General features: G+C 51.8%; 2 protein-coding genes across 3 annotated transcripts; both read left to right on the top strand.

The window, feature by feature from the left end:
- Positions 1–32619: 32619 nt before the first annotated feature.
- LITAF (lipopolysaccharide induced TNF factor) lies at positions 32620–61883 on the top strand. 2 transcript variants are annotated; one of them, XM_047713405.1, is made up of 4 exons: positions 32620–32703; positions 53380–53604; positions 56531–56687; positions 60274–61883. In XM_047713405.1, the coding sequence occupies exons 2-4, from the start codon at positions 53385–53387 to the stop codon at positions 60380–60382; spliced, it is 486 nt and encodes a 161-aa protein (XP_047569361.1). In that variant the 5' UTR covers positions 32620–32703; positions 53380–53384; the 3' UTR covers positions 60383–61883. The 2 variants fall into 2 exon arrangements, with proteins under 2 accessions (XP_047569361.1, XP_047569360.1); XM_047713404.1 differs by lacking the exon at positions 32620–32703 and adding an exon at positions 51168–51306.
- A 20680-nt stretch (positions 61884–82563) lies between these two features.
- On the top strand, positions 82564–217165 carry LOC125091020 (uncharacterized). Its single transcript, XM_047714389.1, has 72 exons — positions 82564–82613; positions 83781–83941; positions 88749–88819; positions 90432–90597; positions 90681–90815; positions 91455–91635; positions 93563–93708; positions 98386–98489; positions 100705–100870; positions 104779–104964; positions 105097–105249; positions 106473–106617; positions 108682–108840; positions 109370–109494; positions 112457–112651; positions 115566–115721; positions 116372–116556; positions 117553–117735; positions 118936–119027; positions 120320–120483; positions 122709–122868; positions 122999–123078; positions 126372–126558; positions 127431–127586; positions 127949–128082; positions 129157–129315; positions 134760–134940; positions 139427–139638; positions 141242–141430; positions 141850–141989; positions 142944–143106; positions 143215–143301; positions 146484–146621; positions 146713–146832; positions 147872–147964; positions 157209–157426; positions 159002–159195; positions 166078–166386; positions 167119–167348; positions 167435–167596; positions 168545–168622; positions 169892–170251; positions 171183–171536; positions 172754–173107; positions 174962–175093; positions 177270–177419; positions 177528–177644; positions 180360–180567; positions 183119–183285; positions 184415–184527; positions 185625–185706; positions 188643–188780; positions 190342–190504; positions 192247–192374; positions 192920–193060; positions 194612–194725; positions 194825–194953; positions 195542–195709; positions 197173–197337; positions 198632–198800; positions 199209–199393; positions 199624–199716; positions 199848–200052; positions 200987–201126; positions 201201–201298; positions 201918–202099; positions 203569–203774; positions 203918–204095; positions 204848–204957; positions 205131–205244; positions 205377–205518; positions 216142–217165. Exons 1-72 carry the CDS (start codon positions 82598–82600, stop codon positions 216144–216146), a joined length of 11289 nt encoding a protein of 3762 aa, XP_047570345.1. The 5' UTR covers positions 82564–82597; the 3' UTR covers positions 216147–217165.
- Positions 217166–235172: the final 18007 nt, after the last annotated feature.

Raw genomic sequence — 235172 nt, 5'->3', positions numbered from 1 at the left:
GTTTGCAGAACCCAAAGCAGGATCTGGGTGACATCTCCCCCAGGCCTGCCCGCAACCACATCCATCTGGCTCTGTGGGGGCCTCCTCCAGGACAGGCCAGCCAAGGCACCCACGTGCCCAGACTCTGGGCCAGAGGGCCCTCGGGCCACAAGGGGAGGTGGCGTAAGACATTCTGGGTCATAGAGTGAGACGCAGTTGTCTGGCCTGAGCTTGGGCCTTCGGGAGCTTCACGGCCTCCCTGGGTTGCTTCCTCCTGTGTAGACGGCTTTCTAGCAGGGAGTGAAGCCTGGTGATCCTCTGTCCCCGCGCAGCTCCCGTGCCTCCCCCATGCCGCCCGCCATCCTCCGCGCCTTTCTCAGCTTCCCCCTGCTTTCTCACTGCACCTGCCTTTGGTTGATTGTGACCCCTCCCCCCACAAAGATATGACCCCCGGGGGCCTGTGAATGTGACCTTATCTGGAAGCAGGGTCTCTGCAGAAGTCATCAAGTTTAGGATCTGAAGGTGAGATCAGTCTGGATTTAGGGTGGGCCCTAGACCCAGGGACCAGTGTCTGTAAGAGGTGGAAGGGAGGATTTGCAAACAGAGGCAGAGATACTCGTGAAGACTGGCTGGATGGAGGGGTGCGGCCCCCAGCCAAGGAGCCCCTGGACACTGGGAGAGGCAGGTCCCCAGAAGGAGCACGACCCTGCTGACACCTTGATTTCAAACTTCTGGCCTCCAGCACAGCAAAAGGGGAAGTCTCTGTTGTTCCGGGGCACCCAGTGTGGCACTTTGTTGCGGCAACCCTGAGAATCCACTCAGCCACCCCCACTGTCTGCTCTGCGATGCACTTAGCCTGGAGCCACCTGATATTGGGGCGGTGGGGCACTGTCTTTGTCAGCAGGTGGAGGGAGCCCACCTGAGAATGAAGGCAACACACAGGAGAGCAGGGCCAAGAGGTGGAGACAGATCCCCAAAAGCACTGCCAGAGTGCCTGGATTCAGCCATTCCTGAAGCTGTTCCACCCTCAACTTCCTTGTCATTCTGCAGTTCCACTCCTCCTCTCTCTTCTACCACCCTCTACGGGCAGGTGACTTTCACTACATTAAGCCTCAGTTTCCACCCATATAAAACAGGGACAATCATCACAAAACTTTTGTAGACACTGCTTAGCTGCGCCAGGTCCATAGGGAAGAGCAGGGGTTGCTGACCTCACAGTGACAGTTACCCTCGCGCGGCACCTGTCATCCATCCATCAAGGGTAATGGGAAACTTTAATTTGATGAGGAGGGTGTATGTGATAAATAAACGTATCTTGCCGTGTGTGGCCGTCACAAACCATGGTCCACATCAGCTTGGAGGACAGTGTCGCTGGCTTAGTGTGGTAATTGGCACAATCATGGTACACTTAGTGGTGGTGTCTGATTAGCTGCTGGCAGAGGGGCTGCCCACCCCACTCACCGGCTTTCATTCATTTATGCCACACCTGTTTCCTGAGCATCTGCATTGCTCTGGCACTGCTGACAGGAAGGCAGTCGAGCTGGGGGGCTATCCTCAGGGTGCTCCATCTTGTTGGGGAGGTGAGTGAGCAAGTAGAGTGATAAGCACAAGACAGGGAGGTGGGTGGGAAACAGGAAGGAGGCCCCGGGGTCAGGAAAGGCTTCCTGGAATCCGGGGTAGCCTGAGGCCAGAGCAGAGGACAAGCAGGCCAGGAGTAGGTAGGGAAAGGCATTCCAGGCAGCAAAACCCCCAGGTGCAAAGGCCCAGGGGCAGGAGTATGTGGAACAATAGGGACTCATCAGTATTCCGAGCAGCCAGGGCACAGGACAGGGGTTATGGTGAGCCATGAAGCCCAAGAGGTCTTCCCCAAGGGCCTGGACTGTGAGGGGTTGGACTTATCCTCAGGGCCTTAAGGATCATTGAAATAATTCTGGTTCAAGGCCAAGGCCAGACTTCCCATATCTCTTACTGAGTTCCTTCTGTTAGTACCCCCCGGTTTATGGTCCAGACCTGATTCTCATGCCCACGCTTTTCCATCCGGAGGGACCATGAGTGGGAAGGGGAGTGAGGAACCAGGACCCCCAACACAGAGAGGTTTAGATGCCCTTAAAACTGGGCTCTGGTAAAACCTGGCATAAGGAAGGTCAGTCAGTGTCTAAGGAGCTGGGGAGGGCCCAGGAAGACCCCCCCCCCCACACACACGGTGACTGATTCCAAAACTTGCACCCCAGCTCCCCAGGCCTGGGACACCGAGAGATGTGTGCAAAGGTGAGACTTCTGGGGCATCTGCCGCACACTGGGCTCTGGGCAGAGGAGCATCTAACACCTGATTGTGTTTTATCTGCACGGCCTCCTGTGATCCGCACACCACTGTGCCCCCAGAGTCAGGATTCAAACCCAGGGTGCTCAACCACAGTGTTCCACTGTCCCTGGCGAATCCCTCCCAACCCAGCAGCAGCCCCCCGGGGAGTCCCTTCCCTGGAAGCAGGTATGTGGCCCCACCAAGGAAGGAAGGAGCTGCCCAGATCCTGTTTACCAGACTGCTGTGTGCTAGCTGCCCTGAGCAGAGGGGGCCAACAGCTCAGCTGCCTCCCCCACCCGCTGCAGCCCCAAGGGAATGACATTCCCCTCCTCCTGAGAACCTCCCCCTCAAAAAGCCGCATGCACGCAAATCCCCATCCCAGGCTCCGTTTCTAGGGCACCCTAATCTAACTAAGATGAGGTCATGTCTGATTTCCCCAGCCTAGAATCTTCCGTATGGTCTCCGTCCTTCCAGAAAGAGTCTCACTTTCTTGGCTCACTCAGCCTTTGAAGCCATTCCTCGTCTGCCCCCTGCTGACCTCCCCCCAACCCACTTTGCTTCTAAGGTCCTGTGCTAGCCCACCACTCAGAAGAAGGGGCAAGACCGACTTCTTTGGACACTTCCTAGTGTGATGTGGATTTCCGTCCATTCCCAGATGCCCCCTGGTGCATTGCAAGCTTTGTTGGGTGTTGATTTGGCTGGACATTCCATAAAGTGTTTTCCTGGAGCTTTAGAAAACCAGTTAGTTCCCAGGATTCTGAGCTGGAGGAGAAAGGAGCAATGGCATAGATATTCTTTTCCCAGGAACGTGGAAAATCTGGGGTGGCTCTGAGTGTAGCAGGTTCTCCGGGGCACACCAACCTCAGGGCTGGTTGGGGCTAGGATGAGTAATAGTTGTTAGGCAAAATAACCTGCTTGAGAAATGAACCAGGTCTTAGTTTGGCTGTTGATTCATCACCAAAGAATGAGAGGTATTTCCCCCTCCCTCCAATCTCCTCCAAAGAGCAACTGTGTTTTTGTGTTCTGAAGGGCTGCGTTTGCCTTGGGCCAGTAGAGAAATCAACAAGCCTTGATTTATTAGTACAAAGCCTCCTACCTTAGTCAGGATTCATCCAGCCTGCAAAGAACAGAATCCCACTGAGATTAGAATCCACTTCTGCCAAAACAGAACCCATTGTTTCGTGTCCTTGGAAAGTTGGGGGTGGGACAGCTTCAGGAATGGCTGAATCCAGGCACTTAGGCAGTGTTGTCAGAGATCTGTCTCCACCTCGTGGCCCTCGTTTCCTCTGTGTTGTCTTCATTCTCAGATGGGCTCTTTCCACCTGCTGGCAAAGATGGTGCCCTCAGCCCCAGGCTTTTATCTCACTGGCCCAGCAGAGATTTCCTCTTTAAAACTTCTAGGCAGGGCGTCTGGGTGGCTCAGTGGGTTAGGCCGCTGCCTTCGGCTCAGGTCATGATCTCAGGGTCCTGGGATCGAGTCCCGCATCTGGCTCTCTGCTCGGCAGGGAGCCTGCTTCCCTCTCTCTCTCTCTGCCTGCCTCTCTGTCTACTTGTGATCTCTCTCTGTCAAATCAATAAATAAAATCTTTAAAAAAATAAATAAATAAATAAAACTTCTAGGCAGTCTTGGGGGTTGAGTCTCATTGGCTCAGCTTGGGTCCTGTGGCCATTACTGAAGCTATCACTGTGGCCAGCCTTGGTTATGTGCACAGTTCAGCCCTGAGAACCTGGGGTGCGGCTAGGAAGAAGGGGAGTTTGCAACACTCAAGAGTGGGTGTCTACATTGTAGGGGGTGGAGACTGGGCTGTCTGGCAGAGGCTTGTGGTGCCAGTTGCGGGGTGTCTCTAGGGAGGCAGGCTTCTGAGTGGCAAAGGCCTGCCCCCCCTGGCAAGGAGGATCAGATCCCAGTTTCATCAGACTTAGAAAAGTAAAGTAATGAGATCGTTCTCCCAAGTATTATGGAAAAATTCATACCATTTACTGGGAGCAAGTCCTAAATTCTGGGACTTTCCTCAGCTCAATCTCCAGAACTTTTAAGGAAGTGGCTAAGGACATAGGATCTGGAGTTCATCTCTGGGTAGGAATCCTGGCTCTGCCATTGACTAGCTGGGTGGCCTTGGGGTAGTCACTCGACCTCTCTGTTGCCTCCATTCCCTCATCTGAAAAATGGAACCATGACATTTCCTGCTCATGGGACCTCTGTGAGGATTAAATGAAGCTCTGAGATGTTGAATGCCTTGCCCATATCTCTGGGTGAGGATTAGCACCAGCTCGGGTGACCCCACATTCTAGGCTCTTTCTGTCCCCAGCACTGACATAGGCAAGGGCTCGCTGACTGTTGAATGAAGGAAGGAAAGGTTTCCCTCCTTCTGCTCTGAGCTCCGTCACTGGGCTCCCTGTGCACTCAGCACAGGGGAGCTCAGGGTCTCCCGAGAAGCCTGTCTTAGACTCAGATCCCCAAAAAGCAGACTCATAAACAGATATGGGGGGAAGTCATCCCAGGGCACACCGTCATGTCATCGGACCATGCCGACCTTCACAGAGTCTCATGCACTGCTTTGTTTCCACCCTCTAAACCTCATGCATGTTCCTCTTCTGGCAAATTCTAACCCAGAACCGCATGGGGAGAATGTTCTGGAAACTGGTTTCCAGCTTAACTGGATGGATGCAGCACACTTTTCTCCCCTCCTCGGGTCCTCTAGTCTGGAGCCCGACATTTGGGTACATTGGCTCTCCCTCACATGACCCGCTTCTCCCAGAGGCTGCTCATTTCCTTACACACTGGCCTCAGGCAGAATTCCAAGAGGGGGAAGGTGGAAAGCCAGCTTCTTAAGGCCTAACCTCAAAACTTGCAGGATCACTTCTGCTGCATTCTATGGGTCAAAACAGGTCACAAGACCAGCTCAGATTGGAGGGCAAGGAAACAGATTCTGTCTCTTGATGATAAGAATTACAAATTACTGTGGCCATGTTTTTCGATTATAACACACCTAGCCGCCATCGTTGGAAGTTTGTTATGAGAAATGTATTTATGTACGATGACCAAGAATGTCAATGGAGCCCCCTCAAGATGCTCAGTGCGCAATCTGTGCAACTGTTCACATGGCCCTGCTCATGCCACGGGCTTCGCCGTTCTCACACACTCACTGTGGTAGGAATCTGTTACTTTTAAATGCCCAGGGACCAGCACTCCTTTTGGGGTTAGTCACTATCCACCCATCACCTGTATTTTAGTGGGGCTGACCCTCTCGAAGTCCGGGTGCGACATGTGCTCCTGAATTCTATCACCCTAACCATAGGAATCGGGTCAAATGATCAACACCAGACCAGTGAGATTCAGTCATGGACCTTTTGCTGAAACTGTTGGGAAAAAGGTGTTCTCTTTCCACCTTTTTGGGTCGGTTGGCTGGTTGGAAGCCTGGAACTGCTGGAGATCATCTTTACAACCAGAAGAGAAGGGACTCCCTGAGAATGAAACAGTCACAGAAGAGAGCAGAGCCGAGAGAGAGAGAGAGAAAGAGAGAGAAAGAGAGAGAGAGGTTCCTGATGACAGCATTTGAACTCCTGGATCCAACCATGCCTGAAGTCCTTACCATGGACTTTCCATTTATGTAAGCCCATACGTTCCCTTTGATGTAAGTTTCTAGCCCTTGCAACCAAAAGACATTGTAATGATACAGTGCTGTACAGCTACTTGGGTTGTAATGAGCTAACAATATATAAGGAATACACAGATTATAGGGAGCCCTCATCTCCTCCCCCCACCACCAGTGAATATAGTTCCAACTTTAAATCTACTGAACATATTAAACCGTTTGGAACAAGCGTGGTTGGGTTTGGCTGGTTGGAGAACACTAAACACGCAAAACCAAAATTTTACATTACCGCCTGGGCTCTGGACACCCTCTCTTCTTCATTTAAATTCCAAAAAGGCAGCAGAAAAGCCACGGCTTTAAATAACCATGTGAAATGATGCAAGAACAATCTCAAGAGACACCCTTTGTGTTTTCTCTGCAAGAGGACAGACATGGGGCCGTGTGGAGAGATGGAAATCTGCAAAGACCGTCTCCTCCATCTGCACAGAATTAAAAAGAAGTTCATGAGTGTGGGGTCTAGAAGGGGTGCTCTCACAACTGCCTCCTCCCTGGGCGCTCGGGCCGCCCTGAATTTGTTTTTTCTGGGCCTGAGCGTAGATGTCAGGCCTGGGTGGAGGGGGTCCTGGGATTTCTCCCCACCCAGCGAGTCGGGGGAGGCCGCAGGCGGCACTGGGTCTATGTGTTTGGAAAAGCATTCCAGCTGATTGTTTACCCTGTGTCTACTGCGGGCCCACGACGGTGGCCACACCGGGCCTTCCAGATGCTTCCAGCTGGGACCCCATTAAAGAGGCCGTGCTGCCTAGCCCATCACAGGGCCTCGTCCGCCTTCCCCATTCATGTTGCGGGAGTGGGTTGCCAAAAACCCAACTCTCCCCCACCCCAAACGAGTGCGTCCCCCCCTCTCCACCCTCCACCCACTGCTTTGAACTGGCAGGTCAAGGACCAGAGCAAACCCACAGATGCCTTTTGTTTTGGTCTGTTTTATTTTGTGTCATATTGTTTAATCTGAGCTGGCAATTCAAGCTCATGGAGTTTCATAGGGGACTCTGGATTCTGGTTTGGCTTTTAAAAATGGGAAGGTCTTGCAGTCCTGGGCCTGCCTCCCCCACCCCACCGCCCCATCAGTGAGAACTGGCCGCAGCTGTAAGAAGCCCTTGGATCTAGCCCCGAGTTTCAGTGGCCTCCCCGAGCAGGCTCTGACACTGGGACCTGGGTACGCAGCAGTTTGTAAGGGAGAGGGTCCCGGGAAGCACGGAGGGGGCCTGGGAAGGGATCCTGGTGTCAGTGGGCGGTCCCTGCTTTGGCCCTGGGACACCGCGTAGAACCCGCCTTGGAGTCCTGCTGCCTGAGGGGCCAGAGAACTGGCCTGGTACCCCGCAGCTCCTGTCTGTCACTGGTGGGGGGGCCACGTCTGGGATATTTCTGCCCAAGAGGAAAACCTCAGGTAGAAAGTCACAGATGGAGAGTCACCCCCGTACACGCTGTCGATGTGTCCTGGCCGTGCACCCTTTACGTGGGGCCTTATTCTCTGTTTGCCCCAGTCCCCACCCCTCCCTATCGCCTGTCCTCATGGCAGGAGGCCGCGTGGGATTCCTTCCTCGTGTGGTCATATTCAGTGTGGTTGATTTTCCTACAGAAGAGAAACACTGCTCTCTCTGTTTGCATCCCCTTCAAACGTGCAGAAGAGAACTGTTAGCTCAGGATACCCGTGGTTAGAGGTATATTCGGCTCACTTCTGTTTCTGCTGCTGGCTTGGTCCCGGCAGGGGGCCGAGCCGGTGGTCTCTCACACACCATGGGCAGTGCCCATGGACCTCACATGGCAGTTAGGGCCCCCTGTTAGGGGCACAAGCTTCCACCTGAGAATCCTGTGCAGAGCTGTGCCGAGCTCTCAGCCTGTGTCTCCTTCGCCCATCCTCACGACAGCCCCCAGCAGCCCCCTCAAAACGCTCCACCCTCCAGCAAGCAGGGACATTACGGGGATCCCTTGCTGGGAAGAAAGCCATCTGTTGCTTAGCCCACTGCACACAACAAAAAGCCCAGACAAACCCATCCGACATGCTCACTAGCCGTTCCATTCCGACGGTATCCGGAATAGGGGCAGACCCCCCAGGTTAAGGGCTCTGACCCCTGGCAGCCCCCACTTGAGATGTTAGCCTCCCCACCCTTCTCCCCAGCTGACTACAAACTTGGGGCTCCCCATGACTCCCCCCGCCCCAGCTTCAGGTTCCGTGATTTGCTAGAAGGACTCACAGAGCTCAGGAAAGGACTCTCTCGTTCTTACAGTTTATTAGAAAGGAAATTTTTTTTCCTCTACAGGAGAATTTTTATTACAGAGGAATAGCCAGATAAAGGGGAACGTGGGTCTGAAAGGCTCCTGAGTACAGGGTTCTCAGTCCCTGTGGACCTGGGCTACGTGGGTGTGTTCACCCTCCTGGAAGTCCCTCGAGCCCCATCACATAGGGGTTTTTATTGAGGTTTCATTATTATGGAGGTGTGACCGGGCTATTAGGGAGTGAGCTCAGTCCTCAGGGTCCCGATCCCCCCCCACCCCCGCTTGCCTGGAGTCATCTCATTAGCATACGGAAGACTCTCTATGAGGCAGGATGTTTTAGGGGCTCTGGGCAGGAACCCCCGGCAAAACCCAAACACCTATATTTTGAGATGGCCTTCCTTCTACATTTCTCAAACTCCTTCAGCTTGAAGATGTCTTATCCTTGCTGGAGCTGGTCCCCTTGGCACCTGCGACATCTTTCTGACACCGGCCTTAGCCTCAGCTTCTGACCCCCCGGTCTGTACGTGGGGACGACCCGTTCCTTGTGTGTGTTGTGGGAATGAATGAGATGTACGGGTGCATGCGAGTGTGCACCAGTCCCCAGGACTGGCAGGGAGACAAGGGGCCCCACAGTGACACACATCCCCATTATTCTTCCCATCTTCGAGATGAAACCGAGCTTTGGTGAGTGAAAGTAGCTTTGCCCAGAGACACCTGGCAGCAGCATGGGGCAGGGCAGAGGCTGGCTTTCTTGAGTCCAAACTCCGGTTTCCAGGATGTTCTTTGTGTTTAGCCCTTTCCGTAACTACCACCATGTTCCTAGTTCCGCAAGCCTGAACTGCCAATGGTTACCTGCCTGCCCAGCCTGCACCTGAGCCACACCTTGGATCTCATTGTTTCCCCGTAACAATGCCCTCCCCTCTCCTCTGTCAACGAACCCTGGCTTCACCGGGAGCTGCTTCCTCCTGGAAGCCTTCCCTGACTGCCCTCTCCCTCTGGGGGCTCTCCAGGCAGCACAGTCTGAATCAGCCCGGGCCCTGCCCTCCGGGAGTTGGCAGTACGTAAATCACGGATGCCTCTGCTGTGGGGCAGGTCTAAGCAGGCAGACAAACCCAGCTGTGAAGGAGGTCCCCAGATAATTAGGAGAAAGCAGCCCCAGGGACCTGGCATCTGGCTGCATGGCCTGTCGTCCCCTCCCCACCCTGCTGGGGTGGTAAAGGAGATCTGGTCTTTCTGCCCAAGTGAGTGTCTTTCCCTCTCTCCCACCACAGGGATCGGAAGTGGAAACATATACCCAGAATCAAGAACCCGACCAGCTAGTCCTCTCTGGGAAGAGGGCACCTCCTGGTTATGCCCCCCACAGGACAGCTTTTGCAGGGACCACGTGTCCCTGAGCCTCTCCAGGGAACAGGGATCTGGAGTGATGGGGAGGGGACCGCCTCCTGTCGAAATAATGGGAAAGCTGTGATGGCACCCAGTCACCTCTGGTCTAGCAAGGTGGACTTGCTCCCACAGAGGGCTGACTCACCCCTACCACGTCATTTCAGCCCCTCCTCACCTCCCCGCCCTTCCTGGGGGGGTCAGAGAGATAGAGAGGTGGGGAGCAGGGGTGAGGAAGTCGGTGGCCAGTTGTGAGCTGGGGCAGGGAAGTGGGGACACCCTCTTGCTCTCTGCCAGGGCTCTTTGGGCGCTCAGGAACCAGGCCTTTTGGGCTCTGGCCTTGGGTATCTTTCTCTGCAGGTTCCCAGGACACATAAGTGTCCTGCTGGCTGGGGTGGGGGGGCTTCTAATGCCCACAAGCCCTGTGCAGTGTGCTCTGGCCACAGGTGGTCCCGAGAGAGGCCAGCCAGCCGTTCCCATGGAAACCACGGAATAGACTAAGGCCCCTCCTTCCTCATTCTCTACCTGCCTTCCACCTGGTTTGGACCTGAGCATCTCCCCACCCAGGCTGTCCCACCCCCATGCCCCCATGCCACAGCCCCCAAAGCCACAGTGTCTCAGGCCTGGGAAACCACCTGGTCTGACTTACTGCAGAGGCCCAATGGTGAATCTGGACCCAGCTAGCCTTCTTTGCGCAAGATTCACTCCTCCGGTTTCGGTGGCGTAGGCGATGCCCTGAGATCCTCAGGCTCTAAGGCTGTGTTTCCATCCTCCCCAGGGGCACGCGGCCGCGCTGGGCACCTACCGTCCGATATAGCTCTTTGCCAGGCCAGGTGGTGATCTCAGAGCCTCCAGGGAAGAAGGGAGGGCACCGCATGTCACTTGTGTGTTTGCGCAGGGGTGCAGGGGGAGGCCGCTCACATTCCTCTATCCTGCCTACAGCACGGCAGCCAAAAGGCTTGGGGTGGGGGGCATGCTCTAATTAGCTGCTGCTTTAATAGCTATTTCCAGGTAGTGGTGGGTGGTAAAGAGTTTTTATAGGCATGTCCTCTGGAGGTAGGGTTGCTAGATTTAGCAAATAAAAACAGAGAATGTCCAACTAAATTTAAATGTCAGACAAACAGATAATTTTTAATGAAAATATATTCCCATGAAATATTTGGGACGTACCTACGCTAAAATATTTTTTAGTCATTGTTTATTCAACAGATTTCACTGACAACTCTGTTTTTTTTTTCTTTCTGGTAACCCTATCTGGGAGGTAGGACAGCCCACAAACTTGAGGTTCTTATCCCTTTGGCTTTTCCTTCCTCCCTCTCTCCCTGAGATTTAGTTATTTGTGTGTACTGGGTGGGGAGGGGTGTCGAAGTATTTCAGTCCAGATTGGCATTTGTGATGAGGTCTTGGTCTGTCCCCCACATACAAACTGACCACCAATTCACATCCTCCCAACTCCACCCATGTGAGACCCTGGCCACATGAGCTAGCTGGTTCATCATGGGCCATCTTGAATGGTTGTGCAGATTGTACACAGTGCAACTCCATATTTGAAAATACAACCCTTTGCAGTTGTGCAGTGTGCAACCTGCACAACCCTATACAGCAACCCTGTTCCCATGTCTAGACTTTAACCACCAGGAGCTTTCTGTCTCTCATTTGCTCCTTAAATTGGTCTACCCAAGGACACCATCCCCTTGTCCCCAACTCCCTCCATCTAAGGAAAACTTGGGCAATCTGGGAAGGCACTGGAGCCGTGTTTAAAAACAGTTGAGTGCCCAGGCTGTGCACAGAAGGGCTTTTGATTCTCAGGGTCGACCTGACATCTGCTGGAGGGGCACTCCCTTCCCGCTGCCCAGCGTGTGCAAAGAGCCGGATTAAAGATTTCCTGCCCGCCTGCCCGCCCACCACATCCTTTCCCGCTCTTCGGCCTGGACAACCCCCCAACCTAGGCATAATTTTAGAAACTTAATAAGATGCTGTGCCTCACATTCTTGGCCTGGAGCCTGTGGGGGCAGGTCCTAAAAGAATACAGACATTTCTTTCTTAGGCCATGCCAATAGAGATCCTCTGTTTTCCCTGGGGACAGGTTTCTGAGGGGCCATTGTACATAGACGGGCTCCTTGCACACTTGCTCCTTTGTGGGGTCCCCCCACCACCCCATCCCACCCTCACTGGATTATTTTGCAGGGTCAATGCCAGCTTCTCTTTGCCTTCCCTGCGGTCCCCAAAGCTACCAGGAGCAGTGGGGATGGGGGTGGGGGGCCTGGATCCATGGCCCCCGGTGGCCGTGGCCGTGAGGATCTCTTTGCCCATTGCTGAGGTCATTTGGTATCTTGAAGCTAGAAATGTTGGACAAGGGCCTCTGGGTCCAGGGAAAGAAGGCTGGCATGATTTTAGGATCAAGAGCTTGGACAGCAGGGAAGGCTTTTGTCCCTTTCCCAAGCCAGAAAAGCCTCCGTGGTCTTTGCAGATTTCAAGGAATTGCCTCATTCCTGGAATGGGTGTTCTCGAGGCTTCTGGAGTTCAGGGGAAGAGTGGGTAGGAAGAGGCACATCCAGAGTCTAATGGCTAGTGACTCAAGTCTATGAAGCACTTGTCTGGCAGGCTTTAGCTACAAGCATCTCCTTCATCTTCCCTTCCTTGAAACATCACAGATGGGCAGCCATTGATGTGCCCATTTTACAGATAAGGAAGCCGAGGCTCTGGAAGATGAGGGGCCCAGGGTCGGCTCAGCCTTGAGAGTAACCCCCCCACCCTATCTTTGGTGGTGGTTTTAAAAACAGCTTTTTTGAGATCTCATCACGGAACATCATGTGTTCAGATGTGAGGATGATCTGGCTGGGACATCCGTCACCGCATGGATCTCGGGGGTTGATCTGGCTGCTCTGGTTGGCTGGGCAGGTGCCCCCTTCCTCCCTCGCTGCTGCACACATGTCCCTCCCTAAGCTTTCCCCAATCAAGAGAGGAGGACCCTTCTGCTGTCAAGGGTATCTGAGGAGCTGTGCGTTCTCAAGGCTTATCCACATCAGAACGTGTGTCGGACATGACTTCTTTTATGACCAGATAAGATTCCTGGACGTGGATGGATCTCCTAGTTTACACATTTGTCTGTTGATGGACGTTTGAGTTGTTTCCACCTGTTGGTTATTGTAAATGGGGCTGCTGTGAACACTCTTTTTTTTTTTTTTAAATATTTTATTGATTTATTTGACAGAGATCACAAGAAGGCAGAGAGGCAGGCAGGCAGAGAGAGAGGGGGAAGCAAACTCCCCGCTAAGCAGAGAGCCCAATGCTGGGCTCCATCCCAGGACCCTGGGATCATGACCTGAGCCGAGGTAGAGGCTTCAACCCACTGAGCCACCCAGGCACCCCATGCTGTGAACATTCTTGGGAAGGTTTTCCATTCCCTCAGGATTCCCCCCTCCCTTGTAGGGAGAAAGCTGTTCTCGCGCCTGCCTGTGGGCCTTCCTTGTGCTAGGATATGCCTGCCTGGGGACCCCTGCCCAGTCCGATCTGACCGATGCCTCAGGCTCCAGCTGACCTCCCTTCCCTTGCAGGGGTCACTCTCTGTTCTTCCTGGCTCCTGTACCCCTTTGCCCTGCCATCCTCTTGCTGTGTGATGCTGGGCCACTTGCTCAGCCTCTCTGGACCCCAGTGCCTTTCTCTGTGAAATGAGGACCTCATTCTGACCACATGGGGCTGACATGGGCGAGAGCTCTGCATGCTGGCAGCCCAGAGACAGGCGATGTGACATTGGGACGAGCCTCTCTTCGTCTCTGCAGGTGGGGGACAAGGGAGGGGCGGAATTCTCACCCTGCCAAGCCCCATCCCCTCCCCAAACTCTGGGTACTGTCCTTAAACACCCTCAGACTGTCTTGGAGGAGCTCGAGCTAGAGCATATGTTCTTCCCCACGTGCAAGTTCACCACTCGAGGACGTTTGGCCACAGACCTCTTCAGCTCTCCCACGGGGGTGAGGGTGCTGTTGGCCTCCGGTGGGCGGAAGCCAGGGCTGCTGCTGAGCATCATCCGGGGAACAGGACAGCCCCCAGCAACGAGTCCTCCAGGCCCCAATACCGAGAGCACCAAGATTGAGAAACCCCGATCTAATAGGTAGTATTGTTGCTCATTTCTCGTTTGTGTATTAACTCACCTGTTAACATATTATATTGAAGTATAATTAACATAGAATGTTATGTTAGTTTCAGTTTACAATGTATCAGTTCTGTGTTTGTGTATGTGGTGAAATGGTCACCACAGTGAATCCAATTACCGTCACTATACAGTTACAAAACCCTTTTTTTTTTCTTTGGATGACAGCTTTCACAATCTACTCTCTTAGCAACTTCCAAATACGCACCGTGATGGGACAGACTGTAGTGAACCGTGCCGGACATCGCATTCTCATGACTTGTTTCTTTTCTAACCAGAAGGTGGTACCTCTTGATCCCCTTCATCCGTTTTGCCCTCCGCACCCCCAGCCCCACCCCCACCCTGCCAGCAGCCACCAATCTGTTCTCCGTATCTATGAGCTTTGCTTGGTTTTGATTTCTTTGTCCTTTTTTTTTTTTTTTAAGATAACACGTATAAATGAAATCATTCGGTAGTTCTCTTTCTCTGTCTGACTTATCTCACTTAGCGTCAGACCCTCAAGGTCCATCCACATTGTTGCAAATGGCAGGATTTCATTCTTTATTATGGCTGAATAGTATTCCCTGGTAAATCTGTACCACAGCTTTTTATCCATTCATCTGTTAATGGACACATCAGTTGTTTCCATGTCTTGGCTCTTGTGAATAATGCTGCAGTGAACATGGGGGCACAGAACATCTTTCCAAATTGGTGTTTTTGTTTTCTTTGGATAAATACCCAGAGTTGGAATTACTGGGTCAGATGGTAGGTCTAGTTGAAAACTTTTTTTTTTTTTAAGATTGTATTTATTTGTTTGAGAGAGAGACAGAGAGAATGGGAGAAGGGGCAGAGGGAGAGAGGGAGAACCAGGCTCCCCCCTGAGCAGGGAGCCCGATGCAGGACGTGATCCCAGGACCCTGAGATCATGACCTGAGCTGAAAGCAGACGCTTAACCTACTGAGCCACCCAGGTACCCTGAGTTTTAACTTTTTGAGGAGTTTCAGTACTGTTTTCCAAAGTGGCCGTATCGGTTTGCATTCCCACCAATGGTGCATGAGGGTTCCCTTTTCTCCACATTCTTGGAAATACCTGTTTTCTCTCGTCTTTTTGATACTAGCTGTTCTGGCAGGTGTGACGTGATAGCTCATTGTGGTTTTGGTTTGCATTTCCCTGCCGATGAGTGACCTTGAGCATCTTTTCATGTGTCTGCTGGCCATCTGGATGTCTTTGGAAAAAGATGTCTATCCTGATCCTCTGCCCGTTTTAAAATTAGATTGTTTGGGTTTTTTGTTATTGAGTTATAGTTCTTTCTTTTCGGATATTAACCTTTTGTTGGGTTTATGGCTAGCAAATACCTTTTCCCATTTGGTAGGCTGCCTTTTCATTTTCTTTCTTTCTTTCTTTCTTTGTGCAGAAGACTTTTAGTTTGATGTGGTCCCGTTTGTTTAGTTCTGCTTTTGTTTCCCTTGTCTTTGGAGTCGGCTCCAGAAAAACCATCACCCAGAGTGATGTCAGGGTGCCCACCACCTGTGTTTTCTTCTGGGAGTTTTATGGTTTCAGGTCTCACAGGGAAGTCATTAATACACTTTGAGTGAGGTTTTGTGCGTGGTGTAAGACAGTGGTCCGGTTTCATGCTTTTGCTTGTTGCTGTCCAGTTTTCTCAACCCCATATATTGAAGGAAGTTTCCTTTACCTACTGAATTTTCTTGCCTCCTTTGTCATAGATTATTGACCATATATGCGTGGGTCTATTTCTGGTTCTCTGTTCTGCTCCACTGATGCATGTCTCTGTCTTTACGCCAGTACCACACTCTTGATTACTGTACTATTGTAGCATAGTTGGAAATCACAGAGCATGATGCCTCCAGCTTTGTTCTTCTCAAGATTGCTTTGACTCCTTGGGACCTTTTGTGATTCTGTACAAGCTTGAGGATCGCTTGTTCTATTTCTGTGAAAAATGCCAGTGGAATTTTGGTAGGGATTGCATTGGCTCTGTAGATCGCCTTGGGTAGTGTGAACATTTTGACAACATTAATTCTTCCAATCTAGAAGCATGGGATAGCTTCCTGTTTATTTGTATTTTCCATTTCTTTTTTTTTTTTTAAGATTTTATTTATTTATTTGACAGACAGAAATCACAAGTAGGCAGAGAGGCAGGCAGAGAGAGAGGAGGAAGCAGGCTCCCTGCGGAGCAGAGAGCCCGATGTGGGGCTCGATCCCAGGACCCCGGGAATATGACCTGAGCCGAAGGCAGAGGCTTTAACACACTGAGCCACCCAGGCGCCCCGTATTTTCCATTTCTTTCATCAGCGTCTTACAGTTTTCAGTGTACAGGTCTTTCATCTTTTTTATTATATTTACTCCTAGGTATTTTATTCTTTTTGATGCAATTATAAATGGGATTATTTTCTTAATTTCTCTTTCTGTTAGGTTGTCGTTAGTATACAAAAATACACCCAATTTTGGTGTGTTGACTTTGTACTGAATTATTTATAACTTTCCTGAATTTATTAGTTTGAACAGTTTTTTTGTGGTCCTTAGGGTTTTCTATGTATAAAATCATGTCTATGGCTAGTGACAGTTTTCCTTTTTCCTTTCCTAGTTGGGTCTCTTTTATTTCTTTTGCCCACCTAATTGCTATGGCTAGCAATTCCAGTACTATGTTGAATAAACTTGGTTAGAGTGGACATCCTTGTCTCATTCCTGATCTTAATGGAAAAGCTTTTGGCTTTTCACTGTTGAGTATGATGTTAGCTGTGGGCTTGGCATACACGGCCTTTAGTATGTTGACATATGTTCTGTTCATACCCACTTTGTTGAGAACTTTTTTAAAAATCATAAGTGGATATTGAATTTTGTCAAATGCTTTTTCTGCATCTGTTGAGATGATCGTATGATTTTTATCTTTCATTTTGTATTGTGGAATATCATGTTGATTGATTTGTGGATGTTGAACCATCCTTTTATCCCTGGAATAAATCCCTGTATGTATTTATTTATGACCTACCCCTTGCCAAAATGGATTGGAAGTGACTAACAAAGATTGCAACAAAACAATGAGATTTTTTAAAAGGAGGAAATGATCATTAAAAAAATAATAATAAAATAGGAGGAGAGGAAAATAAAATAACACCCATGTTAAAGCACACTACTGCTTCCAGAGCTGGGAAGTACATTTGATCTGAGGTTCCCAGTGGCCAAAGCAAAAAGGGAAATAATCACAGGGGTCACCATTCCATCGTGGAAAACAAATTAAGAGCTCACGGGAAGCCTGGCTCCCTGGGTCTGAAGAACCCCGGGCTTTTCTCTTATCTGCCCTTTATACAGGGCCCACAGCAATATGCCAGAGCTGATAACACCGTCCTCAACGACAACCCTACGCAACAGCAAATATCACATTCTCCAGCGCCGGCCTGTGACGTAAGGCTGAGGCCAGCCCTGCAGATGCACCCTTTTTGCAAGCGCCTGACCTGAGTACGGTGGTTGACTTTCCCAACCTGCTGGCAGAAAGCAGGGTCTGTGCTTTGTTCAGAACAATGACGAGCACAGGTGCTCTGGATCCAGATGGCCTGGGAACAGGACCCGGATTTTCTCCAGAGCAGCTATGTGATCCTGGGCCTTTCTCTAAACCTACCTTTCTTTCTTTCTTTTAATAGTTAGAAAATTTCTTTACTTTAAAAAAAAATTAACATATAAGGTGTTATTTGCTTCAGGGGTACGGGTCTGTGAATCATCAGTCTTACACAATTCACAGCACTCACCATAGTGCATACCCTCTAGAGTGTCCAACACCTGCCCCCCCCCCCCTAATCCCCCACTGCCCAGCAACCCTCAGTTTGTTTCCCGAGTTTAAGAGTCTCTTAAGCTTTGTCTCCCTCCTGGGTCCCATCTTGTTTCATTTTTTTCCATCCATTCCCCCCATGATCCCCCGCCCTGCCTCTTGAATTCCTCATATCAGAGAGATCAAATGATAATTGTCTTTCTCTGATTGACTTATTTTGCTCAGCATAATACCCTCTAGTTCCACATCGTTGCAAATGGCAAGATTTTATTTCTTTTGATGGCTGCATAGTATTCCATTGTAGATATATACCACATCTTATTCATCCATTCATCTGTTGTTGGACATCTAGGCTCTTTCCATAGTTTGACTCTTGTGGACATTGATGCTATAAATATTGGGGTGCAGGTGCCCCATCAGATCACGACATTTGTATCTTCCAAACCTTTCTGAATTCAGTTTCCTTACTGATAATAAGGGGCAGAAATACAACTTACCTCACAGGGCTGCTAGAAGAATGAAATGAAACAATATATACCCAAGACCCTCAGCGCTCAGTAAATCCTTCATCCCTCTCAGCTATGGTTTCTGTGCCATGGAGGGTGCTTGGTAAATATTTTTGGAACACTTGCATTTGTTACCTGCAAGGAAAGTTTCAGCCTTTGCAGTGAGGCATATGCATTTGGGATAGAGTGAAAAGATGGAGGTTTCTGCCTGGGGGAAATCCTGCAGGCAGACCGGTAAGCCCTGATCCTGCTGGACTCCTGCTGGAAACCCTCTCTGATTCCACATCATGGACGGGTGGCCTCCAAATGCTTTATTCTAGACTCTGGGGGCTCATCCCCGACTTGCCACCAACCTTTCTGGCCTACACCTGCCTGCGTCCTCTGCCCCAGTGAACTGCAGACAATTGTCAAGTCACCAGGCTTGGCCCAGGCAGTGTCCTCTTCCTGGAATGTAGCTTGAAGCGTGGCCCCTTTAAAAAGTCTTTGTTGAACTTCCTATCCCAGTAGGATCTGCCCAGTCTTCTCCCCAGCTGCTTCTCTAAGACTGCGCCCAGAATGCACATTCACTCACTCATTGATTCAATCCCGACAAGACAACCCACAACCCAACCCACAACCCGTGTGGGCCTACCATGTGCTTGCCCTTGTTCTAGACCCTGGGGTGACAGCAGTGAGCAGAACGGACAGAAATCCCCACCCTCGGGCTCCGTGTCTGCAGCCCTCAAACCCAGAAAGCTCTCTGTCAACTGCCCCAACAGAAAGTTCTCCAACTTCATCCTCCTCCTCCCTGTCCCCATGGCCTGGGTCCCAGGGACAGTGCAACAGAGTCCCCCAAATGTGCCCCACAGGCCCCAACCACCTTGTCCTTGCTGTTCCTCCTGCCTCGAATGCCCCCCAAGATCAACCTCGTTGCCATCCCCTTTTTCCAGGGCAGAGGCAGCAGCTCAGAGAGGCTGCAGAACCTGCCTCCGGTCACACAGTTTGTATGGCCTGGAGTCATAGTAGAATTCAGATCCTTGCATACTGTTGGTGGCGGTGGCTCTGAAATCACCTTGTGATGGACCTAGGGTCGCGGCTGGAGAAGGGAGACAACTTCACAGGGTTCTGTGAGGCTCTAGGCCTGGGTTCAGCCAGCAATCCATCTGGCATCCCATGATCCAGCTGTTCTGGGTTCAAATCCCAGCTTCGCCACCCACTGTGTTCTGTGACTAGGCTAAATCACTTCACCTCTTTGAGCCCCAGCTTTCTTCTATAAAATGGGGTTTGCAATGGCCTCTACTCATTGGGTTATTGTAGCGATGAAAGGAGATGCCATATGTAAACAAACACACAAAACCACATAATCCGGTAATTGTTGGCATTGAGATTCTTGTTCGTAATTATCATCCCTGAGAGTAAGTTGTTAATCGGAACCATTCAGAATAAATACTGAGAGGACCCAGACGCTAGCTTCAGGAGTTTCTGTTCTTCACTCTTGGCCTCACCTCCTCCAGGAAGCCCTCTCTGACTACTCTACCCCGATGCACCTAGAACCTCTACATCCTTCCTCTGTGCCCTTTTCCCATTGGCCATTATAAATGCATTTGGTGGTCTCATTTAAGTCCTGCCTCCCCCCGGGACTCAAACTTGGCCTTGGCCATTTCTTTTCTCCAGGGCCTGCCATAGTGGCTGGCATCTCGTAACTGTCTCTGTGTATCTGTTGCGCGACCAGATGGGGATGGGACAGCCTCAGATTCCTTTGGTCCTCCTTCCAGAGCCCGAAGGAGGACATTCCTGGAGTCCTCAGGGAGGAGAGAAAGCAGGTCAGGCACTCCTCGGCAGGGTGCTGATGAACCTAAAAATGCCCCCATGGGCGTCTTTGGCGACAGTCATTAACTCCTGGCCTTGGAAACTGTGCCACGCGCCCATCTGTCTCCATGCTTGTGGGGTGGACGCAATTGGGATTGGGTGAGGCTGGCCCAACACAGCCTCCCCGGCAGATGGAGGGCTGTTGCCAGGAAACATGGGCTAGTTTCCCATGCCCTCTTTACCTATTCATTCAGGCACTGCCTTCTTGTTGTGTGGCCTTGGGAAGGTCCTTTCACCTCTCTGTGCCTCAGTCTTGTCCTCTGTAAAATGGGACAACAAAAGGCATTACCTTTCAGCATGGCTGTCAGGGTGCGGTACGAGCATCCACATTGCACAACTTGAGAACGACTCTGAAGACACGAGCATCTTCTGAAAATTCTTTAGCCTTATTTGTTCACCCGGGTAGGATTTAGGGAGCACCTACTATGTGCCAGACAGGCTGAGGGCCAGGGTCTAGAGACACAGTCCACAGGATCCCATTTCAAATAAACCAGATTCTTTTAAAAATGTTTATGAGACAGCTGTGGTGTGGTGGGGGGGGAATGTAAACCCAGACTGGATGACATTGGATACAATTCAGAAATGTGTTCTTTTTTTTTTTTTCCCAGCACGTTGTCGTTTTGCGGTTATATTTTTAAAAAGAGTCTTCATCTTTTAGAGGCTGACACAGATGTGTTTACAGATGAAGTGAGATGATGTCAGAGATTTGCTTCAACATGGTGCAGTCAGTAAAACTAAAACGATTCCCCAAAGCAAGTTTATTTAAAAAAAGCAGTCCGGGGTGCCTGGGTGACTCCATCGGTAAAGCGTCTGCCTTCAGCTCAGGTCATGATCCCAGGGTCCTGGGATCGAGCCCTGCATCGGGCTCCTTGCTCAGCAGAGAGCCTGCTTCTCCCTCTCCCTCGGTGATCTCTCTGGCTTTCACTCTATCTCAAATAAGTCAGTAAGATCTTAAAAAAAAAAAAAAAATCCAGTGGTGGAGGGAATGTGGGGGGACGCGGATGAGATCAGTAGATGCTGTAATGATGCTTGGTGAGTCTAGCAAAAATGCAACCCCTTAACTTAGTGGATAATTACACACCCTGTGCGAACAAGGCCCTAAGGAGAACATGGGGAGCCAGAAGTGGGGGGTCCGAGTCAAAGGTCACAGTAGGAGTTTGGTGATGATTCTAACCAGGCAGTGGTGCCAGGTCCACGCACCAGAGAGGGGGGCGAGGTGTGCCGAGAAAGTGCCTGCTGACCTCCTTTCCTCTTGCTGGCCCTTCTCCTGTAGGAGCCTGCCTGCAGGCTTTCAGCACCGAGAACCCCAGACCTTCTGGAGGTCCCTGGGAGCAAAGCCAGCACTGAGCTGTGTGTCCATCTGCCCCATCTCAAGACCTGCCTGCCCCCCTCCTCTCTGTGCAGCATAGAGCCAGTGCTGTGGACCGAATGTTTGTGTCCCCCCAAATTCACACCTTGAAACCTAACTCCTCACGTGATAGTGTTAGGAGGTGGGGCTTTGGGGAGATGATGAGATCATGAGGGCGATCCCTTATGAATGGGATCCGTGCTCTTGATAAAAGAGATCAGGAGCTCCCTGCCGGATGATGCCATGTGAGGAGGACAGAGAGAAGGTGGTTGCCTCCCAGCCCCTGGAACCGTGAGAAATAAATTTTCATTGTTTCCACCCCCCCGCCCCCATCTACGGCATTCTGTCCCAGCAGCCCAAACAGATGGAGACACCCAGCATAACACACTCTGGGCCATAACCTACTGATGAGGTCCACAGTGCATGAGGCAGCCCAATAAGAAAAGATGCCCACCCTCCCAGACCTGGCTTCGGGAGGCCGAGAGCCGGGGTGCCAGGCTTCCAGGCTGGGAGGCCAGGAAAGAGACGCCCTCCCTGCCCTCCAGAGTCCTCGGGGCCCCGCTCAGAGAGGTGGATGTTGTTTCCTGCCTTGCCACCACGGCTCCCTGACACGGGCAGCTGGGTCCCTGATGACTCACGTCAGGGGACAGCGGTGGGGATGACCTGACCACCCCAGCGTCAGTTCCTTGAAAAGCTGTGAGTCCCAGCTCTTTGGGAAAACAGTTCGGCAGAGCATTTCAGTGCCCCAGAAAGGTCTACGCCTTCCTCTCCGGTGATCACACTTCTGGGAATTTGCCCAAAGGAACTAATCCTAAAAAAAAAAAAAAAAAAGAAAGAAAAGGAAAAGAAAGAAAGGCCACGTGCCCAGCGATGTCTACTGCCGCATAGGAAATCATCGGGCGCGCTCCGTGTTTTGTAACCCTTGGTGGATTCGTAAGTCGGCATTTTAAAAAAAGGAGTCAGGAAGGGTCTTTATCCTCATGGAAAATACCGATGATTTAATATTAAGCAGAAAACACAATGGCCTTTGGGGAGGAGAAGTTGGGGGGGGTCCCAGTCTGGGTCCCCAGCTGGCAGCTGCAGCCCCTGGGGGCCCCCGCCGGGTTGCCCGTTCCATTTTCAAAAATGAAGCCTGGCATCTTAAGGCGGGTTTCCTTTTTGGAGGATCCTGGGGCTTTCTGGAAGGGATGAGAAGGATGAGTGGAAAAACCCAGGGAGGCTGTTGAATTCCTCCTGGGGAGGCAGCACCCCCCGGACCGGAATTTGGCCTTTTTCACACTTGTTGGTGTTTCAGACAGCCCCGCCTCTTTCTTGGAGACTGAGGTGGGCACATTTGCTTCTTCCTAAAAGGTTTTAAAAGCTCTCTATTTTATTGCAAAAGCAATCCATGTTCATTGTTTAAAAAAAAAAAGTACAGAACTGTCTCAAATGAAGCTACTGCCCATGCCCCTGCTTCAGAGAGTCACCTTTGGCTGTTGGGGTCCTTTCTTTCTTCCTTTTCTCTTTTTTTTTCCGTGTCAAGGGTTTTGAGACTGTTTTTTTTTTTTTTTTTTTTTTTTTTTTAGCTCCAGGCCACAGTGAAAAAATAGATTTTGCGTAGTAACACAGTACACACAGACACTGGCATGGAACTACCTAGAAATTTTATGCAATGCTGCTTATTATAAGAAATGCTGTCTGGGGTTATCTTTCCTATCTGTCCTATCCTATCCTGTCCCGTCTGTCCTGTCTATCCTGTCTGTCCTATCCCATTCCATCCCATTCATTCTGTTTAAAAGACAAGGCAAGGGCGCCTGGGTGGCTCAGTGGGTTGGGCCTCTGCCTTCGGCTCAGGTCGTGATCCCAGGGTCCTGGAATCGGGCCCCGCGTCGGGCTCTCTGCTCAGCGGCGAGCCTGCTTCCTCCTCTCTCCCTGCCTGTCTCTCTGCCTACTTGTGATCTCTGTCTGTCAAATAGATAAATAAAATCTTTAAAATAAATAAATAAATAAATAAAAATAAAAGACAAGGCAGCTGGTCATAACCCAGTCATGTGGTTTCGCGTCCCATTGCTGGCTGTGACCTTCAGGGAAACTGAGGCTGTAGGTGTTAACGTTCAAGGTCAGCTGTCCATCCCCCAACTTGCCTCTCCCGCTTGAGGACTTCACATCCCTATCTCCGGACCTGGACATATGGGGCTGGGACCATTTTTTCCCTCCTTTAATGGCCACAGAAGAACGTCTGCAGTGACTTTTCATGATGTATCTGTCCAGCTCCTTCTCAGTAGACATTTGCATTGTCTGCGCCCTGGGCTGTCACCCGCGAGGTCCTGTGAGATGTCCCATGCGCGCACACAGCTGCAGGGACATCTGTGCCGTAAGTTCTCGGTGCGGAACCCTCAGGTCCACAAGGGAGCACCTGTCAGCCCCCTTGATGGCAGCTGGGAATGGCCCAGAGGGGGTCTCACTGAAGGGTGCTTGGGGGGGGGTGCAGGAGGACTGTCTGCTCCCCACAGGGCACCCTGCGTTCAATGACTACACAAGATTCCTGTTTTGTTCACAACCTGCTCACATGCTGGGAAGTACCTGTTTGGGTGTGAGAAATGAGGCAGGCCCTGGATTCACTTCTGTTTTCTCCTCCTTTGCTTCCTCTTTCGTCACTGGAGGGCTTTGGAAGAGGGGACCGTCCCCAGCCCTGATTCCACAGGTCTTCCACGTCATTAGCCTTTCTGGCCAGGGGCCTTAGGGCTCTCAGATTGTGAGATGTGGCCTGCCAGGTCCCAGGCATGAAAAGCTAGCTCTGTGTACAAGCGATTGGGAACGGGCCCCGGCTGCTGTGAATTAGAATGAGAATTCAAGCAGTTAACGTCAGAATTTATTTGTAGTCCTACCTTAGGTTCAAATCCTGGGTCTGACACAGGTAGCAAAAACTTGGGTCTTAATTGCTTCCTCACTGATAATGGTTGAAAGAGGGGACAGTCAGTGCAAAGGCCTGAAGGCAGGACTGTGCTAGAACAGCGGGGAGGCCCGTAGGGCTAGAGAGGAGTGAGTGAGGTCAAGGCATCTGGAGATAAGGGCAGAGAAGAACCGGGTTTAGATCATCTAGACTTCTGGAGGCCTTAGGGAAGGCCCTGACCACACCCCCGACCAGACCCCAGATTGTAAGGAAACCGAGTCAGGAGCTCAGGTAGGGGGCAGGGGTTGGTGACTTGTGTCCAGAGTCCATTTGTTTGAACCATTTTCTCATCACCGGGCCATGGCTTGTTGCCTGCTGATCAAAACAGTGATTCCAGAAACAAATGAAGGCACACTCACAGGCCTTGTGGGGTTTTGTTCTTGATGGAAGGGACGCAACGCAATAGCATAGCAGCAGCTCTGAATGAGCGAAGCCTCGCTCCATGCCAGACAAGGTGCCATGCTGCTTCCCTTCATGATTTCTTCTCACTGTCCCAGCCACGCTGGGAGCTGGCAGGGCAGCTGAGAAACCGGGGGAGTTTGGAGGGAGGGGCCGGCTGAGGTCTTGCTGCTGGGAAGGAGCCAAAGGGAACTTTGGCCCAGGCCTCACGCCAGAATTGAAGTCATCACCGACCGTTTCCTCGAGGGGGGGTTGGGGGGATGACCCCCCACCCCCCACCCCCGAGCCCTGCTCGGAACCTCTGGAGGTGGAAGCAATAGGCTTCCGCGGGCCCACATGCACACCTCCCCCAGCCTGTACTTCTCCTTCCGTCTGGAGGAGAAGCCAGCCTTGACCCATGTTCTGCAGCTGGTGTCCAGTGTCCCAGAGCTGAAGGACCAACGTTCCAGAAAATGCAGCCACAGGCCAGTAGCGGTGTGCCTGGGAGAAAGCCCCAGATGAGGAGGTCCCTTTGAAAGGCAAATGGGAAGCCTTGAACAGATACATCCGTTCCACAGCCCTGGATTGGAGGGGTGGGGGGGTGTGGGGGTTGCACAGGGGTGAGTGGAAGGCAGCATAAGCAGAGTCATGCTTATTTAACACACAGTCACACGCCACACCAAGCACTGCTCTCCCCGAACCCTGTGAGGGAGCGTTATCATTTCTGCCTCACAGATGGAGCGGTGGAGGCCCAGAGAGGTTAAGCAAGGTGCCAAAGGTCACACAGCTGGCAATGGGAGCGGCGGCATTTGGAGCCAAGCTTCTGTTTAGCCGCCATGCTGTGGAGAACTTCTTGGAACTTAGAACCTTCCAGAACACATAGCCCTTTCAGGCCATGGAAAGTTAGAGCCTTTTCGTCCCATACAGTCTCCTACAGAGCCTCAACCCAGCAGACAGAAAGAAGCACTTCTCTGTGACTTGAAGCAGTCTGCCAACCTCCCCCACCCAGCCGGGGTCTCCTGGCAGGTCCCTCCCCCTGCCAGGGGCACCGGCGGAGGCCCTCCACCTCTCGCACCTCTGTCCCTGCAGGTGCCCCGGACACTGGTGCCACCGAACTCCTCCGGGCCTCAGTGTCCCCAGCTCTAGAATAGGAGGGCTTCTTTAAGGAGAAAATGAGATAATGAATGTAGAAGTGCTTAGTCCAGGGCCTGGCAGCTCGTGGTGACTCAGCTGGTGATTCCCATCATCCCATCATCACCATCGTTATCACTGTCCCGTCTTGGGGGGCATTCTGCATCCTTTCCCAGTTGCAGGGGCTGGCATCTGTCCCGTTGCATAGAAACGCGGATTTGCAGCACGACATCTGGGTGTCGTTATGAAGGGGGGTCCGGGCTCTCATCTGGAGGACCCATTTTCCTTGTGGTTTTGGGGGTCTCCAGAACAGGTGACCCGGTCCTCGCTCTGAGCAGGCCAGGAAGGACTCCACTGGCAGCCCCGAGGGCCTGGAGAAGATGCAAGTGCGGCCAGGTCTGATGGGGTCTCCCACACCCCCAGGGCGGGGGAGAGGCTGACCCATGTAATGACAGCTCACCTGGGCCTCTGTCCAGGCTCTGGCTGCAGGTCCCACTGCTCGCGGACAGAGACCAGGGACTGCCCGCTGACCTGGGTCTCCCGCTCCGGCCCCAGCAGACCGGGAAGGTGGCATTGCCAGATAGAATGGAGAACATCCAGGGAAATGTGAGTTTTAGACAAACAAGGAGTGATTTTTCTTTGTTATTAGTCTAAATATGTCCAGGGCAATATTGGGAATACGTTATAATTCTGCAATATTTGGGACATACACACATTAAACCATCACTGGCTGTTTGCCTGAAATTCATATTTAACCGGGCATCTTGTGTTTTAATTTGTTCCATCAGGCAGTTCTCCCAAGTCCTCTCTCTAGCGTCCCCCTGGACCCCCCAGCTCACCCCATTTTGGCTCCATCTCATGGCAGCGGAAACAAAGGGCTCGTCCAAGGCCAGGATGTGGGCACAGGGTCCCCCTGGCCTCAGTTTCCCCACTTACCTGACTCAGCGGTAGGAATCTCGGCTCCTCAGGGCTTCTTGGAGGATGAGTCGTGTGATGTGTTCGGGAACTGTGTTTTGCAAACGGAGGAGGTATTATGGAAACACAACATACCAGAATTTGTTGTTAGGAGTAGCACAGACCAGTCCGCTGAGGCTGTTTCTGGGGACTGAGTTCCTTCTCTGAAGATTCGTTTTTTTAAACAAGCAATTTGTACGTGTCCTGTAAACGTCAGATCAGTGGAGAGGAGCAGAAGGGAACAAAGAATCCTTAATTCTCATTATTCAGAGACTACACGTTGTGGTGTTCTTTATCCTCGAGAAAGTACGAAGGCATTTCCCAGGGTGTGTGTGTGTGTGTCCCCTTTTAAGAAAAAGCAGGCTCATTTGCATTCTTCTGGACAACTCATTTTTCTCCCCCAGCCACTGTCATTTCTCAAGTTCTGGAGTGGATTCGAGGGTGTTTCTCCCTTTCTGTCCTGTCCCTGTGATTCTAGAGACGTGGGCGCACATGTGTTCACGTCCCAGATCTCGTGCTGAGCCTTTTTTGGGTGAGAACACAATAGCAAAGTCTTTGGCCGGAAGAGAAACAGTCACGGATGTCGTGAAAAGCCATGTAGCCCCCACTTTTTTTTTTTTTTTAAAGATTTTATTTATTTATTTGACAGAGAGAGATCACAAGTAGACGGAAAGGCAGGCAGAGAGAGAGAGAGAGGGAAGCAGGCTTCCCGCTGAGCAGAGAGCCCGACGTGGCACTCGATCCCAGGACCCTGAGATCATGACCCGAGCCGAAGGCAGCGGCTTAACCCACTGAGCCACCCAGGCGCCCCTAGCCCCCGCTTTTTTGCTGTGTCCTAACAACATACATGGGATGCCTGGTTTAATTTTTTTTTTTAAGATTTTATTTATTTATTAACTTATTAGAGAGAGAGAGAGAGCAGAGGGAGTGGTGGAGGAAGAGGGAGAAGCAGACTGCCTGCTGAGCAGGGAGCCTGATGCGGGGCTCATTCCAGGACCCTGAGATCATGACCTGAGCCAAAGGCAGAGGCTTAACCGACTGAGCCACCCAGGCGCCCCTACTTTTTTTTTTTAATTGAGATAAAATTCACCTAATATAAAATTTAACATTTCAACTAATTTGAACCCTACGATTCGGTGGCATTCAGTACATTCAAAACATTGTGCAACCGTCCCCATGATCAACTTCCAGAACATTCACAGCACACTCTAAGAGAAACCTCATGCCTATTAGAAGTCGCCCACCATTCCAGAGGGCCACCACTAATCAGCCCTCTGTCTCCATAGATTACTCTGTTCTTGAAATTCCGGACAAATGGAATCATGTGACATGGGACACCTTTAGTGTCTGGCTTCTTTCAAGGAGCATAATGTTTTCAGGCATAATGTTTCTGTCCGCCTGGTAGCATGTGCTGGTATTTGTTTCCATTTTATGCCCAAATGATCCTCTGTCCTATGGAGACATAACATTTTGTTTATCCGTTTACCGGTTGAAGGACATCTGGGTCGTTTCCACCTTTCGACTGTTGTGAATATTGCCGCTGTGAACGCTCCTCTCCACATTTTTGCCTGACTACCTGTTTACAGTCACTGTGTGTATATATTTAGTGCTGGAGGAGAAGCGTTACTTTTTTTTGCCTGGCCACCAGCAATGGGTGAGAGTTTCAGTTTCTTCACGTCCGTCCCAATACTTGTTATTTTCCATTGAGAAAAAAAAGATTTTTTTTTTTTATGACCAACCCAGCGGGTATGAAGCGGTATCTCATTGTGGTTTTGATTTGCATTTCCCCGATGACTAATGACAGGGAGCATTTTTTCATGTGATTCTTGGCCGTTTGTATATCTTCTCTGCAGAAACATCTACTCAAGTCCCCTGCCTATTTTTAACTCAGTTTTACTTCTTATGGGAAAATATACATTGAAAAGTACCATTTCAACCCATTTTCCTGTGGACAGTTTAGGGGCACTAAGTACATTCACAGTGTTGTGCCACTATTACTGGCGTCCAGCTCCAGAGCATTTTATGGAAGAGACTGTTTTTTTTAAAAGGGGCTTTAAGGGGAGGCTGGGTGGCTCCATCGGTTGAGCCCCCAGTGACTCTTGGTTTCAGCTCGGGTGGTGATCTCAGCGTTGTGAGATCGAGCCCCACCCCCGTTGGTTCACACTCATTGTGGAGTCTGCTTGCCATTCTCTCTCCCTCTCCTTCTGCCACTCTCCTTCCCGCTGTCTCTCAAATAAGTAAATAAATCTTAAAAAAAAAAAAAAGGCAGTTTTAAGTTCACAGCAGAATTGAGAGGAAGGTACAGAGATTTCCCAGCCCCTCTCCTTCCTCTCAACCCAGGCATGCACAACCCCCCTGTTATCATCGTTCCCCCCCACTCCAGAGTGGGACAGTTGTTTGTCTGTTTCTGCCAAAAAGGCAGTTGGGATTTTCATAAAGTTCACACTAATCTGAGGGCGCCTGGGTGGCTCAGTGGGTTGAGCCTCTGCCTTCGGCTCGGGTCATGGTCTCAGGGTCCTGGGATTGAGCCCCACATCGAGCCTGCTTCTCCCTCTCTCTCTCTCTGCCTGCCTCTCTGCCTACTTGTGATCTCTATCAAATAAATAAATAAAATCTTAAAAAAAATCACACTAATCTGTACATCAGTTTGGGGAGTCATGTCCATGATGGTTAGTTTTATGCGTCAACTTGGCTAGGCTATAGGAGTCAGTAATTCAAGTAAACACTTAATCTAGGTGTTGCTATGAAGGTATTTTTTGATGGGGTTAACTTCTACAACAAGTTGACTTTAAGTAAAGGAGATTATTTTGGGAATTTGGGCCTCATCCAATCAGTTAAAAGGTCTTAAGGACAAAACTGAAGTTTCCCCGAGGAAGAATTACACCTAGGGACCAGTTCCTTTCCTTTTCTTTTCTTTTTTTTTAAGATTTCTATTTATTTATTTGACGGACAGAGAGAGATCACAAGTAGGCAGAGAGGCAGGCAGAAAGAGAGAGAGAGGAGGAAGCAGGCTTCCTGCTGAGCAGAGAGCCCGATCCCAGGACCCTGAGATCATGACCTGCGCCAAAGGCAGAGGTTTAACCCACTGAGCCACCCAGGCGCCCCAGGACCAGAGTTTCTGCCTGAGAGCTTCATCTCTCTCTTCCACCACCCCTCTCTCCATCCATCTTATCCTGTCTACCTACCTATCTTATCTACCTACCTATCCATTCTATCTAGCTATCCATTTTTTCTATCTATCATCTCCTTCCAGAATTGTTTCTCTGATAGAACTCTGACTGATATACTACATGAACATCTTTCCATTTATTTAGGTCTTTAATTTATTTGGCAATATTTTGTAGTCTTCTATGCACAAGTCAAACTTCGTTAAATTATTTTCTGAATTTTATTTTTGCATCATTCCTTGCCAGTGTATAGAAAAGCAACTGATTTTTGTACGTTGCTCTAGAATCCTGCCACCTTGCTGAATTTGTTCAGTAGCACTGTTTGTTTGGGTTTTTGTTTGTTTGTTTGTTTGTTTGGTTGATTCCTTAAGATTTTCTCTATATAGGATCATATGAGCAGAGATGGTTTTACTTCTTTCTTTCCAATGTGGATGCTTTGTATGTCCTTTTCTTGGGGAATTGTCCCGCCTAGAACTTCTGGTACAAGGTTGGATAGAAGTAGCAAAAGCAGACATTCTTACTTGTTCCTGACCTTGGAGGTATGGCGGGGGGAATGTCCAGTCTTTGACCTTGGCGGGTGTGAGCAGTAGGTACTCTCCATCAGCTTGCGGAAAGTTTCCTTCTCTCCCGACTTTGTTGAGTGTTTTTTTCATGAAAAGGTGTTGGATTTTGTCAAATGCTTTTTTAGCGTCTACTGAGATGATCCTGTGCCTGGTTTGCTTTCCTTCCCTCCTCCGAAGCGCCGGGTTGGAAATTCAGTCTCTCTGTGGTTTCTCGGGGATTAAAAAAACAGTCACCGTTTCACAGCTCTCCCCATAAATGATCGCCAACTCATAGGCGCAGTTAAGTGTTTAGGATATGTGAAAAAAAACAAAGCCAGCTACCGCGGTGCTCAGCAGTTTGCAGGGAGAAAAAGCAAGGAAAACGTGGTAGCACCGAGTAAAATATAGCAGTGAATTCAGGTATGCAGTTACTTGTCCCCTAGCAGAAAGGAAAAGGGAGAGAAAGGGGAAGAGGAAGGCAGGAAGGAAGGCTCTTTCCCAAAGGAGGCTCTTTCCCAAACATTTTGCTCTGAGTTTCTCTAGAGCTCTAGAGGCTGTGATGCTCTGGGTTAATGTCAGGATGACAGGTCTTTCTGTCACCTTGAGAATGGAGAATGGCAGAGGTGGGCATAATCCAGCTTCCTCTATGGTTTTATTATTATTATTTTTTTAAAGATTTTATTTATTTGACAGAGAGAGATCACAAGTAGGCAGAGAGGCAAGCAGAGAGAGAGAGAGGAGGAAGCAGGCTTCCCACCGAGCAGAGAGCCCCATGTGGGACTCGATCCCAGAACCCTGAGATCATGACCCGAGCCGAAGGCAGAGGCGGTTTTATTACTTTTTTAAAAGATTTTATTTATTTGTTTGACAGACAGAGAGAAACCACAAGTAGGCAGAGAGGCAGGCAGAGACAGAGGGGGAAGCAGACTCCCTGATGAGCAGAGAGCTGGGTCCAGGACTCGGGGATCCCAGGACCCTGAGACAATGACGTGAGCCCAAGGCAGAGGCTTAACCCACTGAGCCACCCAGGCGCCCCTGCCCTAGGGTTTTAAAAAGAAAAGATTGGCCTCCCTAGTAAAATCCACCTGGCAGTTTCTAATGGTTGGGAGGAGTTTCACATCCCCTCCTCTAATTGAGTCCACAGATGATAATGGCTTGGTTCATATGGTGAAAGGTGGTGAGAACTTTGGACAAGGACAGAGGGGACAGTTTGTTTGCTGTGGGACTTTGAGCAAGTCCCTCTCCCTGTCTGGGTCTCAGTGTAAAGCAGGGGACTCTATCCCCGGAGGAGTTCTAGGATCAGGTAGGCTCATAGGCTCTCCACCCAAGTGGCCTTTTTTATATGGCCCCATTAAGCTTCCTGGTATCTCCAGGACTCTGTACTCTGAAAGTCGCATGAGCCCCTTAATGCCTTGTGATGACTTCTTACGGTTGATGACTGCTCAGAGACCTCCCGGCTTGACTGGATCAGGGATGCTGTTATTACTGGGGCGGGCAGACAAGACCTTATCAGATACACAGGCAGTACCCACTTAGGGACAGAGGATTGAGTGGGTGTTGAAACAGGAGATACTGATTTCCAGAGCTTTTGGTGATGGAAGGAGAAGGTACCTAGGCGCTAAGGACCACCCTGGGGGCATAGGAAGTAGTCAGACAGCAGACTGGTTTTATTTAACAGTCTGTGCTAACCCCTTTGCCTGCATTATGTCGGTGAATTCTTAGTAGAATTTATGAGACAGGTACTATTATGCCCATTTTACAGACAGGAAGCTGAGGCTCAGAGAGAGTGGGTGACTTGCCCAAAGGCACACGGAGTATTTTGGGTTGTCTGGATGCGTCTGAACGTACAGAACTGAGTACTGGGGAGAGGAGGGCCGCCCTACGAAGGGCCAGGAACCTTGGATCTGGGACTGGAGGTTGATGGTCTGCGTTGTCTGAGGGTGGGGAAGGGGAAGGAATGCCAGAGATGGGGTCCCTGCGGGAGTGGGGGGAGCAGGACGCGGATATCAGGAGGGGAGGGGACCGATGTGCCGGGGCAGAATCCCCAAGGGGAGATCTAGGATGGGGCGACTGGGGGATTCCGAGGTCAGAGCGAGGGGCCTGGGCTGAAACTAGGGGGTCCCGGGAATGAGCGGCGTCGGGGTGTGCTGTGGGGGTGTTCCGAGGGACGGAGGGGCTGGGCAGAACGCGGAGGGTGTACACCCTTGGGCAGGGTCCCAGGCCGGGCTGGGCCAGGTGGGCGGGCAGGCGGGTAGCCCCAGCCGGAGAACAGAAAGGCGGAAGCCGGAGCTGCCCCGGCCCCGCCCCCGCCCCGGCCCCGGCCCCGCCCCCGCCCCGGCCCCGGCCCCGGCCCCGCCCCGCCCCCGGGCGGACCTCGCCCCGCCCCCGGCCCGGCCCAGCGGCTCGCCCGCGCGGCGCGCTCAGACCTCCCGGCTCGACCTGCAGCGCGGGCGGCGGTGAGTGCTGTGCGCGGGCGCTGGTGGGGACGCGGCGGGCGGGAGAGGGTCTCCGCAGCGTGGGCACTGGTCCCCGGCTCCGGAGCAGCCCAAGCCGGGAGAGCTGCGGCATCGCGCGTGTTGCGGCGGCGGAGACCCCGGCGGATCCCGGGGATCGAGGCGGGCTGGAGGGCGTAGGGGTCCTGCCGAAATGTGCCTCGCTTGGCCCTCCGGGGCCGGGGGACAGGCCGGGTTGCGGCCCTACTCCCGCGAGTGGGCCCATCGCCCGCGCTGGGGTCGTCTGAAAGAATTTCCGGACGCGGGTCCTAGAAATTCGGCTTGTAAGGGCCGCGCTGTGTCTGCGCTTTTTGCCTCGCCAACTTCAGCGCGTGTCTTTGTGGGCACCCGGGGGGCTAGGGAGCCCCCGAGAGGTGAAAGTGCGGACAGAGCGCGAAGGGAGCCGTGGCCCTGGCTACCCCCCACCCGCGGATTAAGGTGGGCACCGGGTGAGTCCAGGGGTTGGCCCAGACCTGCCCAGTGTCCGTGCCGGGTGGATGCGGGTGGCAGGAGCCGCCCCTCCCCGGCCAAGCCTGGCAGGTGACCTCCTCCCCTCTGCTCTCCAGGTCAGTATGGATCTGGGCAGTGGGGTGAGTGTTGTGTCTGCACCTCCTGGTCAAGGTCAGGGGATGGGGAAATGGGCATATTCTGGAAGGGGCGGTACAGTGCAGAAATCAGGCCAGTTGGACCTTCACTAGTTTTCTGGTCACTTTTGTGCTTCTGATTCATGGGGCTGACGTCATTACCTGTTGGACCGACTGGTGTTTGGGAAACCCAGTTTCTGGAAGTCACGGGCCTTTCCTTCTGAACCCATCAGGTTAGACTCTCCCACCAGTCTTCCCAAGAGGGAGAATTCCCTCCCAGTGGCCTGGTGGGCTGGCGCTGGTTCAGGGTCTGCCTGGAAGGCACATTGGCCCTGTGGGTCCCCTGGAGCCCTTGTAAGGAAAGACATGGTTTGCACTAGTGTATGCTTGACTGCCTCACTTACCTTCCTACCCCTACCCCCAGCCTTTTCAGGTGGTTCTTTTTAAAATAGGACTAACCTGGATGCCATTGTAAAGAGAGGCATGAGCTGGTGTGTGGGACTCCATCACCATGTTTGGTTTGATCCTAGTTGGATCAGAACCCAGAGAGCAGGTGATTGCTTCTACCTGGCATGGGATAACGCCTTCCGCTGCATTTGGCTTACCTCTAAGCCAGCTTTTGTTTGGGATCTGAATGTGCTCCAGCCACTCTAAGAAACCTTAATTGTAGATCTGCTGTGAGGCAGGGCCATCCTCCCTCTTTCCTGTTCTCCTGTTACTTTAAGGCATTAATCATAGATGCTTTTACTCGTGTTTGAAAAAGTACCCTTGTAATGTTTGTGCAGGTGAAGTGACTGGGTGATTGATCTGAGACGGGCGATCACTTTCTTAGGTCTCTAACATACTAGATGGTTGCTTTGCTCCTTCAGTGCCTTTTATGGGCTGGCTGGGGGGAAGCAAAGGGCTAGCCTCACCCTTTGAAGGACACAGGAGAAATGGCTCCTGGTCCTGAGGGGTTTACGCTGTGGGTTGGAAGTGGAAACACATGCCAGGGTTGGGGGCTGGGGGAAGCCAGTGCTCTCTAATGCACAGGAGGAGGTTGAGGGGAATGGAAAGGAGGGAGGTGTGAGCAAGGAGCCAGGATAGCCACAGTGGTTTGAGCAGCAAAGCTGAGGCTGAGGTTATGTGGCTGAAGGCTCATGTGGATGTGATCAGCAGCTTTCCAGAGGAGCAGAAGGGTCTCGGCAAGGCTTAAGAGGATGCACAGACTAGACGAGCGTTAAAGGGGAGCTACGGGGAGGGGAGGAGCCAGAAGGCATTTCCAGCCTAAGTTAATTTTCAAGGAGATCAGCAGTACATACTTTAGCTGTTAACCACCCCTGCTCATTGGAGGTGTGTCTAATTCTGCTCTAAGAATGGACTGGTGCCCTCCTGAGACTTAAACTTCTCCCACCAAAGATGAATCAACCCAGAGCTACAGAGATGGTGGAAGAAAGGAGACTCATAAGAAGTAGTCCTGGAGCCCTGGCACTATGTCTTGTCCTGTATTTCTTTTTGCTTTCACTGCAGTGAAAACAGCCCAGTGGGAGAGGTGGTCCATCCCATCAGGCAAACAGACCTCCTTAACTCTGCCTTTCTCTAGTACAGATGTGTTTATGATGTCTTTGGTGCCCAGCTGGCCTGCCCTAGTCTGTTCTGAACTCAACTGGTGTTTTCTTAACCTTAAAATTGTTATTTGTGCTCAAAGTGGTACTTTCCTAGGTCGCCGCAATTTCTTCTTACCGTTTGAGCCTATGTTGGTATTCTGGGCTGCTGTGAACACTTCCTTGGCTAATGTCGTCCCTTGAGTGCAGGTTATTTCAATACCGTGTGTAATTTCACAGGCTTTAAAAAGACATGGACAGGGTGCCTGGGTGGCTCAGTGGGTTAAGCCGCTGCCTTCGGCTCAGGTCATGATCTCCAGGTCCTGGGATCGAGTCCCGCATCGGGCTCTCTGCTTGGCGGGGAGCCTGCTTCCCTCTCTCTCTCTCTCTCTCTGCCTGCCTCTCCATCTACTTGTGATCTCTCTCTGTCAAATAAATAAATAAAATCTTAAAAAAAAAAAAAAAAAGACATGGACAGAGAGCTGCCTGGCTGGCTCAGTTGGTATAGCGTGTGACTCGGGATCTCAGGGTTGTAAGTTTGAGTCCCATGTTGGGTGGAGAGATTACTTAAAAATAGAATCGTAAAAAAAAGAAGAAAAGAAATATTGAGGGTGTTTGTGTGGTGGTTCTCTGCCCCTCTCTAGTAGGTAGGAAGTTCATTCACCAGGATCCTAATAGCTCGAGGCACTCCCTCCTTTATCACTTTCTTCTTTAAAGGCATTAACCCCGTGAGAGAAAAGACCAGAGAATTTCAGCTACTTAGCTCCGGAACTTTAGAATTGACCGCATTCCTGGAGTAAATTTAAGAGCTCAGCATTGTTTTGCCTTAACCTAACTTGACTCCAAGTAGGTTATTTGTAGGCGATGCATTGATGTTTTTGAAAGTGATATAGAAAATAACACTATCGCAGATAGCGTGGGAGATAAAGAAGAAGATGGGGCATGATCTCAGCCTGCGAACCAAACAGCTAGCATCAGTTTTCCTTGTTTGTTTGTTTGTTTTTTAAATTTTTATTTATTTATTTGACAGATAGAGATCACAAGTAGGCAGAGAGGCAGGCAGAGAGGGGGAAGCAGGTTCCCCACTGAGCAGAGAGCCTGATGTGGGACTCAACCCCAGGACCCCGAGATCACGTCCGGGAGCCAAAGGCAGAGGCTTTAACTCACTGAGCCACCCAGGCGCCTCAAGTTTTCCTTGTTTGTTCCGAGGCTTGATCTCTTATCCCTGTGCCTGTTTATTTCTGAAGCTGCGATCAGGGTCCATACAGTTTTGTATCCCGACACTGTCCCCTTAATGTTCTCATTGTGTCACTTCATCAGAACTCATCATTCCTCTGGAAACTTGAGGATGTGGTTTCACCAGGAATCCAGAGGGGGAAGTCGCCCTCTCTGATTCCCGGGCGGCAGCCCACCTCCCCAGTGGAAGGATTTTCCATCCCGCAAATCACTGTAATTTGTACTTACGCCGTCCTTGAACCTGGCTTTCAGACTGTGGTAACTTTATCTTTGCTTTGTGGGACGTATCACTCCATGGAAGCAGACAGAATTCAGAAGATGGTATTTGAAAATGATTCCTCTGACATATTTCTTAGGAGTTTCAGTGTTCTTACTGAGGGATACTGAATTCGAACTTGTGTGAGGGCAGATAGCCCAAGAGCTGTAGGTAGTAGTGTTTTCCCATTTCCTTTTGCGAAGAGGACTGGAGATCCCATTTTCCCCTTTTGTCTAAATTCTTCCTCCTTACTCATTTAGAGTTTAGAAAGCACCATTCACCTGGGACATCTTCAGGAACGTGGGCCAGTTGAGTTCCATTATAACAAAAACAGCATTGCGGTATCTGTGTATTTTCAAGTTTGCTAGCCAGTGGTCCTTAGTCTAAGAATTTTGAGCAATATTCGATTTCCTATATGTATAAGCGGGATAGGTCCTTAAGAGTTTTTATAATCAGGTTTCACTTAATGTTCACAGTATTGTTAAGAACATTTTTCTCCAGAGATCACTGAAGACCAGATCTTTTTGGCCTTCCCAGCTGGTTCTCCACCTTGTGTACAAACAGGGCTCTTTCCTTAGGCGACTTGACAATTTGCAGGAGTGCCCTTTGGCCCCCCCCCCCCCCCCCCCCCCCCCCCGCAACCTTTTTCTTTTTTTGCCGAAGGAATCCCTTTTCTCCTGCGGGTCATTTCAGTGATGGGAATAATCGAATATTGGGAGCTGGTCTCTGCCTTCCTTTTTCTGTGGCTGGAGGGAGGGGGCAGGGAGTAAAAGTGAATAATCTTCCTTTTCTCTCCTTGAAAGAACTCATATTAAGAAGGAGGATTAAGTCGGTGGTGAAAAGGCTGTTTTATCTTCTCCCTGAGGGCCTTGCCCTTTTCTGTGTTGATCTGATGTATTTTTAGAAGACTTTATCACCCACATGTGTTTAAAACCACTGTGAGAGTTTTGAAATGATGTTGTAAGGGAGGAGTACAGATCAGTGGCCAGGCATCCTTGTGCCTCCAGCCGGGCTGGGTTTTGGAGATCCCTCAACTTCTAGTACTGTCTGTTGGCTTCTGCTTGGGGATATCTTTTTCTTTCTTTCTTTCTTTCTTTTTTTCTTTTCCTCTTTTACCTTCCCAATTAGAAATACTTAGAGTGTTCCAAAATTCATTATTTATTTTATTTTATTTTTTCAGTGTTCCAGTGTGGTACATAAACAGTGAATTTTGGAACACTGAAAAAATTAAATTAAATTAAATTAAATTAAAAAAAAAAGAAATCAGATATGAAGTTATAAGACCAAAAAAAAAAAAAAAAAAGAAAAGAAAAGAAAGAAAGAAATATTTAGAAACCCTGGTCACAGAAACTGGCTTCACTTCATCTTTTGCTTTAACCAAAATACCCTTAAAAAAAAAAACAAAACTGGGCGCCTGGGTGGCTCAGTGGGTTGAGCCGCTGCCTTCGGCTCGGGTCATGATCTCAGGGTCCTGGGATCAAGCCCCGCATGGGGCTCTCTGCTCGGCGGGGAGCCTGCTTCCTCCTCTCTCTCTGCCTGCCTCTCTGCCTGCTTGTGATCTCTCTGTCAAGTGAATAAATAAAATCTTAAAAAAAAAACAAAACTTAAAAATTGTGTTTTAAAATTGAACTTGAATGCCTTTGGATGAGGCCTGCCTGCCCTGGTTCACCTTATAGTTTAGTTTTAAGCTTGCAGGAAAGTTGCAGCTAGCTCAGGGAGTTTCTCTTATTAACAATGTTGCCCATCATCCCCACAGTACCATCAAACCAAGGAGCTGACGTTCGTGCCTCGCCCTTAACAAAACTCCAACCTCTGTTTTGGAGTTCACCTGTTTTCCCCCCAAGTTCCTTTTTCTGTACTAGGTGCCATCCCAGGTACCACATGGCATTTTAATGCCTTTCCCCAGCATCCTCTGCTCTCAAAATGTCTCATTCTCATTTCTGTGACTTCTTGAGGAGTACCGGTCAGAGATTTTGTAGAATTTCCCTCAGATTGGGTTTGTCTGGTGTTTTTCTCATGGTCAGGGGAAGAATTGGCATGGAGGTGAATGCCTTTCTCATGACATTGGGGGTATCTGATATCCATAAGACATTGCTAATAATTTGAAACGTTCCTTACTAGGTTGAGGTGATGGTTGTCAGGTTCACTGTTGCTGAATTCCTGTCTTTGTCTTTTTGTAGACTGTCCCTTACAAAGCAAGATACTAAATCCATCCCACACTCAGGAGAAGGATGGAGAGACTAAGCCCCACACCCTGGAGGGAGGGGTATTGACACATGCCATTTGGAATTCTTCTGTAAGGAAGAGTGGTCTTCTGTATCTTTAAAATACACACTTATATAAAGGGCTTGCATTATAGATGACCCCATCGTATGTGGGGTATCTATGCTGTTTATGTGTGTAAGACCTCAGTTCTACAAGGATGTAGTGTGGGCGTCACTCTCCCAAAGCCCCATGGGGACCTGGGAGAAGTGTAGAACCCAGCCCTTGCCCCGGAGGGGTGTAGTGTGGTCCAGTTAGGGAGACAGAGTCTAACCTGCAGACAGGAAGCAATTAAGATGCACAAGAAACGAGGCGCCTGGGTGGCTCAGTGGTTGAGGCCTCTGCCTTCGGCTCAGGTCATGATCTCGGGGTCCTGGGATCGAGTCCCGCGTTGGGCTCTCTGCTCGGCGGGGAGCCTGCCTCCTCCTCCTGTCTCTCTCTGCCTGCCTCTCTGCCTACTTGTGATCTGTCTGTCAAATAAATAAATAAATAAATCTTTAAAAAAAAAAGGTGCACAAGAAAGGTGTATGTTGTGGAGGGCTGGTTTGCGTAGGCTCGGCCAGGGGCAAGGGGGGGCAGACATGAAGAGAACTCAGCAGGTAACGTTTACCACCCTGTTCTCACCTGAAGTCTTGCTAAAGGCAAGGTGGATGTTTCCCATAATTTTCAAAGACATGACAGTTACAATCCCCACAGTCAACTGGAATATAGCCAGAATTGAGGAAATAAGCAAATAGGAGGCTTCCAAGGAACACAGATATTTATCCTCAAGACAGACGCCCAGGCCTGTTTACCTTACTCATAGAAGGCACCAAGGAAACCAGTAACTCTTACTTTGCATAGAGTTCTTACCCAGTGGGTGCTGGTTTCCCATGCTCAGAGGCTTTGACACAGCAAGGGCAGGGGTGGGATGGGGGCTGCCAACAGCCCCAGGCTGGACCTTCTTCCATCTGGGATAGCACAGAACCTCCAGATGCTGACCCAGGTATCCCCATTGTCTTTTTTGTAGATTTTAAGGAAGCAGAGAGAACTATGGGATCGATATTAGAAAATAGTTCAGATAGATTTTGGGGAGGAATACAGGAGGAAGCCAGCAGTCAGAATGAAGCCGTATGAGAAGTTACAAGGCTGGAGTTTTCCTTGTGTTCAGACATGATGTGGGGAGAGGGACCCCCTTGGCTGTGGGCCATTGGGCCTTTGATGTGTGTTTATTCTGATGGGAGTTGCTGTGTGGCTTCTGCTGTGGTTGGTTTCTCCTGGTGTTCTACATTTTGAGGCTTATTTTTAGAATCTCACTCTCCTTTTTGGCAGGGGTTGAATCTTTTAAGGGGGGTTTTCAAGTTGCTCTTGGGCTGCTGGTTAATTATGCAGAACCCTTGTGTGGGGTCCCTCCCTGAAAGGTCCAGCCTGGCACACACCTCCCCACAGGACACAGGGGTGCCTGTTTCTGTGTGTCCAGCCGCGCTGTTACCCACCCCCTGACCTGTTCTTGCCCGTATCCCCCAGATCCTGTGCTTGCCCTAGAATTTGGACTCTGTTTCCCCTTTGGGTCTGTTCCTTTATCTCCCCCATGTTGGTGAACTTTGCCTCCCCAGAGGGATTCCTTAAGGCTGGGGAGGGAGGGTCCATGTCTCCCCAGTCCCGTATAAACCACCAGCCTTCAGAACCCCCTGCATGAAAAATGGGTCACAGCACAAAATTCTAAGAGAACTTTATTTTGGTAAATAGGACATTTTTGGTACCAATTTGGGGAAACTACAGTGAGATTAATAGTTGACACATCTTTTCACCAAATAGAAGTAATTCAGAAGCTTTAATCACTCTGCAAACACTCAGGGAGGGGCTAAGGGCGAGGTGCCAGGCAGCAACATGAGATGGTTCATGGGACAAAGGGCTGTGATGACATCATTTCACCCACAGGTGGGGGAACATGGGAGGCTGGGCTGGGGAGGGCAGCTACGGGTTAATTTTTAATTTATGTCCTTTAATTGTAAATGTGATTAATAAATACTGGGTCACATAAATTTAATAAGATGGAATTAATTAGTTTATAGAATTTCTTCTGAATTTGATTTTTTGATTATGTCATTATTGCTATGGCTCAGTATACAAAAGATCGCAGAGCAGAGGCAAAGAATGTCCTTCCCACTCTATCTCCCAGTCTGCCCCCCCTCCCCTGCTCCTAGGCAGCCACTGTTACCAGTTTCTTGTGTATCCTTCTGGGGACATTTTGTGCATATTCTGTAAGGAGATATGTATATCCTTCTTCCTTAGGCCCAAATGTTGGCTTGCTATGAACACTGTTGGGGCCTTTTTTTCATGCAGCGATATGTCTAAGAGATGCATTTCCACACATAAAGCTCTTGCTTGTGCTGTTTCAGTGGTTGTGTACTATTCCGTTGGCGTGGATGGGCCATCACGGATCTGCCTGATGGCCTGCCAGTAGTTATGTGGTTTCTAGCCACATCGCATTGGAGACCCTTGTGTGCTTATCGTTTGTCCCTTCACCCATGCACGGGATGGCCCAACAACAGATACCTAGAAGAGGAACTGCTGGGTCAGTGGTCTCATATACGTTACGTTTTGGTAGGTGCTTTCATTGCAGATTGACAGAAAAGTTGCAAAGTTAGCGCAGAAGTCCCGTATTCACCCCGTCCGGTTTCCCCTGCTGTAAACATCTCACATCATCAGGCTGTGTTTGTCATGACCGTGAAATTGACATCGCTGTACTGACCTCTTAACCAACCCTAGACTATGTGAGCTTGGAGGAAAAGCTTTTATTCTGTTAGATCTGTTCCAGGGTCCAATCCGGGATCCTACACTGTATTTAGTTGTTAAGCCTCGTTCTCTTCTGGTCTGTGATGGTTTCCCAGATTTTCTGTGACCTTGGCAGTTTCAAGGAGTACTCGCCCGTTCTCTGTAGCAAGTCCGGGTTTGTCTGATGTTTTCTCATGATGAGCCCGAGGTGGACGGTCTGGGGGAGGAAGGCTCAGAGCCGAAGCGCCCTTTTCACCCCATCCTGCCAGCAGGTGTGTGATGTCCGTGTGACCTCACACTGATATGAAGCTTGACTCTCTGTCTCTGCGCCATTTTGACCACACCTCCTTGGACGAGATGAGCCGTATTTTGCCTGTGACGACCCAGGGGAGTTGTCCAGGATGGGCCAGGGTCAACTCGACAGGGGTGCGGTTAAGGACTGGGTGCCAGACCTCTGAGTCCCTGGGAGCCTTTTTGGGGAGGGCTGGTGGGGAAGGAGCACCCCCTGAAGGAGACAGAGGGTGCAGGCCTGGGTCAGATGAGGGAGGCCCTCCAGCCTGGCGAGAGGAGAACAGGAAGTGGAAGTGGGCTTAGTGGGGTCATGGCTGAGTGAGGACTGAGGCCCAGTGGGGGTAGGGGGAGCGAACCTGGGGACGGGGAGGAAAAGCAGGGACCCCAAGGGGCTGAGCACCCAGACTGAGGGAAGAGGGGTGTTTCTTTTTACATTTTGATAAGGAAGGATTTGAGCCATTCCTATAAGAGCTCTTAAGAGGGGAGGCAGGTGGGGGACACTGTTGGGACAGAGTCCCCAGGGAGATGGCAGGGCAGGCCGGCTGGCCACACTCAACACGGTTAAATGAAGTTTGAGCCAGAGAAGGGCTCCTTCCGAATTCAGGGCAGCTAGACAGAGGCCTGGGGGTTGGGATGGGAGGCTGAGGGAGTCAGGTCAGCGGGGGGAGGGGGATGGGCAGAGGCAAGGGGGCCCCACGTGGGAGGGAGGGGAGCATAACAAATGACCATGAGCTCAGCGGCTCAAGTCATACAAATGCATTATCTCACGGGTCTGGAGGTCGGAAGTCCAAAACGGGTGTCCTTGGGTTAAAATCAAGGTGTCCCGTCCCTCCTGGAGGCTCGGGAAAAATCCATCTCCCGGCCTTGCCCGGCTTCCATAGCCACCTTCGTTTCTTGGCTCTCGGCCCCTTGCTCCAGTTTCAAAGCCGGTAGGGGAGCACTTCCTCTCCTCTCAGGCCCTCCTGCCTCCCTCTTAGGAGGAGACTTGTGGTGATGTTGGGCCCTCCAGGAACTTGGGACGGTCTCCTCAGCTCTTCACTGAGGTCTTGCTGCCAAGTTCCTCTTTTTTTTTTTTAAAGATTTATTTATTTATTTGACAGACAGAGATCACAAGTAGGCAGAGAGGCAGGCAGAGAGGGGTGGGGGGGAAGCAGGCTCCCCGCTGAGGAGAGAGCCCGATGTGGGGCTTGATCCCAGGACCCTGGGATCATGACCTGAGCTGAAGGTAGAGGTTTTAACCCACTGAGCCACCCAGGCGCCCCTGCCAAGTTCCTCTTGCTGTGTGAGGCTCCGTGCTCACGTCCTCACGTCCTCACGCGTTCTCAGGATTAGGATGGGGACGACTCTAGGGGGTGCTGTTTCAGGTGGGAGTTTGGGTAGGTCGTGACCCCAGAACGTGGTGCATTGGGGTCTGTTTGGATCTTGGCGGTGAAACCTCTGGGCCATGGGGGCAAGTGATCTCCTCCCTCGTCCTTGTCTGCTTCCCTACAAGTCGTGAGCACGAGCGCTGGTGCAGTAACCCTCGTGCCCAGGGTTCTGAGCACATCCACTTCCTCCCTCCCTGAGGTATGGGTACTATTAGCCCATTTTCCAGATGGGGACACCAAGGCACAGAGAAGTCGAGCAACCCACCCAGGTTCACAGAGCCAAGAAGTGGCAGAGTTGGGGGCTCGAACCGAGGGAGCTTATCAGTTCCAGAATTTCTGCTCTTAAATAATTCCACCTGCCTTTAGATTACATTGTCTTAAAATAAGTACATCCCATCCCCTTGACTTTCTTTTGAGCTTTTCTGATGCCTTCTCTGTGCCCTGCCTGATCCCATCCTTCTGGGTCTTCTCTTGTCTTGTGATCACCGGTGGGTCTTTAACGGGCCAGGCCCTGGTCCTTGCCATTCCTAGTGACCCCTAAGACCTGAGCGGTGCCCACCCACTCTTGTAAATGACTGGGGATTGCATGCAGGGGTTTCCAGAAACCCTACGTGTGACCGTAGCCTGGGTGCCGGGCCCACCTGCGCTGCCCCCGAGCTCGGTGGTGGCCATGGCTTCCGGTTCCTCACCAGCTCAGCTCCTGGTTGGAATCTGCACCGCAGCCCACTGTATCTTGTCCCAGTGAGACCTCTCAGCATTGGGCATCATTTCTCTGTGCTTCTTTGCTTTGGGGGCTGCCTGCTAGTCATCTCACCCGAAAGAATGGGAGGGCACCTGGGGGGCTCAGTCAGTTAAGCGTCTGCCTTTGGCTCTGGTCATGACCCCTGGGGTCCTGCTCTTGAGCCCTGTGTCGGGCTCCCTGCTCAGTGAGGAGCCTGCTTCTTCTCCCTCTGCCCCTGTCTCCCCAGCTCATGCATTCTGTATCTCACTCTCTCTCAAATAGCTAAAATCTTTAAAAAAAAAAAAAAAAGGAAAGAAAGAAAGGGATGGGAATGGGCAGGAAAAATGACGAGAGACACCTTTCCCTCATCTGCCAAGAGTATCCCTTCCATCCTTGCCAGTTATCAACAGGCACCGAGGACAGACATGCCATCACAGGTGTGAGCTCTGTCCCCCTTTTCCCGTCCACACCCGTCAGCAGGAGTTGCTGACGTTTCTGGCTTCTTGGGGGGTGCAGGATGGTTAGAGCCTCTGAGTTTTCTTGACACCATGAAAAAAGGACAGATGGTCATTTCCAGAGAATGATGACACACTGTCCACGTAGGCCAAGCGGCTTGAGAGCCACACCAAAAGAGAAGGCAATGAATGTGGAGGGGCAGGTGTTTCTGAGTTTAGGGTAATGGCTGCAAGCAGCCTGCTCCGGGTCCAGATTTTGAAACGATGAGCCTGTTGCAGCATGAACCCCTCACTCTGTTCGGTAACCCCAGCCAGAACCGGGAGCGCCTCCTGCAGATCTGGAGTACCAATGGCGTCATAAACTTGCATTGAGGAACAGAGAGAGCCTGTCTTGAGGTTCAGAGATTGTGGGGGTTTTTTTCTTTCTGATTCTTTTTTTTTTTTTTTTTAATTTATTCATTTGAGAGAGAGAGAGAGGGAGCACAAGCAGGGGAGGGACAGCTAGAGAGGGAGACGCTCCTTGCTGAGCAGGGAGCCTGATGCGGGGCTCAATCCCAGGATGCCGGGATCATGACCTGAGCCGAAGGCAGACACTTAACCGACAGAGCCACCCAGGCGCCCATCTTTCCGATTCTGTCTTGTTCGTTTACACACCTCCACACTTCCCTTTCCCACCCACATCTTGACTTGCTCTCCTGCCTTGACATTATGGGGTGCCCTGTTGAGAAGCGCCACTCTCCTCAGGTGTGGAGGAAAGGAGGGATTTCAGCCCCAATGAAATGATTGTAGCTCTGTAGTGTGTTTGGTCACACGTCGGCCAAATACTGGTGTTACCTTGAGCTGAACCAGGAGACCCTCTGTTCCCGAGGCTTGTCCTTGTACAAACAACTCCCTGCAGAGACGTTCTCAGCTTCTGAGCTGGGGTGTTAGGGGAAGATCCTCCCATGTACGTCTGCTTCCAGATCTTGATGCCCTCAAGATGGGTCTGGTGTTCTACCCATGTTTGTTGCAAGTGTCAGGGTGACCAGCTGGTCATGGGTTTCCTGGGATGAGCCCGCACACCCCAAATCCAGGGAAACCTCTCCATCCTGTTGAGGCACCCTATATAGCACCCATGGTGTTTTGAGCCTAGTTCTAGGTGCTAGGGAGGCAAATTTTAATAAATTTCAATCCTTGCCCTCCTAGGGCCCCCACACTGATCCGGAAGCCAGACGAGTAAAGGCTCTGTGACAAGTTTGGCAGAGAAACATGACTTGGTTACAGCTAACACATACTCACTGCTTCCATGTCCCGCATTGCTCTGGGTGCTTTTCACAAGGGTGCTCTTTGAGTCCTCCCAAGAGCCTTAAGACACTGCCAGTGTCCCCATTTTATGGATGGGATAACCGAGGCAGCAGAGTCGTGCCATGAAGCATGCCAGCTGACCACAGGCAGTCTGGCTACAGGGCCTGTATCTTGATCTTGATGCCCTTGATCTCTGCACTGTGTAGAGAGGTTCAGAGTGGGGATGGATTCTCCCCTGAGCTTGCTTCTTGGGGGAGGAGATGCAGAAGCGCAGATAGGACAGGTGAGAGGAATTTGTAGCCCGTCGGGAAGGAAGGACACCAAGGCAGTGGAAGAGTGTGCCGGGTATTTGTCTGGGGACATCTAAGCCAGCCGTGCAGTGTAGCAGGTGGGAGACGGGGTAGACATAGGGGTTTGTGGTACCCTGGGACCCCGCCGCCATCCTGGGCAACCAGGATCTCCAGTCACCCTAGCCTAGGGGGCACTGGCATGTCAATGTCAGAAAGACCCCAGTGTTCTTGATTTTAGGTAAATGGGGCTGAACTAAATCTAGTGGAATTTGGAGGCTCAAATTGCTGGCCTTGGCCTGTGACCCAGAGACTGGAGATTTCTAGCGATGCCTTTATTTTACCCATTTGTGATTGAGGTGAAGCTCTCACAGCGTAAAAGTCCCCCATTTCAGAGTAACAGTTGAGTGGTGTGTGGCGTGATCCCAATGTTGTGCAAACACCACCGCAGTCTAGTTCTAGAACGTTTTCATCACCCCTGTTAACCTGTACCGATTCACGCTTCCCCCATTTCCTCCCACACCCTCCCTCCAACCCCTGGCCACACCGACTGACCTTTGGTGTCTGGGTGCACCTGTTCTGGGCTTCCTGTGGAAATGGACTCATACCCTGGTCTGGTCTTTGTGTCTGGCTTCCCTCCCCTGGCGATCTCTTGGGGCGGGCTGGTCTGCCGGTTGTCCCCAGACCTCCCAGAGGTCAGACCCTTGCCCGGGAGTTTAGGATTCCAGGCAGAGCTCTGCTGGGCTCGGCTCCACAAACCCCGAACGCAGGTCTGCGTGGTCACAGAACGGGAAAGATGCTCCTCGGAGCGGCGGGAAATGCCCACAATCGCAGCCCCCCACTCGGGTGTTCCAGGGAGTTCTGAGACCGTTCAGGCTGAACTTTCTAGGAGCGGATCTGTTGCTGAAAGCGAGGCCTTTCTGGGACCGTTCCAGTGTCGCAAGGTCTCAGGACCCGTTCATTAATATTTGCTCGGATGTGAGGATCGCTGGGCTGGACAGCGCGGCTTCTCCCCGGGGTTGTGAGGGCACTTTGCTTCTCTTTCCTTAGAGCAGTATGAAAAGGCTGAGGCTGAGCTGCCCGGAGACCCTGCTGGCAAGGAGCCTTTGCCTTTCCCACCCCATGTGTTAAAGCAGCTGGCAGAGATGCCTGGCATCACGAGGTCCCTTAAAGAGGCAGCTTCGGGCCCCTGTTGTATATCCGGGAGGTTCTGGGATCTTCCCCTTCTGTCTCTCTGTCCTCCAGGACTGGAAGGAAGAGCCTTGTATGTGGATACGTGCCTTTGGTTGATACGAAGGTCCTGGCCCCCTGATCCTTCTCAGAGAAGCAGATCGTTCTTGTTTTTGGATATTTTTAAAGATTCATTTACTCGGCGGGGGAGGGGACAGCAAGTGAGAGAGAATCTCCAGGACCTGGGCCCTGAGAGCATGACCTGAGCCGAACGAAACCAAGAGTCCGTCGGACGCTGAACCGACTGAGCCGCCCACGTGGTTATCTTGAGTCACAAAGTCATCAGTGAAAAATGAGTTGGAACCCATATAGTTTTTTGTTTGTTTGTTTGTTTGTTTCAAAAAAGCCCTGCTTTGAGTGTGTGCCCGTGAAAGTCTGCAGGAAATGCATCTTTTTACACGTGTAAGGGAGGCGGGGGGTGGGGGCAGGGGAGAAAGGCATTCCAAGGTGTTGCTCCCATATTTTCACTTTTCATTTGGGGGTAAAACTAGGCTGCTGGTGGTGTCTGTGTCTCCTGGCCTGGGAGGTGTTTGGTGAGGTCAAGAGCCGTCTGGAGTCCACCAGCTTTGTGTTCAGACCCTAGCCCTGCCTCCTGGAGTCCATCTGTGTGGTTTTGGGCCACACTTTTGGGCCAGCTTGACCTCCCTGGGCCTTGGTTTTTCGTGGGAGAGTGAGGACGGTGATAGCGATAATCCCCTCTATGGTGGGAGGACCCCTTGGGATGACACACCTGAGGGTGTGAATTACAGAGCCCGGTACAGTAAAGTTAAGAGCCCGTTGTGATTTCTTTTAATGCAGCTGTGACTCTGGAGTGGGGGCAGGGGGTAGTTGACGGGTAGTGGATTTTGCTCAGACCAGGACCTCTGGACTTAGAGATAGCCAAGTATGGTTTGAACAGCCTGGTTATCTGGTACCCTTAGTAGCACCCTTCGTTTTCTTCCTGTGTGAGGATCCAGCAGATTCGATGCAGACTCAAGACTCAGAGGGGTGACCCCAGCTAGACCCCTTAGGTCTGCTTGGCCCCATTAGCAGAGGGGAGCCCTCCTGGGGCTAGGCAGCTTCACCCGGCCCATCTCCCTTGGTTGTGGCTCGTTAGATTAAATCCTAGAGCTGGGCGTGGTTGGAAAAGAATATACACAGAGGAAGGACCTCAGGCCTCAGTCAGCAAAAGGTTAAAATTTGTTCAGACTGTTGCATTTACAATGGCAAGGAAAGGGGAGACACATTTTGGGAAAACTGAAGGAACAGATGTCGGTGATTTGAAAAACTCATCGGTACCCCAAATACCTCATTCCCCATCTCCCTCCCGCATTCTCAGCGGGGACTCAGGGGAGTGAAAGTCACTTTGGGGGGGAGGGGAGAGTTTAAAAAAAGTCTTAGATATTACAGTTGTGTGTGGCCCTTCAAAACTCAACCGTATCCAATGAAATCTTATTTCTTAGTATTGCATTTTCTCTTGTGAGGCAGAAATTAAATTATATTTTAATTAATTAAATTTAATATAATTTAATTTTTCTCCTTGGGGGGTCAGTGGGGGGGGCAGAGGCAGCTATAATGAAAACAGGGCTGAGAAACCCCGTTCTGTACCGTGTCTGAACTGGGCCCAGGAATAGATACCCCTAGAACCCTTCACTGCCCATCAAAGAGAGACTCTGTCACTGAGGAAATCGTGGAGACATGGTGCAAAGGGACCCCAGAATTCCAAGTGGCACACTGACAGGTGAGAAGGTAGGGGCCGGGCCCATGCGTCTGGTCATGGGCTAGTTTCCTGGTCCGCCTCCAGCCCTTCTCACATCAGACAGGCCTCCTTTCCTGTGACCTGGGGCCCCGGTGCAGCGTGGACACGCAGGGTCCCCCGGTTCCCTGAGTCTTCAGAATGTCAGGATGGTAGCCGCAGAGTGTTGGGCTGAGCGCGGTCTCCGGGGTGTAGGGCCTGCGGGGCTGCCCAGGCCACGCGCCCTGCGAGGCAGCCCTGGTCACATTTTCTGATTGGAACAAGGGGTTTGGGATGCCTGCTGGTCTCTCTCTCTCTCTGTGGCTTTGGGAGTCGCTTGCAGTGGGGTCATTCTGAGGTGGGGACCGTGGGGCTCCCCATGCCTAAGCATTTCCTTCATGTCTGTGGGGCTGGAGCGGGGGGAAGCTGGATGGAGAATCGCCTTCACCGTGTGCTTTTAAACGGGCGAGCAGTCGAGAAAACCCACTCGCAGGGGCCTGATAACAAAGTTAAACAAGTGGGGAGGGAGGAAGGAGACCCCCTTGCTGGCCCCTTTATCCCCCCTCCCTGTAGCCATGACAACCTGGTGTTCACCAATCCCGCCAAAGGGGGTTCTCAAGGCGGTTCTCGAGGCTGTGCTTTTCAGTGGCAAGACTGTGGCTTTGCTCTGAACTCCGAGATGCTTCCCTGTTTGTCCCGGAAAAGGGAGCGCAGGTATTGGATGGAATTGTGCTCGCACCGCCGCTGTTCACTCATGGGTGGGTGGCCTGATCTGGAGGGACAGAGGGTTCCTGGTGACAGCGGAGGGTGTGGGTGACTGTTTGCTCCCCTTGAAGAGTGTTGGGGCTTGAGGACCAGGAGGTGGAGGCAAGGTGGGCCTCCTGCCTGCTGGGGAAGCCAAATTAAAAAGGTTGGCGGGGGGGGGGGGGTGGACGGCGTGTGCAGCGGAGTGGGAGGAGAAGAAGTGGGATGGAGCAAAGTGGCATTTCCTGGCCTGTGCCTGGGGAAGGGAGGCTGCCAAATGTATTTAGAAAACCCTTCCATCCAGCTGTTGATGGGTTTGGTTTTGTGTTTACTGCCCTAGCCTGTTGCTTTTGTCCCTTTTCAGAATCCTCAGTGTTGTTTACATTTACGGGCTGTTGGACACAGGATGGATGTTCCCAGGAGGCAGGGGCCTGGAGTTCAGAAGCTATAGGCTGCGGCCGTGACACCAGCGATGCGGGCGTGATAAGCCGGCAGGCCGGCCTTGATTTCCAGAAGCTCAGGCCCTTCCTTCCTCTAGAGGAAAGGAGGCCCCCCCACCCCTGCACCCCCATGTCCGCCCTTGATGACACAGCTGCCTTGGGTCCCTTCTGGAAGAGGGAGCAGTGGTTCTGAAGGGGAGGGATTCGACTTCTGAGTTGAGTCATTGTTTCCCAGCTGTTTGACCCAGACTGTGTTTTCTGCAAAACTTAGGGCGCCCAAGACCTCCCGTTCCCCTTCGAAAGCGCGCCGCTTGCCATCGCTGCGTCCCGTGCTATTTTAGGCCCTCTGTCTGTCCAGCCCAGTGTTTTCGGTCCTTGCGGTTTTCTGCTGTGAGTCAGTTTTCATAATAAATTGTGTAGGCAGCTGGGGGTCTGCCTTTCCTGAGATAGGAAGGGACAGTGAGTCCTTGACCTTCGGCGAGGTCCTGAATTCCTCCAGTGCACGGAGGCGGCTGGCAGCCAGGTCCGTGTGCACGCAGGCGGGGCCAGAAGCAGTGGTGGAGGGCTGGGGTTGGGGGTGGGGTGGGGTGGGGTGGGGCTGGTGTTCCAGGGTCTGTGGCCGGCGAGGGACACCAAGCCAGCTTAGGAGGTAAAGTTGGTGAACTGTGCTGGGTTGATGTCTGCAGTCTGGCTCCCTTCTTTCTTCTGGTTTTCTGTTCCTGTGTGTCAGAGGAAACAGACAACATGTCATAACCACTTTCGACAATTGTGTTCTCATTTTTAAACCCTGGACCTGTTTGCACAAAGATGTCCTGTGATCTCATTAGCTCCCCTTCAGCCTTCCTGATTAACTGTCCCTGCAGACTAGGATGTAGCTGCCACCACCACCTGGGGGCCTTCCAAGGTTTGTTCCTTGCTTCTCCAACAGACCTGCCTTATCTGTGCTTTCTAGGGTCGGACCTTTCCTCTTCTCTACAACCCTTCTCTACAACCCTGTGTTCCATAGTGCCTCCGTCCTGTAGAAGCAGGAACGTGTGAGCCATGTGGTTAGTTTAAACATTTCTTAGTAGCCACGTTTTAGAAGGTACAAAGAAACGGATGAAAGGAATGGTAATAATGCATTTTGCTTAACTCCGCCTATCTAAAATATTGCCATTTCCAATATAAAAAATTATGAATGAAGTATTTCACGTGAATTTTTTTTTTTTGAAATCCAGGGGATATTTTATGTTGACATCATCTCCGAAATTGGATACTAATATTTTGTCAGAAACTTTTGCTCTAGATGCAGAGCCCGTTAGGGTCGCTGTTGGAAAAATAGATTCACATAGCCAAGGTGCCCCTTGAAAACTTAATGGAAATTTTCCACTAACTGCATGGTGTATTAGATTTTTATTTATTTATTTTTTATTTTTAAGAGAGAAGGTGAGAGCATGCAAGTGGGGAGCGAGGGGCAGAGAGAGGGAGAGAATCTTAAGCAGACTCCGTGCCGCCTGCAGAGCCCGACCTAGGACTTGACCTCACAACCCTGAGATCGTGATCTGAGCCAAAAATCAAGAGTCAGACATTTAACCAACTGAGCCATGCAGGCGTCCCTAGATTTTACATTTAAACCATTGACACTTGAAATACAATGTGAACATTCAGTTCCTGGGTCACACCAACCACACTGTGAGTTCCCAGCAGTGGTGTGTGTGTGTGTGTGTGTGTGTGTGTGTGTGTGGCTGCTGGACAGCCATATTGGACAACCTAGATGGAGAACATTTCCATTCTTCCAGAAGGTTCCATTGGGCAGGCTTATACAATAAAGCCCAAACACCTCCATAGGGCTTTCACATTTCCTACAACCCGGCCCCAACCTGTTTAGCTTTATTTACTGACTGTGTTTGACACGTGTCCACTTTCCCAAGTTTCTCCCCCTCCCCCCAGCCCCCCCTCCTGCTCCGAAGAAATCTCTTTTGGTCTCTGCTTAAAAGCAGAGAGCTTCCTCGAAGGAGTCTCCCCTTCTCCCCGCGGCAGAATTAACTTTGCCTCCGCTTCCCACGGGTTCTCAAAGACGAGGCAGAATGTGGGGGGAAGAGGCGGCAGGCCTGTCCAAGCCCCTGGACCGTGGCACGCCGCCCTGGGAGCTCATTTCCCCATTTCTCCTGAGGCAGGTTTGAATGGATCTTCTAAGGCCGCCTTAGCTCTGCCCCTTTAGAAAAACAGCCGCACAAAGAGCTGCACTGTGTCCTTCTCCAGCTGCCCCCGGGCCGTTGCGCACGGGCCACAGCAGGAACACACCCTGGGTACAGGCCACGTAATTCTAGGCGGGCATCGGCTCTGTCCCCAGTCCCTGGGGCGGGGAGAGATGGGGGGGGCAGGAGCAGGAATGGGGGGAGACTCTTTCTTTGCCCTCACAAAAGGAAATATGTGCCTGGCTCCTCTGATACTCCGTTTTCAGAATGGGAGCTGGTTGTGTGTGTGTGTGTGTGTTGACTTTTTAAAAACTAACATGGGGCGCCTGGGTGGCTCAGTCTTCGACCGTCTGCCTTTGGCTCCGGTCATGATCCCAGGGTCATGGGATGGAGCCCCGCTTTGGGCTCCCTGTTCCACGGGGGGCCTGCTTCTCCCTCTCCCACTCCCCCTGCTTGTGCTCACTCCCTCGCTGTCTCTCTGTCAAATAAATAAAATCTTAAAAAAAACTGTAAAAAAAAACCAAACTGTAACATACAAATAAAAAGTGCACACATCTTCATTGTACCGCTCGTTCTCATGTGGTGGGCATGCCATGTGACCGCCCCCAGATGGGGAACAAGGACAGGAGCAGCCCCTTATAAGACCTCGAACCCCCCCTCCCCCGCCAGGCCCTTCCAGCCTGCGCTCGCCACCCGTCCAGGAACACCTGCTTCTGGGCCTTCTGGCCCAGGACTCATTCTGCCCACTTCTGGATGTACAGGGTGTCACAGCAGATTGTGCGTTTCTGCCCTCCGGCTTCTGTCACAACGACACACTCTGTTTGCCATAGTTTGTGGTTGAGTTTGAATGCCTTTGTCTTTTCTGGCATCTAAAATGCTTTTAGTAAAAACCGCAGTGGTTCGAAAGAAGACAATACTCCGTGTGCAACACAGGCCGTTGGCTAGTTCTGAAGTGTGAGGAGAAGCTTCTGCTCTAATCGGCGGGATGTGTGTGCCCTTGGGATTTTCCTAGGTTTTGATGACTTGGGGTTGTAACTATTTACCTGTTAGCCTTATTTAGGGAATCCCTTCCTAAGGTGATCGTTCCTGGCTCTGGGAGAGACATTAACTCCCCTTCCTGGCTTTTGGACAAGGCTGACACAGCCACGTCTTCACGTTTTCGTTGTCCGGTAGAAATTGGAAGATTCGGGTGGAAAAAGGAGCCGGGGTGCCCCTTGCATTTCTGATCCGGTGTCTTCTGGTTTTGCTTTAGGTAAAATGTCTGTTCCGGGATCCTACCAGGCGGCCGCTGGGCCTTCCTCGGTGCCAACCGCACCCCCATCCTATGAAGAGACGGTGGCTGTTAACAGTTACTTCCCGATGCCTCCTGGCCCGGTGCCGGGGCCGACCACAGGGCTGGTGACGGGCCCGGATGGCAAGGGCGTGAATCCGCCTGCCTACTACACGCAGCCAGTGCCCGTCCCCAATGCCAGTGCAAGTAGGTGCCACCTCCTGCGCCCCCCTCACCTCTCCTTGGCTCTCCACCCTGGCCTTGGGGACTCTGCCACAGTCAGGGGAGCCTCAGACTCGACCTGCCAAAGGGTCGAAGCCGAGTCCGGTCAGTCCGGCTTGACCCCTCGTCCTGGAATGTGCCCCACCTAGTCTTCCGGGTTCCACGTCTGGGGGGTCGCGCCTTTTCCCTAGCAAAGCACAGTCCCAAGTCGCCCAAAAAGCGATCCTTCGGTGCAAACCACAGAGGCCCACCAACAAGCCCAGAGAAACTGGGGGATGGGAGTTTGCTTTTAAGAGCCCCCAACCCTCCTGCTGAGGCCTGGCTGGAGTGGGGGGGGGTATGCGGAAACAGCCAGGAGCTAGGAACCGCCAGCCTGCCCGTGGAGGCGTGGCTTCCCAGCCTTGGGGCAACCTCTTGGTGGCCTTGCCCCCTGGGATTTCCTGCTGCCCAGGTGCGCCCAGGTGCGCCCAGGTGTGCCCAGGTGCGTAGCTGATTCAGTATCCCAAGCAGCTGAGGAGGAAGGACTCGCCAGCTCAGAGGGCAGCCCTGTGGGTCAGACTGCCTGGGTTCACCTCCCGCCTGGCACCTCAGTTTCCCCGCTTGTAAAATGAGGCTCATCAAATGCCTCCATCAGTGGGTTGTTCTGATGAAATAAAGCTCGGTGAGTAATCCTTTGATAAAAAGTGAGCTATTGTGCTCGAGTAACTTTGACCCCTTCAGTTAGAAGAGAACAAGGTGACTTTGGGCTGATTATGCTCTGATCAATAATTTATTGCACCAAAAAAAAAAAAAAAAAGAAGGAAAGAAAGAAAAGACTTTAATACAGTTGACATGTAAAGGGTCAAGAATGCTTAAATAGCGCTTTTCTGGAAGGAGAGTCTTTCTGGGTCTTTCTAGGAGTTTAAGTTCTGTTGGCTTGGACAGCAGCGAATTTCCCCTAACGCATAGATTGTAGAAATGGCATTCCAGCGCGGCGGAAAGGAACAGAAGGAAGTCACTTTGACAAAAATACGAGCTCAGACAGCTTTGCCAAAACCCAAAACCATTCTGAATGCTAAGGACTTCACAATTTCTGTCACTGTGGGCTCTCCTCTGGTGACTGAACACCTGTCCATGTTTTCCACACGGTTTTCTTTTAGCCTGATTTTATATTCTCGTTTCATGGGTCTGATTGATTCCTGGACTCCTCGGCAAATGCCAGGCCAGCGTCCCTGGGCTGGTAGGCAGTCACCGGCATTATCGCTGGGCGTGGGACTGAGTCAGGAGGCCCGTGTGCCACGAGGGACTGTGTCATCGAGGGTTCACTGTGTCCCAGAGTGTGAGCTGCTTTACTGTCCTTACCTCGTGGAATCCCTGCACCACCCCTGTTCCTTCCATTTTTAAAAAATAAAAGCATTATGGAGATTCCCGTCCCCTCGTGTTAGCTCACCCTTGCCGGGTGTCTGATTCGGTGGGGTCACTATAATCACAGTTGTCCAAGCGTCAGCACTCACTCCAGACTAATTCCACGGCCCCAGACAGAACCCCCGTCCCCCTCCCCTGGCCGCTGGCAACCACTAATCTCCGGATGAAGAAAATTAGACTAAAACCCCGTCATATCGCCATTTCTGGAATTACCATCTGCAGACCACCTTCGTGGAACCACACAGGAGGCTGAAAGAGCCTTCTGGGGACCCTGCCTGGGACCTGCGGACTCAGCCTGTCCCAGCGTTAGACGCAGGGTGGTGGGGAGGGGGTCCAGGAACCTGCATAAACTCCCCACCCGATTCTGTGGTTAGCGGGTTGGAGAGCCTGGTCGTGATGAGCCAAAGCCCCGCTCCAGGAACTTCTCCCCATCTCATGTTGTGGGGGGGGGGGGAATTATTGAAAAATTACCATTTCTCAAAAGATCATGCTGGAAATGTGCCACTGTTTTGGTAAAATACACGTCCTATAAAACCACCGGAAGTGTCTCTTGGGGTACTGTTGAGTGGCATTAATAAGCACTTTCACGTTGTGCACCCGTCACCTCCATCCCTTTCTAGAACTTTTAAGTCTTGTAACATGGAAACTCTGTATGGGCAGAACAGCAGCTCCCAGCGGCGCCCCTTGCCCCTGCCCCTGTCCCAGCCCCAGCATCTACCAGCTCTTCTGTGAATTGGATGACTCCAGGTTCCTCATATACGTGACACCCTGCTGTGTATGTCCTGTGGCTGGCTGACGTCACTCAGCATCACATCACGAAAGTTCGGCTGTGTTGTAGTATGTGTCAGAATGTCCCTTTTTTTTTTTTTTTTAAGAATTTATTTATTTATTTGTCAGGGACAGAGGGAGAGAGAGCAAGCGAGCGAGCACAGGCAGACAGAGAGGCAGGCAGAGGCAGAGGGAGAAGCAGTTTCCCTGCCGAGCAAGGAGCCCGATGTGGGACTCTATCCTAGGACACCGGGATCATGACCTGAGCTGAAGGCAGCCGCTTAACCAACTGAGCCACCCAGGCGTCCCCAGAATGTACTTTTTTTTTTTTTTTAAAGATTTTATTTATTTATTTGATAGAGAGAGAGACAGTGAGAGAGAGCACGAGTGAAGAGAAAGTCAGAGAGAGAAGCAGACTCCCCGTGGAGCTGGGAGCCCGATGCGGGACTCGATCCCAGGACTCCAGGATCATGACCTGAGCTGAAGGCAGTCGTCCAACCAACTGAGCCACCCAGGCGTCCCCCCAGAATGTCCTTTTAAGGGCGAGCGAGACTCCACTGTCTGGCCAGCCCCCATCGTGCTGATCCGTCTGCTCACCCATGGACACTTGTGTGGCTCCCCTGCTTTGGCTCTTGTGAATGGTGGGTGGGTGAACCCCCCGTGGAGACCAGGCCCCCACCTCCTGGTTGTCAGCTGGACGCTTTCCCCATTCACTGATCGTCCAGACCTGTTCCCCCAGTTGCTGTGCAGACCGTGTACGTCCAGCAGCCCGTCTCCTTTTTCGACCGTCCGGTCCAGATGTGCTGTCCTTCCTGCAACAAGATGATCGTGACTCAGCTGTCCTATAATGCCGGCGCCCTCACCTGGCTCTCCTGTGGGAGCCTGTGCCTGCTGGGGTAAGTCCAGGGTCCCCTAGGCCCCCAGACTCCTCCTCTGTTCCTCTCTTGCAGGATTTCTCCACCACAGCACGGCTGCCTGTGCTGGGAGGGGTGCGTGTGCACTGCTGGGCGTTAAGCTGCACTCCCTGGCCTCTGCTCTCAGTGCAGGTGGCCCCTCCCCACGTGCACATCGTGCCCAGAGGGGAACCACTGGTCTGGAGCAAGCATACTAGCAGCTTGCGGATCAAAATGCTTTATAGTCATCCGTTTGACACTTATTACCCTTTTGAGACTCCAAGTATTTTTCCTGTTGTCTACACGGGGAAAGTGAGTCTTTCTGTCTGTACCAGAGGTACTACATTTAAAAAAAAAAATTTTTTTTTTAAGATTTTATTTGTTCATTTATTTTTTTTTAAAGATTTTATTTATTTATTTGACAGAGAGATTACAAGCAGGCAGAGAGGCAGGCAGAGAGAGAGGAGGAAGCAGGCTCCCTGCTGAGCAGAGAGCCCGATGCGGGGCTCGATCCCAGGACTCTGAGATCACAACCTGAGCCGAAGGCAGCGGCTTAACCCACTGAGCCACCCAGGCGCCCCTATTTGTTCATTTAATAGAAAGATAGCACAAGCCCTTGGAGCAGCAGGCAGAGAGAGAGGGAAGCAGGCTCCCCGCTGAGCAGAGAGCCCGATGCGGGGCTCGATCCCAGGACCCTGAGATCACGACCTGAGCCGAAGGCAGAGGCTTAACCATCTGAGCCACCCAGGCCCCCACCAAGGGTATTATATTGAAAGAGATCATGATTTTTGTTCTGGGAGAAATTTGAGGAAGCACAGTTTAATTTTTTTACCCCCCAAACAGATAAAGGCAACCTCCTTATTCCTGGCTCTGTTTTCTCCCTGGAAGGAAACGGTGTCTCTGCATTTCTTTTTTAGGATCTCTGGCCTCTCCTACAACTGGCTTGTTCCTCACTGTGGCTTATCTCGAGAAGGAACAATATTTCTCTTCCTTGTTTGGAATGGGAGGCTCAAAACCCCAGAGAGCTTAGCTTCCTTGAGGACACATGTTCAGTAGGGGTAGAAAGCAGAGCAAACAGGTTTCTTGGCACTTGACTGATTCCCTGTCCCGCCCAGGGGACTGCAGGCTGACCTCTCTAGTCCCTGGAGCGAAAATACGAAATAAAAGTTTATCGTCCTTGGACATTTGTATTAAAACTCATTTTTATCTTGGAAGCCAGGGAAAGACAGGATGAGAAATCTTGCATGTCAACCTCTGCTGATCTAGCTCTCAAACCGAGGCGGCTTTTCTGTCCCTCCCTCCTTTTCGTCCTTAAATGTGGCATTGTGGGTTCAAATCGTACTTCCCACTGCTGTGTGACTAAGGGCAAGTGACTTCCCTTCTCTGTGCTCCAGTTCTCTCCTCTGAAAACTGGAGGTAATAATGCCCTTCTACCCAGGGGGGTGGTTGAGGATAAAATGAGTGAATATGTATGTCCTGCATCTCGGACCTGTGGGTTTTATGTGTTTTTTTGGTTTTTTTTTGCACAAGACGACAGTAAGGATTAGAACTAATGCCCTGTGGCCGCCCTTAACTTGAACTTGGGTGAACTCAGGCAGTAGGAGGAAATTTTTTTGCGTAAGATTGTTTCCTTATCAGGCTGTGTCCTGTTTCTGCTTTACGCAAATCGGTGTCTTCCCGTAACTTACTGATTTTTTTTTTTTTACTGAATTATAATTGACATACAATATTATATCAGCTTCCGATAGACAAGATAGTGATTTGATGTTTTTATACATTATCCGTTGCCCTATCAAGTTAGGACAATGTTACAGATGGATTGATCCCCGTGCTGTGCATTGTAAAATGTTGTGGGTTTTTAATTATTTATTTATTTCACTGACAGAGATCACAAGGAGGCAGAGAGGGAGGCAGAGAGAGAGAAGGGAAAAGCAGGCTCCCCGCTGAACAGAGAGCCCGATGCGGGGCTCGATCCCAGGACTTTGGGATCACGACCGGAGCCGAAGGCAGAGACTTTAACCCACTGAGCCATCCAGTTGCCCCTAAAATGTTGATTTTTAACTAAATTTGGGCCAACGTCAGTCCTAAGCCGTGGGGGTGTTTTCCGATACCAGCCCCTCTCCAATACCAGCTGGGTGTCGGAGATTTAATTCAATTCTGACGCGAACTGCTTGGAGTCAGCACGGAGCCCACAGCTGAAGGACCCAGTCTCCTCGACTGCCCCCAGAAGAGATGCGGGTCACAGGCCTCAGGCCGCACAGAGGTCTGCTATAGACTGAGGGTCCTACGATCCCTTCTCCCGGTCTGCTAATTTGCTAGAGCAGCACAGAACTCAGGAAGGCACTTCTGTATTTCCATTTACCAGATTATTATGAAGGATACACATGAGCAACAGCCAGACGAAGAGGGACAGAGGACACGGTCCAAGGGGTCCCTGGTGCCAAAGCTTCTGTCCCCGTGGACCTGGGGTGTTACGGCTCTCCTGGGAAAAGGCTACGCTTACCAATCCCGGAGCCCTCCAAATAGAAGTTGAGGGTTTTTATAACCTGATCTAAGCCCGTTGCGGCTTGGGGCTGAAGGTTCTAACCTTGGGACCACCACGAACCAAGGGTCTTTGTGGTGACCCGCCCCATCCTCAGGCAGGGAGCCTGGGGTGGGGTCTCCTTATCAGCATAGAATCAGGTGGGACAGAAAGGGGCCTGTTCTGAATAGCAGAAGGCCCTCACTCCCGTCCCTCGGGAAATTCCCAGACTCTTGGACCTAATTGCCAGGAAGTGGGGACAAAGACCAGACGTATTTCTTATTGTACCACAGGCTGTCTGGGACTCCTGCCTGGGGGCGCGGGTAATGGGTTAACGTAGATTGAGAGCTGTTATTTGGGGAATTTTGTTTGGTGATTACTGTAAGAAGGGCCCTCTCCATTTGGACGAGTTATCAGTCTACACAGCGGGGGGAGCCAGCTGCAGCCCTGGACCCAAATCCAGCCCATTTTAGTTCGTGGGGAACAGACCACACCGTCTGTTTCCAGATGTACTGTCTGGCCTTGACACCAGAAAGTCACCGGCCCCAGTCTAAGGCCCAGAGACGCTGAGCTGACCCAACAGTAGAAAATACCACCAGGTCGGCGGGTCTGAGAGAACAGGCTGGGCATTGGTTCGCGTGCTCGCTGCCTAGGGCGCCGGTGACAGATAACCACACAGTAAAACCATACAGATCTATTCTCACAGTGTTGGAAGCCAGAAGTTCACAGTCAAGGTGCTGCCCTCTGACGACTCTAGAGGGCAGAGAATCCTTCCTCGCCCCTTCCAGCTTCCGGTGGCCCTGGGAGGTCCTTGGCTTGTGGCTGCCAGACATCAGTCTCTGCCTGTATCCCTCCCTGTTGTTCTGTGTGTCCCCTCCTCTTCCTGTAAGGACATCTGTCATTGAGTGGAGGGAGCCACCTGGCTCTTCCAGGATGATCCCAGCTGGAGATCTGCAGAGACCCTGGTTCCAAGTACGGTCAGAGCAAGTGTTTCTGCGGGGCTGGGGCCGCCGCGTGGCACTGTGACCTAGAGTGACGCGCTTGTGTCTGGCTGTGTTTGTCCCCTAGGTGCATAGCGGGCTGCTGCTTCATCCCCTTCTGTGTGGATGCCCTGCAGGACGTGGACCACTACTGTCCCAACTGCAAAGCTCTCCTGGGCACCTACAAGCGTTTGTAGGACTCGGCCAGACCCAGAGGGAGCTGTACGCTGCCGGAAGTGCTCTCCGACTCTCACCCCGTCCTGCCCTGGTGGGAGTGGTGTCCCGCCTCGCTAGCCTCCTCTCTCCAGGGTCTTCACCTTCGTGTCTTCTTTTGGGGGAAAAATATCGCAAAAGTAACACACCTCCGAAACCCCAGAGGTCGCTGCTCGGAGTCATGCACAGGACCTGCAAAGACATTCACCCCGAGTGCTGGTTCCCGCCTCCGGTGATGCCAGGCCACCCGGTGCAACTGGGACCGTTGTCCCATCGGGATCTTCCAGTGATTGGCCACCGGCCGGCTTCACTTCTCGCCTCCGTGGGCCTTTCCGGGGGGCAGTCTCAAGCCAGGAAGCCACAGGTTGCCTTACTTTTCGAGACTGTTCTGGCCCAAATACGGCTGACCCCACCTTCAGTGCCTGCGTCCCGCTCACCTGTTCCCACGGCCCATGATCCCTGCCTTATCAGCGAAGGGCTTGGCTCGCAGAGTCTCCCACTGCGGGCTTTTCAGTAGCACACAAATTCACTTTATTCTTCATTCCTTTTTAAGTACCAGGAGGAGCTGTCCTCGCCCCCCTCCCCCATTCCCACGTGCGATGTGTGCTGGAGATACAGGGCTGCATCCTACCTGGGATCCGCCTTCCCTCCGTTCTCAGCACCATCCTCCGCCCCTTCCGGGGAAGGGCTTTTTCTTCTAGAGGAATTGTTTGTCTTAACCCTGTCTGTGACCTCCTTTTGGTCTTAAACACCTTTGGACATAATTTTGAAAGGAAGGATTTATAGATCCATTTTTCTTGACCATATGATTGCCACCACTTTCCTATTGGTCGGTGTGTTCTTTGTTGTTGCTTTGTTTTGTTTTTTGGTCCTTAACAGAAAAGGCAATGGATAATTTTCTCCACTGCCTCTACTTGGGTTTGGTGCGGTTCTTCAAAACCTCTCTAACGGGACTCTTCAAGGGGGGGCCCCTTGGGGGTTTCCGGGGGAGTCTTGAGAGAGACAGAGGGACACACAGGATGAGCACATCTGGGTACCACGGTGCTAGAGAGCTTGGGGACCTGTTTCAAAGGAATCTAAATTCTGATTTTATTTTTCAGAAATACATTTTGTGGTAGGACATCAGGAGACATGATTTCTAGGACTCAGCAAGCCAGCGTTCTCCGTTAGTTGCTGTGTCATCTTCGAAAGCAAGATAAAGCTGGGCTTGACTTTCCAGAGTCCCCGTATTGATAATAAACAGACACAGGGAATGCACGTGAATAATATTATGCAGAAATCAAGCCTAGACGTGGAATGAAAATCTGTATATTGGCCAAAAATCATAGTGGTAATCAGTGATCCCGCTTATCCCTTCGATGTTTGGAAAGTTCCAGTAATTATTTTTGCAATGAGTACGGATACTACGTAGTACTTTGGTGTTAATCTGCTTTTGAAAAAAATAAAGTCTTCGGTTCACTCGGTGAACTATTTATCAATTCTTAACGGTGTGAAGAAAGGTCTTGTGTTGCGTTTCCAGCCACTGCTACAAAGAGCCTTTATTTGTTCCATAATGGTAGGAAACCCTTCATGATAAAAACGTCAGACTCGCTGAATATCCCTCCATGTCAAGATGACCGATGTTGTGTTGGGTGGATTGCTAGGGAGTCCGATTCGGACGCTAGGCTGTTGGAACTCACTAGGCATTTTCCATGGCAGCAAGCCCTAGTTTTCAAGTTTTCATAAAATGCACAGAAGAAAGCTTCCTCATTCATTCTCCAAACAAAACACGCTTTGTTAATTGATCGGGGCAGTGGTGAGATGCGAGAAGGGGGCCATTGTCATCCACCCCTCTCCTACCTGGTGATACAACTTCATTTCGGAAGGCACAGAACAATGATGTTCTCTTGGTGTGGCCAGCGTTGTTGTTTAAACTGTCCACTTCTACAGCCCCGGAAAAATTGCCGCTTGCCCAATCTTGATCGTGCGTTTTCCTTTCATTTGACAAAATGAGGGCTACGTATATTTAGCCATTTTGCTCCGATGGGGGTATAGAAATGGTCTCGAGCTGTTATTAATTACGTATGCAGAGCCTGCAAAACAGGAGCCTGTTTCAAGGACCATAAAACATATACTCTGTGGGACTGAAAATAATGTCAGACACTTGGAGGAGGACGCCTCCATCCATCCTTCCCTCGTACTGTTCTCACTCATGTACGGTTACAAACTAAAAGGCTCTTTTGTTTGGCCTGGGCGCACGGGGGACGCTGGGCTTGAGTTTGTTAACACAGAATTTGCATTCAGCTGATGAAATAGCCTCAGATCTGCTCGGACCTCAAAGTAGATCTGCACCAATTTCAAGCCCCCGATGGCTGTCTGTCCTTAACTCCAGTAAAGTCCAGTCCGGGAGAGGTGGGCTTCTACAGAAGTGTGGGGTCTGCATCTTGTTAACAAAAAGCATTCAATTAGTTACAGCTTCTGTTGAAGCTCGCTGGTCGCACATGACTGGTTCCTGGCTGACCACAGCGCAGCCCATGGAAATGTTTTCTCTGGGGCAGCTGGCTTCCCAGTTGCTAGTGAGACCGTTTCTGTTGGGCGCTGAGCTATTCATAAACGCGGTGTCTTAGGTTCACACAGCTTGGCCCCGCTTTTCTTGCCCCAGCGACAGCCTCTGCGTTCAGGATGTTAAAATCCTTCGCTGACTTTCGGGGCTCTAAGATCTCTATTAGGAGTAAACGTAGACGTTGGGATTTTACGTCCAAAATTCTGATTTGCATTTTGGATGCTATTAAAGTTATCTCCTGGGTTTACGACTCAAATGTTTACAATGAGCCGTCTGTTTTTCATAGGCGCATGAGAAATTGTAAGCAGATCCAGCAAGGCGATGAAAGAGAGAAACCAGGAGGGTTTTTCTTTTCTTTCCCCTCCCCCTCCAGTCTAAGAATTTTAAAGAAACAAGATTCTGAGGCTTAGATTAAAACACGCGCGCACGCGCACACACACACACACACACACAGAAAACCCCAGTTCACAGCCAAGTATATCGGCTAGTGCATTTAACTGTTTTGTGACTGATCTCCTCAGTATTAGGTAAACGTTCACGCATTTAAGTACCTTTATTTCCCTTTTAAATAAGCCGTTTGAGATCAGTGTCAGGTTCACAGCAGATCTGAGCACAGAGTACGGAGATTTCCCAGGCATCCCCTGTTCCTTACCCATGCACGCACAGCCTCCCCCAACTAGAGGAGATATTTGTTAGGACTGATGAACGTGCATGGTCCCATCAACACCCAAAGTCCACAGTCTCCCATCAGGGCTCATTGACTCCTGGTGGCGCACCTTCTGTGAATTTGGACAGATGTGTGATGTCCCTGTCTCCCATTCCAGTATCCTGCGGATTATTTTCACCACCCTGAAAATCCTCTGTGCTCTCTGCTCATTCCTCCCTCCCCCGGAACTCCTGGCAACCACTAATCCTTTTACTGTCTCCACAGTTCGGCCTTTTCCAGAATGTTCCGGAGTTGGAATCATCCAGGATGCAGCCTTTTCAGCTTGGCACCTTTCCCTTGCCTTTTGGCATCTTAAGGTTCCTCCCTGTGTCCTCGGGGCCCGAGAGCTCATTTGTTTTGGGTGCTGAGTAGTATTGCGTGGTGCTGATGTGTCACACATTCGAGCGGGTCTCCAGCTCTCTGAGCTGCCTCCTCTCCTAAGTGGTCGTGAGCCGTTTCCCAAATAGGGGGCCTCCTCCTCCCGGTGTGTGCAGCCGGTCGGGGTCCTCACTGAGCACAGTGTTGTTTGTGAACCTGTGTGTATAGTCGTGCATGTGTGTTGGGGGAGGCATCACAGTGCAAAATGAGGGCTCAGGGGGACATCTGGGAGCCTCCAACCTGCCCCCTCTGGTCTTTGGGTTGTCATTGACTCCTGCTGTACCCAGGGCCTCCTACAGCTGGGGTACCAAACACAGCCCTGCCAGAGAAGACTGAGCAGTGGGCCCAGCACGGCCCGGCCAACAGGTCTGGGGGCTTCTGTTTTTTAAGCTAAAATTCACCTGTCACTCAAGTGTTGCCTGTGGCTTAGAAAGTGCACGGTGTTGTGCAAAGCTCGCCTCGACCCGACTCCGGACATTTTCATCGCCCCGCCCCCTATACAAAGTGCACGCCCATGAAGCAGCCATGCCCCTTCGCCTCCTCTCCCTGCATCTGCTGGGCCCCCCAGCCTCCCCCCATCCTGTGTCTTCGTTTCCCTGGATTTACCAGTTTTGCATATTTCATGTAAATGCAGCCCTGTTTTCAGTTTTCCCGAGTATCTCCCAGCGAGTGGAATCCTGAGCCGTAGGATAATTCAGCTTAACTTTAGGAGGAACCTCCCCGTTGCTTCTTAAATGTTTCCTACTGCAAAGCCACATCTCGCCAGGGATCCCCAGCGCGAACCGAGCTGACGTGGAGAATTTTGACGTCCTCCTCTGGAGCAGCGATTCCTGGAATGCCCTAAACCCCTTCAGTTCTTCTGGGGTTCTCACGGAGCCTGAAAACTGAGGAGGGATGGGTGCTGTATCACAGACCTCCAGGTGGGGTGTCTTTTGAGAAGGTGCCGCGGACCCTGGAATAGAGCCCTCGGGGGCAAACTTACTTACCTGTCCGCCCTGCTTGGGGTACAGCAGTGACGGGCGATGGGATCCCCTCCCCTGCGGCATGGACGGTAGAAAGCAAGAGAGAAACAGCAGAAAAATTTCGTGTTAGAAACTTACAAGGGGGCGGGGGTTGCCGGGGGCAGGGAAATAGTGCAGGATAGTGATTGCACCTGTGGGAAGAGGCGTCTCATCCTCTGGGTGATCAGATCCACCTGAGGTTTCCTCCGTGTTTGGAGGCCGCCTAGGGTGGAGGGGGCTGCGAGGTGGTTTGCTGTTCTGTGCCTTTGTGGGACTTAATTGGCGGTTTCTCCTTCTCTGCCTGGAATCATCGGATTCCTCCCATTTTCTTTGGAACAGCGGGAGTCCTTGAAAGGTAATCCTTTCCTCTAGCTCTCAAGTCTCCCGATTTGCTGTGGGTAAGCAGGAAGCGTGGGGCTAGCTTCCAGTAAGCAGATGGATTCTGGTGGGGTGTGGCTCTGCCCACCCCCTCCTGAAGCCGGGTCACCTGAGCAGACATGGCCAGCCGCAGTAAGGACATTGTGCAAAGCATTTGATGACCACTTTCAGTGTCCAGTGGGGAGGTTTCTTTTTCTTAGTTCCTGGGGTGTCCCAGGCTGAGAGAGGAGGGAAGGGCATAGGTAGTATAAGAACACACACAGTGTCGTAGGATAGTTCTCGAAACTCTTACGTCTCTTGTTCATGTTTGAAAGTAAAGGGGTAGAAAAAAATTCTCCACCATGAGGTTGTGGGTTGGGGTCTCGCCTTTCTGCACATTCTCAAACCCGAAGCTGTTAGCACAGCAGTGACTGTGTATGTGTGTGTGTGTGTGTGTGTGTGTGTGTGTGTGTGCGCGTGCGCGCGTGCGCGCATGCACGGCCGTATGATCGTGGCATGTTAGGGCATCTGGACCACGTAATTACAGGATTTCTTTCCCCCATCACTGAGAGCCTTTCTTTGTGGTTGCCCTGGTTAACTTTCCCTGTTTTGTTGCTTTTTAAAATAAATTTTTTAACTTTTTAAAAGATACTTATTTTTTTGAGAGAGAGAGCACAGGGGGAGGAGCAAAGGGAGAGGGACAAGTAGACTCCCCGCTGGTCAGGGAGCTCAAGGACTCAGGGCTTGAGGTCTCGACCTGAGTCGAAACCTAGAGTCGGAGGCTCAACGGACTGAGCCACCCAGGCGTCCCGCCTTGCCTTTTTTTTTTTTCTTTTTTTAAAGATTTTATTTATTTGTCAGAGAGAGAGGAGAGCGAGCGAGCACAGGCAGACAGAATGGCAGGCAGAGGCAGAGGGAGAAGCAGGCTCCCCGCCAAGCAAGGAGCCCGATGTGGGACTCGATCCCAGGACGCTGGGATCATGACCTGAGCCGAAGGCAGCTGCTCAACCAACTGAGCCACCCAGGCATCCCTCCACCTTGCCTTTTTAACCAGGAAAGCTTCCACCTTGTTTTATCATCACGGGTCTCCCGCTGCCCCTTCCCCCACTTGTTCTCTCTCTCTCTCTCTCTCTCAAATAAATTTTTAAGAAAGCACATGTGGTTCCTAACCGCAGCTGAGTTTGGGAAATACTTCAGCACATGACTTGGGGTCAGCTCAGATGTGGAACTGAGGACACTGTTGCCAGTTTGCCAGATTATCCCTTGTCGTGGGTGCTGTCCCGTGCTTCGCAGGAGGTGAAGCGTCGGTGCCACCAGTCACCAGATGTCCAGGGCATACGCCCCAGTTGTGACAACCCACAATGCCTCTAGACATTGCTAAATGCCCCCCAGGGGACCAAACCACCCCTTGACACCAGTGCTAGGTACGTGGGTCGAAGCAAACATCTGTTTTTGGGAGCTGGGGTGATTCTCACTGATCCAAGCAGGTAGTTCTACAATATGCCCATTTCCCTAAAAAGGAGCGGAGCACTGGTGAATGCTACGACATGGATGGATCTTGAAAACGCAATGGCCAGTGGAAGAGTGAGCCACGAAGGCCACAGGGGTAGGACTCAGTTTGTGCGAGCTCTCCAGAGCAGATGATTGCATAGAGACTGGAAAGCAGCTTGCTGGTTGCTTGAGTGGGGAGGTAGGGGAGTGGCTGCCTCTTGGGAATGGAGTCTCCTCGGGGCTGGATGAAAATGGCTTTAACTAGGCAGAGGTGGGGATCCTCCACCCCTGAGTGTGTTAAATGCCACTGAACTGTTCAGTGGATAATGCCGGGTCGGTGAGTTTTCCCTTCATGCAAAACACACCAATGTGCGTGAGTCACTGTGACAGTCAGTAAAACGGGGCCAGAGCGAATTGTGGGTGCCGGATGCATCAGAAGGGATATCTCGGGGCGCCTGGGTGGCTCAGGCTGTTGAGCGTGTCCAACTCTTGATTTCAGCTCAGGTGGGGATCTCAGGGTGGTGGGATCGAGCCCCACACTCAGCAGGTGGTGTGTTTGCCAGTCTCCCTCTGCTCCTCCCCCCTGCTTTCTCTCTCTCTCAAATAAATATATAAATAAACAAAATATTTTTTAAAAAAGAAGGCTATCTAAATGAGGTAACCATTAACAAGTATAATAGGAGTATAACATGTCATTAAATAATATTGGCAAAGCAAAGGGTAGAATTTGAGGGCAGGAGCTCCGCACTACCGTCTTTGGAACCAGGACAGTGTAGAGGAAGGGGGCAGTACAGGCTTGCCGACCATCAGAAGGAAACAGAACTGAAAGCAGCAGTTCCATCAAGAACTATGCCTGAGTTGCCTACAGCCCACAGTGTGGTTGGAGCGAGTCATTTAAACGTCCCTGGGCCAAGCTCCTCTTCTCTCAAAAAAGAGACAGGCTGATCCTTCCCGCTCTAAAAGTCCGCGTTGGGGAATAGGTGGGTCCAGGGGAAGGCTATGGAATATTCCAGAACATGCTGGAATATGGCAGGGGCCGGCCCTCTTGGCCTTTCGGGGCAAGCTAGGAAACTTAAGACACCAGCTCAGCACCAAGCAGTCAGTCTCAGTCGGGACCAGGTAGCGTTCAGCCTTGATGAGCGGGTTCAGAAGAGCCAAGCAGGTGAGACTCAGCCACAAGAACCAACCACCTGGGTCCCCCCTTTCCACCACCTGCTGCCAGGTGTGAGTGGCCGCCTTGCTCCCCAGCCTACAAAGCCATCATCAGAGCATCTCTTGTGCATTCACGGGCCACAGGCGGGGTGTTTCTTCCTTGGGTTGTGATTAATGGAGCCCGTTCCCCAGAAGCAGAAATGAGCAGACGCTTGGATGTGGCGTATAGTGCCCATAGGAGCTCCCGGATGACCTTGCAGGCCCCAGCAACTGGTGTGAATAGAATCCCGGACAGGTGTCCTCGGGTTTGGAGGAGATGGGGTTGCAAACAGGTGTGGATGATAGAACAGAGACCCAGGCGAGGTGGCTGATGGGTCTCCGAGTGGGGAAAAGTGGGCGAGAAGGGGCTGGGAGAGGCAGGCTTCTGAGCACGGAAGAAGCGTCCAGACTGTGCAGTATCTCTGTAGACAGCCGCTGACAGAGGGTTTCAAGGTAAGAGATTTGTTGGGGGAGGGGACAATAGCCTTATTTTGTGAAGATAGAATCCACCCATTTAAAGTGTACACTCAAGGGGGGTTTGGGGGGGGGTTTTCATTCATAATTGCATAATTGCAACTATCACCATAATTGGTTTTACAACTTTTAAAAAAATTTTTTTTATTTATTTGACAGAGGGAGCACAAGCAGCGGGAGTGGGAGAGGGAGAAGCTGGGTTCCTGCCGAGCAGGGAGCCTGGGACCATGACCTGAGTTGAAGGCAGACCCTTAATGACTGAGCCACCCAGGCGCTCCCAATTTTACAATATTTTTATCACCCCCAAAAGAGACCCCTTTCCTTAAGGTTGCCAACCCTCAAATCTATCTCCAGCTCCCCAACCTCCCACCCCCCACCCCGCCACTAGCCCTAAGCCACTACTAATGTACCTCATCTCCATGGGTTTGCTCCTTCCTGATACTTCATACAGTGCGTGGTTTTGCGCGTCTGGCTTTTTTTTTTTTCCGCTTAGCATAGCGTCTCCGAGCTTCATCCTTGTTGGAGCAGGTACCGGGAAGTCTTCCGCTGTGTGGATAGATGGCATTTTGTTTCTCTGTTGATGGCGACATTTTGCTGAGAAATTCACGGTTGTGAAATGGCTACTTGTAATGGGCCATTCAAAAAAGAATCAACTGTGTGCTGTTTATTAGTAAAATGGTTGCTTGTTAGAGGTTTTTTTTTCTGTGTTCTTTCAAGGTTTTTTTTTTTAGTTTTAGTTTTTGTTTTTTTTTAAAGAGGCTTTTTTTTTTTTTTAAAGATTTTATTTATTTATTTATTTGAGAGAGAGACAGTGAGAGAGAGCATGAGCGAGGAGGTCAGAGGGAGAAGCAGACTCCCCATGGAGCTGGGAGCCCGATGCGGGACTCGATCCCGGGACTCCGGGATCATGACCTGAGCCGAAGGCAGTCGTCCAACCAACTGAGCCACCCAGGCATCCCGTGTTTTTTGTTTTTTTAATTCTGGCAAACCAACGTAGGAACTTTTGAGGATGAAAGGGGTTGCTGTTTATGATTGTCCCAGAGTCAGGTGGGCATGAAGGCGATCCTGGGCAAACCGGGAGGCATGGACGCCCCGCTCCTGGACCGCATGGGGGCAGGGAACTATCTTGCTCCAGTGGACCCTCGGTAAGGGTGCTAAGGAGACCAGCTCCTGCTGAAGACCCTGTGTGTGATTTCTCAGGCCTGACCGCCGGGCTCAATGCTTCCCACTCTTCTCCCAACACCCTCCACCCCAGGGTCCATAAAACAACCAGAGCCTTGTGTTTTGGGAATCCCCCAACAGTGAAAAGACTCTCCCACAGCTGGCCGATGCACTTGAACCTCAGTGGGCGCCCTGTTCCCCGGGGTGGGGGTGGGGAGAGGAACGGGAGGGGATCCTGCTTACCCCCTCACATTGGGTGATGAAAGCGTTATGGTATCATTTTGGGCTGGTTGCTTTAACTTGCTGCTCCACACCTGACAGCAGCTGGAATGGTCCTTGATCTTCGACTGTGAAATGGTGACTGTATTGGGAGGCCTGCAGATGGTGTGTGAAATTAACCATAGGCATGGCCACCCCACCCGCTGAATGAGTGGGGGGCCAGCCACCCACGTGGGGTCTGTGGGCAGATAGTTCCCTCTGCATCAGCGCTCCCACCTTGGGGAAGTGAAACCCACTGGGTCGTTTTCTTTGAAGATGTGGTTTCAGTACACCCGCACAAAGGAAGTAGAGTCACAAGATTTATTAGGTAAAGCAATGGAGAGGGACCCCATTGAGTTGCGGGGGGATGGGCCCTCCTCTGCTTCAGGTCACCAGGGAGCAGGAGAGGGAGAGCAGGGTAAGCCTACACTTATGACTTGATGGGCGGGGGGAGGACCCTGACTTTTTAGTGCTCAACTCTAAGTGGTTAGTGTAAAAGGTGCCACCACCACCCTTGGAAAGCAAGGCGGGAACCTGGAGCAGGGATCTTAATCTCCTCTTAAATGTGCAGATACTGGGTGCGAGCTGGGTTGTCCTAGGGTCTCAAGCCTGCATAGCACTCAAAAGAGCTAATTTCTCATCACAACTGACCCGCATTGAGGGATGCCGAGAGAAGGGTGGTCTTTGCCCTTGACGTTACCACGCGGTTGTTCAGAGTTTCGAGTCCCTGGTACTTACCTGCCTTCCCTCTTTCCTGCAAAACATCCCATCGCCTTTTGTGTTTCTTTTCCCTCATTCTTTACTAGCTGCCAATATTACATGCAGACTTCTTGGCCTCTGACTCATAAGCAGGTAAAATTTTTACATGTTTCCAATAATGTCTTTTAGAGTCTTTTTTCCAGTTTATTTTTTTTAATCATCTCTGTACCCAACATGGGGCTCAAACCCACAGCCTCCTTTCAGCGGAGCCAGCTGGGGTGCCCCCATAAACCGTTAATTTTCTTTCTTTTTTAATATTTTATTTGTTTTGGGGGACCTGGGTGGTTCAGTGGGTTAAAGCCTCTGCCTTAGCTTGGGCCGTAATGCTGGGGTCCTGGGGTCCAGCCCTGTGTTGGGCTCTCTGCTCAGCGGGGAGCCTGTTTCCCTTCCTCTCTCTCTGCCTGCCTCTCTGCCGGCTTGTCATCTCTGTCTGTCAAATAGATAAATAAAATCTTTAATAAAAAAAGGATTTTATTTTTTTATTTGACAAAGAGAGCACAAGCAGGGGGAGCAGCAGGGAGAGGGAGAGGCAGGCTCCCAGCTGAGCAGCGAGCTGGACATGGGGCTGGATCCTAGGACCATGAGATGATGACTTGAGCCATCCAGGCGTCCCAAACATTTAATTTTTGAATAAGCCTTCTATGCTCCAGAGCAAAATTCAAATGGTGCAGTAAGAATGGACTCTTTCTCACACCTCCAGCTCTCACACCCAGTCCCCCCTAACTCCCTCCCAAGACAAAGCCACGGTTACCAATTCCTGGCAGTCTCTTGCCCACAGAGCTCTACACATGAGCAAGTCCACATTTATTTTCTCTCTTCCTTCGACCTTTGAACACATGATGATAGCTTAAAACCTGCAACGCTCTGCATCTTGCTTGCCTGGAAATACAGGCAAAAGCAGAGGTTTTGCAGATATGATAAGGTCATTCTGATCCCCAGACCCTCTGAATGTAACCTTTATATGACTTTGCAGATGATGAATGTAGGGGACCTTGAGATGGGGAGAATATCTTGGATAATCTTTTAGATGGGGCCAGGAACCATAAGTCAATGAGTGTAGGAAGCCTCCAGAAGCTGGAAAAATCAATAAAATGGGTCCTCTCCACTTAAAGCTTCCAGAAGAAATCAGCCCAGCCAACAACTTTACCTGAGCCCACTGAGATCCACGTTAGACTTCCTTTTTTAAATTTTAAAAATTTTTAAAGATTCTTATATTTAGGGGCGCCTGGGTGGCTCAGTCATTAAGCGTCTGCCTTTGGCTCTGGTCATGATCTCAGGGACCTGGGATGGAGCCCCAATTCAGGCTTCCTGCTTAGCAGGAAGCCTGCTTCTCCCTCTCCCACTCCCCCCGGTTTTATTCCCTCTCTTGCTGTGTCTCTCTCTCTCAAATAAATAACAATCTTTTAAAAAGGTTCTTATTTTTAAGTAATCTCTACACTCATCGTGGAGCTCAAATTCACAACCCTGAGATCAAGAGTTGCATGTTCTACTGACTGAGACGGCCAGGCTCCTGAGTCCCTGTTAGTTGGATGAAAAAGTCTACTGATGTGTTGTTTTCTGTGAACAGGGTGGTCATATACCTAGTTTATTTATTGAATAATCTGTCTTCATCTCCAACTGTACGTGATGCTATTTTTATCACGTGGGAACTCCTGTGTACTTTTTTTTTTTTTTTTTTGGTCCCTCTCTTCTCCACTTGAACACAATATGGAGCCAGAAGACGCTTGACCAATAATTTCCAGCTCCTTTATTAGGCCAGTGAATAAATATATCCAGAGAGGTCATGTGACTTTTCTAAGATCACACGACTAATTGCACAAGTAGAAAGATGAACTAACATTCCCCACCCCACGTCAGCTTTTCCAAACGCGTTACTCAACAGGGAGCAGGCTTCATTACAAGGATAAAAGGGCAAAAAAGAGAACTCATACGGTGCCAGCTCTGAGATGACGATGAAATTTAATTGGAAACTAATAGCAAGATAGCAGGAAAATCCCAAAGTACTTGGAGATGAAACAACACATTTCTAATAACATACGGGTCAAAGAAGGCATCTCAAGAGAGACTAAAAAATATTTCAAACTAATTGAAAAGGACAACACAACCAAAATTTGTGGAGCTCATCAAAAGCAGTGCTTCTAGGGAAATTTATAGCATTGAATGCATACATTAGATAAGCAGAAAGACCTACAGTCAATAATTTAAGCTTCCACCTTAGGAAACTAGAAAAAGCAGAACAAAGAGAGCAGAAGAAATCATAAATATGAGAGCAGAAAGCAATGAAACTGAAAAGGGTTATCAGAGTCCACAAAACCAGAAGCTGGTTCTTTGAAAAGATAAATGAAATTTACAAGCCTAGAGCCAGGTTAAGAAAAAGAGAAAAAGGATACAAATGACTAATAACAGAAATGAAAGCGAATGCATCACCATAGATCCTGTGGACATTAAAAGAATAGTAAAGGGATCTTAGTCACTCTATACCCACAAACTTGATAACCCAGATGAAATGGGCCAGTTGAAAAGCACAATCTCCCAAGAAGGAACAGACGAGGGGTGCCTGGGTACCTCAGTGGGTTAAGTGTCTGCCTTCTGCTCAGGTCATGATCCCAGGGTCCTGGGATCGAGTCCTGCATCAGGCTCCTTGCTCAGTGGGGAGCCTGCTTCTCTCTCTGCCTCTGCCTGCCACTCTGCCTGCTGTGCGCTCTCTCTATCTCTTTCTCTGACAAATAAATAAATGAATGAAATCTTAAAAAAAAAAAGGAACAGACTGACTGGGCCTATTTCTGTTAAGGAAATCATAATTAACCAATCACTAATTAACCTTCTTATCAATAACTAACTTTCCAAAGCTAAGCAGCCCAGATGAGCTTACTGGTGAATTCTGCCAAACATTTAAGGAAGTAGGAATACCGGTTCTCTAAAATCTTTTTCAAAGCTAGAAGCAGAGGGGCACCTGGGTGGCTCAGTGGGTTAGGCCGCTGCCTTCAGCTCAGGTCATGATCTCAGGGTCCTGGGATCGAGTCCCACATCGGGCTCTCTGCTCAGCGGGGAGCCTGCTTCCCTCTCTCTCTCTCTCTTTCTCTGCCTGCCTCTCTGTCTACTTGTGATCTCTCTCTGTCAAATAAACAAACAAAATCTTAAAAAAAAAAAAAAAAAAGCTAGAAGCAGAGGAAATATTCCTGAGCTCTGTGAGGCCAGATTAACCCACTATTGAAATCAGACACATTACAGAAACAAAACAAAAAACCCAAACAAAAAACAAACCATAGACCAATGCTTTCATGAGCATAGATGCGAAAATCCTCAACAAAATATTAGCAAATTGTAATTGTAAAATTTAACAATGTGTAAAAGGAATTAACATATCATGACCACGTGGGATTTATCCCAAGTTTCAACATTTGAAAATCAGTAAATCCAATCCATCCCATCAAGCAGGCTAAGGAAGAAAAAATCACATGATTATATCAGTAGATGCAGAAAAATCATTTGACAAAATCAAATGCCCAGGGGCACCTGGGTGGCTCAGTTTTTAAGTGTCTGCCTTTCGGCTCAGGTCATGATCCCAGAGTCCTGGGATGGAGCCCCTTATTGGGCTCCCTGCTCAGTGGGGAGCCTGCTTCTCCCTCTCCCACTCCCCCTGCTTGTATTCTGTCTCTCACTATCTCTCTCTGTCAAAAAAAAAAAAAAAAAAAAAGTCCAATACTCCTTCATGACCAAAAAATGAGTCAACCAGAAATAGAAGGGATATTCCTCAACTTGTTAAACAATATCTACCCCAAAATCTGCAGTTAAAATGATACTTAACGGTGAGAAGCTAGAACCTTTCCCACTAAGATCCAAAATAAGGCAAGGATGTTCCCACTCACCACTCCTTTTCAACATTGTTCTGGGAGTTCTAGCCAATGCAATAGGACAAGAAAAGGAAATATATACAGATTGGGAAGGAAGAAATCTAACGTCTTCCCAGATGACCTGACCATCTACGTATAAAAACTGAAAAAATTGACTAAAACACTCTTGGAACGATTAAACGAGTAAAGTTTCAAGATACAAGGTCAATACACAAAAGTCAATTGCCTTCCTCTCTATTAGCAGCAAACAAGTGGAATTTGAAAATACAAAACACCATTTCTAGTAGCATCCCCCAAATGAAATATCTAGGTATAAACCTAACAAGATGCATATTCATATATATGAGGAAAACTATAAAACTCTGCTGAAAGAAATAAAAGAACTAAATATATATGCAAGACCCTAAGAGACACCTCACCAAAGATTTATGGATGGAAAATAAGTGCATGAAAAGATCCTCCATATCATATTTCACCTGGGAAATGCAAATTAAATTAATGACTCTTACTTTATGCTTGTTTATACTTATTTGAATGGCTAAGTTCTGAAACACAACATCAAGTGCTGGTGACGATGTGGAGCAACAGGAACTCTCCTACATTGCCTTTGGAACCGTAAAATGCTGCAGCCACTTTCAAAGACATTTAGTGGTTTCTTAGAAAAGTAAATGTACTCTTACCATGGGACCCAGCAGTCATGCTCTTTGGTTTTTACCCAAAGGAGTTAACTTATGTTCACACAAGGGGGCCTGGCTGGCTCAGTCGGTAGAGCATGTGACTTTTGATCTCAGGGTTGTGTGCTCAACCCCCACGTTGAGCATAGAGCTTGCTTAGAAAACAAACTTAGGTCCACACAAAGCTTGGCACCCAGATGTTTACAACAGCATTATCCATAATTGCCCAAACTTGGAAGTAACCAGGGGTGTCCTTCAGTAGGTGGATGGATAAACAAACATGGTACATCCAGGCAACGGAATATTCTTCCGTTCTAAAGAGAAATGACCTGTCAAGCCAGGAAAAGACCGGAGGAAACTTAGATGCATATTCCTAAGTGAAAGAAGACAACGTGAGAAGGCTACATGCTATGTGATTTCAACTATATGACATTCTGAAAAAGACAAAAATACGGAAACACTAAGTGAAGAGGTCAGTGATTTTCAGGGACTGGGAGAGAGAAGGATGGATTGGTGACTCACAGAAGATTTTTATGGCCATGAAACACTCCGTATGATATTATGGTTGTAGATACAGATTATTATACATGTGTCCAAACCCACAGAATGTACGACCCCTAGAGTGAACCCTAAGGCAAAGTATGAACCTTGGATGATAACAACTTGTCAATGTAGGTTCTCCAATGGCCTCAAATGTCCCAATGTGTTAGGGTCATTTGCTAACAGGAGACACTCTGCATGTGTGGGGACAGAGGGCATATGGGAAACATCTATGCCTTGCTCTCAGTTTTGCTACGAACCTAAAACTGCTGTAAAAAATGAGGACTTGAGAAGTATGGTGGGTGTGGTTCATTAAGGACCAAAATCTTTTGGGACTTCCTCTGCCCACCTAAGCAGAGCTCACTGCGCCCCCTACTGGTTAGTTGTCTATGATGGACTATCTCTTGCCCCACCTATGCAAAAATAATGCCCTCTCTTGATGGATTAAAACAAAGGTTTGTTAATTTTCTTAATTCTGACTTGGGCGTGATAGGCCCTAGTTTATCCTCTACCTGAATTCAGAACTGGGAGCTCAATCCTCAGTTACTGGCAAGCCCAGCCTTGCCTCCTGCCATCCCCCACCCCCCGCCCCAACCCTGAGGAAGCTGGACTTTGCTTTGTTGGGAGGATGAGGGGGTGGGAAGGCTTGTCTAGGAGGGTCTTTCTGTGAATCAAGTCCTGGAGTCCTGGTGCTCCATCCAGTGGGTTCATCAGCTTTTTGTTGAGTAATGATAGAAACATGGAGAAGGGGGACCAGAGATGCGGGGAACCCTGCCTTGGCCAGCTCTGGTGCAATGCGGGTGACGGGACTATCAGCGAGTCATCATCATGTTCTGGAGGGAGCTCCTCCTCTTCCCTGGTGGTTCTGATTTTTCAGGCCTAGAATGTGATGCCACCATGTTGTCTGGGAACAACCATGTGAAACATGGCAATGTTTTCTCTCCAGTTCTGACTGTGAACAGGGGAGGATTCTAGGACTATGGGCAGAGACTAGAGGCTCCTGGAGGAGAAGGAGGAGGAAGTGGTAACCACTGAGCTAAGTGGCAGAGTTGAGAGAAAGGACACTTTGGACCCAGGTGGAGTCCAGCTGTGTGATTTGGGACAAATGACAACCTCTCTGTGTCCGACTTCCCTGTCTGTACTATGGGATGATACTAGTTCCACCTCACTGGTGATTTTTGGTGGTAGGGTGCAGGGGAGCTTTGACTGAATGAGTTAATACTCAGTGAAGGGCTTGCCCAGTGCCTGATACAATTTTTAAAAATTGAGATACATTTGACATACAACACTGGATAAGTTTAGGAGGTCTTGATGTGATACGTGTGCTTTGCAACATGGTTGTTTTTGTAGCATTAGCTAACACCACCAGGGTGCCCCATAACCATCATTTCTTCTGGTATCGGGCAACTCAGATCTAATCTCTTAGTGAGTTTAATGCTTATAATCCAGTTTTCTGATCTGTGACCACTGTTCTCTGCATTAGGTCTCTAGGACTTATCTACTGGTTGCAAGTGTACAATTTTCTAATAACATTATTATCCGTCTTTTTGAGGTTTCAAGGTGATCTCTCTCTCATAAATGCCCAATGATTCCCCTGGCATAAAAGCCATTGCTTCTCAGAGCCAGGGCTCTCCTTAGTATGTGTCACACCTTGTCTGTGCCTCATTTCCCCATTGGGATTTTAGTTCCTAGAGGCCCGCCCTGTTCAATGCAGTTTTCTTCTTTATAGCATTTGGCACCACTCAGAACATGTCGTGGGCCTTGACGTAGCTGTAAGAGGACTCTTAAATCTCCAGCCCTATGGGTTGGGGGCCTGTGAACATGTTTGAGCTGCAGGATGGGAAGGCAGAACTCCTGGTTTCAAAATATGAGCCGGTAGTGGACCTAGTATAAAACTTGAATTGTTTCTAGACAACATCATGTGTCAGCCTGTCAACTGTGTCTCAGTTTAACTCCAAGAAAGTTACATTGAATGGTCATTTCACTGTCCGTCAAGGGATGAGTGAATAAACAATGTGGTTTCTCTGTCCCGTGGAATAGTACACAGCCATGAAAAGGAAGGAAGCACGGTCAGCCTGCTACAATGTGCATGAGCCTGGGAAACATGGACTCCCGGTGCAGGAGACCAGTTGCTAGAGGCCACCTAGGGAATGATCCCATTCCTATGAAATGTCCACAGTTGGCAAATCCATAGAGACCGAATGCAGATCAGTGGTGACCAGGAACTGGGGTGACAGGGACTAAGGATTCTCCTGGTGATGGGGTTTCCTTTCGTGGTGAAGAAAGTGTTCTAAAACCATTGTGGTGATTGTTGCCCAGCTCTGGATGGGCCAAAAACCATTGAGTTGTGCACTTTCAGTGGGAGAATTGTGGGATCTGTATTGTATGGTAATAAAGTGGTTTATAAAAAGCAGATTTATTGCAGGGGGTAGGTGCCGGTGAGGAGGTGCTGGGCCAGCAGCCCTGAAGGAGGTAGTGGCCCAGGCTGCCTGGAGCCTAAAATCAGAAGTGTGCGTGGAGGCCACTATAAGCTTAGAAAGAGGAGGTGGGGTCTGGGAAAGGACACAGAGTACAGGTGAGCAGACCTCCCCCATCTATTTTTTTTAAAGATTTTATTTATTTATTTGACAGAGATCACAAGTAGGCAGAGAGGCAGGCAGAGAGAGAGGAAGGGAAGCAGGCTCCCTGCGGAGCAGAGAGCCCGATGCGGGGCTCAATCCCAGGACCCTGGGATCATGACCTGAGCCACCCAGGTGCCCCAATTTTTTTTTTTTTTTAAGATTTTATTTAGCAGAGAGAGAGCACAAGCAGGAGGGCCAGCAGAGGGAAAGGGAGAAGCAGACTCCCCGACATGGGACTTGATCTCAGGACCCCGGGATTATGACCCAAGAAGGCAGATGCTTAACCAACTGAGCCACCCAGGCGCCCCTCCCCCTCCCTTAACTGCCCGTCCTGATGTGTCAGGGAGGGAGGCCTTGGGCCTGAGCTCTGAGAGACCCTGCTGCTGTCCCCTGTTTGGTGACAGCCATGCCTAAGGCCTGGCTTTGCCTGCCTGGAGCAGTGGGACAGACTGGCCAGACCTGACAGCGATGATGGTTCTCTTGACATTGTGAATTCACTCAATGCCATCAAATTGCCATTAAAAATGGTTAAAATGGTAAATTTAATTAGCATTTAAAAAAAGAAAGAAAGAAAGAAATGGGACCATGGCCTTGTTTGCCTTCTGGCCCGAGAGCTCCATTTACAAGGCTTGAAGAGGCAAACCTTTCTTCTCTTTCCCCTATCCAGAAAAGGGATTTTCCCCCTCGGTGGTCAGAAGCCACCTCTCCCCCGCCCCTTTCCAGGGGAGAGCGCTGAGAACTTTATCAGAGGCTTCTGATTGGCTGGGTCTCTGCTCAGGAAGCCCCCTCCTTGCCTCCCCACTGGCCCTGGGATGGGAGCGTTGATCCAGGCTGAGCCCGCCCCTTTGGGAAAGCTGCATGCCCTCGGAGAGAGGCTGATGGTGTAGGGCTCCCTTGGGCTGGTGGCGGTGCTGGTGCCCATGGGGCCCCTCGGTCTGGTCCTGCTCTGGGCGCTGGTGGCAGTGACTTACGGGAGTAAGTAAAGCTGGGACGGGGCTGGGACAGCAGCTGGTCCACCTGGGACGGTGTATTTTGCAGCTAGATACCTGGTCACCTGTTCCTCTGCCTCTCTTGGTTTGGCCTCTGATGGGGAAAAGGAGAGCCAGCGTCCAAGTGGTCCTGCATGTTTTGCTCCTGTCTTGCACCCACATCCTCTGAAACCTGAGACCAGATCTGCAATCCCGAGCAGGAAATGTTGACCTTGGGCTCCAGGGATGCTTCGCAGTCCTCTGGGGTATAGGGGTTGTGAGCTTGAAGATACTAAGTAGCTCTCGATGCGGGGTGACTGGGCGGAATGAGCTTTTATCTGCTGTCTGCTTCCTGCAGAAGGGCTCACCAATAAAATATCATGGGAGCCAATGTGTACTTTGAAAGTTTCTAGCAACCATGTTTTAAAGATGTTAAAAAGGAACGGGTGACATTAATTTTAAGAATATATTTTACTGGGCCAAAGTCTCATTATAAAATGTAATCAATGTAAAAACATATTAATGAGACAAAATTTCCATTCTCTGAAATCTGGGGTATATTTTATACCGAGAGCTTATTTCAATTTTTTTTAAAGATTTTTTTTCTAAGTCATCTCTACATCCAACGTGGGGCTTGAACTTAAAACCCCCAGAAGCAGGAGTCACGCCCTCTGCCCAGTGAGCCAGGCAGGTGCCCCCCACCACCACCCCCACATTGTGGTTCGGATGTTAAATTTTCATTGCAAGTACTTGATGTATATTTTGATTTCCTAGGATTTAGAGTTGAAAAAGGAGTTTCGTATCCTAAGTTGTTCTAAATGTAGTTAAGTTTTCCAGTGGCTGACTTTAGGATCAGTTTTTAACTTAAAATTAAATTAATAACAAAAAATTAAATTACAGAACGGAAAGTTCCCCCGTAACACCAGTCACATTTCAGATGCCTGATAGCCACGCGTGGCTGGTGTCTGTCTGTCGAGGTGGATGGTGCAGGTCAGATTATAGCTGTTTTTCTGTTTTGCTTTGTTTTTCATTTTTTGTTGTTTTTGTGGGTTTTTTTGTTTGTTTGTTTGCTATATTTTTAGCACTATATTTATATTTTGCTATATTTTAGTAGCTCTTCTGTAAATCTGTGCAGGATAAATGAATGAAGAGGGACCAGAACTGACATCTGAGAAAGCTGGAATGAGACCTGATCTCATTTCCAGGCTGTAGAGATAACCTCAGTTTCAGTCTCTCTCAACTCACCCCCTAGAAATGAGTAGGATCCGATGGGAAGATTTCTTACTGCCCAAGATTCTGTGTTTCCCCCTCCTTTGTTGATCTCTTGAGTAGGATTATTGGATCGTTTTGAAACTTTTTTTTTTTTTTTTAATTTAAGATTTTTTTAAGTGTGTGGGAAGTGGAAGGGAGTGGGACACAGTTTGGGTACTAATGCTCCTTGCAACACACCTGGTTTCTGGAGCTCATGGTGGATGGGAGTTCGTGGGCTCGGCTGCTTTTCAGCCTTAGCTGGGGGGGTAAAGCAGGTGTAGAGGTTGTTGGATGAGCAAGCAAGCAGAATGCTGGATCTGTGCACGATTTGGAGTTTAAGCATCATGCGTAACTTAACGATTATACGTAAACAGGTTTAATTTGGTGCCCAAAGTACATTGTCACAGAGCTGGAGGACAACTGGGAGAGAAATGCACTGAGTTAAGTGTCTTTGAAATGCAGCTTTATCCATCAGTAAATGCTCTACTTGAATGCAAAGAGCATCTTGTTAGAGGACACAAAACATTTTGGAGGTGGGAACATCCCCTACGTGTTTATTTCGGTGCAAAGGGTCTGTACGAAATGGTATAAAATGCACTTTCTCGGGCCTGATGGACGTGCTTTGTCTGTCAAGGGATTAAGCAGGCTGGCGTGGGTCATGATTGGCAGTTGGGGGACAGTGGGGTGGTTTTGAGGATAGAAATGATGTTACTGAAAAGCCATTGTATGAAAACGGCTGTGGATAGAAGGATCCTCGGAGCTGAGGCTGTCGCAGGAGGGCAGATGGTAGCCTGGAAAGACCCAGAGGAGTGGCTGGAAGGGAGGACACACGAGGGTGACAGCAGGTGGAAGTGGGGAGGCCTCAGGCTGGGATGGGTGAAGGGAGGGATGCTGGGGAGGGGGGCTGGGAGATTCCCTGCAGAGGGACCTCAGTGGCCCAAGGTGGGGGCTAAGGAGGTCGGGAGCTCATGCTGTTCCTGCTGTGATCGTCTTCTGCCACTGAGAAGGCGGTGGTGGGCGGCTGGGAGGAGGTGGTCCCGAGACCCTCCAGGCAGCAGCGCTAGACCCACCGTTCACTTGCTGCAGCCTCTTGGTTTGGCTGTGTTGGATCATGGTCTGGGACGGGCCTGCTGGGGCGAGACCCGAAGGAGCCTGGGCTGTGACGAGCAGGAGGAAGAGTGGGCAGGAGGGAACAGGGTGGGCGGAGGCCTTGAGCTGAAGGAGAGCCAGTGTGGCTGGATGGTGAGGGCGGGATGGGGTGTGGCCAGAGGGCAGAGCGAGGCCGGCGGTTGCGCTAAGGACGTCTTACCAGTGCACGTGGTGGCCCGGAGGCTTAGGAGCTGTTACACCAGGAGTGTTGCGACCTTTAGGTTTTTAAGATGACTCTAGCAGTGGATGATGAACTGGGGACATGGGCACTTGTTAGGAGGCTGCTGCTATCTAGGCAAGAGAAGGCATGGCGTCGCCTAGAGTGATGGCTGGGGAGATAGAGACTCACAGAGGAGTGATGGAGAGAGGGAGGGAGAGAGAGATGGAGGGAGTGGGGAGGGGATGAGAGGGAGAGATGGAGAGATGGAGGGAGGGAGGGATGGATATGGAGGGATGGAGGGTGGGAGTGAGGGAGACTTGGATTTGGTGATGGAATTGGCAGGTGTGCTGATGCGCTGGCACAGGGCTGGCGGTAAGGGAAGGGAGTAGAAGCCCAGATGACTCCTGCCTCACCAGCTTAAGCCATCGGGACGGTGGTGCCGGTGAGCAAGATGGGGAAGAGCAGGTTGGGTAAGGAGTGGGGAGGTCACTCCCAGCCCTACGGGGAAGAGGAGAGGTGGCATTGCCTCTTATCCCATTGAACCCTTCAGTGTCCCATTCACAAGTAGGTCAGTGGGTTGTCCTCCTTCTGGCCTTGCCCTCCTTCCATCTGATCTGTGATTTCAGAAATTCCAGACTCACTGGTGAGACCAGCGGCCTCCTGCATGATGGCGTGCCCAGGTGAGCAGCTCTCCGGGGAGGCCTTATCACACCTCTGGTGACCAGGAGACGGGATGGGGTGGGGGTGGCGGTAGGAACAAAGCTGACCACCTGCCAGGTGTGATTAGGGACAGCCTCGGAGGGCATGTCCCCATTCCCAGGAGAGGCGGGGTGGGCGGAGCAAGGCCAGTTCTGGAAAGGCCATCTGGTCGTCAGCAGTTAGGGAAGCAAACAACACACCCAAGGTAACACGCCTCGGGCTTTGGCCTCATGCCCCTGTGGTCCTCCCGTGCAATAAACATCTGTACTGGGTGATTCTATTTGCATTTTGGGGTGGAACACATGAGAGAACCTCAGGCAAATTCTTTGGAGGGAGAAGAGCATCCTGGGAGTGGAAGGTATGTCTCTGTCTGAGCTCAGGAACACGGTAAGTCACCTGCAAGCCCCAGAGAAGGGTGGGCTATCACACTCAGGTTTTGCAATTGGTCCCCTGGCCTAAATAGAGGGTTAGAGAAGTACAGAGCTGTTTGCTCCCTAAATCAGCCCTTTCCGCCACCTCAGTGCCCCTGAGGCTGGTGAGCTTGATGGTTCTGCCCCCGGTAAGGGGTTAGGGCAATGCTCTCCTTGCACACACTCCAGTCCTCAAGGCAGTAGGCGAGGAGTCGGATTCCCAAGGTTGGCGTCCCAGCTGTGTGACCTTGCATGAGTTAGTTAACCTCTCTGGTTTCTACCTGTATAAAATGGGGAAAATGAGAGCACCCATCCCAGAGTTGGTTAAGAGGCCTGAATGAGTTCACGTGGGTGTAGATAAGTGGTTCTGAACCAGCAGGATTTTTCCCTTCAGGGATGTTTTGCAAAGCCTAGAGGTGGTTTTGGTTATGGCAACTGGGTCCCCCATCAAGTGGGAAGAGGCCAAAGTTGACATTTAAAGCTCTTCGAAGGAGCTCTTAGTACTTGAGAACACGGGTTACCATTTATTAAGCACTAACTGTTAATATTTTAATTTTCTTTTTGCCTTCATAGGAGGGTACAGCCCCCCAGCCTTCTCCTGTACTTGGGGCAGGCAGTTCAGGGCCCAGATGGAGGGAGGGAGGTGGGAACAATTATGTCCAGATAGTCTCCATGCAGTTGGGTACCCAAAGGTGATGGGTTGTCAAGGTGACCCAGTGCCCTCTGTCTGCTCTCCAGGGTCAGCTGATCCCCACCTTCCTGTGGGCACCAGATACATCTATCAGTTTTCCACCAACACCAGTACTGGCCTGCAGGGGGACCCAGTGGAGGGGAGCGGCCTTGGCCTCCAAGGCTTGGTCATCATCGATGTGCTGGGCCCATGCCAGATGGCCTTATGGGTGAGTGTCTTTGGGCAACAGAGAAGTCACAGTGATACTGGGGAGGGCCAAGGGGAAGCCACAAACCCCAGCTTTCCAACAGAGAGGAGATTTCTGAGGATTCTCAGAATCAACAAGTCAGGACTCTGGAGGGTGACGTGGGAACATGGTGCCATTTTGGTTGAAGGAAGTGCCCCGTGGGGGGAATAGCAGTGGTTAAAAAAAGAGTGTCAGTATTCCATGGAGCAAGTAGACCCATGGGATGGGGACAGGGGGATGTGTCTTTGGTAGGAATGAGGGTCAAAGCTGGGGAACCCACCAGCCCCAGGAGTGAAAAAAGCCAAATCGAGTCAAGAGCCTTGTAGACAAATGAACACTGGAGTGGTTACCCGATACTGGATGGGGCCCCCAGGCCTTCCCCGGGCAGCTTTATACTGGGCACTGGGCCTTGCAGTGCCTGGATCCATGGCTCGGGTTAAAGGCGAACGGTAGGTGGTGTGGTGGTGGTGTTTGCTCTGGGTTCAGTCAAGCCAGAACTATGAGCTAGACTTGGTGGTCATAGATTGCCTTTCATCAGGATTTCCCCAGAGCTCCCTTGTGTTCTCAGTAGTGGAAGTGCCTGCCCTTTCTTTCCTGTCTCCTTCCTGCTGATTCTCCTGCACAGACCCTCCCACCCTGTGTAAATGGCCACTTTGTTTCACTGGAGTCTTCTCTCAGGCTTGAGAAGCAGTTTCGAACTGGCTGGAGCACTTGCTGACAAGAGTTTCTCAAAACTTTTTATATTTTTATGTTTCATGTAGATCACAGGATGGGGTATGCCATGGGGTGACTCTGAGCTGCCTCTGAATTTTTTTTTCCTTTTTAAAGATTTTATTTATGAGAGAGAGTGAGAGTGAGTGAGAGAGAGCACACAAGTGGGGGTAGGGGAGGGACGGACTCCCCACCGAGCAGGGAGCCTGATGCGGGGCTCCATCCCAGGACCCTGAGATCATGACCTGAGCCAAAGGCAGATGCTTAACTAACTGAGCCACCGAGGCAGACTTGCCTCTGGATTCTTAAATCATCCAGAATGTCTGTTTGGCTCAGACCTGCCATTTTGGTGGTGTCTTTGCCTGCTCATGTCCCTCAAAATACCAGCAGCCACCTGTTTTTTTCCCCCACAGGGCTAGTTTTCACAAAGTAAATGGTGTGCTGCTGCTGATTGATTTGGTTGCTTTGTTCTTAGCATTAAAAAAAATTGATGGGACCCTGGGTAGCTCAGTCGGTGGAGCGTCCGACTCTTGATTTCAGCTCAGGTCACGATCTCAGGGTCGTGAGATGGAGCCTTTGTCGGACTCCACACTGGACGTGGAGGCTGGCTAAGATTCTCTTTCTCCTTCTGTGCCTCCCCCTGCTGCACTTTCTAAAAAAATAATTAAAAAAAAAAAAAAAGGTAATGTCCATTGTTTTCAAGAATAGAAAAAAACTGGCTTTTATCAAAGATTTTTGGTAAAAACGGAAATTTTACGTGCACTCAGGAAGCCATCAATTAAAGTATGAAAAGAAATTTCCAGAACAATGAATTTTCACAAACAAAACATGTGTGCACTCAGCACCAGATCAAGAAATGAAACACAAACCCTCTAACCTTGCCCCATTCTCCCTTCCGGTCACTTTTCCAAAGATCCTGCTGAGTTCTAACACCGTGAATTAGGGCAGTAGGATGGGGCAGAGGGAGAGGGAGAAGCAGACTCCCTGCTGAGCAGTGAGCCCGAAATGGGGCTCGATCCCAGGACCCCAAGAGCATACCTGAGCCAAAGGTAGATGCTTAAACTGAGCCACCCAGATGCCCTTAGTCCTTTTAAAAATTATGGTAAAGGGCGCCTGGGTGGCTCAGTGGGTTAAGCCTCTGCCTTCGGCTCAGGTCATGATCTCAGGGTCCTGGGATCAAGCCCCGCATCGGGCTCTCTGCTCAGCGGGGAGCCTGCTTCCTCCTCTCTCTCTCTGCCTGCCTCTCTGCCTACTTGTGATCTCTGTGAAATAAATAAATAAATAAATAAAATCTTAAAAAAAAACAATAAAAATTATGGTAAAATATATATCACGACATTTACTAATTAATTAATTAGTTGTTTGCTTAATTATTTAAGCAGACTCTGTGCCCAGCGTGAAGCCCAATGTGGGGTTTGAACTTAGGACCCGGAGATCAAGGTCTGAGCCGAGATCAAGAGTCAGACACTTAACCCACTGAGCCACCCAGGTGCCCCTCCTGTTTCATTAACCATTTTCAGTGTATAATTCCGTGGCAACAAATGCATTTACGAAGTTCCGTAAATGTGTACGTACGTACAAATTACATACGTGATTACAGCTACCGTCTCCAGCTGCTTGTTTATCAGCCCAAACAGAAGCACTATACCCACCACATGGTAACACCCCCTTCCTCCTCCCTGCCGGCCCCCTGGATCTCTAGTTCACTTCCAGCCTCTGGGAATTTGCTGGGGAGGTGCCGCCTAGAAGTGGAATCACTTATCGCCATCAATACGCCATCAACATGTCAACTTCTTTGTCTGGGTTCTTTCACTGAGTGTAATGTTTTCAAGGTTCATCCACATCACAGTCTGTATCAGATCTTCATTTTTTTTATTGTTATATTTTAAATCAACATATAATGTATTACTTGTTTCAGGGGTACAGGTCTGTGAATCATCAGTCTTACACAATTCACAGCGCTCACCATAGCACATAGCCTACCCAATGTCCATAACCCAACCGCCCTCTCCCTTCCCTCTACCCAGTACCCTCCAGCAACTCTCAGTTTGTTTCCTGAGATTAAGATTCTCTTATGGTTTGTCTCCTTCTCTGGTTTCATCTTGTTTCCTTTTTCCCTCCCTTCCCCTAGGATCCTCTGTCTTATTCCTCAAATTCCTCATATCAATGAGATCATATAATAATTGTCTTTCTCAGATTGACTTATTTCAGTTAGCATAATACCCTCTAGTTCCATCCATGTCATTGCAAATGGCAAGATTTCGTTTCTTTTGATGGGTGCATAGTATTCCATTGTGTATATATACTACATCTTCTTTTTTTTTTTTTTAAAAGATTTTATTTATTTATTTGACAGAGAGATCACAATTAGGCAGAGAGGCAGGCAGAGAGAGAGGAAGGGAAGCAGGCTCTCCACTGTGCAGAGAGCCCGATGCGGGGCTCGATCCCAGGACCCTGGGATCATGACCTGAGCTGAAGGCAGAGGCTTTAACCCACTGAGCCACCCAGGCGCCCCTATACTACATCTTCTTTATCCGTTCATCTGTTGATGGACATCCAGGTTCTTTCCATAGTTTGGCTACTGTGGACATTGCTGCTATAAACATTCGGGTGCACGTGCCCCTTCAGATCACTACATTTGTATCTTTAGGGTAAATACCCAGTAGTGCGATTGCTGGGTCATGGGTAGCTCTATTCAGATCTTTATTTTTTTTAATATGTATTTTTAGAGATTTATTTATCTTAGAGGGGGAAGGAGTGGGGAGGGAGAGTCAGTGAGAGAGAGAACCAGATTCCTTGCTGATAGGGGAGTCCATTGTGGGGCTCGATCTCACAACCCTGAGATCATCACCTGAGCCAAAATCAAGTTGGATTGTTCCACGGACTGAGTCACCCGGGCACCCTCTTTTTAACCATTTTGAAGTACACAGTGCAGTGGGTTTTCAAAAACGATCTTCCATGTCTCTATGTTTCTATGGAAAATCTGGGGCATATGGAATACAGTCGCAGTGGGCAGCTTTCAACCAAGTGGTCGGCCAGTAAGTGGTGTCCGTTCCATGCCTGAGGGATCCATTGTCCCAGACAGCCTCTTGGGGCCAAGGGGGACTGTATTTACCTCAACATTTCAAGCCTGGGTGACTGGGGAGATGACAGACCCTCTGCTGGTGGAGGGGAGCTGGTTTGCAGGGGAGAGAGGAAACGGGTTTTAGACAAGATGAGTGAAGATAAATCACTTTGGAAAAAGCGAAATCCTGGGGCAGGGAAACTTCTATACAATGCTCTAATGGTAGATGCATGTCGTGTTACGTGTGTCCAAACCCACAAAACGCACACCCCCCCCCATAGTGAGCCCCGTTGTAAACCGTGGGCTTCGGGTGGTGATGATGTGTTTATAACATGTGTGCTATGCTGGTGGGGGTTTCAGTTTGGGGGGGGTGTGTGGGTATGGGTATCCATAGGGTATATGAGAAATCTGTACATCCTTCTCAATATTGCTATCAACCTAAGACTGCTCTCGGAAGAGTCCGTTTTTTACAAAGTGGGATCCGTCAGGTTAGGGAGGCAGTTTTTAGGGGCGGTTTTATTTTTCTTCTTTAGGAAGTCCACCTTCTTTGGCAGGAAGGACACACGCACACCCACACGCGCGTGCACTTGCATATGCCCGTGGTGTTATGGGGATATCCAAGTGTTTTATTCATGGTGGGCAAAGTCTTTTTTTTTTTTTCCCTGTTCGTTTGCTTAGCAGTCCGAACCTGTTTTGTTTTTACTGGATAGCCATAGGAATCTCTTACTCCAATTTCCAGGGCCTTTTGGGCAAAAGGAGAAAGTAGGGTGAACTTTCGAACATTTACTGGGGAGCGGTAGGCCCTGGCTGTTTTTCCTATTGACCCTTTGGAGATACTTGGCCTCCCCCACCTGGGAACTAGAACCTTCTGTCCAAGGGAGGGATCTCTCTGCCTACCCCACTACCTGGGGCTGTGTCTCCTGCTGACCCCAGAACTGCTTTGCGCATAGGGAAGCTAGTGAGGTCCTGGGTATCCTGGGAGAGGTCCCTGACTCATGGGCCTTTCCGCTTCAGCTCCAAGAATTCCAGGTGACATCTATCCTGGGGTCCAAGGTGGCAGTTCTGAAGGACTCAGAGAATTTGAGGTAAGACACTAGGCCTTGCTCCTCATGGGACAGGACGTGCGAGCCCCATATCTTCTTCCGAGAGCTGCCAGGTGCTGGCTGTACCAAGTTAGATTGGAAGAATGACACCCCCTTTGATTTTAACCTTGTAGGCTCCCAGAGCAGATCATCGATGAGGACCTATATAGGAGGCTTAAGTCACTCTCAGTGGCCTTCCCTTACCTGGTGGATGGAACTCACCTCCTATTTCCCTGCCAATCACCTCCAGCATGTCCAGATTTTGTGTTTGTCAGGCAGCCTCTGGGCATTTTCTTTGAGTGCATTCTGGAAGACACTGGTATCTTCCATTAAAGAAGCCCCCCCCCCCACCATCTCTGCTGAGATGGGGGTTTTCTTGGAGACCCATGGCCTTTCCTGTCCCAAGCTAAGCCTCCCTTTTGTGACCCAACCAAGGACCAAGCCTGGAATTCTCCCTCTGGCTTGTTTCCCAGGACTCGCTGACAGTGGCCTCTGTGGCCTCAAAGCTCAGTCCAGCCGCAAGACTGAAGACAAGCCCATCTCTGCAGATTCCTCTTCCTTTTTTATTGCAAATTCATTTGTTAAAAAAAAAAAAAAAGCTTTGTGTGTGTGTGGGGGGGTGCAGGGACGGGGGACACTGTGGGGGCAGATGGATCCCCGCTGAAAGGCCTAGGGTGGTCTCCTCTCCGGGGGCAGTGCGGGCTATTGTCCGTGGGCCCCTCATCAGAAATGCTAAGTCACGGGGCTGCGGGCTGTCAGCTCCTTGAGGCCAGACTGACATTTGCTATTCTGGAAGGGCGGGCACCATTAGCATTTCTCTAGGGCCAGGCCTGGGACCCAGGGGGGCTACTCCCAGAAGGCCCCCAGATTCCTGCTGGGGCTGGAGAAGAGGCAGTGACCTTCCCAGGAGGTTCGAGTAGGGACACTTTGCTGGAGTTTGGCTCTATTCTGCCCACCCCACCCCCCAAAATGGTGGGGATGTCTCTGCACATCACCTCCCCCCTCCCATCCGCTCACCTGTCGGATGCAGGACGCAGGCTCCATTGGTCCAGGTGATGGGTGGGTCTCTTTTCCTCATTTGCACAGTGATGGAGTCTCAAGTCACTTCCTCTGGTGGGTGGGGTGGCGAGATGGGGGGTGATGAGAGTTCTGAGATCCATGACACTGGAGCCTGCCTGCCTGGGTTCAAATCCCAGCTGGTGCCTGGAACCAGTCACATTCCGGTCTGTTCCTCTGTTAACGTGTGTGTGGGGAGGGATGCTAGGTGCCTCCCAGGTGAGCTGGGCGAATGAGAATCTTTGTTCAGAAAGCTCTTACAAGTGCGGACTTGTATTCTTTGAGGCAGGTCACGCACAGGTAATTTGGGGGTAAGTGTTAATAAGGGGGGGGGGGGGCAGCTCTGAGCAGAGTCGGCTGCCCCTTGTGTTTGATTCTGAAGTTACCAGTTGCCGGAGAACACAGCTGAAGGGGGAAGCAAGGCTATTTGGGAAGATGCTGGGTTCTCCAGGGGGCTTCCTAGACTCACTGACCTAAAGCCGGGGGAGCAGGGGTACCTCGGCCCAGGCGGCCTGGCGCCTCGGAGGGCCTCTGCGTGACTCTCCTCCACCGTCCCCAGCGCCGCCCTGGGCCGCCACCCGCTGCGCTTTGTCCTGCAGGCAGGGCGCGTGGCCCGCCTGTGTCCCCGCCGCGCAGAGCCGCTCTGGGCGCTGAACGTGAAGCGCGCAGTGCTGAGCCTCCTACAGGGGCTCCCGGACGCTCGTGGCCCCCAGACCCTCGAAGAGGTGATGCCGGGAGCCTGGAGGGGGCGGGGGCGGGGGCGGAGTTGGGGGCTCACGCGGAGCTGACGGGGATTCCGCTCGCCCAGGTGGACGTCCTGGGCAGGTGTCCCACCACGTACCAGCCACAGGGTGCCCAACTGCGCAAGACCAAGGACTTGGCCCTCTGCTCCCTGCGCCGAGTGCGCTCCTCCCTGCGCTCCCAGGCCCTGCCGCGGGAGGAGGTAAGTGCCTCCAGGTCCTCCCACCCAGTCCCCCAGTCCCGCCTTCCTTCTCCTCCTCCCTCAACTCCCTCTCCTGCCCCATCTATACATCTACACGGTCAGTCCCTTCCTTTCCCTTTCCTTCTTTCTCCTTCCCTCCAAACTTCTCCCCTCCGGCCCCATCTCCAGCTTTCCTCCCCCGCTTGCTCTCCCTTCTCCCTCCCCGCTCTGCTCCCACTGGCGGCCTGGCTCCCCACTTCCTCTCCTCCCCTCCTGCCCACAGCTCCCTGCAGAGAATATGTCTTGTAAATAGTATGTTTCTAGGGAAGAAAAAGAGATGATCCTTGATACCCTTAAGTACTATTAGACAAAGTCTTGATATCTGGCCTCCGCACAGGTGCCTGTTTCTGGGACCATCTTCCTTCCCCTGCGCTCCCTCACCAGCCCCCCCCCCCCCCCCCCCCAGTCAGGCTTTGCTTGGGTTACTGGTACTATGACCCAGGTTGGTTGGGGGGGGGGGTGCTGAGGTCCCCTGTTGAAGGCCCAGTGTGCCCCACCTCATTCCCTCCTGCCCTCCAGGGGCCCCATTAGCCACCAGCTTCCTTCCCAGCCTGGGCCTCCCCTGAGCCCCTGCCTCTCCCCGTCCCTGTGGTCCCGCAGGCTGGCCTGGCCTCCCGCCTCATCTGCCTCCAGAGTTTCCAGGCTGGTGTGCTGAGGGAGGCCTCCTGCACGGAGCTGGACACTGTGGGGCCCCTCTCGGAGAAGGCAAGTGCTGTGCAGACGCGGACCCTTAACTCGATCACCCTGCTGCGTGAGATGTCCCTGGAGTCGGATGTCACAGGTGACTAAGGGTGGACGTGAGGGCCCTCAGAGGAGTCTTGGGACCTCCCTTGGTAGAGGGGCTCAAGCAGGCCTAGGCTCTGTCTTGAACCATTTCTGAAAATGGCTATCGTCAGAAGAGTCAGGCTCTTTTTCTAGAAGTTTCTCCAGAAATTTCTGCCGGCTCAGAGGGCTCAGGCTTGGTCTTGACCTTCCCCCTGGGTTGTCTTCAGTGGAGTTAGAATCTTCTGGTTCCCTGCTTTTGTGGGGGACCTCCCCCACAAAACCTTCCATCTGATGACCTGACCATTTTGGGGGAGCAGGGGGCAAGCTGACTCACCTTTCCTGATTTTTCTGGGAAGTCTCTGCCAACATATAGCCTTCCCCGGAGCCTGGCTCTCTCCTCCAGCGCTGCATGGGAAGAAGGAAGCAAGGTGTGCATCTGAGGGAAAAGATAATTTTGCATGATTGAAAACCTGTTTCTCTGAATAATGAAAATGCTTCTAACTGCTGACGCTTGGGAAGGATTTACTCGGGCCCCGAGCTGTGCTGAGTGTTTCATGTGGATTATTTAATTTGGTTCTTATTGTGAGGGTACCATGAGGAAGGTACTGTTATTAGTTGCATTTTCAAATAAGGAAACGGTGCCTCCAAGGGTAAGAGGACTTGTCTGAGGTCACACGGCTAGTGAGAGGCAGAGCCGAGACTCGAACCCCCAGCTCCGTTCTGTAGCTCTGGATGGGACCCCTTGTGCTTCTGAGCCCAGGCTCACTGCTCCACTGCGGGAGAGCCTGGCAGGTGGGGATGGAGCCCTGTGGTTTCCCAGCACCCTCTCTGGCCCCATGGAACACGGGCTAAGAACCTGCCCCCTGAGCGCTCCCTCGGGCACCGTGCTAGCTGTGAGTGAGCAGCTAGTTGTGTCTAATCGTATCTTCACTAGGATACGAGTGGTTTTATTTTGTTTTTAAAGGTATATTTATTTTTTATTGTTCCTTAAAGATTTTACATATTTATTTGACAGAGCCAGAGAGCCCAAGCAGGGTGGGGTGGGGGAGGGGAAAAGGGAGAAGGAGAAGCAGGCTCCCCACTGAACAGGGAGCCCGATGCGGGGCTCGATCACAGGACCCCTGGATCATGACTGGAGCCAAAGGCAGACTCTTAACCGACTGAGCCACCCAGGCGTCCCTAAAGAGTTATTTGTTTTGAGAGAGAGAAAGGGAGAGCAGGAGGGAGAGGGAGGGAGGGAGGGAGAACCTCAAGCAGATTCCATGCTGAGCGTAGAGCCCAATGTGGGGCTTGATCTCATCACCCTTAGATCATGACCTGAACTGAAACCAAGAGTTAGACGCTCAACTGACTGAGCCACCCAGGTGCCCCATAAGGGGTTTTATTTTTATTTTTTATTTTTTAGTTAAAAAATTTTTAATTGGCCTGCTGTACAATTAATCCATTTAAAGTCTATAATTTGATGGCTTCTAGTATAGTCAGAGTCCTACACCTACCATGGCAACCAACTTTGCAACATTTCCGTGACTCCACAAACAAATCCCCCCAACCCCCATCACCCCCTGGCAGCCAGTCTGTCTGTCTGGGTTTGCCCCATCAGGACATACCATGTGGATAGAATCATACGGTAGGTGTCTGACCGTTTTATTTCTGAAATAACCTTTGATTGCATGGAGGGACTTCTCATGTTTTCTCTGTCCCTCCCACGAGGGCTTTGGAGTTACCTTATTTGACTATCGCTCACAGATGGGTATAAAGGTGGTTTCCCGTCTTTTGCTGGTAGCAACAGTGCTGCCATGATTTTCCTTGCGCATGTCCCCACCCCCACCTCCTTATGCCCCTTGTCAGAAACATGCAGAAGGAAGCATTAGTAGGGTTGGGGGTGGCTCTCAGGGGACATTCTTCTCATTCTGGCATTCCCCCATATGGTCATCCCCATCTAGTGCTTCCTATATCAGATCCAGATGATGGAGATGTGACTCCAAGCAGCCTGTTGTACGAATGGGAGGAAACACCGTCTCAGGCTACGGTGGTCATGGTGGCCGCATCAGTGAGGAAACTGTGTCTGGCTCAGACCACGAGCTTTGAGGTAAGTGCTTTCTCCAGTCCTAAGCCAGAATCTGGCCGGGGTCCCTGGCACACCCTGTTCTTTTTTGGTCAAATCTTTTATGATCTACATGTTCAGGATCAGAGCTGCTATGTACAGTTGTACAGGTTGTGCACTGCATAGCCGTGCCTGGTTACACAAGCAAAAGAAGGGTTGTGTGCCAAACCTTGTGCGCCAGTATAGATAGGATGTGAGCAAAGAGAAGACCTTTCTTTCCTCTGTATATGGACAAATAGTCCTGTTGGGCTCTCAGGCTGGCTTTCTGAATGGGGGAGGGATGTGGCTGAGTGACCACTTTGGACTAGGAGTCTCAAGCAGAAGACATTGGATTTGGTTGAGACCTGGGGTGGTCTCTTTGAAATCTAGGGGGAAGGAGCTCTGAAAAGAACTTGGAAAGACCAGAATCCAGAGCCTGAGCCCTGAGGACAGTTCTGGAGAGCAGGACACCCAGCCTCCCTGGAGCTGGACGGTGAGAACCAGTGGGGCGGCTCCTGCAAGGTCTTACAGTCAGGATGATTTCTAGAATGTTCCAGCCCACATAGCGATCTTTCTCCCACCATCCTGCCCTTCACAGCACTGGGTGCCACCACCACTGACATTGTGGAGAATTCCTCCGCAGCCACGATTTCTGCCCCAATCCAGAGTTGCTGCTGAGTTAGCATGAGAGCCCTGGCCTCCCATGGAAGACATGAGAGATACGGGGATTTTTCTGATTCAGGCCCCAGCGCCTGTGTGCTGAGAACAGAAAGGAGTGTTTTTCCTCTGCTCCTGTAACAGCCTGGGAGGGTTCCCCCTATCCTTGCTTGTTTATTCTGGATAATACCCGTTTCACTGGCTGCTTACACAGGACCCAGGATTTGGGGAACCGAAATTGGTCACTTGGGACGGGCAGAGCTGGGCCTCTGTCCCCAGCTGTAGGCATGATGCCGAGTGTTCCAGGCACAGCGTCGCCCTCCAAAGGGCAGCATGGGGTGTGGGTGCTTCTCAGATACACCGATGCCCAGACCCCGGGCCCCGATACTCAGACCGGGCAGGTGGGGGCTGGGATCAGGCGTCTGGGTGCCTTGGAAGGTGTTGTGCAGAGGGGCGAGGTCACAATCTGATGTGCATTTTAACGCTCATGCGCAGGCTGAGGCTGGAGAATAGACCGAGGGTCAGGCAGGATGCCGGGAGTCCCCCTAAGAGGCTCTTACAGTAACGCGGGGGGATGTGACATGAAGGACAATGGTCTGGGTTGGAGGTGGGGAGAGAAGGGTCAGATTCAGAAAGACCCTGAGAAAATATATAATATTTAACAATATATTGAATACGTAGGGAGACGATATTGTCTTTATTGACTACGTATTAAATATGTGGTAGAAAATATTGAATAAGCAGACTGTATTACATATGAGTATAGCGAATGCATAGTGTGCGCACACACACACACACACTATACGTTTTGTGTCTGTGTGGATATCTATCCTCTCTGTTTTGGGAGCCGGGTTCCTAGCTTGTCAATCCGGTGGGCCTCACCGGGGGCTTCTGTGGGAGTCAGAGAGCAGCCCATGGGAAAGGGGCCACCTGCCTCATGAGATGGTCCTCCAGGCCACCTGCCAGTAAGTGACCATGCCAGCTGTCAAGCCAGGCGGCCTGCCCCCACAGTGGGGTTCTTACCTTGACGTGACTGGCCCCTTGGGCCAGATCATTCTTTACTGTGGGGGCCGTCCTGTGCATGGTAGAGTGTAAGCAACACCCCCTTCCCCAGTTGTGAGCACCAAAATGTCTCCAGGTGCTGCCCGGTACCCCTCTTTGAGAATGGCCGCTTTACAGCCTCTGTGCTAACCGTCGTGCTGCTGATCCTTGTGACCCGCTGGGAAGCCGCAGGACAGGCCTGCTTCCTCTCGTCTGGCCCCCAGAGCATGCTCTGACTCCCAGACTGGGCATTTCCCCCTGGCAGAGGTGACTCAGGGCAAGGCATGCTGCGGGCCTGCCGCTCCCCCTCCGGGAGACTGGCAGCACCAGCCCCAGAGGGCACAGGTCGGCTGCTGTGTATTTATAGCTTGAGGAAGGAAGTACCTTGTTGCCCCTGGGGAGGTCCCCCGGGGTGGGGCTGAGTGGCTGAGACCTTGTTCCTGAAAATGGCTTTCCAGGGATGCCTCAGTGCTCAGCAAGCAGCTCCTTGCCACCCACCTACCCCCCCTCCCGGTTGCCGGGGGGACCGACCTCCACAGCTTCAGCGTGGAATGCCCCTGCCCCTCTCCATTGTCGGTGGGCAGGAGACAAGATTGGCTTTTCGGTTTGGAAACAAAACCGGGACTCTGTTCAATAGAGAGCAAATTCCCCAGACTGACCCTCTGAGGAGAGGCCCAGGAGCTTCGACGTGGGGGGCAGCAGGCTGCTGAGCTGTGAGCATCAGTCAGCGATGTGGGAGGAGGCCTGAACAGAGGCAGGGTGGGTCAGCTCCCCCCTACCTACCGCCGAAGGGCGGTAGGACTCAGGGAGACAGCATGGCTCAGAGTTAGCATCCAGTATTCTAAGAATAGGGAGCCCAAATCATGGATCTTTATTAAACACCAACTGTGTACAGCCAAGGGTAGACCGTGGTGTATCAGAGCTGATGGTAGGAATTCTGCAGGCTGGTTGTTCCATGCAGACATTATGAGCGATTGAGTTAGAAATAAGTCCCTTTAGAAACAAAAGTAGTGAGTACTCAGAACCGTCGCTTGCCTGTGACCTCCACCCTCGAGGTCATTCGCACCTGCTGTTGGCGCCTGTAGGAACAGGACGCCCCATGGCGCCTCCGTGCTGCTCTTCCCGAGTGCATCCCGTGCCGCCGGTGGACCGCTGGGGAGGGGCCGCAGCGGGGGTATTGGCACCGTGGAAATCAGCAACTGCTACAAATCAGGGCTTTCCTTTCTCTTGTGATTTTTGGTTTTTGTTTGTTTTTACTCCTCCCACCCCCCCACCGCCCCACCAACCCGGAGGACACTGGTTAAGACTGGGTTTAGGAGCTAAGTGGTCTGGGTTCACTTCTTAACTCAGTGCTGAGACCCCTGGCCCCTGACTTAAGTGCTCAGAGAGTCGCAGATCTTCTCTGTTAAGTGGGGATGGTGACAGCTGCTCTGCATAGGGTGTTGTGAAGGTCAAACGGGATGATGCATGCACATGGCCTAGAATGGTGCCTGGCACACAGCAGAGGCTCCGTTCAAGGTGACCGGTGCTGGTGGTATTAGTACTGTGTGTTCTTGTTATTAGTGGATAGACTACTCTGTTCTCTCCCCGCTGAGGGGGGAAACCAGGACGAGCTGTTGAGATCCTTCCGGCCATGCCTGGCTCTGGAAATCTCGTCTTGATGCCAACACTTGGAGCTGGAGGCCTCCCTGGAGGAGGCGGCGTGCTTGGCTAGGGACAGCAGTGTGCATGCTAGCTGGAGGACTTAGAAGCATGGGTGGCTGAGCCCAGAGGATCTTGGGTGTTGCTGGGGAAAGGCAGCCACCAGCTGGAAGGAAAAGGGTCTGAGCCCTTCCAGAAGGCACGCAGCAGGCCTGGAATTGAGAGGCCCCAGGGTAGCTGCCCCAAGCTGGGGAGACAGAGTCTTCAAGGCTGATAGCAGTCAGGGCCAGCCGTCACCTCCCCATCTCCCACCCCAACAAGGGGCTGGCTTGGGTGTCCTGCACAGGGAAGGAAAGACAGCACTAAGAGTAGCCACCAGCTCTGCTAACAGAAGGCACGTTATGGGAATGCTGCCTGGACCCTGGGGGGCAGACGTGCTGGCAGGAGTCCGGGGGTGGGCTGAGCTAGCCGGTGAGGGGTCTGGTTTGCAGCCTGTGTCTTGCTGAGCCAAGCTGTGTGCACGGAGACTGGGTCCCCACCACTCAGCCCAGGAGGCTTGAGGCCAGACACGCCGCTCCCAGCCCCAATGGACCCCTGGGTGTCCAGGAGGTGGGGTGGGGGTGGGGGAAGGGCTCAGTCCTGGCCTTGGCCAAGCCTGGGGAAAGCGTGGGCGCTGCCAGCAGCCAGCCAGAACCAAACCATGTATCTCCTGAGATCTAAGCGGTGCGGGCTCTGAATATAGTCCTTTATTTCCTTGGGTGTGTTTGGACCTTAAGGGACTGTGCTGGTCAGGCCTGCCCACGAGAGAGCGAACCGGCAACATCGTTCTTAACCATCTCTGCTCGGAATTCTGAAAAACGTTCTTTTATTTCTTTTTCTCAATTATGTGTTTCTTTCATTACAAATACTAGAAATATTGCTATCTCACTATACAAAATCTGCTAAGATTCCTTGTAATAACTAGATATGGCCACAGTGAACACTTACTGATTTTATTAGAGCATAAAGCCCACACATGTGGATATCATGTTTGTTTTTCTCCCCACCGTGTCCCTAGCTCCTAGTGCAGGGCCTGGCACACAGTAGGCGCCCAATAAATGCTTGTTAAAGAGTAAAAATGGGCCAGCCCATGTGCTGAGGATTCCATGGAGAAAAGCCCAGACACATGGCCTCATTTCATTGAGGACACCTCAGGATACCTTGGGCGGAAGATGATGCTAATGCCTTTTCCACTTTCTCTGCAGTCCTGCGCGAAGGCAGGGGAATGGCTGAGATGACCCTGGTGTCCCCTCCTGCCCCCCAGGTTGCCTGGTTTCTCACGCTGCCCCTCCCTCTGATTCCCAGGCTGCAGAACTGTTCTCGACGCTGGTGTCCGAGCTCCAGGGCCTCTCCCCAGACGAGCTGAGGACACTCTGGCGACAGTCTTCCTTTAAATGCCGGGACAACTGGTAAGGACCTTTATGCGGGGAGGAGGGGGACCAGGAGCTGGCTGGCAGTCCGGGGGACGGGGGTGGGGCTGGCTGGTCTTGACACTGTCCCAGGTCCCCATGGAGGCATGGATGGTGATATCTCCTCCCCTCTCATCCCTGGGATATTGACTTGTCCTTCAGTCTGGGGATGGCTGCCAAGAAGGTGATTAAACAGGGAGCTTGGAGGTTCCCACGGGCCGAGCCCTCTTGGGACTGAAGCTGAAAGGCCTGGCAGGATAAATACAGGCTTTGTTCTCTCCCCAGACTGGGACCCTCTTGGCTCGAGCTGGAATTAGCATTCCAATGTGCCTTGGGTCCCCCTCTGCCTGTGGGTCGGGGGAGCCCGCCAGGCTAGGATCCCACCACCTGGACCCTCCTGATGTGGGGCCTGCAAGGGGGTGTGTAGAGACCCCGGGGGCCAAGTGGGATCTCTGAGGAGCTCTCTGAGCTCAGGGCTGTGAGGTGGGGGGGAAGCTTGGGGCTCCTTCCCGAAGTCCAGCCGCTCTCCAGGCCCCAAGATCCAGACGTCTGGGACTTTCTCAAAGGCTATCAAGAAGATCTCAAAAATCTTATCAGCTACAAAATATGAAAGGGGGGGAACCCTATAAAGTCAGCATTGCCAAGTGTCTAACTGAATGACTGCAAGACGGAATGGCAAAGTCACCTTCTGAAACCCTCTCTCTGTATTCTCACATTTATTTTTATTTTTTCAAACATTATTTATTTGAAAGAGAGAGTGTGTGGGGGGTAGGGGAGGTGCAGGAGAGGGAGAGAGAATCTCAAGCAGGCTCCACGCTGAGCACGGAGCCCAGTGCAGGGGCTCGATCCCATGACCCCAAGATCATGATCTGAGCTGAAATCAAAACTTGAACATTTAGCCGACAGAGCCACCCAGGCACCCCCGTATTCTCTGATTTAACCCCCGCAAGGACCCCATGGGCTAGGTGGCTTTATTCTGTTTCCTGCTTTACATGTGCAGAAGGAAGCCAAGGCTTCCTTCTGGCCCAGAGTCACACAGCCGAGATGAGATTTGAACCTAAGCGGTCTGGGCTTCTCCATCTGGTATCCATGGGCTTAAATAGAAGTGATGTCTGACTTAGGCACGTTTTAATGTTGTCTGATGTAGGCAAGGGCCTGGAGACTTTGGGAGGAACTGCCTCTTTCCCCGGTAACATATAACCGGCCTGCTACTCTGGATTTTCCTACAAGCCCGTGTCTCCCCGGTCCACGTAGATGCTGGGAGTCAGGGAGGTGGGAGACCCATCCCAAATCTAGGAGTTTCTGAGAGGACAGATCCTTTTGGAGGTCTCTTGCCTCTGCTGTCTCCTCCACACGGGACCAGAGCGTGGTTCTCCAGGGCCCAAATCTGTAGGGAAAAGAGGAGTGCGAAGGTGGGAGGTGGGAAGAACAGGTAGGACGTTACTCGGACAAAGTGACCTCTGTGTTTCCAAGGGCTCCTGGGCACGTCGGGGCAGGTTCATTCATCAGCATCCCCATTTTCCAGATGAGCAAACTGAGGCCAGGGACCATTTACAGGCAGAGGGTGGCTTGGCGGGTTGGGGTGGAGCGTCTGGTCCTCTCCAGTCACCGGCGTTACTCATCAGGGGGTGGGTGGCCCGGTCTGCCTGTGTGTGCCCTGCTGGCTCCTGCTGCCTCCTGTTTCTGCTGTGCCCCCGGGGACCGTCCTCTCCTTCAGTCGCATCCCTGCTCAGAGCCACCATTGCATAAAAGTTAAAAACCTTTTCTGAGCTTCTGAACCTTTCTGCAATCTACAAAAAGAAAAGAAGAGTCTTGATGTTGACTTTGGGGAGAAAGCACCTCCTGCCTTTGGTTCCTGTTTGACAGCAGGGGTGCCGGCCCCTCCCTAGTGACCATGGCAAGCCTTTTAGCAGAACAGTGGGCGGGGCTCGTCTTGCGGAAGCCACTCTCTCCTGGGGGCGAGGGTGGGGGCAGACCTGCCAGGGTTTGGAATGAGCTGCACTTGTCCCTGTAGACCCTAAAAGCTAGGGTCCCAGCCCTAGCTCAGGGCTGTGTGGGTGTGTGATCCTGGACACATATCGGGGTGTGTGATCCTGGACACATGTCCGTCGCCCTTCCTGGAGCCTCAAAGCATTCCCGGGATGCCCAGAGGAGGCCTGGAAGGTGCTCTGCAGGTGCAGGCCGCCTCCGTGACCTCGCTAGGCATCTCTTGTAGGCAGCCGCTGGTGGACGCCCTGCCCTCCTGTGGCACCGAGCCCTGTGTGGGCCTCATGAAGGACCTCATCGTGTTGGGGGAGGTGGAGGCGGACGAGATGGAGGCGTGGCTCTGGTCGCTGGCCTTCGTCCCGCAGCCCACGGATGCCATGGTCCACATGCTGCTGGTGAGCAACCCCCCCCCACCCCAGACACGGCCCCCTGTCCTCCTTCCCCCACTTGGCTGCTGAAAGGATACTGGGGGTGACCCGCTTCTGTCAGGCCTTCGTGTCAGACCCTCGTGGTACCGGTGGGGACAGAACAGAGAGATCTTGGGTTTGAGTCTCAACAGTGTTCTGCCCGCTGGGTGATTCTGAGCAGGTGACCTAACCTCTCTGAGCCCGTTTTTCTGATCTGGAAGAGGGGGATGGAACAAGTACTTTACTCCTGGGCTGGGGTTCAGACACAGGATGATGCATGTAAATTCGTTCTCCCAGAGTCCAGCACCGCATCTGAGCACTTTAAAATGAGAGCCACTCTTGTTATTGTAAACACATAAGTCTACTGAGTCTTGAAACCAAGAAACGTGTGTGAAGTCAAGGCCGAGGGTTTGTTAGCAACCTGGAGGTCTTAGTGAACCCTGATGATGCCTCTGGGAGGTAGGTGCTTGGATGGCGCCCCTACTTGGATGGCAGGAAACTGAGGCCCCCCGCTGCTCCCCTCTTCTCCATGGGGTGTGTCCTCGCTTGCCCTAGGGGCACCATCTCCTGTCGCCCCTCACCCTGCTGTGCCAGGCAGGTCGTGGGTGAGGATTCAGAGGACACCAGCAGGGAGCAGGGGTGATCCAGATTTGGACCCCAGATTTGTCCCTTACCGCAATGACCTCTAACCAGGTACTGAACTTTTCTGCGCCTCAGTTTCTCCATCGTGTGGTGGGGGCAACGGGTGGGGAGACTCTGTCGATTAAGGAGTTGTGATGTGTCCCAAGTGTCTTGCACGCGGCAGGGGTCACTGCTGTGACCTCTTGTCAGGGAGACACAGTGAGCAGAGCCGGCAGGGTCCCTCTGCTCACAGAGCCCAATATCTTCACCCCCTGCCTCACCTGTCCTCCAGGCCAGAGCTGGCATCTCTCTGAATGGGTTTGCTTGTTCTCTTGTCTGGTCCACAAGGACGCATGCGTGCCGGGCCTGTGCTGGGCCTGTGCTGGGGGTGCAGGCGCGCTTGTCGCAGCCTGGAAGGGGTGGGGAGAGGATGGGGAGAGGGGCCAGGGAAAAGAGGGAGGGGGTTAGGGAAGGGTGGAGGAGGGAGATGGGAGGCAGGCAGGAGAGTATTTTAATATACTTTTTATTGTGGAATAACATTTTGTGTTCTGAAGAGTTGCAAAGCTAGTAGAGTTTCTGTGTATCTGTGGCTCAGGGTCCCCCAGTGTTAACGTCTGCCGTCACCAGGGTGTCATTGTCACATCCGAGAAATTGACATTAGTATGTTGTTATTAACCAAACTCCAGCAGTTCAGATCCCACCGCTTGCCCCACAGACTCCGTCTGTGGCACGGTCCCAACCAGGGCTCCCCACTTCAGGGACGGGGTGTGTTTTAAATTACGCATTAAACCACACAATCAGGAGACGGCGCCCAGGCGTCCTGCTTGATGGTTTTACACCGGCGCAACCTCTCCTAGAAGATGGGAGGACATTTCCCGCTTCTCCCCACCCACTTCTCATGCCCCTCCCCATCCGTGACGCACAGGTCGCAGGGATGCTGACCTTTCTGGCCATCACTCAGTTTTGCCTGCTCTTGACCGTCCTACCGTGAGCTCGTGTGCACCTGAAGTGTGGCTTCTTTCTCCCGGGTCCTCTGTCAGAGTCGTCCGTGCTCTGCGCGCATGTGCATGTGTGTGCGTGCACGTGTATCCCCATGCAGGTGCATGCGCGTGCATGTGCGCACGCGCATGTGCAGACTCTGGTCCATTGCTGATCCGCATTCAGCCTCTTTGCCGTATCTTCTCCAAATGGTGTCTCTTGAAGAATGGGAGTTAGAAGTTCCTGGTTTGGGAAATCCAGCCTAGAGGTCCTTCTGAGCTCCCCAGGGTGCTGTCGTCACTACTACTACTACCACTACTACTACTACTACTACTACTACTACTACTACTTCTTCTTCTTCTCCTTTCTTCTTTCTTCTTCTTCTCCTCCTCCTCCTCCTTCTCCTCCTTCTCCTCCTTCTTCTCCTTCTCCTCCTTCTCCTCCTTCTCCTCCTCCTCCTTCTCCTCCTCCTCCTCTTCCTCCTCCTCCTCCTCCTCCTTCTTTTTCTTCATTTCCTACTAGTTTTGTGGTTTGTTGTCTTGGAGAGTGTTGTTTTGGGACAAAAGGAGTGAGTATTCAAGTCACATTGGAAAAGGGGAATCGGTTGTGAAGGAAGCCTGGCAGTTTGGGGCAGACCCCCAAGACGGCCATCCACTCAGGATCATTCCTGTCTGGGCTTCTCCGGGAGCCTTGGCCTGAGCTGGCCTGGCTGTCCGGGTCCTGCAAGGAGTGGAGTGGCTGCAGCCACCCGGCCTTCCCCATGGCATTCTACCGTTTCTCCCTACCGTCTCTCCAGTTCCATCTGGGTCTGGGTGCCGGGAGGGCCCGAGTCCACCCTGCCTCCCCTCCGCAGCCTTGCTGGAGCAGAGCCTCTGGCCAGCGGGAACCCTCCTCCCACGTGCTCGAGTGGCTTCTCTCCACTTTCCATAACCCCTGCGCTCTCTCGGCGGTATGCAGAATCGGAAGGGTTTGTCTTCACTTGCCCGATCTACAATAACGGTGGACGCACTTTTCCAGGCCACACATCCCCTTCCTTTCACAAAGAAAACACACACATGGAGACTCCTATACCCCAAGGACACTCCCCTGAGGCCACACGGGGCCACACCCCCACACACTGAAACATATGGAGACATACCCACCAAGATGCACGCACACATACCTGAACGTGTAGACGTCCACACCCAGATGCATCATATATGTGCATTCTATCATATATGTCCATATATGATTCCACCCCTGGAATCATAGGGACAAGTGGGGACAGCCACCCGCACCTGGCTACACACGTGCCTCCCAGGATACACTGGGACGGGTACATAGACACATCAAGACACGCGTGTATATATACAAGGCACACACTGATGTTGGCCCATGTGCACACACGTGCATTGGGACACACTCAAGCATGTGCAGCTACATGCACGGGGACACGCGCCCCAGGATAGACGTGTGTGCTGGAGGACACATGCACACCCATACGAGAACACACACGCTCGCTCATACCGCCCAGATGAGCTCACACGGGCAGAAGTAATAGAGACTTAATTCCCCATTCTGGTCCTGCAACGCGTGTCTGCTGCTGGGCTTCCGTACGCTGGCTGTGCGTGTGCACTTGCTGTGTGGCCGCTGCCCCGCCCCCCGCATGCCGGACGTGAGCTCTTCTTGGCCCCGCAGTGCTGAGTCTGTGGAGAGCACGTGGTGGGAGCATTTACACCCCAGAAATTGGCAAGCGCTCCACGCTAGGACTGGCATTCTCCCCAGGGTGGGGGGCGGCGGGTTGGTTGTTAACAATTTACCCTAATGTCTCTGGCCATTCCACCGTGTCCTGCTCTGAGGACGTCCCCGCCAGCGCCTCGCTCCTCCCACCCAGGGATTCTCAACTACGGCACTGTGGATGGTGGGGGTGGGCCTTTCTTCATCGTGGGGTCGCCTTGCGTAGTAGAGGGCCTCTGGCAATAGCCCAGGTCTTTGCCTGCTGGACACCGACAAGCCTGCTTCTCAGGTGTGACAGCCAAAACCGTCCTCAGACATGGCCGAGCGCCCTGCCCCGGGTCAGCCCAATGGCGTGGTCTTCCCTCCTTGATATACGGGGCTACCTGGGTGCTTTAGGAAGGACACTTGTGGACAAGTCCCCGCTCGGAGCAGCCTCTTCAGACTCTCAGGGGGGCCAGGCCTCTGTCTTTTTAGGAATCCGTGGGCACGCAGGGTGGGGGCTCAGCTCTATGTGGGGAGACCTGGGAAGGGCCACCTCACCAGTCTTCTGGGCTTGGGTGGGGGCTGGTTTCTGTCCCCAGCCTCTTCTGCAGACCTCGGGGACCAGCCCCAGTGCCTTCCTTGGTGTCTCGGCCCTGACGCACAACCTCTGTGCCTCCCTGGACGGGCCCTGTGGACACCTGCCTGGTGTCAGCTCCCTTGTGAGAATGCTGGGAGAGGCCTTGGGGACCAACTGCACTTTCCGGGAGCCATCAGACCCTGAGCAGGTGAGGACAGGCAGAATCCTGGGCACAGCCCCTTGGTGGGGCCCAAGCCATGCAGGGGAGCCTAAGGCTGCGTGGGTGGGCGGGCTGAGCTCCCCCACCAGGCCTCAAGGCCCCAACGCCCTCTCTTTCCAGCTCCAGCTTGTGCTGAAGGCTATTGGCAATGCGGGCCTGGTGGCCACAGCTCTCACCCCAACGTTAAGTACCTACGCATCTCAGAGGGACTGCCCCCCTGAGGTCCGGCTGGGGGCCATCCAGGCCTTCCGGAGGGTCCCCTGCTCTGCAGATGTGAGCTCCTGCTTGTCATCGGCTAGGGTGACGATGGGGCAACTGTGGGTCTTGAACCACCATTTGCCAGTTCACCTCTTTATGTGGTCATTCATTCATCACATGTTTACTGAGCACCTACTATGTGCTGGGCCCTGGTGTGAACGAGAGCCCATGTCTCTGTTCTCACAAATTCTTTGGTGGGAGGCACATACTTGTCCAATAAGTACACAGACAAGCATATGATTGCAAACCACAGAGAAGCCATCCCTGCAAACCCTCTCGTTCAGGGGGTGGTGAGCTCTGGACCGCAGGCCCCTCCTCGTTTGCTGCCTGTTTTGTACATAGTGCTTTGCTGGAATGCGGCTGTGCCTGCTCTCTGTGTGTTGTCTGTGCTGCTGTGGAGTTGAGCAGTGGCAGGAGAGATGGTATGGCCCGCAAAGCCAGAAAAATTTACCATCTGTCCCTTTGCCAAAAGGTTTGCTGGCCCCTTTGAGAAGGGAGCCGCTAGCCAAAGTCCTTACAGTGACCTAGCAAGGCCTGTGTGCTCTGACCACAGGCCCGCTTAGCACCTTGTGGGTTCATCTCCTCCTTCCCTCGCCCCCCACTGCTTCCAGACACGCCAAGCTGCCTGTTGTTCCTCAGATACTCCAGGCCCACTTCTGCCACAGGCCCTTTGCATGTGCTTTCCCCCCTTCCCTTGGACATCCTCAGGCTTCCCTTCTTCACCTCCTCTAGGTCTTTGTTTAAAAATCACTTTGACCGTGGGGTCTTTCTTGGCTCTTTCATCTGAGATTGCTTCCCCATTTAATTTTTCCCTTTTTAGTACTTAGCACCTAATGTGTTCTATACTTTGCATCTTAACCTTGTTTGCTATCTGTCTTCCTGCACTAGAATGTAAGCTTCGGGTGGCTTCCATCATCTAGCACTGTGCTGGGCTCATAGTAGGTGCTCAATAAATATTTCTGCAAGAGTAGATGGGTGGATGGTTGTGCTGGGAGGACTGGGGGAAGATGGGCTTAGCAGTGACCCTACCACTGGCCACAACTGGCCCACAGATGAGCGTGTCGGGGAGGCCTCCTGCAGTGAGTACTTTGTGACTTTGTGTGAGCTGGGACAGGGCAGCAGGGCCACCCCCCACCCCGCCCCAGAGCCAGAACAGCTCGGAGGACATTGTGCTACTGGGTGGAGGGGGATGGAGGTGGACGGGCCCCAGGTGATGGCCTTTGCTCTGCCCAAGCCAGCGAACTGCACTCTCCCATCTATACCAAAACCCTGAGGAGGAAGCCGAGATCCGCATCAATGCCTACCTGGCCCTGATGAGATGCCCTGGCGAGGCCGTGTTTGCGCAGGTGCAGCGGACCCAGGCAGCCGAGCAGTCCACCCAGGGTGAGCGGGGGTGCTGGGGTCAGCCCAGAGCTTCCTGGAGGGTGCTCTCTTAACCCCTTCCTGCTCTCCTTTTCTTGTCACCCCACCTGGCCAACTGGCCTGGCATACCCCTGTCTCATACGTATGGCAATGGGATAAACTTGCACGCATCCCTTTTCCTCTCTGGTCCTCCATTTCCTCATCTGTAAAAAGGGATGGAAGTCAGTGGCTTCCCTTGTAGCTCTGGTCAGTTTGTGACCTAGTACCTGGAAGGGAGACTCGAGACAGAGGAGGGATGGCATCTACGAATCTCAGATCCCTTCTGGGGTCAGAGAGGTTCCTTTAAACAGGGGTCTCTGGCCACAGTTCCTAAACCTAAAAGTGAAACTTCAAAAAATAAGTTCAGCTGATTTTCAACAAATCTCTCCCTGATGGATAGTGAGTTGAGTGCCTGGAGCCCAACAGCGTGGGTTCAAATCCCAGCTCAGCCACTTCCTACCTGTGTGCCTTTGGACAAGTTACAAAGCCTTTCTGAGCCTCTGTTTCTGTATCTGTGAAGTAGGGGTGATCACAGTACCTTCCTCTTCGAGGGAGCATAAACTGTGTTAATACACAAAGACCTTTAGAACATTTAAGGGCTGTGTGTGTGTGTGTGTGTGTGTGTGTGTGTGTGTGTGTGTGACTATTTAGAGTTTCAAAGCACACAGGAAAGTAGAAGTGGCAAACTAAAACCTACCTGCTTCTTCCCAGGGCCCTCTAGTCCCACTGCCTGAATGCATTCATGGTGAACAGTTCTTTTCTATATCCCAGCAGAACCGGGAGCCTCCGGATGAGCCTGTCTGTGGATCTCCCAAACACCAGCACCTCAGGATCATGTTTTACGGGCTGTTGTGCCTTTGCTTTTTGCCTTTGGCATTTTGGGGGGCTCCTTCCACATCAGGACATGTGGACTCTTATCTCCTGTTGCATGATATCCTACTAGGAGCTTACACCATATTCCCTTTGAACTGTCCCCACTGATGGGCATTTCGGTCATTTCTGGGTTTTTGTCATGAGAAACAACCAGCAAATTGAACCTCTCCATGCATCCACCTTTGGGATCTTGTGCTAATCTAGCCGTAGGATACTTTTCCAGAGGGCAGATGGCTGGGTTATGGGGCAGACACATTTAAAAGTCTGTGATACTGCTGAATTACCTTCTAAAGAAACCGTACCCCCCAAAGGGAAAAGAAACGGTACTGCTAGAAGATGTAACTGTTCATTGGCAGTTTCAGGGATGGGGTGAGATGTGTGAGGGATGGGAGGCCACTGCGCCAAGCCCCATCACCTGGGGATCAGCCAAAGGGCTCAGCTTCGAAGGGGGCCCTGGGGCACCAGGCCTATGTGTGCTGCCCAGTGGGAACAAAAGCCTGATTCCATTCCCTTCCTTGATGGATTGTTCTAGAAGCTCCCTCTTGGGCCTTCTGAGAACCTGAGACAACTGAGAGGGTTCAGGGTTCCCGGTTAGACTCTAGTATCCCTAACTGGGCGCTCCCATTGGTGCTGTCATTTGGTTTTTACTCCAGAGAGCCTGAGAGAGAGGACCCCCATCACAAACTGCTTATCACACCTTTGCCAAGCCTGAAAGACATTCTGTTCTTTGGGCCCAGGCTTCCTCTTGACTCGTCTGCACCAACAGCCCTGGGAGATGGGTGGTTACTGTATTTCACAAATGAGGAAACTAAGCCTCAGAGAGGGAGAGTAACCAGCCTGAGGTCACACAGCTCCTGAGTGGTGGAACCGAGATTCAGACTTGGGTCTATCAAGCTAGAGCTTTCCCCACAATGCCTCCTTCTCCCTTCAGGAGACGCATGTCCCAGGGCTGTGCACAGGCTAGATTTCCACGTTCCATTAAGGCCCTGCTGTTTGCCAGTATTTCTGGAAAGAAAATGTGGACACCCAACGGATACCTGGCATGTGGACATAGTAGGACTCAGGATCGGGGTTCAGGGGGCTCTTTTCTCTGGGCTGTGTCAGTTCCAGATTCATCCTTCCCCTCCTCCCTCCTCTTCCTTCCCCTGCCTGCTGGCTGTGACCCGACTCCAGTGGGTTCCTTTGTGTGGAGTCACCTGACACAGCTGCTGGAGACCGGCGACCCCCTGAAGCGAGCTCTCCAGGACGCCCTCCCCGAGGACATCCTGAGCCGGGAGTTCCAGCCGGAGGCCTGGAAACACTCGTCCTCTTCTGATGCCACCTTCCGCTCTGGTATGGCCATCCTGGGCAGGTGTGGTCCTGCTCTGGGGCCACAAAGCCCTGGGGACCCGGGAGCTCTAACCCTTTGAGGACACATGGCTCAAGGATGTTCGTTCCCTAGTGTCATCTGTTTCTGTGTAAATCGGCACTGATTCTGTGGCGCGCCTGCGAGTTGGAGAACTTTCTCCCCGGTGTTACAAGGAGATTAGCTCCACGCTGGGGCTGTCACCTCCTTATCACAATGACACAGAGCGTCCAGAAGGAAACCCCATTCTAGCCCAGGCACCCAGACTACTTCAGCCACTCTGGAGGTCTGGGGGCGGAGGGTGGGGTGCCCTGGCTGTGCCCTCTCTTTGCCTGTTAGCGGGGGTTGAACCTTCTGGCCTTTCCTGGGCTCTTGATGAGGCCTAAGGCTGAGACACGTGTCCTGCTGGAGAGGACACACCCCGTCCTTCCCTTTCCCAGGCTATCGTCCCTCAGTGGCCAGACCCTGCTCTGTGAGGGGCAGGAGTGGACTGACCCCCCCTCTCTCTCTTCCTAGTGTCTAGCAGCCTGGGAGCCAACCTGGAGAGGACCATTCTCTTTTCTCCAGCCTCCTTCCTCCCCCGCTCTGTCACGACCAACCTGACCATCCACGCTCTAGGTCATGCCTTCAACCTCCTGGAGGTATGAGGGGGCCTGCTGTGGTCTCTTGGGGCTTCTTCTAGATTTGGGGCCAGAAACAATCGCATCCCCCTTTCTTTCCACGGATGACCTCTTCACTGTATGGATCGACTGCTCTGCCTTGTGCCTGTTCTCCCGGTCAGCCGGCCGTGCACCCAGCCACCCATACAGCTGTATATCTGTCTACCTTCGTGCATCAACCATCCACCCCTGTCATCCATCCATTCATGTAGCCTCCCATCCATTTCTCTGTCAAGCTCTCACCCCTGCATTCTCTAGTCACACACACACACACACACACACAGAGTTAAGTACCCACACACTCATCTGTCTATATACCCACCCCTATATACATCTGTATATCTGTCCATCCATCCTCCCATCCATCCTCCTAACCATCCATTCATCCATCCATCTATCCATCCATCTATCCTTTCTTCCTTCCTTCCTTCTCCTCTATCTGTTCATTAATATGCAATTATACCCCTCTCTCCATCTACCCTCTTCCCCATCCATCTATCCATCGACATATCCACACTTATCCACCTACCCACTCGCCATCCATTGCACAATTACCTGTTTTCTAACCTGACATAAACCAGGTGCTGTGCTAGGCTCTCAGAATCTGACAGTCAACAAGAGAGACGTGATCCTTGCCCAGAGAGGTGGGCAGATAAAAAATGAGTAAACACATTGATAAAACAATGGCAACTCTAAGTACTGTGTACGAAGGTGAGGTTTGAGCTGCGACCTGAAGAAGGAGCGTGAGCAACCTGTTGAAGAGCTGGGGTAAGAGCCTTCCAGGCAGGGGCACCAGTATGTGCAAAGGTCCTGGGACGAGAAAGGACTTGATGTGTCAGAGGAGCGGAAGTAGACCAGGGAGTGAGGAGAAGTAAGATGGGAGGGCAGAGAGGACCAGGGCCACGGCATCGAAGGGTTTTAAGCTGGAGAGGGATGTGACATGATTGGAACATTCTGGCAGTCATGTGGAGAATAGATATGGGGTGTAGCAACAGAAGAGGCAGTGTCTCTGAGGTCCTATATCCAGCAAACTTGAGCATACTGGATTACCTTGGTGCCCTTTCATCTCCTTCCCCCAGGCCCCTGAGGCTTGTCCAAGGGAGTGTGCTCTGTGCCTTCCCCCGACCCCTTCTAATGTATGGAGAACAGAGAGCTTGTCCAGACATGATCAGCTGGGGGTGTGGGCTTAGATCTGCCAATGGCTGGTCCTCTGGTGTTTTCTGTACAGATGCTCTTGGAGATAACTCCTTCCTCTGAGAGTCCAGCACAGAATTTCTGGGTCACACTCATGCTGTCGTCTGTGTGTCTCCCTTGCAAGATTCTGAGCTCTCTGAGAGCACGGACCCATGTCTCCTTCTCTAGGCATGCTGAAGGCCTGGTTGGTGGGTCATTTTGTGTTGATTTGACTGGGCCATGGGATCCTGACATGTTTGGTCCTACAGAATGGTGGGTGTTTCTGTGGGAGTGTTTCTGGGTAAATCCAACATTTTTTTTTGGTGGAACGATGGAAGGCACAATAGATGGAAAGAAGGGAAGGTGGCTGGAAGGATAAAAGGATGGATGGATGGATTGGTGGATGGTTGGATGGATAGATGGACGGATGAATGGAAAGACGGGTGGATGGATGGATAGACAGATGGATGGATAGATGGATGGGAAGGGTCAAAGGGTGACTGAAGAGATGCCTGGGTGAGTGGGCAGAGGGAAGGAAGGAGGAACAGAAAGGACTCATTCATTCATCCATCAAATTTTGAGAACCGACCAGGCTAGGTATATTAGTCAGGGTTCTCCAGAGAAACAGAAAAACAGAACTAGCAGAATATATTATATCTAGAAAGAGATTTACTATAAGGAATTGGCTCACACGAGTATGGAGGCTGACAGGTTCCAAGATCCGTGGTCAGCAAACTCGAGACCAGGAAAGCCAATGGCATTGTTCTAGTCTGAGTCTGAAGGCCTGAGAACCATAGTATAGTTTTGGTCTGGAGGTCTGGGACCTGTAAAGAGCTGATGTTTCAGTTTAGGGTGAAGGTGGGAAAAAACCCTCATGTCCCAGCTCAGAGGCAGTCACGAGGAACTACCCCGTGGTTGGGGGAGAGTCTGCTTTTTGTTTGAGTCGTGCCTTTGACGGATTGGATGTGGCTCACCTACATTACGGGGGTACTCTGCCTGACTCAGTTTATTGATTTAAATATTAAACCAGGGGCCTCTGGATGGCTCAGTCAGTTAAGCATCAAACTCTTGGTTTTGGCTCAGGTCGTGAGATGGAGCCCTGCCACAGGCTCTGAGCCCAGCATGGAGTCTGTTTAAGATGCTCTCTCTCCTGCACTCCCTCCCCTGTGGGCTCTCTCTAAAATAAATAAATCGAAAAAAAAAAAAAAAAGTTAAATTCATCCAGAAACACTCTCACAAAACACTCACAATTCTGTCTGACCAAACATGTCAGGACCCCATGGCCCAGTCAAATCAACACAAAATGACCCACCAACTGGGCCTTTAGCATGCCTACTGAAGGAGACATGGGTCCCTGCTCTCAGGGAGCTCAGAATCTTGCAAGGGAGACACACAGATGACAGCATGAGTATGACCCAGAAATTCTTTGCTGGACTCTCAGAGGAAGCCGTGATAGATTTGGTCTGGGGGTCGAGAATATGGGAAGGGAGTGATGTGGGAAATCAGGGAAGACTTCCCAGAGGCAGTGACATAGGAACCAGGCCCTAAAGAATCGGTAAGGATTTTTGCTGAGGGACATTTGCCCAACATATGTGGAACTTGCTGATTTGAAAAGGTGGTACCCCTTGCCTTGGTTCCAGCTGGACCCTGGGGGGCCCAGAGTACACTCCCCAAGCCTGCTATCCTCTCCCCCCACTTTGAGCCCCTAGCTCTGCAGCTTTGGATCAGCCAACCGTGCTGCTCCTCAGTGAGCCCTGGCTTTTCTTCCCAGCTTGGCCTCCGGCTGGAAAATGCAGAGAAAATCGTCCACAGGCTGTTTGGCAGCAAGTCCTTCTGGGGACAGGAAGAGGAGACACAGGCCCAGCCAGAGAAATCCCCAGAACCGGAACCAGAGCCCACACCATGGGGAGCCCACCCTTACTGTCCAGGAGAAAGGTCCAGAAAGCTGAGAGACATACAGCAGAAGGTAAGGGGAGTGGGTAACCTGCACCCACCCAGCTCCCTCTCCTCACCAGCCTGAGGTTTTGGGCTGTGGGCTCAGGCCTCCATCACCTCTGACTAGGACAGGCTCATAGAGACAAGGAGCTGGTCCGGAGCTCAGTCGTCAGCTGTTGGCCTGCTTTATCTCGAAAACGTATTGATCAAAGTGTCACATACAATTAGGAAAGTGTCCAAGTCCTAAATGCATCTCCACCAACAGAATGCCTCCTTCTAATCAATGCCCGGCCCATTATCAGTCCCCCAGAGGCCCCCCTGCACCTCCTCCCTCTACCAGTCCACCCACCCCCGACAAGGATGAGCACTAATCTGCCTCCTAACTGCGCCAATGAGTTCTACTTTGTAAAAATCAGCCTTGCAGAGGTATCGTCTACTTTGAATAAGTGGTGGGCATTTCAAGTATACAGTCTGGTAATTTTGGACGCGTTGGATGCACATGTACCAAGATGAGCAATACCAACTTCCGTCTGATTCTAGAACATTCTCATCACCCCAAAGGAGACCCCAGCCTGTCCTCCCCCAGCCCCTGGCAACCACTAGCCTGCTTTGGGGCTGTGTGGACTGACCTGTTCTGGACACTTCCTATAGATGGAGTCAGATGGCACGTGACCTGTCGTGTCTGGCATCTCTCACTGAGCATCAGTCATGTTTTGAGACACATTCGTGTAGCACGGATCGGTCCTCCATCCCTCCTGAAGCCTGAAGAACATTGCACGGTGTGGGTAGACCCCCTTGTGTTTACCCGCTCGCTCCTGATGGACATTGGGTTTGCAGGTGGTTTCTGCCTTTTGGCAAGTGTGAAGAATTCTATTCCTGTCATTGTGTGTGTGTGTGTCTGGCCTCTTTGGCTTAAATTTTGTGGGTGAGATCCAGCTCCGGGGCTGGATATAGTCATGCTTTGCTCGTCCTCCCCGCTGTTCAGCGCTGCTGTGGTGTGAACACACCAGGATTTCTTTGTCCGTCCTACTTGCAGTGGACTTTTGGATAACTTAGAGTTTCTGGGCTCATTGCAGATAGTCCTATGAATATATATATATATTAAAGATTTTATTTATTTATTTGACAGACAGAGATCACAGTAGGCAGAGAGGCAGGCAGAGAGAGAGGAGGAAGCAGGCTTCCCGCTGAGCAGAGAGCCCGATGCGGGGCTCGATCCCAGGACCCTGAGATCATGACCTGAGCCGAAGGCAGAGGCTTTAACCCACTGAGTGACCTGGGTGCCCCTCCTATGAATATTCTTGCTCATGTCTTTTTGGTGAAGGCATGTATGTGTTTTGGCTGGGGAAACGCCTAGGAATGGAGTTGGTGGGTCATGGGGTCTTATAATATCCATTCTGTGGGTGGGAATTCTATTTTACGTGATTATTCTCCCACTGATGGGCATTTAGTTGTGGGCACCTTTTTACTCTTGTAAGAGGTCATTGCCGTGTACATCTGAGGGTGATCGAGGAGTGGCCGGGACATTGGTTAATATGTTCACAGCTTTACCAGTCATCGGGTGTGAACCCCTGGGTCCAAGGGCGCAAAGATGGTCAGGACGCGGTCTGTGCCCTTAAGGCCTCTTGGACTGGAGCTGGGGCTGGCAGGAAATGAGAAGGAGGGTGGTGGGTGGAATGTGAAGACTTTTCCTTAGAATCTGTATCCTTTTTGTCTGTTATTTTCCCACTTGGGATAGAGAGTCCTAATCCCAAGATCGGTTTAGCACAAGCACAGTGATAGTGGGAACAACGCTTGGCCTCAGTGTTGGAGGGGCGATAGGGAGTGGTGGGGGCTGTGGCAGGTGGGAAATGCTCATGCCTCAGTTAAAAGTGGCGGCCGCCATCCCACTCTGGTTTCTTACCGCCCCTTGTTGTGGTGGGCAGGAGGCTAATAGTTCTCTGCTTGGAGAAGCCAGAGAATCTGGATTTTTATAGGTAGTCTCCTAATTTTTAAACATTGGAAACAAACTCAAATTTCATTATTTCTTGGCTAAAGATTTTTTTCATTTATTTGACAGAGAGAGAGACAGCGAGAGAGGGAACACACTCAGGGTGAATGGGAGAGGGAGAAGCAGGTTTCCCCGCTGAGCAGGGAGCCTGATGTGGGACTCCATCCCAGGACCCGGGGATCATGACCTGAGCCAAAGGCAGACGCTTAACATCTGAGCCACCCAGGTGCCCCAACAAATTCAAATTAAAAACACAAATGCACTGTGAGGGACTCCTGGGCGGCTCAGTCAGTGGAGCAGTCTGCCTTCTGCTCGGGTCCATCTCGGGGTCCTGGGATTGAGCCCCATGTTGGGCTCCCCATTCAGCAGGGAGTCTCCTTCTCCCTCTGCCCCTCCCCACTGCTTGTGCTCTCTCTATCTCTCAAAAAAACATGCACAGTGAAAAATACGAAGAAAGACAAATGGTCACAGGCGGGAGGAGACAGGAGAGATGGGACAAGCTAACGCAGTGTGGTCGCTGGTACGGAGGGAGAGCTGGACTGGAAAAACGTGAAATTTGAATGTCTGGGGTTTTGTTAATACTACATGTCCGTGTTGGCTTTTTTGCCTTCCTTGCACGCTGGCCATGAAAGATGGTGCCAATAGAGACAGGGCAAGGGGTGTGTGGGAGCTCTCTGTATCATCTTTGCAACTTTTCTGTAAATGTAAGATTATTCCAAAACAAGAGGATGGTGAGAAGGCTCGCACCCACACACACTGCCCAGGGCATTTCGGCAGCACCGTGCAGGCCAAAGCAAACCCATCTGGGGATTCTGTCTGAAGGCCACGAGTTTTGCAAGCCATATTCCAGACACCAAAAGCCCTAGACCTTGCCCTTCTGCTGCCCCAGACCCCCACCTGCGTCCAGGCAGCAGACCTGCTCCTAGTCACCCGTCTGGTCTGGGCGCTCTCTCAGGTGGCCCGGAGGCGTGCAGAGCGGCGGGCGGTGCGGTGCGAGCTGAGCGTGAAGGTGTTCGGGCATGAGCTGAGCTTCATGGACTGTGGGGCGATGGCGAGCCGCGTGAACCGGCCGTCCTTGAACCTGGTCGAGCTGGCCGTCAAGCTCCTGAAGGTACCTCCGCCTGGGCTTGGCCCCTCCCAGCCCCGCTGACCCCGTCTTGTTTCCTTCGATGCTCCGGGGGGAAAGTACTAAAGTCCGTTTCAGACCTAACACCGCGGTACTTCGAGCCAGGCTGCCCAAGCTCAAATCGCGGCTCCACCTCTTAGCTCCTTGGGAGAGTTGACAGGTCCTGGCCTCAGTTTTTGCATCTGTGAAATAGGCATGATAGCGTAACAAACACGGTTTATCAAAAGCAGCAGCTTCATGGGGCTGTTGTGTTAAATGAGATAATGCAGTAAAAATGCACCAAAGCATTTAAAATGCACCTGGCGCATACTAGGTGCTCTGCATCCCGGGCATGGCCCACATTCCCCCTTACCTGACTCACCCTGGATCCCCGAGCTCTGACCCTTTTCTGCAGGAAACTGACCGGGTTTGAACTGCGCTCTACCTGTTTCTACCCACGTGGGTTTGGCCAGGTGATTTCATCTGTCTGTGGGCTCCGTTTCCTCCTCTGGAAAGGGGGTGTAATGATCCTGTCCCTTCCTCCCACACCGCTCTGGTGTGAGAATCTTATTTGATCAAATAAGACTGTGTGCTCAGTGTGTGCCTGGCCTGCACCAGGGACTGTCACCTGCGTCATGACGGTCCTCTGGCCGCAGGGGCAGGAGGTCCAGGTGACCCGGAGGCTGAACCTAGCGGTGCAGGAGCTCACTTTTCCCACCATATCCGGCCTTCCCGCCCGGCTGACCCTCAATGCCTCGGCTGCCGTCAGCTTCCAAGTCCGGGGGACTGCCAACTTCCAGCACCCTCTGGACTTCTCTGTGAATGGTTACGTCAAGCCCAGGTAGCTGGCTGGCTTCTTGGAGCTGGAGGAGGGAGGTGGGTGGGCGGGGGCCTCCCCCTACAGAGGGCCGCAGAGAGCTGAGCCATTAGCGCGGGCTGGAGGGGATCCCTGCCCTGCAGATCGTTGCTGGTACCATCGCACCGTCAATCCTATGACTGAGTGTTTTTTGTCAAGAGACTGTGAGGAGATGCTGGGCAGCTGTGCCCACTTGACGGGTGAGAAGACTGAGGCTCAGTGAGGTGACATCATGTACCCAAGGATGAAGCAGGGCCAGGCCACAGGACTCTGGTGTCCTGCCACGTGGCATGCTTCCCTCTGTTCCACTCTGCCTCCGAGAGGAGAAGAGGGAGGGAGGGAGGACCATCTAAGATGTATGGGCTGGGACACCGGTGACCCCGCATCACCACTGACCAGGCGGGCAGTCTCTCCATATTCCCACTAATGGTTGAGAAAACAGGCCCCAGGCAGGTGCGCTGCTGGTCCAGGACCCATAGCGTGGGCAGAGTTGGTTCAGGGCTTGGTCTGATTCTGGAGGGGTCCGGGGCCTGCTGGACGACTGTCCACTCACAGGTGTCCCCCATTCACCTGTCCCGTCTGTGGTTTCTGGGTCCAATGTGGGGAGCCTGGGCATCCCGTGCTACCTGCTCTTTGGCACGAAGACCCCGGCTGGGGCTCAGACAGCCTCCTGGTCCGGGTCCTACTGCCCCGTGTCCCGGTGACAGGGCCTGAGCAGGTGGTTTTGCTGCTCCCAGCCTGGGTCTGAGTCTCTAAGTCAAGGCCGGTGACGGTGAGGTCCAGACGGACCAGATGGCGTGCCTGGCACACATGGGGGGCGTGGTGCTCAGAGAGCACAGGGGTGGGGGGATACAGGCAGGTGGGGAGGGGGACGATGGGGCAGGGGATGCCGAGAACGGCAGGGGCGGTGTGCAAGGGGACACTGTGTGCGCGGCCACCCGGGGCCTGCAGGCTGCAGCCGGTGCCTGGCTTTCCCCACAGTGCCCTGCTCTGGATCTCGGCACAGATGGGTACAACAGGTGTCCTGGGGCGGGCCGGGCTGCAATGGGTGACCAGTGTCCGTGGCGCTGCCAGCCTGGATGGGGGGATCCACGCAAGGAAGGGCCAGGACCTCAAGGTGCATCTGAACACCCCAGAGGAGGCCGTGGAGCTACTCAGCTTCAGGTGGGGTGTCCTGCACACGTGGGAGGGAGCCCGTGCATGGGTGGGTGTGGCCTGAGGGCTTGGGGACGTGTGTCTGGGAGCACCCGTGAGCACGTGTGCATGATCGCCCATGTTTCTGTGTGTGGGTGTGAGACTGTGTGTGTGTGACCACATGTGTGTGAGGGTGTGTGTTGCACCCTTGTTGCACGAGCATGTGTACACATGAGGGTGGATTTCTGAGTCTGTGCGTGCACAGGTATGTGTCTGAGCACGTGTGTGAGTGCAGTGTGCCTGTCTGATTGTGTGTGTGTGAGCATGTGCATGTGTCCGTGAGAGGGGTGTTGGCATGTCTGCGAGTGTCCTGTGTGTGTAAGTGTGTGTCAGTATGGGGGGGGTGTCTATAACAGGGACTGCAGGGTGGCTAAAAGGAGGAGTAGGGAAGCTCCCATACTCCTCAGCTCTTTACAGGGGTCCCTACTGGGACCAGCTTGTCCCCAACTTCCCAGAGGGGTGAAAGTTGGAGAATGAGTTCTTTCAGATAAAATAGGAGGGAAGCCAGGCTCCCCACAGTCACACCTCCTTTGTCTATGTTGTCCCACCCTAGCCAGGGACACTATGTCCTCTGGCTGTCCTCTACGCCCTTTTCCCTGCAGCAACCAGTGATGTCCTTTAAAATGTCAAGTCATGTCACTCCCCCCTCGTCCCCCCCCACCAACTTGTTTAAAACCCTATACTTGTTTCTAGGATAACCCAGGACTTCATGATTGTCCTTCCTCCTGGGGGTCCTGCCTACATCTTACCTGTTTCCTTCCACTACCTCCTGCCCTTCACTCACTCCCTCCCCCTCCACCCAACCTCCTTGAACCACTCTTCTTACTCTCCTAAAGAGGCCACTTTATTCCCACCACAGGACCTTTGCACCTGCCGTTCCCTCTGTCCAGCTCCTTCTCATCCGTTGAGTTTCTGCTCACACGTTAACCTCTGCAGAGACCCCCCACCTCCCGTCTAAAGGAGGCCTTTCCCTGTCCCCAAGACAGACCCCATCCACCCCCATTCAGGTTTGTCGTGGCACTCGTCATTGAGTGCTGTGGGTGAGTTCCCCAAAGGCCCATCCTGTTCATGGTGGAATTCCCCCCATGTCAAGCTATGGCAGCTCCAGGCCTATCTGTCCAGTGAATGAATGAAAATGACCGTCTGGGACTTTCCGCTTTCCTCACCCAGCTCTAAGCTATATCTTGTCACTGTGGATGGCGTGAGGAGCCTCAGTAACGCCCACAACCCTTCAGAGGCCCAGTCCTGTACTGACAAGAAAGGTAGGCGGTGGGGTCTTTGCCTTTGCCTTTGCCTCGGCAGACGTCTGGGTACCGCGGGGAGCAGTGTCGGCTCCAAATGCTGCAGTGGCCCTTCTGCCCTCGAAGTGTTTATATCCCTTAATTATTTGCTTCTGCTTCTAGAACTCCACCCCAGGAAAATACACCAAATCATTTAAAAATGCACACGACACAGAGACGATCGCTGCGTCGTTATTGACAAGGGCACGGTCATAGGTGAATGGCTCTTTACAGGAGCTTATAAGCTGCCAGCAGGTTGGCACATTTTCAAAGGGTGGGAAAGTCCTTGAAGAATAGTTCATACATGAAACATTTGTGAAGTTGATGTTGCGATGGCCAGAAAGAAAGCTTTATGGGCACATGGCCACGCCCATTGGTTTCCCTGTCGTCTTTGGCCGCTCTGGTCAGTCACCAGCAGAGCTGAGCCATTGTGAGGGGACCCTGTGATCTGCAGAGCCTCAGGTATCTACTGCCTGGCCGTGGATAGAAAAAAATTCTCCACTTTCAAGTTGAGGGAAAACACCTGAGCTATCCTGTAGCTTAAAAACCCCATCACGAAGGACATAGTTCAATAACACTGGAAAATTCTTTGATAGCAACATCTGGTGAAAAGCAAAAAAAATTGATAAGAGATTGGAAAGGAAATACACCAAACACTAGTGGATCTTGAAGGTCATTTTTTTTTTTTTAGTCAAGTGGGGGAGGGGCCGCTCTAAATGAATGGACACCTTTAGGCGGGGCATTGTCATAAACGCTGACACAGACGGTCAGTCCCACAGCTACACCATGAGGCAGGAACCGTTACTGGTCCCAGTGTACAGAGGAGTGACACTGAGGCACAGAGATGTTAAGTAACCTGCCCAAGGTCACACAGCTGGCAAGTGGAGGGGCTGGAATTTAGACCCAGGCGGTCTGACTCTGGAGCCTGCCTTCCGCACAGTCGCACTCTGAAAGTCTCCCCCAGGGGTCCTCAGGCGGGGTTGGTTTTGTCCCCCGAGGGGCCATTTGGCTGTGCCTGGAGACCCGTGGGTTGTCCGAACTGTTGTTGGGGTTGCTCCTGACCGACACTGAGCAGAGCCCAGCGCGGCTGCTCACTACCCTGCAGGACGGCTCCCGCCGCAGAGCCTTCCTTATCCAGCTCCGAATGTCAGCGGTGCCGAGGTTGTCGAAAAGACCGACAGAACCCTTGCCTTTGCTGGATGAGCAGCGAGGCTCCCGCCTAGAATTCTCTGGCTCTCTGGTGACCAGAGCTGCCCGCCCCGCTTTCTCCACAGCATCCCAGACCTGGGGCTGGCAGCTGTGCACGGAAGTCACCTGGCCGGCAGCCGGGCAGCCCTACCTGCTCTCGGTGCCTGTGCTCACGGCTGTGACGCTGACGAAGCAGGACCGGGGCCTCCGACAGTATCTGCTGGAAGCTACCTATACCTTCCAACCCCAGGTACGCCCTGTGGAATGGCCCCTTCTTTCCCAGCCATGCTGTGGGTCTCCCTAGGTCTTTCCCTCCAGAATCAGCCTCAAAAGGACATGGGGCTCCTCTCTGGAGCTGTTGGGCTGGGTTGGTCCATTTGTGGTCTCCCTCCTGCCTCAGGACCCTTGCACGTGCTGATCCTCTGGCTCTGGCTCTGTGACTTGTTAATGCTGAATCAGTCTTCAGATCTCAGTTCAGGGGTCAGCTGCTCAGGGAAGCCTGCCTGAATTATCCCCAACTGGTCATGTTCTTTTTTTTTTTTAAAGATATTTTTTATTTATTAGAGAGAGAGAGAGGTCACAAGTAGGCAGAGAGGCAGGAGGAAGCAGACTCTCCACCGAGCAGAGATCCCGATGCGGGACTCGATCCCAGGACCCTGGGATCATGACCTGAGCTGAAGGCAGAGGCTTTAACCCACTGAGCCACCCAGGTGCCCCGGTCATGTTCTTTTGTTACTTGCTCTAATAGGACCATGTTTTCCCCCTTTTAGATCAATTTTATGTTTTGTTTTTTTGTGGTTGGTTTTGTGTTGGGGTTTTGTTGTTTCTGTTTTTGTTTTTATTTTTTTAGAGAGGGAGAGAGAGAAGGGGTGGGAGCAAAGGGAGAGAATCTTAACCAGGCTTCCTGCCCAACGTGAAACCTGATACAGGGGTCAGTCTCACAACCATGAGAGCATGACCTGAGGTGAAATTAAGAGACGCTTAACCACCTGAGCCACCCAGGTGCCCGATCCCTCTTACGTTTGTTGCTTAAAGATGCTTGACTAATACCAGACTTCCCCCTTTTCTGTTCCAGTCACTCAGTTCCGAGGAAGAGCTTTAATGCCTGTGTTTCTCATTCCTGTGTCCTCAGCATCTGGCCCTAAATGGGCATTCAACACCCTCCTATGTGATCTCCCAGTTTCTGCTCGTGTCCTTGCCATCTCTTGTCTCCCAGCGGCCAGACAGGTGTTTCAAAGTCCTAAAACCATCTTGTCGCTTCTCTGCTCAGAGCTCTCCAGTGGCTCTTATCCCTCTAAGTGGGAGCTGGATACCTGGGCCTGTTGGGCTGTCCTCCCCATCTCCTGATTCTTTACAAGGCTTATCACTCTCCACACACTGACCTTTTTTTTGTTTTTTTAATGCCAGGGACATTGCTGCCCCAGGACCTTTGCACTGGCACTTCTCTCTGCCAAGAACACTCTCCCACACACCCACTTGGCTCTTTCTCTCTCTCTCTCTTGCTTCCTTCGCTTTCTGAAATGCCACCTCCTCAGAGGCAGCCTTCCCTGACCACCCTGGCTGACCCCTTACTCCCACTGAGTTTGTTAGCAGAGCACCCATCTCCAGCTGTTGTGCAATCTTCATTTGTGTCTGGTGGTCCTGTGCTTCCCCTCTAGAATGTAGGTGCCATGAGGGTGCATGTCTTTGTGGGTCTAATGCTCATTTGCACTCCCTGTGCCTACAACTAGCCTCGTACAGAGGAGTGACCCTTTGCTGGTAGTGTAAGAATGTTCGTCAGTGCACGGTCTTAAAGGGGGCTTGTGTCTTAGGCTGTGTTTTCCTTAAGGCGGACCTGAGCTAAGGATTTGGGTAAAAGTGATAGGTTAAGAAAAGGCTCCCGGGGGACCCAGTATAAGAGAGTGGGGAAGTTAGGCCAGGGAAGGGAATAACTGAGTGGGGAGGTGGTGGTGATGTCAGGTGAGGTGGCAGCCTCCACCTGATCCCGGGGGAGCCCTGGAGCATGGGTTATATCTCAGAGTGTGGTCCCCTTGAGGCTGAGGAGCTGGGGTATTTTTTACTCCTGGGAAAACATAAAGGAGGGCAATGTTCTGGAGGCCCATGTGCCAGGTGTTAACAGCAGTACGTTAGGCTGAGACACGGGCAGGCAGAGCTGGATAAGGGACACGAGAGGGTCTCTGCAGGGTGCCCATGGTACACGCCATGCCTTGTGCCCCACCCCGCCCCAGGCTATTTGCCGGACAAAATGAGACCTTGTACGCGTGGTCTTGAGTTGTCCTGCAAGGCTTTGTTCTTCTCCAGATACCGCCTGAGATTTCCAAACTCCCAGTGTGGTTTTTTGTCTTGTGAGGGCCAAGGAAGAGCTCAAGAACACACATTTTTGAATGGTGGGGCTGAGGGTCTTTTCCCGGGAAGAGGGAGAACCTTTGGAGCTGGACGAGGTTCTCAAGACTGAGAAGTCCTCTGCGCTTTCAGAAGGACAGCTGGCTCCCTCAGGAAGCTTCGGCTCACCTCTTCATGGGCACGCCCAAATCAGAGGTGCCCAGGGACGTCGGGGTGGACGTCAGGTACAGCTTGCCCCAGGGGAAGTTCCGCCTCAAGCTTCTGCATCCCAGGAAGAAAATGCAGCTGGATGGTAATGAGTGTCCCCTCCATGGGTCGGTTGCTGGCGCTCAGAGATAAGAGACCCGGCAGGAGGTTGTCCCCTAGGGAACGCAGGGGCAGAGCTTAAACCTTGGTCCCCAAACTCTTGTTTTGTTCCCTAGGAAAGATCGAGACTCTGCAGAGCACTTGTGTGGGTCACCTGGAGCTGATACTGGATGACAGGGACGTCTACTACATTAAGGTTTGTTCCACACCCTCAGGCCTCTTCTGGCCTCGGTCCCACAGTCCCTACTTAATAGTCGCCATCACCTTTTGTGTATTAGTGGGTTTTCCCCTTCCTCCTACCGTAACACATGTGACCTCCTGATGTTCAGAAACATACAAAGAAGGAAAACATGGGCTCGAACCTTACTACCATTTAGGTCAAAAATTGATAATATTAGGAATACAGGAGCATGTCTTAAAGTCAGTGGAAGGGGGCAAGTTGAAACATGGCACTCCCCGAATTTCCAGAAGAAATGGCTGTGTATGTCCTAGGCAGTCTCTGTTAGTGCCTCAGGGCTTCTCTGACAGCGTCGCCCAAATGGGGTGTCCGAAGCACCATTTCTCTTGCACAGCTCTGGAGGTCCGAAGTCCCAGATTAAGGTGTTGGCAGGGCTGGTTCTTGGGAGGTAGGAGGGGGACACTGTTGCATGCTTCCCTCCCCTCTCCTGGTGGCCTTGGGCGTTCCTTGGCCTCTAGCATCTTCTTCCTGTGTCTTTGCATTGTCTTCCTCCATCTGGGTCCAAACTGCCTGTTTTCAGAAGGATATGAAAAGGTATAGAACCAAGTGTCCCATCCAAATGATAGCCCACGTGGTTATTAAAGTAAATTAGGATTAACTTACTTCCCTGGTGGCAGGAACCACTTCTCAAGAATGTTTTCATCCTTGCCGAAAGTTCTGTGGGTCAGGACGGGTCTAGCATTAAAAACTCTCCCTGCCACACCTCCCCAGAGCCCACTGTCAGGTTTTCATGTGTGAGTCTTCTCAGAGAGACCTTCTCCGCAGTGGAATTCCCAGAGCAAAGGGCACTTGCATTTTTCTCTTAGAAGCTACTTCTGAAGCTTCACACCAGAGGTCCCTGGATGGGACTCAGCGGGGCCATTGAGGTCCCCGCCATTGTGTTTAAGTTTTGTGTCTGTTGGTCTGCCCTGCTGGGGAGAGGCTTGAGACTTTCTGTCTGGTATTCAACCTGGTCTGGATAAAAACAGCGGTTTTAGCCTTGCTCCCACCAAACAGGACATCTGGGCACCAGTGGCATTGGGTCTGGCCCGTCCACCTTGGTCTCTGGGAGCTTCTCAGGTCTGGAGTTGCGACTCTGCGGCCGGGGCTGGGATTTCATTGCACAAACAGACTCTCCTCTCCCAGATCTGCTTCCTTCCCCGGGGGTGAGGAGAACACCAAGCATCAGGGGAGAGCGCCTTCTCCTAAAGCCCCAGCTGCCTGACTCCTGAGGCTACAGATCAATGCCAAACTCCCAGGAGCCCGCCAGCCTCCCGGGGTCGTTTGCCAAATACACAAGTGCTAATTGCCTCCACTTCCCTGCAGACCTCCCGGCTGTCCCCCAGCCGGGACAGAGGGCTGTCTGCAGCCTGCAAACATTGGCTTGTAGAAAACCTCCAGCCGAAGTCCCAGGCTGCCCCGGGAGCCCCAGTTTCCCTTCGACCTGGCTCCCTGTGGCTAGTGAACTCTTCACCTGCTAAGGGTCCCGGTTTGTATGAAATACTCCCCAGTCGTCCTATTCGCGGGCCGCACTTGGCTAATGCCAGGCAGCCTCTGCGATCACAACATAAAATTATCACCGAGACCCCCCTTGAAGAGAGAGAGAGAAGCAGGGCAGAGTGGAGAGCCTCCATCTGTGTTTGGGAAGAGCAAGAGGGAGCCTCTAAGTGTATGCCTCTGTGCACACGTGTGCCTGAGCTCACACACACAGAGACGGAGTCACCTAGGTCTTCCCTTCCCCTGGTAGGGAGAAAACCAAAAGTCAGGGAGAGTGCCTTCCCCCCCGAGCCCCAATTTTCTCAAGAATGCACGAAAAGCTGGGCGCAGTGGCGGCCATGGAGGGAGATGGGGAGACGAAGGAGGGGATCAAAACCTGTGTTTTTCAGTGTCTGTCTTTTTTTTTTTTTCTTTAGCTATTTATCAAGTATCTACAATGTCCCAGGTACTGGGAAGACAGCTCAGTGAAGGAGACACACTTTTCTCCTCTTGGAGCTTACACTGTGATGGGAGAGCCAGTAAATGAACTAAATAAGCAAATTGTACAGTGATAACCAGATATATGTGCTGTAGGAAAAGGGAATCTTTGAGCTGCGCACAGGGGTCTGAAGTTACTTGAGAAGAAGAGTCTGGGGCTTGGTTTCAGTTTTAAACAGGATGGGAAAGTAAGCCTGATGGAGAGGATAACTCTTAGCCGAGACATGAAGGATGTGCAGAAGAGAGCCATGGAGTTCTCTGGGGGAAGGGACTCTGGGTAAAGGGTGCGGCATGTGCAAAGGTCCTGAGGTAAGAATGTGCCTGGAGTGTTAATAGCACAGCACACAGGCTCATGTGTTTGGTGCAGAATAGGAGAGGGGACAGAGAGGTGGGGGGAGAGATCACGTAAGGCCTTGCCACCGAGGAATCAGAAGAGAGCAAATAATGACTGTCAAGAAACAAAGGCAGAAATGGGATTTCAAGAGCGCTTAAAATAGCAGACAGTCTGGGAATGGTGAGTTCAATTTTACACCTTTGGGGTGAGCGGGTCAGCTGGCAGTCAGCACAGAGGTCTGTGGGATTGGTCTACACTTGGCAGTGACCATCAGGAATAATGGTTGTAGTTGCTTATGGGTTTTTCAGAAAGTCTCAAGCACGGTAATGTGTAGCGTGTGTTTTGGGCTCTCTGTGTGTCCTGCCTGCTAGTGTCCTCCCACAAGCAGTCCCTTCGGCCAGGTCTGCACTGCTGACTTCTAGAGAAAGTCTCACCCTTGTTGGTTTTGCAAGGACTTTGACTTTGACCCTTAGGTAAATGGGAGTGTGTGATCCTACATACCTCAAAGGGGTTGCTCTGGTGGAAAGGGTGGGGAACAGACATCAGGGCATAGGGCAGGAGTCAAGACAGCCAGGACGAGGACGCTGTGATGACACAGGGGCTGATGGCCAGGGCTTGAGCCGGGGGAGTGGTGGAGGTGGCCCAAGTGGTCAGATCCCAGAATATTCTGCAGGGAGAGCGGGCCTAGAGCTGACTGCTGACAGAGAGAGAGAGAGAGAGAGAGAGAGGAGTCCTTTACATTTACATCTGAACTTACAACAGGGACTACCTACTTTGGAAAAGGGCAAGATGAAGAAATTGGAGAAGAACCAGCCAAGAAGGCCACAGGCTAAGCTCTGTCCTCTGTCCTGTCTCAGTTCCTACGGGCAAAACCAGCCCTGCTGGCCAAGTACCACCCCCATCCCCGGCCCAGCCACTCCCCACCCCCCACCCCCCCACCCAGGTGATGCTGGGGTCTTTGCAGGGCCGGAGTGACCTGTGGCCAGCAGCTGGCAGTGAGGCCCAGCGGTTTGAGGCCCAGCTGGAGGGGAAGCTGGTGACGGCAGGCAGCCCTGTGGTCCTCCTGGCGAACCTCAGCCGGCAGGCCGGCCGCAAGTTGGCCTTCTCTGTGTCACTGAGCAACCTGCTGAGCGACCAGGCCCACCTGTCAGGTAGGAAGAGGGACCCCCACCTGCCACTCCCTCCCTTCAGCAGGCCAGGCTACAGGAGCTGGAGGGCTGAGTAGCTCACGTAGGATCCCCGTCCCCTCCCCCTGCCAGTATTAACATCCCACCCCAGGGAAAATCTGGTCTGCACATGTGCTCACAGCTTCCCGCCGGTCCCCCAGCACTGACTGCCCTCCATGAGCCACAGAACAGCAGCTTTTGGACCATTTTGATTCTGGCCTGTGTTACGCCATGCATAAAATACACACTTTGCGTCGTGACCCAAGTTGCCCGGGGCATGGTTTAAACCTTGAACCCCTGGCCTGGCCTGGGCATGGCCGGTCTGGCAGATCCCTGCCCTGAGAGCAGAGCAGGGATGCGGCCCCCAGCTACGCTCTGTCTGGGATGTTCTGGGAGATTCTGAGGGAACAATGTCAGGGGCTGGGGTGCTGGCCGCCCAGTGTGGGCACTTCGGGAATTGTCCCGGGCCCTGCTCTCCCTGTGTGATTGGGCTGGATGTCCACGGAGCAGGAGCGAGATTTACCAGATGGCCTAGAAGGCACTGTCATTTCCCTTCTGTTTTATCCTTATTTTGTTCTACTTAAACATTTTGGCTGAACCCACCAAAGTGACTTTCGGGCAACCCACCATTGCCGCCCAGTAACGTGGTGAGCGCTTGGACACCAGGGTTCCTCAGCAGAGACGCAGGCATAGGTTCTGCTAGGACCCCCCCCGCCACTCCTGGGTCCCCTGGACGGTTCCCATTTCCTTGGCTTGCCCAGAGCTGGGGTGGGGTGTCAGTCCCGGGGTGTGGGCTGTGGCTGCACCACACCTGCCCCTCTCACTGCCTGCCCCTCCCTCCCCAAACCTGCACACAGTGCGGCTCGAGAAGAAGGCGGAGGACGGGCTGCAGGTGGTGGCCGTGGGCAGCGAGCTCTCTGTGCCTGGTGTGGTGGCACTGAACCTGGTGGGCCTGCTGCGGACACACCGCAGCCTCTGGACCAGCTCCCTGAGGATTAAGTACGGCCTCCTGGGTACGGCGCCGCATGCTGGGCTGGGGGGAGGAGGGAGGTGGCAGAACCCACATTGTCTCCTGGGGCTCCCGCTCTGAGGGCTCAGGTGCCACCTTGTCACCTGGTTTGGCCCTCACCGCACTGTCCCGTAGCCCCTGAGCACCAGCCAGTTTAAAAAACAAAACAAAACAGTGTGTGTGTTTGGGGGGCATAAGCCTGTCTTTTAAAACCTCTCCAGCCATAGGTTCCAATGGGCGACATGAAGCGGAGTGCATCAGAGCAGGGGTCGGGGGTGGTTGAGACCGGGCTGGCCGCTCCTCTCCCTGGAATGGGGGTGGAGGGCTGGCGGAGGATGGGCAGGTGTCTCTGGTCACCCTGCACAGGTCAGGCGAGGCAGCTGGCCCATGAGTGTAGCACCAGCCAGAAGCTGCAGGCGCAGAGTGGCTCACAGTCGACCTATGAGCTGGAGCTGGACCACGAGCTCCACTGCACGCAGACCCCAGTCCTCAGCCACAAGGTGGGTGCCCTGGCTGGCCGGGGGTCTGGAGAGAGCCCGCAGCTCGTCCTCACGGAGAGGGGTTTGCTCAAGGTCATGTATGGGAATGGGGCTAGAATTGGAGATTTGGTCTCAGGCTCCTGTGCCTTGGTTCTATTGGTCTTTACTGAACACCTGAAGTATGTCTAACATTCAGGGGAGAGCTATGCACATGGCAGCACTAGGTCTGTGCCGTCCCATTGCTGGGCAGGGGCACAGAGAGAGACAGACCAGACCAAAAGAGCCATAAGTGACATGGGTGATAGCGCAGAGACTGAGCAAGTGGGACAATGGGGAAGGCTTCTTTAAGGATTGCAACAGTTCCATTCCTATGGAAGCATGCTGCAGGCAGAGGGCCTGGCAAGTGCAAAGGTCCTGGGACAGGAAAGAGAAATGGAACGATGGGACCTAGCAGTTCACCAGAGTGGCTGGCAGCGTCAGCAAAAGGGAGAAGCAGGCGGCTGTGGCTTTGTTAATTTCCTTAGTTCACATTTGCCTCTCCCGCTGGATTCTAGCCCCTGTGAGTGCGGGGTCTTCTCGGTTCTTTATGCTTGGGTGTCTGACGTCCAGTGCTGGGCATCATACTTGGTACTCAGGGAAAATGTGCTCAGTGAAGGAATAAATGAATGAACCTGTATTGCTTGACCTGTGGTTCAGAGATAGGAGCGGAAAGCCAAATGCTGAGTGTAAACGTCTTGTCCACTTAGAGTCTATCTGGGGAGCCAGAGGCTGCCATGGGGTAGAGGACCATGGATTTGGAGCCATTTTCCCATGGCAGCTGGCTCAGACCCTTCATGGGGCAAGCACCAGGGTGAGGCCCACCAGCCACTCGCCTCTGGCTCAGCATTTAAGGGTTACTGACAACACAGAAGGGTGCAACAGATTCGGATGCTCTGTCTCGCCAAATAAAAATCAACACAAAGCCCATTCTCCTCCTACAGAACTGTCTTCCCAGAGAAGCAAGCCCGCCTTCCCCAGGGTGGGCAGCTGTGAGGAGGCCCGGGGATGGACAGACAAGGCTTTCTTGGGGCTCTCCCTGGTGGGGTGTGTTCCCAGGTTCAGGTGCGGCATGAGGAGGGCGTGGGCTCCCTGCACTCCCAGTTGGAGGCGAGCTACGGCATGCGTTGGAACGAGAGCAGCGGTGAGAGGCAGCTTCGCATCAGCCAGACCTTCCAGAACAACTCGGGTCCGGCCCTGAGCAATTACTTTGTGGAGGTGAGCCCAACTTCTGCAGAACTTGAACTTGCCCCCCCCCTCCCCATTGGGAATCTAACATCTGCAAGGCGGGGGTGGGGTGTTCGTTCAGCTGCAAGGATATTTGCCATCAGCTGCCTGCCAGGGGACTTTGGAAGCACGGATCTGTAAGTGCATTTGGGAAATGGCTTCGTTTTCAGGTTTCAGCTGAGGGTTCTCTGTTCCTGGTAAGTAACATACACATGAGTGCTTAGCCACCAAACAGTCAATGCGCTGCTATAAGGCATGCACTTAGTGTGTTTCTTTTTAAATTGTTCCATATCTTTTTTTTTAATTGCAATAAACTAGATACAACATAAAATTGACTGTTTCTGTCATCTTTAGGCATACGGTTCAGTGTCATTAGTTAAATTCACAGTGCTGGGCTGCCATCACCGGCATCCGTCCCCAAAACTTGTTCATCTTGAACACGTGAGCCTCTGTCCCCGTTCAATCAGAACTGCTCACTCCCCACTCCCCCCATGTTTGTTATTTTCTGTCATTTTAGAGGGTAGCTGTGCTGAGAGGCATTTGGGGGTACCCCGTTGTGGTTTTGATACTGAGTGATGCTGAGATCTTTTCTGCGCCCTTGTCAGCCATTGGTTTGTCCTCTTGGGAAAAATGTCTGTATAAGTCCTTCGCCCGTTTTTGAAACAGATTGTTTGCTTTGTTGCTACTGAGTTGCAAGAGTTCTTGATACATACGGATATTAACTTCTAATCAGATACATAGTCTGCAAACACATTCTCCCATTTTACCCATTGCCTTTTCCACCTGTTGACAGCGTCCTTTGATCCCGCCCAAATTTTATGTGTGCATTTGGTCTGATTGATCTCTTTTTACTTTTGTGGCCTGGGTTTCGAGTGTCCTAGCTAAGAAATCCTTCCACATACAATGTTCTAGTTTTCCCCCTTTGCTTTCTTCTAAACGTCTTCTAGTTTCAGCTGTTAGCATTTAGGTCTTTGATGCATTTTGAATTAATTTTTGTGTGTGGCATAAGGTAAGTGTCCAGCTACATTCTCTTGCCTGGGGATAACCCCTGGTCCCAGCCGCGTGTGCTGGACAGGCTGTGCTTGCCCTTGTGGAGTGTGTGTGCCTGTTGTGGGAAAATCACTTGATGACAGATGTGCGAGTTGATTTGGGGGCACCCCGTTCTATCTCGTGAGTCTGTATGTCTGTATGTCCCCGCTGTACTGTTTTGATTACTGTAGCTTTGTGAGAACTCCCAACTTTCCGCTGCTTTTTCGAGATTGTTTGGGCTGTCTGGGGTCCCTTGAGATCTCGTATGAATTTCAAGATGGATTTTTCTGTTTCTGCCACACTCACGAAAATACCGTTCCAATTTTGATAGGGGTAGAGTTCAATCTATAGGTTGCTCTAGGGAGTATTGCCATCTTACCAATATTTAGTCTGTCTGTCTGTGAACACAGGATGTCTTTCTCTGTATTTGTATCTTCTCTAATTTCTTCCAGCAACATTTTGTAATTTCCAGTGTGCGCCATCTTTCTATATTTTTTTTTTCCTACCTTTGCATTACCCTTTCCGGGGACAGCTTTTTTTGTATTGGCATTGGAAGAAAATTAGAATTTTGACTTAATTGGTAGTTTTTTCTATAGTCGCAGTACGTGTTATGTTACTATTCTAAATCATGAAATTTTCTTTAAAAAAAAAGATTTTATTTATTTATTGGACAGACAGAGATCACAAGTAGGCAGAGAGGCAGGCAGAGAAAGAGGGGGAAGCAGGCTCCCCGCTGAGCGGAGAGCCCATAGTGGGGGTCAATCCCAAGACCCTGGGATCATGACCTGAGCCACCCAGGCACCCAATCATGAAAATTTCTTTTTTTTTTTTTTAAGATTTTATTTATTTATTTGACAGACAGATCACAAGTAGGCAGAGAGGCAGGCAGAGAGAAAGGAAGGGAAGCAGGCTTCCTGCTGAGCAGAGAGCCCGATGTGGGGCTCGATCCCAGGACCCTGGGATCATGACCTGAGCCGAAGGCAGCGGCTTTAACCCACTGAGCCACCCAGGCGCCCCAATCATGAAAATTTCTTATTCCTGGAAAGCATCCGGTCCCAAAGGTTTTAGGGAAGAGATTAAAGACTGCTTGTATCTGCAAGCCCTCTCAAGTGTGGCAGACACCATGCTAGCTTCTGTGGAGACACGTGTAAGATACTGTTTACCCTTAAGAAGGTGACAGGGAACAGAAGAGGGAAGGGCAGAGTGGGCAGTGATGAGCCATTTGCTCATGCCAGACTATGTTTACAGATACGTTGTTTGTATTATTTCATTTAACCCCTACGAAGTAACTAACCACTATCCTCATTCTGCTGAGGATAAATTGTGCAAACAGACTCGTCTGAGGTCTCACAGCTACTATGTGGCAAGATTGGAATTGAAACTTCAGTAGGTCTCAGTGCCCACCTTAGGCTCTTAACCTCTTGGCTGGGCTGGATTGTGCCAGAATTAACTGACTAGAAAATAATTTACTCAATGATTAGTCAAGACGAGAAAAGACTTCCCAGTTTATTCTATGAGTCCGGTATCATCCTGATGCTGACACCAGACCAAGACATGAGAAAAGAAAAACTAAAGACCTCTTCTAAATAAAGATACAAAATCCTCAAGAAAACACTACCAAACTGAATTCAGCAATGTAGAAATAGAATTGCACAATGTGACCACATGGGGTTTATCCCCCGAATTCAAGGTTGGTTTCACATTTGAAAATCAGTCAAGGTGTAATCCGCCACATTCATGGACTGATGGAGACCACATGGTCGTCTGAATAGAAGCAGAAAAAGTATTTGGTAAAACCCCATACCCCTTTCATGATAAAAACACCCCATAGAGTAGCAATGGAAGAGCACGTCCTCACACTGATAAAGACCAGCTATGAAAAAACCATGGCCAATGTCATACTTCATGGTGAAAGGCAAAATGCTTTCCCTCTAAGATCAGGAAGAAGAACATCTGCTCTCCCCACCTCTATTCAACATTGTCCTGGTCGTTTTAGCTGGGGCAGTTAGGCGAGAAAAAGAAATACAATGCATCCAGGTTGGAAAGGAAGAAGAACTATTTCTGCTTACAGATGACCTTGTAGGTGGAAGACCCTGATGAATCCGCAAAAAGATCTATTACAGCTGATAAACGAGTTCCTCAAAATTGTAGCAGACAAGATAAATACACAAAAGTCAGATGTCTCTCTCTACCCTAGCAACGAAATCTGTGAAAATGAAATTAAGAGAAGAATTCCATTTGCAACAGTGTCAAGAAAGGATAAACACTTCAGCATAAGTGTAACAAAAGAATGTAACCTTAATACTCTGAAAACCACAAGACATTGTTGAAAGAAATTAAGGCAAACTGAAATAAATGGGAAGGCATCCCAGGTTCTTGGATCGTAAAACGAATGTTAAGATGGCAGCATTTCCCAAGTGCACCTAAGTTTCGCTAGTCCCTATCTGTCCCCATCAAAACGATGTGATCTTTTTTTGCTGACATTGACAAGCTGATCCTAAAATCCATATGGAATTGCAAGGGACACAGAATAGCTCAAACCACCTTGAAAAAGTAGAACAGAGTTGGAGAACTCATTCTTTCCAATTTCAAAATTGACTACAAAGCTCTGATAATTAAGACAGTATGGTAGTGGTATAAGGATAGACCTAGAGACCAATGAAGTACAATTAGGACTCCTGAAATAAACCCTTATATTCACAGTTAGTTGATTTTGGACAAGGCTGCCAAGACCATCGAAAAGGGGAAAGAGGGGCACCTGGGTGGCTCAGTGGGTTAAAGCCTCTGCCTTCGGCTCAGGTCATGATTCCAGGGTCCTGGGATCGAGCCCCACATCGGGCTCTCTGCTCGGCGGGGAGCCTGCTTCCTCCTCTCTCTCTCTGCCTGCCTCTCTGCCTACTTGTGATCTCTGTCTGTCAAATAAATAAATAAAATATTAAAAAAAAATTCCTATGAAAAGGGGAAAGAACAATCTTTTCTCCAACGAGCGCTGGTACCACAGGATTTCCATGTGCGAAAGAGTGTTGGACCCTTACCTAATACCATATATAAAAACGAATGCAAACCAGATTGGAGAGACCTAAACTGAAAAACCATAAAACTCTTGGAAGAAAACTTAAAAGTGAATCTTTACAACCTTAGAATAGGCAAGGGTTCCTGAGCTATGACACTAAAAGTGTATTAAACAACAACAAAAACAGATACACTGGGCTTCGTTAAAAGTCAAAAAGTTTGTGCTTCCAAAGATTTCATCACGAAAGAGAAGTGACCCACAGAATGGAAGAAGACATCTACAAGTTAATGACGGGTAAGGGATTCCACCCCCACCCCCCCAAATATATAGACAACTCAACAAGAAAAAGGATTTGGGGAAAAAAAAAAGGATAGGTATCTCTTTACAGAGGGTAGACACACAGCCAATAAGCATATGAAAATATGCTCAACGTGATTAGGGAAATCAAAATCACAGGGAAATACTAGTACAAACCCACAAGCAAAGCTAAAAACAAAAAAGACAGGGGGTGTTGGTGAGAATATGGAGATGTGAGAACTCTCGTATACTGGTTAAGATCGTAACATGGCAGGACGACGATATGGAAAAGCAGTTTGGTGTATCTTTAAAAATGTTAAGAATGGAGTTACCATATGACATAACCGTTCTACTCCTAGGTCCTCGAGAGAATTCAAAACCTATGTTCACACCAATCTGTATGGATTATTTATAGAGTATTGTTTGTAAGAGGCAAAAAGGAGGAACGTCACAAAGTCTTCTCAATGAATGGATGGGGGCACCTGGGTGGCTCAGTGGGTTAAGCCTCTGCCTTCGGCTCAGGTCGTGATCCCAGGATCCTGGTATCGAGCCCCGCATTGGGCTCTCTGCTCAGCAGGGAGCCTGCTTTCCCTTCTCACTCTGCCTGCCTCTCTGACTACTTGTGATCTCTGTCTGTCAAGTAAATAAATAAAATCTTTTAAAAAAAATTTAAATATTTAAAAAAAATAATGAATGGATAAATAAATAAAATACGATTTATCCATACATAGAATATTGTTCAGCAATAAAAAGGAATAAAGTGCTGATACACACTAGAATATATTCCCGTGTGAATCTTGAAATCATCATGGTAAGTGAAAGGAACCAGACACAAAAGGCCACATGTTATGTGATGCCAATTATATGAAATGTCCAGAATGGGCAAATCCTTAGAATCAGAAAGTAGATTCGTGGTTTCCAGGGACAACGGGGACCAACTGCGGGAGGGTACAGGGCTTCTCTGGGAGTGGGCTGGGCAGCTCCTGATAACGGGGGAACTCAGCCCAACCCCTGGCTGTCGTGGTGAGCCGGTGGAATGTTCTAGGTTGGAAGTAGACTGATCTGATGAGCATCTCGAGCCATGGCTCTTCTCCAGTTTGTGCTGCAGGTACCTGACAGGCAGGTGAATTACCGAATGCAGCTGTATCACTCAAGCCTTCGCCAGCCACACGTGGAGAGCAGCACACACCTGAAGGTGCAGTACAACGGGCGGCTGCCTCTTGTGGCAGGTTTGCAGTGGAAGGACACGTCTCGCGCTACCCTGTGGAAGTGGGAAGGTGAGTGTCATCTAGGGGAGACTCTTGGGCTAGCAGTTAAGATCTGTGGTCCCCAGGCCTTTGCTCAGGCTATGCCCATTACCTGGAATAACCTTTCCTTTGTGTTGGTCTGGCCGTCAAGACTCAGACCTTCCACGTGTCTTGTGACACTTAACAGTTCTATCCTGACAGCTTAGCCTCATTGACAGAGCTCTGCGTTCCAGCCCTTTGCCTGATTTTCTAGCCTTCTCTAACCCCATTTTACCTGTTGCTTGTTATCTGCAGCCCCACTGGCTTCTTTCCCATTCCTCCAAACATACCACAGGGCCTTTGCAATTGCTGTCTCTTCTCCCCGGAATACTCTCTCACTTAAAAAAAAATGGATTTGCCATAGTTTATCCTTGAATTAATTTTATTTTTCTTGCAGTAATATGTAGTTTGAAAAGTAAAGTAGAAACTATGAGTTGGTAATTGTTGAAGGGGGTGAGGATTATGTAGGGGTTCATCGTGTTATGTTCTGTACTCATGTACATACCTGAAATAATTCTTTAGAAGTTTCTTTTAAAGCTAGCATATAACAACTACAGTAATCTCCTGTTTCATGTCTTCCTATCCCAAGTTTTGCCTAAAATAGCAACCACTGTAAACTGTTAGCTCTTTTTTGTTAAACCCTTTGGTTCTTAAAATACAGTAATTATATTGTTATTTCTTGATTGTTCTTCTTTAGGCATTCTCGATATATTTCTAACTGGAGAGGATGAGAATTTAACTGTTAAACCAGCCTTTTTCACATAACTATTTCCCTTCATCCCCCTTATGAGAGTTGGTCAGTGAACAGTCAATGTTACTTAATTGTGACTGTATAAATGTCCTTCACAGCTGAGATACATGGTATACTAAGATTCTAACTTTATGTTTTTCCTGGAGTTATAATTGTCTTTCCCCCATTTGACTAATTTTCTAGTTTTCTCTTTATAATTATTCCCCGAAGTTTTAGTGTAAGTACAAAACTTTTTCCAGGTGGTCAGACACATCAGATTATGTATCAGCTTGAATTAGTTCTTGTATCTTTCTTGGAGACCTTTTTCCTGGATCCTCTGTCTTTTGGTTCCGATGTAGACCAGTTGTGCAGCTTTGGTTCTGGGTCATCCCTTCCCCGTCATCCTGGAATTCCTCCCACTTCCCTGGGGCACTGTCCTGTTTCTTGCACTCGTGTCATCTCGTGTCATCTTCTTTCTTGGTTTACCCTTTTGTTTTGATCGAGCACATCTTCTAGTAGCTTCCTGAGAGAAGTGTGTTAGTTTTCTAGGGCTGCCTTACCAAAGGACTACAAACTGAGTGGCTTAAAACAACAGTAAATGTATTCTCTCAGCAGTTCCAGAGACTAGAATTCTGAGTTCAAGCTGTTGTCAGGGCCATGCTCCCTCTGTTACCTGGATAGAATTCTTCCCTGCCTTTTCCTAGCTCCTGATGGAGGCCGTTGCTACTTGGAGTTCCTTGGCTTATAATGACATGGCTCTCATCTCTGTCTCTGTTGTCACATGGCTTTCTCCTGGGGTTGTGTGTGTGTGTATGTGTATGTTTGTGTGTTTAGATTTCCCTCTTCTTTAAGATTTTATTTATTTATTTATTTGAGAGAGCGAGAAAGAGCACGATCACAAGTAGGCAGAGAGGCAGGGGGAAGCAGGCTCACTGCTGAGCAGAGAGCCTGATACGGGGCTCCATCCCAGGACGCTGAGAACCTGACCTGAGCCGAAGGCAGAGGCTTGACCCACTGAGCCACCCAGGCGCCCCTAGAATTCCCTCTTCTTATAAGGATACCAGTCCTATTGGTTTTAGGGCCCACTCTACTCTAGTATGACCTCATTGTAACTAACTTACATCTGTGATGACCTCATTTCCCAAATAAGGTCACCTTCTGGGGTATACTGGGGGGGCGTGGTTGGCATTTTGTATATTTTTGAGAGACACAATTTAACCCATAGTGGAATATCACCCTGAATGTTTAAACTGTCTTCGTTCTACCTGGGTAATTTGGCTGAGTAGAGAATTATAGTTTTCCCCTTGGGATTTTGAGGACATCGCTCCAGTGTCATTTCAAATAGTTAAGATCCTATTTCTGGGCCATGATCCTTTTGTATGTGCCCACTTTCTCACTGTCTGGACGCTTTAAGGAACTTCTTTGTATTCCGAGTGTCTTCAGATCTTTTTATGATGTGCCCTGGTGTATGTCAACCTTCATCCATTGTACTGGGCGCTTCGCTTAGACCCTCTCAACTTGGGAACGTCATGTGGGCCTGGGTAATTGGCTTGTACCATCTCTTGGATAATCTTCTTTCTGGATTCTGGAATTCCGGTTGGACAGATGTTGGTCCTCAGAAACCGAGCCTCTAATTTTCTTTCTTTTCTCTCTTTTTTTCCATCTCCTTATCTTTTTTTGTTGTTGTTGTTCTGTTTTGAGGACGTACTTCCTCAACTCCATCTGCCCCTCGCCCCCCTTCTACTACATTTTAACTGTGGCTCTCTTGTATCTCCAAGAGCTCGTCCTGGTTCCTGAGAGTCCTTTTCTTACAGTGTCCTGCTCCGAGAACACAACTCCTCTTACTTCTCGAGAGAATACCTTACAGACCTGGGGGACTTTGAATTTGTTCTCCCCGAGTTTCTCTTAACTTTTTTTCCCTGAATTCCTATTAGCGGCTCTCAGGTGTCGGGCAAGACTTAGGTATGTGCTGTGTTTAAGGACTGGCCACTCAGCCCTTATTTGCAAGAAGCTCTGCATGTGTTTGGGGGAGCACTTTGATGGGGTTCTTTGTTGAGCAGTTGAGCGGGGAGCCCTGTGGTCTGTATCTGTGGACTTTTCTTTTTCGTTCTCTTCGTCCACAGAGCATCCCCTGTGGGAGGGATGCAGCAGGGCAGGGCCCTGCGCCACTCTATTCAGCATCTCCCTGTCCTCAGCTGGGCAGCTCACCCCCAGGCCTCCTTGTATCTGGTCTGCCTACCTCCGGGCCTCCCTGCCTCAGTTTCCCCAGACCATAAATCTTCCATCTCCAGCAGGTGGGAGGTCACCTTTCCCTTTGACAGACTCCCACTGCTTCTCATTTAGGTCCCCACTTGATTGTCACTTCCTCATGGAAACCTTGGCTGACCTGGCCGGATCCTTATCCCCCCCTCCCCCTTTATTTGCCTTCATGGCACTCAGCATTTTTTACCTAGGTCTCCTTATGTGTTTATTTGTTCAAGATCTGTCCCTCCTGCCATCTGCCACCTCTGGGCTGCAAGTTGATGAAGGCAGCAGCCATGCCTGCTTGTTCACTGCTCATCCCGAGCGTCCCGAGCAATATTGTGTGAATTAGTCCTTAAAGGGAATGGGGGTATTCATGACAAAATACGAGACCTGCTTTTAGTGAATCCTGGAAGGGCAAAAGGTTATGTTGATTGTCACCTTTTTGATGATGATGTTGGTGATGGTATTTACTCTTAAAAAAAAAAGATGTCATTTATTTATTTGAGAGAGAGGGAGAGACAGTAGATGGAAGAAAGCAGAGGGAGAGGAAAAGGGAGAAGCAGACCCTCCACTGAGCAAGGAGCCCAATGTGGGGCTTGATCTCAGGACCCTGAGATCATGACCTGAGCTGAAGGCAGAGGCTTAATTGACTGAGCCACCCAGGCGCCCCAGTATTTGCTCTTCTTAACGAGTGCTTCCTCTGTCCCAGTACCCAGTGAGCAGTCTTCCTGTACCCATTTTACAGATAATAGCAGCAGAGGCTCAAAGAGGTCACAACTTGGAAATTAAAAGCCACTTTCTTCATCACCACATACCTGTGCCCCCTCTCCAACTTCTCTGTGCATGTCTTTTGTCCAACATGTCCTTATGAGAAATGGTCAAACCAAGGGTGTCTGGGTGGCTCAGTGGGTTGAGCCTCTGCCTTCGGCTCAGGTCATGATCTCAGGGTCCTGGGATCGAGCCCCACATCGGGCTCTCTGCTCAGCGGGGAGCCTGCTTCCCCCTCTCTCTCTGCCTGCCTCTCTGCCTGCTTGTGATCTCTCTGTCAAATAAATAAATAAAATCTTAAAAAGAAAAAAAAAGAAAAATGGTCAAACTAGAAAAGTGCAATGGATCGTATTGGTAATGCCAACATGCGGTCAGCCCAGATTCCACTGCTAACATGTTACTCCCACATATCTATCCACTTATCTATCCGTCTTATTTGTTGGTGCAGTTCAAACTAAGCTGTAGACCTCTGTGCGTTCACCCCTTAACTAGGGTGGAATGCATACGACTCCAGGGTACCACTGAATGAGCTTTGACAGGTGCACACACCTGTGTCACCCCATCAAGATTCAGAACATGACCACCGTTCGGTAAAGTCCCCTCCGGTCCCATCCTCATCATCCTCCGTTCTGACACATACCCACAGTGGCTGTGATGAGGCTACGGGGGACCTCTTGGTACCTGCCAGTAGCTCTTTTCCTACTGGTTGTACCTGCTTCTCTCTACCTCTTGCAGGAGCCTTGAACCTGGACTGTCCGTGGCTGACGGTCACCGTGGCTCACAGGCTGTACTGGCCGCACCGACCCACGTTCCAGGCTGTCCTGGAGCTGACGCTGGGCAAGGCCTGGACCCTCAAGAACCTGGTGATGAATGTGGCCTACAGGAACCAGGGCCTCAGCGGGGAGGGCAGGATCCACATCTACACCCGGGCTACCACTTACCTTCGGGTGCGCATGCTCGGCCACGCCCCCTGCTCTGCTGGCCACGCCCCCTGCTCCCCTCTCCACCAGGGGACTCCTGGCCCAGGAGCCTGGTTCCCTGACATTTAGAACTTCTTGTGTACAGAGGGAGAAAGACACCCAGGCCTGGTACCAGCTCACAGATGTGGGCAGTTTGGATGACCCAGGGTTGACAGTCCTCAGAATTAGTTGCCAAGTGAATTTGGGAGAGGGGACTGCCCTGCCCCGCCCCCCATCTCAGTTTCCCATATTCTTGCTTAGCAGCTGATAGATTAAAATACGAAAGCAGGTTGAAGGGGAACTCGGGAGACCAGTAGACATCAGGCCTTTGCTGAAAACCAGAATGAAAACTTCAAGGTCATAGGTCAGTTTCACAGCAAATGCTGGGTGTAATTGGTTGTGCTTCTTTGCACCTGTTGGTTCTCCGAAACATAACAGTTTGGAAGAAAACCAGCCCATGAAAGATGCCCCAGGGGTCACCCATGGGGGCCTGGCGTATGGCCTCTCCCCATGCTGGGATGACGAGTGGACACAGCAGGAGGTCTGGCCCCGACTTGGACCCAGAAAGAGGCAGCTCTGTGGGTCCACCTGGGGACAGCAGAGTCCCCTCTGAGGCAGGGCTGAGTGGTAGCAGGGTGGGCTCAGCCAGCCAGCTCTGGCAAACCCCCCAACCAGGGGCCTCATGCTGGCCCATCCTGGGGTGGGGGGAGGGCAGTAGAGATGGAAGCATGTGTCTAGATTCCCGAACTAGTTTGCAGGGGGAGCTGAGAGATTTGCTGACAGATTTGCTGGTGATTGGGCAGTGGGGAGGGAGCGTGAGATGGGACCTAAATGACCCCAAGGTTTTAGCGCAAACAGCCAGGTGGACGGAGGGGACTTTCACTGAAATGGGAAGCTGGCTGTGGGGGGCCTGTAGGTTCTGGGGGGGAACCCAAGGTCTGGGGCCCATGGAACGAGGTGCTGTGGAGTTCTAGAATATGGCCAGGGGTTTGGTCATGTCTAGACCCCATTTGACCCCATCACCTTCACTTGGGAGGCCCTGAGCCATGTGAACAGGGGACAGTAGCCTCCGGGGTACAGGCACCGTGCTATTCCTGATGGGGCTTGTGTGGGGCAGTAGGCTGGGGTGTATGGCCCCGTGCAGAGCTGTGGTGCTATAACTCCCTGAGCTCTTCCCAGGGCTCTGAAGACCACAGCAATGATGCAGGGAGAGAGGGCCACCCGCTGGTGCACGTCCCTCAGGACACAGAGACCCTGCCTGCTAATAATAGTGGCCCACTGAGATCATACTCCTTTCCGAGACAAAGAGGAGAGAGGGGGAACGGAGTTATCTTCTCTAATAACTGATGCTTCAGATTCTCTCTTGGCTCAGGGCTAAGAGATAGAGGGAAGTGTGTCCTTTTTCCTCAAGACCCTGTAGGGAACACCCCATTCTGCCTGGACCCCTCAGGAAAGGCCTCACAGAGGTGGTATCGATGGGGTTTTGCAGGATGAGTAGGAGTTCACCAAGTGGGAATGAGGAGAAAGGGCATCCCAGGGGAGGGCATAAGGTGTGCAAAGGCTTTGGTTACCTTCCCCTGGCTTGCTGTAGGTTTCCATGGTAACGACTGTGGCCCAGAGCCTCTTCCGCAGCCGGAGTGAAATAGAGTCAGCCTGGACTGCCGCAGTGCAGAGCGAGATCCACGTGGAGAACAGCCAGGACCTTAAGATACTTCACTGTTGGTTAAAGGGCCCCGTGCAGGAGATGAACCTAACTGCTGTCTACAGGCACACGGAGCAGGTGGGTCCAGGCAGGCTCTGCTGTTGAGAGACCCCCAAATCCTTCACCTGGGATGGGAAAGCGCGTAGTGCTTGGCCTATGACTCTGAACCTTCCTGAGCTCAGTTTCTTTATCTGTAAAACGGACCCCAGCCATATTAGCGCAGACCCTGGGGCAAAGCTCTGCCTCATGGAGCCAGAAGCCCGAGACCATTCCCCGCTGGGCACCTGGGGAGGTCCAGGCATGGCCGAGCACCTGTGTGGTCTCGGGGTCTGCTCTGGGACGAGGCTGTGGTCCCGTTCAGCAGCTGCTTCTCAGGTGGTCACTCCCGGGACTAAGGGCGGGCAGTAGGAGCTTCTCCTTGAACCCCTGGGCACCATGTTTAAGGAGCTCAGTCCCCGCCGGGCCATCCTCTCCACCAACCTGGTCCTTTGTTGCAGCCCTGGAAGACCCACGTGTCGCTGACGGCTCTGGTGACCAGTGCCAGGGGCCAGCCTCGGGGCCTGGAGTTGGAGGGCAACCTGAAGGAGGGGACGCATGACAGGAGCTTGTACCAGAAACAGGGGACCCTCCTCCTCAGGTCCGTGGGGCCCCTTTCCCTTATGCATGGCATCTGCCAGGCCTCTGATTCTGGGTCCTGGGGGACGGGGTGAGTGAAGCTACCTGGGAGGCCCACGCTGGCCCACGGGGCCCACGGGGCCCAGGCTGAGCCCAGAGCTCGGAGACTAGCTTCCTGCCCTCCTCGAAAGTCCCTGCGTCCCTGGCCCCCTTCCATTAGGATGCTTAGAGACCTGGGAGCAGAAGTCTGGCCTCACCCCAGGAACTGGGGTGATCTTTCCAGTTCCTGGAGGCGTGGCTGGTTGAAAAGGTTGTTCCTGTGGTCGGGGGAGTGTAAGGGGATGGGGAAGGGGTGGGATCAGCAGACCTAACCTCAACCCCAGCCTGTGACCAAACCAGCTGCCTGACCGTAGTCATCTTCTGTCAAAACAGCAGTAACCACGAAGTAACAGCAGCCGTCATCTGCAGAGACCTCATTCCTCCGTTCATTTCGCTCTGATTTGCTGAGCACCTCCTATGTGCCGGGGTGCACTTTTCTGGGAAAATGGGGAATAAAAAGGACAGAGCTCCTGCCCTCAGGGAGCTTGCGTTCACCGCACAGACATTATCTCAGTGATTGCAACCATTGTTGGGAATGGGGGTGGGGGGTGCTTGTATTTGAACCCACATTTCACAGATGGGAAAACTGAGGCACAAGGAAGTCAACTGCATCCTCTGCTGCCTGAGGTAACAGACCCCAGGGCCTGTCCTTAGGTCTCTGCTGCCCAAGGGTGATGATGACCCCTGCTGTGCCCAGGTCACCCGGTTGTCGCAAGGGTGTGGCAAAATGGTAAATGAGTGTGAGTTGGTGAGATGCAGGGCTGATGTGTGTCCTGACGTTCTCCTCTCTGTGACAGGCCTGCTCTGAGCTCCAGTTGGGCCCCGATCCTGCCAGTCATGTTAATGGCTTCGGCCCATTCTCCCCTCTCCATGCCAGGCACGCCTTGCCTCTGCCCATCCCGCAGAATCTCCTCCTGCTGGAGACCTTCACAGCAGATGGGCATCACCAACGATGCTCCCTGGAAACCAGGCTCGTCCTGAACAGCCAAGAGGAGACCCTGCAGACCATAGTCCTGGGCTACCAGGCCGGACACCCCTACGTGAGTGGGCTCTCAATGCAGCCGGGAAGGGGCCTGGGAGTAGGGAATGGCCCCCATCTGTCGCTGACCCATCTCTGTACGTGTGTGCATGTGTGGCCTTCCTTCCAGGTCTGTGCAGGCCTGACTCACCCGTACGATGGCAAGGCCATCCCCAGGAATGTGGAGGGGTGCGCCGTGGCTTGGAGCCAGCACGCCGTAAGTGAGCAGACCTTGGGGACCCGGCACCCCAGTGGTCCCTGATCCAAACTGCCTTCTCCTCTGAACTAGACGAGCAGCATGCTCTCTGGCTTGGGTTTTCTGTTTCACTCTGCCCCTGCTGTTCCTGCCTACCTGATAGCCAAAGGGGGCTTTCCAGCATGTCAGAATTATTCTACTCTTGTCTCTATATGAAGACCCTAGCCCTGCTTCTCTGGTCTTGCTCATGCTCCGAGCCACCTGAGACCACTCTCTCCCTTTTGCTGCCTCTTTTCACTCAGCCTCCTTCCGGTTCCTCAACTGGCTCTTTCCTGCCCCAGGACCTTTGCGTGTTCTGTGCCTGGAGCTGTCACTCCCTCACCTTTGCCTCCTTCCCTTGTACTCGTTGCTGAGGATCTGGCTCACACATCCTGTCTTCCAGGAAGCTTTTCCTGGCCCCAGACCACCTCCCGTCCCCTGGTCCTGCACACCCCACACTTCTGTTTCTAACACTTTTCACAAATCCCAGTCCTATTTTGACATGATTCTTTAACCAATCAGTGTTCCCCCTGCTAGTCCCTAAGATCTGTGATTGGGATCGTGTCTGCATTCTCATAGGACGGATTTTTATTTGGTGACTCTTTGCAGATGTTGCCTTTTTAAAAATACAGCTTGAAGGCCTGGGGCCATCCTGTGTCCAGCAAGGCCATTGGTGCCATTTTTCCAAACAGCGTTTGCTCACTTTGTGTCTCTGGGTCGCATTTTGGTGATTCCGGCAATATTTCCCTTTATCGTTATTATCCTATCGAGTGTGGTGATCTGTGATCACAGCTGGTTGAAAGCTCAGATGATGGTTAGCGTTTATTTGCAATGAGGATTCTTCAGATGAAGATACAACGTTGTTTCTTTAGTTGTGTGGCTAGTATGCGTTTAATTGACGACCGCGTACACCAAACTGTTGCGTGTGCTGGGAAAGCAAGAATTTCATCTTACTTGCTCGTAGCCAGACTCGCTTTATCAGAGGTGGTTGGGAACCAAACCCACCCATGCCTTGGTAGCACAGACACATTCTAGAAAACACACAATGGGATGGGCACGACTGTGTTCCGATCAGACTTTTGCTTTGGGCTAACTGCTCATGTGCCCCCCCTTTCCCAGATTTGTATGCTGAAGCCCGAATGTGAAGACACAGGGAGGCGGGGTCTTCGGGAGGTGGTTGGGTCCCCCTCCCCCCGACCATGAGCTTTGTGTCCACCTTGTGAGGGCACAGAAAGGAGGGAGCTGCTTGCCAGCCAGGAAGAGGGTCTTCTCCGGAATCCAACCATGTCGGTGCCGTGGTCTCAGACTTCCAGCCTCCAAAACCAGGAGGAATGAATTTTGGTGTTTCCACCGCCCAGTCTATGGGAGTTTTGTGAGATCAGCCCGAAATGACAAAGACAGCTTCATTTACAAACACGAGTTAGGCTTAGCTCCCTGGCCGTGGCTCTCGGACCCCTGACTTAGAGGGTGTTGGCATTAGTCATCCCAGGAGTGAAATTCATTTTTGCCCACGTGCCCGTGGTGAATGATTCCACGTCTCTGGGCCCCCGTTTCCTTGACAGTAAAACAGAGACAGCAGTACCCATCTCTGGGGCTGTGGTTGTGGGGACCGAGACATAAGGTAATAATCTGCTTCAGGTACTTGACACGCGTCCACTCGGCCCGGATGCCTTCCTGATCCTCGGAGGAGTAGAAGACTGGGAATTAACCTCATTCTCCAGCAGGCACTGATTGAGCACCTACTGTGTGCCAGGCCCTGGATGAGGAAGTTCGTGGTGGATTCTCCCTCATGGGAGATGCAGAGAGCTGCTGAAAGGATGAAGGGGGGTCCGCTGTTGAGCCCAGAGATATCCTTCTTGGCGCACAAGTTAAACAGGGGTTTGGAGGCTGCCAGAGGCTTGGTAGCCAGAGTCCTTGGAGCTCCTGAGAGGAAACAAAGGACAGAATGACAGCCCAACACACCTGCAGAAATGCCTCCCCATGGTATTGAGTGTTTTTTTTTTCCCCCAAACCGGAGATCGCAGAGTCTGACGCCATGGGCCGGGTCTAGCCTGCAGATGTGTTTTGTTTGGCCTGTTTTGTACTTCACATTTTTCAAACCATCATCCCCATTTAAAAATCAGAAGATTTGGGGGCCAAACCCAGATTTCTGCTTCTAATTAAAAAGAAATCAGAAGATCGGAAGCATGGGGCCTAAAATCCCACCCGCCGACAGGAAGCGAGAACCAAGTCGACGGCGACCCCGAACGGAGCTGGATTTGGCTCTCCGTGCTTTCTAAAACCCCGTCTTTGTTCGACAACACACATTTATTTTTCTCTCCTTGGGCTCTCATTTATTCCTCTGCCCTCTTGTTTCTAAAATCAAGCCATGGATTCTTCCAAAGTTACACACCGACGACGAAATTCGGTGGCAAGACACTTTGAATGTCTCCGTCGGCACAGATGGGCACAGCTGGCGTCCCCCCTGCTTCTGTGGGCTCAGCATGTGGCAGAGGCTGCAAAGTTGCTGAGTGTGAACACATGACGAACCGCGCATGTTAGTGTCTTGTGGCCACTGCGCCTCCGTTCCGCGAACTTGGTGACTTGAAACAGCGCAAGCTCACCTTACCTGTCTGGAAATCCGAAATCCAAAATGGGTGTCACTTGGCTAAAATCAGGCATTGGCCAAGTTACATTCCTTTGAGAGGCTCCAGGAGAGAACCCATTTCCTTGCCTTCTCTAGCTACTAAAAGCCACCCAACGTCTCTTGGGTCATGGTCCCTTTCTCCATCTTCAAAGCCAGTAGGAGTAGCATTATCATTTTCTCTTCTCTCTCTCTCTCCCCCACCCACTCCCTTCTGCCTCCCTATTATAAGAACGCTTACCATTACCTTGGGCCCACCGCTGATCCGTGATAATCTTCCCATCTAAAGATCTGTACTGAAAAGTCCCTTTCGCCATATAAGGCAACATATTTATAGGTTCCGGGGAATCGAGATGTGGGTAACTTTGGGAGGGGAGGTATTACCTGTCCCTTGCTGCTGCCTTGTGTGTGGATGGTGTAGACAGCTTTAACCCATCTATCATGGGGCCAGTTTCTTCTACCTGCTGGATTCTAAGGGGGGCTTCTGCAGGTACTTGGAGATGGGAAGTCCTCTCTCTGCCACCACTTCTTGTTCACCCAGGCTCAGAACAGGGAGGTCGAGGCCACTTTGAAAGTCAACCAGAAGGTTGTACTGCACTTAAAGGGTCTGCACCGTGACCGATCTCAGCGTGGGGAAATGTGGCACAGCCTGGTGCTGGATGCAGCTCACACCTCCCAGGTACCTGTCCCCGGGTTGGGCGAACACTGGTTTGCAGCCTCTGAGTGGACCTCAGGTGTTGGAGAGAGTGAGTGGTGCTGTTTCTTTCCAGCTGAGGCTCCCCCAGGCCCTGCGTTTGGATGGGGACATCATCTTCAGATGGGGTCCCCGGGGAGCATTTGACAGCAGCCTGGACACAAGGGCCACCATCAACCACAACGTCACATCCCAGGTCAGATGGCTCAGCTCTGCCTCCTTGCTGAGGGAGGAGTGATGTTCCTGTCAGAGGGCAGGGGTCCCGGTGTGCGGTGGCTAGAGTGGTTGGGATGAATCGGGATGCCCTGGCTGTTGTAATAAAAGCCTGTTTGCCTGGTCATGTCACAGTGCAGTGCAGCTCTGTGTCCCTGCTGCCACTGGCACAGGGGGACACAGAAACAGTGAGAATTACTCAGGAGGTTTTCATGGGCCAGTTCCTTAAGGGGGTGGTGCGGGGGGGGGGGGGGGAACAGGCCACTCCTGCCCACATTCCATTGGCCAGAACTCATCACATGACCCTACTCAGCTGCAAGGGTGGCTGGGAAATGTAGTTTCAGCTGTGTGTCCAGGAGGGAAAGAAAGTGCAGCTTGGTGACTTTATATAGAAGGTGCCATCGGTGTATTTGTTTGGTCCTTCATGCTACACGGACTGTGTCTCTGCCACATGCTGGGCTCTGCAGTGTGTACTGGGCATGCATGGGTGACTGTTTCTGTCTCCATCTCGAGGGAGGTTTCAAGTTCAGATCTTAGCTCCACTGCTGATATGCTGTGTGACCCTGGGTAAATGACTCAACCTCACTGAATATGGGTTTTTTTTCCCCCAGCTGTTGAAATGGGGATAGTGAGAGCAGGAGTGGGGATTAAATGAGGTGACAGTTACAAAGCTAGTAGTCCAGTGCCTGGTTCACGGTCAGGGTCAGATAGAATGCAGCCGTGGACATGGGAGGCATGAGCAGGCAACGTGGTAGGGGACGTAGGGTGGCCAAGGTCCCAGAGTTATCCCAGCCCCATGCCTGGGGCCTCGGTTCTCCTACTTCCAAGTAATGCAGCCTGAGTGAGATTGGGGCTAAGAAGCGTCACAGAAGGTCATTTCTGGCATCTGCTCTCGGCTTGGGTTGTGGGCAAATTCTGGGATGACCTGTCACTCTTCGGGTGCCGCCAGCTACCTTCCGGAGTTCTGCATCTCCCTCCTCTGCTCCCTCTGACCCTCTTCCTCCGCCTCCCTTGTTCAACAGGTCTCAGTTCAGATGAACGGATCTGACTCCCACTTGGCATTCCTCTTCCAGCTCAGACATCCCCACAGACCAACATTTCCTCCAGACTTACAGGTACAGACGTGGTCCCTCTGGGATGACCTCGAATCGCCGGCCAGGTGTTGTCTCCGAGCAGAGCAGCCAGCTTGTGGGGAGATGGGGCGGAAGGAGGGGAGGATGGAGGCCCGGGTGTGGGGCGGGGGAGGCCACTCCAGGATGTTGAACTTAGCCAGACAGCCCGTCCAAGAATCAAGAACAGATGGCAGGGAGGTTTCCAAATCCATCATTTGGAAGTGATTGTCCAGGCCAGAAGGAGTTTGAGCTCCCTGGGGTCAGGGGGTAGGGGTAGAAGCATCACATTTCACCCTTGAAAATGGGAAGAGGTAGAACTGTCCTCTCAACCCTGTCCTGTATTGGGAGAAGCCTTCTGGACCTTTTTGGACTAGGGAGTATGTTTGCATGGTGTGGGGTGGAAACAATGAAGGGTTTTACTCTACAAGGAAATAAAGGGCAGAGAAAGGGGGCCAGGCGGGAGGGCTGGGCTCTGTTGCCCCAGGGCTGGGTGCTTAGAAAACCCCACATGTTGCTTCACTGAGCAAGCCGCATGGGCCGTGTACACAGGAACCAGGCTGCGGATGGAGGTATAGACGGGAAGTTCCACCTGTGATGAGGTCCAGAACTTGACAGCAATGTTTAAATGCCTGCTGTGGGCTCAGCCCTGTGCTGGAGGCTTTGGGAACACTAAAGGAGCCCCAGAAGAGTTTTCGAGGATGGGAACTCGTCCTTCTTGGAGGCATCTGCTTTCACGGGTCAACAGCTCGGATATCTGGATGTGTCTTCCAATTCCGGCAGGCGCATTGTCTTGTTACCAGCTTTTTTGCTTTCATGGGGGAGGGGGTCCGTAAAATCCTGGCGCGCCTCAGAGCCCCTGGCGTCCCAGATCTGAGGTGAAGGGAGGCTGTGGAGCTCAGCCTGGTCAGCCTCTCCCCGCTCTGGAAGCAACCCCCCACCCAGAGCATCTGCTGGTGCACCCTGTCCGCAGGCGGCTCTGATAGCGTATCAGCCAGCTTAGTGACGATGCATAGCCCCTCCCCTCCCGGCCAGCGCTCCAAGGGGATCAAGGCCTGTTATCTGGGCATTCTTCATTATCAAGGAGGTACACCTGGTTGGCGAGCCCCTGACCTTGAACCCTGAACATGTTTTTTCTACATATCCTGCTTGATAGGAATATAGAGGGAAAACAGAATGTATACATTCTCAAGACGTGCATTGGCACAGTGTTCGGGGTAGGTTTGCATGAGCCAGTGGCCTGGCCTGGACCACACAGTCCTCCCCAATACACCCCGGGTGGCCCATAGGTTCTTGCTACGCCTCTCTTCGGTGGTATCGGCTACGCCGAGATGCCCGGCCACCAAATCCTGCAGCAACGGTGTAAGCCACAGTGTCCAGGTCCTAGGAAAACACAGATGGCTCAGAAACTCTTCAGCTGGGAAGAAGGCAAGCGATCTAAGCAATTGCTAAAAGGGTCAGTAGGGATTTCAGCAGCTTTGCTTTGTGTTTACGCCAGCCCTGGCTTAGGGAACGTTGTGGGAATACTCAGGTGTCTACAGGCAGCGTTCTGTCTTGGGAAGAGCTCACGTCCCCCCTTGTGCTGTGGCTTTCATGTCATGAGCCGTTCCGTGTTGCAGGAAGTTCCTGTCTTATTTGGGAACTCTCCCAGGGAAGGAGGGGGACTGTCTTACAGGCGGAATTAGAGGCCCGCCTTGTGTCTTCCACTCTCATCTTATAAATGAGTATATGGCCCAGCAGGTAGGGGGAGCTCCTGGGTGTAGCATTCAGCCCAGTTATAGGGGAAGCAGGGCCAGGGGCTGCCACATGCTTGTAGCCAGGCCCAAGGCGAGGGGAGAGCACCTGTGGGATTGGGTGCATGCTGACTCTCCAGCCAGACATCAGCGGTAACAAGTATGGTGTGATTGCATTGTTGTGTGGCTGTCTACCTGACATTACAACCTATAGGATTCAGGGTCCCGTTGTACCTCTCTGCTACATCTATAAACGGCACCGAGGACCATACTAGGCCTTCCCAAATAGCATATCTTACTGGCAGAGTCTTGATTTATCTGCCCCCTTATCAGTTGGAAGATTTGCCTCTTTGTGTCTTTCCCGGAGGGGAGCCCACCCAGCCCTGGAACACGGGTCAGTCCAGAGATGGGCGAAGAGGGATTATATTAAGGGTAGAGGCATTTCAAGGCCATTTGGATTCGCTGGGGCAGGCCCTGGTTGCTGATAGTGGGAGTTCACGATGCCCCAGCAGGCAGTCTGATTGTGGGTGGGAGCCAAGGTTAGCCCAGTCACCGAACAGCTTCCCACGCCGAATCAAAGTGGGAGAAGTATGCATTGAGTGGGCACCAAGTCACAATTGAGTAACAGAACACAGGAGATAAAGCAGCACCCCCGGCTGTGGTTGTGTTTACCGACACCAGATTGTCCCCATTCTGTTACACAGTGGGGCGAACCTATGTCTAATGATCCCTCCTAAGGCAATTATGATAGCGTCCCTGTTTATACGAGGCCCGGGTTGTGTCCCTCTGTTGTTTTTGGTGGAATGGGGTAGAGGAATGGGGCGGTGGATAGGTCCTCTCCTGTCCCTTTTCCCCATGGGACCCAAACCCCAAACCACAGTGGACTTGTCAGCCATTTCCAGGGTCATTTCTTTGTGTGTCCCCCATAGGTAGATCTTATGTTGGGGACATTAAAGGTGACCTTGCGTCCCTCCCTGCAACAGAGAACATCCTTCCTGCATGGTGGGTCTTCTTGTATTCTAAGGGTGATGAGCGTACTGGCACTGGGACGACTGGAATGGCGTACATGGGGATTTATGTCCACACAGCTGTTGAGAGGAGGCGTGTCTGCAAGGCCAGGGAATGGGTTTGTCATCCCAGCTGTTGCAACATTATATCCGTGCGATGCATCGCTCCATCGGTCCAGCTGCAGTGGGCTGGGATGGTACGTGGAAATGCCGCTGGGGGCCTTGGTGGCTGTCCATGTCAGTGGACACCCCGTGTGATGTGCACAGGTGTTCCAGGCCCCTGACGGTGGCCTCACTGGGAGCACGCTTACTGGGGCAGCCTTGCAAGTGGTCTTTTATTAGTGTCCACACACCTCCGAGCAGAACGGCAGCCACCAGAGAGACACAAGGGACCCGTGCCATCAGTCTGCCCCCTTGCTCCCTGTCCAGTGTGTCTTGGCCAAGGTCACGGTCATTCCCAGCATAGGTTGGGCGTTGTTGGCAGACGGGCGCAAGGTCTTTGTAAGGAGGCAGACACAGGCCAACCCATTGGCCTGTTGGTTTCCAGCTGGGGTGTGTGCGTTGTGCGCACCCACATGGAAAACGGTGATGTTTATCCTTCTTAGGCATTGGAGTATGTCCTTCTGTAGGTCATTTCCCTGGAGTGGGCGCCCTGCCCCCATCCTGTCCTGTCCCTCTGCAGGAACAGGAGGTCCTCCTACAGGTCAGTCCTCCGTAGACCATCCAGCTGTCAGCTGTCTGTGCACAGAACAGTGGCATCGTGGGGTGCGTGGCTGGCTCAGTCAGTAGAGCACGTGACTCTTGATCTTGGAGTTGTAAGTTTGAGCCCCACGTTGGTTGTAGAGATTACTTAAAATCACTGAAGGGGCTCCTGGGTGGCTTAGGGTAAGTGGGTGCCTTCTGCCCCAGTTATGATCCTGGGGTCATGGGATCGAGTCCCATGTTGCGCTCCCTGCTCTGGGGTGCACCTGCTTCTCCTTCTCCCTCTTCCCCTTGCCCCACCCGTGTTCTCTCTCTCACTCTCAAATAAATAAATGAAATCATAAAAAACCAAAATCATTAAAAAAAAAAACAAAACAAAGGGAACACTGGGATCAGGCTCACGGAACCATAGCATCCATGCTCGAAGCTCGGTCCAGTGCTGGAGTCTATGCAGACACTCCCTGTGGAGGGCGGGATGGCTGTGGGGCTGCCCCTTGCTGACTCATCAGGGTACCGCACCTGCTCAGGGATTTGTCCGTCTCCTTCCGGCACAGAGGATGGCCCCTGCAGGGGCGCCGCTGTCCCCGTGAATGGCTGTCCTTCAGGATGACCTGGGTCACCGGGCCGCGGGGGGAGTGCTTCTCCCCACTGGGGGTTTTTGTCAAGGTACAGCATTGTTGCAAGTAGGCATGGTCTGTGCACTGCCTGACATGGGCTTTTGGAACGTATCCTTGAACTTGCATGGCTCTCCCTGTCCCTGAATGCCCAAGGCTGGGGTCTGTCCACCAGCCACCTTGGCTTGGTCACATGCTTTGCTTTGGGTGCCCTCTCTCTCTCTCTCTCTCTTTAATCAATCTAAAAGAGGCTGAAGCAATGAGGCCAGGTGAAGACTGGTACCCTAACAGTCTTAGGAAGGCCTGCGGCTGCTTTGGGGTGGTGAGGCATGGTATGCCTGTGTCTTTCAGTGGTCGCTGCAGGAACAGCTTTGTCTTCTCCAATCAGATAACAAACACCTGAGTGCTTGACTGATAACCCAGGACCCTGAAGTGTCTGTGGGTTCCCGGCCCATCGTCTCCCTCACAGGAGCCCCGGGCCAAGCCTGCAAGGTTTCCTGCAGCCGAGGCAAGACTTTGGGTGCTAATGTTAATATCATCAGTGCTAGGTGCCTGTCTCACTGATGCGGGGATGGGAGAGCAGGGAGAGGTCGCGGGCTACCATCCCATGACATAGGGTGGCAGTACACAGGTGGCCCTGGGGGACCCCTGGAAAGGTTCATCCCCGGTCCCTCCTACATGAAGGTAAATTGATCTTCCTTCCCAGAAACTCGTACCCATCAAAGTCCTTTCCATGAATTTCCGGGGAGACGAGCACTTTTGCAGAAACGTATTTTGCTAAAGCGTCAGAGTAGAACAGTAACTCTGCCAACAACCAAAGTCTCCAAAAAATGGCCGTGGTTAAAAATCTCATGAGAGTTTCTTTTCAGCCCAGTAAAGGCAAAATGTAGAAACTTTGTTTTTCTGGGCAGAGTAAAAAAAGAAAAATTGTTGACTTTTTTTTTTTTTTTTTAATCAAGAGCAGACCAAGAAACATTTTGTCTTTTTAACAGAGGGACAAATCAAATTCTAATCTTACACCAATGTACTTTACAAACTTATTCCAATCTTAGTCCTGACCAGGCATAAAATTCTTTCCTAAGAGTCCCCTTCGCGAACCTTCTATAGCTTTCTTTTTTCATTTAGATTTTGTCCTAAGCTTCCCTCTCTCTAAACAGCCAGTCTCATTTCAGGACAAATTTACTTTTTTTCTCCTTAACCAAAATATATTCTCATTCTGAAAGCTTTCTTAGGCATCTCCTGCCTTTCCTACATACTGAGTGGCTTTCCTTATTATTCCCAGCAATCTGTATTTTAAAGAGTCTCTTCCCTCCTCTTTTTTCTTCAGTCTCTGTGTTGATGTTTGGTTATTTCCTGGGGCGTACATGTTATAAAGATAGGACAAGATTTACAACTTCAAAGGACAGAGAAAGGATTTTAGTTTTTCTTCTAGGAGTTAGGAGGATAATTGCTGTAAAAACTTTCTCTTTGTAGTGGCGGTTAGAAAACATGGGGAATTTTGTCTGTTTCCTCGTCAGTTTTCCCTAGATAGATAGATCGGTCACTTTTTAGAGATTCTACCTCTTAGTGTCCTAACCGGACTTGATTACAAGGGCCTGGATTTTTTTTTTTTTCCTTTTCCAAGACTATATGTAAATTTCAGTTAAAATACAATGTAATAAGAGCTCCTGGGTGGCTCAGTGGGTTAAGCCGCTGCCTTCGGCTCAGGTCATGATCTCAGGGTCCTGGGATCGAGTCCCGCATCGGGCTCTCTGCTCGGCAGGGAGCCTACTTCCCTCTCTCTCTCTCTCTCTCTCTCTTGCCTACTGGTGATCTCTCTGTCAAATAAATAAATAAATAAATAAAATCTTTTAAAAAATACAGTGTAATATTAGTTTCGGGAGCACAATATAGGGATTCAACACTTCCATACAGCACCCAGGGCTCATCACAAGTGCACCTCTTCATCCCCATCACCTGTCTCCCCCATCCCTCCCACCCCCGCCTCCCTTCTGGTGACCATCAGTGTGTTCTGTAGAGTTAAGAGTCTTTTTGTTGGTTCGTCTCTCTTTATATCCCACTATGTTCATGTGCTTTGTTTCTTAAATTCCACGTATGAGTGAAAGCATATGGTATTTGCCTTTCCCTGACTATCTTGTTTTGCTCAGCATAATCCCTTCTAGCTCCATCCATGTCATTGCAAATGACAAGGTTCCGTTCGTTTTCTGTGGCGGAGACATACTCTGTTGTGTGTCCACACCACATCTTCTTGATCCGTTCATCAGCTGATGGACATTTGGGTTCTTTCCATAGTTTGGCTCTTGCAGATAACGCTGCTGTAAACATTGGGGGGCGTGTTTCCCTTTGAATTAGTATTTGTGTATCCTTTAGATAAATACCTAGTAGTCAAGGGCCCAGATCTTAATCCGTGGCCTCCTGGGACCTCCTGGCTTCGCACAATGGCTCGTGGAGGTCTCTAACTTATTATCCTGCTCTCCCGTCCCTTCCCTGCCACAGCACACAGTTTCTCCCACGTCCATTAGACTTGCTGGCATTTCCGTCCCCGTTCTCATGCGGTGGTCCACAAGCGTCTGACCCGTGGGCCGCTCCACCCCACACAGAGGTCACTGGCCAACTTGGCATTTCCCCCCACGGATTTCCCTTTTCCCCTTTCCTGCACCTCAGAACTCATAGGGTTTTCTCCAGCTTCCTAGCTAGCTCCCCAGTTATGCTGCTGATCCCTGGCAGGCTCTAAGCCAAGGCTGGGGGATGGCCCAGTGAGACTGAAGAAATGGCCTGGATACACAGCAATCAAGAGAGAGGTTTAGCGGGGGAACTTACTTACAGGGAGTCTGGGAGCAGAGGACCGGACCCAACATCCACAGCTGGGATCTCTGCACAGCAAGCTTGAATAGCACAGCAACCATTTGTAGCCTCTCCCTCCTTGCATGACCAGTGCTCCAGGGAGCTCAAGGCCTGCTATGTGGACATTCTTTGTTACAAAGGAGATGCTCTAAGCTGGCCACTGTCAGAGCCCATGGCCTTGAGTGCAGAACATGTTTTCTTTTGCATATCCTGCTTGATGGGAATATAGCGGGAGCCCGGGATCCCTACATTCTTAAAACAGTGACCAACAGGGTCCTTCAGGGTGTGCTTGCACAATCCCGCCAGTGCATCCCATAAACCCCCTCTGTGATATTTTAATTGCACAGACATCCCATATTTTTGCGTGCTGTATGCACATCTGTGATTTGCACATAAGTTGTTGTTGTTGTTTTAAAGATTTTATTTGACAGAGATCACAAGTAGGCAGAGAGGCAGGCAGAGAGAGAGATGGGTGGAAGCAGGCTCCCCGCGGAGCAGAGAGCCTGACGTGGGGCTCGATCCCAGGACCCTGGGACCATGACCTGAGCTGAAGGCAGAGGCTTTAACCCACTGAGCCACCCAGGCGCCCCAAGTTGTTGTTTTTTAATTTAAATCTACCCCCAACAAACAAGGTTTTGCATTTGGGGGCGATACTGCCCCTGTCGAGAATGCATGGTCTGTGGGAGTCTTCAGCTCCACAGAGAGGCCAGTCAGAGGAAAACATAGGTGCACCCTAAAAGTTCTCAGCCCAAGCCACGTTGGATTCCCCACCATGGGGGATTTTAGAACCTGCCTGTACCCTGGCCTGGAGATGCTGTGTTGACTGGTCCGGGGGTCTGAGGCGAACTTCTTTTTTTTTTTTTTAAATCTTGATTTTTAAAAGATTTTTATTTATTTACTTGACAGAGATCACAAGTAGGCAGAGAGGCAGGAAGAGAGAGAGAGGTAAGCAGGCTCCCTGCTGAGCAGAGATCCCAGCTCCATCCCAGGACATTGGGATCATGACCTAAGCCGAAGGCAGAGGCTTGAACCCACTGAGCCACCCAGGCGCCCCCTCAGGCGAACTTCTAAAAAAAAAATTAATAAAGCTTCATTTTTCAGAACACTTCGAGGTTTCCAGAAAAGTGGCACAGAAAATATGGAGAGTTGCCATACAACGCCCCCCCGCCCTGCCCCGCACACACACAGTGTTCCGTCTTACAAACCTCTTGCATTAGTGTAGTACGTTCCAACCGGAGAGCTGATATTAACACATTATTATCAGCCAAAGTGCCTCATTTACACCCAGGTTCACTCTTGGGGGTCTGTAGTTCGGTGGGTTTTGCCAAACACAGAATGTCATGTACCCATCTTTACTACACAGAAGGGTTTCACTGCCCTAAACATCCCCCATGTCCCACCTGTGGATTCCTTCTCTCCCCCCCCACCCCCAGCCCTGCCCCGCTACCACCGAACCACCTTCGTCTCTCGTTCTCCCTTTTTCCAGAAGGCCGCAGAGCTGGGCTCATCCAGTGTGTAACCTTTTCAGACCGGCTGCTTTCGCTTAGTAAGATGCATGTAAGGATTCTTCATGTCTTTTTGTGGCCTGAGAGCTCGTTTCTTTTCATCACTAAATGATACTCCCTTGTGTAGACAGACCCGTTTATCAGCTCCTCTTTGGAGGGACCAGGCGTGCTTTTAAAAGTTTCCCATTTGACTACAATATACATCCTAGGGCTGGAGCAACTTCTGCCTTGGAGATGGGTAAACTGAGGCCCGGATGAGGAAAGGGGCTTCAGGTCCCGCAGAGTTGGTGGTGGAGCAGGGCTCCCTGCTCCCATCCCCGCCCCTGGGGGCCTGACCCCCAGTATAGCTCCTGCTTGGGCCCTGGGCACCCTCCCCTTTGAGCTCCAGAACTTCTGTGGGTCTTCTGGGTCCCCCAGGGGGCCACTGTTGTGGGCATCCTTTCCTGTAATGGAGTGGCCCAGGGGTCTTCTGTTCCCTCCCCCAGCTCCTCCCTTCCAGCACAAGCATGAGTTTTAGAGCGCAGACAGGCCCATATTAAACATGTGACCCTTCTCGGGCCTCAGTCTCCCTAGCTGTAAGATGATAATCCCCATTGCACACATGCTGGGAAGGACAAGGTATGACGCTACTCCTGGGCCAGGAGCTGGGGTCAGGGAAGGCAGTCCACCACCACTCCCTCCACCTCCCCTCTTCCTGTGTGCTTGCTGTCTGCTGTGCTTGGTGGTTCTCAGAGCTGGTGAGGCTCAGGAAGGCTTCCTGGAGGAGGGGCCCTATCACCTAGCGGGCTTCCACAGACCCTTCCAGTCCTTCCTCCACTTCTAAGCCCTCTCTTGCCTTCCCTCAGGTGCAGGCAGCTGCCCGACAATACAGAGACCACAGCCTCAGTGGCTCCCTGTCTGTACACACTTCCGGCCAGGAGCTGCTTCTGCTGGAGGCCGACACCAGCCAGGACGCCCGGAGATACAGCTGGGGCTGGAACATGACAGTCCTCTTCCACCAGGCAGTCTTCAGCGCCCCCCGAGCTGTTCAGCTGCAGCTGTCCAACAAGGTGGCCCCAGCCAGGTGAGGGTCTCCGGGGGCCATGCCAGGCAGGGGAAGGGCCTCCGAGAGCAAAGGGCTGGTGTCCTGGGAGATGGGAAATCCTTGCGCAGAGAGGAACCCTCTTGCATCACTCAGGGACCAGGTCTAAATCCCCGCTCCTTAGGCCGTTCTTGATTTTAACCCATTGAGGGAAAGGAAGGAGGAGGCATTCAGTTTTCCACGTTAATCTTTTTTCTTTGCTTTCTTAGTAACAACTGCATTCATTGTCACTGACTTGAAAGATGGCAATAAAGCATGAAGCATAAAACACAAGTCTCTAGAGATAGTCACAGGGAGTGTGTGGGTGCAGCCTTTCACCTCGGACTGTGTCTTCGCATGCGGGTTTGTCCATTACAATATGGCCCTCAGGATCCTGGGTCTGGAGCCAGCCGCCCGGGTTCAGACCCCAGCTCAGCCTCTGGGACTTTGGGCCAGCCACCATGCCCTCCTGTGCCTGAGTTTCTCCTCCTGCTTCTTGGGGTTGTCCTCAGGTTAACAGAGCATTAACGTGCCTGCCCCACCAGTGCCTGGCCAGCAAGGATGTCCACTACCCAGCTGCCATTGACACTGGCCCTCGGAGTAGGACTCATTCTGGCATAGTTCGGTTCTCCGTTAAATGTCAGTGCCCTGTTTCCCCTGCTGTCCCAGCATTGGCAGCTTTTGTGAATTGGAGGAGACTCAAGGCTCTGGGGATGGTTCTAGATAACCCTGTCCGCAGAATTGCCACCTAGAGCTGTCCATCCGTGGATTCACCCATCTGTCTGAATGTCCATCATTGTTTCCCATCTGTTCAAGCTTTTTCAAAGCACATGAGGATGTGAGCGTGAAGGGAAGAGAAAAATGGAGGAAATAGGAAGGTGCTCAAAGTGGCTTTAGGAAACAACATGCATGTCATGAGGTCCCGGACGTTTTTAGAGCTCAGCTTAAAATTTGGCTCTGAGCATCCTAGTAGTCAAGGTGAAAAGGGAAACCAACAGGTGGTGTTATCTGCAAAGGCCATGGGGAAACACAGACACATGCCCGCTCACACCTGTGTGAGTATGCATCAAGGAAGGCGTGACTGATCTTGTTTCTGGTGGTGAACCTCAAGGGAGGCGTCTCCCATGGTGTCCTATGAAGAACATCTGGGTAGATGATTGGGACCGTGTCCTCTTCCCCAGTTCTCCAAGGAGTTGAATACCAGGCTTGTTGAAGCTGTTTATTTTCTCATTGCTCATCATCAGATGATGCACTGATAACTTACCAGCAACTTCAGCTCCGCATCTGTGGTTCTGTTTTATCCCCCATTTTATGGAAGGAGAAACTGGGGCTCACAGAGGTCAGGTCCTTGTCCAAGGCCACAGTTAGTGAGTAGTGAGCGGCCCTGGGATTCAAACCCAGGTTTGGCTGACCCCAAAGCCTATGATCTTAACCCCTATTACACTGTGTCCCTGGGGGTTGAGAACCCAGTAAAAGCAGTCCTATGATGGGTCTGGACAGTGGGGTTCAGGGACCCACCTTTTATAACCTGCTACAGGGGTGGGTACTATCCATTACCCCTGTCACATTCCTTCCTAGGGTTTGGCTGTTGTATAAGGTGCTGGTGGACCAGAGCACGGCTCAGCTGCTCTTCAAGGCCTCCGCAGAGCAGAGGGGAGGCCAGCTCCTGACCCTGCAGAGCCACGCCCAGCACACAGTGGCTGGTTGGACAGTTGTGCCCCGCCTCCTGACCGTCAAGGGCATGCTAAAGCACAAGGAGATGCTCAGAGAGGGTGAGCCTGGGGAACGCCACAGGGCAGGGTCAGGGAGGGTCTTGGGCAAGCACTTTCTGTAGAACCTCAGAGTAGACTAAACCCTGCATGTTTTCAAGTCCACTAATACGCTGTTTCAGCATCTCACACACTGATGTGGGAGAAACAAACACCCATTCTGGCAAAGATACCAAACAGGCTTCCTAATGCAGGACTTATCAGAGTCTTTAATGTACTAATGGATGTTGGAAAAACCCAGGAGGAAGAGTTATGGGCAGTGTTTCCCAAGCACATTTTTTTAGTACTTTTAATTCTGATGTAATTTCAGGCTTATAGAAAAGTGGCAAGCATAGTACAAAGAATCCTATAAGACCAGCCATATCAGTTACTGACGTCTTACCGCAATTGCTTTATCATTCTTTTTCCTTATTTCTTTCTCTCTCTCCCTAAACACATATATGTGTGTACATACCATATTTATTTCATTTTATTCCTGAACTGTGTTTTACACAGTTGTAAGGTGCAGACGTGATGGTTCTTCACCCCTAAATAGTGCAGTGTTTGTTTATTTTCTAAAATTATTTTTATTAACATATAATGTATTATTTGCCCCAGTGGTACAGGTCTGTGAGTCATCAGGCTTACACAATTCACTCACCATAGCACATACCCTCCCCAGTGTCCATCACCCAACCACCCCAGCCCTCCCCCTCATCCCCCAGCGATCCTCAGTTTATTTTGTGAGATTAAGAGTCTCTTATGGTTTGTCTCCCTCTCGATCCCATCTTGTTTCATTTTTTCCTTCTCTACCCCCAAACCCTCCATTCTGCCTCTCAACTTCCTCATGTCAGGGAGATAATATGATAATTGTCTTTCTCTGATGGACTTATTTCGCCCAGCATAATGCCCTCTAGTTCCATCCACGTTGTTGCCTATGGCAAGATTTCATTTCTTTTGACAGACAGTGTTTCTTTTTTTTTTTATAAAGTTATTTTGACAACTTTTTTTTTAAAGATTTTATTTATTTATTTGACAGAGAGAGAGATCACAAGTAGATGGAGAGGCAGGCAGAGAGAGAGAGAGGGAAGCAGGCTTCTCGCTGAGCAGAGAGCCTGATGCGGGACTCGATTCCAGGACCCTGAGATCATGACCTGAGCCGAAGGCAGCGGCTTAACCCACTGAGCCACCCAGGCGCCCGACAGTGTTTATTTCTTAAAAATAAAAATACTCTCTGGGTGCCAGAGTGACTCAGTCGGTAAAGCCTCTGCCTTCGGCTCAGGTCATGATCCCTGGATTCTGGGATCAAGCCCCGCATCAGGCTCCCTGCTCAACGGAGAGCCTGCTTCTCCTTCTCCCTCTGCCTGCTGCTCTGCCTACTTGTATGCTCTATCTCTCTGTCAAATTAAAAAAAAAAAAATCTTAAAAAAATAGATCTTTAAAAAATTATACAAAAAAAAAAATAAATATGCTCTCTGGGTGCATGGGTGGCTCAGTCAGATGAGTGCCCACCTCTTGATTTCAGCGCAGGTTTCCATCTCAGGGGTATGAGTTTGGGCCCCGCATTGACCTCTGCACTGGGTTTGGAGCCTACCTAAAACGGTGGCTCAGTGGGTTAAACCTCTGCCTTAGGCTCAGGTCATGATCTCAGGGTCCTGGGATTGAGCCCTGCATTGGGCTCTCTGCTCAGCGGGGAGCCTGCTTCTCCCTCTCTCTCTGCTACTCCTCTTGCTTGTGCTCTTTCTCTGTCTCTGTCAAATAAATAAATGAAATCGTTAAAAAATAAAGATAGTCTCCTACATTCCACAGTGCAGGTATCAAAATCAGAAAATTGAGAGTATTTCTTTCCCTTTTGTGATATTTACATTTTCAAAGGGTATACGCGACAGTCATTTTGTAGACCATCCCTTATTTGGGGGTTGGTCTTACGCTTCCTCATGACTACTTTCAAGGAGGTCAGAGTAGTAATGAGTCATCATATTTTCATATCCAGAGGTACCTGACATCAGTATGTCCCAGTACTGGTGACATTAGCTTTGATCACTTGATTAACATAGTGCCTGCCAGGTTTCTCCCCTGTTTTTATTTTTTCCTTCATATTCTGATCTCATAGAACAGGTTGAAGAATATTTCCTTCTCTTTCATTTTCCAAAAGAGTTTGTGTAAGGTTGGTGTTCATGCTCCTTAAAGGATCTGATAGACTCTACCCACAAAGTCACCCCAAGTGTTCTTTGTGGAAACGTTTTTTGGGACATGCAGGCATATAAAGCTATTGAGGTTTTCTATTTCATCATGTGTCAGTTCGTAAGTTATACTTTTCAAGGAATTTGTCTGTTTCAACTAAGTTGTTAATTTATTGGCATAAAGTTGTTCATTGTATCTATTATTATCCTTTCAATGTATGTGGGATCTATAGTGCTGTCTGTGCTCTCCTTCTTGATAGTTGTTACTTTGTGCTTCTCTCTGTTCCTTTGGGCTAATTAGGATCTCATCAGTTTCATTGATCTTGTCAACCAACATTTAGTTTTGTTTCTCTCTAGTTGTCTCTTTCCAGTATCTTTGTTTCCAGCCCTTATCTCTTATTTCCTTTCTTAATCTTAATTTGGATTTACTCTAGTTTATTAAGGTGGACCTTCAAGTGGTTGATTTTTAGATCTTTTTTCTTTCCCAATATAAGCATGTAAAACTGTATGTTTGGCTCCCACTATTCTGTGAGCTGCTTCTCACGAATTTTGATTTTGTCTTATTTCCATTATTATTTATTTTGAAATATTTGTGGATATCTCTTGTGACTTTTTCTTTGATCCATCAGTTATTTGGAAACATGTTGCTTAATTTCCAAATATTTGAAAAATCTCTGGGTAGCTTCTTGATATTTATTTCCATTGTGGCCAGAGGGTCAGGTTTTTAAAATTTGTTGTGATTTGTTTTATGAGCCAGTATATAATCTATCTTGTGAACATATCTTCTGCACTGACAAAGAATTTGTGTTCTGCTGTTGTTGGGTGCAATGTTCAATAAAGGTCAGTTAGGTCAACGTGCTTGGTTATGCAGTTCTGATATATATCCTTACTGATTTTCTTTTTGTCTTGTTATTGTATCAATTAATGAGAGAAGAGTGTTAACCTCTCCAACTGTGATTATGGATTTCGTCCATTGATTCTGTCCATTTCTGCTCCAAGTGTATTCACATGTTGGAAATAGGTATAGGACCATTTATGATTGTTATACTTTTTTGATGAATCAACCCATTTATTGTGAAATATGCCTAATGTACCTGCTCTTGCTTTTTTTTTTTTAAGATTTTATTTATTTGACAGAGAGAGAGAAATCACAAATAGGCAGAGAGGCAGGCAGAGAGAGAGGGAAGGAAGCAGGCTCCCTGTGGAGCAGAGAGCCCGACGTGGGGCTCGATCCAGGACCCTGGGATCATGACATGAGCCGAAGGCAGAGGCTTTAACCCACTGAGCCACCCGGGCACCCCTGCTCTTGCTTTTTTATTGGCATTTACATTGTATATGTTTTTTCTTTAAACATATGTTTTTTCTTTAAACATAGCTGTTTCCTTATAGTTAAGGTAAATTTCTTGTAGACCACATATAGTTGGATTTTGCTTTTATGTCTAGTGTGACAGTCTCTGCCTTTTAATTATACTAGTTAGTTGATTGATGTTTAATTATAGATATAATTGGATTCATGTCTATTTTACTCTTTTTTTTCTGTTTTCCCATATATATATTTTTTCAAATGCAAAATAGTAGGTAGAAAGTAAGATCTGGGTGCTAGCTATGTTTATTACTACTGGACTGTTAGTCCTGGGCCTTCTCAATGGATTGATCTAGAAGATAGAAGTATATACACATTCTCTCTCTCACACATACACATTTCTATATCTGTCTACAGATAGATAAGTTTAAAACCATTAGTTCACACTGATGTCCTCAATTTCAATCTCTCCTCAAGTCATTCTCATTGTTTTCCATTTTTGTATTTTCATTTCCTTCTCCAACAAAAAGAAACCTGATTCCAATCATCCACAATGTACTTACTTGTTCAACCCAAGGATACATAGGAAGTAGTTTCAGAGTTCCTAACCTATACCTCTGTGAAAGTCAGCTTTATTAACTAGAATTCAACATTTGATTAGAGTTCTTTCCATCTTTGGCCTGAACATAATGTGGTTGAGATCCACCTGGGCAGTTGCTGAAGGCATAAATCCAAACACTGTGTTCACAAGTTCATTAGGGTTAATCCCCCCACCTCATGTGATTCTGTTAATCATTTGAAAGGCAGTCAGGTTCACTGGTTTCTGTTTGTATTCCATTTTTAGGTTTTCCCTTACGCTTACTGATTTTCTGCATTTGTTTTCTGATTATGTGAAACATTAACAGTGTTCCCGAAGCCAGGATTACACAAAAACGGACCCTTTGCTCAAGCATCCTTGACCCTAGCAACCTAGCTGGACATCTGTCCAGGGCCCAGTGTTTCAGAACCTGAAGACTCTGCTTTTGCCCAAGAGGTGAATGCCCTTCTCTGGGTCGGTAGCAACATTAACATGAACCCTCCAGTTCCCAGTTTGGCGAAAATGTGCCAAAACCAGATTTCATCATAAAATAACAAAGGTTTGAAAAAATTTAAACGCAATCGAGTGAAAAGTCACCGAGAACTCTTCTTGTCCAGTTTACTTTGAGTTACACTGATGGTCTCTCTTTCATCCTTCGACACTGAACACCTACTATTTCATTTTTGAAGGCAATTACTGAGGTATAATTTCTCGGAGTGTAATTTCCATACAGGAAAAAGCCCTTTACAGTTTGATAACCTCTTAGAGTTGTGTAGCTACCAACACGGTCTTGATACGGAACAGTCCCATCTCCCCTCAAAATCCCTTCCTGCCACCCATTGTAGTCAGTCTTTCTTCCACCCCCATCCCTGGCAACCACTGAGATGCTGTCCATCCCCATAGTTTTGGTCTTTCTATAATGTGACATCTGTGGGAACATAGAGTATATAAACTTGGGAGTACAGTATCTTTTGCCCAATAATGTGGTTGCGATGCATCTAAGCTGCGGCCCGTATCTATAGTGTATCCTTTTCATTGCTGAGTAGTACTGTGGTTTGGTTATCTCAGTGGAAGGATGTTTGGGTTGTTTCCAGTATTTTCCAGTTACAAATGAAGTTGTCGTAATGATCGGCCTACAGGTTTTTGTGGGACTGTACGGTTTCTTTGCTCTTGAGCAAATACCTAGAAGCAGGATTGTAGGATTGTACAGCAAATATACATTGAAATCTATAGGAAACTACCAGAATGTTTCCAGAGTGGCTGTCCCATGTCACATTCTCACCAGCCTGGTGAGAATCCTCGTTGCATCCCTTGCTGGCCATTGGTGTTGTCAATTTTTAGTGTTGGGGTTTTCACTTGTGATTTATAATTGAATCTCCTTTTCGTTTAAATTTGTGTTTTCCTTGGGACTAATTATGTCGAGCATCTTTTCAGAGGCTTATGGGCTACCTCTAAGTTTTCATGAGTCAAGTGCCCATTTAAAAAATTGAGTCGTTTTCTTGAATTCCCAAACTGAATTTGGGAATTACTTACACAAGTCCTGCGTAAGATGTGTGTTTTGAAAATATCTTCTCCCAAGCTGTGGCTTTATAGTCTTTCACGGGGGTCTTTTGAACAGCAGAAGCTTTAAATTTTGATCAAGTCCAACTGATTTTTTTTTTTAAATGAATAATGCTTGGGCTGTCATATAAGACATCTCTATTTACTAAACCTGAGGCTCCATCTGAGAAGTTTTATGGTTTTAGGTTTCTAAATTTGGGCTCGTGGTTGATTTTGAATTAATTCGGGTGTATGATCAGGTCAAGGTCAAGGTGATTTTTTTGCTTGTGGATTTTCAGTCTTTCAGCACATTCATTACAACGACCATCTTCTCTCTGCAGAATTATCTTTGTACCTTCATCAGATACCAGTCAGCCGTGTGTGTGGGTCTGTTCCTGGACTCTATGCTGTCCCATCAACCACATTTCGCTTTCACTTCTTAACAGTCTAGTGAAATCTTAGTCTGGTTACCCATGATTAACTGGTTACTAATACCTTCTAGGATATGGTGACGTAGGGCCCTACGATGTAAGGAATTTGGAAAAAGATCACAAGATTCTGTGAGAGACTCTATCTGTGCAGAAAGTGGTGTGTACTCTGTGATTGAGACTTGCGTGCCTTCTGTGTCTGTCTGAAAGCACAGAACAAGGGGGGTTAAAGCACCCAGGGGTGCAGAAGGGCCTCCTTCCTGGAGGTCATAACCCATGAGTCCAACCTTAAGTGATAGGAGGGGGAGGTATAAGGGCACTTGGACCACACCGAGGCTTCGAGAGAACCTGGTAGGGGCAGGAGAGGCAAACGGTTCTGATAACAGCCAGAAGTTCCCTATTGCATGAGTTATATATGGACATGGACTTGCCCAAAAGTGTGGAATCTTCTTCTCTGGGTGGATGAGACCTCTTCTGTCCCTGGAGTTCCGGGTTGAATCCCTCAAGTCTTCCTGGGTCTCAGTTTTGTTGTCTGTATAATGGGCCCTTCTATCAATATGGCTGTGAGTCTCTTGAGTGGGAGTGGAGCGCTGGTACTAACTGGCATCCCCTGGCAGGCTTGCTGCTTTTCCCACTGCCCTCTGCAAAGTCTTTTTCTTTGTGAATTAGCTTGCTCGGTCCTCAGAGCATCCTGGGAGGGAGCTGGTGTAATTTGGTCCATTTCCCAGATGGGCTCCTCCCCCAGGACAAGAGTCAGAAGTACATCACAGATCTAGGAGCTTCCTACCCCAGGATCATTTTCCCTCCTGCCCAGAGCAGCCCAGTCTCCTGTACAAATTCTCTGTCTCTGTACAAATTCTCTGCCGTCCTCTGCAGGTACCGTCAGGGTCACTGCTGACTCAGCCGTGCTGGGCTTCCTCCTGCGGGACAAGCATGAGACGGCAGGGAACAGCACCAGCATACACACCGTGACTGGCATCCTCACCCAGAACAACAGCCAGGTCTTGCCAAGAGAGCTCTGGCTGAGAGGGCGTCTGCAGGCCCAGACAGGGAGCCTTGGGGGCCAGGCCCGCCTCCGAGCCGATGAGGCCAGCCTGGCTCTGGGTGGGGTCTGCGCCTGGGGCCCCGGGCACGGCCAGCTCTCGGGTAGCCTGAATCACAACATCAGCACCTTGAGTGAGGCAGGTAGGAGGGGTGGATGGGGCCACATGTCTTCTTCCCCAAGGGCTCCCAGTGCCTGAAGCCAAGGGGTAGGGGAGAGAAAGGAGCCCCCAGCCCCCAAACCCACCTTCCAGCTCTGGTGCCTTCCCCAGCCAGCATCTCCCAGGGCTTCTGTCTTCCTCATCTTCCTCGGGGTGTTGGTGATTCATTCAGAACACACAAGGCAGGGACAGCAGAATTTGCTGAGTATTGACACGCTTCCCAGCCTGGTGGCAGAGAGCCCCCCTGCTGCCAGCCCCTCCCCCACGACCCCCCACCATACCTGGCCCTGGCTTCTCAGTCTTAGAAGCTGGTCTCTCCGGGCTCTAGGATATGCTCCTGCACCACAGTTAGGAGATAGGACACCCCCAGCTCTAGCTCCTTAGGGACTTAAGGAAGGCCTTGGGGGGTGGCCCAAGGGTGCAGCAGCTAAGGGAGAGTGGGTCAGACCCCCCCCTTTCCCCTCCTACTCCCTGAAAGCTAGTTCATGTCTCGGGGGGTTAGAAATGGAAAGGGGACACCCGACGTCTCACTTGCTGAGCGTGGCATCTCTTCTGAGGATCAGACATGGTTCAATACTGATGCTTTATATGCTTCCATCAGATATATTAGGGGAAGTGGGACCTGGGAGGCCAGAGTTTGCCCCAAGGCCTGCGGACCCTGTCCTGCAGAGTGTAGACTGGGCGCAGCCATCTCTGTGGTTCCTTTTGCCCCCAGGACTCCCTTCGGAGGCAGAGATGCTCCTGTCACACACCCATGGGGCTTCCGACCTGTCGGCGAGCCTGGCACTGCGGAATGCATGGGGTCAGCTGGACGCTGCCCTCAGCCTGGATGGCCCGGCCCCTGGAGCCCCGGGCAGCCGGCTCCACGCCAGCCTGGCCCACACGGTGCCTGGCCTCGGGCGCTGGGGCCTCCCCTTCTCCGTGGACGGCCAAGGCCACTTCCAGGTGGGTTGGGGGCTGGGGGCTGGGTGCTGGCTGGGGTTGGGGAGGTAGCGGGTCCCAGGGACACCCACAGCTTTGCTTCTGCCCAGATCATGGGACACGGCGTGGTGGCTGGGCTGATGGCAAGCGTGGACGGCGAGCAGCTCCGTGTGGTCCTAGAGACGAGGCGACAGAGCGGCCACCACGGGCTAGTCCTGGGGCTGCACCACGGCCTCTCAGCGCTGCTGGGCACCGTGCCCGCTCGGCTCTGGGTGAGTGACCCGCCCCCAGTGGGTGCACCAGAGGTGCCTCCTGTCTCTCCAACTTTGGGGGTCACCTTACCCACCTGCTCCTGCCAACACCCAGGACCCTCCCCCGGTCCTGCCCAACCCTGTCCATCCCCTCCCACCCAGCCTGGCTCCTCCCACCCATCCTGGCTCCTCCCACTCGGCCTGGCCCCTCCCGACCCCTCATCATCCCTCGCAACTTCCCATTCTCCCTTCCATCCTCCATCCCTTCCATCCATGCCACCGTGCCTGTATCTCTTTCTTTCTTTCTTCTGTCCACTCGTCCTCTTGCCCACCTGTCCTGCCACTCCTACCCCCCAGCCTCATCTAGCAAAGTTAAAACTGCCCATACCCTGGCGGGCGGCTAGTCCTCTGGATACTTCTGCTGGAGGAAACTCCATCACTGCCGAGGGAACCGCATGCACAGCTGACTTTGGCATTATTGTCCAGAACGAAAAGCCGGAAGCCGCCTGCGTGCCGGCGCGGGGGTGGTGGGTCGGTCCGCGGTGTGTGGGAGGCGGGGCGAGCGGATTCGGGCGCGCGGGGTGCATGCGGCTCCCTGCAGCCCCGCTACCTCCTGGCTTACCTTCTGCGTGACTTTGGGCAAGCCGCTTGCTCTCTCTGGGCCTCAGTGTCCTGATCCGAAAAACGCGACTGCTGATGGTTCCCAGAACCAGTTAGAGCCTGGCACACACAGGCGCGTGAGCACATGAGCTCTGGTTCCTTCAGTTTAATGAGGGTGCTGTGGGGTAGCACTGGGGTTTCTGGACTTCTCCTTGGGGGCTGTTCCCAGGGAGGCTTCCACAAAGGGAGACGGGGTGGAGCTGGAGGTCTGTGCTCCGTCTGGGCTCTAGGTTGGGGGCAGAGGCCTCCCGCCCCATATTCCCGGTGGTGGCGGTCAACGTGGCCTCCTAACCCCCTTGCTCCCCACAGGTCAACTGCAGCGGAGACGCCTCTCCCACCCAGCTCTCAGGGCTTTGCAAGGGGGACTTCGCGGGGCAGCCTCTCGAGGTACATGGGTCCCTGTCATAGGTGGGCAGTGGGTCCTCTCTGTCACAGGCAGATCATGGCAAGGTGAGCTCCCTGAGCTCTGGCAGGTCCTGTGGCTCCTGGACCTGGGGTAAACTAGACACTGGGGCAACCACAGGGCTTCCTGCGGAACTTGTCAGTGCTGCTCTGCCCACCTGAGTGGGCAGCTGGTTGCAGGCCTGGCCTGGCAGAGTCTGTGGCTTGATGGCAGTGGAGGGGGACGTAGCCCAGAGGACTGTGGGGGGGTGGTGGAGGACAGAGGTGTTCTGCCCCTGCGGCTCGCCGTCCTGGCCTGGCTGTGTGCTGGCATCCCCCGCAGGAGCTGGGTCTCTTTCCCAAGGTCACACTGGGGCCTAAATGGTGGGAGAGTTAACTAAGAGAATAGGGGGTCAGGACTGAAAGGGTTTTTAACAGGCTGGACAGAGGGGCTGCCTTCCCCGCATGAAGCTGAAAGCCAGGGCACATGGAATGGGGAGCTGTGCGCCTGGCGCCCAGTCGGGGGCTGGGGGGGGGGCTTGGTTGCTAGAAAAAGTAACTGGGGAAGGGGGTTGGGATGGGAGCGGTGAGTGGATAGCCCTTCCTTCAGGTAGCTGTGCTCTGGAATTCCAGGAAAGGGCTAGAAATCAAGGCATTCCTTAGTTCTAGAGCAGGAGGGAGAGGCAGGAGAGCCTGTGGTCTGGGCCCCCCAGCCATGCACCCCCCGTGTGGCCTCCGTTTAGCTGCGGTGGGACCAATAGTGTGCGTTCACTCCCGCATTGGTGCTGCTGTCCCGCCCCAGGGGAAGGGGCTGTGAGCAGCTCCGGGTTCTCTGACGGGGCTGCAGGCTGGGCCCCCAGGTCCTGAGAATACATTACCCCCCCACCCCGAGAAGCGGTGACTTCCTCTGGGGGCATTAAGAAAGGACATGTCCCCGACAAGCCACGTGAGCGACGTTGAGTGACTTGAGACTCTGTCACAGAAATGGGACCAGGACGCTCAGGGTGGGGCGACCCAGAGACGGGCCTACGGGGAGGGGACATCAGGGACCCGAAATGCTCTGAGGGGCCGAACTTCTTCATGACTCCCTGAGTGGCCGTTTCCAGCTCTTCAGGGAGAAGTACTTGTCAGGACTAGAGCTGGTTCCCTGGGTATGTGGGTGTCCCAGGGGTCGGGGGTTCCCTTGACCACCAGGGCCAGGCAGAGGCACACCACCGCTTCGTGGGGTGTTCTGGGGACCCCTGCTCGGCCTCACCATGCCTTTCTTGGGGGCAGAATCTGGCCGTGTTGTCCTTGAATGGCTCCCTCCTGGTCCGCGCCTACACGGCTAGGCTGGAGGCTCAGATGACTTCCGGGGACACATTCGCCCGGACCCACGTCCACACAGCCTGTGGACACCGCCGTACCCACCTGGACGCCAGCCTCCAGCACACATGGCCTCCCCTTCAGGCTCTGGGGGTTGCCCCCGACAACCACATCCAGGCGTCTCTAGGAGGACACGATCCCCCCAGGGCCAGGCTGGAGGTGGCCCTTGGCCAGTGTGCCCTGACCGCGCGTGGGGATGTCGGTCCTGAGGCCAACATCACTAACACCAATTGGACCCTGTCCCTGGTGAACCGCTGTCCTCTGCTGGAGGTAAGCCCCCTCCCCACCCAACACCCAGCAGTGCAGAGGCCTGGCCAGACCCCTGCCCCCCTCTATATTATTAACTTCCTACTGTATACACAGCTCTGCTCTCAGCATGAAAAACTTCTGTTGTCTTGCCATTATCCCCTGATTCGGGGGGAGGCATCGAGTACAAAACTTTGAGCCAAAAATGGAACCCCGATGTGAATATTCTTCCTTTTCACAAAGGGGCCCCCCTGGTTGGCTTCCATTCTGGTGCTCATCCTGCCTCTAGGATTCAGGGTCTGGGAGGACTCATGAGAATATTGAGAAGTACGTGCTGACTTTTGTGAGCACTGTGTGCTGAGTACTCTCTGAAGCCTCTCAGATGTGCTCCTCAAATCCTCACCCCCGCTAGGAAGGGGCTGCTTGTGTCCCTAGTCCTGGGGTCTGGGGCCCAGAGAAGCTGGGAGACCGGAGTGGAATTAACCGCATCACTCCCCTCTCGTTTCCATCTTGGGTCCGTGCCTCCGTGAGGGGCATGTCATCAGCGCCAGTGGGACAAGTTACTTAGGCTCTCCGCCCTCCAGCCAACCATCATTGATGTCAGTGCTGAATTTCCAGCAGCCGGTGTTTTCTGGGTGCCTGCCTCTGGCCAGCAAGTCATAAGCATTAACTCATTGACATTTCCCAGGGACTCGGGGCGCTATGATCAACCCCCATTTTCCAGATGGGTAAACTGAGGTTCAGGTTCAGCAAGATAGAGTCAGTGGTGGACCCAGAACTGGAGCCTACCTCTGTCCATGGGGTACCCAGGGTATTGGCTACTTTGCAGAGGGAGGTGCTGGTATAGTTGAGCCCGCAGGGCGACACCGCCGTTTTCCCAGCCAGGCTCATACCCAGCTCCCCGACATTGGCTTCCAAAGCTGCCCTTAACTCCAGCCACTTCTCCATATTCCAGGCAACGGGCATCCCGCAGGCCCTGCACGCTGAGGGCAGCCTGAGCTGGGGCCCCTGTGAGGTCAGTCTGGCCACGGGCCTCCACAGTGACCGAGGAGATGCCCTCCTGCAGCTGGCCCGCACCTGTGGGCCCCAGACCTCTGTTGTCGGGCACCTGGTCCACTCCCTGCCCCTGCTGGGCCGCCTGGGCCTGCCCCCCAGCATCGCCATCAGCCTGGCTGTCCAGCCCCGCCCTGCTGCCCGCAGCTCCCTGGCCCTCCAGCTGGGGCCGTGCCGGCTACAGGGCATGCTGGAGCAGCGTGGGAACCAGAGCGTGTGGACACTGGCCACCGAGCCTGGCTGCCCGCTGCTGGAGGTGTGTATGACGGGCCAATAAGGCAGCTGGGGGTGGGGGGAGGTCTCCAGAGCCCCTGCCAGTGTGCGGCCAGAGCCTGGCCGGCTCCCTCCTCCGCGCTTCTCAAGACCCCTGCCACTCTTCCCCAAATTCTCTCTCCAGCACTCGGTTCCTCTCTAGTCTTATATTCCCATTTGGCAGATGGGAAAATTGAGGCCGAGAGAGATAAGGGTCACTCAGAGCCGTGCCGTGGAAGGACCACACAGTTGCAATTTATGCATTTGTCATTTCAGTGACCTTCTGAGTGCAGGAAGGCAATGAGGGGCTCTCTCCTCTGCTGACAGTGGGGACAGGCATGTCTCGGTTATGAAACCACAGCCTGGGCTTTATCTGGGCCACGAGATGGTCTGAGAATTCTCCTGTGATATTTGGGGGAGGAGAACCTGAGTCTCAGGAAAGGGGGACACTGAGTCAGACAGTACAGACTATCATCCTGCCTGTCACCTTGTCTCTCCCCTCCCAGTGGAGCCTCCTGGGGGTAGGGACAGGGTCTGGTCCCCTCGGCATCCCCGGGCACTCACAGATGCCGTCACTATTAAATCAGCACACCCCTGAGCCACCCACGAGAGCGTAAAGCATCATGGGAGACCCACCCACTCACGCTCTAGGATGATGGATAAGTTCTTCCTTTGCTACCCGGGACAGTAGCCACTAGCCTCAAGTAGCTACCGAGCACGACACTCACTAGTGCAACCGACACTCACTAGTGCAACCGAGAAGCTGAATTCCTCCTTTTGCTTCATTTTAATTTCAATGGAAACAGCCCCACGTGGTTAGTAACTATCCTACCTGATGGCCTAGATTAAAGGCACAGACTGTAGAAGACCAATTGGGTACAGACCTGAGCTCTGCTGGTAAACCCTGGTATTGTGGACATTCATTCGTTTTGCCTCTTTGAGCCTCAGTCTCCCCGTCTGTCACATGGGGACAGCGACTGCCCAGCTCCGGGCTGGGGACAGGCTGAAGAAAGGTGATTCCTGCAGAGCACTTAGCATGAGGCTGTGTGGGTACTGACTTTCTACACTGGTTACTTGTGTGTTGGGACTGCTGCTCTTTTGTGGGGTGAGGGAAGCACAGATTGGGGGGCTGGGGGGCTGGAGGGATGAGATGATGGCAGATGGAGAATCAGATTCGCTCCTGACCTGGGACCTCTCTCTGACCCCCTTCTGGTCTGCCAGGGCCTGGGCCTCCCAGCAGGGACGCAGCTAAATGGCTCCCTGCAAGCCACAGGTGGAGAAGCAGCGGTGTCCGGGGCCCTCGCCTCGCCCGGCCAGACTGCGTCCCTGACCTTGGCGGCGGCCGTGCACCCATCGGAAGCCACACTCCGAGTGAAACTGAGTCACATGCTGCCCATGCTGCGGGCCATCCCCCCGGAGGCCTTGCTGAATGTCCAGCTTGGGTGGGCGGCCGGGCACCGGCTGGGTCTGGAGCTGCAGGCGGGGGCCTGTGAGCTGCAGGGCGGTGGCGAGCTGCGCCTAGACCACGGGCTGCACTGGTGGGTGCTGGCTGAGAGCTCCTGCGAGGCCCTGCAGGTAAGGGGCGCTGAGGCATGGGGGGTGGGTAGGCCCCACAGTCTCCAGTGGGCAGGGCGGGGCTTTCTTTTCAACCACTGGAGAAACGAGAGAGATTAAACCCCAGAGGAAGGGACTCGTCAAATACTTATTGAGCCCACTCTGTGCCCTGGAAATACAGCAGAGGTAAATGCCTGCTTGGGGGAGACAGGCAACCCCAGGCATCCATCAGCGAAGTGCAGGCCGTATCAGCTAGTGGTAAGGACTACGGCGAGGCAGAAAGTGGGAACGGGGGAGTGAATAACAGGACACACACTGCAATTTTTAAAAGTTAGTCAAGATTGGCCCCAAAGACAAGACGTCATTTGAGCAGAGACTTGAAGGAGAAGAAGGAACGTGGCTATCTGGGGAGAGAGCCTTCTAGGCAGGGCCAGTGCAAAGGTCCTGAGGCAGAGCCAGAAAGGCAAAGCATTTGCTAGAACCAGGGTCACCAAAACCTTTCTCTAAAAGGCCAGAGAGTAAATATCTTCAGCTTTTGCAGGTTGTGTAGCCTCTGTGGTAACTACTCAGCCCTGTGGTTACAGCACAAAACACCGTATAAACAATAAACACACAAATGGGCGTGACCATGTGCCGAGAAAGCTTTATTTATAACAGCAGGTAATGGGCTGGGTGTGGCCCATCCACCTTCCTTTGCTGACTCCTGCTATATGAAAAGCACAGGAGGTGGGAGAGCACTCAGATTCAGGATCCTTTGTAGAGGCTGAGACTGAGGACTGGCTGGAGGTTTGGGAGTGGGGATGCGAGAGAGGGGGCAGGGGAGCAGGGCGTCTCCTCTGCTTGTGTCCCGTGTGTTGAGAGGGCTGGGGTTGCTGGTGACTGTGATGGACAGCACAGTGGGAAGAGGAGGGCTGGGGAGGTGTCCCCGACCCAGTCCCATCTTGGACGTGTTAAACTTGCCAGGGCTGTTGGATGCCCACGTGAAGCTGTGGGGGGCAGCTCTTGGAGTCAGGAACTTGGCTGTGGTCTCTGAAAGCCGGGGGACTGGCTGAGATGTCCATGGGGTGGGTGTGGACTGGGGCGGGGCATCAGGGAGCAGCTCTGGGTACCAGCTACCAAGGACAAGCAAGGGAGGGCGAGAAACCCAAGGGAGGAGGGGCCTGGAGGCCTGGGAGGAAGGCCTTTCAAGGAGGGAGTGGGGAGAAGGGTTGGAGGCCGTGTCAGGCAGGTGCGGGTCTCAGCAAAGCCCATGCCCGCAAGGCCACCTGGGAGGCCAGGAAGCATTAGACTGAGACGTGGCTCTGCCCCCTTGTCTTTGGGTGGCCTTGAGCAAGTCATCCTTTCTGGGTCTCAGTTTTATCACAAAATGAGTTGTAAAGACCCCTCTGCTATCAGGAGTAGTTAAAACAGCAGATACCCGCGGCCCAGCACGGCCCAGGGCACGGTGGGGGCTGGAGAATGGACGTGTCTTTCCCTGCCCCGTGCTAAGGCACGGAAGCCTTGGAGGGCTCTTGTGTGTGCTGGGAGCTCTCTGGGAGAGCTGGGTCTGCCCCGGGAGGGGAGGGGGAGAGGAGGAGGGCTCTCTAGCTTCTCTGGTTGTAGGATTGTTGGGCAGGTTGGTCCACAAGACCGGGGTCTCCTGATGCCAAAATCAGATCCCTGGGGATTCGGGAAGGGCGGGGAGGCAGGAGGGGGGAACTCATTACACAGTGGAGAGAGCTACAGCCAGGGGCCCTCGGGGACTCTGAGACCGTGATCAAAGCCACAAACCCTGTCCTAGAAAGATGTTCACATCCCACTGGGTGGACAGTTCGAGAGGGAGGTCTTAGGATCCCTGATCGAGAGCCTTGCTTTTGTGTCTCAAAACCTCTCCAGGACCTGGGGTTCCCTGGCCGAGTCAACAGCTCCGGGGCTGTCGCCGTGAACTCTGTGGCTGTGGACGCCCGGGTCCTAGTCGCCGTGAACCACAGCTCGCTGCGAGGACTGCTCACCCTCAAGGCTACCGTGGTCAGATCACAGGGGTCGGGGTGCCTGGGGACACCAGGGAAGGGGTGCTGAGGCCCGAGGAGAAGCACCGGGTGCTCTCCTAGCTTCGAGATGGGAGCCTCGGGACCCGTACGTGGAGGCATGAGGCTTCCAACATGAAGCCCCACGGCCCCCCCACTTTTCTCTTGCTCGTTTGCTTTAAAAAAAAAAAAAAGGTTTTATGGAAATGTAGCAAACATGACAGGGAGAGGGCAGAGATGAAAAGTACTCAGCTTGGTGGCATTTTTACAAAGCAAATACCACCTACCTCAAAGCGCAGAATGTGACCAGAACCCCAGAAGCCTCACTCGGGCCCCCTTCTTCTCACCGGGCACACCCAGGAGCCCCCCGACACGCATGTTCTTGAATGTCCCGTCCGTCTGTAGAAGCACGCAGAGTGTTCCTTTTCACCCCTGCCTCCTCTTCAACATGTTTGTGCGGGGCACCTGGGGGTCACGGTCGTTGGAGCATCTGTCTTTTGGTTCTGGCTCAGGTCCCTATCTCAGGGCTGTGAGTTCGAGTCCCTTGTCGGGTTCTGCACTCAGCGTGGAGTCTGCTTAAGGCTTTCTCTCCCTCTCCTTCTTCCTTCTCCCCTCAAATAAGTGCATCTTTTAAGAACCAAACCAAAAAACCATTAGGTTTGTGAGATTTCCTGCCTTGCTTTCGATCGTACCTCATTGCCGTATAGTATTTGACAGTGTGGATGTATTACAGGCCATCTGTCCTTCTACCCATTAGCTTTTGGGGGCTGTCATCCTTTTACTGTAGATCTTATTAATTAGTCATGCACCTGTTTTTATTTTGTTTCAGAATTTTTTTGTTGTAAAATACATATAAGATTTACTATCTTGGGATGCCTGGAGGGCTCCGTCGGTTAAACGTCTGCCTTCAGCTCAGGTCATGATCGCAGGGTTCTGGAATCGAACCCTGCATCGGGCTCCCTGCTCAGTGGGAAGCCTGCTTCTCCCTCTGCCTGCTGCTTCCCCTGCCTGTGCTTGCTCTCTCTCTCTGACAAATATGTAATTTTTAAAAAAATTAACCGTCTTAACCATTTCTAAGTCAAAAGTTCAGTGGTCTTCCAAATACCCATGTTCCTGTGCAGCCCTCCCCACCCTCCGTCTCCGGGACTGTCTTCCTACTGCACGACCGAAACTCTATGCCCATGACACAGCAACTCCTCGTTCCCTGCTCCCCCCAGCCCCTGGCAACCACCCTTCCCCTTTCTGTCTCTTTGGGTTTGACTACTCAGGGCACCTCCTACAGGCGGAATCACACAGCATCTGTCTTTCTGTGACTGGCTCTGTTCTCCGACCATCACGTCCTCAGGTTTCCCCCACGTTGTCACTGCTGTCAGAGTGTCCCTCCTTCCTTAAGTCCCAGCAATGCCACGTGGTGTGGACAGACCACACCGTGTTGATCATCTGTCTGCTGATGTTCAAGTTGTTTCCGACCTTTGAGTACTGGGAGCAGTGCTCCTAGGACCACGGTCACGCAGATCTCTTTCCAAGACCCGGCTTTCAATTCTTAGGGATGCCAGCGTCCAGTTTTGGCCTCTTGCAAATAACAGGGCCTCAAGCTCCCTGGTATGCCTGTGTTTCGGTGAACACGGGCTGAGCGGAGCCGCTGGATCAGAGAGGGTGTGCAGGCTCAGCCCTGCCTGTTTGATTCTCTCAGAGCTCGCCAGCCTGCCCGGAGCTGCCTGGGAAAGTCGCTGACCATCACTTCAGTAGGCAGAGCAGCCTTGCAGGGCATTCTTCACGCCCTTCTGTGAGCATCATCTGAACGTCTCGGGATTTTTTTTTTTTTTTTTTGTCTTTTATTTGTCCAGATGGTTTTCTCTCTGCTGCATCCCAACCTGCAAGGTGCATCCTTCTCAAACAGTCTGTGGGTCCCTCCCTCAACCTCGCCGAAGCCTCTCTTTCTGAGGTTCCTCTCCTCCCCCGTGAACTTTGCATTTGCCCCTTCCTTTCTATCAAGCATCCCAAAATACATTCGCTGCCTTAGGTGGAAATTCCCCTGACTGTTCTTCTAGGGTGCGGTAGACAACAGGGAGGGGGAGACGGGGCTTGATTTAATGTCTGAGTAGTTTATGCTCCCCTCCGTGGGGCACTCTGGCCACCTGCCAGGCACAGAGTCTGTTACTCTGCCTCCTTCGCAGACCCAGCGGGAGGTGGCTATGTTGCTGGTACACAGCCTCCCCCAGCCCAGCCCCTTGGGCCTCCCAGCCTGTGTCCTGCTGGATCTGGCCACCGAGAGCCACGGGCTGGGCTACAGACGAACCCTGCAGGTCCGAGTCGACGACAAACAGGTGTGGGGCTCTGCAGGTGGGGCCTCCAGGAGCTGGGGGCGGGGCTTGTGGGGGTCCTGGGGACAGCCCAGCCCGAGGCCCAGGTCTCACAGTTGTCCCCGCGGGCAGGTGTTGGAGGAGCTGACGTTCACTCGGCGGCCAGAGCACGTCTCCCTGTCCTACACGCTCCAGCACAACATCCCCGTGCTGCGGACGCCGTGTCTGGCGGACAAACTGGGCCTGCAGGTCAGCCTCGGGGAGCGCTGGTCATAATGGAAACTCATGCGTGCGTTTGTGCTTTCGTGCATTCACTCAACAAACGTTCTTGGAAGTAAGGTGGATAAAAAGGGGAGGTGGAACAAGGTTCAGACTTCCTTCTGAGCCTCAATCTCCTCATCTCGATAGTAGGGATAGGGCTTCTCTCCCTAGCCTAGCCACATGCCCCTGGGTCCAAAGCCTCCCTGTGGACCGAGTGCGTGTCCTTGACTCCCTTTTTAGCCTTACTACCTGCTCTCAGCCTGGGCATTCTGGGCCGGTATCTCTCTCTGCTGCACAGAAGCTCCCCCCTTTTTCCTTCTTTAGACCCCACACCCGCAGGTCTGTATACATGTGTCTCTCCCCTTGGAGGCGGGTGGGCTCCTGGCTTGCCCAGCCCGGCCGCCTGCCCCTCCCGTTTCCGTATCTCAGTGGCACCTCCTCCCCACACCCCCAGCATCACCGCAAAACCCTCGGTGTCAGCCTTCATCCCTGTTTCACTCACACCCCGGACCCCGCCTTCAGCAGACGCAGATGGCATGTCCTCCCAGATGTGCCCGGAGCCCGACCCCTTGTCCCCCACCTCCAGCTGTGTCATCTGCTCCAGGCCACCTCGGGTCACACCCAGGTTCCAGCCACCTAGCTGGGCTCCCGCCTTCATTGCTGCCCCCTTGGGTCTCCACCCAGGGCCCCTCCACGTCCATTCCAGTTCCTCAGACTGCACCCTGGCCCCAAAAACCTCGTGCAAGGATCTGGTGCTGTGCCTTCTCTGAGGTCACCCCCCAGGGACTCCCCCCACCCCCCCCGAGCTCACCCACCGGGGGGGACTCCCTGCTTGCTGACTGTCCTCTGGCTCCCTGTCCCCCATACTCAGGCTCGCCAGATGTTTCCTCCCTTTGATGCCCACTGCCTGCTCCTGGCCTCCCCGGGTCTTTTCACCCATGTCCCTTCTCCAGGCTTCCCTGAAGACCCCTGCCCTGGCCCCCATCTCCCCCACCCGAACCCCTCTGTAAAGAAGATGGCTTTGCTCCTCGTCTGACACTCAGAACACACGTGGGTCCAGATGGGTGGGGACTCCCCCACCCACGACCCATTCGCGGGTGCCCCCTTCCCTGCCCGCGGATGTGTTCAGCCCGCCCTAAAGCCCCCGAGCCCCACGGTTGAGGGATTTTCACAGGCCTTCATCCCGTGAGTGTGCCGGATCTTCCACTCGCCCCGCAGCCTCTCCTCCCCTCCCTGAGGACGGGGGCGGGGGCTAAAGGTTCCAGCTTCTCACCAGGGCTTGGTCTTTCTGGGGAACCCACCGAGAGTCCCCTCAGTAGAACAGAAGGCACTTGTCTCACCCACGAAATTCCAAGGGATTGAGGAGCTCCAGTAAGACGCTCCCCTCTCCCACTCACTGTGGAGTTTGCAAGGTGGGAACTCTGGGGATCACAGACCAGATGTGGGCAGGAACCGGGGGCAAAGGCATAGATACCTACGCCTGTGTATTTCTTAGTATCTCACATGCTCCCCGATTGCTTTCTCTTTTCCATCCTCTTTCCGTCCGGCCCACGATGCCTTCTTCCTTGTCCTGGTCTGTCTCTCGCAGCCGGCCTCCAGGCTGCACGGCCCCGGCAATCCCGTGTTTGGTGCACGATGGCATCTCCAGGTGCAGGACAGGGCCCAGCACTTAGTAGGCGCTCAGCCAGCATCACCGAAGGGCGGGACAGAACTTCCTGCTTTGTAAAGTCGCTGATGCCACACAGCGAGGGGCTTTATGCCCGTGCTGGTCGCTGTTGCTCCAATGGGGGACAGAGGCTGCAAACTCAAAGCCTTTGGGGGCCAGGTAGAGAGCTGAAAATGGGTCGGGGGGCTGCTTGGAGACATAGAGAGCTTGTGCCTGTCGAAAACCTTCCAAAGTTATGTGTATTTTGCAAACATTTTTTATTGTAGTATAATATATAAAAGTATTACATTTTAAGTATTTTTTTTTTAAAGATTTTATTTATTTGACAGAGAGAGATCACAAGTAGACAGAGAGGCAGGCAGAGAGAGAGAGAGAGGGGAAGCAGGGTCCCTGCTGAGCAGAGAGCCCGACGCTGGGCTCGATTCCAGGACCCTGAGATCATGACCTGAGCCGAAGGCAGCGGCTTAACCCACTGAGCCACCCAGGCGCCCCTACATTTTAAGTATTTTTAAAAAAATTTTTATTTAATGGTCCGAGAGAGCACAAGCAGGAGGAGTAGCAGGCAGAGGGAGAAGCAGGGTCCCTGCTGAGCAAGGAGCCCAGCGTGGGACTCCATCCTAGGACCCTGGGGTCATGACCTGAGCTGAAGGCAGATGCCTAACCCACTGAGCCACTCAGGCGTCCCCCATTTTAAGTATTTTCAAGCATTTTCAAGGGCATAAGGCCCATTCGTAGTAGTGTGCCTCGGTTCTCTCGTTCCAGAACTTTTTTTTTTTTTTTTTCATTCATTCCAGAACTTCTTAACTACCCCACATGGAAACCCCGTAGCTGCAGGCAGCCGTTCCTGGGCCAGCACGCCCCACCCAGCAACACAGCGCATGTCCCCTTGCTCTTTCCCTTGCAACTCCCGCAAGGTGGTGGGTCTCAGCTCCCCCCGCCCACACACAGTGCTGTGGGTCTGCGGGAGCCGGAGTGAGCTGGGCCAGGCTGGCTGTCTCTGCCCCCGGCGAGCCACCCTCTCCGACGTGTCATTCCAGGCCTCTGTGGACGTTCCCAGCAGCGGTTCCAGCTTTCAGCATTCCGGACGCATCTCAGCAGGGCCCACGTCCGTGAACTACTCCGTGAGTGGCGGTCACCATGCGGGACACCTGCAGCTCTCTGGCTGGAGCGAGCACAACAGCGTGACCCTGTTGCAGGCCGGGCTCCCAGGCCAGGCCCGTCTGAGCGCCAAGCTGCAGACACACGGTAAGGCACCCAGGGCTGCCCCAGGAACGGAGGGCCGATTCCCCCAACCCGGGGGCCTGCTCTCCACTCTCAGAACCAAAGGACATCCTTGCCCTTGAAGCCCTGGTTCCCAGGTGGGGAGACTGTATTCCTTTCCTAGGCTTGCAAAGATGTGTCCTCTGTAGCAGTCCTGGAGCCCAGGTGTCCGCAGGGCCGTGCTTCTGCCGAAGGCTCGATGGGGGGATCCTTTCTGGCATCTTCTAGCTGGAGGCCCCAGCCGATCCTTGGCTCGTGGCTGCCTCCCTCTGATCTCTGCCTCTGTGCCTGGGCCTCTTCTCTTCTTTCAAGGACCCCGGTCGCTGGCTGAGGGCCCTCCCTACTTCAGCAAGACCGCGTCTCGACCTGATCCGCTCTGCAGGGCCCCCATTTCCAGATGAGGCCACATTTCATTGGTACTGATGCTTACGGCTTCAACGTGATTTTTAGGGATAAGCAGTTGAACCTCGAATGGAGGGGGGCAGGTAGTAAGAGCCAGTGTTGATGGGGTGCTTACCATATGCCAGGCAAGCTCTCTGGACACAGAAGCTCAGTGAGTCTGCTCAGCCATCCGTTCAGGCCAAGGGAAGCTCGAAGCCCGTAGTGGGGCCTCTGAGCCCTCAGGATCCACACCCTCCGTTCTCTCACCCCTCTTCTGGCCTCTGCTCATTTCACTCCTCGCTAGTCTTCAAACACATTGGGCTGGCTCCTGCCTCAGGACCTTTGCACAGGCCGTTCCTCCGTCTGGGAGGCTCTTCCCCGGCACGTCTGCTCGGCACAGTCCCTTTCAAGTGTCATCTCTTCAGTGAGGCTTTCCCCACCCAGCTTATTTCCTGGTAACCCCAGCTCCCTCGAGCTCACCCCGTCCCTGTTCCTGGCTTGGTCGCTCTAACGTCCTATTGACTGACTGACTCAGGACCTTCATTTCTCATTGCCTCTGTTTTGCCCACCTCACCCTAGAATGCACTCTCCACAAGGACAGGGATGATTTTTGCCTGTTTTAGAGAGTGGAGCCTAGTAGTTATCCAGCTAATCTGTTGAGTGAATTCGTGAATGTGTGAGGTAGGGGTTAGTAACTGTTCCCATTCTGCGGGGGAGGTAAAGGAAGCTCAGAGCGGCTGAGTCACTTGCTCCAGGTCACACAGCCTTGGAACGATGAGATCAAGACCTGAATCCAGGCAGTGTGGCTCCAGGCCCCCTGCTGGCCCCCTGTGTAGAATGCAGAGATCAGGACCCCTCGGGGGCTCCCCTGTCACTTGGGTCATCTTCTCCTGGCCTCAAACTTTTCCGTCCTTGGCTTTCAGCCCCCTGTGAGGTGACTGGGTACTTGGAGCCGACAGGGAGATTGACCTCACAGACTGCTCCGAGGAAGGGCCTATTGGGGATGTGGTGTGTCAATCATGGGACAGTCATTCCAGGGTGACCCAGTTCCTCGCTCCTGAGAGGCCTGCCGTGGTCACCTGCAGCCAGGGAGAGGTCTCAGGTGCACACGGCTGCTCACGTTTGGCTGTCCCAGCCCCTTGGTGGGGGGCATTTTCTGCTTGGTCTTAACATTCTTGCTGTCTCTGACCATCTGAAACTTCCCCGGGCTTGGAGACTGGGGCTCCTTTAATGTGGGTCCCCTCCTCCTTGGGCCCCACGCACAGCGGGTGCTTGAGGTTGAACACCACCTGGGAAGGAAGGAAGAGAACCCTTCCTGGGACCCGTGTGTCTGACGGGCAGGTGTTCTCAGGGGTGTTCTCTCTCTTCATCTTAGCAGGGTCACTCAAGGTGGGCTGGCTGTGCCCACTTTATTGATGAGGAAATCGAGGCTTAGAGCGCTACCTGCCCCGATGGGCCCAGATGGCAGGTGATGGCTCTGGGTCAGGTGTCACGGGCAGTAGCTATGAGCTGCACCAACCCCACCCCCGCCATCCCCAGTGACGTAGGCTAGGGTTCACCTCTGTACCCTGGAGAACTGCTTCCTACCGTAGCAGGGGGATTTAAGTCCAAAAATAAGAAGGACGAAGCTCCTGGAATTGCCTTTCCTGGAGGGTCACATGGAGGCCACATGGAGGTGTGGTCAGGCTGGGAGGCAGGACCCTGGAGGTTCCCCACGTGGGTGGGATGGGCGAGGACCCTCCATCCTGGGCCTGGTGGGCTCCAGGTCAGTATCATTTGATATCCTTTGGATGTTTGATAAACCCGGAGATAAGTATTTATTTGTCCGTCTCCCCACTGCCTGCGATGTGTCCGGAGCTGTGCCAAGTGCTGGGAACAGAGCAGGGAACAGACCGAAGGTCCTGCCCTCATGGGGCTGACCGACCCCAGGGAGGGAGAAGGAAGGGTCAGGGGGTACTTCAGGTGGGCTCTCAGAGGTGTCCTCTCACCAGCAATCCTGGGGAGAGGAGCCGGCCCGGCCACGCTCATCGAGGAGGATACCACCTGGCAGGTGAAGTCCCAGAGGCTCTTGAGAAGCGAAAGCCTTGTCTGGCATCCCACACGCACAGGGAGGTGAACCGAGCCCCCAGCAGCCTGTGCCCTCCTCTGCCCCTAGAGACCCAGACCCGGGCCAGCGTGGCCCTCCACAGAGGGGATGGTGGTGTCGGCATGGACGTGGCAGCCCTGGTGTCCTGGCCGGCGAATGGCTCCCTGGAGCTGCTGGTGAACGCCAGCCACACGGCCCCCGCTCTCCGGAGGCTGGGCCTGCCCTCGACCACCCAGGTGAGGAGTGGGTGCACCCCCCGCCCCCGCCAGGCTGGCCTCCCCGCTAATTCCGTCCACTCTGTCCTGTTCCCCAGTGTGCAGGGGACCGACTACGGGCTCGCCCAACAGATGTCCTGCGCTGTGTCTCTCCAGCACTTTACAATTTGTAGATGCTGGAAGCCCCCGTTCCAGGTCCCCGCCCTGTGTGCTTTCTGCCTTTCTACTCTCGCCCTCGAGCCAAAGCCCAGCTTTTGCTGTTGGAGCCCCTGCTCCATGCTCAGTGCCGTCCTGGGGGTTTTCCATGGCCTGATTCCTTTCCTCCTCCTAATGCCCCACGAGGGGCAGGTGGCATAGTTCTTAAGAATCCCAGCTCTGGACTTCAGATCCCAGCTGACTCACACAGCGTGCTGTGTGACCTCAGGCAAATTCCTTAGCCTCTCTGTGCCCTCAGTCTGTTCCTGAAATGGGGATGATAGCTGTACTGACAACATGGGGTTTGGGAGGATGGAGACAGTGGTGGTATCTGGTCAAACAGTTGCTGTAGAAGCATTTGCTGCTGTGACGACAGTCCCTGTCATCCCCATCCATGGGACACGCGTGTGTTTGTCACCTACTCAAGGTCACGTAGCAAGGGGGCAGCAAAAGGGACTCAGGCTGGCACCTAGGCCCTTTCCCATGATGCCCTCCCACCTCTGAGAGGGGGAAATCTGCTGTGGTCTCCTGAATGGGGCCAGGCCCTGGTCACTGTCACTTGGCTGAAGGTCACCTGTCCGGGCTGGGCTCTCTGGCTGCCCATTCCGGAAGCTTCATTCACAACCTCTTGTTTCCGGTGACCAGCACTGCCCTGCCCCCACTGTACTCTGCCGTGTAGAGAGCCCCAGGTACCCCTCACACAGTGGGTCCTTGTCCTTGGTCCCTGTACCCCACAACTGAGCAGACCCTGTTTCCGCTCTCCCTCACCTCCTCTAAACCTCCTCTCCTTGGCTTCAGGCCAGTGATGGGGAGATGTGGGGGGGGCTCATTCTTTGCCGATGTCTGGGGTGCGGGTCTGGTGGGGTGCAGTGCCAGCTGCTGGGAGGGAGCTGCAGAGTGGGGCCAAGGTGGGTCCTCGGGCCCGCTGCACTCCTCACACCTGCCCCTTCCACAGCTCGTGTTCCAGCAGCTCTGGGCAGAGGAACAGATGCTGTCTTCCCTACGGCTGACCTGCGATTCTCAAGCCAGCCTGGTCCTTGACGTGCGTGGCCAGAGCCAGGAGTTCCGGTGAGGGGTTCTCTGCAGCTCTGGGGGTCCCCTCTCCTCCCACCAGAAGAGCGGGTGCGGGGGAGACATCAGTGGAGCCCCTGCTGTGTGCTCACCTCCAACCCCCAGCACCTCCTTGACCCCTCCCCGCCGCCCCACTGCCCAGATGTGGAAAGGAGAAGCACAGAGAAGCAAAGTAACTCACCCGAGGTCACACAGCTAGTAAAATAACCTTGACGTTCGGGGGTATGACATGGACGAGGACTTGGTCTCACAAGTGAAATGTATGCTAGACCTCAAATACAAATGAATAATTATTATAGCTCTTCAGTGTGGGCACCTCCTGGCTGCCTGGCCCAGAGCTCAGCGGCCTCGCACGTGTATGCGTCCGGGGCGAGGGCTGCCTGGCTCCAGCACCCAGACGGGGTCCCTGAGGGTCATGAGGAAGCCAGCTGGGAGCGGTCTAGACCAGTGGTTCTCACCTGGGGTGGGTTTGCCCACCCGGGGTCACTTGGTGACGTCTGGGGAAATTTCCAGTGGCTTCTGGTGGGCAGAGGCCAGAGGAGGCAGTGCTAACGCTCACCAAGGGCACAGGTCGGCCCGTGGCCATGGGCCATCTGGCCCAAGATAGCAGTGCTGCAGTGGAAGAAGGACCAGAAGGGGGCAGCGCCCCACAGCAGCAGTGGGGAGCCCCGAGCACCCCGGCCTGAAGGGCCACGGTGAGCACAGGGCTGCCAGGAGTGAGTGCAGTTAAAATCCTGCTGTCCAGACCCTGCGGAGGCCTCCCCTGCCCAAACCTGACTGGAGACACTCAGCCCAGTACCCCTGCAGCCCCTTTTGCTGAAGGGGAAACGGAGGCCCAGAGGTGCTCTATCCCACATGCCAGAACCAGGCACGGGCCAGGTGGGGGTCGAAACGTGGGTCACCTGGCACCGGGCTGTGGCCCTAACCACGGCCCTGCTCAGCCCTCAGGCCCGGGGCACGTGAACGGCCCTGCCTGGGCTCTAGGTGTGTCCGTGGATCTCCTGCCCTCTGCGGGTGGGGGAGGCTGGTCTGAATCCTGACCCAGCCCTGGGCGCCCGCAGTCGGCCTCAGACACTGTCTTTGTCTCCTTCCAGGAGAGCGCTGCAGCTGGCCGGCCGGCACAGCCTCCCCGCCCTCCTGGGCCGCTGCCCCCGCAGAGCCTCAGCCTCGGCCAAGGTAACTATGCCCAGCCGCCCCTGAGCCCTAACTGGTTCCAGACGCCCTACCCGTGGTGGGCGGGGCCACGCCGGCCGGGCCCCGCCAGGGAGGGCTTACACATCCACATCTGTGTGCACAGGCCTGCTGCAGGCCCCAGGGGGCTGCCCCCTGAAACCCCTGGCTCCAGCTTTCTCAAACATCCCCAGGCTTACATTCCTGGGCCAGGCCCAGAGCCCCCAGCTGGGCCCACAAGACTCTGGGGAGTAGGGGAGGCCTGCCTGCCCACGCCATGCCTGGAGCCTGGCACCTCCTCACCAGACCTGGCGGGCTGCCTTTGAGCCGAGCCCCACCGCCTCCCGGGTGCCCCAGCTTCTTCGACGGCCCCGGCTCCCCGCACATCTTCCCGCCCTTGTCCGCAAATCCTTTCCCCACCTGGAACCCCCAGGACAGCCCGCGGTCATGCATCTGGCTTGCATGTAGCATTTGGGGGCCCTGGGGTGGAGGTGGGGGGGGGGTTGACAAGAGGCCCAGGCTGGTGGCCCCCCTGCACTCTGTTGCCATGACCTGTTTGCCTGTCTGCCCCTCTTCCCCAAATCAGGGATGCCCAGCACCTGGCCCAGGGCCCAGCACATAGTAGGTGCTCAGGAAAGATGTTGGCTAATGAGTGAGTGACTGGTTGTTACATTTGCCCAGCTCCTTGTTTGGTTAGGCCCCCAGCCACCCAGTTTTGTTAACTGGTCTCCCTGCCCAGGCCGGCTGCCTTTGTTCCCAGAGCACCTACTGTGTGCCTGGCCCTGCCCTAGCACGTTCCCACATGGTTTTAGTGTTTCCCAAGCATCCCTGCCAACTTCACGTCCCAGGGGCCTCTTTGTTTCCCCCCGGTCTTTATTTTGAAGAGTTTTCAACATATAGAAAAGTTATTTTAGGACCGAGAACATTCCCTAGTTGTTAATAACCTGCCACAACTTTGTTTGTCCTTATGTGTCACATACCTTCTTTCTCTAGTCATACACATGCCCACGTACATTTTACCATTAAGGGACGATATGGACATGTTTCTGGACACATACCTCTTTACTCCTACATGCTTGGCTGAGTGGTTCTAATGACAAGGCAATTTCCTTACATAACACAGCATAATTAGAAAATTCAGGAAGTTTAACATGATGTAGTCATGCTGTTATTTAATATACGGTCCCTAATAACCTTTCCCAGTTGCCCCAATAATGTTCTTTCACGCTGAATTTTTCGTTTGTGTGTTTTCAGTTTGTTTTAAACCCAAGAGACGTTTCAGGATCACCCAGAGTATTTAGCTGCCCTGTTTCTTGAGGGAGTTAATCTAGAACAGAGGTCTGCAAACTTGGACTATAAGTAGATGTTTTATCCTTTAAACCCAGTACGATCTCTGTTGTAACTGCTCAGTGCTGCCACCGTCACAGAAAAGCAGCCATAGACAGGATGTAACTAAACGGCCATGGCTGTGTTACAATAAAACTTTATTTACAAAACCATGTGGTGGGCCGAATGTGGCCTAAAGCAGACCCCTGATCCAGATATTCTTCTCCCAGCCCGTACCTAGTTTTCCCCCATTGTTCCGTTATTAAATGTTTTAGACCCTGGAAAATTAAAGCAGTTTTATAGTGAATGTCCACATACCCACTGCCTCCATTTTCTCACCCCTGTTCCACTCCACTTGCTTTGTCAGCGCTTTATCCTGAATTTTTGACACATTTCAAAGTTGCGAGTATCGATAGACTTTGCCCCTAAGCATTTCATTGTCTTTAACCACCTTTTATTATTTTTTTTTAAGATTTTATTTATTTATTTGAAAGGAGGCAGAGAGGCAGGCAGAGAGAGAGGAGGAAGCAGGCTCCCCGCTGAGCAGAGAGCCCGATGCGGGGCTCGATCCCAGGACCCTGAGATCATGACCTGAGCCGAAGGCAGAGGCTTTAACCCACTGAGCCACTGAGGTGCCCCTTTAACCACCTTTTAAAAAAAGATTTGAGAGAGAGACAGAGACAGACTGTGTGTGTGCGTGTGCACACGCGCCCACGCAGAGAGGAGGGGCAGAGGGAGAGGGAGGATCTCAAGCTGGGTTCACGCTGAGCACAGAACCTGGTAAGGGCCTCGATCTTAGAGCCCCGAGATCGTCACCAGAGCCGAAATCAAGAGTGGGACGCTTAAGGGCGCCGCCACCCAGCGCCCCAGTCCTTAACCACCTTTAAGAAGTCACATGTTGACAATTTTGAAATGTCCGGGCACTTACTTTGCAGAAATCCTCTGTGTGGATTTGTCAGACTCTTCGTTCAAGATTCAGGGTGACCGAATTCAGCTTTGACTGAGGTCAGACCTCTCTGCGGGGCTGTTTAAGAATGTCTCCCCGGCCTGTTCGCGGAGGTTCTGTCTCTCCCAGCTGTCGGTAGGGGACAGCGTCTGTGTGTAGCTGGCGCCCTACCTGATTCTGTCCCGGAGCCAGTCTGGAAGAGAGCACACTGTCTGGTACAGTTTTCACATCGACACATTAACGAAGTGTCACCATCCCAGTGTATCAGGTTAGAAAGCAGAGACTCCCGTGGTGAAGGACCTAGGCGGAGGTGACCTACCCCCTGTGACGGGGCACCGGAGGTGGCATCTGTTGGATGGCCCAGCCCGTGCCTCGTTCCTTGCGCTAGACTGTCCCCTGCCGTCCACTGTGGTAGTGCAACTGGAATTCTTGCCTGATGGCCCCAGGCCCGTAGCTGTCTTCCAAGCAGTGGGACAGCAGCAGGACGGACGGGGAGGTGGCTGTCACTGGCCTAAACCGAGGCTCAGGACCCTCCTTTCACCAGATTTCAAACAGTCCAGGAAGCCGTGGGTGTCTGGGGCCACAGCCTCCAGCCTGGAGCCAGGATCTGTAGGAATATGCGATCAGAGACCAAGGAGAAAATATCTCACCTGCTTTTCTTCTGGCCCAGCTACAGTACTTGGAGCGTGAGGCCGAGAGCACGATTTTCTTCGAGGGGGAGGACCATCATTTCCATGTGGGCACCAGGCTGGTGACGACAAAGGCCAGTGTCACCAACACCATCAGGCTGGAGCAGACCTTCCCCCAGGTGCATGGAGGGCGGCCAGGGCGGGCCGTGGGGGGAAGGGGGCTCCGCGGGCAGCTCCGGGAGAAGACAGGGATTTGTAGGGGCTCTGGAGTGGGGGAAACGTGCTGGAATGGGTTCTCAGCTGCTCTCATTGTGCATTCCTTCCTCCCTCCCATGTTATTTGTTGAACCCCTGGTAGGGCCCAGGGCAGGAACCACTCAAGAAGCTGAGAGTATTGCCAGGGACAGGACTGGTGGGTCCTTCCTCTCACCAACTGCACAGTCTGCTGGGGAGGAAATCACACAAATAAATAAGAAAACCTTCCAGATGGAATGTATCCAGATGGATAGATTCTAGAGAGAAAAGAAAATGGGGTGATTAAGAGTGGGTGTGTGGCCAGGCAGCTCTTCAGGTGACCAGGAAGGCCTCACAAAGAAGGTGACATCTGAGCTAGTCCCAGATGACAAGCAAGTGGCAGCCATTTGAAGATCCGGTGGAAGGGCATTCCAGGCTGAGGGAACAACACATACAAAGGGCCTGGGGCAGGAACGAGTAGGCTTGTTTGAGGCATGGCCACTGGCCTGGAGCAGGGTGGGGCAGTAGGAGATCGTGGGGTCCGATCTTAGGGCATGACAAGCCACAGGGAGGAGTTTGGATTTAGTTTTCTGAAATTGGAACCTTTTTGGGGGACACAGTCCAAATGAAGATTTCAGATCCCTCCAGCGGCTGTATGGGGAGCGACCTACAGGGGGCAGCAGAGACAGCAGTGAGGAAGCCAGGTAGGGCAGTAAGACCTTCAAGAGTAAACTCCCCCCTCCTCCTGGCAAGTCTCCCTGCAGGGCCCCTGACCCCCCCCCCCAAAGGGGGCACCCACCTAACGGGGAGAGTCCCCTTCTCTGAGCCTTAGCGCAGACCCATCCTCCTGCCTAGAATGCCCTTCCTTGCATTGTCCTCCAACTTCTTTCTCTGTGTTCCTCTGCCTGTTGAGTATCTTTCATGCCACCCTTGTCACCTGGGCCCCTCATTTTCTGTCTCTGTGATGTCTCCCCATCCGCCAGGAGCCCCTGAAGGGCCAGGACCCGTCTTGGTTATTTGTACCCCCATGCTCAGCCCTGGGTCCGGATCCTAAGACATGCTCAGTACCTGTCTGAGAAACCCTAGTCCCAGCCACAGCAGCTCCCACGCGGCACTGCCCACGGGTCGGCCCTGGGCGGACACACCCTCGCATCATCTCAGAGGTTAGCGCTGTCCGTCTCATCCGCTCTTATAGACGGGGAAACTGAGCTCAGAGAAGTTAGGAAACCGGCCCAAGGCCACACAGCTTGGAAGTGGAGCTGAGAGGTGGTGATGTGTTCAGAGGGCGACACAGTCTCCCTGTGTCCCGCTCCCCGTGCCCCACACCCCTCCCTCCCATTGTCTGCCCATCCCTGGGGAGCCTTTGGCTTTATGATGTCCCAGTAAACCGTTCATGCCCCACAGACGTTCCCTGTCTTTCCTCCTCTGAAAGTACCTCTTCTTTCCTACCCGAAGCAGGAGCGTGGGCCGGGCTCCCCGGTGACCCAGAGCTGTCTTTCTCTTCCAGCTCAGAGCCCTTCCCAGGCAGCTGGTCCTGCAGACCTTGTACAAGACAGCCCGCGGGACCCACATCCTGCACCAGACAGTTCTGTGGGATGATCAGGAGGCGGTGCTCAACGGGAGCCTCTTGGGGCCCTTCCCCAGGCCCGCTGGGAACCTCAGCGTCCAGGGTGAGTGTCTGCGGGGTCACCAGTAGGGGGCCCTGTTCGATCAGCGAACCGTCTTTGAACAACTGCTTATCCCAGGTGCTGTCCCAGGCCCTGGGGATCCATCTGGAAGTAAGACGGCCCCAGGTCCCTGCCGACAGGGGCAGAGGTGGTGAGCAGGGGTGTGAACATGAAGGAAATCGCATCAGAGTGTTTCTGAGAGTGAGAAGGGTTGAATTGAGGGGTACAGGGCTCCTTCGGGTGGGGTAGGGGGGGAAGGTGTGTTTGAGGAGGTAACGTCCGTGTGGAGCCCTGAATGATGAGGAAGAACTGGCCGTGGCAGGGATCTGAGGAGGGGCATCTCAGGCAAAGGGGAAAGCAGGTGCAAAGGCCCTGAGGTGGGAACAAAGTGGGTGCTGGAGCCACAGCAGCAAGGCCGGTGTGGCCGGAGTGCACTGAAGTGGAGGGGGGAGGAGAGGAGACCAGCGGGAGGGCTGAGGGACCCAGGTCACACAGGGTCCCGGCCCCCCAGCCCAGAGTTAGGGCTACCCTGAGTGTAAGAAGACAGGAAGTGTGTTAGATGGGGCCCTGAGCAGCCCCAGGGGGTTTCAGAGCAGAGGCCGATGGTCAGCAGGGGAGGCGAGTACTGTCCCCCCAGCAGCCCTACGGGTGCCACCTGTGTCCCCCAAGGGCTTGGAAGGGGCCGTGCTGTCACACAGACTGTCAGTTTCTGTGAGACGAGCCCCCACCACACAGACCAAAGCCTGCCCTGCCGTCTGCCAAGTGGGAAACACAGTGCAGACCCGCCCCCGGGGGCACGGCTTGCTGGGTGGTCAGACGGCATCCCCCCAGGGTCACGGCTGCTGCCACCTGTGTTCCACACAAGGCAGAGGAAACGCGGGACTCCTCCGCCCACCAGGACAGCATGCGTGTGCATGTGTGTATACAGGCATGCGTGCACGGGGTTTGTGGGGGTGCCGAGCAGCCCGAGGACCCTGCTCTGTGGTTATAGAGCATGGGAGCTGGGGGGTCAGGGAGTAGAAGGACTGAGGGTTACGGCGCTGAGTGTGGGGCCCACAAATGTGGTCACTGTTCCCTGGACCAGTGCTGGCTCCTCAAGACGCAGCTGTGTCCGCGTCTCTGGGCACAGTTCCCAGGAGCCGGCCTGCGGACAGGTGGCACCCCTTCCAGAGAGTTGAGAGGTCCCCGAGGTGGCCTCTGTCTACCGCGGCATCTCTGCTGGCCTCCTGCCCACGGGTCTGGGAAGACAGGACTCACTGGTGGCCTCAGAAGCTGGGGTCACTTGAGGCAAGAGGTCAGGACAGCTGGCTTCCGCCGAGGGGACAAGGGAGGGAAACCTAGAGGCACGGAGACTGTCCGCTGTGAGGCCTCAGCTATGGGGGCACCACCTGTGTCACACTCTGGACAGAAGGAGAGCGGAGGACAGGTGAGTGTGGCCCCAGTGGGACACGGGGGACCCGCGAGCGTGAGGGAGGTCAGATGGTGCAGGACATTGGCTGGGAGCTGCACCAGGCAGGTTTTGCTGGGTGACAAAGATTTGGAGCTCTCCTGGGGACAGCTCGGGGAGTGCATGGAGTGGTGTGGCCGAGTGAGGGCTGACCCCCTGAATTTTGAGCAGATGACCCAAGCACGGGCGGGGGGGGCCCCATGGCCACCTGCCTGAGTTGGTGGCTGTGTCCGCTGAGATGCCCCTGAGCCCACGTGCTCCCCTCACGTGCCTGCCTCTCCCTGTGTCCCCCTCCCAGCAGAGCTCCCCCACCTGCTGCCTCTGTCCCTGTCCCCACCGCGGCGTGGCAGCCTCCGTCTGTCCTGCGAGCACTCACGACACAGACACCGGGACGACCTGGTCGTGGGCTGGGATGGCAAGGACCAGGTAGGTGTCAGGGCCGGAAGGAGACCCCAGGAACTCCACCGAGCCTGGAGCCTGAGGGGGACACTCGGGGCTCGGGCCTGCCTGGCGGGACCCAGTCCCCGGGAGATGGCAGGAAAGGCCCTGGGTAGGGGGTGGAATCGGGTTCCAGCAATGCGTGAGCCACAAGAATGCCACTGGCTGACACCTGCTAGGGGCTCTTCAGTCCCCCTTTCACGTGATGGAATCAGAGCCCAGAGAGGTACAGCCATTTGCCGGGAGTCACAGAGCTAGTGGAAAGCGGGGTTGGCATTCTTAGAAAGGCCTCCAGTCCCCTCAGTCATACACTGTCCCGTCCGCTCCGTTCTAAGCCTCGACTTTCTCCTCCGCAGAAATGGGCTGCCTCTCCCAAGGGCCCTCTCAGTGCTGGGCTGTGTGCTCGGGGCCCACTGCCCCCACGCCCTGGCCCTGGGAGACTGTCTGTGCAGGGTCGGGGGTGGGGGTGGGGGTGGGGAGGGAGTGGCCCCCCCTGGGCAAGGCCTCCAGCTCAGCCTGTCCCCCCACCCCAGGTGCTGGTCTCGTCCTCTCTGCAGCTGGGGAAGGGCAAGCTGGCCGGCCGCCTGGCCCTGGCTCACCCCTTCAGCCTCTCCTTGTGGCGCATCGAGGCCAGCGGCCTCGCTGAGGGCAGGGGTGGCCAGCGGATCGCAGAGGTGAGTGGGGAGCGTCCAATGGGCCCCTGGTGGGGGACTCTGGGGGGCGGGGAGCTGCATGGCTGAGCCCCCAGCCCACCACCTGGGTACCGCAGGGGCAGAAGGTTGTGCTTGTGTCCCGTTGGGAAGGACTCTTCCAGAGTCAGACTCCTCAAGCTTGCAGCCCGAAGCGTCCGTCATTGGTTCGTTCCTTTACTGATACCTTATTAAGCACCTGCTGCATGCCAGGCAGGGCTGGGAGCACACAGTCTTGCATTTAAAGAGCCCACACGCCAGTGGGGCAAGAGCTTACACGCATGACTTCATTGGACACGCATACGTACATACGTACAGTGACTCCTTATTTATATCCTTGTCAGTTGAGTCGGGAGCCGCAGGGGGTCCCCGCAGGGCAGCTGGGCTCCTTGACCAGCCGGGTGGCCTCTGGCCACTCATGGACCCTCTCTGAGCCTTGGTGTTCTCAGCTGTGAAATGGAAGACAGTTGGTCAGGGTGGGTCAAAAGTAGATCCTCTGGGCCAGGCCAGAGACCCTGTCTAAAATTCAAGCCAGCGAATGAAGAAAAAATGAAGAGCTGATAAGCCCCGTGAAGAAAGTGGTGAGGAGGCAGAGACAGACACTCATCAGATGGGGTGGTCAGGGAGGGCCTCCTGGGGGAGGCAGCTTGACAGTTGAGGGCCTCCAGATGTGAGGGATCCACCTTCTGGCAAGCAAGGGGAATAGCATTCCAAGGGGGGAATGGAACCGCGAGTGCAAAGGCTCTGAGGTAGGAATAGGCTGGCGAGCTTCAGGAAGAGCCAGGGACAGTTAGGCTGGGACAGAGTTAAGTGGCAGGGCAGGCGCTGGGAACAAGGAGGTCAGCTGAGGGCCCCTGCCTTAGTCGGCTTGGGCTGCTATCACAAACCACTCTGGGTGTGTGGCTGTGTGGTTTTGGTTGCTTTAAACAGGAACAGGCATTTCTCCCACTTCTAGAAGCCCGAGATGAGGTTGGCAGCCTGGTCAGGTTCTGGTGAGCGCTCTCTGGCTGGCTCACGTCTTCTCCTGCGTCCTCACGCACCAGGGGGAGAGCTCTCTGGGGTCTCTGCTCGGAGGAGCACTAATCCCACATGGAGGCCACCCTATGACCTCATCGACACCGGCTCCCCTCCCACCTGCCCTGCGTCCTAATACCGCCCCTCTGGGGGTGAGGGCTTCAACAGAAGAGCAGGGGGGCGGGGCCCACTGTTCAGTCCAGAGCAGCCCAGGGGCCATGAGTGAGGGGCGCGGAGTTCCTTCTGGCTTTGAGACAGCCAGGCTGGGTACTGGCAGTGAGGCATCTTCGGTCCAGACTGGGCTTGGCTCTGACGCCTGCAGATAAGGGCAGGAGGGAGGCCAGTGTCTCTAGCTCCTGCCTCCGTCCCCTACAGTGGCGGGCTCCACCCTCCCCACTCTACGCGCTTGCACCAGCCTTCCCCACCCCCACTCCCTTCTCCTCCATCCCTAGCACGCGCCCAGATGGAGAGCATCAGCCTCTCCTCCGCCTCTCCCCTCCACCACCCTCCGTCTCCGTGCAGGTCCAGCTGGCCTGGGACAGAGGGCAGCCCGTGACCTTGCACCTCGCTTGGACCAACAGGTCCTCAGAGTTCAGTACCATCTGGGATGGCTGCCTGGCTGCCTCCCCGGGGCAGGTATGCACTGGCTGGACTGCCAAACCACGCACGGGGCTCTCCCTAACTCGGAGTCTCTGTGTGGACTCCCCCAAGTCCCACACTCCATCCTCTTGTCAGCTCCAGGAAATTTGGGGTCTGAGTGTCCTCAGGGCCTGTGGGGCCTTAACACAGACCCCAGCCGTGTTCAGCGAGCAGCTCGATCTGTCCTGGGACCGACGCCGGGTGCAGCAGAACCTGACGTATGAGGTGAGGCCTAGAAAGCCGGGTCCCAGGCAGGTCACCCCTGGAGGTGGCGGGGAGGACTTGCTGTAGAAAGTGCCTGGCTCTGAGGCCATGGGGTCCTGTGCCAGTGCTAGCCGGGCTGCAGGACCGCGAGCATTTCATTTCTCCAGTGTGAGTCCTGGTGCGCTCATCTGTAAAATGGGTACAAAAATCCCTCCCTGACTGGCATGTAGGGACAGCTCTGGGAGATGAGGGAAGCAAGGCGTCCTGCCTGAGGTGAGCACTCAGAGCAGAAAAAGGAAGGGGCTGGTGACACCAGGGGACTTTTGGGGGCATGAGTTCAGGTTCCTGGAGGTGTCAGGGTCAAGGTCTCCCCAGTATCACTGCCTATGGGGGACTGCTGCTGGGGCCGAGCACTGTTCTGTAGAGCCTGGGACAGGGACGGGGCCGAGGAGAAATGTGGGCAGCTGGCCCTGAAAGTCAGCCCTGTTCCTGCTGGGGTCTTGCACCATGGGTTCTGGGACCCCTTAGGCTAGGCCCCCGGTGCTCCCAGCAAACACCTGCCCAGAGTGCAAAGGGCTGTTGTGGCCTCACGGTGCCCTCGCATTGCAGAGGCACTGGCCGTCCCAGCCAGACCGGCTCCATGTACAGGCTGTGCTGGAGCACGTCTTCACCTTCGTCGGCCCCTGCGCCACACACAGCCTCCAGGGACAGGTGGAGACCGACTACACCCACTGGCTGCACCACTCCCTGCACCTGGGGCTCTGCGACCTGCCCAGGGTGAGTCTGGCCCGGGGAAGCCGACCGCGACCGTGCAGGGAGGAGGAGAGAGGACAACATCCGCAGAGCACAGGGGTGTGAGCAAGGGAGCTGGGTGCCCACGTGCCCGCTCTGCTGTCTGCTGGTGGGGCGACCCCGGGCAGGGCAGATCGGCCCTCTGTGTCCCATCTGAGCAGCAGAAGAGGCAGTGGCTTTGGCAAGGAGCGGGAGGGTGAGATACCAGAGATGGGACACAGGACTAGAGCTTTACACGTAAATGAAAGGCACTCAGCCTCGTAGTGGTTGGAGGTGAGGGATTGGGACTCCTTCCCCCAACAGTCTTCCTGGGTTCGTTAGCTGGGTCTTTGGTCCCTCCTCCTACCTACCCACCCTTCCATCTGTCCATCCATCTCTCCCCATCCTCCTGTCTGTCCGTCTATCCATCCACCTGTCTACTCACCCACCCTCTCATCCATCCGTCCATCCACCTATTTCCCACTCTCCTGTCCGTCCTTCTGTCACTCTACCCACCCATCCATCCTTTCATCCGCCTACTTTCCACTCTCCTGTCTGTCCTTCTGTCCATCCATCCACGCACCCACCCACCCATCACCTACTCAGCCTCCTACCCACTCCCCCAACCATCCATCCATCCATTTTCCCATCTATCCATTCATCCCAGGGGCAGAGTTTTCCCTGTACAGGGTCAGATCGCAAATATTTTATCTTCTCAAGCCATGTGATCTCTGTTACAGTCACTCAACCTCATTGTCATGGGACTTTTGTAAACGAATGGGTGTGGCCATCTTCCAATGCATGTTTATTTACAAGAACAAGCACTGAGCCAAACTTGGCTCTTGGGACAGTTTGCCAACTCCATCCATCCATCTGTTAAAGCATTCGTGGGTTTTACTTAACGCAGGGCCCTTTACTAGGTGCAGGGGCAAGGATGGCGAAAGGGAAAGACCCGGTGCCCCACCCCCTGGAGCTCACGTTCCAGCGGGTTGAAAAAGTTAAACAAGACGCCTGATACATACTCAGGTGTAATGAGTGCCGCGAAGGAATGACACAGGGAGAGGGGATGGGGGACTGTGGGGGCCTCGCTGACAAGTACAAGTTCTGCAGAGGCAACAGACAGTGCAAAGGCCCTGTGACGGGACATGCTTCGGGTATTGGAGGAACATAGAGCAGCCTTTATAGAGAGCAAGGACGTGAGGTTAAGAAGGTAATGTTGACTCGTGGACCATATCAAGGCAACCCCCTTTTTTTCTCGGTACAGCGGGAAGACAGGATAATGTCTGATTTGCATTTTCAAGGTTAGTCTGGCTACAGTGTGGAGCAGGGACCATGGGCTGAACTGGAAGAAGGGAGACCCAATAGGCTATTGTGACAGCCCTGGAGGTCTGGAAGAGGCCAGGGCATGGTGGGGAGAGGAAGCTGCTGCCCCATGCCTTCCTGACCGCTGACACCCCCCATCATTCCAGGCTCTCTTAGTCTCTGGGGAGCACACCCTGGGCCACAGTGGGCTTCTGCTGCATTCCCACTGCCAACTGGGCCTCGCCCCGGACCCAGACCATGGTCTGCGCCTCAACCTGACCGTCCGTGACCACAGCAAGCCTCGGGCACCAGACTTCTCCGGGGAGCTGGAGGTGAGTGGCCAGGTCAGGGCTGTCCACGCCCCTCCCCCCCCCACCAGGATGCCCTCCCTCCTGCTCTGGCCTGCAAGGCCACCACTGCCTGGATGGCCCTGCCACCTAGTGGCCACTTTTAGAACTGCAGGCTGGCAACCTGGTGGGGACCCTCTGGCCTGGCCCAGCCCCAGCCCTGAGACGAGGCAGCGGCTGGACTGTCTGGGTTGGAATCCCAGCTTCGTCATTGCACCTACCCTCCCTCCCGGGGATTCATGGCGTTGAGGATTACACATGTTACTGCGTACAGATCATTGGGAGCAGGGCCTGAGAGGGAGCGCCCCCCCCCCCCCCAGTAACACATTCTATGGGTCTTCCTCCTCCTGGAAGGTAGGAGGGAACAGAGCCGAGCTCCATGCCTGCTCTGTCCCCACTGGCCCAGTGATCTTGGGAAGGGCCCTCACTGAGCCCTCCCTCCTCATCTGTAAGTGGGGAGCGGGCGTATCTCTCAGGGCAGTTGTAGGGTTCTGGGCACCCCCTTCCTCTGCCCCCTTTGGCACAGGTACACAGTAGGTATCCCATCACTGCTCCCGTCTGCCCACCTCTGTGTCTCCCTGGCCGAGTGCACCTGACTTTGGGGGTTTCCTTCTTCTGACCTCAGTTGTCTCCTCTGTCCAGTGGGCACAAATCCCACCTCCTCAGCAGAGCTGTTTGCACAGGGTCCATGCATAGTAGGTGCTCCTGGGGTGTTTCCTTCCGGCCTCCAGAGCTGGATGGGGACGGCTTTTCTGCCTCTGTTTCCCTGCACTGTAGCATGGTGATTTCAAAAGAGCGTTGCTTTCCAGGGTGGTCCGGGGCTGGCCGCTTCATTTCCCTGACTGCCAGCCCGGCCCCTGGGTGCTCCAGCTTCTGGAATCGCAGTGCCCCAAGGCCTGCCAGCCTGAGAGTGAGCCCCTGCCCCATGTGGGAGTCCACGCGGTGGAGACAGGCCTTTCCCATCCTTGTTTGGTCCTCACGACACTGTAAAATTTCATGAGGTTCTCTGGGCTGTACCCCGCCCACCTGGAAACCTTGCGGATGGATTTTTCTGGAACATTGTAGGGAGCCCCCTGAATCAGAACCCTAGGGCTGCTGAACAGAGGACTGCCTTCTGCAGTTGGCAGGGGTAGCGAACCTTGTAGGGAAGTACGTAGGTGTCCCTGTGCTCTGGGAGATGTGGGGCAGGGGGTGGGTGCTGCCTTTCCTCTCCCTGGCCCTGGGACCAGCGAGAGCGGAGGGCCAGGCCTCACTTGGCTCTCTGTCCTCCTGCTCGCAGATCCTCAGCCCCAAGGCTCAGCAGCTCAGCCTGCGGGGCCAGCTGTCCACCTCGGCTTCTCAGGGCAGCGTCCAGCTGGAGGGAATCCTGGACAACGGGGACAAGAAAGTGAGGTTGTCGGTGTCCCGGGCCCGGAGCTGCCTCCAGGCCACTGGGGCCCATGAGGAAGGTGAGTAGAGACAGCGGGGATTGCTCAGATGACTGGGGCGCGGCCCAGCTCGACCTCAGGACAGAGATTGGGGTGTTGAGAGTTGAGTGAGGGAGCCCCGTTAGGACTTCATGGCACCCCCAGCTCGGAGGAGACGGTGAGCACCCTGCGGCCACCTGCATGGGCTTGTGATGCCTGGAGAGGCTGGCAGAGGTTCTAGATGGGCAGAGCGGAGGTGGGTGTGGGCTGCAAGGAGGACCCCAGGCCTCAGCAGGGCTGGGAAGCTGATTTGAGGGGTGTGCTTCCAGGCCCGCAAACATTAGGGCCCGGGGGTGACGGGAAGCTCTTCGTGGAGAGGAGGCAGTGTGCACAGTTGGGCGGCAGCCAGCCGAGCCCTGGGGGCAACAGCAGGACCCTTCCTGGCCCCAGGGCGCCGAGAGGAGAGCGTGCTGCTGCGGGCATGTGCCCACGGGCGGACGGCCGAGGCGGAGGCCCTGCTCCTGGACGGTGGGCGGCCCGTGCAGCCCCTGGGACGCCTGAGCCTGCAGGCTGCCCCCCAGGTTCTCCGCCTGGCAGCGCACGGCTGCCCCGGAGCCCTGCTGGGCCGCGTGGAGGTGAGACGCCTGGGGCTGGGGGGGTGCTGTTCTCCCTGGGACAGAGGCCCTGGCACCAGGGCTGCCAGCCCTTGGGGTCCAACAGGGCCCAGAGAACCAGAGGCAGCTCTGTGGTCTGCAAACACATCCTGGGGCCCTAGGGCCGGCACCAAGAACCTGTCGGCCCCTCCAATCCTGTGAGGCACCCCCCCCAACCCCAGTGCCCCCAGCCTGTCCCTCTCTGTCCACAGTCCAGGATCGCAGCCATTGGGGCCCAGGTGGGAGCCCGGCTGGAGAGGGAGATCCGAGGCCTGGATGCCTACGTGGAGAGGTTCTGGCACCTGGTGGGTGGACTGTACTGGGGCGGCCGGGGACACAGTGGAGAAGGGGAGGTGCTGTGGGGGAGACACCCTCCACTCACCAGGCAGGGTGCCCGAGATCCTCCCACCGATCCTGCCTCGATTTCCCTGCCCAGGTGCGGCCGGCGGGCCCCCCGGATAGCGCGGTGGGCCCCCTCCTGCGGTTGTCCCACGCAGGCCTGGGGGCCGTGACGGCGAGTGGCTGGGCAGTGGTCACGGCGTGGGGCCAGAGCCAGGCCCGGCAGGCGCTGACACACCACTTGCCCCTCTACCTGGACAGGCTGCAGGCAGGGCTGGAGCAGCTGCGGAACGAGCTGGAACGTGAGTGAGCGAGCGAGCAAGGGCCCCACCAGGAGCCCCCCCCCCCCCCCCCGCGCAGGGCCTCCAGGGCCTTGAGGCCTTCCTGTTCCGTCCGCTCCTGGAGGTCCCCAAGCTCATCTTCCTCATGCCCGCTGCCTTAGTTTTTTGGGGACTGGAATTTTTTTTCCTAGTTCCTGCCTGATTTCTTTTGGGTTTCAGCTTGCTTGCTGTTGGGCCCAGTGCTGGGAGACTCCACAGCCCATTTCTGGCTCTGGGATTAGCACCCGCGTGGCTGTGTGGTTCGGGCTCCTGTGGTGGTTACTAAGTAGCCGCTGCCCCAAGCGTCCTCTGAGTGATGCTGGGAACCTCCGGCCTCCCCACGGGAGCACCAGGGCCGCCCGCTGGTCCTCCTCTCCCACCTGTTTGTATTTCTGGGTCAGAATCCCCACAGCCTCCCCCCAGCTCCCGTGGCTCGCTAGGGCTCAGTTCTCAGAGTATCTGCATGCTTGCGGCTAGGATTTGTTACAGCGAAAGCCCACAGAGCAAGATCAGCAAAGGGAAGGGGTACAGGGGCCAAGGCCTGAGCAAGGGAGAGAAAGTAGGCCCAAGCTTCCAGAATCTTCTCTAGGAAAGGTCACCCAGGACACCCTCAATTTCCCCAGCGCCCCATGGTGACGACAGGTGTTCACCACTGGTCTGCCAGGGAAGACCCTGCACCAAGGGTTTTCTTGGGGGCTGGGCACGTAGGAAGCCTCCCCTGGTGCACCCCACCATTCTGGACTTGCGGGGAAAGGGGGGGGGATCGGGCACAAGCCACTTGTCCCTACGAACGGGTGGTCCAGGGGGCTGGTCTCCCTGCTGGGGTCTGGGATTGTGGCATCGTGCCTGCCACCCGGACTCTGGAGTTGGGGGCGTGGGGAGGGGGCTCACGGTGGGTGTTGGCCCCCCGTTGCAGGGCCCCTGGCCACGCTGAAGGACGCCTACCTGGAGGTGACGCCGCAGCCCCTGGATGGGGTGTGGCAGGAGCGGCTGGAGGGGGCCGTGCGGCTGTGGCAGGCCCTGGCACCCAGGCCCATCGGGGCAGCCTTGGAGCTGGTGAGGCAGGGTGAGGGGGTGGGATGTGGGCCTGCTAGCTGGGGCCAACCCTGATGGCTTCCCCTGCCCCGCAGGCCGCCCACCAGATGCTGTCTTGGGCCGAAGCCACTTTGTCACAGGCCCTGAGGAGGCTCTGTCAGCCCGTGCTGGCCCTGTACCGCTTCTCAGCCAGGTATCACGGGGACTGTCGTGCCTGCCTCCCGCCCCAGGCCGGCCCCGGGCTGGCAAGGGGTCACCACTGGGTGCTGATGCTAAGGAAGGGCTGCGCCAGGCAGGGAGGCCTCGGAGCCACTTCTGGCCTCCTGGGGGAGGTGAAAGCCCTCCCCGCTGGCCCTCTGCACCCGCCTCCGCCCACGGGCGAGGGCGGCCATCATTCCCCATCCCCCTCCAGCCCGAACAGGTGCTGAGACTTCTCGGCTCCCTCACACCCCACAAGGTCGACCTAAGCCCCCGTTTCCCCCCGTTTCAGGGTTCTCCCTCGATGGAGGAACTCCCAAGGTCCCCTTTGGCTCTGACCTCCCCTTTCTCCCATGCTTTTGCTGCTCTCATCCACCCAGACGGGCGCCTGCCCCCCCTCAGGGTTCCCCCAGACGTGGCCCCACGGACCCGCAGCCCTGGGGGGGGGGGGGGGCAGCACGCACGTTCCCACGCCCAGCAGGAGCTCAGACACCTGTGTCGTCCCGGGAAGCCGCCGTGTCTGCCCTGAGCCCGGACCCTCCGGTGCTGCTTGCTCATTCCTGAAGCACAGACGGCTCGGGCCGGGGTCTCTAGCTCCTCCTTGCTCCCCCCAGGGACTGTTCGGTGCTGGTGACTCTGCCGCTGCTGCCCGCGGTAGACGAGCCCCTGGCCGTGGCCCGGGTGACCAGCTACGTGGTGGAGAAGCTGCTGCGGCCACTCCGAGAGCTGTCCAGGACCAACGTGCTGGCTGAGTACTACGGGCTCCGGCGCCGCTGGCTGGAGAGCCCCCACGAATGTGAGTCTCGGGCCTCCCTCATCCCCGGGGAAGCTCTGGGCCCTGTGCGGCATGGCAGTGGGATGTGGCAGGGGCAGGCAGAGAGAGAGGGGGCTGGTCCTGGGTGGCCTCTGGAGCCTGAGCCCAGTACCACAGGGCCCAGAGCTCCCTGGACTGCAGCTCCGGGCTTCCGGCCAGAGTAGGAAAGCCTGAGCCGGAGGCCCAAGCCCAAAGTGGGCCAAGCAGCTTAGGGTTCGAGGCCAGCTCCCTCCCCATGGACAGAGCTGGAGCCACAAAGGCAGACCTCCAGTTGGAGCCGGAAGGTGGCTAATTGAGTCCAGACTCCGGGTCAGGCAGGGCCTGCTGCCACGGGCTGGGCCCGGACCGGATGTGGCTCCAGAGGCCTGGGGCCCCGAGGGAGTTTGTATCCAGCTCGTGCCCGAGTGGGGCCTGGGCGCGTCTTCCCCTCTCGCTGGGCCTTGGTTTCCCCTTTGTCCAGGGGAGGTGGCAACACAGCTCACCCCTCTGGGTCACAGACGTGTGTGGTTTGTGAGCCGAGCTCCTTGATGCTGGGGGAGGTCTCAGGGCCTGGTAGGGCTGGGGGGGGTTCAGCGTGGTTCTCCTCAGCGTCCATGTGGGAATGCTGAGGCTCGGGGCACGCAGACCCCGTCTTAGAGTCAGGGGCTATGGTCTCTGTTAGGCAGCACAGTGAGCTGACCAGCTGGTCTTGGGGTTCCTTACACGTATCACCGTCAGCTCTGATGGCTGGTGAAGGGGTGTTCAGGACCCTCTTTGTGCAGCTGGGCAGGCCTGCAGCTCCCTGGCCTGGGACTGTGTCCACTAATGCAGCCCCCAAGTCCCCAGCTCCGCCCATCCAGACGCCACCCCACGTCACTGCTCAGCAGGGGAACCGGCCCGGTGGGTCACACTGTCCCCTTGCCAGACCATCTTCTGCCCACCTTAAAGAGGGCAGAGCTAGGCCCCCTTACATTGGTACCTTCCTCACACTGGATGGAGTCTTTGGCCATAGTTTTGTGCACTTTTTTTTACAGTGGTTGTTTTTCAACCGCTTCACATACAACGCCATTTATTTCAAGCATATAGTTCGGTGGCTTGGGTATATTCACAGAGATACACACCCCTTCCTCCCCCCATAAATTGTAGAGCATTTTCATTACCTCACTGAGCATTTCATCCTCGGTTCCTTAGCCGTCACCTTGGGCTCCATGGATTTGTCTGTTCTGAATAAATGAAATTATGTATCAGCCCCTTCTTTCTTTTTACTGTTGACGTGGCTGGAGCTGGCTCAGCTCGGGGTGCAGGGTGGGTGGGGAGAAGACCTGGGGATAGACGCCCCTTCTCCCCAGGGGGGGGCGTCTAAGAGGACACTGGCCTGAGCGGCCCCAGACACCCTGGGGTTCCCCTGGGTGCAGGGCCCCTAGGCCAGCGGGCAGAGCTGACCCGTCTTACCTGTCCTGGCTTCTTCCCAGACCACGCTGTGGTGGCCGGAGCCAGGCACGTGGTGACCTTCGATGGCCAGGTGTGGAGCCTGGGTGTGCGCTGTGGCCGTCTGCTGCTGGCCAAGGACTTTGCCCGAGACACGTTCTTGCTGACGCTGAACCGGGCCCCCTCGGGGCTCCTGTCCTTGGCTGTGGAGTTGAACCGCACCACCCTGGTCGTCTACCCGAGCCTGCAGGTGAGCACGCGAGAGTGTGAGGGGCAGGTGGCCCAGGCCAACGACACGTTCCTGCCTCCCGTCCCATCCACACACCTGTGTCCTGGGCCCCTGACACCCCACATCGCCCACCACCTGTCCGCTCTGTCCCGTCCGGCCCCCAGACCTACAGGCTCCACAACTCCTCCCGGCCGACACAGAGCTGTCCACATGTGGGTCCACCTCCTGCCAAGACAAGGACGGACATCCCCCGGATTGAGCTGAGCAGTGAGGATGGCGTTTCTGTCGCCTGTGACATCCGAGCTGGCCTCTGCAGCCTGACTCTGGGCCTCTGGCTCCACGGTGGGTCTGGGCCCCGGGGGGGCAGCCTCCAAGCCAGTGCTGCTGGCCATGCTGAGGCCAGTCAGCTTCCAGGGCTGAGGCCAGCAGAGCCCTGGCGAGGGGTGCTCTTGAGGGGTGGTGGGTAGGACACCCACGGACTTCCTGCGGCTGCTCCTTAGGGCTTATGACCTAACCAGGCGGGAGAAGTCGTCTGAAGGACTCAGATGGGAAGGGGGTCCCAGAGCATCTCTCCCTGCTGGATCATGCCAGTGTGGGCACCGACCCCACTGCAGAAGGACAGATAACTGTTCGGCTCTGTGCCCACTGGCCTTGACCCTGCCTCTCTAATCCCACGAGTGCCTCCTCCTCTCCTCCCGGCTGTGGGCTGTAGTAGGTGTGACCTGACTGAGGTCAATGTACTGGCCCCCGTTCCCACGGCCAGGAAAGGAGCCCAGTGCTCCCTGGCCCCATGTTCCGCCCCTTTTCGGGAACGTTCCCCTCCGGGTTGAGGGCAGCTCGCGCTTGCTCCCCTCAATCTAGTTAGACAGCTTTCCTGCCGGCCCAGGCCACTCGGGATGAAGATGGCTGGCAGGAGGAAGGTCCAGATGGAGCACAGACATTTTCTCCCCTTCCTTGCCTTTCTCTCTTTTCTCCTCTCCTCTCTGAGGGAGAGTCAGAGCCCCGGTGGTGGTGGGGGCATCAGGGGTGGAGAGCTGGGGCAACCCTGGAACCTGGGACAGGACAGACTCCCCCATGGGTCCCTTGCCCCACAGGGGTGTCTGCTGGCCTTCTGGGCACCAATGACAACGAGGCGGCCAATGAGCGGACACTGCCAGATGGCACAGTGGCCCACAGCCTGGAGGAGCTCGCCCTGGCCTGGCAGGTGAGCTGGTGCACCAGCCCCTCCCCCCGCAGGCTCATCCATCCTGGGGGCATGGAGGGTAGAGAGTGGCTGGGGGTGGTCATTGCCTCCAAAGACTAATGCACCTGCTCTATAGCTGCCCAAGAAGATGGAGGTCCAGGCGGGAGGCCTGAGTCTGGGCTTTGCCTCTCCAGGTGGGTGGCGACTGCAAGGCCATGGAAAGAACTCAGGAGTGCCCTGGCCGGAGCCCCACCTGCTGGGCCTTCTTCCAGGACCCCCGTTCCTGCCTGGGGAACTGCTTCAGGGTGGTGAGTGTCAGGTACCATGCAGCAGGTAGACCAGGAGACCAAAAGTGGCCCTGATCTTGCCTTCGCCCCTCCCCTGGGCTACTCCCAAGGGTGCAGTGGGCAAGGACCGTGACTCTGGGCGCTGGATTTCAGGTGGACCCCGTGCCATTCCTGAGCCTGTGCGTCCAGGACGCCTGTGGCCCTCAGGAGCTCCACCTGGCCTGTAACCTGGCGGCTGCCTACGTCCACTTGTGTGCCCGGGCCTTCGTGCCCCTGGACCCTCCTCCACAGTGCGGTAAGCCGCCCCAGCCCTCCGTGCAGCCGACCCCTGCCTTCCCTCCTGGAGGGAAAACTAGTTACTGTCTCTTAGTTCACGGCATGACAACGGAGTGCCTGTCTGCCCGGCAGAAGCTGAGAGTTAAGGCAAAGTGTTGTGCAGAGGAACACTTACTGAGAAGGAGATGCCCCAAGACTGCCCTGCCCAAGCGAAGTCCAGTGAGTCGCGGGTGCTGACAGAGGAGACAGTAGCATAGACAACGATAAACTCACCTCCCCGAACCACAAACCACAGATCTGCCACTCAGGGATTTGAATGTTCAGTCTCTCCGAGGTCTGGAAAGCCCTGCAGCAGCCGCTGAGCAAGATTCCGATTCCCACAGCTAAAGCCCCACGGCTCGGGGATGGAAGTCAGCACGTGCACTGCAGAGCAGGAGTAAGGCCCCTGGTAAAGGAGACATTATTCATGATGCTCCGAAAGGAAGCGTCAGGCAGGCTGTATTCAGGGGGACTGTCGGAGAGGGACAGGAGCCACTGCAAGGGGGTCTGACCATAGAGGAGAGAGCGATCAGGCTCTGGTTACAACAGGGAAAAGTGGGGACTGAGAGTCAAGGAGCAGGGCCCGGGTGGGGGTGGTCTGTGGATGCAAAAATTACCAAGAGGAACCATCGGGGACGGCGAAGTTCTGCGAACCCACCCTGCCGGGAACTTGCTAGAGGCAGCCCTGGCTGATGGGAGGACCCCTGTCGGATGGCAAGGGGACCCGTCATCCTGGCTTAAATGACCTAGCAGAATGCTTGCTAGACCTGGCCCAGGGAGAGACAGAACCCCCAAAGGAGGCCTCACGGAGATTTCCACAGAGCCCAAGTAGAGTCTGGTCAGACAACCACGCTTACCTATGCCGTAAGACCTTCAGATGCTAGAATTTGAAACTCTTAAATACAAAGGTTAACTGAAATTTAAAACTTAACCCTCTGAGCCACCCAGGCACCCCAAATCTGTTAAGTGTCTGACTCCTGATTTTAGCTCAGGTCATGTTCTCAGGGTCATGGGGTCAGGCCCCAGGTCTGGCTCTGCGCTAAGCGTGGAGCCTGCTTAACATTCTCTCCCTTCCTCCCCCCAGCTCACATGCCCTCTTTCTAAAAATAAATACTTAAAAAAGATTTGAGCAAAGAAAAAATTAATGAACAAGAAAATATAAAAGAGTCTCATAGAAAGTTCAGGAGGAGAAAATAAAGAGGTTTGAGAGCTGGAACTCCCTGGCTTCCAGAAGCACAAGGTATCCCAGATACTGTCCATCCCACCCCTTATTAAGACACGTCAGCGTGGCTCTTTGAAGGAACAAGTAGACGACCAGCGTCCCACCGGCAAGGACCAAACGTGGTAGAATATACACCTTTAAAGGGGACAACTGCCTCCTTAGATTTGAAACCCAGCTCAACTCTGACCCGAGTTATCTGCAAATGTCCTCCCCGCTGATGGACACTCCTGCACCATCCGTGGCTGCCTCCGTGTTGGAACAGCAGAGCGCTGGCGACGACTGTCAAGTCTGAAGTGTCTACTGTCCGTTAGGGAAAGTGTTGGCTGGTCCTCCGTGTGAACCAGGGGAAGCAGGAGGGAGAAATTAATGGAACGAACTAGAAGTCGAAACTACAGATCAGCAGCGATTTTGAAAAGCCGCTCGCCAACTTCGCTCATCAATTTCCAGACGTAGGTTAAAATACAGTGGTTGGGGGGTGCCTGGGTGGCTCAGTGGGTTAAGCCGCTGCCTTCGGCTCAGGTCATGATCCCAGGTCCTGGGTTCGAGCCCCACATCGGGCTTTCTGCTCAGCAGGGAGCCTGCTTCCTCCTCTCTCTCTGCCTGCCTCTCTGCCTACTTGTGATTTCTCTCTGTCGAATAAATAAATAAATAAATAAATACAGTGGTTGGATAAAGAATGTTTAACCTCCAGAGTCTCCGAGCCCTTCAGGCAGCTGAACCTCTAGGCTGAAATGTTCCTCTCAAAATCATCAGGGAAACCTGAGGGAAGAGGACACCAAAAAATAGATTTCATCAAGGTTAAAATTATTCTGTGAAAGACCTTCTTTAAGACTGTGGAAAGACAAAGAAAATGCAAGGCATATATCGGACATAAGACTCCTATCTTATATGTAAACTCAAATGTAACAGTTAAGAAACCAAAAAACAGAATGGAAAATGGGCAAAACCCCTGGAGACGTTTCACCTAAGAGGACATATGAGTGGCACACACAAAAAATGAGGAACAGTTCCAGCCCTCAGGGACAGGAGACCACTACATACCGACTAGGACCGTTTTAAAAAAAAAAAAAAAAAACACCAAATACTGGCAAAAACATGGAGAAGCTGGTTCTTGTGTGTATTGCTGGTAGGAGAATGGGAAACGATATAGTCACTCTGGAAAAAGGCTAAGCATGTGCTGACCACTTGTTCCAGCAACTGCATTCCTAGACCTTCACCCCAGAGAAATTAAGAAACATGCTTCCGGCAAAAGTGAGTATCCGAACACAGTATTTTAATAGCCCAGAACTTAAAACAACCAGAAGAGCCTACTTTTGGTACGTCCCTCTTCCCTGGGATCCTGCTCAGCAATGAAAAGGAGCATCCTCTTTTTTTTTTTAAATTTGACAGCACGCACAAGCAGGCAGAGAGAGAGAGGGAGAAGGAGGTTCCTCGTGGAGCAGGGAGCCTGATGTGGGGCTCGATCCCAGGACCCAGAGATCGTGACCTGAGCCAAAGGCAGATGCCCAATGACTGAGCCACCCAGGCACCCCAGAAAGGAACACACTCCTGATATGGGCAACAACTCAGATGACTCTTGAGAACCTTACACTGAATCAAAAGAAAGCCAGACTCAGAAGGTCACATGTTATCAGATTTTGTTTTTATAACATCCTGAAAATGACCGGTTGTAAAGATGGAGAGTAAGTTAGTGGCTGCTGGGGGTCGGGGTGGTCGTGGCCACCACCCTGCGGTGGCACAAGGGAGATGTGTGTGCTGGTAGAAAGAATTCTGGCTTCTGATGGTAGAAGGAGTAACACGAGTCCACGCCTGGGATGAGAGGTCAGAACGACATAGATGCATTTCTACCAACGTCCGTTGCTGGGTTTTGATATGGTACTAATAATAATGGAAGATGTGACCATGGGGAGGAACTGAGAGATACACAAGCCTGCTCTGTACTTCCTACCGTTGAACTTTCTGTAAATCTATCATTATTTCAAAACAAGAAGTTGTAACTGTGACACACCAGGGCCAGATTGCAACAGGCAAGTCGTAATCATTGCCCATCCCTGTTCCAGAAGAGAAAAAGAAAACCTTTCTCTTCGCATTTTGATGAAGTAGGATGATATGAACATCCCACAAGAATAAAGGAAGAAGCCCAACGGTGCCCTCGGGTACGGAGGTCACGGACACAGCAATGAGCCAAATCCAACAATCTGTGGGATCCGAGGGACATACTGACGAAGGGAGATCGTGCAGAAGGCTTCCGGCGGGTTAGCTAATAATGCGTTGGAAATATCTCGATCAAAATCCAGAGGAGGGCAAGTGACATTGACAAGATGGCAGGCCTAGAAGCCCAGACCCTCGCTCCTCTTGGAAATACCAAATGTATAATAAAATGGACCACAGTACTCTGTGACAACTCGAAAAGCAGCAGCAGCCTCCAAATGGGCACCCAACCAGGAAAAGGCTGAGCACAAGAGAGTAGGGAGCCCTGGGGTGGTCTCTGCTTGCCTGTTCCAGTACGGTTTCAAGTAAGCCAGCCCATCCCGGACTCCGTCCTCAGGGTGGAAGGAAAAGTGGGGAACTTGGCTTTCGATGTTCGGACGCACCTGGGGGCTGCCAGAGGGCTCGGGGTGCTGGTGAGAATGGTGGCAGAGTCTAGATGTTGGGATGAAAGTTGCTGAAAGCAGTTATGGGTACCCGTCCACGCCAGAGGGGGCTTCAAGGAGTCTGCAGACCCCCAGGGGGCTAGGGGCGAGATGACGGCTAGAGGAATGCAGTGCTGTATCCAAACCCATAAGAGGCAGGGGTGAGGCTCCGAGGGAAATTAAGATATATAAAAGCAACTGGGTATTCTGGGGGTGTGGAATTAAAGCATACACACAGGCCCAGGGGAGACACAGCCGTTGCAAGAACCCTGTGCCTTTCCCCCGGGCTGATCCGTGAAGATCTTCCCCTGGGCAGGGACAGTCTGCAAAGACTAGGAGAGGTGGTGGTTTTTTTTAAATGCCCAGTTTTCAACCAAAGATGACCAGACATACAAAGCAACCAGGAAGGAGGGCCCATTCAAAGGAGTACAGAAAACCTCCAGAAACCAACATCCAGGGTACAGAGCCCTCTCGGATCTTCATGGCAGACACTTAAAACCACCCTCCAAAATACCCTCCATCACCTGAAGGAGAAGGCAGGCAGACGACTAAATGCTGCGAAGAAAACCAAGTACAAGCAGGAGAATTTCAACAAAGAGAAACTGTAATAACCAAATTCTGGAGGCGAAAAGTCCAGTAACTGACTTCATGCCGACCGCGGAAGACGGGCTTTTGATCTGAGGACACACACAGGTTGAAAGCCGAAGGATAGAAAGAGATCTTCTCCACAAAGAGTAACCAGGAGAGAGCAGGGGGCGCTGTGCCGATATTGGAAAAATCAGATTTAAGGAAAAAAAAAAAAAACTGTTACAAGGGACAGGAAAGGACATTATGTGACAATAAAGGGGTCAGTTCTCCAAGAACAACAATTTTAAGTATAAATGCATCAGGTATCCGAGCTCCTCAGTATCAGAAGCAAAGAGGGACAGAATCGAAGGGGGAAAAAGCGTCTTCCACTGAGGGCACCTGGGGGGCACAGTCGGTTAAGCCTCTGCCTTTGGTTCAAGTCACGATCTCAGGGTCCTGGGATGGAGCCCCACATTGGGCTCTCTGCTCAGTGGGGAGTCTGCTTCTCCTGTCTCTCTCCCCCAATCATGTTCTCTCTCTCAAATAAATAAAATCTTGAAAAAAAAGTTCCACATTGAGACCTTCAGCCCTCCCAACCCCCCCACCCACTTTCAACCATGGATGGAACCAGAAAGATGATCACGAAATGAATGGAGAATTTGAGCAGCATGGCAGATCAACTGGACCTAAAAACACGCACAGCACTCCACCCAACAGCCACAGAATATGTAGTTTTCTCAAGTACACATAGGACATTCTCCTGAACAGACCATATGTTACACCACAAAATAATTTTTTTTTAATTAAGATTTTATGTATTCATTTGACAGAGCACAAGCAGGGAGCCCGATGTGGGGTTTGATCCCTAGAGCCCTGAGATCATGACCTGAGCCGAAGGCAGATGCTTAACCAATGTCCCCACAGAATAAGCCTTAATAAATTTTTGAAAACTGAGATCCTAGAAACTTGCAACTAGAAATTAGTAGCAAGTGGAAAATGGGAAAAATCAAAAATTGTACAAAATTAAACAACATACTCTTGACCAATGGGTCAAAGAAATCACAGGGTAAATGAGCAAATATCTTGAAAGCATGATGAAATTAAAAAAAAAAAAGCCAAAACCAAGATATTTAGAGAAAACAATGCCAAGAAGGAAATTTATATTCTTTTCCTGTAAATACTTACATGAAAAAAGACCTCAGATCAACAACCTAACTTTAACACCTTAACAAATTAAAAAAAAAAAAAAAAAAATGAACCCAAAACTAGTAGGAGGAAATCACACAGATTCAGAGACTATCAAGTTTTTTTTTTTTTTTAAGATCAATAAAACTGACAAAACTTAGCTAGATTGGCTAATTTTAAAAAGAAAGGATTAACCTAAAATCGGAAATGAAATAGAGGAAATTGCAGCCAATTTTTACAAAAATAAAAAGGACTGGGGAGCCTGGGTGGTTCAGATGGTTAAGCGTCTACCTTTGGCTCAGGACATGATCCCGGAGTTCTGGGGTCGAGTCCCACATTGGGCTCCTGGTTTGGTGGGGAGCCTGCTTCTCCCTCTCCCTTCCCACTCTTGTGCTGTTTGGCTGTCTCAAATAACTAAATAAAATCTTAAAAAAAAAAAAAAGATTTTAGAAGTACTATGAACAACTGTATGACAAATGGACAACCCAAATGAAATGGTTAAATTCCTAGAAACCTGTAACTTGCCAGGACTGAATCATGAAGAAGTAGAAATCCAAACAGCCCTGTAACTAGTGAGAAGATTGAAACAGTAACTAAAAACGTCCTCACAAAGGAGGAAAAAGAAAGAAAGAAAAAAAAAAAATCCCAGTCTTCACTAGTGGAGTCTACCAAGCATTTAAAGAATGAAAAGCAATCCTTCTCAAACGCTCACAAAACATGAAAGAGGGAACACGTCCAGATCCCTATGAGGCCAGAATTCCCGCCATGCCAAAGCCAGAGAAAGACACTTTGAGAAAAACACACACATACACAAAAACTAGAGACCAAGATCCCTGATAAATAGGATAATATAGATGCAAAATCCTAAAGAAGAACAAAGACAAGGAAGAGTACGAGCCAACAGAAGTCAAGAGAGCATGGGGGGGGGGGTGGTTTATACACCACAACCAAGTGTGATTTATTCCTGAAATGCAAGGGTGGGTAAACATAGGAAAATTAATAATGTATAACCCATTCCCAGAATGAAGGTCAAAAACCACATGCTTGTTTCTGTTGATGCAAAGAAAACATCTGAACAAAAATTCAGTATCCTTTCATGATAAAAAACACTCAGCAAACAGACTAGGAGGAAACCAGCTAATAAAAGGCACGCTCGAGAAGCCCACAGATAACATATCCGATGGTAAGAGGCCGAAGGCTTTTACTCTGAGATCAGAACTAAGGCAGGGATGTCTATGTTGGCCTCTTATATTACATGCAGTATTAGGAGTACTAGCCAGAGTGATTAGCCAGAAAAAAAAAATTAAGGCATCCAAATTGTTAAGAAAGAAATTATCTCTGTTAATTACTGTCTGTTCTCAGACAAAATGAACATGTAAATAGATACAAAACCTATGTCCCTGCAGAAAACCCTAAAGATGACACACATACATCCTCCATTAGAACTAATAAATTTGTCAAAGTCGCAGAATATAAAATCAACACAAAAACTGCAAAATCAATACCAAAACTTGCATTTCTATACACTAACCTAATGGAAGTGAGGAGAGTAAGTTTCATTTACGCTAGTATTCAAAGAAATAAAATACTTGGAATAAACTTAACCAAGAAGCTGAAAGACCCGTATACTGCCAACTATGAAACATTGCTGAAATAAGTTAAAGATACAAAGAAATGGGAAAATATCCCACATTAATAGATCGGAACACTTAATATCATTAGGATGTCAATACTACCCAGGGTTCTATGGACTTAAAGGAAACCCCATCAAAATCCCAATAGCCCTTTCCTACAGACATTGAAAAAAGAAAAGTTGGGACACCTGGGTGGCTCAGGCGTTAAGCATCTGCCTTCGGCTCAGGTCATGATCCTAGGGTCCTGGGATTGAGCCCCGCATCGGGCTCCCTGCCCAGCCGGGAAGCCTGCTTCCCCCTCTTCCACTCCCCCTGCTTGGGCTCCCTCTGTTGTTGTCTCTCTGTCAAATAAAATCTTTTTTTAAAAAATCCAACCTAAAAATCATATGGATTCTCAAGGCCCCCCAAATAGCCAAAGTAATCTTGAAAAAGAACAAAGTTAGAGGTTTTACACTTCCTGGTATCGAACTTATAACGAACTTTTAACAAAGCTGTGGCAATCAAAGCACTATGGTACTAACACAAGATATACAGACCAGGGGAACAGAATAGAGAGCCCAGAAGTGAAGTAAATCCTTGTGACTTCTCACAAGATTGTCAAGACCATTCAATGGACAAAGCCCAGTCTTTCCATCAAATAGTGGGCAAGCAGGGCGGGGGAGGATGGGTGTCTACATCCCAAAGGATGACCTTGGACCCTTACTTTATACCACATACGAACACTTGCTCAAAATGGATCAGACGTCAGGGCACCTGGGTGGCTCAGTGGGTTAAGTCTCTGCCTTCAGCTCAGGTCATGATCCCAGGGTCCTGGGATCGAGCCCCCGCATCAGGCTCTCTGTTCTTCGGGGAGCCTGCTTCCCCCTCTCTCTCTCTGCCTGCCTCTCTGCCTACTTGTGATCTCTGTCAAATAAATAAAATCTTTTAAAAAAATGGATCAGATGTCTAAATACAAAAACTGAAAGCATAAAGCCCTCAGAATATAGGGGAAAAGCTTCATGACGTTGGCTCTGACGGAGTCCTTGGAGAGGCATCAAGGGCCCAGTCATCTAAAGACAGACAAATTTAACTTCATCAGGGATAAACACTTTTGTGCACAAAAGGACAATCGACAGAGTGTAATATAAAGGCAGCCTATGGGATGGCAGAAAATCTTTGCAAATTTTATCTGATGACGGGTAAATATTCTGAATATATAATGAACACCAACAGAACAACCTGATTAAGAAATGGTCGAAGGCAGGGCATGTGACCCTTGATCTTGGGGTCATGAGTTCGAGCCCCACATGGGGGATTACTAAAAATAAATTTGCAAATGTTAGAGAAAATGGTCCAAGGAACCGGAATAGACATTTCTCCAAAGACGACATCCAGACAGCTGACAAGCATGTGAGATTTTCAGTATCGCTCATCGTCAGGGGAATGTGAATCAAAACCACAACAACCTATCTCCTCCCACCCATCAGAAGAGCTACTGTAAGAAAAAAAAAATTAGGAAATAAGTGTTAGCAATGATGAGGAAAAAAATTAGAACTCTTGTGTACTGTGGATGGAAAGGCAAAAAAAAAAAAAAAAAAAAAAGAGACTCAGCCATTCTGGAAAACATTATGATGGTTCCTTAAAAAATTAAACACAGGGACGCCTGGGTGGCTCAGTTGGTTAAGCTGCTGCCTTCAGCTCAGGTCATGATCCCAGTGTCCTGGATTGAGTCCCACATCGGGCTCCTTGCTTGTCAGGGAGCCTGCTTCTCCCTCTGCCTCTGCCTGACATTCTGCCTGCCTGTGCTCGCTCTTGCTCTCTGACAAATAAATAAATAAAATCTTAAAAAAAAAATATTAAACACAGAATCACCATAGGATCCAGCAACTCCCACTTCTGGACACATACCAAAAGGAATGGAAAGTACGGACTCCAACAGGAATCTGTACCTCCATATTGTGATTTATACAATATATAAAGTCTAGACCTTCTGACACTTACTACATATGGACGAACCCTGAGGACGTTATGCTCAGTGAAGGAAGCCGGTCACGAAGTCCCATGTTCTCGGAGTGCACTTAGGGGAGGCACCTCGAGTAGTCACAACCATGGAGCCCAGGTCTCCAGCTGCTGGTAGAAGCGGCGGTTGAGGGGTTGTCGGTTAATGGGAACAGAGTTTCAGTTTTGCAGGACAGAAAAAAAAAGTTCTGGAGCTGAATGGTGGTGTTGGCCGCACAGCACTGTGGAAATGTCCTCAAGAGGACTTGCCTGTGCCCTTGGACACGGTGATCAGATTTTTGTACATGAAAGAATGTTTATGGAGCGCCTGCTCCACGCTCGGCATGGTGATAGGCCAGTCAACACTGTACTCCTGAGCGAGGGGATGATAAGAGACCAACACACTCAAGGAGCCAGAAATCTAAGCACAAGAATGAGCTCAGACCGACAGACGCCCAGACACGCGGGAATTCACGACTGGGTTTATGGGACACAGACCGTATGTTCTGGCAGGAAGCTGGAAAGTAGTTTAAGAGTGCTTCTTATCTGGAAAAGAACCCCAAATCTTTGGAGAGGACAGAAAAGGCACTTAATGGAGTACTCTCATGTTCATATTTTTAAAGAATTTCAACCCAAGGACCTCCCTGAAGCGGGTGTTTGGTGTCTAGCCTTTACTGTCCCAGGCGGGTGGGGACACATCAGAAGCCCTCTGAGGTCGGCAGCCAGAAAAGATACGCCGTCCCTGCTTCTGCTGCACGCTCTGTCAGCAACCCCACTCAGGCCAGACACAATCAAGGACCAGAGATCTCCAAGAACGTTTCAAACTCACCTGCTAATGGCGACTTGCCTAGGGAGGGGCAGAGGGGCCGTCCCTTCTCAGTTGACGGGATCCACACTTCCATGTGAGCCAGAGGTCCCGGGGTGAGCCTGTGTTGCTCTAAAGTAGAGGGAAACCACACAGAGGTCACCAGATACTCTAGATCCATCTGACTGTCCCTGCTGCTTTGGTGCCCCGGATCCCCTCTCCTTATCCTTCAGGAGTCAGCTCAGGCATGACCCCCCCCGCCGAACTTCCCTTCACCCCGATTTGGGTTTGGGGCGTCCCCTGTGCTCCCAAAGCCTTGGGTGCTGGGTCCAGCCCCCTCGCCAGGCTGGGAACTCCAGGGTGGGGACGGGGTGGGTGGGGAAACCAGGTCTTGGTTCTGTGCCTCACAGGTGTAGGGAATGACTGGCCGGTAACTCCTGCTCTTTTCCAAAGGGGGAGGGGTCCTTTTAAAAAGCCCCCCCCCCCCCCCCGGGGCCTGACCATGCTAGGGCTGCCAAAAGGCGCCCCCGCTCCATCCTCTGGGCGCCCAGCACAGCCCGGCCTCCTCTTCTCTTTACAGTTTGAGACTGTGCCTAGGCCAGCACCAGCGGCCCAAGATTTCAGCCTCCTACACCTTCTCCCACCAATCCCAGCTCCTCGGCAAGGCCGGGATTCTTGGCTGGGCCAGAACCATTAGCATGAAACAGCAGCGGGTGGCGACCACAAGTGCTCCAGATACAGCAAGGGAGGCTCGGAGTCGAAGATTTCAAAATACTTCTGGGGACCATGAAGCTCCCAGCTGGTCTGGAGGATTCTTTATGCCTTCCTCGATACCTGCGCTCTCTCCAGGACACAGCCTGGCCCCCTGGGCCCCGCCTCTGCAAAGGGAACTCCATTCCAGCAACTGTCCTTGCCCTAGATGTTTTTCCTCGTGCTTGGCTGCTCTGGCTGAGGCCTCCACGGTGTGAGCCTGGCCTGCCCTGAGGTCTTCCTAGCTTGGCACTGGCTTCCCCTGCCCTCTGCAGCATCTCCCTTAAGACCTGAGGCTCCTGGAGGGGGACGGATGGTCCCCAATTCCTTCAGCATAAGCCTGGTGGGAGAGTCCCTCTTCGGGGTAAACACTGGATCTGGAACAGAACTGTTTCGAAGCCTCCTTTTTGAGGGGCTGGTTCCCAGAGATACCTGCTGGGGGCACTCAGGCCCCAAGGTTATAGCCTTCAAAGCTGTTCACTTTCTCTGGGAAGGCAAACCTATCCCTTGAATTTTTGACCGAAAAATAAATCTGGCAGAATCCCCAACACATCCACTGGATGGATGGGACTAACCGTCCACAGTAATGATGGGGGAGGCTGTGAGATCTGCCCTCCAGGAGGAGCCCCCCCACCCAGGCCCTCTGCGCACAGATTCCTAAGATCCTGATTCCAGAACAAAGGGCAAAGCATCAGACACTAGGAACGGGTCAACCAGAAGGTCAGATGCCAGATACGGTTGTCCCGGCCTCCCCACACATAAATAATACTCAGCACACAGCAGGTGCTCAATAAAGTTTAGAAGAAGGAACTCTAGAGAGTCGGAGAGTTTTTTGAAGATGGCTCGAACAGGGCCAGCCCAGTACACTCCCACGTGCTGGAGAGAGGTGGGAGGGGAGCGGTGTTCTGATTTGTTGAGTGTGGGCTATGCTGTCATGGGGTTACAACCGAAAGACCCCAGAGTCCAGGCACGACTCTTTGAAAGATGTGTGACCTTTTCTTAGACCTTAGAGTAGGTCAGGGAGGCCTGCATGACCCCATGTAATGAAGAAACGGGCTCGAAGAACCCAGCAGACTTACACGAGGTCATCCAACCGCCCGACGGCCAGGCTGGTGCTGATGTGGGCCCCACTGGACCCGCAAGGCTGCCAGCATCAGTCACCACCTCCTGTGTTCCAAGAGCTGTGCTCATAGTCTACCACAGACATGAAGAGAGCCAAGTGCACTTTCGCCCTGTCCCAAGACACCTCCGTAGTGCTTACTCATTTTTCCTGAGTCCACATTAAAATGTCCCCATCAGCCACGTCACACGTGGTCAGAAATGCACCCCGGAGGTGCATTCGGCCCAGGAGGAGGAGGAAGGAACTGGACTTCACAGTGGAAAGCAAATCACTGGAGTGTGGGGCAGGGGTTGGGGGGTGGGAGGGAGGCGGAGCAGTTCAGGGTTTGACGCACCCATGGTTTATAAGCACATGACCTCAGTTTCTAGATCTGCTCAAAGGATCGGTGATTTCCGGTCCTGACAGGATACTGCTGAAGGTTCCCAACCTGCGTCCCACACTCTGTCCCCAGCCAGACACTTAGCAGGATAACGGCAGTAGGCTGGGCATGCGCCCAGACCCCAAGGGGTAAGCGCGGTTCTCCTTTCTCAAGGCAGATTTGACAACACCCACACTTTGCAATTTGGGGCGTGTGGCTGGGTGTGCACCCACACGTGCAGGATTCAGAGAAGGATGGATGGGACAGGGAATGATACCATTAGAAATACCTAGAAACAGGGCTACAGCATATAAAGAGCAGGTCCAAAGAAAGTTTTTTTTTTTTTAAATCTAGTCTCCATGGAGTGATTTGGTAAAGGAGAAAGGGGACATCAGAGGAGAAATACAGCTGAGGGGTAAACATTAGGCAGAAAATTTGATTTTACTGGGGACCAAATGCAAATGAAAACAACAATGGTCATTTTGTTCTGCTGCAGAGGAAGTAATGAAGTAATAATACCCAGAACCAGTGAGGCTGTGGGCAAAGCCAAAGCCCTCCGATTCTGTAACTGATAGTATTAACTTTTTTTTTTTTTTTTTAATTTGACAGAGATCACAAATAGGCAGAGAGGCAGATGGCGGCGGTGGCGGGGGAGCAGACTCCCCGCTGAGCAGAGAGCCCGATGCGGGGCTCGATCCCAGAACCCTGGGATCATGACCTGAGCAGAAGGCAGATGCTTTAACCCACTGAGCCACCCAGGTGCCCCTTAGTAGTGGGTTCCTAATGTCTTTTTAAAACCATTCATTCCTTTGACCTAATAAGCCCCACCTCTGAGACTTTATCCAAAACCAGGGAGGAGGGGAAACAGGAATGATTTCCAAGAATTTCCAAATAACTTCATTATTCAAAATGATGAAAAATTAGAGACGGCTAACAGGGAAATGATTTTTTAAAGCTGTGGTCTATTGGGGCGCCTGGGTGGCTCAGTGGGTTAAGCCGCTGCCTTCGGCTCAGGTCATGATCTCAGGGTCCTGGGATCGACCCCACATCGGGCTCTCTGCTCAGCAAGAAGCCTGCTTCCCTCCCTCTCTCTCTCTCTGCCTGCCTCTCCGTCTACTTGTGATCTCTCTCTGTCAAATAAATAAATAAAATCTTAAAAAAAAAAAAAGCTGTGGTCTATTAATCTGATACACTATCTCGGACTCATTTGTCAAGAAGTCCAGCATAGGGTAATATATTAACATGAAGAAAAAGATTAGCTTCCAAGTCAAGCAGAAGGCAGGACCGCACAAATATTTGCACTAAGAATGACCACATGTGGGCAAGGACTGGTAGGGATACATCAAGTATCCCTGAAATGGAAACAGCTCATATAGGAAGAGGGATCACATTGTAGGTGATCGTTTTTCTTTTAAAAATTCCTTTTGGGGGCGCCTGGGTGGTTCAGTTGGTTAAGCATCAGACTCTGGGTTTTGGCTCAGGTCATGATCTCAGGGTCTGGACTGAGTGGGACATGGAGGCTGCTGGAAATTCTCTCTTTCCCTCAGCCTCTCCCCCCACCCCACATGCTTCCTTTCTTCCTCTCTCTAAATGTGACTCTTGATCCCCGGGTCGTGAGTTTGAGCCCCACACTGGGTGTAGAGATCACCAAAAGGAAAAATAAACATCAATGGCACCTGGGAGCCTCAGTCAGTTAAGCCCTAACTTGACCTCAGCTCAGGTCTTGATCTCAGGGCCATGGGTTCAAGCCCCGTGTTGGGCTCCACGCCTAGCATGGACCTATTCAAATTTTTTTATTTTCAGGGGCGCCTGGGTGGCTCAGTGGGTTAAGCCTCTGCCTTCAGCTCAGGTCATGATCTCAGGGTCCTGGGATCAAGCACCGCATCGGGCTCTCTGCTCAGCGGGGAGCCTGCTTCCCTCTCCCTCTCTGCCTGCCTCTCTGCCTACTTGTAATCTCTATCAGATAAATAAATAAAATCTTTTTTTAAAAAAAATAGATACCTTGGTATGATGCTGTTTGTCCCAGAGAATTTTAGAAACTGAAAAGAAGGGAGAGGAGAATGGAAAGATAGTGTTTAATGAGTATAGAGTCTCAGGGAAGATGAAAACATTCTGGAAATGGGTAGGGGTGATAGTTGTCCAACACCGTGAATGTGTCTGATACCACTGAGACATTTAAAAATGGTAAATTTTAGGTTATGTCCATTTTACTGCAGTAGAAAAAAATAGGAAGGAAAACACAGGCTCGAAGGACTTTTTTTGTTTCTGAAATCAGACAGGTTGGGCGTAGCCAAGAGTGGCACACGTTTATAGGAACAGAAGCTAGAGGGAGAGCGGGAAGCTGGAGACAGAGGAGGGTGAGGAAGAGGGAGGAGGAGGCAGGGGACCCCTTCCTACTGGAAGCTGCTTTCTGTGGTCAGAGAGAATAACAGGCAGGTCATTTCTTGGAGGAAGCTCCTGGAGGAGAGGGAAAAAACAAGTTTACGCTCTACCAATCTTGGGTTCTGTGGCTGGGGTCCCGTCAATTATGCTGACGAGAGACTGGCAAGAGGAAAGGAGAAGTTTATCAGCATGTGTTTCAAGCATGTACATGGGAGAACCTGCATGAGTAATGGAGAGAGAGAGAGAGTTAACAAGAGAACGACACAGTTTTCGAGAAGAGACAAGTCAAAGGAGAAGGCTGAGCTTCTAGAGGCAGAACATGGAGGGAAGGTGTAAATACACAGGGGAACTAACTAACAGGGTTTGTTATGTGGATGCCTTTGGTGATCCTAAGGGACTGGAGTTCTCTCCCCGGGTTAGCCTGTACCCTTCTGGGAAGGGAGAGAGGGAGTCAGCTTTATAAATTTAGTCCTGCAAGGGGCACCCGGGTGGCTCAGTAAAGTGCCTGCCTTCGGCTTGGGTCATGATCCCAGAGTCCTAGGATCAAGCCCCGCATCGGGCTCCCTGCTCGCCGGGAAGCCTGCTTCTCCCTCTCCCACTCCCCCTGCTGTGTTCCCTCTCTTGCTCTCTGTCAAATAGATAAATAAAATCTTCAAAACAAATTTTTTTTTAGTCCTGCTCTAGGCCAATAGGGGAAGAGCGACAAGCTTTTTCTGTGTCTGCTTTTTCCCAACTGCCTTCAGCATCAAACTCCTTGGGGCATATTTTCAGGTAGCACGTTCTGCTGCCCTTTGCCTCTGTCAGTCCTGTTCTCGCCACCTGCGGGGCTTCTGGCCAAGTTAAAAGCGTATGAAGTCTGTGTGTGTGTGTGTATGTAATTATATATTTTTTTAACAAATCTAGTCTCCATGAGATGGTGTGAATGAAACCTGAGTTTTACAACAGAAGGGGGCCAAGGCAAAACAGCTTATATTGATCATTGTCTAAGTAAGCAGGAAACTGACCCAGTCGACACACAACTTGGGAAAAACCATGGGAGCTTTCATTACCTAACCTCAGCTCTCCATTATTCTTTGAAGACAGGGAACGGGTAGAAGCTCTCTGGCCAGGACTTCCTCCCTCAGGAGAGGAGCAGAGCCGATCCTTGGCCGCTGAATGCAGAGGACGCATTCCAGGGACTTCCTACTGCCTGGGATGGGGGTGATGTGCTCTAGGAGATGATGTATATCTTAGCCTACTCCTCCAAGAACAACTTGGAAGAATGTAGCATTTCCTGAATGTAAAACTTTTCAAAAAATTAATTAAGAGAAAAATGGTAACCTTAAGTCAAATTCAGACTTGTTTTATTTGGTAGTGGGGAAGGGGGTTTACGCTCATCAAGACAAGAAAGGGGCTGTCAAGACCACAGTCTAGGCAAGCAAACTTGAAAACCTAGAGGAGACAGATTTTCTGGGGGCTGGGGGGGGGGGGGGAGTACGAACAAGAACATGAAGGTGTTTAGAACAAGTCTCCCCAAAATGTACAACTTTGGCTCGGACTACTTTGCCCTGAAGACAACTGAGATCCTGCAAGTTCAAAAGAATGTTGCCCCTCTTCTAAGTACCCAGAAGAATCTAAAATGAGGGCTCTTTCCCAGAATGAGAGCTATTACCAGAGATAGAGTTTATCCGCAGGATCCATCTGTATGGCAGGGCAAGCATCTCATTACCAAACATCTCTTCTTATTGGCCTGCAAATGCCCTCCTCCCCCTTTGAAGCCCCAGACCCACCTTCCCATCTCTTAGCTTAGGACAACACATAGACCTCTTTTTTCCTTTCTGTCTTTGAACCCTTCCTCTGTATTCCTGTGCATTTCCATACGTACCAGATTAAATTTGGTTTCGTGCTGTTAACCTGTCTTGTGTCAATTTCATTCTTAGACCAGCCAGAAGAGTCTGTGAAAGGTAGAGGAAAACTTTTCCTCCCCAACATACCAAAAAGGGAAGATAGCTATACCCGAAGAAACTTGGGAAGGCTGTTGCAGACATACCACCGTTTCCCCAAGCCCCGTGGTGGGAGGGGAAGGGAGAAACCGTAGGTGTGGATCCATTCCGGGTGAAGGGAACCAACCTCAAGTCAACCCTTAGGGATGCTCCTAATGCCATCTAAATTTAACCAGCGCCTAGAGGAGGAAGGAACACTTCCAAATTCTTTATTATGGACATCGATATTGAAAGCCAACAATTACAGCACAATAAAGGAAAACCACAGACCAACTATGCTTATATAAAAATCAATGGAAGGCAAAGAGGGGAGCCACCTGTGGTGACTGCCCCTTGGTGAGAGAAGTCATCGCTGCAGAACCCCAGCTTAACAACATGCCAGTGTGCCTCTCAGCATTTTCTAGCAGGTCAGCCCTTTGCTGGCAGTTATCACCCTATGTCTCCATGAATATGGCTCAATGAACTGAATTAAGACATCGAAGGGGTAGGAGGCCTAAATATCATCGGGTCCCAGGAGTTCAGCTAGATAGTTATCAGACCATTTTGAGCACCTACAAACTCAACAGGAGAGCGAAAAGAAGAAGAGCCACAATTCTAGGAACAGAAAACCAACCACTTTCTGGAAGGTAGGACGCGCAGGGAAGTGAATCCGAAGCGACGGGAAGACAGACCGTGGGGGGGAGGGGCCAGCTCCCGGAGCAGTGGAGCACAAAATCGGAACTTGTAGAAGTCTGCTCCATTGAGGGATGTCTCTCCAGAGCCTAAGCAGAAGGTGGCGCCCTCATGGGGACAGTGTCATCTCAGGACACAGAAGACCAGGGGTGCCTAAGGGTGGCAGAGCTCCCAGGCATCAGAGCGGGGAAGCCAGATGCAGAGATGGAGCTGAGCAATGGGCTCTCAGCTCAGGGTTACCTTAAACTGTGATTAACAGCACAGTTGGTCCACTGCTCTTGGGGCATGGACCCCACAAGTGGCAGATCTGGGGAGACACCCTCCTTCCTCCTCCAGGAGCAGCAGCGCGGGAGCGAGAAACAGGAATCAGCTGGGTTTGGAGACTCCAAACGGGGCCGCGCACCAGAGACAGAAATGCTTGGTCACAGGCTGGGTGAGCTCAGAGTGTGGCCAGAGACCTGGGAGATGGGAGGGAGTGAATGTTTTTCTCTGAGGGTACACTGAGGAGTGGGACCCTGAGCTCTTGGCTCCTCCAGGCCTGAGACTGGGAGGCCACCATTTTCATTCCCATCCTCCAAAGCAGTACGGAAGGCGTTCAGGGATAAAAGCTACCGAGAGAACCCAAGAGCAGATTACTTAGACTGGCCCCTGGCAAGGGCGGCGCAATTCCACCTCGGGCAAAGACATTTGAGAATCATGCAACAGGCCCCTCCCCCCAGAGGATCAGCAAGAACATCCAGCAAAGACCAAGCTCACCAATCAATGAGAACTGCAAAACTTCAGAGCTATGGGAATTCATGGCTTCCCCCACCCCCATGATTCTTTACTCTTTTCAGTTAAATTTTTAAATTTTTTTTCTTATTGTATTTTTAAAAATTTTCCCTCTTTCCTATTTTAACATTTTAACTATTTTATCTTATCAATACCTCTTTAAAAAATCTTTTTAAATTTTTGTTATAGTCATATTCTATCCCTTCATTATATTTCACCTTATTTTTTGTACACTTTTCTTTCCTTAAAATTTTGGGATACAGTTTCTTCTAAGAGATCAAAATATACCCTAAATCTACAGAATGTCTTTGTTCTAGGCTCCAGACTGATCACCTTTTCTTTTTTTTAAACCAACTTATGTTATCAATTCCTTTTTTAGAATCTTTTTAAATTTATATCTTTACAGTCATATTCCATCCCTTCATTGTGTTTACCCTTGTTTGTGTGTGTGTGTGTGTGTTTGTGTGTGTGTGTTTGTGTGTGTGTGTTTCTCTTTAAAATTTTGGGAGGCAGTTCCCTCTAACAGACCAAAATACACCCATAATCAAGTGTATGGCTCTGTTCTATTCACCAGTCTAATTTACATATATATACATTTCTTTTTTTTTTCTTCCTTTCTTCTCCCGCCAGTTTTGGGTCTCTTCTGATTGGGTTAGTGTCTATTTTTCTGGGGTCATTGTTATCCTTTTAGTATTTTGTTCTCTCACATTCATCTATTCTCATCTGGATAAAATGAAAATCTCATACAACTCACCTCAAAATAAAGAGCAAGAGCCAGTACCAACAGTTAGGGACCTAATCAATACAGACATTAGTAATGTGTCAGAAATAGAGTTCAGAACAATGATTATAAGGTGCTAGCTGGGTTTGAAAAAAGCATGGGAGATACTAGAGAATACTAGAGAATCCCTTCCTGGAGAAATAAAGGAACTAAAATCTAACCAAGTTGAAATTAGGAAAGCTACTAATGAGGTGCAATAAAAAACGGAGGCTTTTACTGCTAGGATAAATGAGGTAGAAGAGAGAATTAGTGATATAGAAGACCAAATGATGGAGAACAAAGAAGCTGAGAAAAAGAGAGACAAACAACTACTGGACCAAGAGGGGAGAATTCGAGAGATAAGTGATACTGTAAGACCAAACAACATTAGAATAATTGGGATCCGAGAAGATGAAGAAAGAGAGAAAGGGCAAAAGGTATGTTTGAGCAAATTATAGCAGAGAAGTTCCCTAATTTGGCGAAGGGTACAAGCATCAAAATCCAGGAGGTACAGAGAACCGCCCCCCTCAAAATCAATAAAAATAGGTCCACACCCCGTCATCTAATAGTAAAACTTACAAGTCTCAGTGACAAGGAGAAAATCCTGAAAGCAGCTCGGGATAAGAAGTCCATAACATACAATGGTAGAAATATTAGACTGACAGCAGACTTATCCACAGAGACCTGGCAGGCCAGAAAGAACTGGCACAATATATTCAGTGCACTAAATGAGAAAACTATGCAGCCAAGAATACTATATCCAGCTAGGCTGTCATTGAAAATAGAAGGAAAGATAAAAAGCTTCCAGGACAAACAAAAACTAAAAGCCCAAACACCAAACCAGCCCTATAGGAAATATTGGAAGGTGTCCTCTAAGCAAAGAGAGAGCCTAAAAGTAACAGACCAGAAAGGAACAGAGACAATATACAGTAATAGTCACTGTACAGGCAATACAATTGCACTCAATTAATATCTTTCAATAGTTACCCTGAATGTAAATGGGCTAAATGCCCCAATCAAAAGACACAGGGTATCAGAATGGATTTAAAAAAAAAAAAAAAAAAAAAAAAAACAAGACCCATCAATATGCTATCTGCAAGGAACTCATTTTAGACTGGAAGACACCTCCAGATCTAAAGTGAGGGAGTGGAAAACCCTTTACCGTGCTAGTGATCATCAAAGGAAAGTGGGAGTGAATCCTTATATCAGATAAGTTAGAGTTTAAGTCAAAGATTGTAATAAGACATGAGGAAGGACACTGTATCATACTTAAAAGGATCTATCTGACAAGAAGATCTAACAATGTTAAATATCTATGTCCCTAACATGGGAGCAGCCAACTATATAAACCAATTAATAACAAAATCAAAGAAACACATCAACAATAATACAATAATAGTAGGGGACTTTAACACCCCCCTCACTGAAATGGACGGATCAATCAAGCAAAAGATCAATAAGGAAATAAAGGCTTTAAATGACACACTGGACCAGATGGACATCACAGATATCTTCAGAACATTCCATCCCAATGCAATTGAATACACATTCTTCTCTAGTGCACATGGAACATTCTCCAGAATAGATCACATCTGGTCACAAATCAGGTCTCAACTGGTACCAAAAGATTGGGATCATTCCCTGCATATTTTCAAACCACAATACTTTGAAACTAGAACTCAACCACAAGAGAAAAGTTGGAAAGAGTGCAAATACATGGAGGCTAAAGAGCATCCTACTAAAGAATGAATGGGTCAACCAGGAAATTAAAGAAGAATTTTAAAAATCTATGGAAACAAGTGAAAATGAAAACAACTGTTCAAAATCTTTGGGACAGAGCAAAGGCAGTCCTGAGAAGAAAAGTATATAGCGATACAAGCCTTTCTCAAGAAACAAGACAGATCTCAAGTACACAACCTAACCCTACACCTGAAGGAGAAAGGAGCTGGAGGAAGAACAGCATAGAAAGCCTAAACCCAGCAGGAGAAGAGAAATAATAAAGATCAGAGCAGAAACCAATGAAATAGAAACAAACAAACAAACAAAAAAAAAACAATAGAACAGATCAACGAAACTAGGAGCTGGTTCGTTGAAAGAATTAATAAGATTGATAAACCCCTGGCCAGACTTATCAAAAAGTAAAGAGAAAGGACCCAAATTAATAAAATCATGAATGAAAGAGGAGAACTCCCAACCAACACCAAAGAAATACAAATAATTACGAGAACATATTATGAGCAACTATATGCCAGCAAATTTGACAATCTGGAAGAAATGGATGCATTTCTAGGAAACTGAACCAGGAAGAAATAGAAAACCTGAACAGACCCATAACTAGTAAGGAGACTGAAGCAGTCATTAAAAATTTCCCAAAAAATATAGAAGCCCAGGGCCAGACAGCTTCCCAGGGAAATTCTACCAAACATTTAAAGAAGAAGTAATACCTATTCTCCTGAAACTGTTCCAAAAAATAGAAATGGAAGGAAAACTTCCAAACTCATTTTATGAGGCCAACATTACCTTGATCCCAAAACCAGACAAAGACCCCATCAAAAAAGAGAATTACAGGGGCGCCTGGGTGGCTCAGTGGGTTAAAGACTCTGCCTTCGGCTCAGGTCATGATCTTAGGGTCATGGGATCGAGCCCTGCATTGGGCTCTCTGTGCGGCAGGAAGCCTGCTTCCCCCTCTTTCTCTGCCTGCCTCTCTGCCTATTGTGATCTCTGTCAAATAAATAAATAAATAAAATCTTAAAAAAAAAAAAAGAATTACAGACCAATATCCTTGAAGAACACAGATGCGAAAATTCTCACCAAAATAATAGCCAATAGGATCCAAGAGTACATTAAAAGGATTATTCACCACGACCAAGTGGGATTTATTCCTGGGGTGCAAGGATGGTTCAACATCCACAAATCAATCAATGTAATACAATACATTAATAAAAGAAAGAACAAGAACCATATGACACTCTCAATAGATGCTGAAAAAGCATTTGACAAAGTACAGCATCCTTTCTTGATCAAAACTCTTCACAGTACAGGGATAGAGGGTACATACCTCAATATCATCAAACCCATCTATGAAAAACCCCACAGTGAATATCATTCTCAATGGGGAAAAACTAAGAGCTTTTCCCCCTAAAGTCAGGAACACAGCAGGGCTGTCCAATATCACCACTGCTATTCAACACAGTACTAGAAGTCCTAGCTTCAGCAATCAGACAACAAAAAAATAAAAGGTATGGGAATCGGCAATGAAGTCATCAAACTCTCACTCTTTGGAGATGATATGATACTTTATATGGAAAACCCAAAAGACTCCACTCCAAAACTGCTAGAACTCATACAGGAATTTAATAAAGTGTCAGGATATAAAATCAACACACAGAAATCAGTTGCATTTCTATACACCAACAACAAGACAGAAGAAAGAGAAATTTAGGAGTTAATCCCATTTACAATTGCACCCAAAACCCTAAGACATCTAGGAATAAATCTAACCAAAGAGGCAAAAAATCTTTACTCAGAAAACTGTAAAGTACACCTGAAAGAAATTGAGGAAGACATAAAGAAATGGAAAAACTGTCGATGTTCATGGATTAGAAGAACAAATGTTGTAAAAATGTCTATGCTACCTAAAGCAATCTACACATTTAATGCAATCCCTATCAAAATACCATCAATTTTGGGGCGCCTGGGTGGCTCAGTGGGTTAAGCCGCTGCCTTCAGCTCAGGTCATGATCCCAGGTCCTGGGTTCGAGCCCCACATCGGGCTTTCTGCTCAGCAGGGAGCCTGCTTCCTCCTCTCTCTCTGCCTGCCTCTCTGCTTACTTGTGATTTCTCTCTGTCAAATAAATAAATAAAATCTTAAAAAAAAAAAATACCATCAATTTTTTTTTCAATGAAAGGGAACAAATAATCCTAAAATTTATATGGAACCAGAAAAGACCCTGGATAGCCAGATGAATGTTGAAAAAGAAAACCAAATATGGCGGCATCATAATTCCAGACTTCAAACTCTACTACAAAGCTGTAATCATCAAGACAGTATGGTATTGACACAAAAACAGACACATAGATCAGTGGAACAGAATAGAGAGCCCAGAAATGGACCCTCAACTCTATGGTCAACTAATCTTCAACAAAGCAGGAAAGAATGTCCAATGGAAAAAAGACAGCCTCTTCAACAAATGGTGTTGGGAAAATTGGACAGCCACATGCAGAAGAATGAAACTGGACCACTTCCTTATACCACACACAAAAATAGACTCAAAATGGATGAAGGACCTCAACGTGAGACAGGAATCCATCCAAATCCTTGAGGAGAACACAGGCAGCAACCTCTTCGACCTCAGCTGCCACAACTTCTTTCTAGAAACATTGCCAAAGGCAAGGGAAGCAAGGGTAAAAATCAACTATTGGGACTTCATCAAGATCAAAATCTTAGCACAGCAAAGGAACAATCAACAAAACCAAAAGACAACCAATACAATGGGAGATTATATTTGCAAACGACATATCAGATAAAGGGCTAGTATCTATAAAAAACTTACCAAACTCAACACCCAAAGAACAAATAATCCAATCAAGAAATGAGCAGAAGACATAAACAGACATTTTGGCAAAGATATCCAACTGGCCAACAGACATAAGAAAAAATGCTCAACATCACTTGGCATCAGGGAAATACAAATCAAAATCACAGTGAGATACCACCTCACACCAGTCAAAATGGCTAAAATTAACAAGTCAGGAAATGACAGATGCTGGTGAGGAGGTAGAGAAAGGGGAACCCTCCTACACTGTTGGTGGGAATGCAAGCTGGTGCAACCACTCTGGAAAATAGCATGGAGGTACCTCAAAAAGTTGAAAATAGAGCTACCCTATGACCCAACAATTGCACTACTGAGTATTTACCCTAGAGATACAAATGTAGTGATCTGAAGGGGAACGTGCACCTCAATGTTTATAGCAGCAATGTCCACAATAGTCAAACTATAGAAAGAACCTAGATGTCCATCAACAGATGAATGAATAAAGAAGATGTGGTGTGTGTGTGTGTGTGTGTGTATATATATATATATTATATATACATATACATACATACATACATACAAGGGAATACTATGCAGCCATCAAAAATCCTGCCATTTGCAATGGCATGAATGCAACCAGAAGGTATTATGCTAAGCGAAGTAAGTCAATTAGAGAAAGACAATTATCATGATATCTCTGATATGTGGAATTTGAAAGGCAGGGCTAGGGAGGAAAAAAAATGAAACAAGATGGGACTGGGAAGGGAGACAAATCATAGGAGACTCTTAATCTCAGTAAACAAACTGAGGTTTGCTAGAGGGTTGGTGGGAAGGGATAGGGTGGCTGGGTTATGGACATTGGAGAGGGTATGTGTTATGGTGAACACTGTGAATTGTGTAAGACTGATGATTCACAGACCTGTACCCCTGAAGCAAATAATACATTATTTATTGTTAATAAAAAAAATCAATGCAAAAATCCCAAATAAAATATTAGCAAATAAAATCCACCATGATCATTAAAGGGAGAAATCACCAGAACCAAGTGAGACTTGTACAGTATGACAGACACCTTCTAATTTACTTTATATTAATGTATTAAAGTGGCTTTATATTAAAGGATACTTTATATTAACATATTAAAGCATCTACTCATCATAGATGCTGAAAGGCATTTGACCAAATTTACCATTTATAACAAAATCTCTTATCAAATTAGAAAGAAGGGTGCTTTCTTAACATGATAAAATTTACACAGACTCGCACATCCATCAAGCCAACAATCAGCATCATCTGTGATGGTTGGAAGCAAGAGAAGTTTCCATGAGACTCTGCAACTAAAGAATGTCCCCTATCATTACTATTTTGTTTGGACGATTCCGGCTGATGAAAGTAGTTAAGCAGAAAAAAAGAAATTTGAGGAGAAAGAAAGAAAGAAAAGTAACTGTGTTTACTCTGGAGAGTCCAAAAGAAGCAATGGAAAAACGTGGCAAGCGGAAAGAGATTTCCCTAAGGACTAGGGTATCGAAGCAACATACATAAATACCTAGCCTTCCTATGTACGAACAGTAAGCAGTTGGACAAGTTAGCAAAAGTAAATGTTCCATTTACAACAGACTCCAAAAAAAGAAAACTCCCAAACACAAAGGCACCGGAGTGTATACAATCCAGATGGAGCCATCTTTTTAAAGCAGCTGGAAATAAAAGACTTCAACTGTAAAGAAAGCTGTAGTGCATACATTCTTATCTAGCAAAAACTCAACATGAGGAAAAGTGTAACCGTCCATAGCGAGTGTCGGGGAGGATGTGGAGCCCCCATACGTGGTGGGGGTGTGAGAGGCCATGGCCACTCCAGAAGGAAGACACGTTGGCGATTTCTTCAAAAGTTACACACCGTTTTGCCATATGGCTCAGCAATGTTTCTAGGCTGCTACCCAAGAAAAATGAAGGCATGAGCTCCCACAGAGACTGCTGCCTGAGGACCCTCCAGCTGATGAACGAACAGACAGGCGGTGGTGTGTCCAGTCTATGGAAGGCTGCTCGGGAGTGAAAAGGAAACAGTGGTACCCGCTATAAGAGGGACGATTCTCGAACACAGTAGGCTGGGCGGAAGAAGCCAGACGCCACAGACCACAGGCTGTGTGACTGCATTTACATGAAATGTCCAGAAAAGGAAAACTGGTAAAGACAGAGAGTGGGAGAGTGGCTGCCTGGGGCTGGAGGTAGGAACCAGGAGTGACAGCCAGCGGCACAGGTGCTCTTCTTGGGGGTGGGAGCAGTGTTCTAAAACCGGACCATAGTATGGTGCACGACTCTGTAAATTCACTAGACATCACGGATGTGTCCACTTAAAATCGGTGATTTGTTAAGGTATAAAAATAAAGACACTAAAAAAGCAACTTCTTAAATTTAACATGTAAATATGATCTCAACGAAAATACCCCGCAGGGATATATGTGCCTGTGTGTGTGTGAGAGTGTGCGCCCACACATAAATTTTCAACTAGATGATCTGAATCTAAAGTTCTCGATAGGGTGCCTGGGTGGCTCAGTCATTAAGCATCTGCCTTCGGCTCAGGTCATAATCCCAGGGTCCTGGGATCGAGCCTTGCGTCGGGCTCCCTGCTTGGTGGGAAGCCTGCTTCTCCCTCTCCCACTCCCCCATTTGTGTTCCCTCTCTCACTGTGTCTCTGTCAAATAAATTAATGAAATCTTTAAAAAATTTTTAAAAATAAAGTTCATGAAATTTTTAAAAACAACAATAATCAGGAAATTTCTGAAAGAATAAAGAACGCTATTGGGTACTAAAACAGATTATGATCTTATAGTAATTAAAACAGTTTCATACCAACATATGTATGTGTGAAAATGTACATAAAACCTATCAATGGAACAGAAGTGAAAAATACACATAATACATTCAAAAATTTAACATATAAGGAAACACTTCATTTCAAATCAGTGGAGGGAAGTACTCTCTAGTTATCGGTATTAGAATGACTTGGTAGCATCTGGGAAAAACACTGTTAGCCTCCACTCTACCTTTTTCTTTCATCCAAATGAATTATAGAGGAGTCAGAGATTTAAACATAAACAATGAAACTGTAAAAGTACTAGAAGAAGGAAAGTTTCAAAAGAAACTTTTAACCATTTCTTGGTAGGAAAGTCCTTTCTAAGCAGGATTCAAATCCCAGAAGTCCAGGATATATATATCTTTTATGATCTAACAAAAAGTTTAAAAGTCTGCAAGCCGGCCTCACTGGATTACTACCACTCCCATCATAAACAACTCTGAAACTAAGCAGGATACATAAAACAATCATTTGCAGGAAATGGAGAGCACAGCACAGAGAGGCAGTTGTTGACAGGAGAGAAGTACTTGAGATGAAGTCCATGTTCACCATGGCCTTCTTTGGAAAGGAGAAAAAGAACAGACACTGAGCAGGGATGTAGAGCCCCAACAGAGAACACGGGTCTTGTTAACTGGAGGTAACAGAGATCAGAGTTCAGAGATGTTAGAACACCTAAGACTCGCAGGGCAAGTGCTAAAGAGGAAGGAGCCACACAGAAAGCCCCAAAAATCTACCTGGAGGTTCACCTCAGATCCTTGACCAGATCCTGAGCTGCAGAAGTGCAGAACGAGACTCTGAGATCTAGTGGAAAACAGCTCAGATGTGTGCAGGTAGGGAAGGCAAGTAAACTGAACAGAAATATTAGAGGTCCTACAACTCCTAGGAGGAAAGATTCTAATTAATCATCTGAGGCTTTCAGTAGACACCCCCGAAAAGCCAGGCTTTAAGAGTGTGGGGCATACTCTAGGAGTAGGGGCCATACACTAGAACTTGAGAGAAGAGGAGGCAGGATTTGAAATAGACCCATTCTAACAAAGCTGAAACCAAGCCTTGATATGAGCAAGCTGATCAGTCAGTCAATTTCACTGTCAGCAAGAACACAAGTCAGCATTCTCAGGGCATCTGGGTGGCTCAGTTGCTCAAGTGTCTGCCTTCAGCTCAGGTCACGATCCCAGGGTCCTGGGATGGACTCCCGCATCAGGCTCCCTGCTCAGCCGGGAGCCTGCTTCTCCCTCTCCTTCCCACTCGTGCTACCTCTGTCTCTCTGATAAATAAAATCTTAAAAAAAAAAAAAAAAAAAAAACACCCCAAAACTCAGCATTCTCTAGAGGAAGATAATATAATCCAGAGTCTTTACAACATATCATTCATGATGTTCAACATAGAATCCAAAATTACTAGCTGTGTGAACCAGAAAAACACAATTAATAAAAGCAGATCCACACATGACCCAGATGCTGGAATACACAAAGACTTGAAAATATGTTAAAGAATTTGGAGGTAAAATGGGATGGTAGAGGAAGAGATGGAAATTTAAGAGAAAAATGCAAACTCTACGAAAGAACCAAAAGGAAGTTTTAGAATTTAAAATACAAATGTCTGAAATGAAAAATTAGAGGAATTTAACCACAGACTGGCCACAGCCCAAGAGAGGAATCAGTGAATTTGAAGACAGGTCATTAGTAGTTATCCAAATTGAAGCACAGAATGAAACAAGAATTAAAAATGAAATGGAAAGAGGGGAGGAAAATGTAAGAAAGGACACATGTCTGAGACCTGCAGGACAGCATCAAGTTGTCTCATATATGTGTAATTGGAGTCCCACGAGGAGAAGAGAGAAAGAATAGGCTAGAAGACTATCCTAAGGGATGATAGCCAGTAATTAATCAAAATTGATGAAAGATACCAATCCACAGGTCCAAGACGCTCTGCAAATCCCAAACAGGATTAACACAATGACCACACCTAGACACACCATAAACTAATGGAAACTGAAGAAAAGGAGAAAAATCTTAAAAGCAGCTTGCAGATGAATAAGACATTCCACTCGTGGGAATGGCAGGAAGGAGGACCACTGAATTCACTAGTAACAATGGAAGTCAGGGTTGGCCATGGGCAAAATGTTTGCAAAAAGACCTGGGGCTGTGGGCCAAAGGCAAAGAAAAGAAGAAGCAAGGATCACATTTTGGGTGACACTTCCATGTTCACATGTAGTCAAGTCTCCTGGCAGGGATGGATTCGTTTTTGAAGGTCAATTGGGTCGGTTTTCTCTGATAGAAATAACAAAAGTTGTATCACCCAAAAGCACAGGTGGTTTTAGAACACGATGACTTGGGCGGGGGTGGCTTCAATGCATCATTGCCTGGTCCTCTGTATTTTGCTTTGAGCCCTGTGAGAGATGATGATGTCAGGCGTCCATGCTCAGGCACCTCCCATTCTAGAGAAGAGATGTTGCCTGGCCCAGAGCATCTGTTGTCCCCCTCCAGTGGTCCTTACCTTTTCTTCACTGCCTGTCACACCCAACCAGCCCCTCAGCCTCAACTAGGGCAAGCCCTGTTCATGTCACTAGTCTCCACGGGCTGGCAGCCCAGAAAAGATGGAGGGGTGAACAAATCCATCTGGGTGCCCAGACCAGCCGCCCGCCACGCACTCGCTCTCCAGACCAGGTCTGGCTTCATGGGTGTGCATCCTGCAGAGTCAGGGTCCTGCCCTCAGAAGCACCCGCATGCTTGCCCCAGTGCCCTGCTGTCACCATCTTGAATCTTAATAGTGTTTGATCCAGGGGCCCTGCATTTTCATTTTAGGCTGGGCCCCGTAAGTTATGTAACTTGTTCTGCTTCAAAGCTACTAATCCCTAGGTTCTCAGGTGCCTGAAACTGACCAGAGTTTCCATAAAGCAAGGGGCTGGCCAGCCACAGAGCCCTCCAAACAGGACACCCAATCTCTAGCCTTGGAATAACCATCCTGTAGCCACTTCCTAAAAGAGCCTTCAAGAGCGTGACCCCACTTGCACAAGAGTGGGTCCATTGCACTCCCCTTGTACACATGCATTCTGAGCTAAAAACTCCTGGGAGGCAAAGGACCCAGGCTGCCCTTATGGGGTCCCTGGAAGCGGCCTGTCCTGAGCAGGACAAGTCTCCACAATATTTTTTTTTTTTTTCCCCAATGGTGGAACAGCTCCCAGGGTTGAACAAAGGTGACATTGGCACACTGGCTGGGCCCAGCTGGCCCAGCTCAACCAGCTGTGTCTCAGTGGCCCTGGTTAATCAAGCCCGTACCTCAAGCTGGTCACCCTGGGCTGGAGCTAGCCGTCCTAACTGGGACCAGCCATTACCAGCTGGGCTCCCGGATCCGAAAGGCCCTTCCTTTCCTGAGAAGGCTCTTTTGGGGTTTCAGGAAGGAAGCGGAGACAGAGAGAGGAAACCACAAA

The sequence above is a fragment of the Lutra lutra genome, chromosome 18 (genome assembly GCF_902655055.1).
Source record: "Lutra lutra chromosome 18, mLutLut1.2, whole genome shotgun sequence".
Lineage (NCBI taxonomy): Eukaryota > Metazoa > Chordata > Mammalia > Carnivora > Mustelidae > Lutra > Lutra lutra.
The sequence above is the reverse complement of the archived record's forward strand: the minus strand, read 5'-3'. Positions and strand labels throughout refer to the sequence as shown.

What these genes read in the sequence shown, in the direction of transcription:
- LITAF (XM_047713405.1), top strand. Translation starts at nt 53,385, where the DNA reads ATGTCTGTTCCGGGATCCTACCAGGCGGCCGCTGGGCCTTCCTCGGTG. An exon ending in CGTCCCCAATGCCAGTGCAA is followed by an intron (nt 53,605 to 56,530) that starts GTAGGTGCCACC and finishes CTGTTCCCCCAG; the next exon opens with TTGCTGTGCAGACCGTGTAC. An exon ending in GGGAGCCTGTGCCTGCTGGG is followed by an intron (nt 56,688 to 60,273) that starts GTAAGTCCAGGG and finishes TTTGTCCCCTAG; the next exon opens with GTGCATAGCGGGCTGCTGCT.
- LOC125091020 (XM_047714389.1), top strand. An exon ending in AATGGTTACGTCAAGCCCAG is followed by an intron (nt 116,557 to 117,552) that starts GTAGCTGGCTGG and finishes CTTTCCCCACAG; the next exon opens with TGCCCTGCTCTGGATCTCGG. An exon ending in TGGGGAACTGCTTCAGGGTG is followed by an intron (nt 205,245 to 205,376) that starts GTGAGTGTCAGG and finishes GCTGGATTTCAG; the next exon opens with GTGGACCCCGTGCCATTCCT.